At 39.1% G+C, this 243,793-nt stretch overlaps 1 protein-coding gene across 3 annotated transcripts; it reads right to left on the reverse strand.

Annotated features, from left to right (window-relative positions):
* Positions 1-65,856: 65,856 nt before the first annotated feature.
* Positions 65,857-240,869, reverse strand: MAN1A1 (mannosidase alpha class 1A member 1). 3 transcript variants are annotated; one of them, XM_079939505.1, is made up of 13 exons: positions 239,700-240,445; positions 193,237-193,333; positions 190,555-190,670; positions 179,561-179,641; positions 153,038-153,132; positions 111,706-111,829; positions 109,503-109,596; positions 100,808-100,923; positions 84,003-84,222; positions 83,067-83,239; positions 70,718-70,833; positions 68,205-68,251; positions 65,857-65,907 (listed from the first exon to the last, which is right to left on the reverse strand). In XM_079939505.1, exons 1-13 carry the CDS (start codon positions 240,306-240,308, stop codon positions 65,885-65,887), a joined length of 1,911 nt encoding a protein of 636 aa, XP_079795631.1. In that variant the 5' UTR covers positions 240,309-240,445; the 3' UTR covers positions 65,857-65,884. The 3 variants fall into 3 exon arrangements, with proteins under 3 accessions (XP_079795631.1, XP_079795632.1, XP_079795630.1); XM_079939506.1 differs by lacking the exon at positions 65,857-65,907 and adding an exon at positions 240,751-240,869 and having other exon boundaries at positions 67,643-70,316; positions 239,700-240,548; XM_079939504.1 differs by lacking the exon at positions 65,857-65,907 and having other exon boundaries at positions 67,643-68,251.
* Between the last annotated feature and the right edge of the window lie 2,924 nt (positions 240,870-243,793).

The raw sequence follows: 243,793 nt of genomic DNA on the forward strand, positions 1-243,793 counted from the left end.
TTTAAAATATGGAATTTCCAGGGAAGCTGATTCTGTAGAATACAGAACTGCACATACTCTAATTTATGTTACCATGTAGTAACAAATTGATACTAAGTCTTTTGGGTTTCTTCTGGTCCTGAAAAAGTAGGTCCCTTGCCTGTTGATGAAGAGACTGTCAAGTTCTAATCGCTATGCTAATTGTTTTGGCCGTGTCAGGGATGCAGCAATTTAATGTATTGGCTTGGCCAAAAAGTTCGTTCCTGAACGAACTTTTTGGCCAAACCAATACTACGAAAAAGTATGTATCAGATTCAACTTCAGGGAAGAAGGCAAATAAGGGTAACTTGGGCAATTCATATATCTCTGAAAAAGCAATCTATTGGTATATGGAGCTGAATATTTTCATTACAAGAATTAGTTTTTGGGGACTTCCCTGGTGGTGCAGTGGTTAAGAATCCGTCTGTCAATGCAGGGGACACGGGTTCAATCCCTGGTCCGGGAAGATCCAACATGCTGCAGAGCAACTAAGCCCATGCGCCACAGCTACTGAGCCTGCACTCTAGAGCCCATGAGCCACTACTACTGAGCCTGCATGCCACAACTACTGAAGCCTGCATGCCAAAACCTGTGTCCCGCAACAAGAGAAGCCACTGCAATTAGAAACTCATGTACCACAACGAAGAGTAGCCCCTGCTCTCCACAACTAGAGAAAGCTCGTGGGCAGCAAAGAAGATACCCAACACAGCCAAAAATAAATAAATTTTTTAAAAAAAGAATTATTTTTTGGATGTTAAACAGCTGTTGAAAATTTTTAAAAAATCATTTCTATAGTTTTTTGGTAGTTTTAGAACATAACAAAATAATACGACTATGCCTATATTATTTTAACTGTTAAAAACTATATAATCCCTGAATTTTATTTATTCTGGAAAGAAAGCAGGTGGGGACTGGGTTTCTGAATGGTCATATTTCAAATTGAACATGTCATATGTAATGGCTTCCACCCAGGTTATGTTTAAATCATTAAAAAAACTTTTAATGTAATATTTTTAGTTTTCTGGTCGTTGAAAGTTTAATGGGCTCTACATAAAGCAGTCTCCTTATTTTTTTCCTCTTTCAGCTTATATTGGGTTTCCCTTCAAACGCTTGTGATTCAGATCGCCAGAAGCTGTTACCCCTTATACCCATGAAGAGTGGCCCACCAGACAGCTGTCACTCTAAAAAGAAACTGAATTTTATTCTTTTAGGAATAAAATTAGGAAATTGTCTGCTGCCCTTTTACATTACTTGAGATGGTCACACTATTTTTTTTTAAAGGAAACACATGTAGAAAAGATAAAAACTGAATTGAGAAAGATATTTGAAATATCAGAAAAAATGAAAAAAGACGCAGAATCCAGGGCATCCATGGAAGATTTATGTGTGTGGGACAGAGGAAGAATGACTTTTGCAAAGAACAGCAACAAAATTACTAACTGCCATAAAAGACCACTTAAAATACGTGTTGCCTTATTCACAATGCTGAGTGGAGCTGTTTGGGATAAAAGAGGTGGAAGTTTTATTTCTTGTCTATCTTGGCAGAGGGGAGCATAACTGACTGACAGTCCCGCTGCTGTCCCTTCTGGGTCCACATGTCCCCAGGGTTACTCCAGCCCATAACTTCGCCTGGCAGAGGTACAGTTCCTGTGGATGGGGCCCTGCCCTCATGGGCAGCTTTGGCTAGTGGATTCCACACCAGCCTGGGCAAAGTTTCTTAGAACTGGGCTGCAGTCTGAAGCTCCTACACAATTCTTATTCTTTCCTACCTCCTTTCACAGGTGTCAGACCTGCATTGCTATCTGAAGCCTTTCCCTTTCTACTCCTGCTTTATCCCCATTATCCTTTAGAAGCACTTCCCCTAATAAATCTCTTGCACATCTAATCTGTCTTTGCATCAGCTTCTCAGAAGTCCCAGTTTACACACCAAGAAACACACCAATTTACCAAGCTAAGTATTCAGGACAGTAGTGCTTGAATCCACACTTCCTCTGATAGAATAGCAGACCCAGTCAGCAGGCCTCGCTTTCCTAGTCACCCCAGGCAGCCTCAAAGCCCCACTCCCCACATCACTCATTTCCAGCTCATTTCACTCAACACTTTCCTTTTAAACACTTGCACTGTATTCTTTGAAATTCTAGAACTGTGATCAACAAACTGTCACATATGTCCAAGCTGCTATAAATTCTCCCAGATCTCTGAATTCTCAACATCCTTCCCCTTCACTGCTGTCATGAGACCTGGTTGCATCCTGAGGTCTCTGATTCTCCTGCAGCCTTCTTGAGCTCCCATTAGGCTCAGTGCCAGGATATGGGATAAGCACCCTCCTCATTCCCAGTCACACTTCGGAAACCATTTCTCTTCCTTTCTTTCCACCCCCAGCCCCAATCACAGTCCTTTGGAGCTCACGTCATATAGCTCTACCGTGTTGCTATCATCTCTTATTCACTGAAGACTTTAGTTTCCAGCTCAGTATTTCTCTCCACCTAGGGCTGTCAGATTCAGCAAATAAAAATACAGGACACCCATTAAATCTGATTTTCTGACAAACAACACACAATTTTTTATCTGGCAACTCTCTCTCCTCCCTTACTTCCCTCATCAGTTTCAGTGTTTCAATATCCATGTGGATAATTCTGCTAACACTGGCCTCTGGTTACCAGCCTGCTAACCTCTAATGATCTTTCCTTCTACTACACGTTAACAGTCACTTCTATGGTCACACTCAGAAACTTGACCTCCACCAAATCTCAGTTTAAAACATGCACTTTCTGACATTTGCCTTCTAGTGTTCTAGCTTACACACTCTAGAAGAGGAACAGGATTTGGCAAACTATGACCCACAGCCCACATTCAGCCCAAAGACAGCTTGTGAGATAAGAATAATTTTTACGTTTTTAAAGAGTAGTAAACTTAAAAAACAAAAAAGAATATGTGACAGAGACTGGAAGTGAATCACAAGGCTTAAAATATTTACTATCTAGTACTCTATAGAGTTTGCTGATCTTGTTCTAGAACCTTCTCTGTACTGAGACCTCTAATTCACTGATTTCACTTCTTTCTCAGTCCTCTCCTGGCTTTCTTTCCTCTTTGTCCAGCTTAGGTTTCCTGCCTTTCTCCCTCTATCACTGTCACTTACCCCTAACTTAACCAAGTTGAACCCAACTTCACTCTTTGTGCTTGTGCCCCAGCAGCTGAGGTTTGCTTGAGAAAAAAAGCAGAAAACCGGGCTGAGGAGAACTGTATGATCATAAACCTCATAGGAATATTCAACATGCCCAGTAATTGTACCACTTTTCCCTCATAAATGGACTTTCCTACATTGTAAGGTAACCATCTCATAGCTGCTTCTCTCTTGTCAATGCTCCTCTAGATGTTGCCCTGTTGCTTTCTACCAAAACATCTCAAAATTGTTATCTACACTCACTACAAAATGATTCTTGAATTTTGTCCACAAATCTATTTCTTCTCATCTTAGTCAGAATTCACAAGAAAACAGAGCCCATTTAATGGGCAAGGTGTAATGCTAATGGTATGAGATGACAGAAAGGAAAGCGAGGCAGGGGGCCATGGGAAGCCATACAAGGTAATGTCCTACTGCCCTGGCCACCGTGAGAAGCTTGACCATGTGGACTTTTTCTTTGGGCAAACCGGTTGGAGAATGGCATCATTGGGAGAGGGGTAATTATCTGACAACTCCCTCCTTTTCCTATTTCCCACTGTCAAAGTGATAGGAGCAGACAGAGACCCGTGTGTGTGGCTGGTTAGTCAACTTCAGGGCAGAATAGTGTCAACCCACAGTGTGGCTGAGGCAGGACACAATATCAGAAGGTTCAGGAGACAGGTAGGCTGAGGGGACCTAAGAAGGTATGTGAGATATGCCCATGTCTCAGTCAGTTCTGGTTGCTGTTACAGAATACCATAGACTGGTGATTTAAACGACAACCATATTTTTCTCACAGTCTTGAGGCTGGGAATTCCAAGATCAAGGGACAGGTAGATCTGGTGTCTGGTGACAACACTTTTTCTGGTTTGCAGATGGCCATCTTCCTCTTGTGTCCTAACATGGTGAACAGAGAGAGAGGAATCATACTCTCATGTTTCTTCTGAGAAGGGCACTAATCCTGTTTATAGGTCTCCACCCTCATGCCCTAAGCACCTCCCAAAGGCCCTACTTCCTAATACCATCACATTGGGTATTAGACTTCAACATACGAATTTTTGGGGAACAGAAACATTCAGTCCATAGCAGCACAATACACTCTCTTAGTTTCCCTTTTTCAGTAGATCCATAACTCATCCAACACACTTTTTCCCAGCCAGAAACCTTAGACTTTTTCTTGATTCTCTCCATTCTTTTACTAAGCTCCTTCAATAAAGGGGCAAGTACTGTCAGCTTTGTCTCCAAAAGATACACTGAATCCATTTTCCATCTCCCTTGACAGCACATCAAGTATGCTCCAGCAGTAACCTCCCAACTTCTTTTTTTGTTTTATAATCCACTCACCAATAGCAACCAAAGTTATCTTTTAAAAAGTAAATCAGATAACATCAGTCACCTACTTAAGACTCTCAATGGCTTCAATTTCACTTGGAGTATAATCCAAATACCTCACCATGTGTCATGATTCTAAAACTATTTATCGAGCCTATACTATATGGTAAATATGTTTTTTAAACACGTGGGGTACAAAAGTAAACACCACAGGAAATAATTCCTGCCTCATGAAATTTATATTCTGGTGACAGGAGAACATTAATAAGCAATAAGTTTAATACTAGGTTCAAATAAATGCAATGGTATAGATAAAAAGTAGAGTAGGGTAGGGGGGGTTGGGAGTGCTGGGGAAGTGAGTGGCAACTCCAGATTTGGTCATTATGTTGGGAAGAAGGTGACAATTTAATAGTGAGTTAAAAGAGGTGGATAGTTTGCTATGCAGAAATCTAGGGGGAAAGCATCTAGGAAGTTCAAATGCTCTAAGGCAGAAATGTGTTTGTGTTTTCAAGACCCAGCAAGGAGGCCAGTACAGGGAGAGCCTAGTGGAGAAAAGGGAACTCTCCTACACTATCGGTGGGAATGTAAATTGGTGCAGCCACTATGGAGAACAGCATGGAGGTTCCTTAAAAAACTAAAAATAGGGGCTTCCCTAGTGGCACAGTGCTTGAGAGTCCGCCTGCCGATGCAGGGGACACGGGTTTGTGCCCTGGTCCGGGAAGATCCCACATGCCGCGGAGCGGCTAGGCCCATGAGCCATGGCCACTGAGCCTGCATGTCCGGAGCCTGTGCTCCGCAACGGGAGAGGCCACAACAGTGAGAGGCCCACGTACCGCAAAAACAAAACTAAACAAAACTAACTAAAACTAAAAATAGAGCAATATTAAAACTAAATATAGAGCAATATGATCCAGCAATCCCACTCCTGGGCCTATATTCAGAGAAAACCATAATTTGAAAAGATACATGCACTCCAATGTTCACTGCAGCACTATTTACAATAGCCAGGACATGGAAGCAACTGAAATGTCCATTGATGGAGGAATGGATAAAGAAGATGTGGTATATATATACAATGGAATATTACTCAGCCATAAAAAAGAATGAAATAATGCCATTTGCAACAACATGGATGGACTTAGAGATAGTCATGCTGAGTGAAACAAGTCAGAGAAAAACAAATACCATATGACATAGCTTATATGTGGAATCTAAAAAAATGGTACAAATAAACCTATTTACAAAACAGAAATAGAGTCACAGATGTAGAAAACAGACTTATGGTTACCAACGGGGAAAGGAAGGAGGGAGGGATAAATTGGGAGATTGGGATTGACATATACACAGTACTATATATAAAATAGATAACTAATAAGAACCTACTATACAGCACAGGGAAATCTACTCAATACTCTGTAATGACCTAAATGGGTATAGAATCTAAAAAAGAGTGGAGGACTTCCCTGGTGGTCCAGTGGTTAAACCTCTGTGCTTCCAATGCAGGATGTGCGGGTTCAATTCCTGGTGTAGGGAACTAAGATCCCACATGCCATGTAGTGCAGCCAAAAATAAATAAATAAATAAAAGAAAAAAGAGTGGATATATGTACAGGTATAGCTGATTCACTTTGCTGGACAGCAGAAACTAACACACATTGTAAATCAACTATACTCCAATAAAAATTAATTCAAAAAATAAAATAAAATGAATAACACAAATCCCTCCCCCCCTTCCAAAGATTGTTTAACCTTAGAAAATAAAAATAGATGAATATAATGGAAAATTATGGATCCCTTAACATTATAAACATGTGGATTATGTATAACAATGGACTAATGCTTATGATCTGATATGTGAAAATAGTGGACTATGTAATTAGTATAATATATATGTTGTAATTTAATATACAATTAAATATACACTGAAATTTCTAATGTGAAAATGTATATTAATATAAATAAGAATTTAAGTTACAATAAAAATGAAAAGAGGGCTTCCCTGGTGGTGCAGTGGTTGGGAGTCCGCCTGCCGATGCAGGGGACATGGGCTCATGCCCCGGTCCGGGAAGATCCCACATGTCACGGAGCGGCTAGGCCCGTAAGCCATGGCTGCTGAGCCTGCGCATCCAGAGCCTGTGCTCCGCAACAGGAGAGGCCACAACAGTGAGAGGCCCATGTACTGCAAAAAAAAAAAAAAAAAAGAGTTATGTTGGAACGGCAGATTTAGGAATTTTTTTTACTTTCTTTTTTTACTTTTATATTTTTACATTGAAAAGCCCTCAGACCCCTGTAAAGAACCTGTATGTAGAAGAGAAGCATTATGAACAGTATCCTTTGCTGTACTTCGTGTTCAGCTAAGAATCATATGTTGCATGTGGATATTTGGTTTCCCCAACACCATTTACTGAAGAGACTATCCTTTCCTCGTTCTTGGTTCCTTTGTTGAAAATTAGTTTATTTCTGGGATTTCAATTCTATTCCATTGGTTTATGTGTTTATGCCAATACTATACTGTTTTAATTACTATAGCTTTGTAATATAGTTTTAAATCAGGAAGTGTGATACCTCCAGCTTTGTTCTTCTTTCTCAAGATTGCTTTGGCTATTTAGGGTCTTTTGTGGTTCCATATGAATTTTAGGATTGTTTCCATTTCTAGGAAAAATGCCATAGGGATTTTGATAGAGATTGCATTGAATCTATAGATCACTTTGGGTAGTATCAACATTTTAACAATATTAATTTTTCCAACCCATGAACACAGAATATCTTTCCATTTATTTGTGTGTTCAGTTTTTTGCCCAATGCTTTATGGTTTTCAGTGTACAGAGCTTTCACCTCCTTGGTTAAATTTATTCCTAAATATTTTATTCTTTTTGATTCTATTATAAATGGGATTGTTTTCTTAACTTCTCTTTCTGGTAGTTTGTTTTGTATAGAACTGCAACTGATTTTTGTATATTGATTTTGTATCCTGTAAATTTACTGAATTCATTTATTAGTTCTAACAGTTTTTGGTGTTGTTGCTACTTAAAAAAAAAAAAGCTTTATTGAGATATAACATTCATACCCTAGAATCCACCCTTTTAAAGTATACAGTTCAGTGGTTTTTGGTATATACACAGAGCTGTGTAAGCATCACCACTATCTAATTCCAGAATGTTTCATCATCATAAGAAGAAACCCTATACCCATTAATTGTCATTCCCTATTCCCTTGCTTGTCCCAGCCCCTGGCAACCATTAATCTACTTTCTATCTCTATGGATTTGCCTATTCTGGACATTTCATAGAAATGGAATCATATATTGTGTGGTCTTCTGTGTCTGGCTTTTTTCGCTTAACATATTGTTTCGCTCAAAATAGGTTTCATGCATATTTTAGCCTGTATCAGTACTTCATTAGTTTTTATAGTCAAATAATACTCCACTGTATGAACATACAACACTTTGTTTATCCATTCAACAGTTGATGGACATTTGAGTTGTTTCCACTTTTTGGCTACTGAGCTACTATTAACATTAGTGTTCAAGTGTGTGAAAATGTTTTCAATTCTCTTGGGTATATGCCTAGTAGTGGAATTGCTTTGTCATATGGTAACTCTATGTTTAACATTTTTAAGAACTTCCAAACAGTTTTTTTTAAAGTGGCCACACTATTTTATAATCCCAGCAAGGAGGATACAAATTTCTCCAAGTTTGTCTTTACCAACTCTTGTTTTATATATATATATATATATTTTTAATAGCCATCCCAGTGGGTGTGAAGTGGTATCTCAATGTGGAGTTGTTGCTATTTGAGTGGAGAAATGTGTTACATTTTTAATGGAGAATTATTTTTTTAAAAACAGAAGCTTAACTATATAAGCAGTGTGTAAGTTTCAATTGTTAATTTTAAATAGTCCCTGAAATTGCTTGATGCAGAATTTACAAAACTTAGTGATGTTAGAAAATCTGGAGTGGCATCTACACTTTATTGAATGTTTTTGCTGCACCAACTTTCTAGTGCAGACCTCTAAGATAGTTGCTCTTAGTTGAGTGATTATTTGATAGTTAAGTGTAAATTAACTCATCGGCTGTATCACTTACACCTGGCTTCATGCTAAATCGATTAGAAAGCTAAGTGGAGCGAGAACAAGGCAAAGTGATTTCTCAAAAAGGCATGAAGCTCTGAAATGTCGATGAGACTGAACAGTGGTATACTCTGCTTTGCTAATAAATGGATGCAGTCCCTAACAAAATTTGGCTCTACTTATTACCCTTTTTTAAGTAGACTATTTGTCACAATTTAGTGCAACTTTTTTTCTTTGCAAGTTAATTAATGGACCATCCTCGAGTAGGACTACTGCTCTTCTGTGTAGGGTTGTGGATCTTTACAGAAGCACCAGATGGTCAGCCCTCCCTGTACAGGAAAATCCAGCCTCAGTGGTCAAAGAGAAGTGGGAAGAGGTCTCCGAAGGGCATGTCCTGCATAGAGAGGGCTTCTAGGGGAATTCAGGTATTGCTGGTCTAACAGGAACTAGCTCCTTTGTTAAACCTCTGCTATTTATGTTGACAAGTTGATTGCTGTTCATGCTATTTGCAGTATGTATAGCTATTTTGGTCACATAATGTTTGGTGAGACAGATAGATATTTAGGAAATAAATCAAGGTGGTTATATTTTAAAACAGTAGAGAAATATATCTGGAGACATTTGTTTCCTCCCTATTCTATTTTTAATTCTGTCTGTCTGAGTCACCCATTTTTTGTGGGGTTACATTACAGTTGTAATATGCAGGTGCAGATAGATTTTTCAGACACAAACATTTACAAAGAACACCCCCAAAGCATATTCACTATCAATTACTATTTATGGAACCCCATGTTACTGATAAGTAAAACTGGCCTTTAAAATTTTCATTTTATTATGAGGTAGCACCTCACACTGGTCAGAATGGCCACCATCAAAAAATCTACAAACAATAAATGCTGAAGAGGGTGTGGAGAAAAGGGAACCCTCTTGCACTGTTGGTGGGAATGTAAATTGATACAGCCACTATGGAGAATAGTATGGAGGCTCCTTAAAAAGCTAAAAATAGAACTACCATACGACCCAGCAATCCCACTACTGGGCATATACCCAGAGAAAACCATAATTCAAAATGACACATGTACCCCAATATTCACTGCAGCACTATTTACAATAGCCAGGACATGGAAACAACCTAAATGTCCAAAAACAGATGAACGAATAAAGAAGATGTGGTACATATATACAATGGAATATTACTCAGCCATAAAAAGGAACGACATTGGGTCATTTGTGGAGATGTGGATGGACCTAGAGTCTGTCATACAGAGTGTAAGTCAGAAAGAGAAAAACAAATACCGTCTGCTAACACATATATGTGGAATCTAGAAAAATGGTACAGATGAACTTATTTCCAGGGCAGGAATAGAGATGCACACGTAGAGAACGGACATGTGGACACAAGGGGGGAAGGGGAGGATGGGATGAATTGGGAGATTAGGATTGACATATATACACTACCATGAGTAAAATAGATAGCTAGTGGGAACCTGCTGTACAGCACAGGGAGCTCAGCTTGGTGCTCTGTGATGACCTAGATGGGTGGGATGTGGGGTGGGGGGGGGGAGGTCCAAGAGGGAGGGGATATGTGTATACATATAGCTGATTCACTTCATTGTACAGTGGAAACTAACACAACATTGTAAAGAAATTATACTCCAAAAAAAAAGATGTTATTGGCTATTCATAGCCTTAGCTAATCAGTGTTTATGGAGTTAAAGATGACAGTCAAAGAAATTTTTTAATTCAAAAGATTCTTTTCTTTTTCATTTGGTTTAATTACCTGGCCCATAAACAACTGAAATTCTGGCAGGGTTTCTGTAACTCCAGTTCTTAGCCACTGCCTTAAAGACTTTTTATACATGTATATTAATGATGCAAGAGCTTTACAGTATCAAAGTTCATCTTATAAGTTCAACATCTTTTATTAATTGGCAACATTTTATGTAATTTTTAGAATTAAGTTATGTTGAAACTTATGATAGCATCTCTTGCATTCTTAAATCAAGGCAAAAATGATTATAACTAGTTCATTGGCTTTAACTTTATGTCAGTAATTGTAATCATAATAAAAAAAATCTACATTTATTTATGAAGCTTTACCTGGGGTTGTGAAAAAAGCTTCTCATACTCTATTAAAAAGAAGATAGTTTTATATGCTATTAAAATGAGTCATGCTGAAATCATTGCTTACAAAGGGTCCATCTAAGTGATAATGGGTACGAAAAGTAGGTTACGCTCTGGTAGTAGAGGTCTTTTTTCCATCTGGCGAATCTAATGATACTTGAAAAGATGTTAAGTCATGAACAAACTAATAGCCTAATTAGAACATCAAATAAACCGTGACCCTAATGGCTTATTTTATTTTGCGCCTTTAAAGTACTTTTGGTAACAATTACTAATCTGTATATTCCAAACAGATACAACCTCAGAACCTCTAGAGCACTGTAGTTTTTTTAGCTTTTTGAGGGTTATGTATCTGAGGAAAGTGATGAACCCTTTGGCCCAGGAGAATGCATGTGTTCACACCTAATTTTACATAAAAATTCCTGGGATCCATAGATCTCTAGAAACCCTGTTCTGTTAGTCTCAGAGAAAACATTAATTGTAATTAAGTTAATTTTACTAATGCTTTGAAAGGTATTATTTATAAATTACTCTTTATAAACATTGTTGTAGCTTGATATTCAGAAATTTTAATTCATATCCAGGCGATAACATTTATTAATATTTTCTTAGGATAAGCTTTCAGAAAATTTGCATATAAGTCTGCTCTCAGACTTGAGCCAGCTTTATTAATCAATCAATCAACCAGCAAATGTATGGTTAACAATTACTATGTGGCCATCTTTAAGAAGTAGAATAACATGGAATATGATTGCCTTTTTCTTCAGGTTTATTCCCTTACATTCTAGTTATAAACCTAGATGGACACACCGGTTTGCTCATCAGTGTTGGAGATTTTGCATTTTCTGGCATATAAATTACATGTCTACAACTTTGCACCCACAACTGGCAAACTACTTTCGAATTCCCAAGGAGTTGGGTCTAATTCCACAGGGTGTCCATAGGTTAATATTCTGTGAGGAGGAGATTTTCAGAGCCTTGCTCATAGCATGCACCTCAGGGAAGTAGCAAAAGCAAGCCAGCAAGTAGGAGATTTTTCCCAGTAGCGTGCCAGCCAGGGGGAAGTTTCACAGTGGACATTAGGATGCTACCTTGAAGAAAGAGTTTCTGAGTAGTTAGTGTATCATTCAGGGTCCCAAGAAGAAACGGATGGCACACTCAAATTAGGATAATTTGAGAAGGGTCCATTTACAGAGAGATAATTACAAAAATGCGGGTGAGGTAGGGAAATTATTACAATAGTGCAGGAACCTGGGGCCACTAACTGGGACTGTCACCACCCCTAGGTCTGAGTGGCCGTGACAAGGAAGAGGTTACTAGAAGCTGGAAGGGAAAGAGTGATGGAAAGCAGGTCACCTCTGTCCAGGGACACACCAGCCCAGGGTGGCCTCCCTGGGAGGGAGCCAAGGATATAAGTATCTCTGTGTCACTCTCCTCCCACCTCTGATCTCTTTTAGCAAGAACCAATAAAAACCCCTCTGGTCAGCCCCCTGGGGCAGAGAGCGATAACAGATAATGGGGGAGAGTGACTCTTAGGGCAAAGGGAATGTTCTTCCAGACAGTCCTCAACCTGGAAGCTAGACGTTTGAAATCCCACCTTTTTCAATCATGGATGGCATTTAAAAAATTATGGCAAAATACCACAGGGGCAGAAAATTTTTCCGTTGTTTCCTTTTTCTCTGAACCTCTCCCTGCTTCTTCCTCCCATGAAGCTATTAAAACCGGCCCCTTTAAAAATCAGACCTCTGAGGATATAAAGGCTAAATCCCTAATTTCTTATGTTCCCTGGACTAAACCTGAACTATGAAGCCATGTTCAAAGATTTTCCCAAAGTAACTGAGGATCCCCATGGATTTGCAGAGGAATTTAATATAGTCATTTAAGCTTATCAACCTGGTTTTTCTGATTTACATCAGCTAGTTCATATGCTTGTATGTGAAGGCCAGGCCCAACCGTGAATGAAAACTGCTAACTGGGGTGATCCTGAGAAGTCTTTAGAATTACATCCTAGAGACAAAGAAATTCCTGCTGCTTTATTATATGATCAGGCATGGGGAATTGCTAGGTGACTCCATTTGGCAATTCCTTGGGCTTTCCCAAAACCAGTTGATTGGAATAAAATTCAGTCTTTTACTGAGAACCCCAGTGGGCCCATGCATGATTATTATAGCCAGCTCCATACTGAAAACTCTGGTCTGTTTGTGAATGTTGAATCTGCTCGGGAAGACTTTATGTTCATTGACAGGCTGAATGGAGATCTTTTTCTGCTAGTTAAAAGGACCAGGATGGAATGGGAAACTATGTCTAGTCCAGATTTAGTTAATTTAGTAAATGAGCTCACCTGCACAATAGGTGATCGGACCAAAAGGAAGACCACTAAAGTCCTTAAGTTTCAACTCCAACAAATGGAGGCCCCTAAACAAAAACAAAACCCTCTTAGGTCTCCGCCATTATTGCAAAAATCCAGGACACTGGAAGAAGGACTGTTAGAAGCTCAAGTGCTCCAGGTACCTTCAGACTTTTCAATGCCCTCCTGACCCCCAATGATGGGACTCTGAGGAACTGTAGGGGTTTTTCCCAGTCCTTTCCCAGTCCTTCTTAGTCAACTTGGAGAACTTGGGAATGAATCTTTCTCTGTCTTTACTGACACTGGAGCTATACTCTTGGTGCTCAACCCCACTGTTATTAAAGCCTCTGCCTCAGAGTACTAAAATGGTTCAAATAGTAGGGGTATTACATAAACTTCAACAAGTTCCTGTTTCTAAGCCCATCCCCTTTGGTTTAGACCCTCTAAGAGATACTTACCCTTTTCTCCTTAGTTCCTCCACCTCTATTTATTTATTGGGGAGGGATTTCTTAGAAGTATATCATGCTGGAATATCTTTCTCCCGAAATGGGGAAATAATCCTAGAACTTGATAGCAGCAAGCAAAAATAGCCAACTAGGCAAAGCAAATGACCCTCCAACATCCTCTATTTCCTCCGCCTCTGATGACACTAGAGCTAATTTTAGGGACACTAATAATTTGTCCCTGTTGGACCAGTCACCACCTTCCTTATTGGCAAAATCCTTAACTGATATTGGTAGAGTGCACCTTCTATTGAGGTCCAAATAGATCCCTCAAAGCTTCTCCCCAGAATTAAATAATACCTTATAAATAAAGAGGCCCTGCAGGGCATTAGGCTGATAGTGGAAGACTGTAAGGCCCAGGGCTTCCTTATTCCCTTCACTAGTCCCTGCCACACTCCTATTTTACCTGTAAAGAAACCTGGTGGCTAAGGCTGGAGATTTGTCCAAGACCTCTGAACCGTGAACAGTATTGTTATCCCTCATCAACATTTTGTTCTCAGTCCCCTTACTTTATAAGACTTCATCCCCACTGGAAGCACATCTGATTGATTTACGTAGCTCCTTCTTCAGCATCCCTGTGCATAAAGCTAGTCAATATTTCTTTGCCTTTATTTGGGAAGGAAAACAGGACACCTGGAAGTGATGTCCCGGGGTTTTACCAAAAGCCCTTCTTACTCCTCACCTTAAAAGCTTATTTAAGAGAATATAAAAGATAATATAAAATTTCCTGCAGCCTCTAGTTTATTACAATATGCAGTTAACTTGCTTCTCTGCTCCCCTTCCCAGGTCTCCTTACAGGAAAACAACATCCACCTGTTAAAGCTTTTAGCTGCTAAGGGACATGAAGTTTCCAAGGAGACATTGCAGTTTGTTCAAACCCAAGTCTGTTGCTTGGGGCACCTGATCTCAGAACAAGGCCTGCACCTAGATCCGGATAGGCTTTGTGGCATCCTGAACTTCCCAAAACTCAAAACCTCACACCTACTATGAGGTTTTCTTGGGTTGGCTGGCTATTGTCAGACCTGGATTCTGAATTTTATCTCATGGCCTTGCTGTTCTATGCCTTACTATAAAGAACACCAGACCTGACCCTATTACTTGGAAGGATCAGAATGACCTAATTTTAATACCTGAAAGGAAAGTTTGATAAATGCTCCCTGCCCTTGGATACCCCAATTATCAACTTCCCTTTTTCCTCTTCATATATGAGAGGGAGGGAAGTGCTCTTGGAGTACTTACCCCAAAACGTGGAGATGACGATTGCCCCAAAGGGTATCACCCTGTGGCACAAGGATCCCCCACTTGCCTCAAAGCTATTCCTGTCACTCTGTCCCTTTAGTTAAGGCCAATGAAGAAATAGTCACTGGCTCCTCTCTAACCATTTTTGTACCCCATGCTGTAGACGTTCTTCCAAATTCTCACCACACTCAACAACTTTTGGCCAGTTGTCTCACCTCCTATGAAGTCTTCTTGCTAACTGCTCCTCTCTTATAATTCTTTCACTCTGTAATAACTTTGACCCTGTCACAATTCTTGCCTTCTCTACTGATATTCCTCATGATTGTTCAACTCAACCACCTTTTGACCCCTTGCAATGATTTACAGGAAACTTCCCTAACCATTCTTGAGTTTTCATGGTTTACCCATGGTTTTTATTTAAAGGATTAAAATGGTTAATATTGTACTGGATATGCAGTTGCAACTCCATTTGAAGCCATCGAGGTGGCACCTTTGCCTTTGGCTACCTCGGCCCAATGAACTGAATTATACTCTCTCACTCGGACTGGTACTCTAGCCACGGGCAAAACTACAAACATTTATACTGATAGTCAGCATGCCTTAGGGGTAGCCCATGACTTTGGAATGCTATGGAAACAGTGAGGTTTCTTTACCTCTAATGGGGATAAAATTAAAAATGGCTCTTATGTACAAAATTTATCAGATGCCTTACTCCTACCAGCCACTTTGGCTATTACTAAGGTCCCTGGGCATTCCAAACTTAACTCCCTGGAGACCAAAGGAAACTACCTCACTGGTATTTCCACCAAGAACACTGCTCTCAAAGGAGTCAACAACCAACCTTTGTCATGGTCTGGAGGGATGCTCCCCCAAATGATGATCTAGAAAAACTGATTACAGGTGCCCAAAACTTGACCCCAGAAAAGGAAAAACAATATTGGAAATCTAATAACTGTTGTTTCAGAAGAGAGAACTTTGGTATAGGCCAAATATCAATCCAGTCCTGCCATAGACTCTAAAATTCCCATTACTGACTACTGCACGTACATTAAACCATTGGTCTGCAGACAAAATAATAAAGTCTATGAATCAATACTGGTAGGGAAATATTAATAAGACTGCAAGGAGCGCCAACTTTGTTTGCCTTACCTGTTCAAAGTATAATCCAGGGAAACCAGTCTGCACTGCTTCCAGACTCTATAACTCACTCAGTGAACTGTTCAAGGTTTGGCAAGTGGAATTTATTCAGCCTCCCTTGTCTCATGGATATAAATATGTTTTAGTCATGGTTTGTATGTTTTCCCACTGGTTTGAGGCCTTTGCATATAGACAAGCTACTGCCTCTTCAGTGGCGAAAATACTATTAGAAAAAATTATCCCTACCTGGGGAGCCCCTCTTGAGCTCCATAGCAACTGGGGAATCCATTTTACTGGTCAAGTACTACAGCAAGTCTGTGCTGTTTGGACAGTCCTATAGCATTTTCACTGTGCTTATCACCCTCAGTCTTCAGGACTAGTTGAACAAACTAACAGCATCATCAAAACCCAATTGGCAAAATTTGTGGAAACCCTTCAAATACCTTGGTCAAAAGCATTGCTTTTAAGTCTCAGACCTACTCCTTTGAAATTCATAAACTCTCACCCTTTCAAATAATTGCTGGCTGCCCCCATGCATCTATCTTTCACCTCTTTTGATTGTCAACCAATAAAAGGAGATATACTTCAGTGTTGAAAAGGTCTAATTACATCCATTGAAAATAACCATGCTCTAGTAGAGCAGTCTTTTCACAGAGCACTCCCAGGAGATGAAGACCTCAAACACCACACTTTGCAGCCTGAAGATGCTGTCTCTTAGAAAAGACATCTCCAGAAAGACTCTCTTCAACCCCATTGGAAAGGCCCCTATCAGGTACTATTAACAAATCCTTGTGCCACCAAACTCCAAGGAGTAAACTCTTGGATTCTTGTGTCATATCTAAAGAAAGCATCAAGCCCTGACTGCACCTGTATACCAGGTGGTGACCTGGAAATAAAGATTTCCAGGAATTGAAGCAGATGATAGCTGAAGGAGATAGCTTTCCCAAGATGACTAGACCAGGCCTGTATACTTTTTTTTGCTGTTGCTTCTTACCTTATTTTCTCCCTTATCCATATTTTCCAATCTATTGCAAAAGTGGAAAACCTTTCTGACCACTGGACCTGTCACAGGAAACTCCAATCTGTTCATGATGTTGGAGAACCCTTGTTCTCACCTGTAACCAATTTCTCTTTAATCCCAAATGTCACAACTGATTATACACACAAACGTATGTATGTTACCTATTGGGTTAGGCTGTTACAACCAGGTGTTTTCCCATACCTTGTTTCAACATTTCCCCAGTCATAACTGTACTTGCTCAACTAACACCTCCATCTTTGCCAATTGTATGACCTTTGCTCCTAACATTCTTTTCCTTATCTAAATATGATTTGTCTCCCTGCACCCAAGGGAAATACAAATAGGCTAACTCCTCTCTGCCAGGCTTTCTGGAAAGATTTTTTAAAGGATGAGACAGTACCTCCCAGAATGTCATCCCAATTCCTCTGATCACTGGCTTGAAAAGGTCAATCAAGAAATTCCAGCTGATGGATCTGTCAATAACTAGACCTTAGATGGAGTTCTCTGCACTCCACCTGGTTTCATTTTTGTCTGTGGTGGATGGCATTTACATGGCCATTTAGGCAACTGGTGAATTGGAGGTCAAAGCTTATTGGGACATTTAACTGTCCCTGTTAACATCCATAACAAACAGAAGCTTCCCATTGGTCCACCCCATTAAGCCTCTATGGCTGCCTTAAATGAGAACTTCCAGGAGTCATATATGACTCTGGGTTTGCCTCTGTAGAGTGAGTCTGTCTCCCTTGTGTCAGAGTAAATGCAAGAGATCAGAAGTAAATGCATGATCAAAAGTCTCTCCCTAACATTAGAAGAGCTAGCCAATTCTACAGCCAAAGCATTAGCAGCACAACAATGATCATTTGATTCATTGGCTAAAGGGGTTTTGGACAATTACATAGCGCTTGATTACGTACTTGCTGAACAAGGATAAATGCCTCTGTAGAGGTAGAAACTCAATTACACAAGATCAAGGGACAAGCATATTGGTTACAACAAATTTCACTTGACTCTCCATGGTCCTTTCACTTGTTCAGTTGGTCACCTTCAAGTCTAGGGTCCTGATTTAGGAACATCATACAAATTGGATTTGTCATATTACATTCAAAAAATTTTGCTTTGCATAATTATTTTTAAACTTTGTACCTATTGCATGTCAAACCCTTGTAGAAATGACATACCCAATAAGATAATGCTAGCTCAACACTTTGAGATGATCTCCAATGCTTATGACCTTAATAAGACAGAGTTTAGATGGGAAATTCCTGAGAGTTCTCCTTCCTACCCTTCCTTGTTACTCAAGTGTGGCCTCAATGGTTTCCAGTCTGTACACTTTCCCTCCGATGTGGGACATGACAGCCAGGAAAGGTCCTTCCTGGCATCTAGGGATAAAACTACTAAATACAGAAAACCTGATTTTTGATAAGTGATGTTTTTGAGGAAAGAGCTTGATCGTAAGGGGAAAATGTGAAAATGAATAAAGGAAAACCTTACTCAAAATGGAGTAGAGAAGCCCTGAAGGTGGAGCTCTCACACACATAACACTCATACCACTTACTTTACATACCCCAGCAGGAAGAAGGATGATTTTTCTCCTTGTCCAGCAACGGCCCAGCCAATGAGAAACTGCTGTAACTCAACCAATGAGACTGCCTGAACTCTCACTCTCCTCCAATACACTTTCATTCGAAACAACCTCTCCCAGTTCCTCCTTTCCTCTATAAAAGAATGCTCCTCCCCTTTTTTCTATGGACTTACTTATAGCTCACAGTAGTTTGCATGTCCTGAATTGCAGTTCTTCTGCTATTCCCAAATAAACTTGATTTTGCTGGCTAAACTGCTTACCTTTTTATTTTAAATGTGACATTACGTCCGATTGCTTCCCCTACCAGACCAGGGCAAGGACCCTGTTTTTCCATCTCTACCTTTTCTATACCTCTAACACTTAGCACAATGCATGGAATATAGTAAATGATAAGTAACATTTTTGTTGTTGTTGAAGAAAAGAAAAACGTGATATAAATTAATTTTAAGGTAGTCATGGAAGGAAACCAGAATAGGTCACCACCAAATATGCCTCTTTGACATAAAAATTATTTTGAGCTGAAGGCAATTAAGATGCAGCAAATGCAGAAGAAGTTTCCTCTTTTTCCTAAAAACAGGATATAAATTCTCCTACTGGAGACAGAATCTTATCAGCCCAGAGAAGGCACCAGAGGAATCTGTAAACAAAACTTACTCCATTATATCTCTCTCCCATATATTTACCTTCCTACAGTTTGCTATCCTTGGAAGCCTAAAACTGCTTAACTTTTTCCTGTTATTTCTCTACAAATGTATTGTTCTTTGTTGAATATGCTATGGAAGCCGAAATTCTAAGCCACCGCTTTGAGCTGCTTTTGATTTAGGTTTCTCCTGTGTGATATGTGCTGCATGTGTTAATAAAGTGTTTTTGTCTTGTTAATCTATCTTACTGTTAAAGAGTCCCAGCTGAAAACCAAAGTCAGGTAGAGGTAGTTTTGTCTCCCTACACCATTGGTGAGGTGGACCAGGGAATAGCAGCTGGTATTTGATTGCTGGTTCCATACCAATCCCGGTTCTAAGCACCTAACATAATGTAAATCTCATTTAATCTTTATAACAATTCTATGAGATAAGTACTACTTCCATTTTATGGTTTAAGAAACTGAGGTGCAGATAAGCCATGTGACTTGTTCAGATTCACACGGCTAGTAAGGAAAGTGGCCCGTATCTGAATCTAGGTGTCTTGTATCAGAGCCTGTGCACTTAAGTGCCACAACATATTGCCTCACAGAATTTTCCTCAGTGTGATCTTTTGCTGTTTCAGTGTAGAGAGGATACTAGTTTTCTTTTGCTGCATAACAAGTTGCCATTAACTTAAAGCCTTAAAAGAACAATCACTTATTAGCTCACAGTTCTATAGATCAGAAGTCTGGGCATGCCATGGCTAGGTTCTCTGCTCAGCACCTCCCAATACTGAAATTAAGTGTCGGCCAGGGCTGTGATTCTCATGTGAGGCTTGCAGTCATCTTCCAAACTTATTCAGGTTGTTGGCAGAATATAGTTCCTTGTGGTTGCAGGTCTGAGGTTCCAACTTCTGCTGGTGGCATTGCTCTTAGCTCCCAGGGGCTACCTACTGTTCCCTGCCACATGGTTCCTCCATTGTCAAAGTCAGCATTGGAGACTCTCCTTTGTATCACATCTCCCTCATGTTTGACTCTCTTTCCAGGAAGAGTCCAATCTCTTTAATGATTTAGCTGATTAGGTCAAGCTCACTAAGGATAATCTCCCTATCTGAAAGTCACTTATTTGGGACCTAAGTCACACATGCAAAATCCATTCACAGTAGCACCTAGGCTAGGGTTTCACTGAATAATTGGGAAAAGGTATGTGCACACTGGTGATAGTGGAGTACTATGGAATTCTGCCTACCACGGTTAGGGACGGGGTTGGGTGGGGGTAACAGTGGGAGGACAGAATCTAGGAACTGACAAGGGAAACTGGTAGCTCAGACTGTTCTCTGCTCTTTAGAAAAATATCTAAGCTCATGCAGGCTATGAGAGGGCATGTTCTGGGTATCTAGCAATGCCATTGAACTTCACAGAAGAGGACTTAGCCCAGGAATTAGGAAACCTGACCCTGCCACTAAGTAGCCATGTGATCTTGGCCAGATCATTTAACTTCTGCAGGTCTAGAACTTAGGGGGTTGAACAGATCAGGAATTTCCAAGCAGGCAGGAAAGCAAGAGTGAGGGAGCTGCCCTGAAGTCACCTGGGGGGGGGGGGCTCTTTCAAACCAAGTATGTCCCCTTCTTTCCCAAGATGTTGTCACAGTTCTGAGAGGTGGAAGGGAAAGGTTGACAAGGAAGGGTGATGAGCATGTGCAGTGTGGAATTGTTCCTTAAGTCATTCCCTCATCCATCCATTCATTCCACAAATATTCATTTAAGACCACCTACTTTGTGCCAAACACAAAGGGAGGAAGTGAGAGAGAATAAAGCAGACAGGCTCTCTGCTTACTCTCCAGTCAGGGACACAGAGGGAAGTGAGTGCAAGATGGTGAATGTTACTGAGAGGGGAACCACAGGGTGCTAAGGGTTTGAGAGCAGGGATCCTTTTTGAGGAACTGATGCTTAAGGAGTAGGCATTAGCTAAGAGAAGAGGGTGGAAAAACAACAAAGCGGGGAAGGTGGGGACTGTTCCAGGCAAGGAAAGAGCATTTATGAAGGATGGAAGCTTAAATGACTAAGGTACATTTAAGGACCTATAATTAGACCACTATGACCTGAGTTGGTACATGTCCAGCTGGTACATAGCCAGCTGTACAAATCACGCTAATGAGTTTGAATTTTTTTGCTAAGCGCAATGGGAAGACATTGAAAGGTTTTAGGCAAGAGTGACTTGAAGAGACTGGCATTTAAAAAGTAGCAACTGGGCTATAGTTTGAAAAATATAGTGAAGAGGGTGGCTGTAGCAGAGTCAGGGAGGTGACTGCAGTTGGCTAGGGCCAGGATGGTGTCCATGGGCACGGAGAGAAGAAGGCAGATTTGAAAGAGATGCAGAGCGGTTGGTTGGATTTGAGGGATGATTTGTATATAACACCAGTTACAGGAGTTATAGGATTAAATGTGACTGCATGTATTTTAACTCACAGTTGCCCCTTTATACTACTCAAGATGTGTCTTCTCCATTCACAAGATCTTTAGGTTGCAACAAGACAGCAGATCTTCTATATCCTTTCGGGATACTTATTCCATTGGTTTGGAACATTCCACTGGGAATAAGTTTTTAAGCGAGGTATAGAAGATCTGGATTCCAATGCCTTATTTCCTTATCTGCTCAACGAGGGGGTTGAATTGCAAACCTCAGAGACTGATTCTAGGGCTGACCCTCCTGACCCCAGGTGAGCTAATCAGAGGCACTGGGCTCACTCTGGTTTCCCCCCAGGCTGGCCCGAGCTGCTGGCTGCAGTCATAGCGGAATTGGCAGTACCCTGAGCAAAGTGCACATATGGATCAAGGGCCACCCCAAAGGAAGAACTTTTGTACTCCTCCAGTTCCAGGAGTAATGCAAAGGTAGTAGCCAGAGAGAGGCATGCCTGTAAATTTGGCTTCATAGCCTGATGCCTCTGAAAGTTGCCCAACCTGTCACATGGCAGCTTATGTACCTTGAGCACATGCGGGTATTTAATCACAGTCAATTTCCTTTTAATTTCTCGTTTCTCAGTGGAAGAATATGCATTGAGTACAGTGAATTCAACATAAAGTGTATTGCATTTTATAAACTTCATTTTGCTCTGTCCTCAGAGATTCCAATCAGCAGTGAAGCTCTGTGCCTGGGCGGAGATGCCTGAATGCAATCTGCTGGGGATGGCAATGGGAAAGTTATGTCTGTGGCTTGCCTACCCCCAGGATCCCCCCAGCAAAACCAGCCATGAAGCAGATATGATGGAGATTTTCCACGCTTTTAGGACCCAGACTCATGTCACTGGATATATATCGCCTTTTTGTAAATGCATCTCATAATTTGTCTTTATGTGCATTTTAATCTAATTTCACTCGTACAATTGCTTAGATGAATTGTAGAAAATGCATTTTATTTTAATCCACTAGAGGGCGCCAGAGGCATTTAGACATTGGCGCAAACGAGATTTACCTAAGGTTCTTAGTATACTTATTACAGAAATGTCCAGAACACACTGAACTTCATGGGGCAGGAACACACTGAACTTTATGTAGCATACACAGCAGGGTGTAGGAACAAAGGCTCGCAAGGATTTAAATATTAAAAAACTATATAGAAATGAAACACTTAGAGATTGTCAATATTTAGAATACGGGTCATATATTTTTCCAGTTAAATAATTTCAACTGTTAAATAAATCTATGTGACTTACATAGAGTCAGAGGACAATCTGAGAACTACCATTAGAGTGAGACTTCCAAGCTCCAGAAATGAGATTTTAGGGAACTCCCAACTCAGGGAAGAGTACGTTGTTTCTGAAATAAGCATTTCATGAAATACTGCCAGATTCCTGTGCATCTTACCCAGGGAATAGAAATAAATGCCTTAGATTCGATGGCCATCAGACCCAGATGTCTCCACAGTATCCAATACAACCTGGCACACTGGCCCAAAGACACAAGCAGCTTCAAAAATTGAAGAAAGGAAAGAGTGCGCATGGATACTCATGGAGAGAATTTAATAAACTCTGTCCCCATAAACAGCAGTTTAAAATAAAATGAAAGTGCTTGGATTGATTCATAGGAAAGTGTGTTAGAAAACCCAAATGGTATGAAGAAAATTAGCAATCTAGCCCCTTTAGATGCTGCTGGCCCTGTGGAAATTTACAAATTTATTTGTTTAAATCAACATCATATAGCCAGAATCTTTGTGATAAGAGCTGGTCGTTATAACAGGTCTCTGAAACCTAATTTGAATATCAGATAAAAACTCAGAACAATGCTCTATCCCACCCCACCAAGGTCCACCCTAACTGGGTATTTGCTATAATCTCAGGGTCAGAATTGTGTTTCCTGATGCTGATGTATTTCCTAAACCAAAGGTGAAAGGGCATGCCTCCTTTTGGCTCAATCTAAAAACAAAGATTCTAAGCACAGTCAAATTTGAAATATTTTTCCTCAAAGATTGTTCTGGATGAATTAAATAAAACAATAATTTTAAAGAGTTGCAAGGCCCAAATAGCCCAATGGACCCTGATAAGTGTGGAAACAAGATTCTTCCCTTTACAATTCTGCCTGAGAAATCTGGGCAGGTTGGCTGCAATCTCAGAGTTCTTCATTATTCTTTCTTCAAAGGTTTGTTTCCTCTGTAAGGAGGGCCCTCATATACTTTTATAACCTAATCTACTCAATCATAAAATATAACCCTGTATTATGTTTTATGCTGTAGATGTATTTCAAAACAGAAAGACAGTAAGAGGAGTGGGAGATGAGGTGGGGGAGTTAAAGAGGAATAAATTTACTCCTATAATTTATTCTCAGACTAGTATTTGGAAAGGAGGTTATGAGATGGAGAACAATTCAGTAATTTACACTTTACTCTTCTGAGTAAAGCATGCAAATGAATAAAATTCCATTTCTAGCTAACTTGATTATATATCCTTCCCTACATAATCATGTCCTATTTTGAGAATAAAATTTTAAAGTTTTTTTCCCCATAAGAATATTCTTTTTTTTCTGTTTTAAAATAACAAATGCCAAGTTCCCTATGGATTTTAATGATATTGAACATCAGACTGTCATTTTTCTCATAATAAAGAATACATTTACAATGTTATTCAGTCCCTAATGACTGCAGAATGAATTTCAGTCCCCTGTCTGCCCCTACCTGCTAAATATTTTTCTCTTATCAGCCTTTGGTTGCAAATGCAATACAATTTATAGTAAGTTCGTTGGCTGCAAACCCTGGTAATTCCTACTAGGCTGGCTTGGCTAGAGGACAAGAACTCTTGTTTGAGGTTCTGATACAGCTTCAACGTCACGAGATCATTAAAATTGTCAGCTGGTCTGCAGCAGCTGCCTACGTCCCAGGTTCAACAACGTGCACATACCAAACCTACATTTTTGAAGAGAAAGGTAATTCTAATTGTAAATGCCACTTTTCATTCATTTGCAAATTTCTTATTTACTCAATCTCTGATTTTTTTTAAAACATGTTAACCACTTTCTGTTCCTGCCCTACCTATCCCGCCCCTGAGAGACATACTTAATGGATTACAGCTCTTTCTTCCTCGGAATGGGGATATAGTCCTGTAATCCAGCACAGTGATCCCTAGTTCCTACAATTATTGGAAGTTGGCACTTGAGGTGAAATCTGTTTACTACCTTGGCTTTAAGTTATACCTTTCAGAAACATTAGGTTCCAATTAGCTTTTCCCTTGGTAGTAAGGGGGTTAGGATGGGTTGGGTTGGATGGGTTGAATTGGGACCCAGATGCTCACATAATGCTCCCTTCATTTTAATCAACACTTAGTACTGAAAATATCAGGGGACAAAAAGCCAAACCGGGCAGTAAAGACAGACTTTGTTCATAAATATTACTGGCCTGAGACTTCTGAGTTGAGAAACTGGGTGACATAAATCTTGTTTGATTGTGTTTGTTTACGCTCAGTTGTGGATATTTTTGTGTGACCAATGAGTGATAATCTCATCAGAGGTTTGAGAATTGGTAAATTCTCAGGAGGGAACCTGAGAAGAACCAGAGAAGAAATCTCGGCAAGTATTTGGCACATAAGTAAACTCTAATTGGTTGCTGCCAACTGCATTCTACAGCTCAGTTCCTCTACAGGCTTTTTCACATGAGTTTTAATTTTTATTCTGAATTATCTTAATTGATTAAAAAATGTCAGAAAGATAATGTGGTAGATTAGCTATCCAGCATAACTTTCCTATTTGAAACAGTCAAATCTTAGATAGTTTTTTAAAGTCTCCTTTCCTTCCCACCTGCATTGGTAAACTGACATTGAAAGTAAGAAAACCAAAAACCTCCCAAACAGAAGAGAAAAGAAGAATTCTGGAAGGTAAGCAAGTTCAAACCAACCATCACTCTGAGGTTTCTGACAAACCTTGGAGACCTTGAGATCTGTTTGATCAATGCAGGGAGTAGTGGGGCAGGAGGTGAAACCTAGGGCCTCCTCCAAGTGAAAAAACTGATGCTAGACATTCACATACAGCTGAGACCCCAAAGAGCTACACCCTCAGTCTCAGGGTGAATAAGAAGTGAAACCCCCTGCCTTGAAGGGGAAAGTGAGAAAATCTGTCTGTCTTGACCTTGGCACCAAGGGAAGGGCAAGGAACAACTCTGTAGAGAATTCGTAACTCTATGCTGATATCAAGTGGCTGTGCGTTCTGAATTCATCCTACCCATGTGGCCACAAAAAGCCTTATGTGTAGAATGTAATTTGAAGTGGTTTCAGGTTTGTGGTGCCCCTGGATGACTGGCAGAAGCAAACACAAATCCCCTCTGGAGAGACTCAGGCTACAAAGAAAAATGGAAAGTTGCCATGAAATGATCCTCATTAGAGGAAACTCTGAAGTTGCCATGTACTTTGAGGAGAAGGAAGGTCTGAGATGCGAGAAGGAATGGGGAGCAAAAATATTGCTAAATATGCGGATAGATATAAACACATACTGTCTAAAACAATAATAATGTTTTATTTGTGGGGAAAAAATAAGGTAAACCAAAAGACTAGATAGCAATAAGCTTGTAAGGTGTAGAGAGGAAAGGAGTTAAGTTTTTTAAGGTTCATATGTTATTCAGGAGGGGAATAAAGATATTAACTATAGTTTTTTAGGTGTGTGTATTAAAATAGCTTGGACTGCCATTAAAAGGCTAGGAATAGTATAACTCTCAAAGACATAGAGAAGAAAGAATGAGATGGGAAAAGCATAATTTTAATCAGTCTAAAAGAAGGCAAGAAAGCTAGGGAAAAAAAACCCAGAAAGTTAAGACAAAGAGAAAGTACATGATACAGTGCTAGAAATAAATCCAAATATATAAATAATCACAACAACTCTCTAGTTAAAGACAAGTTTCGTCAAAATAAATAAAATCCTCCGTATGTTCTCTATAACAGATATACATAAACATAAAAACACAGAAAGATTGAAAGTCAAATGACTGAAAAGATATTCAGGCAACACCTAAATGAAAACTGGTATAGTGGAATTGCTACTGGACAAAATATAATTAAAGGTTAAATACGAAGTTACTTTATGATGGAAAAAGTTAAATTCATCAGGATGATATAACAAGTCAAAACTTGTATGCACTGAATGAAGTCTGAAAATATATAAACCAAATACAGAACTGCAAACATAAATTGATAAATCTGCAAGCATGGGGGAAATATTAAATATCCCTCATAGTAAAGAAATATCTCTCACAGTAAATTATAGATAAGGCAGACAAAATATCTGTAAGGATAAAGACGATTTAAAGAGCAAAATCAACAAACTTAATCTCCCAAGTTGGAGTATGCACATTTTTTTGAAACACAGATGAAACATTATGAAAACTGACACTGTGAAACTTGACATTAAGCTTCCACAGGCACTTCGTATAGAGCCTCAAGTCAAAGGACTGGTATCATATAGATCGCTCCTCTAACACAATGCAACTAAATGAGAGATCATTAAACAAACATAACTAAGAAAATCCTATACATTTAGCTATTCAAAAAACCACACATGTCTAAGGGTCAAAGAAACGAGTCAGAGAAAATTAGAAAATCTTAATCTGAACAATAAACATACTCCCCATCCAATTTTGGGGGATTCAGATAAAGTGGTACTTAGGGAAAATTTATATTAGAAAGAATAAAGGCTCAAAATTAATAAGCAAAATATCTAACTTAAGAAGTTAGAGAGAGGAGAATTAACACAAAGAAAGTAAAAGAAAAGACGTAATGCAATTTGATCAGAAAATAATGAAACAGAAAACAAAAATACAATAGAGCAACATAGTCCCAAACTGATTTTTCAAAAAAACTAAAAAAAGAACAAACCTCTGGGAAAATTAAGGAAAACAGGGAGAGTATTCTCAGATAAACGTCATAAAAAAAAGAGTGATATGACTAAAGATGTCAAAGTCACACACACACAAAAGTCAGTTGTGGGCTTCCCTCGTGGCGCAGTGGTTGAGAGTCCGCTTGCCAATGCAGGGGACACGGGTTCGTGCCCCGGTCCGGGAAGATCCCACATGCCACGGAGCGGCTGGGCCCGTGAGCCATGGCCGCTGAGCCTGCGCATCCGGGGCCTGTGCCCCGCAACGGGAGACGCCACAACAGTGAGAGGCCCGCGTACCGCAAAAAAACCCCACAAAAAACAAAAGTCAATTATTTTACAATCTAGATGAATACATTCTTATGAAAATACAACTTGTTAAATCTCAAGAAGAAGTTGAGAACCTGAATAGTCTTATAACCATTAAAGAAATGAAATAGTTAAAAATTTTTGCACAAAGAAATTTTGATCTTCAGATAATTCCAGTCTTACACAAACCCTTTCAGAGAGTAGAAATGGAGGGAAATACTCCCCAACTTATTTTATGAAGTCAACATTACCTTGATGTCAAGTCTAGACAAAGACATTACAAGCAAATCCAAAACCCAGAACACCCTGAAATAGGCCAATCTCAATCATGACCACAGATACAAATTCTGAACAAAATTTATATTAGCAAATTGAAAATGCATAAAAAGACAGTACATTATGATCAAATTGCCTTCATCCCACAAATGTAATATTGGTTTACTTTTAAATTGTCTACTGCCTCATAAATAAATAGAGAAAAATCAGGTGATTATTCCAACAGATTCAGAAAGAAACATTAGAAAAACTCGACATTCACTTAGATTAGAAAAATTCTTGGTAAAGTGAGAATAGTCATTGTCATAGCTTGAGTCCCTCAGGAAGAAGAACCTGAGATGGGGGTTAACATGCAAGAAGCTGACTAGTGGGTGTTCCTGGTGTTAGCATCTATGGAAGAGAAAGGAAGTAGGACTGGGCAGAGGGGGGAGAAGTTGGGCTGCATTGTAGACTCAGGGAAAGCCTCAGCCAACCCTAAAGAGAGCTCTGAAATGAGGGTGGCCTTTTGCAGTTGGCTTGACTTGGGGTGAGTAGATTGGGCCTTTATATCTCATGTCAACCCGAGGTGGAGCTGCCCCAGGAAGAGGATGTGAGGTGGGCAGGTTGACTCTCTTTAGCTAAAGAAGGCTGACAGTCAAGGGCTGTCTGGCAGCAGCACTCCCAGCTGCTGGAAGAATTACTTCAGCTCCCAAGTAATTGGGAGCTCAGAGGCACATCAGAGTCTGTTACAAGTCTGTACAAAAATCCTACAGCAGATGTCACAGTTAATGTTAGAGTGTGGAAACCGTTCCCTTCAAGATTAGAATCAAGACAAGGAAGCCCATTATCACCACTTCTATTTAGCACTGTGTGCTGAGACTGGAAAAACAAAAGGTTTAAGGATTAAAATGGCAACAAAATGAATATGATTTGCAGGTACAATGATTGTCTATGAAGAAGATAATTTACAAATAAATTATTACAATAAACAAATTTGTCAGAGTTGCTATATGCATGGTAAATGTATATAGATATGTGTATACATATGTCTGTCAATTGTATTTTTATAAACAGTTATTTAGAAAACCTTATTTTAAAATACTATTTACAACGGCATAGAAATATAACTTGAAGTAAATCTAACAAAAACGTGTAATCCCTTTATGGAGAAAATGATAAAATTGTTTTGAAAAATATTAAAGAATATGTTAAATAAATGGGAAATATATGATGTTTATGGACAGAACTCTGTTCTATAAAGATTTCAATTCTTCCCAAATTGATCTATAGATATGATGAAACTCCAATAAAAAAAAGTACCACTGTGGTTTTTGTGGAATTTCATTTATTTATTTTTGGCTGTGCCTGGTCTTCATTGCTGCACACGGGGTTTCTCTACTTGTGGAGAATGGGGGCTACTCTTTGCTGCGGTGCACGGGCTTCTCATTGCGGTGGCTTCTCTTGTTGTGGAGCACAGGCTGTAGGTGCGCGGGCTTCAGTAGTTGTGGCACAGCGGGCTCTAGAGTGCAGGCTCAGTAGTTATGGCACACGGACTTCATTGCTCCGCGGCATGTGGGATCTTCCCAGTCCAGGGCTGGAACCCAGGTCCCCTGCATTGGCAGGCGGATTCTTAACCACTGTGCCACCAGGGAAGCCCGTTTTTTTGGAATTTGACAAGCTGATTTGAAAATTTATATGGAAGAATAAAAGACCAAGGAAGAAGAAAAGTGAAAAAACTTGCAATACTGGATAAGATGACTTATTATCAGATTATATTATTAAGAACATGATGCTGATACAGGATGAGAAAAATTGACAAGTGAATAGAACAGACTAGAGCCCAGAAAGAAATCCCCATATATGCATATATGGAAGCTGGATTTTCACAGATCATTTGAAAAAGGAGACTATTTTGTAAATGGTTTAAGGACAATTTGGTTCCCATATATTTTTAAAAATCTGAAAATAGATCCTAACCTTGTATCATAAACAAAAGTCAATCTAGGTGTTAAAGACTTAACGTGAAAGGCACAACCATACAGTTTTAGAAATAGCATATAGGGAATAGCTTCAAAATCTTGAGTAAGGGAGAGTTTCTTAAAGAAGACACAAAAGTGCAAATTATGCAGGGAAAGATGAATACACTCAAGTACATTAAAACTGAGAATTCAGATTGTCAAAAGACACAGTAACAAGAATACAGAAACAACACGAAAACTGAGAGATGATGTTTGCAACCCTTATTATCAACAAAGATTAGTATCTGGAATATATAAAAACTTTGAAAAAATCAATAGGGAAAGACAAACCAACACAAAAATGGAGAAAACACACAGGAGCCAGATACTTACAGAAGAGGAACACAAAAAGTCCATAACCATAGGAAAAGGTGTTAACCTCATTAGCAATCAGGGACATGCAAACCAAAACCAAGATAAGCCTTGTAAGTTATGTTTTCCTTTGCCCCCAAACTTAACAGCAAACATTTATTATCTAACAGTTCCTGTGGGTCAGGAATTTGAGGTGGCTTAGCTGGGTGATTGTTATCCAGGATGTCTCATGAGGTTGCACTCAAGAAGTTAGTGGAGACAAGGATATACTGTACAGCACAGGGAATATAGCCTGTATTTTATAATGACTATAAATGGATTATAATCTTTAAAAATTGTGAATCACTATGTTGTACACCCAAAACTTACAAAACTTTGTAACTCAACCATACTTCAATTAAAAAAAAGAAGGAAAAAAGAAGGTAGATGAGCTGTAGTCTTCTAAAGGCTTCACTAGCACTGGAAGATCTGCTTCCAAGATGGCTCACTCACACGGCTAGCAAGTTGATATTGGCTGTTGCCACATGGAGAAACTGCTTGAATATCCTTACAATATGGCAGCTGGCCTCTCTCAGAGCAAGTGATCTAGAAGAAAGTCAGGCAAAGCTGTGCTGTCCTTTGTAATCTTGCCTCAGCAATCATAGTCCATCATTTCTGCAATATCTTATTGTTTATGCAGATTAGCTGTATTTGTGGGAGTGCAGTGTATCAGGAGGTGAATGTTAAGAAGCAAGATTCACTAAGAACCATCTTGGATACAAGCTACCATAGCTACCATTCCACATGTAATAGACTGACAACATTTTAAAAGTCTACCACTCCCTGTCATGAAAAAGACACAATGACACTCACTAGGACCACAAGGGGAAAAATCAAGACAGAAGAGTTAACTATGTTGTGTGGGTCCCCTATGCTCTTGTCATCCTTCTGGTGAGAGAGAGGCGCTAGGGCCATTGAGCCATACTGTCTCTCTCAATCCAAGAGTATAGAGCAATAAAAACTATCACCTGCCTGCACGTGGGAAGATAAACTGGTACAGACACGTCAAAAATATCTGCATTTCCTAGGAGAGTTGAACTTTTTGCACAACCCATGATCTAGCAATTCCACTCGCAGTATATATTTTAAAGACAGTTTTGCACATGTGTGATAGAAAAACATGTTTACAGAAGTCTTACTTTTAAGAGCAAATATTTATAAATAATCCATTAATGGATAAACTAATTATGGTGTACTTATCAAGCAGAAAACTATATACTAAAGCAAAATGAATGAACTAAGGTACATGCTTCAATCTTAAGTAATCTAAAAAACAATGTTGAACAAAAGATGCAAATCACAAAGGAATATGCACAATGTATTCTTCAGAGACATACATATGAGATAAAACTGTAAAGAAAAGTAAGAGAATAAATGATCAATACAAAATGTAGGCTGGTAACTACTTCTGTGGGAGAGGGATCAGGAAGTAATTGGAAAGGAGCACTGGTAATGTTCTATTTTTCAAATGCCATGGTTCTTTAAATACTACTGATACATTTTATATAGTCTTTTTGTGAAAAGAATATGCTTCACAATAAAAAAAATGCAAATAAAATGTTCTTAAAAAGTAATTTTAAATGTCAGGTCTATTTCAGTGAGCAAGCGGATTTTTCTTAAATATTCATCGTTACACATCAAGCATCTCCCCATCCTCCATTCCTCTTCATCAAAAGAGAAAAGTATAAATGTACCAAGCCTAGAAAAGCGGGTTGAGTTTCTTCAATTCACAAATGCTACCACAAAAGTCATGGTAATTTGCCCTCAGAGCTCCTTCTGATTCATTGTCTGGCTCCACATCTTTGATGTGGATTTTCAGAACAGCTAAAATAGGCTGAGAATAATAAAACCAAATCCAACTTCATGCAAAAGAAAAATTAGAATTGGACTGAAATTGATTCGCTAGGTGAATTCTATTCTTCCTCAGGTCTGTGACATCATGCCATGTTAATGTTAAAACATATATTCGTCTCTTTATTTTCCTCATTGTTCTGTAAATGGTTCAGAAGAGAAATGTCATCAAGTCCAGATGAGTTACCAAGATGGTCCTAAATATTAGGGTTCTCTTACTGATAAAATAATCAGAAGAATATTTCCAGAAATATAGTACATTTTTCTACAGTATGTTAATCACTAAACTTTTTAAGAGTTTCCAAATCATAAATAGCTTTCAATAGTGTATATGCATTTTAGTTGCATAATCATATAAAAATAATTCATTGGCATTAAGAAAAGATCAATAGCACAGATGTGACAGACCCATGGATCAGTCAGCATTCTTTGGTTGCAAGTAACAAACACCAAATCTGATTAAAACTAGAAAGTAATTTATTTTGAGAATATGGGGTGTCTCACCAAAGCGAAGAAACAACTGACCAAGCAGACTTTGGAAAGGGCAGGAATTAGGGTAGCTTCAGGAATCTAGATGGTAGAACTCATTAGGCAGTATTTTTTTCCTAGGTACTATCATCAAAATAAATTAGCTCCAGTATCTTTCAGTTCTTGTGTCACTGTGCTCAGTTTTCAAATTCCTGCGACAGTCTGGCCTGGGCCACCTCTTGGCAAGAGGAAGGGTATGGCATAATTGACAATTCTACCCAGACTGCTGCAGTGATAGGTTTGGGGTGGTAATGGGAAAAGATCCAGTATTCTCCAAAGTAGAATCAGGTGCTGTTACTAAAAGAATAGGGGGTATTGACATTGGGCTGGCAAAACAGCAGATATCCACTATAACCCTCTTAGCAGAAATTAATTTTGCTGTAATCTTCTTATCCAGAACCATTGCACAATTTAAATTAATGCTACAAACATTTGGGCATTGTCTTAGTCGGCTAGGACTGCCATAACAAAATCCAATAGATTGGGAGGCTTACGCAACAGAAATTTATTTTCTCACAGTTTGGGAGGTTGGAAGTCTGAGATCAGGGTGCCAGCATGGGTGGGTTCTGGTGAGACCCCTCTTCCTGTTTGTAGATGGTCATCTTCTCCCTGTGTCCTCACATGATCTTTCCTGTCTCTTTTTCTTAATGCCACCAGTCCTATCAGATTAGGACCCCACCCTTATTACTTCATTTAACCATAATTATATCTTAAAAGTCCTATCTCCAAGTAGAGTCATACTGAGGGTTTGGGGCTTCAACATATAAATTTTGTGGAGACACAGTTCAGTTCATGGCAGATACCACTATGGGATTCACAATTTGCTAACTTTTTTTCTTTTTTCTTTTTTTTTTTCGGTACGTGGGCCTCTCACTGTTGTGGCCTCTCCCGTTGTGGAGCGCAGGCTCAACGGCCATGGCTCACGGGCCCAGCCGCTCCGCGGCATGTGGGATCTTCCCAGATCGGGGCACGAACCTGTGTCCCCTGCATCGGCAGGCAGACTCTCAACCAATGAGCCACCAGGGAAGCCCTGCTAACTTACTTTTGACAGTCTTCTTGTCCTCATGCACAAATTTGATTGCAAATTCTGGAGAATGTGTGCTGTTTTCTAAGTAATCTGTCCAGGGTGTGTCACGCTCTGTGGGGAGCCCTACCTCTCTGCCTCCTGGACCATGAAATACTGTGCTCAAAGCCAGAGGCTCATGTCTGATGTCCACGTGCCAGGCTGGCTTGTCCAAGTCCATTACTTTTCTGCATTTCAGCTCTGGAGCACTCTCTGCTCCAGCCTTGGTAGCGTTTCCTCTTCTGTTTTTCAGACACCCCAACAGGAACTGCTTAGCGAGGCCATGTGGAACTGTGGAAAGGTGTCAGAACGCCTATGTTCTATCCCTAGCTCCAGCATCTCAAGCTGTGTGACTTTAGGGAAATCATTTAACTTCAGTAAATTCATCTATGCCACAAATGTGCATTGCTTTCTTACTTGCAAATTTGGGGCTAGGTGTTGAGAAGTCAGTGATACCTGCTACAAAAGAAAATGTAGGATGCTGTGAGAGCACGTGAGGAGGGTGAGGGCCTAGCAATGAATCTGGCAGTGTAGGTTGCGGAAGGCTTTCTGGAGGAAATGACCTTTGATAAGGAAAATGAAGGATGAGCAGGAAGGAGTTACCTAGGAGTAGAGTGGGGGCAGACTGGGGGAGGACACACCTTCAAGACAGAGGGCCCAGCATGTGTACAGGCCCTGAGGTAGGAGTGACTTGGCACACGGATCTTCTGGCTAGATCAGAGATGCACAGGAAGAATGATGTAAGGTGAGGCTGGGCAGGAAGGCAGGGGTAAGAGCAGACCATTGTCAGACCTGTCGTCGATTTTGTTCTCTGTCCCAGGACGTGGGGTAGGAGTAAAGGAGACTTGCTCCAGTGTGTGTTTTCAAAAGATCACTCAGGCTAGAATATGGAGGATTACTGAGAGGAGGAGGAGGGATGGCTGAGGCTAGATCAGTGAAGCAGCTGAGGGGATGGTGGCTTGGAATAGAATGGGGAGAGTAGAGATAAACGTATTAGTCATTTCTCTTTTTTTTTTTTTTTTTTTTTGCGGTACTCGGGCCTCTCGCTGTTGTGGCCTCTCCCGTTGCGGAGCACAGGCTCTGGACGCACAGGCTCAGCGGCCATGGCTCACGGGCCCAGCCGCTCCGTGGCACGTGGGATCCTCCCGGACCGGGTCATGAACCTGCGTCCCCTGCATCGGCAGGCGGACTCTCAACCACTGCGCCACCAGGGAAGCCCCCATATCAGTCATTTCTAACCAAGATTACTATGCCTGAGGATTATATTAAACCTACCTGACTGGCCCAGAGTGATGTTTACTGAGTGATGAACACATTCAACATTTATCGAACCAGACACTTCTCTAAGTGCTGAGGATATAGCAGGAAACAAAACACAGACTTTTCCCTCACACAGCTTAGTTGCTAGTGAAATGGCTTACATTCTAGTGGGGTAGTTGAAGGGTCAAATGAGATATGTAAATTACCCAAATGTGAATGGTTACCTTGGGATCTCTAGTTCACTGATTTCTAGAGAATACTGGTTTTCAGCTTCCTCCCTGTATTAGTTTCCTGTGGCAGCTGTAACAAATTACCACAAACTTAATGGCTTAAAACACCACAGACATGTTACCTTCAGTTCTGGAGGTTGGAGATCTGAGGTGGGTCTCAGTGGGCTAAAATCGAGGCAGGGCTGCATTCCTTCTGGAGGCTCTTGGAGAGAATCTGTTTCCTTGGCTTTTCTCGCTTCTAGAAGCTGCCTGCATTCTTGGCTCAGGCCCGTCCATCTTCAGAGCCAGCAACAGCCAGACACGTCTTCCTCACACCCCATTCCTCTGGCACTCACCCTCCTTCCTCTCTCTTTGACTTATAAGGATTCTTGTGATTGCATTGGGCCCACCTGGATAAATCCAGGAAACTCGCTCCATCTGAAGATCCTTCACTTAATCACATATGCAAAGTCCCTTTTCCCATGTAAGGTAAGGCATCTACAGGTTCTGGGGGCCAGGACATGGACCCTTTCAGGGGTGGGTATTATTCTGCTGACCCCATTCTCCGGTGCAGGTTCAGTCTGTCCAAATCATGACACTGAATCAAATTTTCTCTTTTCTCTTTTTGGTACCTCCCCAGGGTGTCACAGAGCAGTAACGTGAATCACAGAGACAACCAAGTTGTTTCAGTCTCTTTTTCCTGTGTCTGAGAGGTTTTAAGAGAATCCTAGAGGAACTCCCTCTTTATAAGAGGGTCTAGTGTCGAAACCACAGGTCTGGCCTGGTGCTGCTGGGGAAGAGAGCTGGGCAGGTGGTTCCTAGCTATGAGGGCCGCCTCGATGTTCTCAGAATATTCCAGCCAGTATCTGGAAATCTTTAACCATGAGTGCTCTGTCGAGCACGATGTCCTACCTACAGGGTTACTAGTGGGGAAAAAAATGACACTTTAAAGAATATCCCCTGACACACTTTATAGCACAGGGGTAGGAAAAGATTCAGGTGAATAAGAGAAGATCTGGAACTTGTTTCCTTATGGGGGAAACGATTCTAAGCAATTCCTTAAAGAATTACACTTTCACATAATGCTGTTATTTTTCTTTTAATTTTTATTATTTATTTATTTTGGCTGCGTTGGGTCTTCATTGCTGTGCACGGGCTTTCTCTAGTTGTGGCGAGTGGGGTCTACTCTTCATTGTGGTGTGTGGGCTTTTCATTGCGGTGGCTTCTCTTGTTGTGGAGCACAGGCTCTAGGCACACGGGCTTCAGTAGTTGTGGCACACGGGCTCAGTAGTTGTGGCACATGGGCTTAGTTGCTCCACGGCATGTGGGATCTGCCCGGACCAGGGCTCGAACCCGTGACCCCTGCATTGGCAGGCGGATTCTTAACCACCGTGCCACCAGGGAAGTCCAATGCTGTTATTAAGGGATAAGAAAAACACCACTGGGGATTTTTAGTGACCCCTTTAAAACTAAATTTATTGGCATTTTATCATCAGGGACCAGGCTTCAGTTTTGTACATCTTTCCCATGGCTGCTCTAGAGGAGCAGCTCTGAAAAGGAAATAAAGGGTTAAGTTAATAAAGGTTAAGTTCAAGTCCTCTTTTTTCCTTCAAGAAAATGACTAGGGTTTTCTGATTCTAGGTTAGAAACTGCCAACTCAGTAACAGCAAGTGAAAACCCACCCCCTTCAGATGCACACATAGTGTGAGGTGGGAGTGAGGCCTGGGGCTGCCGCAGCGCCTGGCGGGTCCTTGGCTGCACTTTGCAGGGACGGGCACATTTGGTTTGGACCTCCAGCCCCTGTGAGTGAGAGGGCCAGGCCGTGGAGTGTGGCTTCAAATACGTGGATGAAAATGGGCTTGAGAGGGAGGATGGATACTAGAGCGTTGCAAAAGTCAAGGCTGTTATCCGGGAGGAAAAGAGTGCACTCTGCCCCCGTGAGCTGCCCCTGGTGTGACACGGACAGGAGCTGACGTGGAAAGCTGCGCTGAGAAAGGGGGCAGGACAATAAGCTTTCTGGCCCCGTGTCTTTATTGCCTGCCATACACCACGCTCATGGGTCCTCAGGTCAGATTTGCTTCTTCGGCGAAAACAGTTCTCCATTTTCCTCGGCCTCTGAGAAGCCACTGGAAGAAGCGGCCAGATGAACTTCAGGCGGGACGGGCCTCATCTTTGAAGGACAAATGCACAGAGGCACCCAATCTGCACGATCCACTTTCCTAGAGTCACAGGGCACTTCTTTCTTCCTTTCTCAGCCATTTTCCAAACCTGCTCTCCGCTTTCCTTCAGTCCTTGTAATCAGCATCATCTCATCCACACCTTTCAGTGGCTGGCGACACAATGCCTGCACCCTGGCTCGCTGGTCTCAGTTCCCCGCAAGGCAGTCTCGGCTCTCAAGGGCACCGGCTGAAGAACAGACGCTGCCTCTGCGTCCCCTTTCCCACACTTCAAGCAGGAAAATGGGTGAAAGGGAGGCGAGGAAGGGCCTCTCTTTCCCTTTCAAAACCCTGGCATCAAAACCCTGCTAGGATTTCCATGTAGTACTTCATTGTGCATTGTGGGCTACAGCCCAGGTGTTTTCTATGAAAGCTAGAATTGATTCACTAGGTAAGAAATGGAAGACTCCTCCCCAGGCTTCCCAGCAAAATTACTTACACTATTAGTAGCATTAAGCAGGCTTTTACAACTGGAGATAAGCTACCCTGATGTTCCGTCTGTCTAGATGTGTGCAATCCAGGGCTATTTCACATGGCCTCGAATAGGTGTCATGGCCAGAGGAGAATGTGGCTGTTTGTGTCTCTGATCTCCTGCTTGGATTTGTTCCTATGAGGAATTGCTCTTTTTTATTCTTTCACTAGAAAGCCATAGCTCATTAAAACTACAAACAGAGAGCATAAAGAAACCACGCGTTTAAACTCTGACTTTGCCTTAGGGTTTAGCAACCTGCCTAGTCAAATTGCCCTAGTGTTGCTATTAAAGCAAAGCTGCCTCTGTAAATAAATCACCAGGTGGCTCTGTCCAGGCATCTGAGAAATTTGTGTCAACATGTCTGTCACTTCTGCTGGCTGCCTGCAGTTTCGACAGTCAGGTGCAGGGTAGGCACCGGTCCCAGCTAGCGTCCTGGTTGTAGGGCTGCTGAGCTGTTGAATGGGGGAGATCAGCTGAACTCCTTTAAAAGCCCATCTCAGGGCCCCAGAGTTGTATGTCTGGAAGAGTCAATGTGATAATCAGTAACACCTTTTTTGTTTGTTTGTTTTTCAGTAGATGAGCTCAGAAAAATTTTAAGTGAAACCTTATATTATTATTATGGTTATTATAGTCTCATTTAAGGAATCACATAACAAATCCTTTTTAAACACAAATAATCATCCCTTAATTTTACTTCTTCTAGACGTGCTGATTTTCATATGTTGGAAAATGGTTATTCCTCTAGAGAACAGCGTTCAGGGGTAAGTAAGCCATTTAGCAGTAATATAGTTAAAGTACTGAGAGTGAATCATTTCTGTTCCCACTCTCAGTAAATCTGTTTTGTGTGTCCCAGCTTGAAGAACATTATGGAGGACGTGGACAAACAGCTGAAGACAATACATCAGCTAGGCAGCCCAGGCCTCTCTGGGGTGCGGTATTTAAGGAGGTGGTGACAATTGAATAAGTCAGGGAAGGATGCAATGACCTTGCAGCCCTGATGGTTTCACTTCCCAACAGCGTCCAGGCACAACATTTCTGCCTGTCCTCTGGGACAAGGTGGGTAATGCAGAGCAGCAGAGGGGGCATTCTTCAGACACCAAAAGCAACAAAAAATAGAGAGTGTAAGGAGCTGACTTGATCTACTGAAGTGCATGCTTAATGTTCTCCCTTCCCCCGGGGATGAAAATGGCATTGAACATTTAACAACACACAGCAAATGCAGTCCCAGTTAGAACCACAGGGGCGCTCAATAAGCAAGAATGGACTTAACACTCCAGAGCCAGCAGCAAAGGGAGAAGGAAGTCCTTGCAGTCAGAAGGCACACAAGCTAAATGTCAGCTTAGACGTGATCTTTACTCCCATCCAGTGTGACGCTCCAGCATTTACAAAATGCATTTAATGCTCACAGAGATCCTGGAGGGCAGCTACTGTGGGTTGAATTATGTCTTCCTGAAAGTAATGTTGAAGTCCTAACCCCAGTACCCGTGAATGGGACCTTATTTAGAAATAGGGTCTTTGCAGATGTAATCAACTTAAGATGAAGTCATACTGGATTAGAATGGGCCCTATTCCAGTGCCTGGTGTCCTTGTAAAATGGGGGAAATTTAGACACACATAGAGGAAAGAATGCCATGTGAAGACAGATACACAAGGCAAGACAGCCATGTGACGATGGAGCCATGTGACAATGGTTGCAGCTGAAAGCCAAGGATGCCAGTATTGCCAGCAACCACCAGAAGCTAGAGGACGGGCATGGAACAGATTCTCCCTCTGAGCTGCCAAGAAGGAACCAAACTTGCTGATACCTTGATTTTGGACTTTTAGCCTCCAAAATTGTGAAAGGATACATTTCTGCGGTTTTAAGGCATCTAGTTTGCAGTACTTTGTTACGCCATCCCTAAAAAACCAATACTGTGGGTGATCTATTTCCAACTGTATGAAAGAAAAACCCAGGTTTCAGATATGGTAAGAAACTTACCCAACATTCTATAGCTGGTAGGAGATCAGTATGGAGGCTTAAAACCCAGAGCTGTGACTTCAAATCCTAGGCTCTTCCCCCACCATGACCTCTGAAAACAGTTGACATGGAGGTGACTAAAGAAGAGATGTGTAGAAATTTCATTTCTGAGTATACACTTAAAAATTATTGAAAGCAGGGTCTCGAAGAGATATTTGTACACCCGTATTTATAGCAGCGTTATTCACAATGGCTAAAAGGTGAAAGCAACCGTAATGTCCATCGATGGATGAATGGATAAACAAAATGTGGAATATATATACAGTGGAATATTATTCAGCCTTAGAATGGAAGGGAATTCTGACTCATGCTATGACATGGATGAACCTGGGGGACATTTTGCTAACAGAAATAAGCCAGTCAGAGAAAGACAAATACTGTCTGATCCCACTTATATGAGGGGATCTAGAGTAGTCGGATCCCTAGAGACAGAAAGTAGAGCGGCTGAGGAGAGGAAGCAGTAGGGAATTGTTTAATGGGTACAGAGTTCAGTTTTGCAAGATGGATAGAGTTCTGGAGACTGGTTTACAACAACGTAAACGCACTCAACACTGCTGAACTAGACACGTAACAACGATTATATGATACATTTTACGTGTATTTTGCCACAATTTAAAAAGGAGGGAGAGATATGGAGGGTCAGGGTTAGGGGTAGGGAGGCATGGAGGGAGCTTGTTCTGCTAACACGATTGTTAGGTTGGCTTTGCTCTGAGAAGGCACAGCCAGATTGGAAGGGCTGGTTTCCTCACTCCAGAAGATATTGCTTCCACCTGCCTGGGGCTTGTACCCGATGGAAGCCTTCAAAGAAGGAGGGTCACCTGCCTTCCCCCAGGGGGAGGGAGCCCACCCTCTGACAGTGCTGGCCTCGCCTTGCAGGCCAGCACACACTCTTACCCCAAACTGCTGCTTCAGGCAGCCTGGCCCAGGTGCTGGGCATCTGCCCCTGAGACTTACCTTGCTGCATTCTTCTCTTGGAAGACTCGGGGAACGCATCCTCCATTTGTTAGCAGGAGAGCGATTTTCATTGCTCTGCTTCCTGATCTTGCTGGCTTGTGGTGAAGAAGGGAGGCATGGGGGTCCGTTCCACGGACTATTCCCTTCACCTCCAAAGTCACGCTCCCTGACAGCAGAGCTGTGGCCCAGCAGCTAAGAGATGGCCTCACTGCTGTTTCCTGGTTGGGAGCTGAGGGCTGAGCTGCTGGAAGCTCCAGTGCGGTGACCCCTGGCCTGCAGGGGGCGCTGTCTCGGTGGGCGCTCTAGATGGGTGGTACATGCCTCTATTTTGTCTGCGCCTTCACTTGTGCTTGTGTCATTGACATACACATTTATGGTCTGATTCATTTGAGATTTACAACCCCTTCTTTCGAGAGTTTAAAGGGCTCAAAGGGACAGCATGGATGGATAAGCATCATAATGTTATGTGAATGTGTTGGTCCCTCTGCATCTGGCCTTCTCCATCCATTCCCCACACTCTTCTGCTGACCTCTAAGGATGACATGTCCAGTGCTCCCCTTGCCCTCTGGCTTCCAACTGGGCTCAGCCTCTGGGAGGCACTGGCAGGGGACGACAGGCAGGTGGAGAGTCTATTCATGGTAGGTCTTCTCTCTGCTCCCTCGCTGCTGGCTCATGGCTGAATTCCCCCACTAAACCTGCAGCTCCTGTTGGGGCAGAGTGGGGTGGCCCCTGCTGGCTTTGGAGCTCCCAGAGTTGCAGCCACAGCTTCCTTCTAATGACAAAGCTAAAACATTTTAGTCATGAGTTTGATGTCCTATATTCAAGGGGAAGCAGTCCATGGACTGGGAGGGGAGGACAGTGCCTCACAAACAGTGGCGCATTCTTCCCTAGGGAATTTAAGAAACAGCCCTCTTTATAGAGCGTTAGAAACGGCAACTCGGAAACAGGGCATGATTGGCTGGGGTTGTGCATCTGACCTTATGTAGAAAGGTCAAGGGGTAAGGAAGTAAGTATAGAGCCCAGAGTTGGCTTGGCATTTGGGGATTGGATGACCAGATATACTGTGTTACAGGTACATGAAAGTACAGGTACACCTCCGTAAAGAGCTCTACGGAAGAGTCTCTTCCATTCCTCCTCTGGGTACCATCTGATTCCTGCTGGGACTCTGACTGATACAGTGAGTGTCAGGAGAAAAAATGTTATCACAGAGAACCAAGGGGTTGGGAAAGGACAGGTAATATAAAAAATGCAAATCAAAAGTTGATGGATATACTTAGGTTCTCTGACTTACTGACTGGAATTTTTAACATGAAAGGCCCAACAGCTGCATTGACTAGATCCTGTGGCTTTTTATTTTAGTAGTCTGCAAGTCTTATCAAAAAGACATCCAGGGCTTCCCTGGTGGCGCAGGGGTTGAGAGTCCGCCTGCTGATGCAGGGGACGTGGGTTCGTGCCCCGGTCCAGGAGGATCCCACATGCCGTGGAGCGGCTGGGCCCGTGAGCCATGGCCGCTGAGCCTGCACGTCCGGAGCCTGTGCTCCACAACAGGAGAGGCCACAACAGTGAGAGGCCTGCGTACCACAAAAAAAAAAAAAAAAAAAAGACATCTACCTTCTGTATATTATGGCCATGATTCCTGTCCACAGATAAGTGTGGATGTTTCGAGGACCAGCTATGAGGAGGAGCTACACACTGGTGCCCTAGTCCAAAAGGATAATATTAATAACAGTAATAGTAACAGTAAGAGTGACATATAATATGCTGGGCATTATGCTAAATCTTTTCTGTATCGTCTCCCTGAATCCCCACAACGGCTCCATGAAGCAAACACCCTAATGTACAATGAAGAAACTGAACTTAGAGAGGCTAAAAATGTGCTTGGGGCTTTACAGTTAGACTTCAAGCCCAGGTATCTGACACCCCAGCCCTGCATTTGCAGCAGTTCTGCCCTTTCCAAATCACGGCCATTGCATTTCTAGGAAATCAAATATAGTTTTTCACCAGGATAGGGCAAGGTCCCCAAACTCTAATTAGAGGAACTAAGACACCCTGTGGAACAGTGGCAGGCTCTGTTTCATGTCTCTTGCTTCCCCCAGATGCCCACAAAATGGGCCACCCTACCACCACCACCACCACCACCATTACCACCACCATTATCACCACCACCACCACCACCATCACCATTACCACCACCACCACTACCACCATCACCACCACTACCACCACCACCACCACCACCACCATTACCACCACCATAACCACCACCATTATCACCACCACCACCACCATTACCACCACCACCACTACCACCATCACCACCATTACCACCACCACCACTATTACCACCACCACCACCACTACCACCACCATTACCACCACCACCATTATAACTACCACCACCATTACCATCACCACTGCTACTTCCTCCTCCTTCTCTTGAAGCTTAAGTTTCTTCCAGGTTCCAATCCTGACTGAGGCAGCAAATATCATGACTCCCAGTGGGTAGATTTCCTCTCCTCTGCTGGCTGTCTACATGGCCAAGTCCAGCTGCTTGGAGTCTCTTGTCCCACCCCTGCTCTGTCTCCAGGGATCTTCTCAGCCCTGACTTTCCCCTCCCCCAGCACACACACTATTGCTGCCTGTATCAGATAGAGGACTAGCCAGCCCTATTCTCACGAGCCCAACATGGTTGTCTATCAGTCAGTCTCCCTGCCAGGCTTGGCTCTAGCTGAATTTTGGAAAGGACTGAGAAGTGGCCACACGATGGCGCTGTAAAGCTGGCAATGCTCTCACAGAGCTGGCAAACTGCAAAGCTCCAGGGAGTCAGGATCTGTGCTTCTCTGTTTCTGTGAATGTCAGAAAACTGAAAACAGGTGGATGGTCAACAACCTCCAGAAAATCTTAATATTGTTTTGCCAAGGACTCCTCCTAATCAATGGCTATTGGTGTTTGACACTTGCCAAACGTCAACTGTCCTGCTTCAGCACACATCCCCACTGCCCAAGGCTCTCTTCTCTTTGCACTCAATACATTTCTCTTCTAAATAGTCTGTCAGTTGCTATGAACCCAGAAATACACACACAGAGATATAAGAAAGATTAAAATTCCTTACCTAAGCGTGAGTGAAATGCTTTCTCCTTTTGTTTTGTTTCATGGTTATGCTAAATAGTTAGAAAGTCTACACACATAGCTGGGCAAACATGCACAAATGAAAACTGCCCACATCTAGAAAACTCCCTCGGCCGCCCTGGCTGATTAGTCATTACATATTCATAAAACACAGGCAAGGTTGCCCAAGTAATCATACAAACATTGGCCATTTTCCTGTATCTTCTCTGCTGATTCAAACTCTTAGGAATTGAGATTTGTTTTGTGCACGCTTTTAAAAACAGCACTGGTGAGATTTACTTGGACTTCTTATTTTTTAATGTGACCGAATGAGAGCGTAACGTTCTCTGAGCTCTCTGTCAAAGACAGCAAAAAACTGGGGAGAGATACTTCAGGATCTAGGTGGGGAGGAGAACGGGCTGAATCCTGGCTCAACCTTTACTTTGCGACCTTTGCCAAATATTCTCAGCTTCTTTGACCTTTTTTTTTTAATAAAGTTATTTATTCATCCATTTATTTTTGGCTGTGTTGGGTCTTCGTTTCTGTGCGAGGGCTTTCTCTAGTTGGGGCAAGCGGGGGCCACTCTTCATGGCGGTACGCGGGCCTCTCACTATCGCGGCCTCTCGTTGCGGAGCACAGGCTCCAGACGCGCAGGCTCCGTAGCTGTGGCCCACGGGCCCGGTTGCTCCACGGCATGTGGGATCTCTTCAGACCAGGGCTCGAACCCGTGTCCCCTGAATTGGCAGGCAGACTCTCAACCACTGCGCCACCAGGGAAGCCCTTCTTTGACCTTTAATTTGCTTATCTGTGAACTGGGGTAAAGAGTATTTGACTTCCAGAGTTGTTTGGCGGGATTAAATGAGAAGGCAAATGTGCATAGAAGGTGCTCAACCATTCCTAGCTAGCATCCTGTGACTAGACTGGATGATCACAGAGCGTAACCTACAGTCAAGTGGCTGAAAGGTCAGGAGAGTGCCTCACGCTCCTCTGGAGACCCCATGTGGTGATGAAGAGCACGATCTTTTGAGGCAAATAGTCTGGATTCAAACCTCGGTTCTTCCATTTCCAAGCCTCAGAGTCCCAGTGTGTAATAATGGCGACAATCACAGCCGTTACAACATTGAATGAGACAATACCCATATTGTGGGTTGAACTGTGTTCCCCCCAAAGATGCTGAAGGTCTAATCCCCAGGACCTGCAAAGGTGACCTTATTTAGTAATAGGGACTTTGCAGATGGTCAAAATAAGACGAGGTCATTAGGGTGGGCCTGAATCCAAAACAACTGGTATTCTTACAAAAAGAGGAAATTTGGACCCAGAAAGACACTCACGATGGGAGAACAGCATGTGAAGATGAAGGAAGAGATGGGGGTGATGCACCTAAAAGTCAAGGAATGCCAAAGATCGTCAACAAACCGCCAGGAGCTAGGAGAGAGGCATGAAAAGATTCTTCCTCACAGCCCAGGGCAGGAACCAACCCTGCTGAGACCGTGATCTCAAACTTCTAGGCTCCAGAGCTGTGAGATGATAAATTTCTGTTAAGTCACCCAGTTTGTGGTACTTTGTTATGGCAGCCCCCCAAAACTAACACAGCGTGGATGCACTAACCCAGTGGTTGGCACCTAGTAAGCATTCAATCAATGTTAGTTTTATTGCTGTTGCTGTCGTCTAGTGAGATTCCTCACCTTTTCTAACACTAGTTCCTTTGCACACAAATATTCCCAGCTGGTCTCTCCTGCTTGGTTACTAGAACATGCATTTTATTGTGATGCTTAAACACGTACAGAAAGGAATATACAAAAGCTGTTGTTCGGATTTTTAAAACATTCAAACACCTTCAACAGAGCTTTCACTAATTAGAAAGCCCAGTGTATAAAGAATGACTTTACACAAGGTGAGGGTGGAACCAGAAAATATCCCTGATTAAATTGTGAGGTATTCTGGCAGGTGTCAGGCCCCTGGCCTGCAGGAGACAAATCAGCAGCTCTGAGGGGGAGGATGGTGCATCCTGACTTGCTAGTCACACATCTCTAGGGAGTGGAAGTTCACCTCATGAAAAGCACAAGATTCCTAGCGGGGCTCCTCAGTGGCTGCCTTATTTTACACTTGTCCTGTAACAGCACCATAGAAGCAGTTTTATTCTCTCATTTCTTGGTATGACCTGTCTTGCTGATGACAACTACTCAGAAGTCTTGACCGGTCTGACCTGTGACGTGATTTTGTATCTTGGCATTCGAATCGTCTCTAAAACACAGCACAGAAGCTCACACAGCTTCTGACTCACAGAAGCTATTCAACAATACGTATGTGTTGAAAGAAGAAATGGACTGCAGAAATAAATATGTATTTTACTAATACTCGATTCTTGACCTTAAAGATCATTAGGATGTTCTCACAGGAAACATGCTTTAAAAGTTTCAGGTAGAAAGTGTCGGTGGTCTTTCTTTCTGGAGAAATTAAAATTGCAAGCATTCTCTTCCTCTCATACATGCAGTGTACAAACAATCCCTAGAAATGAACTGTCTGGAGTATTTTATTTCTTAATTAATCCAGTTTTGCTATTTGGTATAAGTAGGATGATGTTCAAGCTGAATGAAAGAACAGGAAAGTTTAGGGAATATACAATCCAAGGAGGAGTTTAAACTCCCTCCACATCTGCTGCTCTATTTTGCTTTAAATTAGATTTTAAAATTAATTTAATTTTTCATTTGAAGCTGCTCAGCTTTCCCTCACCCCTTTCTCTTTTCATTCTGTACCTGGTCCTCCTGTCTGTGTCCCCTTGGAGGCCAAACAGTACTTTCTACATCACCTGATAATTCTTTTCCCATCTTTTTTTAATCATTGAGCTATATTTCCGTAAGAAGAGCATGACATCACTTGACAGAACTATGCTTATTGGTATATGAAAAAGGCAAAGCTCTCCCCTACTCATGTTAGAAATTCCACTCCGTAATTCACGTCTTTCTTAAAGCACCACCCTCTTTCAACATGCAAATACTCAAGGTAACACAACAGTACACAACTTGACACAACTTCACCTTAGTTTCCGCATTTGGAAAACCAAGACCCGGCATGGGGATAACTATTTCCCAGGACTATTGCTGAAGATCACATTTTCATGTATTTGTTGATAAATACTCAGCTTTCCACCAAGCAAGATTTTTATCTGCTGACCACAGGTATGATACGAGAAAATATTGGTAAAATAAAATCAAGGAACCAGGAACAAGGATATTACATACAATAGCAGAAAGTCAAGACTAAGTTAGGAAAAACATCTTGGGGGGTGGGCTGGGCTGGGCTACCCAGTTTCCGTAATGAAGCTTTAGTTATTTATTTTATTATATATTTTATTTTTTTTGGCTGCATGGCATGTGGGACCTTAGTTCCCTGACCAGGGTCAAACCCATGCCCCCTGCAGTGGAAGCTCAGAGTCCTAACCACTGGACCGCCAGGGAAGTTCCTGTAATTAAGCTTTAAATATGACTGAGATTCTTGAAAGTTCAAGGGTTAACAATCAGTTATACGACTTTTATGATCAGAGAGAAGAGTAGGTCTTTTAAGAGATGACGTGTGGAACTTGAATGTCCTTAGCCCCATCAGCATGTGGCGCACTGAGGTCGCATTTTCATTAGTATCTCATTAGTATCTCACTTTCCCATAACTTCTGCCCCACCCCTGTCGATCTTAACCCCTTATCTTTCACTTACTGCTCTCCTCTGCTTCCCTGCATCTCCATGTTTCCTCCAGTCACCCTCCCAGTAACAGTACCAGGAACAGCACACAAAATAAGGGCCACAAAACAAGAACAACTGCTTGTAGACATCCTTTTGTGCAAACAGACCTGGGCAGGGGCAATGGTCCCCTGCTGCTAATTATACGAAACTAGTGTCCCATTTCGGCTCTCTGGGATTCTTACCCCTAGGAGGCTCTCCTATGTAAAGTGCTATGTAAATGTAGGATTGCATCCATGGGTCACTGAGACATTTAGAAGCTGTTTAATAAGTGTAAAGAGGGAGGCTGAAGACCAAAGTGGCCCCTTCTCCAGCTTTGCCTTGGCTCTAGGCTTTCTGGCATTGTTGTCAAGCCAAGGTTTCCTCAGTGTTCCTAACAAACGTAGGTGTCTGTCTACTGAGTACTGCCTTTTTTTACTTGGGCCCCTATAACAGAGTACCATAGACTGGGTGACTTGTAAACAACAGAATTTACTTCTCACAGTTTTGGAGGCTGTGAAGTCCAAGATCTAGGTGCCAGCAGATCTGGTGTCCGGTGAGGGCCTGCTTCCTGGTTCATAGACGGCTGTTTTGCTGAGTCTTCACATGGTTGAAAGGAGGAGGGAGCTCTCTGGGGTCTCTTTTATAAAGGGCACTAATCCCATTCATGAATGTTCCACCCTCATGACTTAAGCACCTCTCAAAGGCCCCCACCTCCTTTTACCACCACAGGATTTCAACACATGTATTTTGAGGGGAACTAAAACATTCAATCTGTGGCAGTGGCAGACCCCTCTGCATGGCAGTGGGTTGGGTATGGACATGGAGAACTCGGATCTTTTTTTTGATTGCTTTCAATTGAAAATGGACTCTTTTTTTTTTTTTTTTTTTTTTTTTTTTTGCGGTACGCGGGCCTCTCACTGTTGTGGCCTCTCCCACTGCGGAGCACAGGCTCCGGACGCGCAGGCTCAGCGGCCATGGCTCACGGGCCCAGCCACTCCGCGGCATGTGGGATCTTCCCGGACTGGGGCACGAACCTGTGTCCCCTGCATCGGCAGGCGGACTCTCAACCACTGCGCCACCAGGGAAGCCCGATGTGCCTTCATTTTATTTAGCTATTTCTCTTATCCTAATGTAGGTCAGTTTTGATTTTTCACTATTATAAATAACAGTGCAGTGAAAATCGAATATAAATTTCTGTTCGCATTTCTGATTGTGTGCTTAGAATCAATTTCTAAAAATCTTTTTTCTCCCAAGTTGTTCAGGGCAGTATATTTGAGTGAACACTGGTCCTTTTTGCCTTTCATTAGTGCCTTTGGGTAAAGGAAAACATTGTTACCAGCTATTAGTTTGCTGACGGTTCTTTATTAAAGATAGAGACCCAATAATTCCTTCTCCTCTAGCCTTGTGACTACCTACTGAATTGCATCATTACCTCAGCCAGGTTTACAATGCCCCCCGCCCCTTCCCCACCCCACCTGGGCTGTCTGAATGCCCTGGACATTTCCCTGACACCCAAAGAAGGGTTTTGAAAAAGCTGAGATTGATGGAGTCCACTCAGGAGCGTACTCTTTAGGTGGAAAGGATAAAGGTAAGTGCATTTTTATGGTAGCCTTCAGTCACCCTGAAAACCTACTGACCTAACCAACTTCCTGAGCTTATGCCCCTTGTAACCCCCTGAAGACTGCTCTGGACTCTAATACAAACTCAAGGACACGCTGATTCTATACACACAGTGTGTGGCAGCAGGTCTCATTAGAAGAGGGGATGGGTGTACTTTAGCCCAACACATTACATAAAGAATGCCAGTCTCCAGAGCAGGAGAGACAGCTTGCCTTGACTGTCCAGAGGGAGCCTTTTCGTGGCTAAGACCTAAGTGGATCCAGTAGATTTTAAACTGGGCTGAATAGAAATTGCCATGAGGCTGAAGACACAGAGCTGGTCCTGGCCCTCAGCTCTGCACTGGGGAGGTTCCTGTGTAGATCCCTACAGCTGCTGGCCTGTGATCTCCAGCTGTGATCTCCTCTATCCACGGGGATAGAGGCTTAGTGGACGCCATAATAAGCCACAGCTAATGGCACAGGATGGCCCTCAAGATGGTCATGTGGCTCAGAAGAGGGTCAAGGGGGTTAGGATGCCAAGTGCCCACCTCTGCTTTTAGACATTTTATGGGCTATCGTTCCCTGAAAGATTGGCTGTTCCAGAAGAAAGGAAATCCTTAGAACGTCAGGGGAACTGGAGTCATGTGTTGGAAAGCTGCATATCCCAGGTATGAGGTGAGCACAGAGGCAAGGGCAGGGTAGGAAAGGTGGTAGAGGGAGGCTGCAGGTAACTGTCAACCTGCCCAAGTCCATAGCCATATACTTCATTCTTGGGATTTCTGGTTTTAGAACAAAAGGAACACTTGGTCTCGAAATAGATGACAGGCAGGATTAAAGCTGACATTTATTAATTAATGGCACGAATTTTAAACAAGTGATATACACTTCACTGTAGCCAAAACACTGTGGTTTAAGAAAAAATATCACATGGCCAGCAGCCCTCGCCAATGTATTTTTACAAGGCGGTTAATACGGCCAACACTCTGTGATGTTGAGCGAAACTACTCTGGAATATCGTGGTACAGAGCACAACACCACGTATCTGTGAAAGACTAGGTACCAGGGGAACAATCCCTATAACCCAGGAATGTATTGGTGGGATCCAGCCCCTCGGGCTGAGCATCTCACCTCCCTACCTTTAATGGTAGGTGGGCGTAGAGTTAGGCCGAGTGAGACATCGTATTCAGAGGCAGGGAAGCCAAGACCTGGGGTTTGTCTTTTAAAAGCCCGAGAATGTATCTCATAACTAGAGCTGGGAACTTCTCCCAGCCTAACCTTTGCCTCAGCGTGTGTTGCTCGGTCGAGCGCCAGCAATCTTTTCCAAGAGCCAATCTCAGCACTGGCTGGAGCTCCACTTGTAGGAGCCTGGAGCAGGTCTCCTTGAGATCATTGACCTCCAAACAGGCCCGGCATCCTCCAAATGTTCACCACCTCCGTGACCAGGCCAGGCCAGCTGCTGCCTTCATAGATGCCCCCCTTGCCAACACACTCCCAGCGGGGCTGACCTGCCTGACCGGAGCTCCTCTAATTCTCTGACATTTAGCCAAGTTGCATAATGAGGAAGCCATGGTTCAGTCTGTACTTTAGTACCAGGAGACACAGAGGCCTGTGGTTTGGCAACGATTTGACTGGCAACAAAACCAGCTTAGAGCTGAGAGGCTGCTAAGTGGGCAGATGGGTTCTTTACATCTGACTTTTTTCAGAGGTTCTCTGCAGAGTTGGCTCTTGCCTTGTTGTGTAGCACGTGGTCTCCCAGAGCGCTGGTGAAGATGGGCGGACCGGAGCTGGGTGAAGGCACCGAGAGTTATTGGGGTTCAGCAACCACACGGACTAACCACACAAGCATATAGCACTTGCTGTGGAGCGCAGAGTACGTGTGCCCCAACTATTCTCTGGAAGAAGATGTCAACGCTCTCAACCATGGATAACATTGAGAGAGAGAGAAAGAGGATGTATTTTTCATACAAGCAGTGGTTCTATTCACGGCAGCAACCATCCTCCCCACAACCCAGCCTCCAGCTAAGCTGTGATGACCGAGTAGGGAACGAAGAAGCCCTGACCCGAGGGAAGCCCTTGCCAGATGGAAAAGGAGGAAGAGAGAGCTCCTTCCTTCGTGGATGGATTTAGAAGTGACAGAGGACACGACACAGAGGGTGAGGGGTCAGCTGTGGGAGTCCTGGCCACCATCTGTTGCTGGTGGGTGAGGCTTTGGCAACAGCCTAAGGAGAGGATTCTTTCAAGGAGTAAGGGACCCCGGAGCCCCTCCTCACTGCCCCCCTCCCTCTACCCAACCCGGCGCTCTGTCTGTGATGAAATATTTCCCGGGCCACTGTGGTCGGAACCTGGAAATGCAGAATAAAAGCACAAAAATGGAGGATGCCAAAGCAGTGCAGTCTGTGCTTGCCATCTGTGAGTTTTCAGAGCGATTTTGCTTCCAGCCTCCCCTCCAGAGGCAGCTGACATTATTTTCATATGCAGAACTTCCCATGTCCTGGCAGCCTTCTTTGGCTGCCAGAAATAGAGTCTCGGGGTCGAGGAGCTTCCCCAGAGATCTGATCCACTCAAGAAGAACGTTGTCTGCGGCTGCCCACTCACCGGCACAAGGGCAGCATTTGTTCCTGGTGATGAACTGAGCGTGTGATGTGCTGTCTGGAGGGGGCTTCACGTGGGATGTGCAGCTGCCCTTTCCTCAGCAGCATAAGCCTCATGCATGAAACCTGCAGTGACCCCGCATTTCTTAATGGAGAATTTCTCAATGGAGAATTTTAAACTTTTCCCCCTGCTTTCAACATCCTACTTAGCCTGGCCTCACCCCGCTTATGCAATTTGTTTTGTACTCGTCCTTCACATCCCATCCTCAGTCTGGTTGCCCTGTTGGCCTTATTCTTAGATTCTTCGTCTTCCATAGAATCTTCCAGGTCTCCTGGCTCTCCTCCTTTTTGATCATTGCTTATCACACATTAATTGTATGCTTTCTTCCAAAGCTCACCCTGGTCTCTTGTGCCAGTTTTGTTCTCCCCAGCTCATTTAAGAAAGCATTGAGGCCAGAGTCCCTGCCTAATTTTTCTTTTTGAAGCCCCATCTTAGTAAACATAGACAAGGGCGAGCTTTTGCTGGGATTCAGGTATTGTGTCTCTGACCTAAGACCCAACTCTTTTAGCTGTGACCCGTGTGGAACAGGGAGGGAGAGCTCGTTCTTGGTAGAGGAAGAGGAATGAGATAGCTGCTGGCAGACAACTAGGGTGAACAATTCCTGGAACTCAATCACACACCAGTGGGAAAGATCCTAGGGCGGCCACGAGGGTTCCTGCCCCTTCTTGTCACTTGTCATTTTCTCTCCTCCTTCCAGGCTGTCAGGTCAGGGCTAGAAAGGAAACCACAGCCTATGGTCCTGCTGGCAAGGAACCCACAGCACTTCACTGTGTTGGCCTCGTCCCTGGGAAGGGAGGTCTGCGTGAAGGAAAGAGGTATTTGCTGCAAGAAATGGTCTGGTTTTGGGAAGTCTGGCTGTAGTGGACATCCATCCAAGCACCTGCACCTCCAAGGTAGGAATGGGGGGATTGCTCTCTTTTCATGTCAGCATTTTACTACCTCTTACTGGCAATGAGAGAGGGAGGTGAAACCCCAGCCAGAGAAGTGGCAACTAGCTTCTCCCACCCCCAGGAGGCACCAGAGAGGAGCAGCCCTCCAGACCCCCTGGCACCAAGCATTTCTCTTCTGGAAAGGCCCCCCCCCAGTTGTTTGCTGTCCCTGCTTCAGCCCCCCTCCTTCCCAAGAACCTGCTGGTCCACACATGTTTTGCTCTTCAGTGAAATGGGGGACTCTTAGTTGCACCCAGTGGCACACCCCAAGGAGGTCCACATGACACTGTACTGCAGGATAGGACCCCAAAGGCATGGAAGTGGGATGGAGGACGGGAGATCAGGCTGGGGAAGGGGACCCCCTTGTGAACAAAAGTTCCTGCATCTGACCTAGAGAACAGACTTGAGGACACAGCGGGGAGAAGGGGAAGTTGGGATGAAGTGAGAGAGTGGCATGGACATATATACAGTACCAAATGTAAAATAGATAGCTAGTGGGAAGCAGCCACATAGCACAGGGAGATCAGCTCAGTGCTTTGTGACCACCTAGAGGGGTGGGACAGGGAGGGTGGGAGGGAGGGAGACGCAAGAGGGAGGGGATATGAGGATATATGTATACCTATAGCTAATTCACTTTGCTGTACAGCAGAAACTAACACACCATTGTAAAGCAATTATACTCCAATAAAGATGTAAAACAAAAACGTTCCTGCATCTCTGACTCTCTCCCTCGACCCTGGGTCTCCAGCGGGGGCTTTGGTGGCCAAGAGCTTGGACTGCTGGCTGGGGAGTGGGTATGGAGGGGGGTGAAAAGGCTCAAATTTGTTGTAAAAAAGACACCTTGCTTTAAAATGTTTGCCCTCTGCTACTCTGTCGTGGGACACAGCTTCCATTTCCCAGCCCTGATTTTGGGCTCATTTGCACTAGTTATGCCATCTGAGGTTAAAGAGGTGGAGGGAAATTTTTCTGATCTCTTTTTTTTTTTTTGCGGTACGCGGGCCTCTCACTGTTGTGGTTTCTCCCGTTGCGGAGCACAGGCTCCGGACGCGGCATGTGGGATCTTCCCGGACCGGGGCACGAACCCACGTCCCCTGCATCGGCAGGCGGACTCTCAACCACTGCGCCACCAGGGAAGCCCAATTTTTCTGATCTTTACGGAGGCTCTAATTTGTGCTCCGCAGATCCTTTCACGCCTATTATCATGTTCTCACAGCCCCTCGCAGAAGGCATCTTATATCCATGGTACCCAGGGGGAGCTGAGAGCCGAGACGGGGGCTTGTTCCTGACAGTGGTCCCCACGCCCCCCTCTCCCCGCCCCTGCATCCTCTCCTCTCACTCATGCCCTCACCCACTCCACTCCTGCCGTCTCCTCGCTGTTCCTTGACCTCCATGCCCCATCGTGTCTTAAATCCTTTGCTCTAGCCAGTCTCTCTGCCCGGCACACTCTTCCCCTGGATGACCCAAATAACTCCCTGCCTAATTCTTCCTATCCTTCATGCCTTTCTGCCAATCTCCCATTCTCCACGGTGGTCCACCCTGACCACCTGATCTTCCTACTGCAACATGTACAGCAGGTACCATCCCCGGCTCTTGTGATTGTCTCACCTTGTCCCACTTCTATATTTTCCTGTACTTCTCATCTTCTAACATTGATATAGTTTCCTTATTTATGACATTTATTGTCTTCTGCTAGAATATAAGTGGCCTGTTTGTCCACTGCTGTCTCTGAAGCACCTGGAATCATGACTGGCAGGTGGCAGGCACTGAATCAATAGCTGAGGAATCAATTTAATGAAAGGTCACCCTAGCCTGGCTCTAGCAAGAGACAGAGCTGGATTCAGACTCTAAAGCTGGTCGTCTTGCTCTCCCGTCTCAGAACCCACAGCCTGTCCAGGTGGAGAGCACATCAGCGGCTGCTCAAGAGATGCCTGGTAATTAGATTTCCCCATCAGACGGCTGCTCCCTCACAGCAGGGATACCAGAGTTAACGTCCGTGAACGCAGGGCCTTGCCTTGTTTTTCCTGGTTGACAGGTGTGCTGGCATTCGGATGAAGTGGCACGCGCCAGGTCACAGGGCACCAAGCTCTGTGGTACTCAGGAAGGTCCTGAATGAGCCCTCCTTGAAAGCAACACAAGCTGTTGGGCCCATGCTGAGCGCTCGAGACACAAGCTTGAGATCTCTCCAAGTCAGACACCTGTCAAATCCAGAATTGGCTCCCAGCCTTGCTAGAAGGATTTGCTCTCTAGGAAATGATGGATAGAAAGAGCTGGGGCTTGTAAGGCATGAGCTGGAGGTACCAGGGCAGCACAGGGCCTGAGAGGATGCGAGGAGAAGCCAGTGGAGCAGTGGCACCAGGTTATTACCTGCGTGGCTGCTCTCCAGGCAGAAAGGCAGCTGAGCCCCAGAGGGTTATGTTGCTGCAGTGGTTTTGTCATTTTTGTTTTTAATTAGGGTCTGGAGATGGAGACACTGTGAAGAACTCTATAATGTGAGGGCAGAATTGGGTCAATTGGGGTCCACTGGCTTGAAGGATGCAGACCTTTCACTGCTCATTTCATAATCTGTTTCCTCAGAACAGATTCTCCCCTGAACTCCATTTACCCCGTCCTTTTACTTGTTATGCTTGTGGTTCTGGTTTCTGTTTTGTTTTTCTTGTTTTAATTCCTGTTACTAGCTGACCTTGTTTATGTTGGCATTAAGGACAATTTTCTTCCTAATCTCAGTGGCTTGGTAATAGAAAGTTACACGTGGTTTGGATTCTTGGTGAAAGGGAACATGCGTATTTATTCTCATACTTACTGGCTCACTGTGTTAGTGTTTCTAGGATAGACCCAGAATTAATGTTTTAAGGAACACTCCAACTACTAGGAACACCATTCTGGAACATATTAACCCAGTCAGAGAGCTGCCAGTTAGGCTGGTATTTGGTCAACAACAAGCATTTTCTTCCCCACAAAAGAGAGTAATGGAATTAATTTAGCATTTCCTAGCTTGTGGTATCTATTTCAACATAAATTCCTATATAGGGATCGATTGCACATATAACTGTAAAACAGAGTATTGGGGGAAATATTATGATGAGGAAAATCAGAACACAAGCCCAAATCAGGTCCTGGCTGATGACATACAGGCAACCGATACATGTGCTCAGGAACAGCATTTAGAAAATAGACTTAATGAAAATAAATCACCTCTGTATGATTTCCCATTGCGAGAAGCTGATATCTGCGGCTAATCTCAGTAGTTGGAACGAGTGTGGCAATGTTTCAGTTAATTCTGGGTGATTTAGTTTTGCTCCCAATGGATATACATTTTCTGTTCATGAGTTGCTTTGTAACAGAAGTGTGTCTCAGGATTGAGACTGTCACTTTTTGATGACCTAACAAATAAATAAAACAGTTTTTAAAACCAGCATCCTGGCGACTTGAGAGAATCTGCTTGGCTTCCCAAAGTGTATAGCTCACCAGGACGCAGTCTGCCTCCCGCCCCAGATTGCCTGGCCTAGCAGAAAATACACAGGGTGCCACACACAGTAGCAACATCTTTTTCACATGTGCATCTCTTCCTTTGTATTCTAATAAAATCTGCCAAATGAATAAAAAAGAGGCTCAACTTCTTCACCATGTTAACTGGGATCACAGAAGAAAATGAGCAGTTTTAGCAGAATTCTCTAGATCTAAATGGTGCAATGAACCTACATTTGGAGAACTCCTAGGTTAACTGAGCTACAGTGTTTAACTTGCTAACTGTAGCATCTAGCTACAACAGTGGTTTCCAATCTTTTTCAGGTTACAGACTCTCTTCCTCCCACTTTGGGAGTCTGGTTAAAGTTTTAGATCCTCCTTCCTGAAAAATGCACATAGAGGTATACCCTGATTTTTGAAAGTTCACTTTTCGAAAGTTCACTTTATGCCACTTTACCAAAGACCGACATTAGTACTTGTTTTTGCTCACCAAAAGAAATCCAAGGAGGATTTTCGATTTTACAAAAAAGGCAAAAAGTGAAAATAGTGTTCAGCATGTGTCTTGCAGTGAGCCGTCATAGAGGCAGCTCACACCTTGAGCAGCGACGATGTCACCACCAAACTCCTTCCCCAGGAACCACGCTCAGCATCTCAGCATCCAGGCACCATAGCTTTGAACTGTGTCTGTGAGCATCTGGGCTCTCTCTCAATTTATTTTGTGCATCCGTTAGCAAGATGTGTCCTAAGGTAACTGCTTCTTCCATTTCGGCTTACGGAAGGCTTTTCGGACAGTGAGGAACCCTGCACACTCACAGGCCCCAGTCATAGACTTCTAGGTCAACAATCCCTCATCTGACACCATGCCAGAAGCTTCTTGTGTTTATGTTCTTTGGTGTGCTCTCTAGAAATGTACCCAAATTTGCTGTTTATATTGAAGCAGGTACACACACTACACACATACACATATGTATGTGACATTTTCTCTATTAGAATGAATAAATGAAATAATGTATGAAAAGATATGTCATAAAAAGCCAAATATGAGAATGTTGATATTATTGTTGCTATTATTATTATTTGCATTGGCCATTTAAAAATTCAGCACTAAAACTTTTGGTTGATGTTGCAGCGAATACTTTCTTTTATGGAAATTGCTTTAAAATATGACCTTTACATTCTTATAATCCAAACTGCCTCTTTATTCTTATTTCATTCTAATAAATCTTTTTAAAAAATCACAGCACACCCACTCACCAATCTTTGTGGGACATGTACTCTGCGGAGTCTACTGTACGTGGAGTCCTTTTCATTGTGTGAGAAAACCACTTCTCCATAGTACTCTGATGGGCTTGCACCTTACTGTAACTCCGACAAAGGTCCTGCCGAAAACAATTTGATTCTGACCTGAATTAGTGATTTTATTAATTACATTTTAAGCAAGTCAATTGCTTGTTTTTTAAACTGATTTCTTGTTATAAACTGATTATAGACCACTAATGTTCATTAATATACCAAATTAGATTTCACATCTTCTGCATTATACACTGGAAATGACACCAGTCCACACGTTGACAGGATCAGTTAAAAAGAATGCCTGTTGCAATCACACTGTCCTGTGTAATTGTGGAAGCAGATAACCACTCAAGAACAATTTATGAGCTTGCTAATTCTTTTTTTTCTCTCCTTGCCTGTAGTGGTTAATATACAGCTCTGACATGGAGAGCCCTCAGGAGTGCTGTCTAAATGAAATTCTTACAGTGGGGCGGAAGATAACTTCTGAGAGGGATAACTTTGTTCCAGCATATGGTTTATGGACTTCTGCTTAACATTTGGGGAGAAGGAGTAGGGAATGGGGGGAGCTGGGAATTGGAGAAATACACTGAGAGAAACAATGTTTATTTCCCATTTTGAAAAATAGCATCTCAGATCAGTAGAATCAAATATGAACTAATGGACTCATGCAAAATCTTTGACAAAGAAAGATCTCTCAATATATACATTTGTTGAATACCTGAAAGAGTGGGTGCCACCTATCGATATCAGAAGGAGAAAAAACAAAATTACATTTACACTGTTAGTCCCTTTGGGCTGCTATAACAGAATACCATAGACCGAGTGGCTTATAAACAACAAACATTTGTTTCTGAGAGTTCTGGAGGCTGGAAAGTCCAAGATCAAGATGCTGCAGATTTGATGTCTTATGAAGGCCCTCTTCCTGGTTCACAGATGACTGTCTTATTGCTGTGTCCTCCCTTGGTGGAAGGGATGAGGAAGCTCTCTGGGGTCTGGGATCTCTTCTAATAAGGACACTGACCCTATTCATGAGGGCTCCACCCTTATGACCTAATCACCTCCCAAAGCTCTACCTCCAAATACCATCACATTGGGAATTAGGTTTCAACATATGAATTTGGAGGACACAAACATTCAGTCTATAGCACATACTCATTTACTAGATGCTTATTATATACTATGAGCTAGAGTCAAAGATGAATAGGCATCATTATAATATTTTCTATAAAAAGGAAAATATATCTTAAATATTGTTTTCTAGCAATCAATTTTGGACTTCAAAGTTGTTCCAATTTGTCACCTAGTACTAGACATTTGTTTCAACCAACCTCCCAAATTAGATATTTTGGTTGTTTCAACTTTTACAAATAACACAGAGTAGCAAAAACTAGCTGAAAAAAATAATTTAGCAAAATGAGAAAATCTCTGCTCCCAATTTTGAAATAACTGACAAAAATGCTTAAATTCTGGACCCACAAATTGTTGTAGAACAACACTATTCTATAACAAAGTGATCAAACTCGGCAACAGTGACTGAGGATATTAATTTTGGACCAAACTATAGTGCTGACCGGCCTTATATTTGTCCAATTTATGAAGTTAAATTGCTTTTGATAGGTTGTCTTGGTCTAAATCACTAGCAGAGAGAGAGAGACTGGCAACAAATAATTGCAATATAATGTAATAAGTACACCCATTTAGGCTTATCCAAGATGCTAACACAGCAAAAAGGAGGAAGACTGGGAGAGGTTCACGGGTGACATTTGAACTGGGCTTAGAAGGGTAGGCATTTCTATCTAAACCCAGTGAACAATGCAGAGAAAACTACTCCAAAATGTCTTTAAGTAATTTTTTAAAAAAAATCAGGATTCTATGCTGATGAGTATTATTAAACTAATAGAGTCAGTGTTTTTTTTTTTTTTTTTAAATCTAAGCTCTCTCTCGGAAGACCATTTAGCTTTCATCATTTTTAGTTCCACTAAGTGGGGTATAAAACTAGGCTGATGTATTTGGGTTGGCAGATAAAGACTTAGAAAAGTGCTACTACCAGTCACGTAAAAATTTGGAGCTAAGATCAATTGTGATCCAAAGCAGGGTGACCAAAGGTTAATCGCTGACATCTAAAACGATCATTTTGATGGCCATACCTTCTTTAGGTTTTATTTTAGGCTTATCTGTCCTATTCTCTGAGAACAAGTGCTTCATGGACTCATTGATTTCCTTCTCTGAAGTCTATTCTTTGACTGAAAGCATCTGTTAAACTTTTTGGATCTTTCACAGATGGGCAAATGTGGCTTCTCACCAGCAAGTTCATCATGGAGATATGAAGACTCAAAAATATGTTCAACGTTTTTGCTCTGCAGCTCAGGGAGGACGCATGGATCCTTGCAGTCAAGGTTCTCAATCTGCTAGTTTCTAGCAGCTGGTAGCCTTGAGGCTTGTTTTTTCAATGAATACCTCTCAAGCTAAGCAGAGGTTCCAAATGGTGAGTCTAGCTATAGCTACCTTTGTGACATTTACCTATTTGCTCTCATATCTATTCCCTGAACTTCCTCAGCTTGGCTCTGCATCTCAGGGAACTACATTTCCCAGACTTCTTTGCTCTGTTTTCCTAGTAGTCTTGACCAATGGAAGCATTGGTAAAAGACTGTAAGGTAGGGGAAAGGAAGAAGCCAGTGTATTTCTCATATTCATTGTGCTTCTAGTGGTGTCTCTAGCAGTTGCTGTATCACCTTCATGATTCTAGCTCTTCTTGGACTATTCCTTCCCTCTGTGGTCTCAGTTTCTGCTGTGAGTCCTCCACTGCTGATCTAGCTCATGCTCTGATCACTTCTGCTCTCTGGTAACATCACCTCCACCTTGTGTCTCTCCCGCTTCTGCCCCAGATAGTGGCATACTGCAGTTGCTAATTGCTGAATTTCCATCAGAATTCACCATCCACTGTTTGGCGTCTCAGCTCTTCTATCACCGATGTAACTAATTCTTTGTGTTAAATTTCTTCTTTCTGAGACGGAGTGGTTTCTGTTTCCCTGGCTGATATACCACTCGTAATAATCACAAAGCTAATGACCAAAAAAGAAACTGGAGGAATTCTCAATTTAGACAAATCTGTTCACAGTGTGATGCCTGCTCCTGTGAATCTAGGAATCTTGGTATCATAACCATTAGAATCACAGAAAAAAGGTTTCTCCAACTTCCTTTGAGACGTGGGCATATCGATAGTTTAAATAAAGGTCTCAGGGCAGTTCCTAATATGTATTGGGGAGCTGCCAAGTAACCTCTGCCCAGTGGAGTAGTAATTGGCACTTGGTCTTGAATTTCCCTCTCAGGAGATAAACTACAATCTTGTTTCCAAATAGATTTTTTTTTCTTGCTTCTAGCTTTTTATAGAAATATCATGGGCAAAAAAAATGTAATATAGCATATTTTTGCAGGGTCGGGGGGTATATGTATGTCTCATTTTTCCCTTTACACCTTTTACTCCAAAATAGAATAACACATTTATTTTAGAGAGTATTCAAGACTCATTTTAAGCAGAATAGCCTGTACAGTTTTAATCAATAGATAAAGACCCTGGAGAAGCCTTTGCTCTTGCTCGGACATGCTGAATCTCCTATTTAAAGAATGAGCTGCGTACATGAGCCAAGAATGCTTTTTGGTTTGGCAGCCTTTATCTGATCTTTGGGAGAGGTTAAAAGCCCAGATACACAATGTGGAAATGTTGAAACTTCTCCCTAATGCAATCATCATTATATGAGGAGAGGTAAAGAAGAAAACCATCTATTGTATACCTTTTTTTTTTTTTTTTCTTTTTTTTTGCGGTACGCGGGCCTTTCAGTGTTGTGGCCTCTCCCGTTGCGGAGCACGGGCTCCGGACGCGCAGGCTCAGCGGCCATGGCTCATGGGTCCAGCCGCTCCGCGGGATATGGGATCCTCCCGGATCGGGGCACGAACCCGCGTCCTCTGCATCGGCAAGCAGACTCTCAACCACTGTGCCACCAGGGAAGCCCTGTATACCTTTTTTTAAAATGAAAAATAAATCCAAGATTTATTGTGGATTGTGAAAATTCATATTTTTATTTACCTTTTAATCATGGTTTTGACATATTATATGGTTTTTATCTAGTGTTTAAAGAAATCCTATATATCGACTTGTAAATGACAGAAGTCACTTTCAGATTTTCAGGGACCGATTAATCTCTCTGAGAGCCCTTGTTTTTCTCCCTCTCTGTTATTTGCTCATTTATATTAGCACTTCCACTAGAAGTCAGAGACAAGAAGATAAGGTGGATGAGAGTGAAAATCCTCATCAGTCATTTTTGTCACCACTAGAATGGTTGAAGAAAGGGCAGCTTGGGAAAAGGAAGCTGAACTTATTAGGAAGAAAATTACAAGGTAATTATTAATGGATTTGCTTGAGTCCTAAAATCCTTGGTCCTGTTACTAGAGAGGATTACAAAAAGGCTGCAGTAACTACAGAGGAGTCCTTTCTCCTTTACATCACTGACAGTGCCCCTCGTGTGTTTCATAGACCAGAAGAAGCCAGTCTCAGATGTGTGAGCAGCCTTTATCTATGATGGCTCAAATGAACAAAGAACCCCTCATCCCCCCAAAACAAAATAAAAAAACAAGCTAACCCTAATGGCAAGAGAGTCTCTGGTGTGTCTGTTGACCTTACCAGCGGTGTGTAGTCCAGAAGCAGTTAAAATACAGGAATACAGCTTGGACTCCTGTGGGTTTTCCCTGAGACAACTGATACATTTTGAATATACTAAAAGATAAGAAAATTGTCCTATTTTTGGTGAGTTTGCTTTTGCAAGTACAGTGAATAAAATTTTCTAATGACAGCTTGTAATTAGGTATCTCACAGTTAAGGTAAACACTAGATTACCCACTAAAGATAGAATCTGCATTCAGTTTTGCAGATAGAAGTACCACTTTGAGTTAGTAGGGCCTAGCAGAGGCTGTATTCTGTTGCAGTCAAACTTAAGATGAAAATTCTGTTTATATTTTTTTGAAGAAAAGTTTGAGACTTTTTCTTCACTCTTAACACTTTGTTCACTCTTTACCAAATGCTCTCTGAGTGCCTCCCAGTGCAGGATGGGTGCAACCAGACTGAACACAAATATATGCCAGATGCCACATTGTCTTATATTTATATTAATTAATAAGCCATGGCACCTTCCTTTTAAAATTTTATGTATTTTTGCATATTTGCCCTTTTTCTAGTCTTTAGCTCTGTGCAGATGAGAAGCAAGTGTAACTTGCTCTCTGCTCAATCCCTAGGACCTAGGACAGTGTCTGATATACTCTGGGTGCTTAATAAACATTTGTGGAATGAATGAATGAGTAAACAAATAATGACACTGGAGTGTGATGCATGTGAATAGGAGTTTGCATAAAGTCCTTTGGAGAGTCAGAAGAAGCAAGAACAAATTGGGGGAACAGAGAGGCAGACAGGTCACAAACATGTAAACTGAGACTTGAAGGAAGAGTAGACATTTTTCAAGAAGAGTAGCAGACAGACAGGGAGGGCTATTTCAGGTAGAGTCCAGAAAAGTGAAAGTCAGCAAGGGTGTGGCTGCGGGAGGGACGGGAACTGTGTGACTTTGTCAGGCAGAATCTGGGGCAGAACTGCAAGCCCCTCTTCAGGAGTGAACAGTCTTCTGTCACTGGGGGCGGGAGTGGGGGCGGGGTAGGGGGTGGGAAGTACCAGAAGAAAAGGCAAGTGTCACTCTCACCTAATGCGTGTCTCCACTGCTGTGGAAACAAAGGGTTTGTTTGTTTGTTTTGGAGGATGGGGACAGGTGAGGGGACTCTCCATCAAAACCACTTTATGCATTCTTCTTTGGATATGATTATTTTAAGTCACTGTAAGTGCTTTTCAAACATGTAAGCTGATTTTGGAAGCAATACTGGCTCCCTCAGAAGTTATTTCATCAATCTTTCCTAGTTCATAACATTGAATTTGTTGGTTTCCAAAGCTACTCTGGGATGAAAACAAAACTATACTTCAATTTTAAAAGCAGTTCTTAACTTGCAGTCATGGTTTTATTTTCCTGGGATTATTTGAATATACCAGTGACACAACTGATAATAATGCTCTTACCAGAGCAGCAATCAGGTGGGTTGAACTCTATTTCTTTTCTTCTACAAATGTTAAAAGAAAACCTCTTGTTCTTCAATAAAAAAATATGTGGAAAAGTCTTCAATTACTGCATCATACTAGTGTGAAGAAAGAACTGGATATTTCTGTTCTCATGTCAGAAAATAAGAGCTAAACTCTGACCTTGGAAGATGAGCAATAATATGTGTTTGAAGCAGTCTGATTGAAGGACAGTATCCAAAAAAGCCTAGGGTATTTGGAAATGGCAAGCAAGATAACAGCAAATGTGTTCTCATAACAAAACAAGCTGGAGGCTTCCCAAGGTAGAGAGATGATTCTTTCTAGCTCTTTCTTACAGAGCTAGAAACAGGAGCTGGGATTCAGGGATTGAAGGCATAATCCTGCCAGGTACAGAGCTAAGAACATGTACATATATTAGCTATTTTAGTTCTCACGATGTAGGTGTTATTATTCCCATTTTACAGATGAGAAAATGAAGGTTTTGATGTCTTGTAATCTGGGCGTGGTGGCCTCTAGTCCATGGATGGAACATTGCTGGCTTGTGCACTGCTGTTTCCTGCTCCAGCATCCACAACAGACAACACTGAAGGGATAGCCTAGCTGCTCCACCTGGGCTGACCACTCCTCTCATTTTACAGATAAGGAAACTGAGACGTAAGGACTTCAAGGGCTTGTTCCAAATCATGCGGGAAGTTAATAATAGAGCCACGTTTGGAACTCAGTTGTCTTCTCAGTGAAGTCTGCTTCCCATTGGCCCAACTGTACCTACTTTCTACCCCTTCTCTACTGCATCATATAGAGAAAAAAGACTAGAGGGATTTTATTTTAATGGTGGCATTTAAAACATATAAAATTTTGCAGCTCCTCGCTAAGACTACATTAAGTCACAAAGTTATAAATCTGGAAATATCAGATAGCAGTGTGAATAGCAGTGAAATTTACTTAGGATTTATTTAACTAGTGAGGTTAAAGTATTGTATTGACTAGCAGGGTGGTGATGAGGTTTTGCACAAAGAAGGAAGAGACTTAGTCTGCTTCTCTTCTGTCACTTACCAAAATAGAGGCCTTGGGTCCCAAGAAGCCAAAGCTGCCACGTCCATGAAATGGGACCAATAGCACTGTGCTTGCCTTAAGAAGTTGCTATGGTGACCTCCCGTCCTGGTGCTAAGCAGTGATTCAAAGCTATGTGTTTCTACTTTCCACCAACAACTATAAAAATTGAAAGTCAGGAACAAAGTTCTTAAAGATTCTGTGAATGAGAATCATCACTTATTTCTCCTGTAAGAGTTAAAAAACAGAACAAAATAAGACAAACAAAACAAAGAGCTCTCAGGTGTTAGTCATTTTCTGGAAAATGCTATTTGAAAATCAGTACATTTTATGGCCCTTTTTGCAGAATTATGAATTAATATGTGTTCATAGCCTAAGGCCAAAATATCCCAGGATGCGGAAAAGTTGCTATGCATCTATGACTGTTCTCTAAGCTTTCATGGTAATTTGCATTCGCTGGGGAATCAAATGGATCTGTAACACAAAATTACATTAATTTATTAGTAAGTAACGGCATATCTTAAGGAGATTCAAAGTGATCATAAGTCAAAAAATCTTTGGCGATTAGCATCGCAATGAATGTAAAAACGCGGCATGGGGGGGAGCGTAGGTGGGTGTGGGTGGAAATGAAGGTCCTTTGCAAGAACATCTTATATATTTACATGGCACGTGGCCAAACTAGGAATTCTGTGTAGTCTGTGCAAGTGACAGTCATGTTAAAATTCAACAAGAAGAAACAATTTAAGAACCGACTTTAAAAGCAGCTTTTGGGAGAAGAAAGCAAATGAAACAAAGGAGTGATTGAAGTTAATACTTTTAAGATTACCTCAATAAGAAAAGAGTTGTTTAAAAATCCAATGTAAATCTCTTTCTTAAAGATTTAGGTGTACGGCTTAGTGTTCAGAAATGCTTTTGTGAAAGGATGAATCTACGTTTTCCAAATTATGTTTCAAGTTGTTGTTGTGCTTAAACCTTGAAGTAGAAATAAAAATTCAGAAAAAGGTACATATGCTTGTCATGACTTGCTAATGAATTCACGATTTCTTCTGCTATCTCAGGACTTCCACCTCTCGACTTTAGTATGCTTAGGAATAACAGAAAGAGCTCATTAAACATGGATATTCCAGGCCACCCCCCAATTTTGATTTGCTCAATTTAGGGTAATGCTCTGGAATCTGCATTTTAACAAGACCTACAAGAGGTTCTGATACAGGTGAACTGTAGCCCACACCTTGAGAAATACAGCCTTAGACCAATTTCCAAGGGTGAACTCTGAGTTGACACCTTTATGTTGGAGTGGCTGGTTGGATATAACATATGCTCTCCTATATTGTTCCTTCCTATGAGCATAAATCTTACCAAATTCCTGTGTCTGGTAGCACAGAGCCAGGACAGAAAAGAGTTCCTGACCTTGGGAAAATTTCCCAGTTTCCTCATATTTAAAATAAGAGAGTTGGACTAAATGCTGTCTAGACTCCTATGTAGTTCTAATAGTTTATATGTATATCTGATGCCTGGTAAATATTTTGTAAAGATTATGACTCATGTGTTGGCCAATGTAGACGGAATGAGCCAGGAAAAAACAAAGATCAGTCTTTGGGTCATTAAATCAGTTAAAAAGATGAAATAAGATTTCCCCTCAGCCCCAACCTAAGGAGCTAGAAGGTCAATTAGATAAGGAACTCTGTGCTTAAATTAAAAAAGATCTATGTTGTTTTCCTAAAACTTTATGCAACTGTCTACATATAATTATCAGAAATTAGATGTATTGATTGTCAAGTTGCCATAACGGTGTGGATGGTTGACAATTAGTATGAATAAAAATCATGCTTAGAATCTTTTTAAATAATCCTGTCACCAACAGAGTAAACACAACCCACGTCATTTGTGTTACAAATAATTGAATTCAGAAGGTTCCCATTTTACTAACTCTACGTTAAGTGAGAAACCAATTTCTTTGCTTCATGCTATTGAAATAGTTTTTTTTATATGATATAGGGACTGTGAGATTAAGTTACAGAAAACAATAGTAGGTTATTCAAACAGAAACACTGGAAAAAACTCAGTATTAAAGAAATCACGACTTAATTTTTTTGGTGTGCATTTTACACAAGGCCATACATGGTACCTTAATGATATAAATGGAGTAAAAAAAAATCTGTTGGTTGAGGGTTGATTCCAGTCATAAATACTAATTTACTCTATATTTCCCTAAAATTACTATAGGTAGCAATAAAAAAATTACCCATTCTTATGATTATTTATTTAAAACAACAGCATGTTATGTAATACTGGTACTTAATATTTTTAAAAAATGTACTGCTTTTAAGACATTTGCAAATAGCTGTAGCAAAGCCTATGAATATAAGGTAGAATCTGTTTTGTTTTGTTTTCTTTCAGCAGTGGTGGTGGTGGGGGAGTTTGATCTCCTCAACTGGACTGTAAACTTAAGAGCAAGGACCATACTCTTTATGTTATTTCTAACGCCAACTCCCTGCCTCTACCCTACCCGCCCTGGTGTTCACCATATGTTAGATTCTTAATAAAACTGTTTGATTAAATAAGATGGTTATGCAACATTATTCGCAATTTAAAGTTTTTAATGGGAAATATTTCCTCATCACAATTCTCCAGGTGTGGTACGGAATCACTGTTAGGATCTAATATTTCCATTTGCAACTGTACACAGTCATCCCAACATATTCAGAAGCTTCCTTAAAAGGAGAGAAAACCCAAAAAACAAATGACGAGATATATTAAAAGGCTTTATTTACAATAGAGAAATTTTACAAATATAGTTTTTAAAAATTATGTGTCGATCTATCATTTCCCATAACATTAGAGATTTATATAAAGTTGGAAATGACAGAATGGATTTAAGTACAAATCAAAAACAATCAATGGAAAGAACTGGTAGTACATATGAAGGCATCATGACAAACATCACTGAGTTCTGTAAACTGCCACACAACTTATATGTGTAATATTAATTGCACGACGTATCCCAAACAAAAGCAGAAACACAAAATTAAGTACTATTTTAATTATTCACCTTTTGGGATGTGAAAACATATGTAAACTTAATTGCACAGTTTTTGCTGAAAATGAATGAAAGACAGCATTTACCTAAGGACTTCAGTTGTTTAAAATAATTAGTGCAAAATATAACTTTAATTAAATAACATCACCATAATATTAATCTCTTATCTTGTTTACATTTTTGGTGTTCTGGGTTTTGTTAAAATATCCAAGTTCTAGAATTGAAATACCTTTGTTCTTGCCACCGGCCGAGCAACACGCAGTACAATCTTCTTGCCTATTTATTCCAGAATACAAAAGGTACGTCATAGTGCAGTGCGTACATACAACTTGATTTTAATATCCTATCTGCTGCAGAAATACCTATCAGCTTGTGCTCTTTCAAATCAGATTGAAAAGCAAAGAAAATAAATTAATTTAAATTGCTAGTCCAAGGACAGTCATGTGAAAATTATAATCTAAATACATAGGGCCCAATTTTAACAAGAATCTTCTATATTTTGCCTTTAAGTCCTGGGAAGAGCAATCATGACGTACTAAGGGATCTTTTTTTCACTTACTAATTTTATTGATTTATTGTTTGAATGAATAATATTGAAAAAAAGGGCAGGTCACACAAGGTGGACTAAGTCTATTGAGATCTAAGAAAATAACTGTCTTAAAAAATATTAGGTTGAATCACATGGAATTGCTGATACTGAACAATCTTTAAACTAGGAATGTCTCAATTTCACGTGCTTCAGCCTAATCCATGGGGTTGCACTGATCTATTTGACCACTGTGGTTGAAAATGCAGGTGGTCAAAATCTTTGTACCTCAGTATATGCATCATCATATTAGCCCTTTCATGGGAATATATATAAAATATGAACAAATATGGTAAGAAAACACAAGGTGTCACCAGATCTATTTTTGGGAAAACCATTTATATCTCAAAAAAGGCTTTGAAGAGTCATGTAATCATAATTATTTTGAACTGCTATAGGATTGTAGGGGATTGGGAGTGTCCATTCCTATATATTACTTCTAAGTGGAAATCGCTATGTTGAATTTAACCAGACAAAATACACTACATCCTAATTTGACCTAAAAGTTTATTAGATTTTCCTCAATTGACCATGAATAGATACACTGGCAAAAATTCAGAGTTAAATCCTGCTTTCATAAACTGAAATGAAATAATTTACTACATTTGAGAAAGGGCTCTTCTCAAATCTGAAAAACCTGAACGAAATGTAATGGTTTCTTTTTTTCGAGAAAAAAGAATTAAAGATGAAATGCAAAAAAAAAACCATATGAAATACTCACCCTCTCTTCAGAGAGAGCCCCAATTTCTTCATATATTCAGATAAAAGCTAACACACTAAAAGTTATACAATTTCCCTTTAAAAAATATAATTCGGTTAACAGCAGAGCTCTGAAAAACTGGAAAGCTCACTTCTCTGTGTGGTAGAGAATGGAAGAAATTAACCAGTACATGATCCAGAGATGACACAGGGCATTTAAAGTAAACCTTGAGAACTAATTCCCAAATTAGGAAACACTAATATAAGTGACCAACAAAAATATACCATGGATCCAATGAAATGAGGTCAAGAGGAGATGATCCTTCTGGGATGACATTCTAATTTGAATTAAAATGTGAGTAAAGTATTTTAGAAGACACTCTATCAAATAATGATAGACCTGCATAAGGAGGCTTGTCACAGTTATAAGATCTGTCTCTGGTGGATAGACAAACCAGATTAACACGAAATTGAAAAGGAAAAAGCTTTTTTATTATTTAATTTATTATTATGGCTTTTTGCAACATGGCAAAACATTACAGCTTACAGCAGACACCATCTCCTCATAGAGGAGGAAAAAGTTTTGCAGTCAAATCAAAATTGTAATTAAGAGGTCATTGGTATACCATTCTATTTAGTTTAATAAAAATGATACTACACCTTCCTGAACTCCAGATAAAAGATTACTTAAAACAAACAAACAAACAAAAAACCATGTGATTCACTGAATGAATAATAAAGGCTACAATAAGGAATTTAGGTCCATCTATGCCTATGATAATAAACATAAAAGACTGCAAAACAATTTTAAAACTTAGAATAATCACAGACCTATTAATAAAAATTCATCATATGCCTGATCACCAGAAAAGGAATTATTAAGGTATGCAGTGAAGGGAATGGAGGAGAGTAAAATATAAAATGTCTTTTTATTTCTCATTGACTTCAACTTTCTTTATATTCCTAGAGAGTACAGGGAGAAGATGTGCCTCGGTATTGAAGATCCAGTGTTCCAGTGGAAGTAGATCGTCATCAGAAAATATTAAGTACAAATATCTGGAGAGAGAAACATGGGTATGTGAGGCCTGAGAGACCCTGTCAGCCAGTGAAACCACAAAGAGACAGAAAAAAAACACATCAATGTCTCCATTCATCTTATGGGAGAATCATGGACAACCGTCAAGTATAGCAAAACCTTAAGGGGTATACTCATTAATGCCGAAGAAAGAAGCTGCTCTGTGCTTTGGTCCCCGTGTACGAGAACCATACAAAGCAGTCCCAAGTTGTCGAACTTACATGATGATGAAAACACACCTGCAATTACTGCCGTGCACGTAGAATGGCATTCGGAAGCAGTCATGCTTGATGTTATTTGAATGTGTTCATGATAAACACAACTAGAAAGAAGATCTCTTCAGGTATCTTAGTCACATACAACCGGAATAATTTTTACTTACTTTAGTGTTTCTGCCAGGAAGAAACTCTGCTGCACATCATCATAGCTCTCCTTGTGGAAGTAAACATCCCTGAGGCCTGAATAGCCTCCTTTCACTCTGCAGTGTTTCTCCAAAGCCTAAATCACAATGAGGAGGGAAAAAAAATGGTCACATTCCAGTAAACTGACTGTCACAAATTTTTACCATTAGATTGTCACATTTAACTAAAATAAGGATTCAAATGGAATGATAGATTGCAATAGTTTCAGGTGAAAATTTAAAAAACCTTAACATGTAAATGCAAATAAAGTATGGAAAGTTAAAGGACATATGGACGGTATATCTCATCTAATTGGAAACACTTCTACATTTAGTTCTGGAATTTCAGTGATTTTTACCATTTCTTTTTATGGTCTAGAGCAGGATGCACCAACTACAGACCACAAGCTGTATCCAGCCTGCTTTTTGTTTTTGTAAGTAAGGTATTATTGAACCACAGCCACACTCACTTGTTTACATATTGTGTGTGGCTGTTTTTTCACTACAATGGCAGAGCTGAGTAAATGCAGAGGGCCCCCAAGCCCAATTCTCTCTGGCCCTTTCAGAAAAAGTTTGCTGAACCCTGGTCTAGAGAGATTGTTCATGTCAACCGGGATTCTAAACCGCTGGTTGAGAAAGTGCACTGGAACCAAAACAGCTGCTACTATCATCAGAATATCTTATTTTTAAAAAATTGACTGGAGTACTGAGTGATATTGGTGACTGACAGATATAAAAGAGAAAATGGAAAGCAGTGAAAAAAACATGGCTGGTATCCATTTCTGAAATACATCTTTCTTTTCTTTAGTCTGAGATGGAAGAAAGATGGGATGAAACCACTGATAACTACGAGGAGAGAAATGAGCCTACATTTCTACAGCTGCCTGACTACAATGAGTACTACAGTCAGAGATGGGAAGAGACATGGGTTGGGCAGGGTGGGAACGAAAATTTAGGTAACACCTAAAATAACTTGCCTTCCATTCTGTCAGCTGCTGCTAACCTGACTGCTCTTTGTATTTGGAAATTACATTGGTTTGCTTGGCTGGTTACCAGGCATAGTCATCTCCAGGAAAGTTATTTTCTATTCACCACATCCTATTAATTCTAATAGCTAAAAGGTCAAATAAAGATTTCCACTGTATACAAACTGTCACTGGAAATCTGGTTCTAATTCATAGAATGTGGACAAAAATAATAAAGTAAGTGTAAGCCTAAGCCCCTTAAAGTTTTTAATGAGATAAAGAAAACATAGGAAACATGAAAAAAATGTTACTCTTAGGTTCTCACGTCATTATTCATTTATTTTTCAGTTTTCTTTTACAGATCACAACCCTGTTCCTCTTTTTTTATGTGCATAATTACATCATATTTTCCTCCCATTTAGCTCAACTACCAAGATATGGCATAGGTCCTGCCATGTTAGTTGAGAAAAATCTTCATTGGCTAGAAAAGGGTTTTGGAGGAAAGCACGGCTCTAAGCATGTGGAGCCCAGAAAACGTGGGAGGGATGAGGCAAAGGCAGGGAGCAGGAATGTGGTGCTGAGAGCTCAGCTTCCATCTGCAGACACTGATAATGAGGATATTGATCCTGCACCCTGGGGCTGGAGGGCAGAAGGGAGAGAGCATGCGGCCCAGAGGAGAAGCATTTAATTACCAGGCAAAAGAAAATCTAACTGGCAGGCTATGTGAATAAAAAACACCCATCTCCTGGTTTGGTACTGTTTAAAAGCCCCGGGGAATATAAGAACAATTAACTTAAAAAAAATCTTCGATTAAATTCTTAGTTTCAGACAAAGAGCTAAGTGGGGGAAAAGCCTGAAGAAAGGAACTTTCAGGTCCTATTATATTTTTCCTTCCTTCTTTTTTGATAACAGTTCTTTTTGATAAAAAGTCATATACCAGATACATGGAGTAGGCCAAAACTTATTTATAAAAAAGGAAAAAAACCCCAAGATTTAGAAGAAATGGGTAAATTTGTTATCACTGAACATAATGAAATCCTATTTCTAGACATCTCCTTAATAAAGAGATTTTATCCACAGATGTTTTTCTTGGTTTGCCCCTTGAAGTTTTTTGGTAATAAAGAAATAAGCTAAAGAGAGGGCCAGGCATGATAACAGCTAACCCTCCCTCCTGTAGAAATTTCTATAAGCTCCTTCTTTTATTATAGAAAAAAGAGTTGTTTTGGGGGTAGGCGCTGCCCAAACGTTTTTCATCTTTTCAGATCACCTCCACTCATTCTTTTTCTCCCCCAATCCTGATGTGGTGAACCAGAGTAGTCAAGAAGACAATCTAACGTTTTAGAGGTGGGGGCCGAATCCCAGCTCCAGACTCCCTAGCTGCGGCCTCAGTTTCCTGGACCCAGGAAGCATGCCTTTTCTCAACATGAGGTTGTCCTGAGAAAAAAACTCAAGACTAGTCCAGAAGATGGCAGAGGAGTAAGATGTGGAGATCACCTTCCTCCCCACAAACACATCAAAGATATATCTACACATGGAACAACTCCTACAGAACACCCACTGAACGCTGGCAGAAGACCTCAGACCTCCCAAAAGTCAAGAAACTCCCCACGTACCTGGGTAGGGCAAAAGAAAAAAGAAAAAACAGAGACAAAAGAATAGGGATGGAACCTGCACCTCTGCGAGGGAGCTGTGAAGGAGGAACAGTTTCCACACACTAGGAAGCCCCTTCGCAGGTGGAGACAGGGGTTGGCTGGGTGGAAGCTTTGGAGCCACGGAGGAGAGAGCAGCAATAGGGGTGCAGAGGGCAAAGCGGAGAGATTCCTGCACAGAGGATCAGTGCCGACCAGCACTCACCAGCCCGAGAGGCTTGTCTGCTCACCTGCCAGGGTGGCGGGGGCTGGGAGCTGAGGCTCAGACTTCGGAGGTCAGATCCCAGGGAGAGGACTGGGGTTGGCTGCGTGAACGCAGCCTGAAGGGGGCTAGTGCGCCACAGCTAGCCAGGAGGGAGTCCGGGAAAAAGTCTGGATCTGCCAGAGGCAAGAGACCATTGTTTTGGGGTGCGTGACGAGAGGGGATTCCTTCCCTGTCTGTCCACAGAAGGCAGCAGAGCACTGCCTAAACAAGCTCCAGAGACAGGCATGAGCCGCAGCTATCAACTCGGACACCAGAGATGGGCTTAAACGCTAACGTGGCTGCTGAGGCCACCAAGAAGCCTGTGTGCGAGCACAGGTCACTATCCACACCTCCCTTCCCAGGAGCCTGTGCAGCCCGCCCCTGTCAGGGTCCCGTGATCCAGGGACAACTTCCCTGGGAGAACACACTGTGCGCCTCAGGCTGTTGCAACGTCATGTCGGCCTCTGACACTGCAGGCTCGCCCCACATTCCGTACTCCTCCTCCCCCCGGGTCTGAGTGAGCCAGAGCCCCGAATCAGCTGCTGCTTTAACCCCGTCCTGTCTGAGCGAAGAACAGACGCCCTCCAGCGACCTACACGCAGAGGAGGGGCCAAATCCAAAGCTGAGCCCCGGGAGCTGTGCGAACAAAGAAGAGAAAGGGAAATCTCTCCCAGCAGCCTCAGGAGCAGTGGATTAAAGCTCCACAATCAACTTGATGTACCCTGCATCTGTGGAATGCCCGAACACACAACGAATGAACCCAAAATTGAGGTGGTGGACTTTGGGAGCAACTGTAGACTTGGGGTTTGCTGTGTGCGACTGACTTGTTTCTGATTTTTATGTTTATCTTAGTATAGTTTTTAGTGCTTCTTATCATTGGTGGATTTATTGGTTTGGTTGCTCTTTTTTTTTTACTTAATTTTTTTATTTTAATAATTTAAAAAAATTTTAATTATTTAATTTAATTTATTACTATTATTTTCTTTCTTTTTTTCCCTCCCTTTCTTCTGAGCCATGTGGCTAACAGGGTCTTGGTGCTCTGGCTGGGGATCAGGCCTGAGCCTCTGAGGTGGGAGAGACAAGTTCAGGACACTGGACCACCAGAGATCTCCAGGCCCCACATAATATCAATCAGCGAGAGCTCTTCCAAGGATCTCCGTCTCAATGTTACGACCCAGTTCTACCCAACGGCCAGCACGCTCTAGTGCTGGACGCCCCATGCCAAACAACTAGCAAGAGAGGAACACAAACCCACCCATTAGCAGAGAGGCTGCCTAAAATCATAATAAGGTCACAGACACCCCAAAACACACCACTGGAAGCAGCCCTGCTACCAGAAAGACAATATCCAGCCCCACCCACCAGAACACAGGTGCCAGTCCCCTCTACCAGGAAGCCTACACAACCCAATGAAGCAACCTTACCCACTGGGGGCAGACACCAAAAACACCAGGAACTACAAAAATTCAGTCTGTGAAAAGGAGACCCCAAACACAGCAAGTTAAGCAAAACAGGAAGAAAGGGAAATATGCAGCAGAGGAAGGAGCAACACACCACACCAAACAAATGAAGAGGAAATAGGCAGTCTACCTGAAAAAGAATTCAGAGTAATGATAGTAAAGATGATTCAAAATCTTGGAAACAGAATGGAGAAAATACAAGAAACGTTTAACAAGGACCTAGAAGAAATAAAGAGCAAACAAACAATGATGAACAACACAATAAATGAAATTAAAAATTCTCTAGAATGAATTAATAGCACAATAACTGAGGCAGAAGAACGGATAAGTGACCTGGAAGATAAAATTGTGGAAATAACTATTTCAGAGCAGAATAAAGACAAAAGAATTGAGGACAGTCTCAGAGATCTCTGGGACAACATTAAACACACCAACATTCGAATTATAGGGGTCCCAGAAGAAGAAGAGAAAAAGAAAGGGAGTGAGAAAATATTTGAAGAGATTATAGTTGAAAACTTCCCTAATATGGGAAAGGAAATAGTCAATTAAGTCTAGGAATCACAGAGAGTCCCATACAGGATAAATCCAAGGAGAAACACGCCAAGACACATATTAATCAAACTATCAAAAATTAAATACAAAGAAAAAATATTAAAAGCAGCAAGGGAAAAGCAACAAATAACATACAAGGGAATCTCCATAACGTTAACAGCTGATCTTTAAGCAGAAACTCTGCAAGCAGGAAGGGTGTGGCAGGACATATTTAAAATGAAGAAAGGGAAAAACCTACAACCAAGAGTACTCTACCCCACAAGGATCTCATTCAGATTCCACGGAGAAATTAAAACCTTTACAGACAAGCAAAAGATAAGAGAATTCAGCAGCACCAAACCAGCTTTACAAAAAATGCTAAAGGAACTTTTCTAGGCAGGAAACACAAGAGAAGGAAAAGACCTACAAAAACAAACCCCAAACAATTAAGAAAATGATACTAGGAACATACATATTGATAACTAGCTTAAATGTAAATGGATTAAATGCTCCAACCAAAAGACACAGACTGGCTGAATGGATACAAAAACAAGACCTGTATATATGCTGTCTACAAAAGACCCACTTCAGACCTAGGGACACATACAGACTGAAAGTGAGGGGATGGAAAAAGATATTCCATGCAAATGGAAATCAAAAGACAGCTGGAGAAGCAATTCTCATATCAGACAAAATCGACTTTAAATTAAAGACTATTACAAGGAAAAAGAAGGACCCTACATAATGATGAAGGGATCAATCCAAGAAGAAGATATAACAATTGTAAATATTTATGCACAGAACATAGGAGCACCTCAATACATGAGGCAAATAATAACAGCCATAAAAGGGGAAATCAATAGTAACACAATCATAGTGGGGGACTTTGACACCCCACTTTCACCAATGCACAGATCATCCAAAATGAAAATAAATAAGGAAACACAAGCATTAAATGACACATTAAACAGGATGGCCTTAATTGATATTTATAGGACATTCCATCCAAAAACAACAGAATACACTTTCTTCTAAACTGCTCTTGGAACATTCTCCAGGACAGATCATATCTTGGGTCACAAATCAAGCCTTGGTAAATTTAAGAAAATTGAAATCATATCAAGTATCTTTTATGACCACAAAGCTATGAGACTAGATGTCAATTACAAGAAAAAAACTGTAAAAAATACAAACACATGGAGGCTAAACAATATGATACTAAATAACCAAAAGATCACTGAAGAAATCAAAGAGGAAATCAAAAAATACTCAGAAACAAATGACAACGAAAACACAATGACCCAAAACCTACAGGATGCAGCAAAAGCAGTTCTAAGAGGGAAGTTTATAGCAATACAATCCTACCTCAAGAAACAAGAAAAGTCTCAAATAAACAATCTAAATTTACACCTAAAGAAATTAGAGAAAGAAGAACAAAAAAACCCAAGTTAGCAGAAGGAAAGAAGTCATAAAGATCAGATCAGAAATAAATGAAAAAGAAATGAAGGAAACAATAGCAAAGATCAATAAAACTAAAAGCTGGTTCTTTGAGAAGATAAACACAATTGATATACCATTAGTCAGACTCATCAAGAGAAAAAGGGAGAAGACTCAAATCAATAGAATTAGAAATGAAAAAGGAGAAGTAACAACTGACACCGCAGAAATAAAAAGGATCATGAGAGATTACTACAAGCAACTATATGCCAATAAAATGGACATCCTGGAGGAAATGGACAAATTCTTAGAAAAGCACAACCTTCTGAGACTGAACTAGGAAGAAATAGAAAATATAAACAAACCAATCACAAGTAATGAAATTGAAACTGTGATTAAAAATCTTCCAACAAGCAAAAGCTCAGGATTAGATGGCTTCACAGGTGAATTCTATCAAACATTTAGAGAAGAGTTAACACCTATCCTTCTAAAACTCTTCCAAAATACAGCAGCGGGAGGAACACCCAAACTCATTCTATGAGGCCACCATCACCCTGATACCAAAACCAGACAAAGATGTCACAAAAAAAGAAACTATAGGCCAATATCACTGATGAACATAGATGCAAAAATCCTCAACAGAATACTAGCAAACAGAATCCAACAACACATTAAAAGGATTATACACCATGCTCAATTGGGTTTTAACCTAGGAATGCAAGGATTCTTCAATAACACAAATCAATCAATGTGATACACCATATTAACAAACTGAAGGAGAAAAACCATATGATCATCTCAAGAGATGCAGAAAAAGCTTTCAACAAAATTCAATGCCCATTTATGATAAAAACCCTGCAGAAAGTAGGCATAGAGGGAACTTACCTCAACATAATGAAAGCCTTTTATGACAAACCCACAGCAAACAACATTCTCAATGGTGAAAAACTGAAACAATTTCCACTAAGATCAGGAACAAGACAAGGTTTTCCACTCTCACTGCTGTTATTCAACATAGTGGTGGAAGTTTTAGCCACAGCAATCAGAGAAGTAAAAGGAATCCAAATCGGAAAAGAAGAAGTAAAACTGTCACTGTTTGCAGATGACATGATACTATACATAGAGAATCCTAAAGATGCTACTAGAAAACTACTAGAGCTAATCAACAAATTTGGTAAAGTAGCAGGATACAAAATTAATGCATGGAAATCCCTTGCCTTCCTATACACTAATGATGAAAAATCTGAAAGGGAAATTAAGGAAATACTCCCATTTACCACTGCAACAAAAAGAACAAAATACCTAAGAATAAACCTACCTAATGAGACAAAAGACCTGTATGCAGAAAACAATAAGACACAGATGAAAGAAATTAAAGATGATACAAAGGGATGGAGAGATGTATATACTATGTTCTCAGACTGGAAGAATCAATATTGTGAAAATGACTATACTATCCAAAGCAATCTACAGATTCAAGGCAATCCCTATCAGACTACCAATGGCATTTTTCACAGAACTAGAACAAAAAAATGCAAAATTTCTATGGAAACACAAAAGACCCTGAATAGCCAAAGCAATCTTGGGGAAGAAAAACGGAGCTGGAGGAATCAGGCTCCCTGACTTCAGACTATACTACAAAGCTACAGTAATCAAGACAGTATGGTACTGGCACAAAAACAAAAAGATAGATCAATGGAACAGGATAGAAAGCCCAGAGATAAACCCATGCACATATGGTCACCTTATTTTTGATAAATAAGGCAAGAATATACAATGGAGAAAAGACAGCCTCTTCAATAAGTGGTGCTGGGAAAACTGGACAGCTACATGTAAAAGAATGAAATTAGAACACTCCCTAACACCAAACACAAAAATAAAATAAAAATGGATTAAAGACCTAAATGTAAGTCCAGACAGTATAAAACTCTTAGAGGAAAACATATAACACTCTCTGACATAAATCACAGTAAGATTCTTTTTGACCCACCTCCTAGAGAAATGGAAATAAAAACAAAAATAAACAAATGGGACCTAATGAAACTTAAAAGCTTTTGCACAGCAAAGGAAACCATAAGCAAGACGAGAAGACAACCCTTAGAATGAGAGAAAATATTTGCAAACGAAGCAACTGACAAAGGATTAATCTCCAAAATATACAAGCAGTTCATGCAGCTCAATATCAAAAACACAAACAACCCAATCCAAAAATGGGCAGAAGACCTAAATAGACATTTCTCCAAAGAAGATATACAGATTGCCAACAAACACATGAAAGGATGCTCAACGTCACTTATCATTAGAGAAATGTAAATCAAAACTACAATGAGGTATCACCTCACCCCAGTCAGAATGGCCATCATCAAAAAATCTAGAAACAATAAATGCTGGAGAGGGTGTGAGAAAAGGGAACTCTCTTTCACTGTTGTGGGAATGTAAATTGATACAGCCACTATGGAGAACAGTATGGAGGTTCCTTAAAAAACTAAAAATAGAATTACCATATGACCCAGCAATCCCACTACTGGGCATATACCCTGAGAAAACCATAATTCAAAAAGAGTTATGTACCACAATGTTCACTGCAGCACTATTTACAATAGCCAGTACATGGAAGTAACCTAAGTGTCCATCGACAGATGAATGGATAAAGAAGATGTGGCACATACATACAATGGAATATTACTCAGCCATAAAAAGAAATGAAATTGAGTTATTTGCAGTGAGGTGGATGGATGGACCTAGAGTCTGTCATGCAGACTGAAGTAAGTCAGAAAGAGAAAAACAAATACTGTATGCTACTACACATGTATGGAATCTAAAAAAAAAAAAAATGGTTCTGAAGAACCTAGGGGCAGGACAGGAATAAAGATACAGACGTAGAGAATGGACTTGAGGACATGGGGAGGGGGAAGGATAAGCTGGGACGAAGTGAGAGAGTGACATGGACTTATACATACTACCAAATGTAAAATAGATAGCTACTGGGAAGCAGCTCCATGGCACGGGGCAATTAGCTTGGTGCTTTGTAACCACCTAGAGGGGTGCGATAAGGAGGATGGAAAGGAGATGCAAGAGGGAAGAGATATGGGAATATATGTATACATATAGCTGATTCACTTTGCTATACAGAAGAAACTAACACAACATTGTAAAGTAATTATACTACAATAAAAATGTTTTAAAAAAAACGAATAAAACTCAAGATGAAGACACACTTAGCACAGTGACAGGGGCCTTTCAGATGTTTAGAGAGGCCTAGCTATTTTTATTCTTCGAGGCTTTTGGTAAGTTAAAATGAAAAAAGGCGGGGGGATGCTGAATAGGCATTTTTAACTTTCAAAAAATGAAAAACCTTCATGTCAAGTTTAATTTTAAGACTTTAGGGATGTGAAGCTGGGGACAAGCAGCTCTCCTGGGCCCCCCATAATAGGCCCTGGTTTTACAGTTTTTCCACAGTGGAAGTGGCTATGTATCCAGGCTGGTTAGTCTGATCAGAACATCATTTCACCACAATCTGTTCTGGGGCTCTCAGCCTCTGGGCAAGAGTTCCTCTAAAAACAGAGCATGAGACAAGGATTGGATGCAGGGAGATTTTGGGGGAGGTGATATCAGGAAGTGAGTGAGTGGGGAGAGTGAAACAAGGAAGGGAGAAGGGCCAGTGAAATACACGTTGAGCGGGTCACTGCTGTGTGCATGGGGGGGCTTGCTCCCACTGGAAACCCTCTAAGGAACCATCTAGAATGCATCTCAGAATTATTCTTCAGAGAAGCAAGACTGGATAGTTATCCGTCAACTCTTAAAACCTCACTTGGCTGAGGGCTGCCCCTGCGGCTGCAGACTCTCCCAGGCTTCCCAGACCACAGCCAGCTGCCTGTGAAGGGGCTCTGAGTTAGCACAGTTGACAAGACTGGGTGCTGGAAGTCATGCTGCCCACAGACCAGGGTGCCGCTCACTGCAGCCGTAGCTGAGACACAGGGTGGGCTGCGGAGATGGGACAGGAAAAAAAGGGCTGCCATACGTTCTAAGTCTATGATCTCTGTGCTTTACAAAAGGCCAAGAGCCCCTAGCACTCCTCTCTCCCCACTACACCTCAAGTTCTAACAGAAGTTATTGATACTACTGGCAAAAACAAGGGGAATTCCTGTGTTGTGACAAGTTAACAATTTGACATCATATGCTACACTAAAAGGGGTTAATAGATAAAAATCCTAACACATCAAACCAACCTTATTACCCTACAAAAAACCAATGCACTCCCCCCTCAAAGAACCAAGCAAATGGAATCTTCCTGCCCACATGACAGTATTTACTTACTTCTTCCACTTTTGATCAATCTGTTATATACTTTTCACACTTTAACGTCTCTAAAATTGGCAATGTCATAATTTAATTGGTAGTGTTGTGCTTTCTTAATGGCATATAAAATGGTGTTTCTTATCAGTTATGGTGTTTTATATTTGATGAAATATGTTATTACTGATATTTTCAATTTAAACTGATTTGCAAGGTGAGTATTAACCTTAATTTCTTTGCTGGCCTATTGAAGACCAAAATAATTCCCAATCACCAAGGCTTAGATGAATCTCAATTTTAATATACTTTTTCCAGAGGAAAAAACATAAACTTAAAGAAACTGAAATTACAACTGACTAACCATAATTAGAAAATTATGCCAAAAAAAAGAGGCCTAAAAAATTGCTATTACTTAAAATGGTTGACAACTGGTTATAAGACACACATTAAATGAAGAGGGTTAATAAGCAAGATTCATCAATGGTTTCCTGAGATACCAGATAAATTTTACATAAAGGCAATATTCATTTTAGATTTCCCGAGAGAAGTTATTCCTAATGGTTTTAAAAGACAGATAACTTTCTAACAAAGAGTGCTAGACAATAAGAGAATGTAATTAAAGCATTTGCTTGTTCTTATCCCCTGAATTCCCTCTCACTCCTTTTGGAATAATAGCTCTTAAAATTAGACGTTGTGGAGTTCCCTGGTGGCGCAGTGGTTGGGAGTCCGCTTGCTGATGCAGGGGATGCGGGTTTGTGCCCCGGTCCGGGAGGATCCCACGTGCTGCGGAGCAGCTGGGCCCGTGAACCCGCGTACCGCAAAAAAGAAAAAATAAATTAGACGTTGTTTGATGTATATCCTGAAGGGCACCTCTGCTGGCATTCAGCACACAAAGTGTTCAACAGATTAGTTTAGGAAGATGATACACCATATTCAGCAGGAAGAGACTCAAGAAGCGACAAAGACAATTCAAATAACACACTGGACAGATATGAAGCTTATGGATATTCAGAGAACCCTGAGACTAGTGTCGGAATATTCTTGTACAAAGTAGCTCTTCTACAGGTACTTTCTAAAATTTAGCTCTAAGTAGCTAAGTTACTCTAACTAAAAGCATATTTTATCATTTTCATGCCCAAAGACTAAAAGAAGCAATCACATAGTGGTTTCTTGAAACAGAGAGCAGGTTGGGGTAACTATTCCCAAGTTGCCCGTAATCCTTTGTGGAATTAACCGATCACCTTTTTTATAGTCATGAGAACTTAATTTTATAATATGCCTTTCTAGATTTCTCCTTCAACACCAGAGTAGGTATATTTATATCACTGTTACATAAAGCAAAGCTGAAGCCAGGGATATTGGATGACTTAACTGAAAACACTCAGTCTTGAATGGAAAAATGGTTGGTCAAAACTTTAAAAATCATAGAAAAGTTGATATGCTAGATTTATAGGTATGACTGAACATTTTTTCCACAGACATTTTTCTTTCTTTTTTTTTTTTTTTTTTTGCGGTACGCAGGCCTCTCACTGCTGTGGCCTCTCCCGTTGCGGAGCACAGGCTCCGGACGCACAGGCTCAGCGGCCATGGCTCATGGGCCCAGCCGCTCCGCGGCATGTGGGATCTTCTCGGACTGGGGCATGAACCCGTGTCCCCTGCATTGGCAGGCGGACTCTCAACCACTGCGCCACCAGGGAAGCCCCCCACAGACATTTTTCTATAAGAAACATAAGCAAACTAAAACGTCACCTCTACAGCTTCCCAGGCCCATTTCCTGTATTTTGGATCATGAGTCAGTCGCCACATGTACATGTAAGTCTCAACAACTTCTGGCCGTAGGATGTAGTATTTTTCATTTTGCCTCGTAGCAATGGCTTCAACACCGCCATCGAATCTGAAAGCTTCTGGTCCCAGTTTCACAACTAAAGGAGATGCAATGGAGGACAAAGGTTATTGTCCTAGACAATGTTTAGTGTCTATAACTTAAATGAAACTAGAAAGTACCTTACAACATTCAAGAGAGGTGTCAAAACAATCATTTTAAGGAATAATTATAAACACTGTATAATAAGCAATATTCAATATACCTTTATAATTTATTCATTGAAAAGAGTCCATTTTAGAAAATGGTAATGATCCCTTATTTTCTTTCATTTAACCACCATTTACTGAGCACCCACTGGGTAGGTGCAAAGCACCACCTTATTAGTGAGCTAGAAAATCAGTGGTTGAGAATTCTAAGTCATTATGTCATAAAGGTTATTTAGTATTTGTACATCAAACTCCTATTTTTATAAGAAGGCCTCCAGACTCATCATATATTTCATGGAGATTCTGGGAAGATTAATAATGGTTTATAGCATACCAAGTTTCTTTTGTACTGGGACAGAGACTCTCACCCAATGTTATTTACCTAAAGCAGGGCCAATAAGTTAGACAGACTTAACCCTTTATGGCCTGGATTTTTGTTTCTTGGTAAACTAAAGGTAAATATTTTTATATAGAAGAGTAATGCCTCTTAAAGTAAAAACAGAAATTCCTTTAAGATATTAATCATGATCATCAAGTTTCATCAGGCATGGTGGATGTTCTTTTGATGGCAACAAATGGACAAAATGGACAAAGTTCCTTACTGAATGAAATAAAAAGCACATAGACTGTGTATGAAGAGTAACAGGTACTCACATGTGCGATTGTAAGATTCATGACAGGTACGGGCAATTTCAGCCCCGAGTTGAAGGTAGTGTTGGGTCAGGCCTTCAGGAGCGTCATCTGCCCCGAGGGCAAACATGCCTCCCGCAAAGCAGGTCAGGTGGCCCATCTTGTGTTCCAGGAGGCCCCCTTTCCATTCTGCGATGTAAGTCAGTCCGTTACGTGACTTCCGGATCAAGTGAGTCTCAATTGCCTGAAAATAATACTTATTTTCAACGTTTTGTAATCTCTTCTCAGATTTATACCAAAAACACCATAACATTAAAAAAAATAAAAATATATAAAACATCACTCACGATTGATTTGAGTTTGTTACTACAAATCCAATTCGACCTGAAATTTCATGTTATTGCTCTCTGTATATGTCCTCTAGTCTATGCCTTATTAGTTTGGTTAGTTATAATGAACACTGTTGGGCCAGCCCAGTAGGCTTTTCTCAGTTGCATGCCCAAACACCTGTAGTTCTCATACTGAAAAAGCTGTTTCCTTTTCAAAGACAGGCTACTGGTATAGTGGTAGGAGCTGCTTTACTGCATTTCCATTTTCACAAATGGAGAAACAACACAAAGCACAGGCTCTACCATGAATGGTGAACAGACCATATTTGTGTATAAAATCCAGGCTGGTGGTATTACCCCTCCTTTCTCTCTCTTAGGCTTGGAGGGGTAGCAAAACAGAGTGGGAAAAAGGAGCTGTTCTTGAGTCAATCAGATTGCTTGGCTTCAAATTCCAGCTCTGACACTTACTATCTGTAAACTTTGTGGGTAATTTGCTTACTGTATCCTTAAATCTCAGTGTCTTTATGCATAAAATGGGAATAGTAGTATCCACTGTGAAAACTGCAATATTTTGTTTATAAAGCAGTCAGTACTGTGATTAGCACTTGATAAAGGTCATTTATAATCGTCACATCTCCACTGTGGTAACACATGAATTAAATTCCTCCTTAATAATTCTTTTAAAAAACATTAATATACAATGAATAAGTATTTTTTTTTAAAAAAAGAATAAAGGTCTGTAAATTTGGGAGAAATGATGTTTACAAAAGTGGCTTGTTAAACACCTTTTATTTCTGCCCCAGGACTGTTGATATTCTTTTGAACAAACAAAATAAAATAAGCCCTTTTTTAAAAAAAAAACCCCAAAATTGTAGTGTAAGTGCTTGGCATTACTATTTTTAATTACTTTAACAGGAAATGCTCCCCTACAGCCCCAATTACTTCTTGGAAGGAGAAGGGCTATGATTGTGTCTATAACTGTTATACTATTATAAAAAAAGAGAGGATTTTAGGAATCACATTTGGGAATACAGGCATAGCTCATTTTATTGAGTCTTGCTTTATTGTGCTTTGCAGATACTGCATTTTTCACAAATGGAAGTTTTGCAGTGACCCTGTGTCAAGCAAGTCTATCAGCGCTGTTTTTCCAACAGCATTTGCTCTTTTCATGTCTCGATGTCACATTTTGATAATCTGCAATACTTCAAACTTTTTCATTATTATTATATTCGTTAGGGTGATCTGTATCAGTGATCTTTAACGTTACTATTACAACTCACTGAAGACTCAGATGACAGTTAGCATTTTTTAACTAAGGTAAGTACATTGTTTTTTTACACATATTGCTATTGTACATTAAACAGCCTAGAGTATAGTGTAAATATTAAGTTTACATGCACGGGGCAACCAAAAATTTCATGTGACTTGCTCTACTGTGTTATTCACTTTATTGCAGTGGTCTGGAACTGAACCCACAATATCTCCAAGGCATGCCTGTGGTAGATAGAGACAAAACTTGTGATACAGAAGAATGAATGAAAATGAATGCATAGGTAGATAAAACCTCTCCTTCCTTTATTGGAAATAAACAAATGAAACCAAGATGGTAAGAAATAAATGAACGCACTACTGTGCACATTAACTGTGGTTAAGCTAATTTTATTGATGGTCTAGTTATTACATTAATATTTCATTCTTATTTAATGCAACTGAACATCTTAGCTATTTATACTTCTCATAGCACAAATTGCAGTAAAGTCCTTCAAGCAGATACTTGTTCATCACCCAAGAAATTATTCTTTCTACATGGCAAGAGTAATAGCTTTTGAGCATGCATTAGGGAAACATTATTACCCTGTTACAGATCCTGAATAAAGTACTATATTATTTTTGGCATGATTCTGACCAAGTTGCTATCTCTCAAAATAAATTACAATGAAGTTCCAAGACTTTTAAAACAATGTTTGTGTGGCAATGGGAAAATGTAAATAAATATACAGGAGGAAAAAATAGTCTTTAGTGGCTCTAACAAATTTTGTGTCAAGCCTACAGAGAATTGATTAGGAAAAAAGAGTATTGTATATTTTGTGATCTCATCCTTCTATATTTGAAAAAAATTAGTTGGCTGTGCCTATAGAATCCTAAATGCCTAACACATCACCTGCCCAGGTATCATTCACTCCAATGGACTTCCTTGCAGCATGAGCAACCACCACTATGGATTCTTAGTATGGCCTCCAGATGAGGCCATAACAGCCAGTTGAAAACTCAAAGTATTTCGTTATTAACACAACGAAAGAAAACATGCCACTCTGGGATTAAATGATTTCCAAAATGCACTGGAAGCTAAAACTGATGGACTACATCTCCAGTAACTCAACTGTCCGGAACAATATTGTAAGGCATCCTCTCTTTCATAATAATGATATTTTAAAGTACAAGCAATACAAAGAAACTTTACTATGTAAGACATGACTACTTCTTAAAATCAGAAGCGTAACTGTTCTAGCTTTGCTTTCTATGTTGAAAACACACAATGGATTGAAAGTGTTTTTACGATTAAGAGAAAGAGGAAACACTTTGACTTCATTTGCTCTTAATGGATTTTCCTGTCAATGGTTTGTCTAAATACAATATGCTAAAAGCTGTGTGGGTATAGTTCTCAAAACGGGAGGAAAAGTATTTCAAAGAGTATTTTAAAGTTGTCTTTCCTGGAACATCAAGATCCTAGGGGGCCACTTTAAAATTAGAATAATTAAAATGTCTGCCAGGACTGTAATTAAAAATGACATAATGGAAACCATACTGTATGGAGAACTCCCTGGTTTAAAACCTGAAACCTCATAGGAATGAAGAAAAATAAACCTGAAGAGGCCATATGGACCATATCCTAGTTTGCTTTTAATGTTTATCATGTCCTTTAAGGGCTATGTGAAATGAAGGCCAATGTTCTAACTAAGGTGTTTGGTTCCTATATGTGAAATAGTAAAGAGTTGTGTCTGCTCTACTTAGTCAAGTTCACTACTGACCTTGGAGGGAACCAACGTAATATTAAATGCAGTCAACTAGAGCAGTGCAAGTTGTATTTACATTTAAACAATTAAGTTGGTCTATTGTAAAATCACCCAGAATTCCCTTTAGGGACACTTACTTTAGAACAATGGCAACATCACTGGAATTACAAATATCCATTTTTTCCCCTAAGAATTATTATTATTATTATTATTTTTTTGCGGTATGCGGGCCTCTCACTGTTGTGGCCTCTCCCGTTGCGGAGCACAGGCTCTGGACGCGCAGGCTCAGCGGCCATGGCTCACAGGCCTAGCCGCTCCGCGGCACGTGGGATCTTCCCGGATCGGGGCACGAACCCATGTCCCTGCATCGGCAGGCGGACTCTCAACCACTGCACCACCAGGGAAGCCCTATTATTATTATTTTTTAAAAATTCTAATTTCATATCTAAACTATGTAAGAGGCTGAGCCCAACAGGACATCTCCCACATAAGGCCACTTCTCTAAGATTAGGATATGTAAGTTACCTACCTAACACATAGAAATAAACATAGAGAATTGGGAAAAGGGGGAGACAGAGAAATATGATCCAAATGAAGGAACAAGACATAGCTTCAGAAAAAGAACCAAACAAAGTAGAGATAAGCAATATACCTGATAAAGAGTTCAAAGTAATGATCATAAAGATGCTCACTGAACTCAAGAGAAGAATGGATAAATACAGTGAGAATTTCAACAACAAAGAGTTAGAAAATATTAGGAAGAAACAGAGCTGAAGAATACAATAACAGAAATAAAAAAATATACTAGAAGGAATAAACAGTACGTTAGATGATACAGAGGAATGAATTAGTGATCTGGAAGACAGAGTAGTAGAAATCACACAAAGTTGAACAGAAAGGAGATTAAAAAAAAGAAATTAAAAAGTGAGGTTAGAGGGCTTCCGGGAAGATGGCGGAAGAGTAAGACGCGGAGATCACCTTCCTCCCCACAGATACACCAGAAATACATCTACGCGTGGAACAACTCCTACGGAGCACCTACTGAACGCTGGCAGAATACCTCAGACCTCCCAAAAGGCAAGGAACCCCCCACGTACCTGGTTAGGGCAAAAGAAAAAACTAAACAGAGACAAAAGGATAGGGACGGGTCCTGCACCAGCGGGAGAGAGCTGTGAAGGAGGAAAAGTGTCCACACACTAGGAAGCCCCTTCGCGGGTGGAGACTTCGGGAGGCGGAGTGGGGGAGCTTGGGAGCCGCGGAGGAGAGCACAGCAGCAGGGGTGCGGAGGGCAAAGCGGACAGATTCCAGCGCAGAGGATCGGGCCGACCGGAACTCGCCAGCCGAGAGGCTTGTCTGCTCGCCCGCCGGGGCGGGCGGGACTGGGAGCTGAGGCTCCGGCTTTTGTTGGAACGCCGGGAGAGGACTGGGGTTGGCGGCGTGAACACAGCCTGCAGGGCGTTAGTGCACCGCGAGAGAGTCCGGGGAAAAGTCTGGACCTGCCGAAGAGGCAAGAGACATTTACGTCCCTCTTTGTTTCCTGGTGCACGAGGAGAGGGGATTAAGAACGCTGCTTGAGAGAGCTCCAGGGACGGGCGCTAGCCGCGGCTAGAAGTGCGGAGCCCAGAGACAGACATGAGACGCTAGGGCCGCTGCTGCCGCCACCAGGAGGCCTGTGTGCGAACACAGGTCACTAGCCACACGCCCTTCCGGGGAGCCTGTGCAGCCCGCCACTGCCGGGGTCCCGGGATCCAGGGACAACTCCCCCGGGAGAACGCACGGCGCGCCTCAGGCTGCAACATCACGCCGGCCTCTGCCACCGCAGGCCCGCCCCACACTCCGTGACCCTCCCTACCCCCCGGCCTGAGTGAGCCAGAGCCTCCGAATCAGCGGCTCCTTTAACCCCGTCCTGTCTGAGCAAAGAACAGACGCCCTCCGGCGACCTACACGCACAGGCGGGGCCAAATCCAAAGCTGAGCCCCTGGGAACTGTGAGAACAAAGAAGAGAAAGGGAAATCTCTCCCAGCAGCCTCAGGAGCAGCGGATTAAAGCTCCACAATCAACTTGATATACCCTGCATCTGTGGAATACCTGAATAGACAACGAATCATCCCAAATTAAGAAGCCCTGTGGATGAAAGGCTCTTGGGGCTGCAGCCAGGAGTCAGTGCTGTGCCTCTGAGGTGGGAGAACCAACTTCAGGACACTGGTCCACAAGAGGCCTCCCAGCTGCACATAATATCAAACAGCAAAAATCTCCGAGAGATCTCCATCTCAACGCCAGCACCCAGCTTCACTCAACGACCAGCAAGCCACAGGGCTGGACATCCTATGCCAAACAACTAGCAAAACAGGAACAAAACCCCACCCATTAGCAGAGAGGCTGCCCAAAATCATAATAAGTCTACAGACACCCCAAAACACATCACCAGACGTGGACCTGCCCACCAGAAAGACAAGATCCAGCCTCATCCACCAGAACACAGGCCCTAGTCCCCTCCACCAGGAAGCCTACACAACCCACTGAACCAACCTTAGCCACTGGGGACAGACACAAAAAACAACAGGAACTACGAACCTTCAGCCTGCAAAAAAGGAGACCCCAAACACAGTAAGATAAGCAAAATGAAAAGACAGAAAAACACACCGCAGATGAAGGAGCAAGATAAAAACCCACCAGACCTAACAAATGAAGAGGAAATAGGCAGTCTACCTGAAAAAGAATTCAGAATAATGATAGTAAGGTTGATCCGAAATCTTGGAGATAGAATGGACAATAGAATGGACAAAATGCAAGAATCAGTTAACAAGGACCTAGAAGAACTAAAGATGAAACAAGCAATTATGAACAACACAATAAATGAAATTAAAAGTACTCTAGATGGGATCAATAGCAGAATAACTGAGGCAGAAGAACGGATAAGTGACCTGGAAGATAAAATAGTGGAAATAACCAATGCAGAGCAGAATAAAGAAAAAAGAATGAAAAGAACTGAGGACAGTCTCAGAGACCTCTGGGACAACATTATACGCACCAACATTCGAATTATAGGGGTTCCAGAAGAAGAAGAGAAAAAGAAAGGGACTGAGAAAATATTTGAAGAGATTATAGTTGAAAACTTCCCTAATATGGGAAAGGAAATAGTTAATCAAGTCCAGGAAGCACAGAGAGTCCCATACAGGATAAATCCAAGGAGAAACACGCCAAGACACATATTAATCAAACTGTCAAAAATTAAATACAAAGAAAACATATTAAAAGCAGCAAGGGAAAAACAACAAATAACACATAAGGGAATCCCCATAAGGTTAACAGCTGATCTCTCAGCAGAAACCCTACAAGCCAGAAGGGAGTGGCAGGACATACTGAAAGTGATGAAGGAGAAAAACCTGCAGCCAAGACTACTCTACCCAGCAAGGATCTCATTCAGATTTGATGGAGAAATTAAAACCTTTACAGACAAGCAAAAGCTGAGAGAGTTCAGCACCACCAAACCAGCTTTACAACAAATGCTAAAGGATCTTCTCTAGGCAAGAAACACAAGAGAAGGAAAAGACCTATAATAACGAACCCAAAACAATTTAGAAAATGGGAATAGGAACATACATATCGATAATTACCTTAAATGTAAATGGACTAAATGCTCCCACCAAAAGACACAGATTAGCTGAATGGATACAAAAACAAGACCCTTATATATGCTGTCTACAAGAGACCCACTTCAGACCTAGAGACACATACAGACAGAAAGTAAGGGGATGGAAAAAGATATTCCATGCAAATGGAAACCAAAAGAAAGCTGGAGTAGCAATTCTCATATCAGACAAAATAGACTTTAAAATAAGGACTATTAAAAGAGACAAAGAAGGACACTACATAATGATCAAGGGATCGATCCAAGAAGAAGATATAACAATTGTAAATATTTATGCATCCAACATAGGAGCACCTCAATACATAAGGCAAATACTAACAGCCATAAAAGGGGAAATCGACAGTAACACATTCATAGTAGGGGACTTAAACACCCCACTTTCACCCATGGACAGATCATCCAAAATGAAAATAAATAAGGAAACACAAGCTTTAAATGATACATTAAACAAGATGGACTTAATTGATATTTATAGGACACTCCATCCAAAAACAACAGAATACACATTTTTCTCAAGTGCCCATGGAACATTCTCCAGGATAGATCATATCTTAGGTCACAAATCAAGCCTTGGTAAATTTAAGAAAATTGAAATTGTATCAAGTATCTTTTCTGACCACAACGCCATGAGACTAGATATCAATTACAGGAAAAGATCTGTAAAAAATACAAACACATGGAGGCTAAACAATACACTACTTAATAATGAAGTGATCACTGAAGAAATCAAAGAGGAAATCAAAAAATACCTAGAAACAAATGACAATGGTGACACAACGACCCAAAACCTGTGGGATGCAGCAAAAGCAGTTCTAAGGGGGAAGTTTATAGCAATACAAGCCTACCTTAAGAAGCAGGAAACATCTCGAATAAACAACCTAACCTTGCACCTCAAGCAATTAGAGAAAGAAGAACAAAAAAACCCCAAAGTTAGCAGGAGGAAAGAAATCATAAAAATCAGATCAGAAATAAATGAAAAAGAAATGAAGGAAACGATAGCAAAGATCAATAAAACTAAAAGCTGGTTCTTTGAAAGGATAAACAAAATTGATAAACCATTAGCTAGACTCATCAAAAAAAAAAAGGGAGAAGACTCAAATCAATAGAATTAGAAATGAAAAAGGAGAAGTAACAACTGACACTGCAGAAATACAAAAGATCATGAGAGATTACTACAAGCAACTCTATGCCAATAAAATGGACAACCTGGAAGAAATGGACAAATTCTTAGAAAGGCACAACCTGCCAAGACTGAATCAGGAAGAAATAGAAAATATGAACAGACCAATCACAAGCACTGAAATTGAAACTGTGATTAAAAATCTTCCAACAAACAAAAGCCCAGGACCAGATGGCTTCACAGGCGGATTCTATCAAACGTTTAGAGAAGAGCTATCACCTATCCTTCTCAGACTCTTCCAAAATATAGCAGAGGGAGGAACACTCCCCAACTCATTCTACGAGGCCACCATCACCCTGATACCAAAACCAGACAAGGATGTCACAAAGAAAGAAAACTACAGGCCAATATCACTGATGAACATAGATGCAAAGATCCTCAACAAAATACTAGCAAACAGAATCCAACAGCACATTAAACGGATCATACACCATGATCAAGTGGGGTTTATTCCAGGAATGCAAGGATTCTTCAATATACGCAAATCAATCAACGTGATAAACCATATTAACAAATTGAAGGAGAAAAACCATATGATCATCTCAATAGATGCAGAGAAAGCTTTTGACAAAATTCAACACCCATTTATGATAAAAACCCTGCAGAAAGTAGGCATAGAGGGAACTTTCCTCAACATAATAAAGGCCATATATGACAAGCCCACAGCAAACATCATCCTCAATGGTGAAAAACTGAAAGCATTTCCACTAAGATAAGGAACAAGACAAGGTTGCCCACTCTCACCACTCTTATTCAACATAGTTTTGGAAGTTTTAGCCACAGCAATCAGAGAAGAAAAGGAAATAAAAGGAATCCAAATCAGAAAAGAAGAAGTAAAGCTGTCATGTTTGCAGATGACATGATACTATACATAGAGAACCCTAAAGATGCTACCAGAAAACTACTAGAGCTAATCAATGAATTTGGTAAAGTTGCAGGATACAAAATTAATGCACAGAAATCTCTGGCATTCCTATATACTAATGATGAAAAATCTGAAAGTGAAATCAAGAAAACACTCCCATTTACTATTGCAACAAAAAGAATAAAATACCTAGGAATAAACCTACCTAAGGAGACAAAAGACCTGTATGCAGAAAATTATAAGACACTGATGAAAGAAATTAAAGATGATACAAATAGATGGAGAGATATACCATGTTCTTGGATAGGAAGAATCAACATTGTGAAAATGACTCTACTACCCAAAGCAATCTACAGATTCAATGCAATCCCTATGAAACTACCACTGGCATTTTTCACAGAACTAGAACAAAAAATTTCACAATTTGTATGGAAACACAAAAGACCCCGAATAGCCAAAGCAATCTTGAGAACGAAAAATGGAGCTGGAGGAATCAGGCTTCCTGACTTCAGACTATACTACAAAGCTACAGTAATCAAGACAGTATGGTACTGGCACAAAAACAGAAATATAGATCAATGGAACAGGATAGAAAGCCCAGAGATAAACCCACGCACATATGGTCACCTTATCTTTGACAAAGGAGGCAGAAATGTACAGTGGAGTTAGGACAGCCTATTCAATAAGTGGTGCTGGGAAAACTGGACAGCTACATGTAAAAGTATGAGATTAGATCACTCCCTAACACCATACACAAAAATAAGCTCAAAATGGATTAAAGACCTAAATGTAAGGCCAGAAACTATCAAACTCTTAGAGGAAAACATAGGCAGAACACTCTATGACATAAATCACAGCAAGGTCCTTTTTGACCCACCTCCTAGAGAAATGGAAATAAAAACAAAAGTAAACAAATGGGACCTAATGAAACTTCAAAGCTTTTGCACAGCAAAGGAAACCATAAAGAAGACAAAAAGACAACCCTCAGAATGGGAGAAAATATTTGCAGATGAAGCAACTGACAAAGGATTAATCTCCAAAATTTACAAGCAGTTCATGCAGCTTAATAACAAAAAAACAAACAACCCAATCCAAAAATGGGCAGAAGACCTAAATAGACATTTCTCCAAAGAAGATATACAGAGTGCCAACAAACACATGAAAGAATGCTCAACATCACTAATCATTAGAGAAATGCAAATCAAAACGACAATGAGATATCATCTCCCACCAGTCAGAATGGCCATCATCAAAAAATCTAGAAACAATAAATGCTGGAGAGGGTGTGGAGAAAAGGGAACACTCTTGCACTGCTGGTGGGAATGTAAATTGATACAGCCACTGTGGAGAACAGTATGGAGGTTCCTTAAAAAGCTACAAATAGAACTACCATATGACCCAGCAATCCCACTACTGGGCATATACCCTGAGAAAACCATAATTCAAAAAGAGTCATGTACCAAAATGTTCATTGCAGCTCTATTTACAATAGCTCAGAGATGGAAACAACCTAAGTGTCCATCATCGGATGAATGGATAAAGAAGATGTGGCACATATATACAATGGAATATTACTCAGCCATAAAAAGAGATGAAATTGAGCTATTTGTAATGAGGTGGATAGACCTAGAGTCTGTCATACAGAGTGAAGTAAGTCAGAAAGAGAGAGACAAATACCGTATGCTAACACATATATATGGAATTGAAGAAAAAAAAAATGTCATGAAAAACCTAGGGGTGAAACAGGAATAAAGACACAGACTTACTAGAGAATGGACTTGAGGCTATGAGGAGGGGGAAGGGTAAACAGTGACAAAGCGATAAAGAGGCATGGACATATATACACTACTAAACGTAAGGTAGATAGCTAGTGGGAAGCAGCCACATAGCACAGGGAGATCAGCTCGGTGCTTTGTGACCGCCTGGAGGGGTGGGATAGGGAGGGTGGGAGGGAGGGAGACGCAAGTGGGAAGAGATATGGGAACATATGTGTATATATAACTGATTCATTTTGTTGTGAAGCTGAAACTAACATACCATTGTAAAGCAATTATACTCCAATAAAGATGTTTAAAAAAAAAAAAAAGTGAGGTTAATCTAAGAGATCTCTGGCACAACATCAAGCATACTAACATTTGCATTACAGGGTCCAAGGAGGAGAAGAGGGACAGGAAGGGACAGGGAACTTATCTGAAGAAACAATGGCTAAAAACTTACCTAACCTGGGAAAGGAAACAAACATCCAGGCCCAGGAAGCACAGAAAGTCCCAAACAAGACACACCAAGGCACATCATAATTAAAATGGTAAAAATTAAAGATAAAGACTCTTAAAAGCAGCAAGAGAAGGGCAACTAGTTACCTACAAGAAAACTCTCATGAAACTATCAGATGTCTCCTCACCAGAAACACTGCAGGCCAGAAAGGAGTGGCACAATATATCTAAAGTGATGAAAGGGAAAAGCCTATAACAAGGAATACTCTTCTTAGGAAAGTTATCATTCAGATTTGAAAGAGAGATAAAGAGTTTTACAAACAAGCAAAAGTTGAAAGAATTTAGCACCACTAAACTGGCTTTATAAGGAATGTTAAAGGGACTCCTGTAAGCAGAAAAGAAAAGGCCACAACTAGAAATATAAAAATTATGCGAGGAAAAACATCACTGGTAAAGACAAGCAGATAGTAAAGGTAGTCGATCAACCACATAAAGCTAGTAAGAAGGTTAAAAAACAAAAGTAGTAAAATCATATATATCCATAATAAGTAGTATGGATACACAAAACAAAAAGATGTAAAATATGACATCAAAAACATTACATGTGGTGGGGGAAATAAAAATGTAGAGTGGTTAGAACGTATTCAAGCTTAAGAGATCATCAACTTAAAATAATCATATATACATATAAATGATGTTCAATATGAACCTCTTGGTAATTACAAACCGAAAACCTATAATAGATGCACACACTCAAAAAAGAGGAAGGAACACAACATAAAGCTAAAGACTGTAATCAAATCACAAGGGAAGAGAGCAAAAGAATAAGAAAGAAACAAAAGAGAACTACGAAAACAATGAACAAAATGGGAAAAAGTACATACGTATAATAATTATTTCAAGTGTAAATGGACTAAATGCTCTTATCAAAAGACATAGAGTGGCTGAATGGATGAAAAATCAAGACCCATATATATGCTGCCTACAAGAGACTCATTTCAGATCTAAAGGCACACAGACTGATAGATAAAAAAGGTTATTCCATGCAAATGGAAATGGAAAGAAATCTGGAAGCAATACCATATCAGACAAAATAGAATTGAAACAAAGACTGTAAAAAGAAACAAAAAAGGACATTACATAATGATCAAGGGATCAATCCAAGATGAAGATATAATAATTGTAAATATATATGCTCCCAACATAAGACCACTTAAATACATAAGCAAATATTAACAGACATAAAGGGAGAAATTGACAGCAACATAATAATAGTAAGGGACTTAAACATCCCACTCACATCAATAGGCAGGTCATCCAGAAAGAAAATAAGGAAACACTGACCTTAAGTGACACATTAGACTAAAGAGACTTAATAAATAGATAATTTAAGAAAACTGAGATTATATCAAGCAACTTTTCTCACCACAATGCTATGAGACTATAAATAAACTACAAGAAAAAATGTAAAAAAACATAAACATGTGGAGGCTAAACAATACACTAGCAACAACCAGTGGATCACTGAAGAAATCAAAGAAGAAATAAAAAAATACCTGGAGACAAGTGAAAATGTAATCACACTGATCTAAAATCTATGGGACACAGAAAAAGCAGTTCTAAGAGGGAAGTTTATAGCAATACAAGCCTACATCAGGAGACAAGAAAAATCTCAAATAAACAACCTAAACTTACACCCAAAGGAAACAGAAAAAGAACAAACAAAACCCAAAGTTAGTAGAGCAGAAATAAATAAAATAGAGACCAAAAAACCACAATAACAATAGAAAAGATCAAAGAAACTAAGATCTGGTTCTTTGAAAAGATAAACAAAATTGATAAACCTTTAGCCAGACTCATCAAGAAAAAAAGAGAGGGCCCAAATAAATGAATCAGAAATGAAAGAGGAGCAGTTAAAATGATACCATGGAAATAAAAAGGATCATAAGAGATTACTATGATCATTTATATGCCAATAAAATGGACAACATGGAAGAAATGAAAAAACTCCTAGAAATATATAATCTCCTAAGATGGAATTGGAAATATAAATAGAAAATATTAATAGACCAATTACCAGTAAAAAAATTGAATCAGTAATATAAAAAAAAGTTCCAACAAACAAAAGTTTGGAATCAGTTGGCTTCATGGGTGAATTCTACCAAACATTTAGAGAAGAGTTAACACCTATTCTTCTCAAACTATTCCAAAAACTGAAGAAGAAGGAATGCTTCTGAAATTCTATATGGCCAGTTTTACCCTGATACCAAAACAAAACAAACAAAAAAATACAGGCCAATATCAGTGATCAACATAGATGATAAAATCCTCAACAAAATATTAGCAAACCAAATTCAACAATAAATGAAATGGATCATACACCATGATCAAGTGGGATTTATCCCAGGGATGTGAGGATGGTGTAATATCTGCAAATCAATCAATGTGCTACACTACATTAACAAATTGGAGAATAAAACTCATATGATCATCTCAATAGATGTAGAAAAAGCTTTTGACAAAATTCAACATCCATTTATGATAAAAACTCTCAACAAAGTAGATACAGAGGGGATATACCTCAAGATAATTAAGCCCATATATGACAAATCTATAGCCAACAGCATAATAAATGATAAAAAGCTGAAAGCAAGAAGATCAGGAACAAGGCAAGGATGCCCATTCTTGTCACTTTTATTCAACATAGTTTTGGAAGGCCTAGCCACAGCAAATAGACAAGAAAAAGAATTAAAAAAGTCCAAATTGGAAAGGAAAAAGTAAAACTGTCACTTTTTGCAGATGACATACTATATATAGAAAAATCCTAAAGACACTACCAAAGAAGCAGGACTGGGCTTCAACGGGAGAGGCCGCAACAGTGAGAGGCCCGTGTACCGCAAAAAAAAAAAAAAAAAAAAAAAAAAAAAAAGCAGGACTAATAAATTCAGTAAAATTGCAGGATACAAAATTAATATACAGGTATCTGTTGCATTTCTATACACTAATAACAGACTATAAGAAAGATAAATTAATAAAACAATCCCATTTATGACTGCATAAAAAGTGTAAAATACCTAGGAATATATCTAATCAAAGAGGTAAAAGACTTGTACTCTGAAAAGTATAAGACATCAATGAAAGAAACTGAACACAACACAAACAAATGAGAAGATATACCATGGTCATGGTTTGGAAGACTAAATATTGTTAAAATGACCATACTACCCAAGGTAATCAACAGATTCAATGCAATCCCTATCAAAATACCAAAGACATTTTTTATAGAACTAGAACAAATAATTCTAAAATTTGTATGGAACCACAAAAGATCCCAAGTAATCAAACCAATCTTGAGAAAGAAGAACAAAGCTGGAGGTATTAGACTCTCTGCTTTCAAACTATACTACAAAGCTACAGTAATAAAAACAGTATGGTACAGTCACAAAAACAGACACATAGATCAATGGAACAGAATACAGAGCCCAGAAATAAACCCATGCTTATATGATCAATTAATCTATGATAAAGGATGAAAGAATATACAGTGAGAAAAAGATAGCCTCTTCAATAAATGGTGATGGGAAAACTGGACAGCTACATGCAAGAGAATCAAACTGGACTACTTTTTCACACCATATATAAAAATAAATTCAAAATTGATTAAAGATTTAAGTGTAGACCTGAAACTATAAAACTCCTAGAAGAAAACACTGGCAGTGCACTCTTTTAACATTGGTCTTAGCAATATATATATATCTATATACACATATAGATCTGTGTGTGTGTGTGTGTGTGTGTGTGTGTGTGTGTGTATATATATTTTGATCTGTCTCCTCAGGGACGGAAAATAAAATAAAAAATAAACAAGTGAGACTACAACAAACTAAAAAGCTTTTGCACAGTGAAGGAAACTAACAAAAAAAAAAAAAGTGAAAAGGCCACCTACTAAATGGGAGAAGATATTTGAAAATATATCTGATAAGAGATTAATATCCAAAATACACAAAGAACTCATACAACTCAACAAATAACCAGATTAAAATGGACAAAAGACCTGAATAGACATTTTTCCAAAGAAGATGGAAGGCAGAGAGACGGCCAACAGACACATGAAAAGATGCTCAAGATCACTAATCATCAGGGAAATGCAAATGAAAATCACAATGAGATAACATCTCACACCTGTCAGAATGGCTATCATCACAGACAACAAATAACATGTGTTGGTGAGGATACGAAAAAAAGGGAATCCTTGTGCAGTATTTTGGGATTGTAAATTGGTGCAGCCACTATAAAACTGCCATACGATCCAGCGATTTCACTTTAGGGTATTTATCTGAAGAAAACAAAAACACTAATATGGAAAGATATATGCACCTGCATGTTCACTGCTGCATTTTTTCCCATAGCCAAGAAATGGAAGCAACCTAAGTGTTCAAATGGGTGGTTGCCAGAGGGGAGGGGGATGAGGGAGCAGGAGAAATAAGTGAAGAGGATTAAGAGGTACAAACCTCCAATTATAAAATAAGCCACAGGGATGCAATATACAGCATAAGGAATATGGTCAATAATATTGTAATAACTTTGTATGGGGACAGATGGTTACTAGACTCATTGTAGTGATAATTTCATAACATATACAAATGTCAAATCACTATATAGTACACCCGAAACTAACATAATATCATACATCAACTACACTTCACTTAAAAAAAAACTAACACAACATTGTTAATCAATATAAAATAAAAATTAAAAAAAACTATTTAAGGAAACAAACACTATATAAAGTATCTACCTAACACACTACTTAGTACACAGAAGGTAATTCAAGTATTTATTCACTCTCATTCCTCCTCCATCACAAAGGACCTTTGAAAACTATTAATAATCTTTGATTAAATATTAGTTTGGTTAGTTCAGATTTTTTTTTTTTGCAGTACGCGGGCCTCTCACTGTTGTGGCCTCTCCCCATTGCGGAGCACAGGCTCCGGATACGCAGGCTCAGCGGTCATGACTCATGGGCCCAGCTGCTCCGCGGCATGTGGGATCTTCCCGGACCGGGGCACGAACCCGTGTCCCCTGCATCGGCAGGCGGACTCTCAACCACTGCGCCACCAGGGAAGCCCACAGATTTTTATTTGAAAGTACTATTTATCTCTGGAGGTAAGTTTACTTCAAAGGGAGGTAACCATTAGGGTTGTCTGTAATCTCGGGCAATTTTAACTTCCTCAATTTTTAGAATATATAATAAATTCAGGATTTTTTCCTCTCCATAATTTTAACTGTGACTCTAATAGGGAACTCATACTTGTTGAAGAAAAATACCCTTTTTAAGATGTGTGAATCTTAACTGAGGTTTGAACCATGGAAAAAACTTTTAACTACCCTATTAGAACTAAACATTATCAAGTATGATTATTATTGTTATAATTATATTAGCACATATTGAACTCTATCTAACTGGAAACATTTTTTAACCCACTCAGGTAGTATTCCATTTTTTCATTAAAGCTTGATTAATACGCAAGTTATAAGTTAGTTGAGTGGCAACAATGATTTAAATTTGGGTTTACCTTAATAGCATCAAAATACATCTTCTTAGCTTGTAGATCTGTCTTGTCAGACATTAACCATGCCTTTAGCAAATATTCATAAAAGCTGTCTCCAAGTCCTCCAACTGATACGTGATCTGCAAAGAGAGGGAAATGAATTTTAGACTGATTCAGACTTTAATTCAGATAATGCAGTAAAATCATATTAGTAACTAGGATGCAAAACCGTTAAGTCAACTGCAACTCAATGTTACATTTAAATTCCAACAAATCTCATTTTCGAAAGATATTCTGAAATGAGCTGATGTGCTGTTAACTAATGTGATATACTTTAAATAATTACCAATACAGTTTTGTAAACATGCAGATAAAAAATATATAATCAACCCTAATTCTAACACTGTTTCTTTAGTAAAAATACCAAATTAAAATGTTTCACCATATTCAAATACATTTTTAATTGCTTTATCTCTCAATAATAAACTATGTCAAAGCTGTGAGTATCATCAAATCTTAAAAAAAAACAAACAAAAAAACTGGCTTGCAATATAACCAGAAGCTCCTCAGCTTCTTGTATTATAATTTTTATTATTTGATAGGTTTTGTAGTGTTATTAATCTGAAGGGTCAAAATCCTTTGAGAGAGGTAAGAAAGAAGACAGGGCAGGAGAAGTTTTTCTTTTTAATACAGTCACCCCTCCACATCTGTAGATTCCCCATCAGTAGGTTCAATCAACTGTGGATTGAAAATATGATAAAAAAAATTCTAGGAAGTTCCAAAAAGCAAAACTTCAACTTGTCATGCACAGCCAAATACTATTTACATGGCATTTACATTGTATTTACATAGCATTTACATTGTATTAGGTATTATAAATAATCTAGAGATGATTTAAAGTATCTGGAGGATATGCATAGGTTATATGCAAATACTGTGCCATTTTACATAAGGGACTTGAGCATCCGTGAATTTTGGTATCCCTGGGGTCCTGAAACCAATCCCCTGCAGATAGGGAGGAATCAATGTACTCCATTCCTACAGTCCCCCTCCACTGTCATTTATTATGCCAGATCCACTACATATTTATATTATTGCTATACAAACGGTCTTTGACTTATAGGTAGGTAATCCTCATTAAAAGTGAGAAAACTGAGGCTTAGAGGGGCTAAATGAGATTATAACATTGGTAGGTGCCAGCTAACTCTTCAGCCCACACAGGGTCTCAAACTTGGAATCACTTGCTCTCTAACATATAACACTAAATGTACATATTCTTTTGCCTACTGTTTGAATTAATACTGTTACTTTTCAAGCATATTTACCTACAAAAACAAAGACATACTCTCTTTGAAATATCATTCCTAGAATTCATAGAGAATTTGCGCATTAATAAGATAGTCTTATTTGGGAAATTTGCATTTGAAGTTTCATAACTCGAAACTAACTTTATGTGTCTATTAAAAAAATAAAACCTTTATTAGTTGATTTAGTTACACAAAAGTAAATTGGTTTTTATACTACTATCAAGACAATTTTCTCCTGAGTCCCACCCAACAACTCCACTTGGACATGGGGACCTACAGGTTAAAAGTGAATGTATTATCTTTTCCTCCTCAACCTTATCTTAGCCTTGGTCCCTATCTCACTAAGTGGTGCCATCACCCTGCCAAGTCTGCACAAGTCAGACATCAAACAGTCATTCTTTACCTCTTCTCTCCTTCGCTCCCACATTCAATGAGTTACTGAACTCTACTAATTTTACCTCCAATGTATCTCTTAAGTCCATCTACTCCTTCCTGTCCTCACTAATATGATTCTGGCCCAAGCTACCACTATGCCCTGCCTGAGTCTGCAATGGAAAATTATCTGGTCTCCGGCACTGTGACAGCATCTTGCTATTTAAACTTATTAAAATTAAAAAAAAAATCAGTTCCTCAGCCATACTAGTACTCATACATGTGGCCTGTGGCTACTGCACCGAAGAGGGAAGATACAGAACATTTCCATCATCACACAAAGTTCTGATGGCAGTGCCACTCCAATCTATTCCCCACATTAATGAATGCCAGAGCAACCCTTTTAACATGTGAATCAGATCAGCCCTTATTTGAAGCCTTCAATGATGAAGACTCAAATCCTGGGTCTCTGGAGACCTGGGAGGCCCTGTATGACCTCAATCTTCTCTATATTATCAGTCCTGCTCTATCTGCTCTCTGCCCTCTTGCTATATGGTCCCTCTTTTGGTTTCTCAAAACCATCAGGCTGCTTCCCACCTCAGGGATTCTAAAGGCATTGTTCTCTCTGTCTGAAGTGAGCTCCCTGATTCCTTTTCCCTTCATTTAGTAATCCTTACTCATATTTCATATCTGATGCCCACTAAGTTCTCTCATTATACACTTTCTGATAGCACACATGTACCACACCTGCACTTTCATAAGATGGTGAAATTTTTTTTGTCTCCTTCATAAGATTATATGATCCAGGAGAGCAGGGACCAGACCTATTATGTTTCCCAGTCCACATCAGCTCCTAAAAAGCATCTTGCACATAGTAGGTACTCAGTAAAAAATTGATGAACAAAGCAAAATTCTTTTAAGTCAGTCTTATTAAGGACTACACCTATTAAGCCCAGAAGGGCTATATTTTTAAGTAAATATGGATTTTCTTTTGCAGAAAGTCCAGAATTACAGTTTTAATTTTAATGTAAAGTTAGTCTTTTTATAATTGTAAGGCTGATCCTTAAAATAGCAGTTTGAAGTGACCTTTACAATTTCCTAAATAAATTGCCACAGAAACCTCTGACATTTACAAATTAAATAGACTAAGTACTATCTCATCGATAATAAGCCCTGTTGTTATAAACATGATTGCAGGAGACAAATGCAAGTGATGTGTGGTAAAGCAAATCACTGTCCAGTTACTGTCAAAATAACGGGACTAAATGAAGTAATAGGAAATGATGGCCATGATCCAGACATGTCCTTTAGAGTTAAAGCAATGAGAGCTGAAAACTAACAGCCAGAAGCAGCTTCATTTTCTTCTTCCTTGGGTTATGATTCTATAATGAAGGAAGAAGCAAGCTTGGGCATTTGGTGATTTTTTAAAAAAGGAAAAGGGTTTACATATTTGTTTTAATTAATGTTGCTAAGTGCTAGTTGATTTTCTATTTTCTTACCTATAAAATTTTTATATTGGGAAAGAATCAAAATAAAGGAACATAAAGGAACATAGAGGAGAAACAAGAAAAGGTCTTTTTGATAATTTAGCATATCACTCACTAAGCTTCCCCCATGTCTGGATGACTATTTGTGTTATCTGTGTAAATATCTTAGTGGCTGTAAGAGAGAACATGCCTGATTTTATCAGCAGGTAAGGACTGTCTACTTCTAGAAAGAACATATATGGTATTCTTATTCCCAAATGTTCTAAACATAATGTGTATAATAGCTACTCAAATATTATGTTCTTTTATAAAAGGGGTAATGTATTCTTTTCTATAAAAGGGGTAATGTATTCTTTTCAATAGGATTAGGTCACATAAAAGGATTCCTAATACTTAGAAAGAGAAAAAAATATCAAAAGAATCAAGACAAAAAGGATGAAATACTCAGTATCTTCACTTCTTAATTTTATAGACTTCATCTGAATCTGAACTTCTCTCAAAGCAATCCCCCAATGATACTAGTAACACCATATTTTATAGATACACACACACACACACACACACACACACACACACACACACATACATACATATAATGTTGTTATGTTAACTGAAGAAGGGTGATAATTGTTCTGTTTATAAGACACGGAGCCCCATATTTGGCCTCAACAGTCAAGAGAGATTATCATTGACCAGGACCAGATGCTGCCTCTTAGCCACAACTGAGGAGCAGGAGACAAATTGTTCAGAGAGGAAAAACAGAACCATTGTTAAAAGCAGAGGCAGAGGGCTTCCCTGGTGGCGCAGTGCTTGAGAGTCCGCCTGCCGATGCAGGGGACGCAGGTTCGTGCCCCGGTCCGGGAAGATCCCACATGCCGCGGAGCGGCTGGGCCCGTGAGCCATGGCCGCTGAGCCTGTGCGTCCGGAGCCTGTGCTCCGCAACGGGAGAGGCCACAACAGTGAGAGCCCCGCGTACCGAAAAAAAAAAAAAAAGCAGAGGCAGATTGGATACGGACTGCATGAGTATTCACAAAACTCAAGTAAGCTCCTACTAGCTGTAAGATACTATGTGCTGAGTTAACAAATATGATGAAGTCATTGTCCTCAAAAGTTTTGGATCCATAGGAAGATGGGTATGTATGTGAATCATTAGGAAAAGACTGTGATAGGAAAGTACCCAAAGGGTTGGGACAGAGGAGGAAGAAGGGGGCGGGCAGAGGAGAAGCGGGTGCTAACAATTTCCAAGCAGTGTCTTGAAGAAAGCCACCTAGAAGAAATGGAGATTGGGCTGGTTCTTGGTAGAGCCAGAAGTGCAGTAAAAGGGCTGAGGAAACAGCACAAGCCAAGACCTGGATGTGGCCAAGCAGACCTTGATTAAAGAATAAAAAAAAGTGTGTCTTCCTTGTGGCTGGAACACAGGATGGGGGTGTGGGAAGAGAGACAGGGGACTCATGAACCCTATTTGTTTTTCCATCAGGAATTGGCCCATAAACAATCCAATTACAAAGGGCCCTTTGTACCACGAAGCATGGCCAAATACATAGTGTATCAGTGACCCAGAAGGTGAAGCTGGGATGTTCTAGAACAACTGACTTTTTGTCCCTCTTCATAGTGACCTCTAAATCCTATATCACAGGAAGAGAAAAGTAAATCATAGAGACTTTTCTTCAACTTTTGAAATCTTTCGTGAGAAGGAGAACTTTAAAAACGCTTGTCCTTTCAGAGAATCGTATCTAGTTATCTTGAACTCAGAAAGCTACTCAGGTTCTCTTTTATCCCAAATACTAGAGTGGCCCTCACACTTTTTAGCCTCAGCACCCTTTAACACTCTCAAAAACGAATAAGCACCCTAAAGAACTTGTTTATGTAATATCTATCAATATTTACCATATTGGAAATGAAAACAGAATTTAAAATATTTTATTAATTTACTTAAAGTAATAATATACCCATTATATTAATATATAGATTTTTCATAAGAATATGTTACATTTTACAAAACAAAAATAATTAGTGGGAAGACTGATACCACTTTACATTTCTGCAAATCTCTTCAATGTCTGCTGTACTAGAAGACAACTGGATTTTCGTATCTGCTCTACATTCAATCTGCTGCTGTATGTTGTTCTGGCTGAAATATATGAAGAAAATTCAGCCTCACACATTTGTACAGTTGGAAAGCAAAGAGTATTTTGATAGTCTTTTCAGATAATTGTGGGTAATTTTTCTTTGGTACTACAACAAAACTTGACAGGTGGTCAAGGTTTTTTCAACAGTTGCAATGTGGAGTTAGAAACCACATCAATTAATTTTTGTACTATTACATTAAAATCCATTGGGCCATCTTGCACTTTGAATGCACTTTTTCTCACACATGATTTTATAGCAGCATGCATTGGTCATTTGGAAAATACTGGTTCACTGAATTATGCACATCTTCCAGACGTTGATACATTTGATTATACAACATTGAAAAACCGTATTTGTTAATATCATCACCAATCTCAGAAGAGGCTTTTAGTGTTGGTGAAAGACATTAAGGCTATGGTGGCAATGTGCAAGCTTTTCAAAATTCTAATTTTCATTTAGAAGCTCAAGTTTTACCTTTGGCACAGATACTGTTAGTTTTGCTTGAAGCAACGTGCTCACTTTTGCGACCACGTCTATCAATTACCCAAGTCTGAATAACCAGTTTGTCTTCAGTAGTTCTTTCAAGTAAAAATGGTTACTTGTGAAACAACATGCGGCTAGTTCAGCTTGCAACTCAATCACACGAGTGCTTTTCTATGAGGCAACCACTATTTTTCATCATGCAGCAGAAACACCTTAAGCGTCCTTTCCATTTAATCATACAGAATATTACAATGATGTGTACTCAATGATTGAGATTTACTAGAATCAGTAAATTTTTTGCTTCATTAAGAGCATTCATGAGTGAAACTGGCATCTTTTTATTTGTTAGCTGCAGTGAAGGATATGATCACAGGTATATCTCATTTTATTGCCCTTTGCAGAGCAGACACTTCGTTTTATAAAAATTGAAGTTTGTGACAACCCTGCATTGAGCAAGTCTATCAGCATCATTTTCCCAACACCATTTGCTCACTTTGTGTCTCTATTTGAAAATTTTCACAATATTTCTTTTTCATTACTATTATATTTTTATGGTCTATGTGATCAGTGATCTTTGACATTACTATGACTTACTGAAGGCTCAGAAGATGGATAGCATTTTTTAGCAATAAAGTATTTTTACATTAAAGTATATACAGTGTTTTTAGACATAATACTACTGCATACTTAATGGACTACAGTATAGTGTAAACATAACTTTTTTTTTTTTTTTTTTTTTTTGTGGTACGCGGGTCTCTTACTGTTGTGGCCTCTCCCGTTGTGGAGCACAGGCTCCGGACGCACAGGCTCAGCGGCCATGGCTCACAGGCCCAGCCGCTCTGCGGCATGTGGGATCTTCCCAGACCGGGGCACGAACCCGTGTCCCCTGCATCGGTAGACAGACTCTCAACCACTGCGCCACTGGGGAAGACCCCTAAACATAACTTTTATATGCACTGGGAAATAACAAAGAATGTGTGACTAGCTTTATTGTGATATTTGATTTATTGCAGTGGCCTGGAACTGAACCCACAATGTTTCTGAGGTATGCCTGGTGTTAGTACTATCTGGTGTCTGCCATGGCTATCACTATGGCTTCAGCAGCTTTGCCCACCATTGCTTTTGCAATGTAACTGCAACTGTCAGCACAGTAAAAAAGGCAGAAAGTCTTAGTGTTATTATAAAAATATAATAAGCTTTGATTGTGTAGATCCCCTGAGAGATTTCAGGGATATCTAGTGATCTGCAGATCACACTTAGGTTAAGTGGCAACCTTGACTATGGTGTTGTGGTCTCAATGCTAGGGCCCTCCATAGACATTATTAACACAGACAAAGCTTTTAGCACATTTTTTCTACTACATTATTCTTTAAGAAAAATACTTCTAAAGTAGCAGTGAGGCATAATCATCTAGGAATATCATATTTAAATATAAAGAAAAAAACTCAAATTAGAGTAAAATTTCAAGACGTCGCTAACATCTGCGGCACAGCTAGACATCTCACTTAGGATTTTTCATTTGCTCTCAGGTGCTGCTTAATCTACCACTGTTTTTCCAAATCAGCTTGAGAACATTTCTTTCAGCTACTCTGCATCTTTATATGCCTGGTTAAAGTCCCTAAGGATCTGAAGTGAGGGCTTCTAGCACAATACTTTCTTCTATGGTGAAGTTGGCTCTCCTGGCAGGAAGCCTTTATCTGCTGGCTTAAAATTGACTAAAGCACCCTGTTTGCTCTTACAATTTCTCAACCCTTAAAGACTCAGTCTCCCCTCCTATCCTGTAGCCAAACAGAAAGAGAAAATGTTATGAAATAGAATACTCTAGCTAATCTGGGTAAACCCTGCTAGTCATTAGCACAAAGGAACAATTTTCTTATCTATATAACCAGTTTATAATAGGCTAGCATCCCCACAGTACCCTGACCAGATATTCCCTTTCTGATTAACAGCTTTAAATGTGCTTACAGATCATCATGCTCACAGTTATGCATGAAAAATGAACAATCTAGTTCCCCTAGTAACACTTACAGTCTGTCTTATGACAGAAGCCTATTTATTAAAGGAACCATGCTCCCTTTCCCCTTTTCTAAAGATTCTCCAACAAGAATGCTTTTCTTGGTGTTCCTTCTCTCTGTTACTAGAACAGTGCTGGGTATCATAAAGAGCTAAAACAATGCTTAACTTTTTTTTATTATTAATTACTGAAGTATAGTTGCTTTACAATGTTGTTAGTTTCTGTTGTACAGCAAAGTGAATCAGCTATACATATATATGTGTCCCCTCTCTTTTTCATTTAATTTTAATTTAATTAAATTAATTATTTATATTTTTTTGGCCGAGTCGCATCTTAGTTGCGGCACATGGGATCTTTGTTGAGGCATCAGGATTTTTCCTTGCGGCACGCGGGCTTCTCTCCAGTTGTGGTGTGCAGGCTTCTGTCTAGTTGTGGCACGCAGGTTTTCTCTCTCTAGTTGTGGCACAGGGGCTCCAGAGTGCGTGGGCTCTGTAGTTTGCAGCACTTGGGCTCTCTAGTTGAGGCACACAAGCTCAGTAGTTGCGGCGCATGGGCTTAGTTGCCCCGCGCCATGTGGGATCTTAGTTCCCCTACCAGAGATCAGAGCTGGGTCCCCTGCACTGGAAGGCGGATTCTTTACCACTGAACTACCAGGGAAGTCCCTATATCCCCTCTCTTTTGGATTTGCTTCTCATTTAGGTCATCACAGAGCACTGAGTAGAGTTCCCTGTGCTATACAGTAGGTTCTCATTAGTTATCTATTTTATACATAGTAGTGTATATCTGTCAATCCCAATCTCCCAGTTTGTCACACCACCATCCACCCCCCACCCCTGGTATCCATACTTCCATCCTCTATGCCTGTGTCTCTACTTCTGCTTTGCAAAAAGTTCATCTGTATCAACAATGCTTAACTTTTGACTTACATTGAGCCCATTGTCCACTATTGGGATTCAGATAGTTAGGATAAAGGCCTTGTGGTTTTTCCAGGTTGTTCAGTACTGTTCGAATATTCATTACCTACAATAGAAAATGGAATGTTACTATGAAAATATGAAAAACAAGTTTGGTGCCATTCTTCTCTCTTGATTGATTACATTTTTCCATGTTAGAAAAAAAACCCATTGATTTAAATGATGCAGAATTAGAGCAAAGAGAGTTGCCACCAGCTTACAAAAATAATAACTGTAAGTGAATACAGTCTACCATATGCCAGACACCATAGAAGAAACTAGGATGTATCAGTGGATAAACAAAGTCATTACCATTTTGGAATTTGCATCCAGTGGAGTGAGACAGATAACAAACAAATAAATATATCAGGTGGTAATAAATGCTATGAAAAAAATACAAAAGAGTAATGGGACAGAGTGATGTGAGGTGGTGAGGCTGTACTCTGTTAGTCAGGGTGGTCTGGGGAGGCTACTGGGAGATGGTTTCAGCAGAAATTTAAAGGAATGAAGGAGTAAGTCATGCAGAGCAATGAAGGAAGAGCACGTGGGCAGAAGGAAGAGCAAGTACAAAAAAGTTCTGAGAAAAGAGTGGGTTTGGCAAGACCACCAAGGGTGGAGGTGAGGAAGTGAAGGGGAGAATGTCAGAGAGCCTAGAGGTGGCCAGGGCCCACATCTTGCAGGCCTCACAGACCATAATGTGGGCTTATCTTATTCTGAGTGTGACGCAAAGCCATTGAAAACTTGTGTTTTTACAGGATCGGTGTGACTGAGGGGGCAAGGGAGGAAGTGGTAGTCAGATGGCTACTGCACAGTCCAGGTAAGAGATGACGGATCCCTGGACTAGGGTAGCAGCACAGGTAACGGGATACAAAGGATTTCTTCATGGATTGGATCTGAGGTTTACCAAAAAGAGAGGAACCAGGATGACCTCAAGATTTCTGGTCTGAGACATTGGGTAAACTGAGGCGTCTTTACCCAGATAATGAAGACTAGAGTAAAAGCCAGTGTAAGGGCTGTCTGAGACATTTTAAGTGGGAGTTGTCTGATAGACATTTCAGTGGAAATGTTGAATAGGTACTTAGCTATAGAGCCTGGAGTTCAGGGGACAGGTTGGAATTGGAATTACAAATGTGGAGTTAACAGCCTACAGACAGTATGTAAAGTCATGAGGTTGGATGAAATAATGGAGAAAGTGAATGTAAAAAGAAGAGGCCCCGGTTTGAGTCCTGGGGTTTTCCAATGTTTAGAGGTTGGGGTGATAAAGAAGTTCCAATATAGGAGACCGAAAAGGAGCACCTGGCAAAGACGGAGGTAAGCCAGGGGCAGAGAATGCCCGTGGAGAAGTGATCAAGTGTGCCGATGCTGAGAGGGAGAGGGAGAGGGAGAGGGGGAGGGAGGGGGAGGGGAGGGAGGGGAGGGGGAGGGGGAGGGAGGGGGAGAGGGAGAGGGGGAGGGAGGGGAAGGGGAGGGAGACGGAAAGGAAGATGGGGAGGGAGAGGGAGAGGGGAAGGGGAGGGAGAGGGAGAGGGAGAGGGAGAGGGGGAGGGAGAGGAAGATGGGGAGGAAAAGGGAGGGAGAGGGAGAGGTGAGAATGACTACTGGATCTGGCAACACAGCCCTCACTGGTGTGGCTGGGAGAAAAGCCCAGCGGGAGAGCATTCAAGGGAGTGGCAGTCAAGAAGCCAAGACAACAAACACAGACAACTCTTCCAAAGAATTCTGCTGTAAAGGGGAGCTGACAAGTGGGGTGAAAGCTAAGGGCGGAGTGGTGGGGTAATGGGTGTGTTTCTTGAAAATTAGAAACTGATTCAATTGCTACTTTGCATTTGTAAAACACTTTGAGTTTAAAAAGTCTTTCATGTATACGGTTCACAGAGTCCACAAAACACTATAGTTTTAGATAAGGGAAAAACTTCAGAGATGTAAAGTTACTTGCTTGAGGTGTAGAGAATCAGACATGTAAGCGAGGCCCTCTTGCACTGAGTTAGAATGGTGCTGTGAAAAGAATGGTTTACAGTTTGGTTAAATGAAATGCTGCATGTAACAAAACTTCATAAAGGGCTACATTAAAATTGGTGGTTCTTTTCCACGTTCCGTATTACTAAATCTCCCCAGAGAGGGATGTTGTTTCCAACAAGTACTTTTTTGCAGTGCAAGGTATATTGGAGAATCTCACCTTATCAGCAAAGATGGGGTTTCCTGATAAGTAGCTCAAGTGTATAAACTCCAAATGCAGAGTTCCAAATTCTGCCAAAATACTGCTGCCTCCTGAGGCCCAGGGCCAATTCCTTCCAATCCCACTAAAGAAGAGAAGAAAGTGAAGAGTTATGGGTCAGAATGATTCCATTTTTTGCAGCTCTAAGTAGAAGTGAAAGAGACAGCTTTTGAATAATGACACCTCAGTTAATAGTTTGCTCTGTATATTTTAAAATATCCAGTGTTGCTTTCTTTGGCTACTGGTTTCAGGCTTTGATTCCTATCTTCAAATTGAAAATTACTTTTGACTTAAGTCAGAAAGAAGTTGTTATGTGCTTGCTGTTGATGAACAAATATTTTAGAAGGTACAGGTGCCATAAAGAGATATACACCCATTCCGAGTAGAATACAAAACAAAATCAGACCAAAACACCCCTATCGTGCTCCATACCCCATATTAAGCCTTTCAACGTTTTAATTAATTTCGGTCTGAGAGTCCAGGGACTTTTATAGACATTCACGTTATATACAACATTTTTCTTGGATATAAGATATATTTCAAAGATTCGTTAGCTATATACTCATTCCACCCTGCTTTAAACTTCCTCCCCGTTTACCAGACTTCCTTTCTTATGTTTCCCTTCACACAATTTTACCTATTTTCCAAGGCACTCATGTATTCCATGACCTATTTAATCTATGCTCAAGAACTTCAACAAAATTATGTAATTCAAATCTGAAAGAGGTCAAAGGAATAAGCTTAAAAAATTATTGCCTTGTGGCTCATCTTAGTGAAATGCTTTTTAAAAAGAGTTAGTCCTAAACATACACTGACACAGATACACATAAAGTGGCTCTTGAGACATGGTCATACCCTTGGGTACAGTTTATGTCTGGAGAGCTACTTAAAATGTCAAACACAGGTGATAATTCAAATAAAGTCAGTGATTCTCCTGACCAATAAATTCTCTTCCAGAAAGCTGAAAACCCACATTTTAGTTTTCATTCAGACTTACATTTACTGCATGCCTACACTTTGCCAGGGACTATGCAGGGCACTGGGTTACAAGGATCCTTATAATGGATAAATCACTCTTAAGGACCTTATAGCGTAATGGGAAAGAAAGACCTAAGCGTAAATAATTCCAGTCACATACAGTAAGTGCCAAGTTAAATGTGTGACATGTTCTGAGCACCTAGGGCCAGGACATGCAATCCAACATGGAAGGGATCACAGAAGGCTTCTTCGAGGCGAGTCCTGAGTAGATTCTTGAAGGGTAAATAACAAGTAGTGAGGGAAGAATGGAGAGAAGGAGAATCTGGACACAGAGAGACACACAGCAGAAGGGCTAGCCAGGAACCTGAGGTAGCTCCTGAGACTGGTGAGTGGAGGGAAGGGAAGGTGGCAGGAGAGAAGGCTGCAAGGTTAAGTTGAAGCCAAACCTTGCAGGCTTGTGGATTTCTCACTTTCCTCTCTTTCTAAGTTGGCCCCATTGACATACTGCTCTTGGTGTCCCCTAGGTTTCCTATCCCCTTTGTTTTTCATTTTACGCATTCACAACCCTGGGTAAACCCTTCCAGTTCTGTCACTGCTTCTGCCACAGGCATGCTGAGGATGCTGATGAAAAGGAAAACAATGGTGACAATCTGATATCTGACACTGTAGGCTGCCACCCTCTTATTCCCTGTTTCTTTTTGGAGTAAAATCTAGATTTTGCTCCCAAACACAGATTTATAGTAAACCTAATAAAAAATAAACAGAAATAAAAGACAGAGATCTGAAAACCACATATTCATTTATTTTAGAAAATGCCTTACATTTATTAACTTCTGGGACTGAGAGTCAGTTTTTATTTTCATCGTTGGCTTAGATCAAAGGAATATCCAATCATCCAAATAGGATGAACAGCTACTTTCAAATTTTATTAACATATGGCAAATGCATACAGTCATTGGTCACTAATTTGCCATCATGACATGTTATGTTTTTATTCCAACCGTTCTATCACTGACCAAAGTCAATAAACCTGTTTAGCAAAACTCCAAATTTCTATGTTCCAGAGAAACTATAAAAGCCACGATATCAGGGCAAGAGGGAGTGATGACTTCACCCTGGAGAAGGAAGAGGACGGCATGCCAAGGAGCCCAGCCCAGTTTCCAGCGCTTCAGGGACTGGTTCTTTTCAAGTTCAGGGTGTTAGAGGCTATAGCAGCACACTCAGATGTGAAACTTAAGCTGTATATGTACTAAATAAAATTCAAATTACTTTTGTATGCAGGCATTTGTTCTCTGCTATTAATGTGGTTAATCAAGAAAAAATCAGAGATATACTGAAAAAATTTCAATATGTTAAAAAAAGATTTAAAGGTTTATATATATATATATATATATATATATATATATATATATATATATATAATGTCTTTGTCTTTGCACACATTCATATCAGAAGGAAAACAGCACTGTATCACTAATTATACAGGGAGCAAAATATTAAAAGCACTAGCAAAGGATATATCATGTGAACAGAAAGGAAGCTGGGTTTCCAATACATATATATTTATATGAAAGTATAGCTTTGGTTGCCATTCTTTCAATCTACAAAATTACTGTGCTTCAGTAAAATTATAAGATCAATGGTTACACTGGCTCTTAAATGTAAATCAGGGAAGGGCTTCAAGAAATCAGATAGGGCATCATTATATCTAGATATTTAATAAGGTCATTTGCCTTTTTTTAGGCAAAGCTGCAAAGACATGGAGATTGGCCTGGAAAGCATGAGGCACATGCCATGGGCCATCACAGCTGAAATACCTGTGTGTCGGGGAAGGGCTGCCTACTTGCACAGCAAATGTGTAGTGAGTCAGAACCAAGTTTTGGTCACTCACAGAACAATTTCTAAGATCTTTTTTGTGTCTAAATTCTATGAGTCTATTGAAAAATCTATATATTTATATGGCTCTAATTTCTTTTTTTCGGTATTTTTATTTTTTTAAACTTTCTATTTTCTACTGCAGTATAGTTGATTAACAATGTTGTATTAGTTTCAGGTGTACAGCAAAGTGATTCAGTTATACATATACATGCATCTATTGTTTTTCAAATTCTTTTCCCATTTAGATTGTTACATAAAATTGAGCAGGTTCCCTGTGCTATACAGTAGGTTCTTGTTGGTTATCCATTTTAAATACAGCAGTGTATCCATTTTAAATACAGCATATATAAAATAATATATATGGACAGTGGGCATTTGACATGAATATGGTGAGTCTGTGATAAAGGGAAATGAGTCAAGAAAGATTCTGCTCCCTTGGTCTGGGAGTCAGGGTGCCCTGGGCATCCCATGATACCAAAGGCTAAGCTTTCTAGACCTCTGGCTCAAAATGAATTTAATTTGAGAGAATAGGGGATTTTAAACGTCTTTAACTTTAGTTCTGCTATCATAGTACTTTAAAGGCAATCATGTTCTCCTATCTACCTTTATTTTACAAGCACTAATAATGTTTTAGAAAAATATTTTAAAGATAAAATAACAGTTTGTGTTCAGAAACTGTATATTCCATAAGGCAGGCATGAAAGGGAAGAACATTTAAATATTGCCAATATTGTTATAATGACTGCATTTTAAGCCAAATATTGCCAATATTGTTATAATGACTGCATTTTAAGCCAAAATGATGACTCAGCATATGGAAATATATACAGACACAAAAAGGCAATTAACATGACTGGGGAGCTGTCAAGTGTTTGGTTCAAAGAATCCTGGAATAGAACTTCAAACTTTGCTATCATTCTAATTTCATTTATTTCGGTTTCCTCCAATCTCCAGTTCTTCCATTTTAAATTGGAGTATTATTTAAAACATGTGTCTCAACTTTTACTTTAATTTAAAATTTCACTATTCTACAAAGGTAATAATTCTTTGAAAGTAAAACATCACATCAGAAAATAACTGATTATGGCAATTGCAATTAGAAACATGTCTTTTAAAATACTGAGTTGCGGGCTTCCCCGGTGGCGCAGTGGTTGAGAGTCCACCTGCCGATGTAGGGGACGCAGGTTCGTGCCCGGTCCGGGAGGATCCCACATGCAGCGGAGCGGCTGGGCCCGTGAGCCATGGCCGCTGAGCCTGCGCATCCGGAGCCTGTGCTCCGCAACGGGAGAGGCCCGCGTACCGAAAAAAAAAAAAAAAAAAATTGAGTTGCTATGATTCTTTTGAGAATGTGGATTACTGTGTTGTTGCTCTAGAGACTGTAATTTGAATGTGGTTTAGTAGCAGCCGTAATATACTTCCTCATTCTACTGCACTCAAAAACAAGAAGGTATAATTATTTACCGAACTCGTAACTCTGATAAGCAATGGGTGTTATGTGATTTCTCTTCTCTCTACAGTACTAATGATGTTATTCTAGCACGTCTGAATCCTGTGGGAGAGCTGCTCTTTCGCCAGAGCTTGTAATGAATCAAGTAGCTGGAGGATTGCTCTGGATTGATGGTATATGCCTTCAAAATAATCTTAAATCTAGGTACCTGAAGTTATATGCTATCGTTACTCCCCAGATACAACTTGGAATATTAACAAATACATTTATTTACTTAATATAATCAAATGCAACAAATAATTTACAAAACTGAAACAATTCTAAGAAATTGCCAGATGAATATGTAAGCAAAACATTAAATAGTTCTAAAGTCTTGATTAGCTATAGACTATCAATTTACTCTTCCTTGCTGCTTGCTCTTCTCTGCGAAATGGGAAATGGACCAATAAAGAAATTTCTTGAGGATTCTTGTCTGAATAATCTCTGATTAGCTGATCAGTAAACAAACTCCTTTCAAGTTCATAGTCCAAAATACGGCTTATTCCTTGTGGCTATGGAGTTAACAAGTTTTGGAAGAAAAAAATTTCCCATATTCTATATAGCATGGTAAAGCTTTACTTATGTTTGCAAATGACGGGGCACGCAGGGATATTTAATTCAAAAGAGCAGATAATCCAATAATATTCCTTTTGGATTTTAGCATAGATTAGGAAAAAAATAATTGGAAAGTTCATGATGATTGTTTCATTTAAATGTATTCCCAAAGCTAATTGATTTTGAGATTAAGCAATTTCAGCTTCACTTATTACAAATGCTTCCTTCCTGCAAAGGCTGGCACAGTGCCAATCTTTCAAGTTTGTAGTCTAAGACCTCATTAAGACTTGGACTGGGCTTCCCTGGTGGCGCAGTGGTTGAGAGTCCGCCTGCCGAGGCAGGGGACACGGGATCGTGCCCGGGTCTGGGAAGATCCCACATGCTGCGGAGCGGCTGGGCCCGTGAGCCATGGCCGCTGAGCCTGCGCATCCGGAGCCTGTGCTCCGCAACGGGAGGGGCCCCAACAGTGAGAGGCCCGCGTACCGCAAAAAAAAAAAAAAAAAAAAAAAAAAAGACATGGACTAACAATTCCAGGGACTGGCACTCTAAGACTAGTCAAGATTCTACTGTAGCTCATGCACAGAAATTTTGACTGGGGAGCACTTGTCTCCTGAGGGCTATCCTATCAGGGAAAGCTGGCTAATGAAGGGTAGCCACTTGACTGAATTCATTCACAATCCAATACTTACTGCTTCTGAACAGCAGCATGTGGTTTATGTCTCCAAAGAATGTTCATACTTAAGTTTTTTAAGCAAGGGCCCAAATAATTTTTTAAAATTATCCATATCTTGTCCCACTTTGTAGGTATTTATTTTAGACAGAATCGAAACTGAATATTTATTATTTTAGTTTATTCTCACAGTCAATACTGCTGTCCTTGTATTTGACTACCTTGGATTGGAGGATAGGCTGGGGGCTACAAAGACTGAGATGATATGTCCTCTCTAATTCCATAACTAACCTGCTCCTAAGGTTCAAAGATGCTAAAATTCTGTTTTCCAGCTGCCCTTTGGGTAAGACCTCCTTGCTAACCAAACCACTTTCAACAGACTGAAAATAAGTTGAATGTAGCTTCTGCCCAGTTATTGGGCAAACTGGGATATCCTATCATTAGGTCAGAGGACACCACCAAAAGGCAGTACTGATGAGAAAGCATTTCAGTGCCCTTAGGATGTGTGGGCACGCACATACATTTACTTTACCGCACTTAAAAAAAATCGTATTCTACCTGTTGTTTTTAATATACATTACATTTTTCACGGACATTTCCCATGTCAATCAATGTACATCACCGTTGTTGTTGAGTGTTGAGTGCGTAGTATCTGACTGAATGGATATATTCTAATTTACTTAAACACACCCCTACTGATGGACACTGAAGCTAATTTATTTTTTAAGTTTTTATTTTTTCCACTGTAAACAATTTAGTGGTATGTCTGGACCTTTTATAAAGCTAACTTATTTCTTAATAAAAATGCCTACATTGATTCCAGCTGGAAGATGTTAGTTGAATTGTCTAAACCAATAACGAGGATGGATTTCGGAATGTGTATTGGAGGCATAAATGCCCACTATTTACAGTTATTTCTCTTTACAAAGTGGGCCTGTTGTATCCCACCACATTTGGTAGCCTCTAGAACTCCTGGGATAGCTCAAATCCATTTGTTGAAATCACATTAAGTCCTTTAAAACTGGAGAGGTGGAAGTTACAGACAAGGATCTATATCCACTTTTCGAATAAACCTCAGGAGGGAACAGAAGCATAGTATAAGTCCATCTTCCAAATGGTAATTCACTAATAATAGTTTGCCAGAACTTCCCTTCCTTTTAGATACAATTATTCCACTATCGTAAGAGTATAACACATAATATCATTCCACAACATTACTTAAGATCCAAGACTACAGTCAGATTTGGCTATGTTTATTCATCTCTTTTTCTGCCTTTCATTCTATGGGTCTATGGCTCATCTACAGATCAAGATAAATGAAATCAGCACAGATCCCAGGCTTTTAATTTTTCAAATGGTATACAATCGTCTCTTTACACAACCAGAATGGCCAGGATTTCTCCTTTCTACTAGATTCTAAGATCCTCAGGGACCCAGATGCTGCTTTATGCACCTGTGTAATCCCAAAGTCTAGAGCATTAGACATTCCCTAATGATTAATAAATTAGTTATCATTATACTTCAGGGTGGGCAATAAATTGTTTTTAAGGCAAGATCAGTAAAATAAATGCTAAATTAAGGAACCTGTAGTGGGAAAATGTAGCTAAATGCTATTCAAATTCCCAATGATGAATCAGCAAGAAAGTTCAAGAAAATAGATGATATATAGGTAATCAGGGCTAATAACTAGGGCATTCTTTAAAGCTGTGTTATGTAAATTTAGATATTTCTCTTATCATCTAATGGAAATCTAATCAGTCAAAAGAAACTAGATGGTTAGTTAAGCGACCTTATCATTTGAAATGGTAGCGTTAGTTTTGAACTTTTACATAAGGATCATGCAAACAAAAATGTGTGCACAGCTTGTGGGAAGAACAAACAGATTCAGGGATTACTCTGAACAGATGCTGGAGAATAAAGCTACCAAGCTATTGCATTCTCATTTTTCTGCCTTCTGCCTACAATGTATGGTTCCGAGACTGTGGAAAATTGTGTTATGAAACAGTGTGGCAGCTAAAGTTTTAAAAACATAAAGATTAGGAAAAATCATGACACAAGAATAAAGAGGACAATCGCGAATAAAGAATAAAGAGGAAGAATAAATTGTTGAGGAAAACTCAACAATAAAGACAGGTGTCCTCTACCAAACGTAAAATAGATAGCTAGTGGGAAGCAGCCGCATAACACAGGGAGATCAGCTAGGTGGTTTGTGACCACCTAGAGGGGTGGGATAGGGAGGGTGGGAGGGAGGGAGACGCAAGAGGGAAGAGATATGGGAACATATGTATATGTATAACTGATTCACTTTGTTATAAAGCAGAAACTAACATACCGTTGTAAAGCAATTATACTCCAATAAAGATGTTAAAAAAAAAAAAAAGACAGGTGTCCTCAACAGAACATTGAGCTACTATGATGAAATCAATGACTGTCCTGTTTTGGCTCTCACTGACATCCTTATATAAAATATAGTAAGTGCTAAAGGATCATCTGTGTATAATTAGCTATGTGCTGCCTTGTGATGTCTTCTCTGTTATTTATCTTTCCACATGCTGAAATTCATCTCTCTAACCTGAGAATAAGACCTAAAGGTGGAGATACAATTGTTTCTTTTACGACCACCGCCCCTTAAAATAGATATTCACATAGTAAATGCCATAAGTTGATGACTGATGCATTTATATATTTCAGCAACCAATCCATTTCTAATATTACTGTAACTCATATTTTTTCCTATAAAATTCAGAAAGTAGTCTAAGGTTTACTACTTACAGTTAAAATATTTTACATGTATAGACACTTTCAATTGTTTACCTTTAACTTACACGTTTATATATTTTTAGTAATTAAGATTCTTTATACTATAGGAAAAAATACTAAAAAAAATGTAACTAACTCCCTAACAACTTTCACAAAGTGAGAATAATCAAAATGGGTAGTTTACATGGTCTGAACTTTTGGTAGCCTCCTATTACTGATATAAACATTTGAAAAATGTTTCAAAGTACTAAGCAAAATGGTTGGTGGAACTTTGATAGTAAAACTACCTATTTCCTAGTAGAATATTCAAAATATGAGCACTGACAACATAACTAACTTTTAAAAATCTTTATTTAATGTGTGTTAGCTCTGTAAAATGTCAAAGTGAATACATGAGTATAGTACCTTGAGACCATACAATCATACTTATTTTACCTTTAAGGAAATAATCAGATAAATGAGTGCTGACATAAAAATGTACCTTTTGGTAACTTTGTTAGAAAACATTATAAAATGCTAAAATGAAAACATCAAAATAGTATTTTGAAATTAGAAAGTAATAACCACTCTCATTTTACCTGTAAGGAAAAGGAAGAGAGAACAAAACCCTTCCTTCTTTACCCTCTGCTCATGGAGGCTGGGCTTTATATTTCATTTAAGGTTCAGTACAAACTTGCTGGCTCAGAGAATTTTATGTAATTATTAGGCCCCGAACACTGCTGTTCTTAATCCACTTAGGATAGAGTTTGGTGGTATTATGAGAAGAATCTCCAGAGGAATCTGGAATGAAAGGAGAGAGGCTAGGCTTAGGACAAACTATACTAGACTAAGGTAAGACCAGACTTTCCAGAAAGATCTGGTCTGAAATGAGCTGTTGTGAAATAAAGCAATGAACTAGTAGGAGGATTCCAGGGTTTTATGGATTGGGGCTAGTCTTGGTGCAAAATAAATCTTACAGCTCTGATGAGTGTCTTCCTGTTCCATGAATGCCAATTTAAGAACAGTAACAATGTTTATGGGCTATTCCCCCCCTCCCCCATTCAAAATGAAAATGCTCTCTTGGGTCCTTGAGGAAAATGTACTTTCTTGAAATTTAAGATAACCTACTTCAGTTAATAGTAGGATGTCAATGTGAAAAATGGCACAATTATCATGTAATGTTAAGCACTAAGAAGAGAATAAAACAGGCTGATGTGACAGAGTCTGACAGGGAGCTTCTTTAGATGGGTTTGTTGGGAAGATCATGTTAAAGAGGAGAGTTTCAAGCTGAGACAAGCAAGATAAAAATGAAACTGTCAGTGAGCACCTGGCAATGGTTCCTGCAAGTGCCCTAGGGGTCATGACTCTGAAAAGTGTGAAAACAGAGGCTGGCTGTGTGGCTGTAGTGACAGGGACACTGGAGAGCTGATAAAGGGGCAGATCACCCAAGACTGGTAGGCCAGAGCAAGCATTTGATTTATTCTAAGTGCAATGGGAACTCACTCTAGGGTTTTAAATAGGAGGTGATAAATCTGATTTGCTTTATTAAAGCTCACTCTGGACACTGTAGTAAGACTGCACTATGTGAGAGCAAGACCTGGAAGGAAGCAAGCAGGCAGGTATCTAGGCAAGAGGCAGATGGTGGCCTGGACTAGGTGCTAATTGTGGAGATGGACAGACATGGAGGGATTCAGGCTATGTCTGGAGGAAGAACCGGATTTGGGGATAAGGGAAGAACGGAATCAAGGATGATTTCTAGTTTTTTTGGCTTTAGCAGCTGGGTAGGTATTGATGCTACTTAAGAAGATGCAAAAGACTGACGCAGGAACAGGCATGATAAAGAAAAGCATGAGTTCTCTCTTTCAGATTTTGCTATAATAACCATCATTTATAATTACAAGGACAAAGTCAAATTTGATCATCTTAATTTTCCTTTTTTAGTTTTTTTATAAACATCAATTTATTCAACTTGAGGAAACTTTCAGTTTGAAGAAATCTTTTTCTTCTCACACTCTAGATCCTAATATTTTTCAGAGTAAACACCATCAATAATTTACTGAAATCTCTTCTGAAATTTCCTAGTACATGGTCACTAGACAGAACTTTTAAAAATACAAATGGAAGTATGCTATACATATTACCATATACTGTGTTTCATGAAAGAGTTAAGTACCTTGGTGCTCTACTGCATTATAGCTGCATAGTATTTCAGTGTGTGGGTGTACCGTGACTTATTCAATCATTTGTCTCTGTTCTCAAGTTCTGCTATTATAAACAATGTGGCACATTCATGAGTAGGTCTCTAGGATAAAATCCTACAAGTTGAATTTCCAGGTCATAAAGTATGTAGTTAAAATTTAATAAACACCACCCAGTTACCTTCTAACGAGTTTGTGTGCAAACACAAACTGAGTGTGCATGAGAACATTCTAGCTACTAACTCTGGGTATTTATCAAATTTTTAAAACTTGGTGAGTTTGCTAGGTGAAAAATAACATCCTAACGCTATTTTAATTTGTATTTATTTATGAGCTTCTGATGTTCAATGGCCAATGTGCATCTTTTTCTGAGAAGTACATGTTTATGAAACTGTCTCATTTATGTATTGGTGTTACTGTCTCTCCCACTTCTATTACTTTTTATAAATTAAAAAAATTATATAAGTAATGTATACACATTGTTATAAATGAAACAATGTAAAGATGAACTGAGAAACAGCTAAATATTGAATCCCTACCCCCTTGTAATGTCTCTCACCTGTAAATCCTAGTTAACCAATGTTTTCCACCCATATGCATACAAACATAAAGATATATATCTATATAGATATATATCTCAAGGATTTGTTCTTTCCAATAAAAGATATTACATTATATATATTACTTTTGTAAGGTACCTGTCTCAATTAGCAGCTCATCACAGACACTTTCTAGGAAAATCATTTTTAACAGCTGCATAATAATATTCCATAAAATGGATAATCACATGTCATTAAGCCAATCCTCTACTGATAAACAGGTAGATCTCTTCTAATTTTTAAATACTATAGTTATGCCATATTAACCATCCATATTCATACTAATGCTTTTAGAAAGAGCTTTTTATACATTAAGAAAACTTGCCTTTTATCCATCATGTGTTTTGCCAATTTTTTCCCAAGTTGCTGTTTGTCATTTGAGTTTAGCCATTTTTTGCGGCTATATTAATTTTTATTTCGTAAAAATTTCCAATTTTTTCCCTATATATGTTCGGGGTTCTATGTCCTATTTACAAAGTCTTCTCCCCTCACCCAAGATTATGCTTTAAAAATCCTGAAAATCTGGGCAATAACTTCTTCTTTTAAAAGTTAGACTCAACAGTGAAAATCAAAGTATTATTGTATGTAAGTAAGCATAAAATTTACATTTTTAACTATAAGTATTTTGTTTCTCAAGTCATGTAACACTTTTTAAAAAACGTATTAGGCGCACCTGTTCAATAGCTTAGCTAAGTATAGCTGTTGAATATTTAAGTATTCTAAATTTAATTTCTCTCAGTATTTATTTTTGATCCTACTGCAAATTTACTGATTTATTTCTTCCCTGTAGAGATTTAATAGTTCATCAATATTTCCCCATTAATGGAGGAGAAAAAAAGTTGCATTTAAGCAATAATGGAGAATATTTTATCCAAAAAGACAACAGAGAGGCTACAGGTAAATCAGAGAACAGGCTGCATAAACTTTAAAGATTATTTATGCATTTAGAGAATTTTTAGGTGTGACCTTGGGCAAGTCCTTTAAACTCTCTAAGGCATCCATCTCCTGATCTTTAAAACAAAGTAACACCTATGCCACCCACCTCCTACTATTTTAACCGGATCAAATGGGATAATACACATGAAAGTGCTTTGAAAATATAAAGAGTTTAGTCCAGAAAAGTATTTTTATCTTTTGCATTAAGCAACTGACATTTAGCTAACCCAAAGAAATCTGGTTTTGGTTTTTTTCTCTTCAATTTTAGAGATATCTGCTCAATAAAAATAAATTAACCAAATGTTCACTTGGAGGTAGAAATTATAACTCAAGTAATAAGGAAACAAAGTGAGGCATTCCCAAGTTTTAAAAGTGTAACAAATTGCTACCATTAACAGCCAACTTCCTTAAAGCAATTTAATTGCTGTAAAGCTACCAAATATGCAGCACTTTAAGAAAGCTCTTATATGTCTTGCAAGTCCTCTAGAAAAAGGTAATTCAAAAAATATTCCTAGGGACTTCCCTAGTGGCGCAGTGGTTAAGAATCTGCCTGCCAATACAGGGCACACGGATTTGGTTCAATCCCCGGTCTGGGAAGATCCCACATGCCACGGAGCAACAAAGCCCGTGTGCCACAACTACTGAGCCCGCATGCCACAACTACTGAAGCCCACACTCCTAGAGCCCGTGCTCCGCAACAAGAGAAGCCACCACAATGGGAGGCCCGTGCACCTCAATGAAGAGTAGCCCACACTCGACGCAACCAGAGAAAGCCCGTGTGCAGCAACGAAGACCCAAGGCAGCCAAAAATAAATAAATTAATTTAAAAAAATCCTAGTAGTAAGAGACAGCTGCACAGACTGATGACATATTAATCAGGAAGAGTATGAAAATCCTGCCCAGGGAGGGATGTCCCTCCCCCTCTCCCCATCCTAGCCAAAGGTAAGAAATCTTAATTTGTTCTGGACAGGTACAGTATATCCTTTCCTCAAGGTGGCTAAATAATCAACTATGAGTCTTTAATGAATCATCATTTAAAAAATTCACATACTTATAAATATACATAGCAAATTATTAAAAATTATTCTCGTAAATTATCCCCTGCTGAAAGAGGACTTACACAACAACATCCATTTTAGAATGATTTCCAAAAGACTATCACAGAAATCTTTCTTAGGCTCCAACTTGATCATTATGCCAACTACTTTACTATAGTAAATATGTAATGTTTGTAAAGGACATTATGATTTCCAGAGCTGCTGATCCAATCAACTGTGAACCAATGGGTTAAACCCAATAGGAAGTTTAAAGCTTAATTCTAAAGGGTAAAGAGTTGGTAACTCAAAAATGTATTTTACTTGGCAAGTTTGAGTAGACACCGTTGTAAATAATTTCTTGAAATTAACCTAAATTTTAAATTTAATTAAGCTTTTTTTTTTGGCTTTGCTGTGTCTTCGTTGCTGCGCGTGGGCTTTCTCTGGTTGCTGCAAGTGGGGGCTACTCTTCATAGGGGTGCGCGGGCTTCTCATTGTGGTGGTTTCTCTTGTTGTGGAGCACAGGCTCAGCAGTTGCGGCATGCGGGCCCCAGAGTGCGTGGGCTTCAGTAGTTGTGGTGCATGGGCTTAGTTGCCCCCGGCATGTGGGATCCTCCCAGACCAGGGCTCGAACCCCTGTCCCCTGCATTGGCAGGTAGATTCTTAACCACTGGACCACCAGGGAAGTCCTAAACTTACTTTCATATAAGGTCTTGTTTGCAAGGGAAATAGTTTAAATTTCATTCTTGTTAGAATTACCTATAAATAATGAAGCAATGTAATAACCAATGTCAAAAATAATAGTCCTTCACAGACTTATTGGTAATTCACACTTTAAAAATAGGCAATGGGTGCCTCTTCTAAATGAGAACATGACAGGTAGGAGGTTGTTTATATAATTCAACTAATCTTCTCAACAACTGCACAGGTAATATTACCTTACTATTTAAGAAAGGAAACTGGGATTTAGCAAGCTTAGGTGACTTCCCTAAGGTCTTCAGTTAAATGGCAGGAATGGGGTGGGGTTCCATGCTAGGTCTATTTCTAGAATGTGAGCTCTAACTCTTTTCACGTACTACATCATACCATTTTTTATGCTCCTAAATATGGTAGGGCCATGAAAATAAGCCAACTACCTGAGTCTAGGAGAGCAAAAGGAATTTATTAGCAGTGAAAACTGAGATACGACCAATCAGTATTCATTATTTGAAACAAGATGGTGTTTTAAAAAAGAAGAAAATAATATATATATGACTGACTCATAATATACTTTAAAAAAAAAAAAAGCTCCCCAGTGCAAATATCTCTTGTTATAGAGATAACAAGAAAAATGATGCTGAAATCTTGCAACAAAATAAAGCAAGTTCAGTTTTTTAATGTTCCCAAAATGAACTTCAAATGTCCAGGTCAACAATAGTTACTAAGATGCACACAAGCCTAATGCTTTACCAAAATCTGAAAAGTCTTTTGGGCGTGAAATATTATTTTTCTATTTTTTTTTAGGATCCAGTCCGTAATGGTAATTTAGGGCCATATTCTCCTATAATGTATGTTTTCATTAGATATGTTTCAAAATATTAAAAAGCATTAAAGAAGTAAAGTTTTACTTCCAATTTCTACCTCATCTTCTCTTTTCCTATCCCCTCTTCCCACAGAGAATCATTATTGTCTCTTGAATCACTTTTCAAAGATAAATTTTTTTGCCTATGCTAACAAATATGAATAAATATCCATCCCTTTTTACATAAATAGCAGAATAAACACTGTTAAGGCCATATTCTTGTTTCATATTTAGAATATTCACAAATCCACTTTTATAAACTTTATTTTTAATAAAAAATTTCAAATACATAGACAAAGTAAAGCAAAAGTTCAGTAAACACCTAGATTTACCCATATACCCACCACTTAGATTTAATAACTAGTAATATTTATATTGCCATATTTGCTTCATCTACATACCTATATGTAAGCATATTAGTATTCTTTTGAGGAATTATCATTATTATTTTTTTAACATCTTTATTGGAATATAATTGCTTTAACAACGCTGTGTTAGTTTCTGCTGTATAACAAAGTGAATCAGCTATACATATACATATATCCCCATATCTCCTCCCTCTTGCGTCTCCCTCCCACCCTCCCTATCCCACCCCTCTAGGTGGTCACAAAGCACCGAGCTGGTCTCCCCGTGCTATGCGGCTGCTTCCCACTAGCTATCTATTTTACGTTTGGCAGTGTATATATGTCAATGCCACTCTCTCACTTCGTCCCAGCTTACCCTTCTCCCTCCCCATGTCCTCAAGTCCATTCTCTACCTCTGCATCTTTATTCCTGTCCTGCCCCTAGGTTCTTCAGAACCACTTTTTTTTTAGATTCCATATATATGTGTTAGCATATGGTATTTGTTTTTCTCTTTCTGACTTACTTCACTCTGTATGACAGTCTCTAGGTCCATCCACCTCACTACAAATAACTCAATTTCATTTCTTTTTATGGCTGAGTAATATTCCATTGTATATATGTGCCACATCTTCTTTATCCATTGAGGAATTATTTTAATGAAATTATAGATATCTAGTCATGACATATTTCAGTATTCACCTCCAAGGACGTTTTCCTATATAACCACAATGTCATATGGCACCAAAGAATATTAATAATTTCTTCAAATCATGTAATACCTAGTCATTATCCAATCTCATCAACCAACTGACCTCAAAATGTAAAGAACCATTATTTTTTACAGAGCTCTTTTTGGCTGTAGTACTGCTGGCATAAGAGAAATAGTACAGGCTTCATCTAATACCAGAAGTTTACAGTGTTTATTTTTCATTTTGGTTGTTGTCATGTTATTTTTATTAGCACCTTTCATCTCTATCAAAAAAATACTGTCTAAACTTTACTTTGACATTGGCATAGGAAACTTTCCTCACTATGTTTAGCTTTCCACAGTTTGACACGCACAAAATTGCCCAAAAAGTGTTATTTATATAATTATAGCTAACATACTGAGCAGAGTTAGGAAATGGAGAGGAGGAAGTCCAGCTCCCCTTGTGGCAGAATCTTTCTTCTCTCTGTTCCACAAACTCTCTACTCACTGACCTTGCCAGGACTCTATCTAGTATTCTCAATTTATTTAAAACGAAGGGATATCAGTGGTGGTGATGGCTGCATAGCTCTGTGAATATACTAAAAACCTTTGAACTGTACACTTTAAATGGTATGTGAATTATATCTCAATAATGCAATTTTAAAAAGAGAAGAGAGGGAATACATATAAAACTTATTCTAAAATATCTTAGAATTAGTTCCCTAAAGTGAAATTTAAAAATTTTCTATGTATTCTTAGCACTGAAAAAAAAAAAGCTTAATAATTAAACTAAATGAACTAAAGTTCCTATTTATTCTACTATTTTGATTATGTAACCATATTACAACTGTGACTCTAGCAAATGTAAGTATAGTATGTGGAGACAGTTTATTAAAAAGTATAGTCAGGAATAATTTTTTGCTTTATAAAAACCAAATAATCCTTTAAGTAAAAAAAATAACTCATAATAAATTTAAAGTTATGTGACTTGAAGGGAAATAAGCAACCTCATTTTCACAGGTAACACTGACAACTGGTACAACCATTCTGCAGGGGTGTTTGCCAAAATATATCAAAAATATTAATAATATTCAGATTCACTAATTTAATAATTCCATTTTCCAGAAATTTATCCTGAAGAAATAATTTAATTCTATTACCAAGTATAAACACTTATATTTCCAAGTATAAATAAATGACTTGTACATTAGGGTATTATAATGTAAGAGTGAAAAGAGCTTGGCTATCTAACAATAAGAGAAAGTTTAAAAATTCTGGCCCATTTAGAAGATCTTATAGTATGCAGCCATGTTGTAAGAAAATGTTTAACAACATGAAGGATTCTTTCTAATATTTTTTAAAAAATGAAGGGACTTCTGGCTTCCAGTAATGGTGAAGGGAATTGGTTGGCAAATCCTCCAGTAAGTAAGAATTATAAAATCAGGTATCTATCTTTTTTTTTTTTTTTTTTTTTTTTGCAGTACACGGGCCTCTCACTGTTGTGACCTCTCCCATTGCGTTGCGGAGCACAGGCTCCGGACGCGCAGGCTCAGCGGCCATGGCTCATGGGCCCAGCCACTCTGTGGCATGTGGGATCTTCCCGGACCAGGGCACGAACCCATGTCCCCTGCCTCGGCAGGCGGACTCTCAACCACTGCGACCAGGGAAGCCCTATCTATCTATATTTTAAAAGCACTAGAAAGTGACCAAAATCAGGCTTAATCTAAAAAAAGATAAAAAGCACAGACCACTGAAAGACAGCCACTGCAATGAGTTAGAGTTCGAGTTAGTGACTTTTCCCCTGATCTCACAAAATTTTAATCTTACTTTAGACAGAGTTAAAGGTTGGCAGGGTAGCTGAAAATGTATATGTGTGTGGGGGGTGGGGGTGGGGGGGAGGGGTAGTCCACAGAAGCCATAGAAGGAGTGGGACTAAAAATCTGAGTATACTCTCTGCCCAAATCCCTGGAGGACCACTAAATCAGATACCATTGGGTCACCAGGAAAACAGCTGACAGAAACCAGAGGAACACTTACCTCTGAAAGGCAGAACTGCACCCTATGAGATTTGTGAGTTTGCGGCTTTGTCCGGCTCAGGTTACTCCTGAATCCAGGCCTAACTCAGAAGGCAGAAAGCTAAAGCCTTACTGATTTCATGTGTAAGACGACAGAGCTTGCTAATGCTACCACAAACTTTGCCCCAAACCTTGACAGAATGCTAAACTGCACAGGTCTAAGAAAGTTCCCCAGGAGGCCAGATTAAAAACAATAGCCGGAAGCTAAAAGAACCGAGCTTTTGCACACTGCAGGGGAGGCAGAGCTTATGGTTTGAATCCAAAGGAGCAAATTGCTTACTAAACAACAAAATCATCCTCAGAAGAACACAGAACATCAAAGGTTGCCAAACATATCCACACTATCTAGTTTTTAACCAAAAATGACTAGATATGCAAAGAAACAGGAAAATGTGACTCATACTCAGGAAGAAGGACAGTTAAACAGAAACTGACTCTGAATGGATCTAGAGGCTGGATTTAGCAATGACTCCAAAGCAACTACTTAAATACATTCAAAGAATTAAAGTGGAACTTGCCAAAGAAGTGGGCAGAATAAACAGTAAACTTGAAGCTATTAATAAAAATGATCACATCTGAAGAACAGAAAGAAGACAGTTTAAACATAATGAATAGAGCTTCAGAGTCCCGAGGAGAACATTTAGAACCTTTCACAACAGAAGTGTAACTGAAATTCCAGGAGAGAAGGAGAAAGAGGTGGAAAAAATATCTGAAGAGATAATGGTTGAAAACTTCCCAACTTTTCTGAAAAGCATGAATTTGCTAATCTAAAAAATGCAGTAAACACAAGCAGGATAAATACAAAGACACCCACACCTAGCTAGGTAGATTAGAGTCAAATTTCTGATAGCCAAAGATAAGGAGAAAAAATTGAAAACAGCCAGAAAATAAAGAGCAAATCACATACAGGGAATTAATGACAAGGTAACGGCTGACTTACCAGAATCAATGGAGGCTACAAGCTGAAGGAATGACATATTCAGAATGTTGATAAAAGATCTGAAAACTAAAAATTCTGTATCTGATGAAACCGTCCTCCAAAGGTAAAAGGGAAATAGGTATTTTCAGATAAGCAAGAAACTGAGATGATTTGTTACCAGTAGCAAACAAACAAACAAAAAAACTAATACTAATGCTCAGTAAATACAAAGGGCCAACTATACGATGCCATTTTATCTTATATAGGGGACCTGAGCATCCTTGGATTTTGGTATCTGAGGGGGTCCTGAAACATATCCCTCTCGGATACCAAGGGCTGACTGTTTACAGTTGTAAAGTTCTTGTATTTTACCTGAAATAGAATATTAACTCAAAGTAGATTGTAATCCTTAGGACAACTATACGTTATATCTAGATATATAGATTATATACCAATATGTAAAAATATATGTTCTTATTTAATAATACAGGAAAGGAGAAAAAGAGGGACAGCAGGCAGCATGAGCTTCATAGGTACATCAGTTCCTCTGCCTTCACATCACACAGGGGTGAGGCACAGCGACCTGGGTGGACGCTACACATGTGGTTGCTTTGTATTACAGTTGAGGAACCTTAATCTTTTAAAGGAGCTGCTAACAAGCTTGCCCAACTTTTGCTCCAGGACGAGACATTATCTTTATTATCTTGGACAGCAAAAAACCACAACAAAACAATACAAAACAGAACTGCCCACTGCCCTAGAAGCCATGTTAGATATTTTATCCTGGGAGGCTGTTTAAAACATCTTTGAAAAGAGAGTCAGGAACAAAAACTGTATGATTCAACAATTTCACTCCTAGGTATTTACCCTAAGAGAACCGAATACATAACATGTCCACATAAAAACTTGAACTTTTCACAAACAGCTTTATCCATGATGACCAAATTTTGGAAATAACACAAATGTCCATAAACGAAAGAATGGATAAACCATGGTATATCCGTAAAATAAAGTATTACTCAGCAATCAGAAGGAATTAACTATTATACATAGAAAAATATTAATGAACCTCAAACACTATGCTGTATGAAAGAAACGAGACAGAAAAGAGCATTTACTGTACGATTCCCTTTGTATAAAATTCTAGAAAGGGCAAAAGTTATCTATGGTGACAGCAGCATATCAGTGGTTGCTGGGAGTCAGCTGAAGGGGAGTGATGATTGCAAAGGTCACAGGCAAAGTTTGGTGAGTGATGAAATGCTGTATATCTGATTGTGGTGGTTACAAAGTATATATTAATATATTTGTCAAAATTCATTGAAATTTACATTTAAAATGGGTGCATTTTTGCCTGTAAATTATATCTCAATAAAGTAGACGAAAAGGAAAAAAAAGCATGGGTAAAAAGTATGATTTCATTGTTGACTCCTTGAAAATGAGCACTGAATGATATATAAAGTGTTTACACGGGATTGAAATTGTGAGTGATTATTTTCTTCTTTTTGTTTTCTACATTTTCATATTTTCTCCAATTAATATAGTTTCTTTTATAATAAGAGAAAAAGAAACTATAAATTTTATTAAAAACAATAGCTTACCAAAGACTATTTTACTCATTAAAATTATTAAAAAATTCGATATCTAGAGAGAAATACACCCATAGTATTTCACTGCTCTACACTGATGCTTAGAAAACCAAACATTCTCTAAATATGCAAAATACCTACTGGAGTGAAAAAGGAGACAAGAAAAAACTGCTTGAGTTTCTAGCTCTTACGTTAACATATTCAACTGAATGCTAAACAATGTTGGAATACTAAACTTACTAGGCTTGCGTAAGTGATGTGGTTCAGAGAGACCCTTGTAATATAGCTTTGTGGTAATTACTTATTGATTGTTCACCAGCACATTTATTCCTTGATAACTTAATTGAAGAAAGTTTTACCGTTAGTCCAGAAGCAAAGAATCTGATTAACTTCATTCTAACCCTACTGGTATTTAATGTGTTTATGATGAATCCAAAGCTTTGGTCAATAAAAATGATCACACTTTGCAAATATCATGATTTTATCATATTGACTTAGGATTTTCTTTAATATATATTGATAATTCCCAAACATTTTTTAATGATTCTTTTAACAATTTTTTTTTTTTTTTGGCTGAGAAACTCAACCATCTTGACTGGCCATTCAAAAATGCATCATGGAATAAATTGTTAGCACACAAAAGGTACCTGTAATTCAGAAAAATAAGAGTTCTGTAACTGTACACCTTAACTTTGTCTTACAAAATAAAATAAGCCAGACTTTTTTGGGAAGCTCAGACTCTTAGGAAACTAATTGCTAAACTAATGTCTTAGTAACAGGATTATTGGAAATTGAGAATGAATCTAAAAAACTTTAAAAAACAAACATGGAGGCAATACTAAATTTTTTCTAGATAGAAATACAGATGCTTTGCTTGTCCATAGATGAAAATGAATAGTTAAAGTTTGTGTCAATCTTATACCTTTTAAAAATTACAAAATATAGAAATAAAAAGTGTGGGCCCTCATACTGGCCCACAACAAACCATCACATAGTAACTATGTATAACTCTACCACTACTCCTGCTACTTAACCTTCAGATTTCAAACCTCTCACTGAGGGAAAACATGTAAGTCTGCTCTTTTGCAATTAAAAAGAATCACAAAAATAAGCAATAATGCTAATTTTCTACAGTGGGTACTTTTTGAGATTAAGATTTCATATTTCTAAACACATGGTATTCTCATTAGCAACTAACATAAATGAATAATACATGACATCTCAATTCATTTTCAGATATATTCCTCGCAATAAGTTTATTACTAGAATAATGATACATTTACTAAGATGACTTCTTTGGAGGACATGTAACAACATTCATCTGAACCAGTAAGTTATGAAAGTGTATTCTGGAGACAAGAAATGTAGATCAGAAATGGCAATAGTTGTTCTGGCTAAAAGAGGTTCCACGTGAAAGAAGTCTGGAAAACAATGTTGTGAAAAAGTTCTATTCCAGAGATTAGCAATGCACTCTGCACTTCGACATTGGCCAGTTAATTGTTCTGAGAAGCCTACAGCGAGGAAACCTTTGTAACCCAGTGTTCACATTTACCTACAGGGCTATTTTCTTTCCATAGATCACCTATTAATATCTCACGCACATAATATTCTATGAAATACCACTTGGGAAATATAACTTATCTATAAATTCTGCTATGCTGGTTTAAAAAATATATATTTCACAAATGCAGCTGAGTTGCAGGCTTTTTTTTTTTTTTTTTTGCGATACGCGGGCCTTTCACCGCTGCGGCCCCTCCCACCGCGGAGCACAGGCTCCGGACGCGCAGGCCCAGCGGCCATGGCCCACAGGCCCAGCTCCGCGGCACGCGGGATCCTCCCGGACCGGGGCACGAACCCGCGCCCCCCACATTGGCAGGCAGACCTCCAACCACTGCGCCACCAGGGAAGCCCTGCAAGCATTTTTGACTGACAATCAACAGCACACACTTAGTCCTATGAGGATAAGTGCTTTACCAATACAAGAGTAGAATGCTACATCTTTCATGAACCTTTCTCTTGTTTTTCTGCAGTGCTACTTCCTCTGTCACATTCTCAACTAATGTAATGCCCTCTTCTCTATCTATTTTAAACATATATAAAATAAACTGATAAAGATATGCTGTATACCTGTACTTTCTGAGTTCAGGATTTTCGTGGTGGGACTCATCTCAAGCTGTAGCAATTTTGAACCTGAATCCATTTTAGATGGTGTTCTCTTCTCCAAATTAAAGGATCAGGTTCCTTTTTTCAGTCTTCCTTTTTGACTAACTAAAACAAGTAAACAGAACTGAAAAATACAAACTTGCTACTGGTATAAATCACAGGCTTTTTCTCTAAAGTTAGGTCATTTTTTGGTAGCAGTCCCTTGTCAAACAATCTGATTTCAGAGATCATTTCAACTGAATGGAAATCTTAGAGGTTGCTGCTTGATGGCTAAACCAGTGACAGAAGACCACATTTAAAACTGGACCCAGCATTTTGAGGACCTAATTGACTGTGAACTTCCACATGCAGGACTTCATAGGCTTGTGTTCTGGGGAAAAGTTAAATATGAAAGAAGTAAAATACAGAGATCTAAAATCATCAGCTCCTGAGAGGGCATGATTTGGTTGTATGCTTTTTGGCTTTCGAGACAGGGATGAGCAGTAAACCTAACTCAGCTAAACTGAAGCCCGATCATGTTGCTCACGCTGCTTAAAATCTTCAATGACTTCCCACTGACATCAAGAGAGCTATGGAACTCCTAACAGGAGTCTGTTCTCGCTCCTCTCCAGATGCTGCTCCGGGCCCCCGGCAGCCTTGCCTTTGTTCTGCGTCTCAGCCTTACCCTGCTCCTTTCTGACACAGAAATTCTCCTTCATGGGCCCCACTGCCCGGATAGTCCACTCTTTCCTCTTCACCTAGATCTCATCTACACATCCCCTTGAGCTCACCTTGAAAATCACTTCTTCAGGAGAGCTGTCTCTGACCTCCCTGAGATTTGATATGTCTTTTTTTTTTTTTGGAAGAAATGTTGGGGGTAGGAGTTTTTATTAATTAATTAATTTATTTTTGCTGTGTTGGGTCTTCGTTTCTGTGCGAGGGCTTTCTCTAGTTGTGGCAAGCGGGGGCCACTCTTCATCGCGGTACGAGGGCCTCTCACTATCGCGGCCTCTCTTGTTGCGGAGCACAGGCTCCAGACGCGCAGGCTCAGCAGTTGTGGCTCACAGGCCTAGTTGCTCCGTGGCATGTGGGATCTTCCCAGACCAGGGCTCGAACCCACATCCCCTGCATTGGCAGGCAGATTCTCAACCACTGAGCCACCAGGGAAGCCCTGATATGTTTTTGTGATTAATTAATGTGTGTCTCTCCCATAGACTGTAAATTCCGTAAGAGTCACCAAGAAAGTGTTTGTGTTTACCAGTTTATCCCCGGCACCTAGCCCAGGATCTAGAATGAGGAGGGTGGTCACCTGATGACTGCTGAATAAGTGAGCAGGTTCCTTTAACTCACTGCAATGGAAGCACAGGTCTAGTTCCCAGACCACTTTCCCGGAGAAGCTTCTCTGTGCCAGCACTTGCCCTATTTAATATAACTGCAGCGACTACAACAAATATATAACTGGACCTCAGATAACAAGCACAGAATATGTCTTGGACCACATGTTCCTTCTGCTGATTCTACAATTCTGTGCTTGCTCTACACCAGCCTACTTGCTTTCTTGTCTTGCCAAAGCAATACTGAAACTTGTTTTACCCGATCATTAACCCTTGAAACAGCTTATCAAAATGCTCATGAAAAGTAGACTCTTATTGGGTAAAGAAATAAAGCTGTATTTTTGAGTCTTGAACAATTTTTCACACAAAAGGAATCTACCCAGAGTTTAAAAGGCAAAGGCTGGGACTTGCCTGGTGGTCCAGCGGTTAAGAATCTACCTTCAAATGCAGGGGACGCGGGTTCAATCCCAGGTTGGGGAACTAAGATCCCACATGCTGTGGGGCAACTAAGCCCATGTGCTGCAACTACTGAGCCTGCACACTCTAGAGCCAGTGCGCCACAACTAGAAAAGCCTGCGTGCTGCAAGGAAAGATCCCGTGTGCCGCAACTAAGACCCGATGCAGCCAAATAAATAAATAAATATTAAAAAAAAATAAAAAGGCAAAGGCAAGGGAAATGTACTGTTGGGCCACGGTCTGGGCAGTAGGTCAGTGATTAATGGGGAGTATCTGCCACACTGCACTCTGATATTCTACTTTTATCATTCCAGATACAATGGACCAAAGATTCATGCATTTACATATTCTTAATTGAAATTACTTTCTACCTCATCTTCTAATTAAAATGCTTTCATACTAGAAAATTATGAAGATGTTTTCCCAAAGTGGTCTCTCTACCTTTAAAATCAGCCTACCTGAACCAAACATCTTCCATCCCATTCTTCTTATATCCTTCTTAAAGTATCCAGATATAATTTAAATCCTTCCTATGATTCACACGTTTGGAAATCTTGTTTTCTTATCATGCCAGAATAAGAGAATCTAAACGTTGTTGAGATAAATCACTGGACTTGGTATACCAGTTTTTAAGGTTTAGATGATGGGGGAGCCTCAATCTCTTCTCTAGCTGTGTAAAACAGGAAAAAGAGCAAAAGATGGAACACCACTTTGTTACATATATACAATGGAATATGACTCAGCCATAAAAAAGAATGAAATATTGCCATTTGCAGTGACATGGATGGACCTAGAGATTATCATACTAAGTGAAGTAAGTCAAAGACAAATACCATATGATACCGCTTTTATGTGGAATCTAAAAAAATGATACAAATGAGCTTACTTACAAAACAGAAATAGAGTCACAGATGTAGAAAACAAATTTGTGGTTACTAGGGGGGAAGGGGAGGGAGGGATAAATTGGGAGATTGACATATACACTCTAATATATATAAAATAGATAACTGATAAGGACCTCCTGTATAGCACAGGGAACACTATTCAATACTCTGTAATGACCTATATGGGAAAACAATCTAAAAAAGAGTGGATATATGTATATGTATAACTGATTTACTTTGCTGTACACCTGAAACTAACACATTGTAAATCAACTATATTCCAATAAAAATTTAAAAAAAGAAACACCACTTTGTAAAAAGCTGCCTACATTATTTTTCACTACAAATTAATGCCATATTTACACAACAGAGATTGACTAGAAAGACAGTTTTGCTAATTATACCTCTATGCATTGTTTTTTGTTTTAGAGGAGAAAAATAAATGATCACATTACTTCTTAATTCATTCAGGAGCTTTCATCTCCATGAATTCAGCACACAGTTACGCAGAACTTTCAGAAATCCCACAACTCAGTGGTATAGCTTATATTTGTAGAAGGAAACAAAATGTTAGGAGAACAAAGAAAGGAAGGTGATTAAACTTGTCTAGGGTGGGGAAGGGACAAGGTAGAGAGAAAGGAATTGAAGAAAATCTTTCACAGAATAGGTGACATAACTGGACCTTTAAAAACTGCAGACATATGATCCAGCAATCCCACTCCTGGGCACATATCCAGACAAAACTATAATTCAAAAAGATACATGCACCCCTATGTTCATAGCAGCACTATTTACAATAGCCAAGACTTGGAAACAACCTAAATGTCCATCAACAGATGAATGGATAAAGAAGATGCAGTACATATACACAATGGAATATTACTCAGCCATAAAAAAGAATGAAATAATACCATTTGCAGCAATGTGGATGGACCTAGAGATTATCATACTAAGTGAAGTAAGTCAGAAAGAGAAAGACAAATACCATATGATAGCACTTATACGTGGAATCTAAAAGATGACACAAATGAACACATCTATGAAATAGAAACAGACTCACAGACATAGAGAACAGATGTGTTGCTGCCAAGGGGGAGGGGAGGTGGGGGAGGGATGAATTGGGAGTTTGGGATTAGCAGATGCAAACTAGTATATATAGAATGGATAAACAACAAGGTCCTACCATATAGCACAGGGAACTATATTCAGTATCCTCCGATAAACCATAATGGAAAAGAATATGAAAAAGAATATATATATGTGTGCGTATAAATGATTCACTTCACTGTACAGCAGAAATTAACACAACGTTGTTAATCAACTATACTTCAATAAAGTTTTTTTTTAAATGGCAGAGTTTTGTTGGGGGTAAGAGGGCCCTTCCAGCAAAGGAGCTGAATGAATATGCATGAACATGGGGGTTTGAGAGCACAATGCCTATTTGAAGAAAAGCCCTATAGCTCTTGGGAAGCTGTTAAAGATTCTTGACTAAGGGGAGAAAGTGTGGAGAGCAGAAGGATAATGTTTTGAGAACATTACTCTAGCTATAATAGATACATGCATGTAGTCAAATTGGAGGGTAGAGAAATTGGCGGCCGGGAGACTATTTCCAAAGCTACTGCTCCAGACAAGAACTGAACTGACAGGGGCTAGAACCCGGGGATGAAATGAGAATGGGAAAGAAGCCTGGCTGTGAGAGGAGTCAGAAATGTTATGGGAATGAAGTACATAGGATCTGATGACAGACTAGGTATCAGGAAAAGTATTTCAAAATGTCCTCGGGATGAACTGAGGTTACTGGTGTAACAAAAGGTCAGTCTGAAAGGGACACTGGTTTGGGGATTAAAATCATACAGATGACTTTTGACAGGTTCAGTTTAGGAGCTATCTGGCACTCAGCAGGATATAGGGAGTACATTCTGTAGTGAGGACTGGGTTAGAGATTTGGATTAAAGGGTGGTTACCGCCACAAACGTAGGACTTAACAGTAGAATACCCAGATGTTTCTATCTAGAGAAGGCTCATAGGAGAATATCTTAACATCCCTGCAGAGTGGGGAGGATGAGGTGTGGATAAGTAGGTTGTGTGAAAGATGAAGAGAGAAGGATTAATGCCTTGAAGAGTCAAGACAAGACAAGAGAGGATACAAAGGCCTCTCTCACTGCATTGAGGGCCTGGCCACGGTACTAAAGGAAGCAGGGGGAGACTGAACCACAGAAAAATGCTTTCACTCTTTCCTATACCACTAAGACTCTTAATGAATACAGTGTCAAATTTTGATCACTTTGACATTATCACAAAGATAAGGAGAAAATACAGAAGTAGAAGAGTAACTAAGATGGTAGGAAAGAAGAAAAATTGTTTCTAACAAAAAAGGTTTAAAAGAATTCAGGTTCTACATGAAAGGCTTAAAATATAATCTGTAATTTTTATCAAAAAATTTGTATCTGTTTTTCATTTGATCCTACTTGCAAAATAAATCTTTTTTTTTCTTCGCCAAAAAAGAAGAAAAAGGAATTCAGTTTCTTTATTCTAAAAGAGAGAATAGAGGGAAGAGTTACATAATCCTAGCTCTTTCACCCAGATAAGAAAGATGCTAGGCACATAATTTTCCATTTTTAACTCTTTAGAAAGGAGAGTCTATTTGTTTACATCTATTTTTATCTTTAAATAGCGAAAGTGGGTTTAACAAAAGGTATAGTTCTAACCGAAGGGTACTGGTGAAATTTCATTCTGGGAGGCATGTGGAATTCAACCATACTCATTTAAAACACTTTTAATAACCTGGAAGTGCTGAATGATCGATATAGTACAAAGAGACGAACATGGTGATAGCCTATAATGGCAATAAAATATTAGGACAGTTTTCTCTTCCCTGTTTTTCTGCCAGGGATCCGAAAAATTTTAAAGCATAAAATTATTTCTTTTCATTGCAACTGTTCCAAACTATTTCAAAAGGAAATCTGAATTACAGAATTGGATATTTATGTCTGTGCCAGACTAGATTAAATCAAATTAATGAAAAATGTGAGATATACATATATTTGGAACTCCTTTGTGGACTACAGAGAATTGCAGAAGCATAAGGCATTAATATTAGCTTGTCTGGCTGCTTGTAGCTTGTGCACTCATACTTCCTCTTGCTTCCCATCTCGTCCCCTTTATATCTTTTCCTTTAGGATCAACAAAATAATAAATGTATTTTGTAGCATCTTTAGTTGGAAAAGAGACCCTAGGCTTTACTGTCTTTCGAAAAACTGGAAAAGCAAGTTTATTATTCTTATAAATCCATAAATTCCGGTTTTTGAAACTTCTTTTTAAAATATAAGTATGAAATCACCATCTCTTGGTCATAAGCCTCAGAAACATAAATTAGCGAATTCTGTAATTTGAAGTCCTCTGAATCTAGCAAAAATTTAGGATACTAGCACTAAATATGGTGTTCATTTTAAAATACCACTCTTCCAGTACAGACTAACACCCTCAGCCACTTTACTGCATACCCAATCAGTATTAAAGATTAATGCCTTTAAGCACTTTCTGACCTATTTCATCTTAAAACCAATAACTCACCTAAGAAAAGCTCTTGATCTAATTAACAACTTTTTAAGGCAAACTTCCATGGTTGGCCCACTTTAAAGTGGAGAAAATTAATACCACAAGATTATGTAGCCTTATAATATTTATATCTAGTTAAAAGTAATTTAGAACTTCCCTCGAAACCAATTTAAAAAATATTCTCAAGAGTAATCTAAACAGGATCAAAGTCCACTAAATATAATAAGACAATATGCCCATTATAAACTGCCAAATGATAAGACATTGGTCCAGGCTTGATAAAGGCAAATGACATTTAGATACTTATTGTTTATGGCAGTAGCCTTTGAGACAGAATGCAAGACTCTTAATTAGAGTGCAGGAAGAAACTATCAGAGCTGCTATTTCTAAACTTTTTTATCTAAAAGAAAAAAGCTTTATTAAATTAAATATTCAGATATACACTGCTCCCCTCCCTTGGTGCTTATGTAAAAGGTTTCATATAAGACACCCAGAGGTTCCTGTAGAGACTACACAGTGAGGAGAGGTCGGCAGTGGAATCCTCACTTGTTCTACAGCTTTCAGCGACTTCGGATGTATTGGGGTTTATAAGCACAGAATGTCATTGATGTAGTTAACTTAAAAATCCAAGACCTCTACACAGTAGAAAAATTACAATATTATAACACTTTGTAAAGGGATGGAGAGTGACTACACAAATATTCTGCACTGAACAGAGATTTTTCTGATTGTCCTGAGGCAAAGTATTTAATTAAGAGTTGACATTTCACAAAAGAAATGTGTCCCTATTTGCTGATGTATTCTGGTACAAGTGGGTAGGATGCTACCTACCAGATAATTAAAAAAAAGAAAGAAAGAAAAACAGAAGAAATAGAAAGAAAGCATGCTTAACCCATCATTTGAAGATAAAGGTAACAATTTAAGAAGAATTTAAAAAAGAAATCTGAGTTCGAAAGAAACTCTAAGAAAAGATCATTTTGAAATTGGATGTTTATGAAAATATGCATGAATGTGGTTTAAAATTCATATTTGTATCAAACTTGAGAATGGAATTTCCTATCCTGTTTTAAAATCTTCCAAAGGAAGAGTTCCAGAGGCTTTTCTTATTTTCTATTAGTTTGTAAGAAGAAATGATGATATCAGGGAAGACTGAAATTTTCTAGCAGAGTTACAAGAATATTCTTTGCATAATTAAAGAACAGGATTTAAAGCAAGCATCATGTTTTAAGAAGATCAGCTAATACCACACTTCTCTCATCAACACAACTTTTTATCTTTTCCACCTGGACAAAATTCAAACCAAGTTTTGAAATAAACACAGAACAAGACCTTGGAATCACTTACTGTATCACAAGCATTAAAATGAAATTTAAAAAAAATACAGCTCACACTAAAAATATCATTCATTTACTCTTAATGAAATTTTATTTCCTCATCTATATCTTATCCTTTTACAATTTTTTGAGTGTTTTAAAATGATCATGACATATTAATACAGTGGTACATATATATATAATTTATAAATAAAAATACATGTTCTGGGGTAAGTGCTCAAAAATAATTTACTGATAAGACAGCAAAAACGCTTAAAAACCATGGACTTGTCCTGATATAATTGTGCAGTACAAATTCTATCATGCAACTAGCTATGGTAATTGCATGTAAATAAATGGCTAAAAGTGATGCATTTATACAGTGTTAACATTAATTCTTCCTGTTAAGTTCAGGAACCATAATTTTTATACCTCATAGTGAATGAAATTGCCACAACTTTAGTCCTTATTTTATGGTATCCCAATAATTTAAAAATAACCCTTCTTCAGCTGGGCAGTTCCACTGTGTACTTCCCTTTGTTGTTCCAGATGATGACAATTACTATGAGGCCTCTATAATGTTTCCTTTGTTTGAGGAAGACTATGAGTTATAAATTGAACACATAGGAGGCTTGTTAGAATTACAGATGTGTGTATACATATTATACACACACACACACATAAACACAATTCTTTACTTGAAAAGCCATTCTTCCCTCCTAACTTAAACAGAGGTGATATGGATGGCTACCACAATGATGTAGGGTTCCTGAAATTCCATAGTGATCTGCTCTTTTGCATCTAAAAGACCCCCAACTTCTTGAATTTCTAAAGACCTGTCATAAACTTTATCCTTGTAAAATTGATACTATTTATTAATCTCACTTTAACAAATGAGGAAACCAAGGCTGAGAGAAAGAAGAGATGTGATCACATTATTTTTTAATATTGTTATATTCAATAAAACGCAGCACCTTAAACACATGGTTTGATGTATTTTGAGAAATAAATATGTATTTGTCACACTATTCTTAAGGTAGTGGAAGCAGGACTTATATTCCTGTTCTTTCTGCTGCCATTTTCTTACATACTTACAATCAGCAAAGTTATAGGAATTGGCACTGTCAGATACTTAAAAACTTATGGCAAATCTGTAATTCAGAACTCATTTATTTTCCAAAGTCCATTTGCAGAATGCCAACCAGGTATAAAAAATCACTATGCTGACAGCAGTTTGGAACAGAGAGAGTGGGACAGGACATTCCGTAGCTCCCTGAGAGGGCACCAACCCAAGGGCACAAGGCATAGAAAAGCAGAGATAAGAGAACACAAGAATGTGTAATAGTTTTGTCCAGCCCATACAGACGATCATTTAGAAAATCATTTGCTTTAAGAGGGTTTGGCAGGTAGATTTACTGGCCTTTGAAATAAATGTAATCATATTTTAGAAGAAAGAAACACAAAAAATCCAAGCTCTTTGTATAATGTACACACACATAGCCATTAGGAATGATACGCACCTTAAAACAGCGTATGCAACTTTTATTGTACTTCCAGGGAGTAGAACAGACTTATGCTTAAATTTTGGAAAACTGCTCACTGATAAAGCCATTATAGTAATTGCACTGGGTCTGTTTATTAATTTGTCACAATTAAGTCAATAACAGCTTTACTAATGTCCTATTACTTGATTAGTTTTGAAAGTGATTATCTTAAGAACTCGACTTAATTGGAAGCCTCTCAATTTACAAGGTACATTAAACTCTCAGTAGCATCTTAAGATTATTCAACATATGCAGGTCATTACCAGTAATCACTGTTTTGTACAAATGTTCCATAGAAACTATAGCATGACATGCCAAAGAGGGAGAATGAGAGTTAATTAATAATGCCAGACTCCAAGTGACATTTCCAGGATAAAACGGCAACATGGGCATTCATATAAAGTCTTCCTAAAACTGGGTCTGTTACTAAAAATCAAATAATGGAAAGCTAGCAACTCTACACCTTACAGATGAAGATAATTTGTCATGATTACTAAATCACCAGATTGCACTGCCTCTACTCATGCCCAGCTGCACATTAATTTCCAGATTAGTAAATTACAATGAATTCTTACTACTGCTCCATCACTTTTCTTTTTCCAGTTAATAAAAGAGACTGCAATCAATAATTGTTCATCCCAGTTTTCAGAACAGTTCAACTACAGCTATTACTACATAAGCAGGAAACATGAGTGGTTCGCGTACCCAAGGAGACTGTGAGGTCTTTAAAAATTATTGGCTGCAGCATAAATATTTTATATTGACCTTCCAATTCCAACTCAAAGATTCAAAGTAGTTAGTTGAATATTTACAATGATTAACAATTATAAAGGCTGAGAAAGTGTCTTGAGACCTAGGCTGATTTTCAAACACCTATTCAAACAATTTCATAACTTTTAGATTAAACTTTATTAGATATTTGAAAGGTCTGCCCTACACTAACAACGTGAGCCTGGTCTTGAGATTCATCACAGGAAAACTGATTGCTGCTTCATTAAAAACCTGGGATTGTAACTCCTTGAAAAGATTATTCCACTGCTGACCTGTAAAGGCACTGTATGAATTATGTGTTTTGACTTGTTCCTAATCTAAGTTCTTCACACAGAATACATTTCAAATTGCCAAGGCTGATTTGCCCCCAACTGTGTGAACACAGTGAACAAAGCTGAATCTGTAAAACATTAGTTCTGTGCATTTGAAAATCTTGGGATGAAAGGCACTTTGAGTTTGTTGCATTCAAATAACTATGCGTCCTTAAACAAAATTTTCCTGGTGAGTTAACCACTTAAACAGTGGGGATGCTATGGGGAAAGTCATGGTCATATTCAACAATCCAATCCCATGGATTTTGTACCAAGAGTCTATCTGCCAAAAGTTGAAGAGTGAGGAAGGCCTCTTAAGAGACTTCCCACACACCACAAGTCGTTTTTTAACGGCTTTAAGCAATCCTCTTGGGATAGTTTGTCTCTCAATTGCCTACACACCACCTTTGATACGTTACTGCACTTTAATTACTCATTTGCTGTAATTGAGCCATAAAGGCAGGACCTTACGAAAATATACAAAAAATATTTTTCAATATCTAATCCATGGTTGAGTAAAATAACCAGTTTATTCACACATCACTTTTCTGCCACTCCCCTACCAGAAGTACAGCAGAAGAGGTCTGTGGCAGATGGAGATTCTTGGAGAAAGAGAGTGGGTGGTGTGGAGAAGTTATGAGGACTCTTAGAGTCTGTGTTCAGAAACAGATTAGATCTGCTTCTTCCTCCAGAGAACAAAGGACACTGAAAACCCCATTTACCTGGGTATTAAGTTCAATTATGACCAGAGGAGTGGGAAGAAAGGGAACAGTTCATCTGCCCTTAGGCTCTTCAAATTCCTTCTGCCTCACAACGCATGACTAAGAAACAGCAAAGCATCCTTTGCTCAGAATTACTTGTCCCTTAAGTCTTAATAAAGGAGGCTATACACAAAGTACATTTAAATTAACTGTAGCCATCCTTATTGTCCACTTGCAATAAATAAATGCCTTTAGTTTGGTCAAGCTACTAAGTGCCTGGCATGGACGCAGTGATCGGTAGCTTGGTGAGAGGATTAAATGATTTGGAAGAAGCTTAGGTTCTCTCTTCCTCTGGTGGAAGGATAACCTTAGCCTCTTTTCATGGGCTGTGGAATGTCCTCAGATACAAAACAGGTCACCAGCTGCTGTTAATAAAGTCGCTTTGCTTGAAGCAACAAGAATGGCTTTATGGAAATAGCTCTTCTTCTTAACAGTCACCCCGAAGTCCTTAATTAAAAATGCCTTTTTTCTCCTTCTATGCTAAAATGACCCAAACTTTGCTTTCTAGTCTTACTGGATTAAAAACTATATATTGCAAGAGAAAAAAGGAGATGTAAACTCTTTTTGGGTAATTAAGGTCTGGAATTAGCTGTTTTCTAGAAGCAACAAACTGCTTAGGGATAAGTGAAAATGTTGGGTAATTATTAACAAAAATAAATTAATCACAGAAACAGACCCCCTAACCCCCCCACCTCCACCCCATGGATGTTTGGAGTTGAGCAGCTCTGAGATTTAAGAATCCAAACAGCTTGGATGGCTCAGTCATTTCTTCTATTACAATGGTTCTCAAAGTGTGATCACTGAACAGAAGCATCAATCAGCCTCTGCATCACCTGGGATCTGGTAAGAAATGCAAATTATCAAGGCTGACCAAAAATCTGCTCAATCCGGAACTCTGCGGGAGGGGCTCAGCAATAAGTGTTTTAACAAGCCCTCTAGGCAATTCTTACATACATACTCTAAAAGGTTGGGAACCACTGTTCTATTAAAGCTGGGTATTTTCAAACCAATTGCCTAATATATTTCTATATTTCAAGAATTAAACTGACAATTAATGGGGAGGGAAAAGTTTTCAAAGGTAACTGAGAAGAGAAATGCAGCTATCCTTAGGATAAAAATACTAGATTCATAGCAGTGATTCTCAACCCTAGAATGAATACTGGAATGGTTGAACAGGCTTAAAAAAATACCAGGACCTTACTCCAAGCCAGATGAAACTGAGTGTAGGGTAGACAGGCAGCAATGATATTTAAAAAATGCACCAGTTATTCTAAAGCACCGGGAAGGCTAAGAATCACTGATAGAAAATAACCACAGCAGTCAGACTCTTAATAGAAGTAGGACAGCCTAAGAACTAGAAAACAGGGCTACATGGATGTTTCTAGCAAGAATATATATATACATTTTCATAGACTAGGTTTGTGTCATATTAATTAAGCACTAGCTGGCATGCGGGACTTGGGAAGATAACATTACATTTTATTGCCTCACAGTCTCCTTAAACCTCCTGGGTTGAACAGTTCTTATTTCTAGAAGAGATAAGTCACCAATAAATATAATTTGAGAGAGGAATCTGAGTTTTGATCTTATAGGCTTATTTCAAAATAATTTTAAAAATAATATATGTTGGAGCATGAAGCCACCACGATCCTATATGGACTATGGGGATACCTTCTCTCTACACTTCTAGCTGGTTCTACTAATACCATCTTCCTTCCTGACAGAGGAAAATGGGACTCGAGTTTGAGAATGGATTAGAAGCACTGAGTGGCTTAAAAACAGATTACCATAAAAAGGCATCAAAACCAAGTCAGTTTTAGCTATGTCCTATTTTACTGTTTTATACACACACACACAATTTCATAATTAATATTGAGCACAAAACCATAAATTAATAATAATTCCAATTTACATTTATTTCATAGCACTTTGCAATGATTAATCTTCTTTTACACATTAATTCATTAGATTTCCACAAAAATGCCTCATGAGGTCATCAGGATAGATACAAACATTGTTATTTTAGTTTTGCTTATGAGAAGACAAACTTAATTGAGTGAATTATCCAAGGCCAAGAGTTATATTGACAATGTTAATAAGTAGCAGCTTTAGCTGTGGTAATATTTTGATGTCTGATATTAGTAATTTTGTGCATGTCAGTTTTAAAACCTCAAAGTATGGTTATTTTTATTTCCAGAAGAGTATAAATAGACAAATGAATTAAAATAGATAAAAGAGGGAAACCCAATATAATAAAGTATCCAATCAGAAAAAATAAACACATAAAGCAGTTTCGCTTAAAATACTTGGAAAGACTGTAACTTCTTTTTTACTTTTCTAGAGTTGGTAGAACTTTTTTTTTGTGGTACGCGGGCCTCTCACTGTTGTGGCCTCTCCCATTGCGGAGCACAGGCTCCGGACGCGTAGGCTCAGCGGCCATGGCTCACGGGCCCAGCCGCTCCGCGGCATGTGGGATCTTCCCGGACCGGGCCACGAACCCGTGTCCCCTGCATCGGCAGGCGGACTCTCCACCACTGCGCCACCAGGGAAGCCCTAGAGTTGGTAGAACTTATCTTTGAATTCTTAACAGATCCATAAAACATATAAATAAAAGATAAATTGTAAGATGCAGCTCTGATTTTATATTTGGGCTATATAACTGCTACAGAACAGTTTTAGGATAACTAAGTACTATTTTACTTCTTAGAATATTAGCAAATCATTAAATAACTTTGATCTTCTCATATCAGAAGATTTGTTTCTTGATAAATTTTATATTATTCTTATGATGTTAAAGTATAGAACTGTATTCTGCTTCATTTTAAAACATAATACACCTCTTTCAAATCTGAAACCAGGTACTTTAAAAGATGGTTAGCAAATTTAAAAATGTAGAAGTTTATATTTCAACTGTCAAGTAAATATGCAGGGAGATATATGGAAAATACTTTAAAAAATTTTAACCTAATTAGACTGTCTTTCATACTTTGTGTCTATTAAAACTCATCAACTATAATTTAATATTCAAGCATTTTACACCACCAAAGTATTACAAAACACAAAAAGGGGGTTTGTTACAATATACATACTACATGCTTCATACAGGATAATCTCTCACTATTAGAAAACATTAAGCTGCGTACTATTCTTAATTAAGACCCCATTTCAGATAAAGTAAAGCAATTTGCAATTTAATTATAATAATACACACTGCAATGTAACTAATGACATAGTATGCATTTGCATTGGATAATTAGAGTAGTCGGTAAATAAAGCTTTACAAAGCAGGAAATAAAAACAGGTAAGGGAGTTGTGGTTCGTTCATCTCCTTGCTTACTAATGAGAGCTAGAATAGAGATCAGTCACTTCCCAGCACGTTCCTTGATGTGTGCAATAAAATCACGTGCTGTAGACAGATCCACTAACCTAATATAACCACCAGGTAGGTGTCAGTTCAGAGAAATACACGAAGAGAAACAAGTGATAAAGCAGTATAAGCTAAAACTAACTCATAGTAAAGACAGAGTAATTACTAGGAATGCCCAGACTATATGCCCTGTGATGTAAATGAATAATGGGAATATTGACCGCATTATTTTAAATTAAGAACACACTTTAGAAAACCCCAAATTAGTATATATATTCTTCTTAGGCTTAAATTATACCTAGAATTATGGAAGTGGTGAAATGTTTGATTTTACAAACCACAAAAGTGATTTTTCTTCTTTAGGTTGGAGAAAAAAAATGCATAGGGTCTCTTGCTAATAGTAGTAACAAGATCAGACATAAAATTTTAACATTTTCACATTAGAGAAACTGAGTTCTACCAAAATCTAATCTGTTAAATCTAGGCAATGTTTTCCTTTTAGCAGAGGTATTACGTAACTTACGCATCTTCATTTTACTGTCATATTGGTGAAGCAAGCATGTTGCTCTAATCAGGTACTGTGTATAACATCCAGGTGTTTGTTCAGTCAAATTACCACTTGTTATCAACTCATAATTTCAATTAACTTACAGCTTAATATAGCATCTCTTGAATTGAGAATTTATTATAGATGGAGCAGAAGAGATAGTTATAACATTTTTTTCTGAACAGATTTGGGACAGACTTTCTAATGCAGGATATGAGTAAATTATTTAGGTTCTCTGCTATTCTCAGTTTGCACAAATACTGAAATCTAATTTGGCTTATTGGTGTTTTGGCTCCAAATACATAAACCTCCCCAATTCAAAATACTGCTTGCTTTAAATCAACCTGGTGAGTACTCATTATCTCTCCTTGGCACAGACTACCTTACATTTGTCAATTACATGAGTGAGTGTATAACATACAAAATATATATTCTGCTTTACTAACCAGGCTGTAAATATGAATACCCTGAGAGAAACACCATGTCTGTTATCTTTTTAAATAAAGTGAAAAGAAGCAGAAAATCTTACCTGGACCTAGCATAGAAACTTCATCACAGCAGGGACTAAAATAAATGCTTTTTTTTTTTTTTTTTTAACAAAGAAAAGGTAAAGAAACCAATTATCTTTAGGCAAAAACCTGAATACTAGAGGAATGTGAACCGATAATACCAGTAAGTTCACATTTTTGTTAACATATAGGTGTTGGCGAAGAGTAGCCTCCATAACTATGTTCAAAATTGAGGCACAAAAGCAGAATTATATTACAGACAGCATATTTGCCTCCCCCATCATAATTATTGCCAAGAGTTTCAAAGCCAGTCAACAGTGAATACAGAGCTATTCTAAAAAGCATCCTTGAGCACTTTTTTCTCTTGGGCATCCTTCCTTTTTCTCTTGGGCATCCTTCCTATCTACAGATACTCCCTTATTCTGAGAAGTTAATTAAAATATAATTTTGCCAGACATATTTTTCCCCATCTCCTTTGAAACTTCTACCGGTGACAGGCTTCAGAAAACTAGAAAATAAGCTCCATGCCAGCTGTCCCTTGTCCCCTGGCCCATACTGTGAAAATACAGAGATTCAGAGAAAACAGCATATATGTACAGGTTGACATCAACAGCACATCCTGAAATCTAATTATTGCAGTTAAATATGAAACACTGCTTTTGTCCCCTAGAGAAAATTCTTCAAGATGATAAATCAGTTTCACAGCTAGAAGAAGAAAGGATTCCATGAGAGTACTTGATTGGGCAAAGGGATAGGATGAATTTTAGTGGGTTGATATGACTATTAATTTTGCCAAGGTTTATTGCATAAATTTGGGTAAGCCACTACCATTTAGTAAATGGAATTGAGAGTGGATAAAATATATAATAAAAAATTCATACAGGTTGCCAGGAAGAAGTTAAAAGTGTTCCTGTCAGTTGTAAAATGGTCACCTAATTTCCTCTAGTTTAACATGAAAACATCAGAGAATACATAAATGAAATGGCACATTATTTTTGATCCAAAATAATTTTCCTGTAATATTTGAAATTAAAAGTTCTAATGTAAAATACTGTAAAATACTGTAAAATACTGTAAACCTAAAATAAGGTCTTAAGAAAAAGTTAAAGCCCTAGTTAATGAACTTTCAGGAGATACAGATAAAAAAGATAACAGCAGATTCAATACTGAATAGTTTTTAGAACTACTCCTTTATGTACTGAAAAATATCTCCACTGTACACAAAGATAGGTATAACTAAGGAAAAAATCCTCTTGGCTGTAAAAAAATAAACACTATGTTAAATATGCTTTAAAACCATCTAATTTCTTATGATGATTTCAAGAGAGGCTAGAATTAATTAAATGATATCAGCACCTTACAATAACTAACTGAGCTTTTGCAAAGATGTAGGCCCGCACCTCTATTAGTTTTCGGAGGCCTTTATCTAATTCCATTACCTTCCAGGAAGCAATAAGAACTATCTCCACAGCATCTTAGAGTAGAAGGCTGGAGTGATCATTCACTCCAGTATTTTAAACCTGGGGGGCCCTTAGGTCCTAGGTGGACTCCAATGGTACTGTTAGCTTTTGGAAACTGAGTAAAAGTACGTGTACTCAGGAATATGCCTTTTATGAGGAGAGGGCCGTGTTTCATCAGAATTTCAAAGTGAAATAAACATGAAAAGGTACAGAAAAAACTAGTTAAGTAGCCTAACTTCCAGTTTACAAATAAGCCTGGAGAGTTAAAATGATTGCTCTAAAGACAAACCTAGAATAGCTATAAAATACCTAGAACCAGGTCTCTTGATAACCAATTAACTCAGTGTACTATTATGCCCATATCATTCTTCTCAGAGGGTAAGTAGGAAAAATGTGTTAAATGTGCACAGTGTTTTCATAACTGGATCTTATCTCAAGTAACAGAGAAGTTTCTAGGTCAGAATACTATCTATAAATACAAAGTATGAAGATATGGAAGGCAATACAGGTGATCTACGTAAGCCAAAAAAAAACCCTCACGGATCTCCCAACACCATACTGCCTCCAAGCCAAGCATATACGCCCACTTTCACTCTAAGACAGCATAGCACATGCCACTGATCTCCAAGCTGACAGAGAAAGCCGCAGGAGTCCAAAGGGAAGAATGGATGGATCCTGAGATATCACAATGTGCAATAGAGAACTACCTCAGTTTAACACGGCCCAGGGGTTTGAACTTTCCCTGGCTCACTGCCTCAACACCCACGCCTCTGCCCCAAACACACACACACACACACACACACACACACACGCACGCACGCACGCACACACACAGAGACACACATACATATATAAAATTATAGACAGGTACAGCGTGATTTCAAGTATAGATATATAACATACAAATGAAAACAAAGCATGAATTTAACTGATTTATTAGCCAATTAATTTCATGATTTTTCATGATTAAGTTTAGGAAGGAATGTCACTAAAATAAATAATTAGGAAGAAATGTGCACTAATCTTGCCAAGTCACCCTGTGTATCCTCTTGCCATTTCTAAAACAAGAAAGCCATTTAACTTGTGCCTATGAATCAATATGTGTATAAACATCTAAGCACATATTCTAGCTCCTCCGTTTACATATGGTATGATTTTGGGCAAATGACTTAGTCTCTCTGTGACTCAAGTTCCTGATTAGTAAAACAGAGATAACAGCAGTACTGACCTTACTGAGTTGTTGTGAGGATTAAATGTGGTAATATGGGTAAAGTACCTAGAATAAACTTTCATATTTTATGATGACAAAAGAACTGTCATCATTGTCATCCTCACCATCATCACAAAGAGACATATAGGCAATTAATTAGTTATGGAGAAGAAGGAGTTAAGAAGGAAGCTTAAGATAAAATTGTTTATTAACAAAATGCTCAAGCTATCATGAAAATTCAAACTACTTCCTGGGAGAATACCAGAAAGTCTATTCGGCCCAGGCGTTTCTTGGGGCCACATTGCCATGGACTTGGCATGCCAGGGTTCTCCACCCAAATGGGATGAGAAGGATGGGTTGATCTGGGCCAATGGAGCAGTCCCTTCCCTCCTTACAACTGTGGGTGAGCAGCGTCAGGTGCTCCAGTCTCAGTTACACCAACTCGTTGTGTGGGAGACCTGATTAGTCTAAATGTTGTATCTCTGCAATATCTCTGACCAGCAGCTTAACTGAAGGGAAGTGATCTTAGGAATTGACTTCTTTGAAAGTGAAATTTTTTGATGACAATTTTAAAGATAATGGGATGCTCTCGGAATTTATGGAGACAGTATGCAACATCCCCATGAAACAGTGAAAACCTTGAATCATGTCTTGTGTGCATGCCTCTCTTGGGGTCATTTGATCCCACGACGGGAACCCATCTAAAGCCACGGAACAATGAAAAACACTAATAACTTCCAACACAAAGACAGACACCAAGACTCCCAATGGTGTTAGTCACCAACATCATTCAAGTAATTATCCATCCGGTGTCTATTTGTTAGACCACAATCTTGAATATGTCAACTTAAAACATGTTGTCGAAAATGAAGAGTTTTACCTTTTTATATTCAGCAATGCCCAAGGTATTCCAGAGGGAGTATGAAATGCAGGTAGCAATTTTACCCCAAGTTCCACTGCTTTCTTTCGAAATATCTGAAACGTTAAACAATTAAGTGAGCTACTGTTGAAAGAAAAACAAAATATGCTATTCTACTATCTCACATTGAGCATGCTTCTACTTAAAATTTTTTTGATATGAAAAAATAAAAGTTTCTCAAATTAATAGAATTACCTAGGAATGTAAGAATGGTCCAGGGGCCATTGTGCTGTGCAGTATTTATTACCAATCTTGGTTGCACAAAGAATCATGTAGGGAGGTTTGAATAATACTGATGTCTGGGTAGCACTCCTACGATTCTAATTTCTATGGTTTGGGGCTCCCAGGTGAGAATTTTTTAAAGCACCACAGGTGGTGTCAAGTGATTCCAACGTGCAAGCCAGAGGGGAGAACCACTGTTGCTGGTGAGTAAGTCTTGGATTGAAAATCAGGAGCTCTGGTCCTGTTCTGCCTTCACTTATTTACTAGGGCACAGAGAAAGCATAAGTTGTAAAAAGACATATTATTACAAGTAATCTATACATCCTCTCAGCCCTGTGCGGTTTTAACTTCCTCTTACGTTAAGTGTAGGTGATATGGAAGATACAAAGTTAAATTTGATACAAATTTCTGCCAATAATTTAGTAAAGAAGGCAATATATGCATATATGTATCTGGAACACAGATAAAATGACTGCATAACTTAAAATCACCTAGGAGTTCAGGTGAGTTCAGTAAGTCTGTATGGTGGAGACGGCATTTAGATGAGGATTGTATGCAGTGTGTAATGGGGTTTAATAATGCTAGAGACAGGCTGAGGCAGGGGGAGTGGAGGGGCATCCCTGAAGGTAAGCACAGACACAGGCAAGCGGAGGCCTGCAGAAGAAAATGGAATAAGTCAGCTTCCCTGTCCACAAAAAGGGGGAATACTGGAAAATAAGGTCAGGTGTACACAGCATAGGCCCAAATCATGAAGGCTCATAAATGAAAGGCTAAGAATTTTATCCTGTTAAAATGGAAAAATATTGAAAGTTTCTGAGCAGCCAGTTCACTTGAGCAGAACTGTGCTTTAGGAAGATTCATTAGATGACATCCCTTCACAGTTTTAGGTCCAAAGAAAAGCACTAAGTTAATTTACTCATTGAAGGAAGGACTGCTACAGCTTTCCCCATTATAGCTGTGGCAGCAAGCAGGAGCCTTGTCCCTTCTCCTTGCCATACTGTATGACTGAGCATGGTGGGCTGGGAGCTTACTATTGCTTCTGCCTCTTCCTCAAACAAGGGAGATGTGAGAAAGGTTGGGGAAACCCTGAAAAGCATGGAGAATGAAAGCAAAGTCCTCTCCCAGCAAGGGAAAGCATTCATTAAAGCCACTGTCAAAGAAGCCTTGTGTGTCCAGAGGAAGGGGTTTCAGTCCTTAACTCCTTCTTTAAGACCCAAGCCTCCCCACAGAGAAATCCAGGCACTGGGCTTCGGGGCTGAGGAGAATTCAGTAATACCGATATTGACACTGTTTCTGAAACCCTACTCTTTTGGAATCTAACTCTTACTTTGTAATGAAAGTTGAGGAAATAATCAGTTTTAATGTAAGAATTTGGCTGGCAGTCAATTTAGATAAACTAGCATTCCTGGAATACAAATGAGGACACAGACATTTGTAGTATATAAGGAACTAAAAAATAAAGATACCATTTTTTCCCCACAAGTTATTATTATAACTCTTTCTGAAGTGGACAATTTCCTGTTTCAACAGCAAACGGTGAATGGAAGAAGAGGAGAAAGAAAATAAGCCAAAAGGTATATTCTTCCTTTCCTGTCTCTGTCATGCCCTAGAGAATTCCAAGGTCTCTTCTGCCGTAAGGGATTATCCAATCACTGCCCAGCCATCTGCTGACTTTCTAGTTTCCACCCAACTTTTAAAACTGTTAATTAATTAACTCCTTTTCAAGAAACTTACATAGGACAGAAGTCAGACTTGTAATTAAAACACCATCATGAATATTACAGCCATATGGCATGGGAGTTAAGGGCTCAGGCTTTGAAAACACAATGCCTATATTGGAATCTCAGCTCTACTTCTTCAAATTGGGTATAATCTTGGGCAAACTGCTTAATCTACCTGTGCCTAAACTTCCTCAACTATAAATTGGGGATAACAATAGCATTTGCTATTTTAAAGGCTGTGGAAAGAAACTGAATGAACTATTATATTTAAAGACCTTAGGACACAAAGTCATCACTCTAAAAGGTTAGTGGTAGTTTTTATGGTAAAATGATAAGGGTATTTCCCCAAGAACTTTCCCTATTTACTGCCTGAAATTCTTTCTTTTCTTTAATCCAGCTGCTGTTTTGGTACGTTCTACTTGGGTTCTCTGTGTGCGTGAATATGTATTTTTATAGACAAATATACTGGGTTGGCCAAAAAGGTCATTCGGATTTTTCCATAAGATGTTATGGAAAAATCCGAATGACCTTTTTGGCCAACCTAATACGTGTGTGTGTGTGTGTGTGTGTTCGCGTGTGCATGTGCACGCACATGTATGCCTCCCCCACCCTCAAACACACACTCTTCATCAAAAGCATTCATTCTCAAGAGCTAAGCCTTTAGTTCGCATCATTGCATTCCCAAATTCAACTTTCCATCTTGACTCTAGCTCTGCACTTCTACTTCTGTGCTCACATCACAATCTGGGTACCCTGTTGTCTTTTGGAACTTAAGATATCCAAGGTGAAATCAATCATTTAATGTCCAAGGCACATGTCCCTAGTTCCATCACTGACACTACTGGTCAGCCAGTCCCTGGGGCTCAAGAGAGCACACATTTTGACTTCTGATTTCTCTCTTCAGTTATTAAGCATCGACATTAAAGTTCTTGGCAACATCACATATACAGCCCATTCCCTTTCTGTGATACAAGCACAGTCCATTCATATTTTCATCACCAGGTACTATGAAGGGCATGAGAGCAAAGAAGGTCCTCTTACCTGGTTTCCCATTCTCCAGGATTTCCCCTCCTGTCTCCATTAATCTGTATCTATGTTATCTGATTTCTCTTTTTACCATACAACTTTCTTATTCAAGAAACCATAATAATTCCCTCTGTTGTATGAAATGTCATGTCAGAAATGATCTACTGACTTTTCAATGACCTCTATGAATCAGACCATCTATTATCTTCTATTTTTTCAAAGACCATCCTGGCTGAAGCTTGAGTCTTCAGGGTTTCAAGTACTCATTCAAGTTCAGTCTACCATAGTATCTTTGTTAAAAAATGTTTTTCCTCTCAGATCTATTGAGATATAATTGACATACAACATTGTGTAAGTTTAAGGTGTAACACATGATGATTTGATACATGTAGATATTGTGAAATGATTACCACAACAAGGTCAGTTAACACTTCCATCTTCTTGCATAATTATCTTTTGTGTGCATGTATCATGCCATCTTAGTATACTTATTTACATAGTTCTCTCATCCTGAAACACGCTGTTCTGCCTCCTGTTGGCCAATCCAAATTCACTCATTCTCCAAGGTCCAGATCAAGTCCCAACCCCAGGCCAAGATCTTTATCTTCTGTGAACTTCTACACTGACAACTGGCATCACAAAATGCAGCATTTGATTACAGAGGGCAAGATCCAGATCTCTCAATGTTTTCTCCTGTTATTCTCTTGTATCCTCAAATAATTTTCTTTTCTTTAAAAGTAGAGAAAAAAATCTCCATTTCTCCTTCATTGTCTATTATACATATCCAACCCAAATTTGGTCATTTTGTATTAAATTTATTGATATCTCCACATTATTCCTATGAGTGGTAGGTGGGAAGTTTTTATAATCTCAGTTAACAGACAGGAAGGAAACAGCGACCCTTTCCATCTTGAGGTTTTTGCCTTTGCTGTTTCCTCTGGCTGCAATGCCCTTTCCCTAGCTCTTTGCATGCCTGGTTCATTCTTAACTTCAAGAATCCATTTAAAAGTCCCCTTTTAAGAGAGGTCTTTCTTAACAACCCCACATAAAGTTGGCCATTCTCATGTATTGTTTATCATATATCACCTTGCTTATTTCCATCCCACTATTTATCACATCCTAATTATCTTATTTGCTTGTTTGTTGATTGTTTGACAACCCCACTAGATGTAAGCTTCATGAGGGCAGGACTTTGTCTTGTTCTAGCATCCAGCAAAGTAGCTGGTACTCAATAAATGTTCATTTAATAAATGAATGAATCAATCAAATATTAATAAATATATCTGGAGCACTGTAATGAGAAACCACTAATATTCTAGTATTTGCAAAGTGTTCTATTCTATTCCACGAGTTTCTATTGTCTGCAAATAAATATATCAAGTATTCTGCAGTCTCAACCTTGGGCACAATTACAAAATAGTTTTTGGATGAAAACATTAACTAACCTATTGATGCTTTAAATGAAATCATACGTTGGCCTAAATCAATTTCAATTCTTAATATTTGATTGTTACCTCCTCTTGAGACACGAAGAGGTTAGTTACTTGGAGGAGGAATCCAGATTCTCAAAGAGAGCATCTTTCTACACAAAATGGTGAGTAATAAAATTCCAAACTAGCTAACAAAGTTAATATTGTTAAAAGAATGAAGGAGAAATGTCACAAATCATTCTAAAGAGCAGTTAAGTTTTAACTAGCACATCTTAGATAATGTGCTCAAAAGTAAATGACCACAAAAAGCACACTAAATGGTACTTCACTGCCCCTTCAAATGGGGCAGGCATGCTGGAGGGAGCATTGGACCCAGGTCAGCACTTGGATCCTAGGATTGGCTCTACTACGGTTCAGTGGGAGGCCTGGACCCATCACTTAACTTTTCTGGTTCTCAACTTCCCCAGTGAAATGGGAGAGCAGGGCTGATAATTTCTACTTTTGATTTATTCCTGAAAAAAACTAGTATCAGGAGTCACAAAGCTAGTACTAAAATGAGACTGGCAAAAAAACAAAACTATCATAATTTTTTAGACAGAAAGTGCTAATTTGCCGCCCAATTCTTAGTCAATCTTGGTTTTCAGGGTTTGTTGGTACCTATATTTGGCAGGTGGGTTTTGTAAAGTTAAGAGGGCAAGATGAAAAATGACAGGTAAAAAATGTAATCTGTGCTGATAATAGAAGACATACTCATTTTTAAAAAAATGACCATTAAAACTGAGTAGGGTTTTTGGGCAACTTGCACCAGTCAGTTTGATATGGGCAGATATCTAATGACCCAAAAGGAATCTTCAAAAAGATTCTGCATTATGGAGATTCTGATTACATTCACAGAAAAAAATAAAACTAATAAAATTTGCTTAAAGAAGGGTGGTAAAATGTTATGAAATAGCTTCTAAAATAATCTTTCAAGCATGTAATGAATAAATAGGTGTAAATAAAAACTTCTACGGTCTAAAGTTAAGAGTTTCAAAATGACTATACCTAAACTGTATCTTTTCATTATACTTAAATAACATCATCACAGTCTTACTGCTGTTTTTGATCAAAAGTTTAAAAAAACTTCAGATTTTAGAACCTACCAAATAAATCTTTTATCTTTTTACTTTACCCTTACAGATAGGATTAGACAAGGCTGTAAACAAGATGTATGGCTTTCTTTGCCTTTCTAGTTTGCAGATTCCTGAAGAACTATACAAGAATATTTACACACCAAAGCAAAGAGTAAGGAAAGAAGAAATGAATAAGAACAGATGGTTCTGGAAAGAACTAGTTTCAGTTCAGACATGGTTCGGTTTGAAATGTACAATATCAAAGCCTTTCTTCAAATGCTCATGCTGAAAACTTCACTGTTAAAAGATCAAACACTAATTCCCCATTAGTACAAGCAGAGTTTACCTATTACTCATTTTTGCTACATAAATCTTTCAGCACAAAAAAAACTTTCAGCTTTTTACCGTAGATCTGATAAATATCTTTGGCTGAAAATAACTGAAATAACCCACATATCATTAGCTGAGTTGATTAATGCACATAATATGGGCCAACCAATAAGTACTTATTGAGCTACTCTGGCTTTTCAATTTAGAGTGGAACCTTAAAAGTTCTAAATATTTGAATAAAGATATAAAAACAGTTAATCCAGGAGAAATTTAGAGCTGGAAGGGACATCAAAGGTCATCTAAATAATCTTGGTTTACAGATAAGGAAACTGAGGTTCAGAGAGGCCCTATTCCCCTAATTAAACGCTCTGATGTGGGATGGTTTGATGACAGCTATAGCCAAGTGAATGCCAGATTCATACCATCTCAGATACACGTAATTCTTTTGATCTGGAGGGATCTCCCCTGTGAGTCCCTTATATGTCAGTGTGTACACATCTTTCACTGCCTCTTTCTAACTTGTGCATTCTCTCTTTAATTAATCAAAACCCTAAACTGAAGTCTTTCTAAATTAAATGATTTGTTGTATTTGTCAAACTGCATTATGAACTTCATTTTTTAAATTTATAAATTTAATTAGATGAGAACTTTTGTCAACTGTTTTGTTTTTCTTCCCTGTGATTCAGTACAATTCAATTTTTAGCCTCTAGGCCATTAGATGAAGAGAGTATTCTTCACTTTTCTGAAAAATTAAAGCATTAAAATCTCCCCAACTTGTTTATTCAAAATAACAAGGATATATGCATGCTAACCTGCCAGTAATCATAGGTTATAACCAAGAAGAATCAATACAACTGTACCTTAGACTTTCTAATGTATGAAAGCACAAAGTGTAAGTGAAAGAAAAAACTTCTGATAAATATAACTCAAAAAATCTAGATGTAGAATGCTCTTCGTGAACAGGCGTTTTAGACTTAGCTAGCTTTTTAAAGATATTTATTACAGAATCAGAAACTCTGATAGTGGGGCCCATAAATCTGCGTTTTAATAAGCCTTCCTGGGAAATATGATACACATCAGTTTGAGAAGCATTGAACTAGGTGAACTCAGGTAATTCAATACGAATGGGAAATAAATTGATTGGAAAGAATAATAAAAATATTTATTGCCACAGGTATAATGTATACTGTTTCTGTAGTGAACTAAGCAAAAAATCTTTAATAATCTTCAAGTTTCACAAATAGCACAAGAAGTATTAAGCCATGTGATGCTGAATTTGCAGTTTAACCGCCAACTCTCCATTTGCTGCTCGCCTGGTATTTAAGAGCAAGCGGGACAGCCAATTCCTAAATGAGTAGCAGTCATCACTGCATAATTTCAGTCTTATGTGCTTGCCACTGTGGTTCAGGAGCTTATTTTGCTGTTAAGTCACGTCTCTAAGTCACTTAATAGCATTAGAATGGAAAGATACGGTCAGATTTATGAGGCCAAGAACGAACCGCCTGTGAGTACTTTACACCACATTGAGAATCTAATTATTGGTTCACAACACGGCATTTATTAGTTTTTTCTCTCTTCATATGGACCCTGTGGCAAATCAGCACACAATAGTATTGTTTTAAAGGGCCATTTATATGTAAAGTAGTTCTTGTATCTATTTTTGGTAGTTCACAGGTAAAATTATCCTGTTTTAGCGTAAGACTGGTCATACAAGGTTAAACACATTAAAAAACAACAAAACAATTATTTTTCAACTGTGAGAGTTAGGCCAATACTGTAGATTTGAAATAATGTAATTGAGAAATATCTGTAAAATGAGGCATGGTTCGTATTAATACTGTGAAGAAGATTTATGTACAATTTTCTTAGGCTATATTTTGGGCTTTTTTTCATTAAAGTTCTTAACAAGGAAATCAACAGGAAAGAAATGGAAACTAGTGGATATATGTAAATATTTCTTGATGTCTAGATTCCTCAGAAAACTTGGAAAAATTAAATACATAAACATTTTTAAGTTTCCTAAGGCCTTTCCAAACTCTTTCCACACAGGCTAAGCTTTGTTTGTCAATGATTGGTTAGAATCTAGAATTGGGGTGGAGGGGATCAACAAACTGGTTTTGTGCTGGTTGAATAACTTTTTACATTTGAAATGTCATGATAAAGATTTTTCACTAAGAAATACAAATATAGGTGAATAAAATAATCACACAGCTAATTATAATCACAGACCACACGCATCTCGTTAAACTGGATTGCAAATCAAATATTTCAAGGTCACTCCTTTTCCCCATGAGTTTTTTTCTTTCTTTCTTCCCCCCCTTCCTTCTTTCTTTTCTTTCTTGCCTCCCTTCCTCCTTTCCTAAACATCTTCCTCTTTTATAGCTCTTGCAATAATATACACTTATACTGTGAACTGATAACATTTCAAGATAAAAAGAACAAAAAAGAGATTTCACTCCAAGTTACCTGTAACATGCTAACTGTATTTGAAAGCGAATATTCAGACATAAACTATAAAATGTGAACAACGTGCTTTGTTTATACTACTGCCCCATACTAAGCTGCTTAAATAGGATGAGAACCTCTGAGAAAACACAATCATTTAGTAAGAACGCCCAAGTTCAGGGATGCTAGGAATGAGAATGTTTAAGTAGGCTTTCAGCCATATAATTTCCCAAAGACTGAAATGCATAAATGACTTTGGCCAAGTAATAAATAGCTGATGCTTATATAGCACTCAATATATTCCAGCGACTCTTCTGTCTTCATTTACTAAGTCACATAATCCTTCTAACAAGCTTCTGAGGTTGGAAAGGTTATCACCCCTAATTATGTCCACACAACGCCAGCAAGAAGCAGAGCTAGGATTTGAATGCTACAGGCTGGTGCCAGAGTCCGTGGTCGTCAATTGACCACTACTCCACACTGCTGAAACCAAGTTTTGGAACAACTCTGAACAAAAGTAACATTTGCTGTAAAATGAGAATGAATTAATGAAAAAATTGTTTAGTGTTCTCTATACAATATATGTCATATCATAGTGCATCCTATTAAGTATATAGTATGTTTATGACTTGAAAATTTACTAAAAGTGGTAAATGAAAAATTGTTTCAAGTTATTTGGGTAATGTTTCATAAAGTAAAAAGAAGAATGCTGTAAGTTAAAATACCTGTTCAACCAGAACTTTAAGGCATGTAGAATATTTACATGTACATTTGAATTATGCTTGTTCTACATGCGAAATATGATCTCTAATTTATACACATCACGCTAATGCAAATGCATTAAATATTCTTTTAGAGAGAGAAAGAGATCCAAAATACATCCCAAGATCCAAAATTCATTTCACCAAGCTTGACTGTTGTTCTGGGTAATCTCTTTTATTACTGATTTATTTAAAAACATATTTAAATTCTAAAGACACACAGAGATATAGATCCTCTCACCCACGACACACATGCCTACAGAATGCATAGCCTAGTGTCAAGACACACATCCTAGTAATTACCATCCAGGTCAAAAAACAGGACTTCGTCAGCCCCACTAGAAGCCCTCTGTGTGCCTTGTCCCAGTCGTTACTCTTTCCCTCTCTCCAAAAGTAACCACATCCTGGCATTTATTCTCTTATATTTCTTTATCAACCAACAGCACATCCTTCGACACGACAGATAGTCTTGCCCACTTTAAAAAATAACAACAACAAAAACTACTTCTAAGCCTTTTTTAAACCACAGGCCCCCCCCTTTTCCCCTTTCATTTCTTTTTTTTTTTTTAACATCTTTATTGGGGTATAATTGCTTTACAATGGTGTGTTAGTTTCTGCTTTATAACAAAGTGAATCAGTCATACATAAACATATGTTCCCATATGTCTTCCCTGTTGCGTCTCCCTCCCTCCCACCCTCCCCATCCCACCCCTCCAGGCTGTCACAAAGCACCGAGCCAATATCCCTGTGCCATGCGGCTGCTTCCCACTAGCTATCTACCTTACTGCGTTTGTTAGTGTGTATATGCCCATGACTCTCTCTCGCCCTGTCACAGCTCATCCCCTTTCATTTCTTTATAATTTATCTGGACAAATTTAAGTCATTTGAACCTTAGGAGCCTCATTCTGCACATGCGTAGTGCAGTTCAACACATTCTTCTCACCGTATTTTTGACAAATTGGAAGCTGGATCCAGAGACTTGATCCCTTTGACAAGACTCCGGGTGACATGTTCTTTTCTCAGGAGGCACACATGTGGTTTGCCTTCCTTTTGAGAAGTCAGCAGCTTTGATAATCATGGCCTGGATCCATTACCTCATCAGGGGTTGTAAAAATGGGTGAGCTTCTACTTTTATCATTTCACTTTCGTTTATTAACAGAAATAATTTTATTAACATATACTTGGCTTATCTATTACTTGGTTTCCAGTGATACAGTTCACACAGTCAAAGGCTTGATTCAATTTTCAAGGTAATAAATTGCTTCCCTGTCATTCTTTGAAAGTGACCAATTGTTTTTGCTTTTTAGTATCATTAAGAAGTTACCAACTTAAACATACTTAATGGGTGTTAATCTGTTACACTTCTTATTTTTACTGAAACTCAAAATGCTCATCTTCTGCTGGAGGAAGCCTCTTTTAAGTTGGCCCTTGTGTCCTTTTTATATTACTCTAGCAGTCTCTGCCAGCATCTTTGTTACCTGGTTTGATAAGATGTTTCAGAATAATCTTGTAAATTTTCTATTTCAGCCATTTCTCCAGGAAACCGTGGTTAGTAAGAAATAGGAATTCAAGACCCAATCTGGGTGCTAGGGATGATTCATTGTTCCTAGGCCTTTTCAGGGGAGACACACACACACACACACAGATACACATGCATATTTATATATTTTAAGATAAAATATCTCATAAGTTTTTACTAATATTTTCAATTAAAATTCAGAGCTACAATGTTTTTCTTTTTAACACTTTCATCATACAATCTACCCATAAGTATACATTTCGCTGGTTTTAGTATAGTCATACTAAATTGACTCTCACAATATTTAGAACATTTTTATCATCCCTCCAAAAGAAACACCATGTTCATTAGCAGTCACTCCTCGTTTCCTCCAACCACTTCAGCCCTAGGCAACCTCTAATCTACTTTCTGTCTCTGCAGATTTGCCTATTTTGGACATTTCATAAAAATGGAGTCACACGATATGGGGCCTTCTGGTTGTCTGAAGCTTGTTGCTTGGTATATTCATCAGGAAGAGCTCTTGGAAACAATATTCCCCAAGTTCTTGCATGCAGATAATTGTTTGCCTGTGTCCTTTACACCTGAAAGCCAGCTTTGCTGTATATAAATCCTTTTCTTTCTTGCTACCGCTGCCAAAATTCTTGTTGAGTTTGTCATTAAAAATGGGAGATCTGATTATAATGGAAAGCAATCTGCGTTCACATTTTGGGTAAGGAAGGAGTTAAGACTGTAGGTATTCATAAGTAAAGAATCAGTGCATGTTCCTAACTGTTTGTGTCTATAGCAGTTTATTGTTCTCTTTGCAGTGCTTCTCTAATTTTTAGCATCTCCCTTCCACTATCAACCAGCCAATTTCTCTTCCATAGGACACAAGGTTTTTCCAGAGCATAAAGATGCCCAAATTTCTTACTTCTTTTTCACTCCAGGTATTTACGTATCTGGACTACCTAAACATCATATATCATGAAGCACCAATCTACATTTCATCAGAAGGAATCACTGTGCTTACACCCAAAAGTAAGTTAAGAAGTTTTGAGTTACGAGGAGGAAACTTCTCCCACACACTGTTCTTCCAATGTATAACATTCTGTGAACTTGAAAATCAGTGTATCATAGCTCCAGAACACTGAATTTAGCAGATGCTTAAAAGACATTTATTTCATATTCCATTACTTTAATGAAAAAAATCTGCAAAGTGATAAAATGGCTCGCTCAAGGTAATGCAGTGAGTCAACCACTAAACAGGGTCTGAGAAGCCAGGATTCTAGATTCTAAGAGCAATGTTCCTTCTACTCCATAAGAGCTACTTAAGTTCACTAGGTAGATGTCTCCAATATGATGAATATTTCAAGTAGACATCTGTTTGCAGATGGTTTACCTATAGGTCCAAAATATGGCAACTTTCCTTAGAAATACAATTTTAAGTAGTGAGAGCCTCAGATCATTACACAGACGTCTACTCCAATTACAGGATCACAGGTAAGTAGCTAATCCTCATAAATGGAAGGAGAGGCAGAGTTTTAGGGTGAGAACAGAGTGCAGTGAAAGAAGACACTTGGCTATTCATCACATCTATGGATTCCCCCAAACAGTTTTTAAAAATAAAGTATTTCAAAATATAGAAATTTCCAATATCTGTGTACCCATAAGCAAGCTCTAGCAATTCATATCATGTAGCCATATAGCCATATTTGCTTTAGATTTTAAAATATAAAGGAAAATATTATAAATTAAAAAAAATACAGTTTCTAATTACCTTGGGTTTCCTTCATAAAGCGAATCTAGACTTTGAGAACTCTCACGAGTGTCTGGTAGACTATACGTTCCCCTCTTTATAGTTACCTCCTTTATATTTCAGACAAGGTTTTCTTTTTCCCCTGACTCATTACTGAACAGCTTTTCTCTTACTCTCTTCTTCTTCAAACGAGCATGCCTGCTTCTGAAGTTTCTTAAGGGATATTTACTGCTGTAACAACAGGAAAAAGGCTCTCTGCTATGTCTTCCCTAGTACCTTCTTTCAATTAGATCCTGTACAGAAAGACAAAGTCACGGATTATGCCAAATGCCTCAGTAGTCCCAGATTTCCTTCTATGTTAGTAATGGACATAAACTTTATTATTGACTCTATAATAATAATCACAAATAATTCCACTCTTTCGGCTTTTAAATGGTTGAGGATGGAAAATGCAAAGAGATTTCCAATGAACATATTTTTTTTAAGGGTATGAAATACTCTACGTACTGTTTTGTATCACACTTTAGATAGGTGTGTGTGTGTAACAAAAAAATCTTGTTACTATAATTAGCTTTTGTCTTTTTAAACTGCTCTTGAAAATACAAAGACTAAGTAGTTAGATCTGAGACTGTGCAAGGATTTATGAGCAATCTGTTTACTTAAGCTTTGTGTCACCTCCATTTCCATGTGAACTGAGGATGATATTAACATCTAATGGATGTTGCTGTAAACAAACCCACCATCTGAAATGGAAATCTATAAATAGACTATAAAGAAGGAAATTCAATTATCACTGAGTAAAGCCGTTTTCTTTATGAAACAGATAAAGGAGAGAAAGAGAGAAAGTTGACTTTCAAGACTTCACAAGCTGGATTCTTGTAAGAAAAGTTAAAAAAATTCAAACCTTAAAAAAGGCTAGAACAACTAAATCCTGAGGAAGCCTAGGGGCAAAAGTTTGGTAAGGATTTTTTTCAAGTTTATTACAATTTTTCCTTTAATTTTTTCTGATCATAAGATTAGCACTAGTTCACTGTGAAAAACCTAAGTATAGAGAAACAAAAAGACAGGGGAAAGATCATATACCAATTATAAGCAAATGTTGTTTACATTTAAGAATAATTTCCTATGTCATTATTCTGTTTTCTGTAGCTGAAAACAAAGAAACAAACAAAAATACTAAGTTCATAGATACAGAGAACAGAATGGTAGTTGTCAGAAATGGGAGGGGTGAAGGGTGGGAGAAATGGGTGAAGGAGGTCACAAATAATCATATACATATTAAATTTTATATCTTGCTTTACTTATCAATATTTGCCCATGTCAGTAAATAAACAAGCATAAATTTTAATGGTTGGGGCTTCCCTGGTGGCGCAGTAGTTGAGAGTCCGCCTGCCAATGCAGGGCACACAGGTTCGTTCCCCGGTCCGGGAAGATCCCACATGCCGCAGAGCGGCTGGGCCCGTGAGCCATGGCTGCTGAGCCTGCGTGTCCGGAGCCTGTGCCCACAACGGGAGAGGCCACAACAGTGAGAGGCCCATGTACGGCAAAACAAACAAACAAACAAATTTAATGGTTGTACAACATGCCATTATGTGGGCATTCCATAATCTGCTCCACTATTCTTTTACTATTGGATATTTGAGATGTTTCTTCCTATTTACTGAGTATATAAAATATATTCATTAATTGCTTTAGGCATAATTTGATTACATTTTGGATTATTTCCTTTGGCTAGATTCCCCAATGCTGAATAACTAGAACTAAATGAATACCTTTATTAAGGATCTTCTTATATATATAGTACTTAATAGCTTTTCAAAGCAACTGTATTGAATTACATTCCCTTCAGCAATGTCTGCGCAAATTTTTGCCCTACTCTCACCAAACTGGGTATTAACGTGGTTTTTAGTCTTTGCTAATTTGATAGGGAAGAGGGAGAGAAAGAAGTCAAAGTGCTGGTATTTTACTTTGAGTATTTATAAGGAGAGTCAGTGATTATTCTGCATCTGTCTGGACACGGGGATGGGGGGGAATACATTGAATGGATAAGTAAAACTAGTGGGAAGTGCACGCCAGGCAGTGGTGACATGAGACTGGTAATCCTTGAAAGTGTGGCAACTACCCATTTATCTGAGTACTAATTAAACCCCATTATTTAGGTAGCATCTTGAAATTCCACAATGGAAAAACTTCTGGAGGAATGCCAGGTCACTGGATCTAATCTTAGTTTAACCCAAGGCCCTGGTTTTGAGTCTTGTCTTTTGACAACAGTTAACATAATGGAAGGAAAACATACTAGAAAATGGTTGACTGCAAATCCTTAATGACTATGAGAAGTAGATATATTAATCATTTTTTTGCAGTTACTATTATGATATATGACAATAAATATGAGCTTTCCTTCTCTTTGTCTAAGTGAGTAAAATATAAAAAGCAAGTAGGCAACTGGATTCCAAATTTTTATTCACAGGAGAAATTTATTAAAGTGCTTTTGTCATATGGTAGATTTATGAGCTTTTTCAAGTTCTTTTTGGAATTTTCTAATTACATAAAAGCATTCCAATTGTATTGGTAAACCTTCATAATTTATGTCTATTAATAAAACCAAACTATTTTAATTTAATTTGAAATGACAATGTACTACCTTTTTCCTTCATATTTCTGTATCAGAAAATATGATTCAAAACTTGAAAATACTATTCTTTTTTCTAAATTGCATATATCTACATCATTCAGTGCTATCAATTACTACTGTCCTCAATATGCATTTTATTCTGATGAAGAGGGTGAGGGAATGAAGAATAAAAACACAGAGAAGGAAAATGAGAATGCTTGCAACTCAAAGAATTTGGAAAAATTCAAGGAAAATTTTGTTTTGGAAAAACACATGAATGTGATGAATAAATAATTTCAAATAATTTCAAAAATCTGTTATAAACTCATAAGTGTTAACATATCATAGTTTAGTTTTCAAATATCAGTTATTCTTTGTTGCTTAGGAAGTGGAAGATTTCATGGGTTATAGAAGATTGCAGCTAGTTCATTACATAAGGGTTAGATGTTGAACTGATGAGCAAGTACATAAGAAAGAAAGACTGTGGTACTAACCCTGTTGGCTTTGGGAATAATACGTGGACAGGGTTATGGCACAGACAGAGCAGGGTCTAATTCCAGTTCTACCAATTCCTACATGACTCAGGAATCAGCCGGTCCGAGCTTCAGTGTAACTACAACATGGAGATTATGAAATCTCTCCAGTATTAATACTGTACACCTGGCACACAATAAACCCTCAAAAAATGGTCTTATTATCACCAATATCATCACCATCACATTCCTCCTCCTCTTCTTTGTCCCAAAGAAAAGAAAGAAATCTACCATAAACTCAGAACTCTTGGGTTCCTCTGCTTAGAATGTTATTTTCTCCAAATCTTCAATGGTGTTAGTCCAATTTGAGCGCCCTAAATTCACCCTAAAGTAGTCTTCCTCTTCCTACCCCTCTCTCTGTCACTCTTTGTCACATGATTGTATTGTATTTTCTTTACAGCACTTACTGCTATCTGAAATTACACTGTGGACTTCTTTAATATTTTATCTCACTAGCATGTACATTTCATGAGAACAGAGACTTTGTCTAGTTTGTTCATCACTGAATCCTCCAGAGACAAGAACACAGCCTGGCACATAACAGATGCTCAAAATTACCATAGGTGGCACATAATATTTGATGAATAAAGATGTGAATCATAAGCAACTAAACAGGTTAATAACTGCAAGCCTGACAAGATGATAGAGTTTTAAGGTCCACTATACCTAATTCTTCAGAGTTAAACTCTGGGTTAATATTATTCTAAGTCTAGTCATAATGCATTATATAGTCATAAAGATTAGATAGCAGAAACTCAACACACTGTCATACAGAGTGAAGTCAGAAAGAGGAAAACAAATACCGTATGCTAATGCACATATATGGAATCTAAAAGAATGGTACTGATGAACCTAGTGGCAGGGCAGGAACAAAGATGCAGACGTAGAGAACGGACTTGAGGACACAGTGGGGGAAGGGGAAGCTGGGACGAATGAAAGAGTAGCATTGACATATATACACTACAAAATGTAAAATGGATAGCTAGTGGGAAGCTGTTGCATAGCACAGGGAGATCAGCTCGATGCTTTGTGATGACCTAGAGGGGTAGGATAGGGAGGGTGGGAGGGAGGCTTAAGAAGGAGGGGATATGGGGATATATGTATACATATAGCTGATTTACTTTGTTGTACAGCAGAAACTAACACAACATTGTGAAGCAGTTATACTCCAATAAAGATATTAAAAAAAAACACTCAACACACATGCTACAGTTGTTATTTGAATTAACAGTTAAATCTAAATTGAATAATAAGTCTACTTTCTACCTGACTAGAGGAAGTGCATGACACAAGACTAAAGTAAGAAGCCACTATTTAATAATTTTAATACCAAGTTAGCTGTAAGAATTGAAACACAGAAGTTAGCAGCAATTTATAAATTAGAGCAACTATCACGATTATTATATGAAGAACTTAAAAATATCTGTTAAAATAAGATTAAACAAATAAATGCATCAACCAAATGGGACTTCTAAGACAAACGTGACAATCTCTTTTGCTTATCTGGTCTAACCCTAACCTTCTATCTAATGGCACAAATGAAAAACAAAAGTGTTTATAATAAAGAGCTGTGAAAAAATTCTTGTGTTCTATGCCCATATCATTAAACCTCTTGGATTTCCTCATTTTGCAGGACCCTGGAATTAGTCACTATTTGTACTGCTTCAGAGGAATGGGATACCTCAGATTAAAATAAAGATCAATTATTAAGTTAAAAACAAACATTACCCTCAAGGCTTAGGTCTACTTTATTATCAATGTAAAAGAATTTCCAGCTAAATTATAAGATGAACTTCCAAATGCAAAATTAATGGTTGTATATCCAGATATATCAACAGATCTCTCTTGGAGAAACTTCATAATGTATCAGAAATGGCTTAAGTTACTAGAATAGTTAACCCTAAGATTTGTCAATGAACTATCTTCTAAAACATTTTAAAGAAAAAAACATTAAATACATAAACTATAAATCTACATCATAAAATGGTAACACAAGAAAGCTTTGTAAATGAAATCTTTACAAGACATACTTTAGAAGGCACCTATTATAGACTGAATGTTTCTGTCCTCCCAAAATTTATATGTGAAATGCTAATCCTCAATGTGATGATAATTTGGAGGTGGAGGCTTTCCGAGGTGTTTAGGTCATGAGGGTGGAGCCCCCATGAATGAAATTAGTGCCTTTATAAAAGATATCCTAGAGAGCTCTTTCACCCCTTCTGCCATGTGAGGACATTTAGAGAAGATGGACATCTATGACACAAGAAGCTGGCCCTCACGAGACACCAAATCTTCTGGCACCTTAATCTTGGATTTCCCAGCCTCCACAGCTATGAGAAATCAATGTTCATTGTTTATAAACCACCCAGTCTATGGTATTCTACTATAGCATACAGCAGCTTGAACGGACTAAAGGAAATTCAAAACAAATTCACATCACTACAATCAAATTTACTAAATTTATTGTAGATACAATTTCATCTAGTTATAGCTTAAAAGAAACAGCTCTGCATAGGTACATAGTTGCATTTAATTTAATTAGTTAACATGCATTTTGTTTACATTTCTACTGCCAACTCTAACCTGTACTGACTTCTTAAGGCTCTAGAGTCATGAATGTTTGTCCAACAATCATATATTTAAATTTCATACTGCATGAATATTTTTCTCTTTTTTGTTTAAACAGTAACCTTTGTTCAGTACATATTTTCATATGGATTTATGAATATTATGTAGTGTTTATATCTTAGCAAATTTAAAAATAATTCACTGATGCTTGAAAGTTGTTTTTTAAGACCTATTTTTTTTCAATTAAAATATATTGCACAGTAAGCTATGCAGATAGCTTCTGGCAAAATCCCTCCTTAATCACTCAGTCTTGTGATGTTATCCTGGATTATGACATCACTCAAGACTTCCCTATTTTTTAAATACCTTATTCATATATTCCACTATATAGCCTTAACTTCCAGAGCTTCTAGTCATCTGCTAAATTACTGCTACTTCTACTATCCTACTTCAACTAAACATCAGGCAATTTAACCAGTCCATTTTCTCTCTAACCATCACTCACCAGTTTTTTTCATACTGTCTTACACTCATTCTTGGACTTTATGGTCTATAATTTTAATGAAACTTTTTGCCAATACCATAAAATCCACACGTTTTTTGGTGTCTCTGTCTCATCTGTCCAGCAAAACTCAATGAAAACACACCAACTACCTTCTCCATGCTTGTATCTGAACTGCTGAGCACTACTGGAGAAAGAAATATCATACACCTGAGGATTGATGCCACCATGAATTCATGGTCACCCACGTAGATACTGTCCAGAAATTCTACCATGTATCTCTAGTCACAACCCTCTCTAGAATGACAATTTCAAATTATACACACTCATCTGAAATGTCCATTCTCTCCCCGTGAACCTCAGCAGATGTCCTTGTCTGATGCTTTTTCATACAGTTAACAGGGGCCATCGCATAGTAAACATCTCATATCTTTGCCACCAAATCTACCAAGTCACTGACATGTGTGCCCATTTTCTCCTCTACCCTCTCATACTGCAGTGGAGGAGGGACCACTCCCTAAGGCTATCTGTCCTCTGAATCCTACCCTCCCTTACCTTCTAAAAGAACTTCTCCTCTTCAATCAAAATCAATTTGGATTATATGCTATTATTCTACTAAAAGTACTTTCAGTAAAGTCATCCGTGACCTCCATATTGCTACGTCCAAAGATATTTTCAGTCCTTAAACATCTTGCCCTAGCAGCAACCTCTGACACAACTGAATACTTCATCATTTTTCAAAATACTATTTTCCCTTTGCTTCTGTGATAATCACATTTATTAGTTTTCCTCCTACTTCTGGGATTACCACTTCTTAGTCTCCTTTTCTAGCTCCTTCCTCTCACCAATGCCGAAATGTTAAGGCTCCCTTTTTTCAATCTATATGCATTCTCAGCAGCCCCATTCCCTTCTATCCCTTCTATTAACATTTAGCTGTTGATGACTCATAAGTTCAAGCCTATAGCCTACTTCTGTCTTCTATGTTTGAGATCCCTAATGTCTGGTTGCTACTTGCTGTCTTGTAGCTAGACTGTCCAACTTTGAAGGCCAGCTCTGCTGCTTTGTATGCCGTTGGGTAAGTTACTTAACACTCAGTGCTCTGTCTTTCCCTATGTAAAATGAGGATAAAAACAATATCTACTCTTACTTTACAGGGTTGTTATAACATCTAAATGAATCAATATTTGTCAGTGGAGACTGTTTCTCTTGTTCACTGTTTCTGCAGCACCAAGTGCAGTCAGTGCTTCAGTGCGGGTATTCAATAAGCATATGCTGATCCACTAAATAAATGCACTTACCAGATGGTAAATTATCACAATTCTCAGGAATTTTCTACTAGTCCCATTAAATTTTAAGTTCCTTGCTATCGGTACCTCATGATACCTTCCTAAAGGACACTGCAATAATTTCAAAGAAAAAAAATATACAGAAATATTACTAGAAAAGTACAGCTTTTGTTTAAGTCACACACATACATACACACACAAATTTAGTATTAGAAATCTATGTCAATATGATTCAGACAATAAAAATGATTTAAGTATTGGTTTTAACAGATATTGTAAATTATGAAATGATTCACTAGAAATCTAAATATAAGCATATTACCTCATCTTTTACATTAGGTTTTGCAAAACAACAAGCTCCTGGTCTGAGCAAACACTTAAAGAGGAAGTGGTTGGAGGAAAGGCACCAGGTCCACAACGTCTGCTCAACACAGCAGGGTGCTGCTGAAGAGCAATGATTAGCTCCCCCACTAGACAACTGCAGTACTGATGACAGGCATTCCTTTTCTATAGCATAGTTTACCTGGGTTTCTCAACTTTACTGTTTGAAATTTGGAGGGTTACAGGAGAAGTCTAGAATAGGAGATGTTTCTCACAGAAACAGAATTTTGTAGACAAGTGCTAGAAGAGTAGCCTTTTACTTGACAAGTCAGTGAATATGTTTTCCTATCCCAAGGCATGACTCTCTAATTACTACCCTAGGGCCACAGTATGGAAGTCTTTTCCTTGTGGTGCAGACTAATTCCAGTTTGGGGACCCTTGAAAAAATTCCCCTCTTTTCACAAATTCCTATCTTCTGCTTCTCCTAGCAGCTGGGAAGGCTACACAGTTTAACCCAAGTCAGTGGCTACTGTGGCAGTCATTAGCACTATTTACTCCCAGGCGTGTGGTGGTAACACTGCATCCTGTCCCCCAACCCTTTAAATTACAGTGGCCATGTGACTTGCTTTCACCAAAAAGATGAGAGCTGAAGTAACAAGTGTCTTTTCAGTAGACATGTTAAAAGCCAGTGTGTGATTTTCCAGGTTTTCTTTTGTCACCTCAACACCCTGCCTCCTGCCTTGGCAAATGGAAATGACTCAGATGGCAGCTGCTGCACCAGTCTGGGCTCTGGAGGGAGGATGATGAGAAGCAGAGCTGTGGGCAGAGCATGCAGCATGGGCAAAGCATAAAGAGTGTGTAGAGCGTATTGTCTTAAACCATTGAGATTTTGAGGTTGTTACTGCATCATAATAGGTCTATTCTCACTGATACGAATTTGTAGTCCACTTACTATGTGCAAAGTACTGTGCTAAACTAAAAGGGATACACATATTTCATTAATAAGTTAATTTTCCGAGTTTCCCTCTCCTTCAGGTGCCAAGCCCTCTCATTTGGTCTACCACATTTATCAGATGCAAATCTATACCAGCTTCTGCCACTTATACCTTAGCCATGAATAGGTTTTGGAGCTGAAATTCTTGGCAAACTGCAGAACTGCTTTCATGTATTACTGAGATAAAGTTCTTATGGCTAATAAAACTTCTGTGCTTCCAAAATCAATTATAAATACAGGATAGAGCTTTGTACAGAGTGAGACACATAGAAAACCTGAGTTACGGAGTAGGTATGATTTCTGTAATTCAATATAGGCCAAAAAAAGGTAGCATTTTCATTTGACGAAAGTGTACATTATTTTAGAATCGATTCCATGTACTCCTAGATCCCTTTTAAAGTACAAAATAAACTTCCAATCTTAATAAAATATTCAACATGAGACAATTTAGCTCATTAACCACGGAAACAATTACAAATTTAAGCAAAATTACTGTAATCTAATATCATTTTGCTAAGTTAAACCTTTTAAAATGAAAATATTACCTATTCAGTTTATCATATTCCTTTATTTTATAAAGTTTCAATAATGAATGCTAAACAGTAAATTAATATCTAAAGTATATATAAGGATCATCACTAAACAAACTCTACAAAATTGATGTCCTGCACCCCAAACGTCTGAATCCTATTATGAGAAAAAAATAGATCTTTCTACCACTACACTCACATTCTCAATCTTATTTCTCTCCTCCCTACTCCACAATCCTACCCACTTCATGTTTTCCCCCTTGATATTTTTAAAATTAGAGGTATTAGCTACTTCTCTTTTTCAGTAAGTCCTTCAGCAATCTTTTGTAGTGGTGTGTCTGGAGCAGTGGATTTCTTTTGGTTAATTTGGGAAAACGTTCTTTTGCTGCCTTCAGAATGAAGGCTACCTTGGCAGAGTAAACTGATCTAATGTAAAAATCTATTATATGTGTTTCCCCAGTCTTGGGTCAGATGCCCTTGTTGCCTTTGTTCAATGAAAGCTCATTCTTCAATCTTTTTAGCTTTGATGAGTTGACTTTTTCTAGTTCACATACTTAAAACATATTACTTGAATGTTTCCTTTGAGGATTAAATACCTTGTCAGTTCTAAATGTTCTCTCTCAATTTACAGAATAAAGTAGTTTTTCAAATCAGGAAAAGCTTTCCTAAGCAGTATTTTATTAAATTATCAGTTTCCATACAGCTTGTCTATTTCCTCTGACACCCTTATTCATTCATAGTGGAATTATGTCTTTTTTTTGACTCCCAAACATCTTTTATTCCTACCCTTCCAATAGGGCCTTCAATTTCCTATTCAGGAATTATCTATACTTGGTCCTCATGGGATACTGAATTCAAACCCTGTGGAACACTTTTTATCATATCCTCTCTTTCATTTCCTAAGATCCTTAAGGGACCACATTAAATAAAACTGCCAATTGACCTCTTTCTTCTGGAACTTTGTGTCTTGACAAGGGTAGGAAAAAATTAGTGCATGTTTATTAATTCTAGGGTGACCCAGAGAGATTGCTGAGCCATAGAGATCCTCTGTGGCAACTTGAGAGTGCTAGTTCCAGTTTCTTCTTCAGCCTTCTCTATGAGTCTGCGGCATTACTATATCCCATTAAGTTTACTTTCTGCTCAATACAGCCACTGATTTCTGTTGTAAAGCAAATAATAATATGTGGTATAGTCATACATGCTATTTTCTACATGTATCATCTTCTCTTGAAATGTCTTGTTTTGCATTTGCCAATTTTCAATATCACTTTTGCTTTGGTTACTCTTATTCTACAGTAATATTTCCCAAAATTTGTTCTGGGAAACAATGTTTGTAACTCAGTGTTAGCAGATGTTACATTAAAAAAAAAAAAAGAGGGAGGTTATAGTTAAGTAAGTATGGAAATACAGAGATAAAAAAAATTAGTTTCTTTTTCTGTAAATTGTGAATTTCTAAGAAAGAATATAGGATGTAACTTTTTCCAAATTTATTTTTAGTATATATACAGATACAGATTTATCCTGCCATATCTAAAGAAACTAGTGGTCTGTAGAACATAATTTGGGTAATGATATTCTAGATGCTATTTACTATCTCCAATGAGGACTTTCGTTTCCGTTGAGCTTATAATAGAGCAATGCTATCTCTTTTATTTATTTTTATTACTGATCATTTAGTATTTGGTATTCATCTTATTTTTATCCCATCCGTTTGTAATTCTCGTGGTTATCTGCATTTCTTATATAGACTCTGGAAATCTTGTGGCTCGGCTTTTTTTAAAAAAATAATACTACAAAATATTTTAACTGAGCTAGGGCATTTCAAGTTTTTGAATATGTCCCTGTAATCAAAGTATATGTCAACAGGTATTTCATGTTCCTATTGTTCTTTTCGTAGGTTTAGAGGTCCACTGACATTCTTGATTATTGTTCAGTGTTTCTAATTGTAATTTTCCTGAAGCAAGTAATGCAAGTCAGTGGTATTTTCTCTTCTGTTTTTGTAACATAAACGTAAGAATCTTGAACTTACATCAGTGTGGGCCTATATACTTCTGATGGTGATTTATAAGATGTTCTCAGAATACTCCTGAGCCTCAGCGATGAAATGAGAATGTTAAATTATGGTGATTTAGTAGTCCCTCTATGAGATAATTTAAGAAGATGAATTTTCCTAGACTATCTTAGTAATACCTTGATCTATAAAAGAGTGTGTAGCATAGAACTTTATCAACAATCTAAAACCAACTAATCCATAATGTGGCCATGTTGATGTTCTTTCTATTAAACGAATGCCCAATTTTTCATTTTGATATGGAGACAAATAGATCAAGCTCAGACTTAGGGTAAAATAATTTTCCTTGATCACATTCCTGACAGCTAATTCTCTTGAATGCATTGGTCAAATGAAAGGCAACCATCAGTGATGAGGTAATAATTGGGGGGAAGAAACAGGAGATGATGGTAAAACAGTCTTATACTAATCGCTTCTCACTTGGCAATTCCACTTTAGAGGATAAATATATTTATTGGCTGATTATAGCTACATTATTCAAACTATAGGAATACTGGAAGCAACCCAACTGTCTAACGTTTAGGGAATAGTTAGCAAAAACTATGCTGAATCTTTAAGAACTAAAATTAAAAATGTATTCTATAGAAACAAAGAAAAGTATTGATATATAAGAAAGGAAATACCTAAGGTAACTTTTATCATAAAATTAAAATACAGAAAATATAGATATAATTAACACAATGAATGTTTTGCACAGGGATAAGGACAAAGCATATATACTAAAAGAATAATTATTTTCAATGGAGGTGTTTTTTGTGGTCCTTTTCTTACTAAAGTTAGCTAAGTAGAGAATTTAAAAATATCCTTACAGGGCTTTCCTGGTGGCGCAGCGGTTGAGAGTCCGCCTGCTGATGCAGGGGACGTGGGTTTGTGTCCTGGTCCAGGAGGATCCCACATGCCGCGGAGCGGCTGGGCCCGTGAGCCATGGCCACTGGGCCTGTGCGTCTGGAGCCTGTGCTCCGCAATGGGAGAGACCACAACAGTGAGAGGCCCGCGTACCGCAAAAAAAAAAAAAAAAAAAAAATCCTTACAATGTCTTAGGCAGATGATTTCATCTGTAGGCAAGCTGTATCTGTATAATATTTATATCAGTATATAAACATATATGTCTCCAGTAAGCATACACACATATAGAAACAAACACAGGTATATAAACTTAAGATACTGTTATGAGTAAAAAAGTATCCTAATCTACATGATGCATATTTAGAAGAAATACATAATTGTTTCTCTTTGCATGCTCCATTACCCTATCTGAGCCCAGATACAATGAAGTCCTTTTTCCTCCAAATTGTCTCACCCCACAGAAATGATGAAGGAAGTTAAAACCAAGGTCATCCTAAGTATGTCACGCCAAAAACAATGAGAATACACAGGCACTGGATACTCAAAGACATATATTCTAAAAGCAGAAACTTCTTTAGTAAAAAAACAGTAATTAATTTTAATTATGAGTTTTTAAAAATATGGATTCCCAGGCTTAGCGTTTAGAACATCCTACACCAAAATGAACAAATGAAGTTATGTGCAACTGGAAAAAGGGAAGAAGAGGGATAATGAAGAACAGGGTTTATCACAAACAGGACAGATACAGGGGAATATAGAAGCCATCTATACACTTTGAAAATCTCTATGGTAGAATAAAATCTAAAAAGAAGGAGAATGTTAAGATTGTACTGGCTGTTTTGTTATGACTAGGAAAGCATCTGAGAGACGAGAAACAAAGTAAAGTAGTCTTTCTCATTAAGCATATACTGCTGTGCTTAAATTTGTTTGAAGGAGCATAGAAATACAAGAACTAGTACACTAGGTAAGATCCCCTCTTCCCCCCAGCCAGATTGCTCAGGCTAACACAAATCTGATTGATATGCAATTGAAATATGTGACTCTTTTTCCTGATGTCAGCTTTTAACACTGTTGAAATTAAAGGTGAGGTCCATTCTAATGACTCTTAGGTTGTTATTCATAAAGCTGTCCAAAACCTTTCAGGATAATAGCACCTGTGCTCTTCATGAGCATGATACAAAAATCCTTTCTTAATCTATTGATAAAAGGCAGCTAAATTAAAAATTCCTTCTTTGTTCTGAGCAGCGATAATTAAGCTCCAACCTAGGAGGAGCTGCAAAGCACTTTATGTGGGGTTACTGGCCTACAGGACTTCTAACTGGGAAGCTGAGTATCTCACTCACCCCCTCAATTTCTTAAATACTCTAATTTTTATATCTCACTTGCCAAGCTTTATTTCCAAAAAGTTTTTATTAAGTTAATATTATACTAACATTAAAATAATTTTTTTTTTTTTTTTTTTTTTTTTTTTGCGGTATGCGGGCCTCTCACTGTTGTGGCTTTTCCCGTTGCGGAGAACAGGCTCTGGACGCCAGGCTCAGCCGCCATGGCTCACGGGCCCAGCCGCTCCGCGGCATGTGGGATCTTTTTTAAAGAAAGAAATCCACAAACCTGCCACTATACTAAACTCTTTACTTTGTCCATAGGCATATATAATTTGTAGTTTTCATCACACCATACATAACATAATGGAGCCAGCCTTTTTTAAAGGCACTGCCTAACATTTCCTGACAACATGCTCTGTCAGACTTTCCCAGTGTGCTCATTTAATTAGTACTTATTATAAGAAATTCAGTATATGCTAGAGGCCCATCAAAACGTGAAAATTTAATGGATACCATAAAAAGCATACTTTGCTTGGAGAATATCATTTTAAGACACTTCATAATTCCCATTTATATGCCACTTTTCATCTTACCTCTTCTCCAGACAGGTAGTAAGCTGAGATTAGTCCACCGACAAAGCGTATATTTACTTCAAAAACAGAAACTTCAGCATTCTGTGGAAACAAAATAAAGGAGGTTCATATATAAGTGGTAGTACACAATTGAGAAAAATATCACCGTGATAAAGTGCACGAAATATTTAAATTTTGTTTAACCCTATATGCTTGCCCAGAGAAATTTATACACAAGAGGGAAAAGCCCTCCCTTCTAACAGTGTCAAAACACATGTAAATAGATCAAAAAATTTTGACTCTTAAAATAACAATTATAAAAATATTTATAAAATGAAGTTATTTCCTCCCTCTATTCAACACTAGATACAATACTCAATATTCTTTGTGCAGATGCGACAGGCCCAGGACATTCTATTTTTCTATTCTGTGTTCTTTTATTTCATTCATTTGCCTGTTTTTCTTCCCGAAAGACCATTCAGACTCTTCATACTTTTGCTGGTAGTTCAACATTATTCTAGAATTCTTCCCACACCATTTTAAAGTAGCACAGCTAGAATGTAAATAGGATTTGAAGCTGGAGTGACTTGGGTTCTAGTGCTGGTTCCCAAATGTTCTGTCTGTGGTCTGGGATGATCACATTTCTCTGAGAAGAAATTTTATCTTTGCATAAAGGAGATTATAATAATATATGTTGTGCCTTGTTAAAACAGCTCTTATATACATCAATAATAGCTTGCTTTTATTATTATTTACAAAGCTCTATATCCTGTGCTAATCTCTACATGGACTATGTCATTTAGTCCTATATCAACCGTGTGAAATAATTACTATTCTTACATCCATTTTACAAATGGAGAAACTGAGATTTATAGTGGTTACTATGACTTTCTTAAGGTCAGACAACTAATAAGTCGTTGAGGGCTTCCCCGGTGGCGCAGTGGTTGAGAGTCCACCTGCCAATGCAGGGGACACGGGTTCGTGCCCCTGTCCGGGAAGATCCCACATGCCGCGGAGCGTCTGGGCCCGTGAGCCATGGCCGCTGAGCCTGCGCGTCCGGAGCCTGTGCTCCGCAACGGGAGAGGCTGCAGCAGTGAGAGGCCCGCGTACGGCAAAAACAATAAATAAATAAATAAGTGGTTGAATCAGGATTTAAACTTGACTACTCTGATTCCTGGTTTAGAGCTGTTATCCTGACTCCTATATCACCTCACATGATAACGCATCAAGTATCTTTATTAATGGTCATATAATTGTGGCATATAGTTAGTAATTATTGCCAATACTTTTATTATTTTACAATATTTGACTACTACATGGATCTGTCCTACATTCTATTACTAGATAATTTAGCACAGCTAACCTACAATAGATGGTAGGTACACTTTGTTACCGAACCAAACTTGGGTCCACTTGCCCACACACACTAAAGCCAATCTACTGACACCATGTTGTGTGTGGTAAAGGAGAGTACAACGTTTACTGTGGGGCACTAAGCAACAAGAATGAGCAGCAGGTGCTCAAAAGACCGGAACTCTCGATGGCTTTCAGGGGAGGGGTTTTAAAGGCAGTGTGAGGGAGGGGTGCAGGGTGTGTGATCAGTTCGTGCACCACTCTCGGACTGGTTGGCATCAAGGTGAAATTTCAAGCATCATCAACTTTCTGGTTTCAAATGGTCTAGGGTCTATGTGCTTGTGGTCAGCAGTTTTCATCTGGTGTGGGCCTGCTTCCTGTAAAAAGAACATAGGAATGTGTGCCAGGCCTTTATGTATATCTTTCAGGGGACTGGGAACTCGGTGATTCTGCGATGTGGCGGATTTATAGTCTAACTTGCTACCAGTTTCCTGGCCCAACAGCTATTCTTTGTTTCTACATCTTCATATTTCCTGATCATTAACTCTTCAGCCAGCCTTTTGAGACTCAGGGGAGGTCTAGAAGACTAAAGAAAAAGGCTTTTGCTTCAGAGGATAGGGACAAAGGGGCTTGTGTATGGTTTTAGCTTCAAGCTTTTGTTAGCTTCTTTTCATGTTTGTTAGGCCTACCCAGTAACTGTTCACTTTTGCCTGGTGTCAAACAATTCGCTGAAATCACAGGGGCTAACAGCAAACTAATATATGGAGTCACATATCCAGCAGATCAGCTTAGTCACAATCATCTGAGATATTATTTCCTTTAACTAACAGTTATTAAGCAACTACTATGTGTCAGGCACTGTCCTAGGTTCTAGGGACATGGCAATGAAGACTCATAAGGTCCTCACATTCATGGAGTCTACATTTTAGTGGGCGAAAACAATTCCAGAAGAAAAAAAAGAGGTATATTTTCTTTAATTTCCACATGCTTTCTCTAAAAAGGTATAAGGATCTAACAAATTAAAGCTAAGTAATTGCTTAAGTTAAAAAAATTTTTCAAAAAATTTCTTGCAAAAGGAAGTCATGAATATTACTTGGGAGAGACACATACTAGGCCAGACTTAGGCAAAAGCATCATAATATAAGACTCTGGTGAGTTCGTTCAATTGTATTTCATAATTTGTAATATGCACCTAATACAATTTGATTAAAGTACTTTACATGGGAAAAATTTATCTGTGATGTGTATTACTCTGAATGAGTATTACATAAATATTGGTAAAAGCTTTAATATTCCACAAAATTACTGATAAGGAAAGAGAAAGCGAATCGTTAATTTGTTTTGGCTCACACAGCTATACTTCTTATGTCTAAAGGTAACAATGTCTAATAATAAAATCTAATAAATAAACCCCTCAAATCCTATCATTCTCAATTTGTACTTGTGTTTTTCAGTTTTTAAACCTAAGAATAGTCCTCCACGTTTCTGCCTACTAAGTCTGTTAAGATGATTTTATATTCTTATACTAGCTTTGGCTTCATTTGATACACATTCATTCTCTTTTCCTCCTATGAAAATTTTGGATAATCAGGACTTTTATATAAACATCTGATGAAAATTACTGCATGGTAGAAGACTGAGCCATGTCAAACACCATCATAAATACATCTTCAGCAAGACATCAGTCACCTACTGGGTACAACCAGTTATTGATCCAGCAATGTATTCTAGAACCTAAATTCTATTTATCTTCCGCTGTCTGTAAGATACTGAGAGACGGTTTTGCAAAGTGCCACGCTCAAGGTCAGTGCTCTGTCTTTTGAATTTCTCGGATCTAACGGTTTGGTGAGCCTATCCAAGAAGCAAATCTGGCTTGTTAGTGAATCCATACAGGTTCCCAGTTACTTGCGTTCTTGTCTTTCAAGATCTCGCTCAGGAAGTCACATCACCATTAGTTGTATTCAACAGTCATCATATCTACCTTCTTTTGAAAACCAAAATTACATTTGAATTCCCAGCATATAATATTTTCTACTTTTTTTTTTCCAAAGTTAAATCTAAATTATTTAGAAACCTTAATTTGAGAGCTCTTAACATTTTGGGTTATATTATGTTTTAGGTCAGCAGACTGAAATTTATACACTTCAGGTCACTCTTTACAGATCCTTTGATGAAAAACACTAAGAAGATAAAAACATAAATTGGCTGGCTCGACTGCGGGCAGCAGACTATCAAAACACTACCTTAGAGTCAGAAAGACCTGGGACTGAAGGTTGGTTCAGGAGCCCACTGAGTGCAAGATCTCAGGCAAGTCACATATTCTCTCTGAGCCTTGGTTTTCTCATTTGTAAAAAGGGACAGCGCATTTCGTACAAGGCGCTACAAGTCCATGAATGTAAAGCACCATGCACAATGCCTGCCACAGGTAAAGTACTCAATGAAATAAGTGCCATTACCGCTGCACAAAAGCTCAGCTTAAGTAAACCAATAAGGCCTAGCTTCCTCAAGGGTTCTTGGAAAATCAGAAACTCCAGAATCATCATCTTCTAAATACTAGAATGCAAACTGATATACCTTCTCTGACTCTCATGGGAGTCATGTTTCAAATCCTCTTTTGAAATACAGTATCCTGACCAAGCTTCTTTTTGGGCTTGATACAATTTATACGATATCTGGGTTTTCAAAAGTGAACTTCTACAATCTGAGGGTTTGAGGCCAATCTTATAAACTTCTGACTCTGATTTCCATTAAAATAAACTTATTAAATCTAAATGAAGATATGCATCCTATTAATATTCATGCAGCATTTTTTAAGATGTTCTAAAACTTTTCCAGTGACTTACCCTAATGACAGGAGCGGGGTTAGGGCAGGCAGAGAACAGTATGTAAAGGAGGGAAGCCCCAAACAGACTGCAACACTAAAATCTTTTGGATTTATCTTAACAATGTAGATTTTGTAGTCTCCTTCAATCTGTGTTTGTTTTAAATGAGATTAAATCCCTTAAATCTTTAAGTAAGGTCACATTCCAGGAATATGCCCCACGTAGTCCATGGCTTCTAGTACATAGCTGTATGTGAGCACCAGTTTGAGAAGCAGATCCAGTCTTTGTTTAAACTGCACGTACCTGCTAGTTAATTTCACAATTGATGAGCAAGTGGAAGGTGAATATTTTTGGCTTAAGGCCTACCCACAAAACCATGTGGACTGGAGAAACCGCTCTTTCACTTTGAGTTTCCTCTATCAACAGCCTTTGAATCAAAGAACACACTTAACCAGAATCATACATAAATTTAATAAAATATATGGTATAATTAAGTTTACATCTAAAATCAAGAGGTGAAATCATGGAAAAACTAGGCTTCACTACTTATCTCTCATATTGCTTTATATGTCTTAGACTGATAATTTCCACCTTAAGTTTATCCCTTTCTTTAGTATTGCTGTCCTCTGGCTTACTATACGTATATGTAAAATTATGAGATAAAGTGATAAAACTTGCTAAAATGGAAAAAAGTTTAATTCAATAAACCATTTTGAATGGCTCCCTCCCCCCACCCTTCACGTTATCCTCCATCTCTCTACTGGGAAAGGTGTCCTTCAAATAAACAGATCAGGAGCTCACAGGCATGAAGAATCTAACCATATCCAGACAAGAGGGAAAGTGAACACTTCAAAATCCCTGTTTCAACCTGAGTGCCTAAAAGATCAACCTCTTACAAGATAGTATTTTAAATAACTCAGAGAAATTAGGTTGTATTTTTTATAAGCAACTTATTTACCAAAATTATCTATAAAATGATAGATTTTAGTAGATTTTAGTAAGTGAAATAATGGGCTTGACCATTTTAATAACAAATTTAGGTTGGAGAACAGATTCAGCCACAGTTTTTGACTGCAGAACTACAGAGGCGCAGACTTTCCTTGAAGAATAGATATATTGTTTCTTTGCACCTTCAGGCCTTATGATAATTATTCAGAATCAAACCTGCATCAAGTTTAAGGAATTCTTCTTAATTCTTTTTTTTTTTTTTTTTTTTTTTTTGCTGTACGCGGGCCTCTCACTGTTGTGGCTTCTCCCGTTGCGGAGCACAGGCTCCGGAGGCACAGGCCCAGCGGCCATGGCTTACGGGCCCAGCCGCTCCGCGGCATGTGGGGTCATCCCGGACCGGGGCACGAACCCGTGTCCCCTGCATCAGCAGGCAGACTCTCAACCACTGCACCACCAGGGAAGCCCTCTCCTTAATTCTTAACTTATGATTCCATACAGCAGGGCAGGTCTGATTGATTGCATTAAATTGAAAAAGACTTCTTGGAAAAGAACTTTCATTTTCAGAAATATCTTAATCCTCTTCTCAGTGTTTGGCCCCAATTATTAGAGCTGTTTTTTTTAAAGAGTATTTCTCTGAGCCCTAAGATCAGAGAATACTTCTTTGCTAGCTATTCCTCCAAACATCCTGTCAGCTTTCTACTCAATGAACTATAAGCGAGGAACAAGCAAGCATTAATAACAACTGTCCCACTACAAACCAATGCAATAACAGTTTAATAACAATTGCTCCGCTACTAACATATGGTAACTATGCTTTACCTTACTGAGAACCAGTGGAAACATGAGATTTTACAAACTCATTGCTTAAAGAGAGGTTATTGTCTATAAGCCTTGCCTATGTTTAGGCTTAGCATACACATTCATTTATAAATGGTACTTTAAAGTATGTGTTGTATTAACATTCTGAGGATTACAACTCCTTTTAACAGATTAAATAGCAACATTAAACTTTATAGCTTAGTATAACATATGTCTGAGCAGCTTTTAACTTCATATTTAAGTAACATGATAAATCTCTTTAGATGAACAAAGTGCAAATTCTTTGGGCCACAAAGATAGGCAAAATCAACATCTTCTCTCTGTCAGTAGATTGGTTTTACCACGAAGGTCCAGAAGGACCCTCAAGTAGCAGTCCAATCTATATATCACTAATTATGGTCAGAGGGAACAGATCAGTATCCTTATAGCCAAAACCCAAATCATCACCCTTGGCAGACACTGATTAGCATTCGGATAGAAAATATTAAATAACTCCATCCGACAGGATAATTAACTCAGTTATCTGCACCATTAGGATGTAATGCTGCTCTAAAACAGAGCTTTTACAAGAGCAATACTAAGGCAAATGTCACTTCTTTCATGCTCCATGGCATGGAGCTCTGGACCTAAGTCAAGAACTCATTCAGGCATTCAAGAAGATCCAAAGTTGCTTTTTGAGGTCCATTTACAACCTTCAGATAGAGAACCCTACAGCTTATTTTCCTGAAGAATAGGATGGCATTCTGGTTGGATAAGAGACCAATCTGGACCTTTAAAGTAAAAAATAAAGTCACTGTTGCCACCAATACCTCTGTTATTTTTCAGGAAAAAAAACGGTGTAATTGTTGACATAATCCCTTGAATCTGTGGGTAGAACGAGTGAATATAAGACAAATTCTCTAATGGGACACAATAAAACCAACTAGAAAATTGTAAGTTGAAGCACTTTAAGATGATTAGGAGATGGGACTTTCCCGGTTGCACAGTGGTTAAGAATCTGCCTGCCTGTCAAGGGGACACGGGTTCGATCCCTGGTCCAGGAAGATCCCACATGCCATGGAGCAACTAAGCCCATGTGCCACAGCTACTGAGCCTGTGCTCTAGAGCCTGAGAGTTACAACTACTGAGCCCGTGTGCCACAACTGCTGAAGCCCACGCACCTAGAGCCTGTGCTCCAAAACAAGAGAAGCCACTGCAATGAGAAGCATGTGCACTGCAACTAAGAGCCACAACTACTAAGCCCGCTTGCCGCAACTAGAGAAAGCCCGCGAGCAGCAACGAAGACCCAACGCGTTCAAAAAAAAAAAAAAAATGATTAGGAGAGTAAATCAAGATAGCTGTCTTGAATTTATGTTTGTTATTAATTTTGATATGGGAAGTATTATCATTTAGATATTATTGATAAACTTTTATATTTTCAAAGGAAAATACGGCAATACCCAAAGAAAGAACTGCAACAAATATGTTTCAAGACCTTTCAAATTAGGAATAGTAAAATAAACAGAAATTCGAGACCTGTGACTATGGCTTTTAAAAGTATATTTTTAAAGTATATTTTGAAGGGTATAACCCAAGACTATCAATAACAGTCTTTAAACGATATTTTTACATAAAAATCTTTTAACTCACTGAATAAAATCTTATAAAAATACAAAAATACAATTTTAAAGAAACAAAGCTCAGTATCTTAGCCATCACTCAACCTATAGCCTAATCCCTTTATCTTACAAGTAAGGAAGCCAAAGAATTTGCTCTTCTTCTCTTCTAAATACTCTGGGCTTCTCTGATGGTGCAGTGGTTAAGAATCCATCTGCCAATGCAGGGGACACAGGTTTGAGCCCTGGTCCGGGAAGATCCCACACGCCGCAGAGCAACTAAGCCCATGAGCCACAACTACTGAGCCTGTGCTCTAGAGCCCGCGAGCCACCACTACTGAACCCAAGTGCCACAACTACTGAAGCCCGTGCGCCTAGAGCCCGTGCTCTGCAACAAGAGAAGCCACCGCAATGAGAAGCCCGCGCACCGCAACGAAGAGTAGCCCCACTCGCCCCAACTAGAGAAAGCCCGCGTGCAGCAACAAAGACCCAATGCAGCCAAGAATAAAAAAATAAATTTATAAAAATAAATAAATAAATACTCTGATATCCTCTATTAGTTTTCCTCTGCTTCCTAATAGGTCCCCACGGTCCATGGAATACATTCATGTCATCTGCTCATGGTCTGAGGCCAGCCAACTGCCTTCTGTTACCTTGTCTATTACCTTGAGAGGCCTTTTTGCTTAGTCCTTTTAAATAAATGATTCCAGAGTTTCTCAGGCTACCACTGGGCATGAAAGCAAAGAACTGCTGCAGTATTTGGGGGAGGTTTGGGGCAGTAATGCTATATATGCCAGACAAGGGACCTGGACACTATTCGGGTCTCACGTCACTAAAGTCTACTTTCCCGTCTTCCATCATTAGACTCTGGAAGAATCTAGTTCTCATTCCCCTACCTTTCTGGAGGTGAGGGACGGCGGAGGAAACACATTTTCCGTTCTCTCCTCCATATATAAGCTGAAGACAAGCTCATTATTATTTACTGGTAGGTAGCTGAATTTACTCAAAAATAACAAGGCAGGAAAAAAGTATTATTAAGAAATAAACCCTCAGAAGGAAATCTAATTTTTTGTTCATTGCCTTAATTTTTCACACTCAGTTCTATTGGTAATATCCGAGCTACCAGACGTCATATTCAACCAAAGAGCTGTAGAACCTTACAAAATCCCTCACTCCTTGGGCCTGTTTTCTCATATTTAAAATAAAAAGACTGAACACATCAATCTCCAAGGTCCCTTTGTATTGGAATACTGTCTCCTTTATATTCTAAATTCAATTATAAGGCAGATTAAACATAGACTCATCTGCTTGTACTTTAAGTCAGTGATCTCCAAAATGGGGTACATATGGCAATTAATTAGAGGAGTAGGAACAAAATATTAAAACTTTTAATTTATATACATTTTTAATCCAAAGAGGTAGGAAAAAGACTCTGCTTTATGCTACCTTTACACTCTGAACCATGCTGGTATTCTCACTTGGTCTGTGGGAGAACAGGAGCTCCACAAAGCAGAGGGGTCAGCAGGGAAACACCCTTTCTTTGTCCATTCTCAACATACAGCATGTTACTTGTGATTGGTTACGGAGATTTACAGATATTATCAAATGCTTACCAGATAGACAAGAGGCTTACAAGAATTTTTGCAAAGTAATCTCAGATTAAAAATAATACCAATAGTGAAATAAGTGAGGCAGAGAAAGACAAATATCACGATACCATTTATATGTGGAATCTAAAAAAATGACACAAATGAACTTATTTATGAAACAGAAATAGACTCACAGACATAGAAAATGAACTTATGGTTACCAAAGGGGAAAGGGGGAGGGATAAACTGGGAATTTGGGATTAACAGATACATACTACTATATATAAAATAGATAAACAACAAGGACCTACTGCATAGCACAGGGAACTATATTTAGTATTTTGTAATAACCTATAATGGAAAAGAATCTGAAAAAGAATACACACACACACACACACACGTGTATATGTGCGTGTATGTATAACTGAACTTAAAAAAACACCAATAATGCAAACATAAGTGAATGACTCAAAAACACCAGGGTCAACTTTTCCTGTTCTTAAAACAAGCTCTCTGTCAACCTCATTACAAGGTAAAGCAATGACTGTGGAATTAGATTAGCTCTAACAAGATGTAGCCCTCCTTAATTATCAAGAAGTAGTATTAGAAGAGTCCACTGTCCTTAATTATGAACCTTTTCCTTGGTGTACAGTGGGTATTGAGGTTTGTTAAAAATGAAAGTACATATATGAAATTAAAAAAAAATATTTCATATATAAATTGACAAAAGGTTATACTGGGAATTCCCTGGCAATCCAGTGGTTAGGACTCTGAGCTTCCACTGCAGGGGGCATGGGTTCAATCCCTGGTCAGGGAACTAAGATCTCTCATGCACATGATGTGGCCAAAAGAAAAAAAAAAGTTTAAACTGATAAGGGTCTACAGTCAACAAAGGTTAAAGGCTTATTTATGGGAAAGTGGATGCAGCTGCTCCTGGATGCACGTGGAGTGTTGAGATGAGCTACTTCATGGTATTACTGACACGGCAGCCATTTTGTTTTGCCAAGTGTCTTGCAGGGGCTTTAAACGGACACTAGCCCCTCATGCAAGAGTGTGCCCTCGATTAACAGCCCCAGAGTCCCAAGCAAATGTCAGTTCCTGATATGACTCCCTCTGTGATCATGTCTCCCCCACCTCCCAGGGCCTTCTCCTTGTGCACCCCTTAGAAAAGACCACTGTGGAGCTTACCAATTGGTTTGAATTGACCAATTTGGCCTTAGCTTTGGAACCCCAAAGCACTTCGCCCACCCTAATAACGGCATGTGCCCCAGGTCCTGTCTTTCTGTCTGTCTGTAGTCTGCCTTGATCTCCCTGTGTGGCCCCTGCGGGTGAGTCATGTACCTTCTCAGGACCTGTTAAGTAATAAACTTCTCTATCTCAATTTCTTTTGTGGTCTTTCATTGAACTGCAGCTCACCATGACACCCTGGGCTCCATTTAACAAACGTTCATCTAACAAAGTCACAATAATGCGCCATGGTGCAGTGCAAAAGCATGAGCGCTGGAGTCACACAGACCTGTGTTAGGCTCACAGCCCCGACACACAACTAGCTGTGTGGTCTAGATAAGCCTCTGAGGCTCCGATTTCTAATCTGTAAAGGTGTGAAAATAATACCCATCTCACAGGGTTGTTGTGAGACTTGAACAAGAATACTTGGCACATGTAGGTCTTAATAAATATTAATTTCTTTTTCCTTACTCTTAGTTTGCCGAAAAACAAAGGCATGGATTTGTGTAGTAAGGGAGGGCAAGTTAAGAATATAGTATGATACTACTTAAAACTGCATTATTTGTTTCTGCTAGGGTACAGTACAATAATCTGCCCCCCAAGAGAATTTATTTATGTTAGCTGAGATTTAAGAACTGAATTGGCAGCTTTTTTTAACTTACCATATTAAAATTTAGATTTTCGTCAACCCATGCTTTTGCCTCTTCAAATTCGTCTTTCATTTTCATAATAAAAAGTGTATCTAGGGCATCTACTATTGTTGCTCCTTGGATATTACCTGAAAATATCAGAAAAATATTTACTCAGTAAAACACCTTTGACAGATCCATACATGCACATTGACCACACCTTGGAAAGGAAGTGGATAATACTGAATTTACTGGTAAACCAGAATACTGAACACAGTCTAAACATCTTTCAGTGAAAGAAAATTGAAAAGTTGCATCAAAACCAAACTAAAAACTATCACAGGCTATAGATTGGTACACTAATCTTTAAAGTCTCTTCTGAGTTGCAGAAAATGAATCTCTTAGAAATTTCATTTGGGATTGCATTCTCTAGCAAGAAAAAAAAAAAAGACCTGAAACCAAGGAGCAACACACTTATTAATTTTAATGTAATTACATCAAAGTGCACCTGTGCAAAACTCTTAAACTATAAATAGATCTAAAATTGTTTAGTGATAGCTCTAAGAAACCATTACTCAAAAATGGAATTCTACCCCCTCTTTTTGCAGCCCTGACTGATCCTAACCTCTCCTCCCATCCTCCTAGCCAGTCGTGACTCTCATGTATTTCCTCTGAACTCCCTCGGCAGGAAGACTTTACATTGCTCTTGCACTCACCACTTTCTGTTTTCCATTATAACTACTTTTATGCATCTCCTTTTAGTCTGTAAACTTCCTTAGAATAGAGAAGTCATGTCTTATTCACCTCCACATTCCATACTAAGAGACTCAGTATGTTTTTAAGGCTTAATAATAAATTAAAAAACTATCACTGTATTAACAGAGAGCCAAGTAATCTCTTCGATAAAGACTATGGCGGGCTTCCCTGGTGGTGCAGTGGTTGACAGTCCGCCTGCCGATGCAGGGGACACGAGTTCGTGCCCCAGTCCGGGAGGATCCCGCATGCCATGGAGCGGCTAGGCCCATGAGCCATGGCCGCTGAGCCTGCGCATCCGGAGCCTGCGCATGCGGAGCCTGCGCATGCGGAGTGTTCCACAACGGGAGAGGCCACAGCGGTGAGAGGCCCGCGTACCGCAAAAAAAAAAAAAAAAAAAGACTATGGCAAATTTACACAAAACTGACTTCTTAATACCGTGAACAACTTATAGAGATAAAAGCAAAAATAGAATTAAAATTTTTTAAAAGTTATAGTAAACAATAAAAAATTAGGACCTTTGAGTCTGCATGAAGTTTCTGAGTTTCTCTCTTCAATTCCTACCTCCCATCACCCATGTTAACTAGTCACCGTGTCCTCAAAAACACTACTCTAGTAACATCTGAAATCACTTGTACTGCCATGACTCCAGGTGTGGCTCTTTTCATCTCTAAAGTGTGTCACTGTGATCGACCAGCCAGCCTTTTCCCCACTCTTCCAGCTCTCCCTAACCATTCCTGCAATGCCTTTCTCCCTACCAGAGAGCCTATGGTTCTTCAGAACTTCCTATGAATATCTATTGAACCACCTGGTGCTTTGATAATTCACTATCTACACATACGTCTTCTGCACTAGGTCATGAACTTTGCAGAGACTTGTATTGTGTTTCTTAACACCAGTGCTGGAAAGAGAGCCAAACACATGGAAGGTCCTAAATAAATGGAAAAGCATAATGGGGTGATTAGGAGCAGACTCTGACCTTAGCCACATGTGGGTTCAAGTCCCAGCTCAGCCAGTTAGTAGGTGGCTAACACTGGGCAAGCTGTTCTCTCAGCTTCGTATTTCTCATCTATAAAATACATATAATAATGAGGTTAAATGAGAAGATGCACAAATGGCACGTGGCACATAGTGTCAGCTGATACTGTTGTTATATGATTTGATACTATTTAACACCTTTAGTTAAAGTATAGAAAGTCACCTTTTCTATGGTGAATTCAGAAGCATCAGACCAAGGTTCCCTCCTCTTCATCCTGTTACTTATAGACAAAATTGTGGGAACTGAAGAGGAATTGAGTTCAGTGAGAAGGGCACTGGGTAGCTCTGTGACCCAAGGAATCTACCTAACACTTCTGTTACCTAGCTTCTGCACCTCCACGATGGGAATGTTTTTAATACCTAGAGTACTCATCACAGAGGGATGCTGTGAGGACCAAAAGCAATAAAATGATGCCAAAGTGGATAAATGGAAGTTTAAATAACTGACGACTCCATCCTCACTTTCTCTTCCACTGCACAAAACAGGAGAAATTTAGAGCCAATGTTGAGAGTCACTGAGATACAGTGAAGGTCACCACGGCTGGCTGCCTCGGCCAGCTTATTGATAAAGACACAGCTTTTACCTGACAGGAAGCAGTTAATGCAGCCAACAAATGCTCCTCTGCTTGGTACCACATGGGAGCTGAAAATCATGATACTGTGCCCATATCCATTAAATAAGGATCTCTGGAAGTGTGCCCCAGGCATCAGTATTTTTTCAAGGGATGCAGGTGGTTCTAAAGTGCAGCCAGTGCTCTGTCTGAAGGACACACTATGCACATTCCCTGCAGACAACTCCATCAGGTATGCAAGTTTCCTAGCAACACAGTCTGGAGGATCACACAAACTTTTTCCATCACTCACAAGTTCAGTCGATTGGAGAGAAGTTACTGTCAGTAAGGAGCCAAAGCACACTCTACTCACCAAACAAACTGCTTGAATGGCCTCCTTTTGATACAGGCTTCAGTTCATTTTTTCCCCAGGCATAACGTTTATAATTATTCCAAGCATGTTTCATCATCTGAGAAAAGAAATGAAAACGGGATTATATTTTGAATTTGAGATGTTTTTGTTTCAAAATAGATCATATATTGAAGACCTAAAGGTTAAGACATTAAAACTCACTGCTTTGTTAAAAGGATGATAATTAAAAGGGTGACAAAGGGTATGAATAAGCTGGAACACACACATAACACACAAATACACATCATCCCTTTATGTTTACAAGTGGAGATTTTTTTAATCCATTTAATCCTATTTCATATACATATTTTCAAAAGTCAGTTCTCAGCAACAGAAACTTAGCTTATCATAAAAGGATGAACCATTCTTACATTTATCTATTTCATCCTCATGATGCATTAAATCTGCAGAGACTGCATACTTAAAATTCACATTTTTGCATAAGGTTCTCTGTACTTAGTATATAGACAAATATCCAAAAGTTATGACTTTAAACACTTTGATGTATCTTGACCAAGTCTATATGGAGAAATATTTTTAAATATCTATAGGAAATGAAAAAAAGAAACTCTACGGGTATACATAGATTTTGGAAAACTTCAGCTTAGTATAATTAATCTTTAATTGCATACATATCTGTGTGCACATATGTAACTGAAGACTAATTCTACATATTCCCAACCTAGACTCCTTGTATCAGGAATGTTTTTAAAGCCCCAAACTCTCTGCCATAAATCAGTTGTATACCGTTTTTAATTTTAACAAAATTAATTTATCTACATATAATGAAAACCAATCAATTTCTCCTGACTTATAGACCAATTTCTGACCTACTGTGCTAGATATTAACTCTAGCAGAAAGTGAATAATTTTCAAGGGGAGAAATTGTTCTCTAAGAACCTATCAAAGTTATACAAAAATTTGTATAACTATCGTGTAATAGTTGTACAAATTTTTTTCAATGACTCCAAGAATATACTGTAGATAATTATTTTTGCATACTTTTTATTAAAAGCGTTGAGGACTCCTCACCTGTCTAGAATTTATTCATGCCACTATTCCCAATCCATTAGCAACAGTAATTAAAATATGGACATAATCTGGAAATATTCTAATCTGGCTCCATATTTTAAAATATCTTAAAAAGCATCACATAAAGTATAAATACTATGTAAAGGCTGTTTATCACTAAAAATCTGCAGTGAGATCAATACAATTTTATTAATAAGAAAGTCTTCATATGTCCCTGAAAACAATAATGCACACCTTTCTTTAATCAATTTGTATATTTTCTTCCTATCTCACCAGTACTGCTACTAATAATAGCTACCAAAAAATCTGTACTATCTGCTGGGTACTCTGCTAAATGCTTTAAATTCAGTATAGTATTCAATTCTTGTTACAACGTTATGAAATGCGTTGTATTATCATTGTTTGGTAGATGAAGAAACTGAGACTTTTAGAAGTGAAAACACAAACAACTTTACTCAAAGTCATGACATTTCTCCACAGCTGTGGAGCCAGGGTTCATCCCTGTGTTGGTCTGACTCCAAAGCCAACGGCATTAACCATACACTGCATCAACTTCCTTTAATGAGTCGGCAACAGAACCTTCCTTTGATGAATCAGATTGCTGATCTTCTAACAATCAATAGAATGTGGATCTCGTAGTGTTTTTGAGATTTTCTCTTATAAATTAATTTTGTTGGACAGTATAAAAGGTTTGAAGGTAAAATAACCTGATTTATAATCCCTATCGTATCACCAATTAGTCTCATAATCATGGATGAGTCACAGTTTTGCGAGACTTTCTTTATCTGAAAACTTGGGATCATAATTCCTCACAGGGTGCATGTAAGGATTACATGAGCATGTAATGTGGCCTGTGTGATGGCTCCCGGCACACATGGCGAATAATCACACGCTTATTGAATTTTAAGCCTATATTGAGATCAATTAAATTCACATCACAGAAACAGAAACCAATGAGCCTCTGAAAAGACTAGGTACATGAACACTAGGTATAAAAACACCTTGAGATTACATCTCAATTTGACTTGGTTTTCCCATTAAATGTACTGTATTTGGTAAACTCTTCATTCCTATTCCAAGGATAAATTCAGAAGCTTTTGGAATACACCTGATGCAAGAACAGAAAAAAAAAATGTTATGATGATTTGTTTCAGCTCCAAGTCTGAATCGAAACCAGTGCCATGTACTATTAATAACTCAAAGACAGCAGAAAACTTTCCTATAGAAGACTGTTGTCCAAAATTATCATTTATACAATGTACCACTAGAACAGAACCTCTCTGAGTTACCACTGTAGTATATATTAACTTTCCTTATCTCGTTTTCCCCCAAAGAGAAAATCTGACACCAACTGCTTATCTGCCTACATTTCAAAAGTTGCTGTGACCCATTTCTCAAAATGGGCTCCTCATCCCATGGGATTTCTATGTGCAAAGTTAGAAAAGAAAAAGAAAACAATGTGGTCAAAGTGCCCTGTATGGAGCTCTAAGAGTGGTTTCTCCAAGAATCTGTGAAATGAGGAACAGCCATATTGGTCATGGATTCCAGTGGTTGGTCACCTCTGGAAATGATTTACCACTTTAAAGCCAAATAAGACTTCATGTGTGTGTTTGTGTCTGTGTGTGTGTAGAACAACAATGAGATTAAATTCACAGGTCATATATACAATCAACTTTGTAACTCAGATTTATGACATACAAATATTTGAAAGCATCAAAATGCTACTAGCCTCTAATTTTACAGTATTAAGCCACTAGCCAGCTAAGGGACCATGAGAATGAAAGCATTTACTCTTTCCAGACTCAGTATGCTCAGGAGCTGACAGGACAAGAAGGTCACTTTTAAAATTCAACCACAAAGATGTCCATAGATAGGATTAATCCTTCAACTTCATAGGCTCCTTCATTTTGTTTCGTAGTCTTTCATCACTTTAATCAGGGTTAGGCAGCCTGACATCTGAGGTAGAAAGATTAAAACAGGCCTAATTCCATGTTGATTAGGATTTCAAACTCCATACTGAAACCCTAATAAAAAAAAGATAAACTGAAAACAAACCAAAGATTTTTGTTTGAATTTTATTTTTTCCTGAATATTCATATTTGCATTGGTCATACAGCTAACATACAGTGTGAAGGGAAATAAATGCGATTTTGTAATAGTAATCCTTTGTTTTGACCCAGAGAAGCTGGAATTAGGCATGAAATATCCAAAAAATAGCATGACTTCTCTTTGACTCTATGCTTATTGAAGATTCTTTGATTAGCACTTTGTTATCAATTGGCATCAGGGCTGCATAATTAGTGCCACTTATTGAGTGTCCGCTACACTATGTGTGATAAGATGCTAAAGGACTAGCAGGGAAATGTACATGAGTCTATCATGCTTATAATCTAATAGATAAGATGGAAGCTTAACGTTTTCCCTTCTTACACACTCACAAATGTTTATAAATATGAGAACAATAAGAAAAGCAATTAAATGTTGTGCATAACTCCATGAAAGGATGCTCAACAACACTAATCATTAGAGAAATGCAAATCAAAACTACAATGAGGTATCACCTCACACTGGTCAGAATGGCCATCATCAAAAAGTCTACAAACAATAAACGCTGGAGAGGGTGTGGAGAAAAGGGAACCCTCTTGCACTGTTGGTAGGAATGTAAATTGATACAGCCACTATGGAGAACAGTATGGAGGTTCCTTAAAAAACTAAAAATAGAGCTACCATATGATCTAGCAATCCCACTCCTGGGCATATATCTGGAAGATGAAAACTCTTAATTTGAAAAGATATATGAACCCCAATGTTTACAGTGGCACTGTTCACAATAGCCAAGACATGGAAAAACGTCTATCAACAGATGAACAGATAAAGAAGATGTGTTTTATATATATATATACAATGGAATATTACTCAGTCATTAGAAAGAAGTAACGCCATTTGCAGCACCATGGATGGACCCAGAAATTATCCTACTAAGTGAAGTCAGAGAAAAACAAGTATCATATGATATCAATTATATGTGGAATCTAAAGAAATGATACAAATGAACTTATTTACAAAACAGAAACAGAGTCATGGACATTGAGAACAAACCTATGGTTCCCAAAGGGGAAGGGTCGGGCAGGGACAAATTAGGAGTTTGGGCTTAACAGATACACACTACCATATATAAAACAGATAACAAGGACCTACTGGACAGCACAGGGAACGATATTCAGTATGTTGTAATAAAGTATAATGGAAAAGAATCTGAAAAGATTCAGTTAAAGTGATATAACTGAATCACTTTGCTGTACATCTGAAACACAACACTGTAAATCAAATATACTTCAATTTTAAAAAAATTTTGTAACTAACAGTTTGTTTCAATTTTATGTCCTAATCAAGGGCATGGGAAGCAATGAATAAAGAAAACTGTGCTTGAATTTCCCCAGGTATGTGTAGATTTCATAACCTACGTTTTTGTTGCTAAGAACTACCCTTAGCAAATGTTTTTATTTACTGATTCTTTAATCACATGATTTTAAGTTACTCATAAGGCACATTAAAAATCTTTTTGAAAATCTCACGCCTTTTTTTTCCAGACAGGTTTGATGAGGATTTGGGGCTTTCACTGCCTCTTTTAAAAAGCATACAAGTTCAAGTCCCACTTACAGGGCCATCCTGTGAGGTCTTATACAAAATCTCTATAGTCTGACAGTGTGATCTGGGTCCCTGGCCCCACCAGGGCCTGGTGCCTGACCCACAGGGAGACAACTGAGGGCTGGCCATGAGCCTTCGAGGTGAGGCACCCACAGTGTGACGCTCTCTCCAACGGATGGACCAACCCAATCATCTACTCTACCTAGGGGAGTATAACTGGGAGATAGTCACAGAGAATCCGGAGGCCAGAGAGTGATGTAGGAGCAGAGAAGTACAAATACATAAAGAAAAAAACCCACAAGAAAGAGTCACGAAGCAGTTGAAACCATGAGGGAGACGGAAGGCAAGGAGAGAAAAATAAGAAACTGGGAAGCAGGTATGGGGTGCTCGGTTAGTTACATGGTGCCCCAGGGGAGTTATGTTAGGTTTGTAGAGCCTCTGTAAAACAGCAAACTATGCTGCTGAATGCTGACTGTTGATGAATTACCTTCCTCTCCTCCATGAGGCATGGCTCTTTGCCTGCTGAGACTGTTTACTTACTTCCCCGTGTGTCCTTATAGAAAATCCTCTTGTTTACTGAGGAGGAATGTATAAGAGCCGTCACAGGAGCAGGCATCTAACAAACTGGGCTCATATCTGAGCTCTGCCATCATCGGTGTGACTCTAAGTGAGACAATTAATCTCTCTGAGCCCACTTTCCACACCCATTAAAGGTACATAAATAAAACTACCAGTCCAGTGGCACTCACATTCCCGCTGTCCTAGAGGACATGAAGGAGCTGTATCCGGTTCAGCTGAGGACTAGGGCAGGGGCCAGTCTACCTCCCTGATTGCTGAAGTGGAAATTGGTGGCCTTCACTCTTAAAATTACACTTACAATGGATGCTTGGAACGACGCTGATTTTAAATGCCTGTCAGTAGTTTCCACCAAACTTTGTCTGACATTACTTGATTATCCCATGAAAGAAAGTAACGTCTGAAACTTCCAGATAAAAATCTCAACACAACACATTTTCAGGATCACTGTATCAATCTTCTTTCCTTTCATCTTTGGTGGAACAGGGAAATGGAAGAAAGGAAACAAGATTAAAGAGTATTTTCAGGGAATCAAGTCACAGCTTCACCAAACCCTTGCTTATCCACTGGAAAAAAAAATTTCTAGATATGTGAACACGCGACAACAATCTTGCCGCCCCTTCCTCTTATCTGGTGTGGTCCTGCTCCCTACATTTCCCTGTGGGAATGAAGACTGAGAGTGAGCCAGCAGGAGACCCTGGGCTGAGGATGCCATCCCAGGGAGCAAGGCAAGGCAGGTGGGCTTCAGCTGGGGAAGCCGGAGCCCTGCTGCCTAAGGGCCTGATCTCTCAGACTCTCAGTTTCTCATCTTTAAAAACAATAACTGAAGGAAACCAACGTCCCACTGAGGTGCAGGATGTTAACAGTGGAGGAGGTGCTGTGAACCTAAAACTGCTCTAAAAATGAAAGTCTGTATCCAAAAAAAAAAAAGAGAGAGAGAGAGAGAATAGCATTGTCTTCCTCACATCATGGTCTGGAGATCAAATCTGATAATGTCTGGCTGGAGGGAGACATCCAAAGAGTGTTCCTGGCCTTCATGCACATCTCCGCCTCACCGCCCCACCAGGTGCAGGAGTTAAACAGAGATAAGGGAGAGCAGTGCAAAGGAAAGCAGACACTGTGCTACACTCACAGCAGACAGGGCAATTCAGGGAGAGAAAAATTAACAGGGTAGGAAAGAGGTCAATGTCACTGAGAGGTGACAGAACGTAGAGCATGGTATAACTTTGCACTCCCAGACACTGCAAGCCTGGAGTCTACCACAATTACAGGCGTTTAGCATCCTCTTACCCTAAACGGTATTAGGATGCCACCTAAGACAGTACTGGGAAGATCCTCCCCTTAACACAGTGTCCTGGGAAAGCCCAGAGTCCAGCCACCTTCTATCTGTCCTCACCCAGAATGGAGAAAAACCCTCCCAGCCGTGATAGTTTCCAATTTTACCCCGTATCAAATTAAAACACTCATTCAGCACCTTGCTCAATTTATCTCTTTCGAAAGCTGAAATATATTAGTTCTCTCTCCCCTTCCCCAAGGCTGTTAAGGTATTCTATTTCCAAGGTTCTTTTTCCCAAAGTCACAATGACAATTACTACTTATTGAGTACTTATTGGTGGCAGGGCGTGAATTACAAAGATGATGGAGTAAGGGTGCCAGATTTAGGAAATAAAAACCTTGCATGGGACACACACATACTAAAAAAGCATTTATGTTTATCTGACATGCAAATTTAACAGAGTCCTGTATTTCATCCAGCAGCCCTAGTAGAGAGGGATAGGACACACTGAATCCTTGGTTCTGTGTCCAGGGCCAGCTCCCTGGATTGTGCCCTGCTCTGCCTTGGGCTCAAAAGAGGGACTGAAAATTCAAGGGCCAGACAGAAATAGAATGGTCAGGTTTAGGGCAACTGGAAATGACAGGGAATGAGGCCAAACAAGAGTGAAGGCCCTGGCTAAAGCCATTTAAAAAAATATTCTTAAAAAAAAATACTAAGCTTGCTTTCAAGGTTTGAGCCAGGTTTTCCAGGGGTCTAGAAAAAAAACAGTATGCTAGCTAAGGGGAAAAAGCATCCGTGAGCCACAGATGGCCCACAGACCAGCCGTCTGCACTGCAAGCCCTGGTTTCTGGGCACATGTCTAGACCTGACTGCTCTGTGCTTAGTAGGCCTGTGGGCATGTCGCTTCCCTCTGGCCCTCTCCCCTAGCTCAGGGAGCAGTGCCCAGCCCACTTCTGAGCCAGGCTGCCTTCTGTGCGTGCTCTCGACTGTCCAGGGCCTGCCAGGACATCGGTGCTGACTCTACCAAGAATTAGTGAGGTCCTCGAGACCTGAGATGTACAAAGCCTTATGCACACACCCCTCAGCAATCCTCTTCCTGCTGGATGAGTGGTAGGTTCACACTTCAGAAAGCATTTATAATTCTAAATCCTACACTGTTCTACAAGTGAAACTGAAGAAGCTGTAAAGGAGAAAGTGCCTTAAATTTGTCCAACACCTGTAAGGCACTGGGAGGCGAACCTGATAACAATTTACCACACACTTAATCCTCCTTAATACCTCTGGGGTATTACTACCCCATTTTACAGATGAGGAAGCAGAGGCCTAGCATAGCACAAAGGAAGAGCGAGGCGTCAAACTCTCTCATTCTGATTCTTTTCCCTGCATCACTTAGGATGCCTTGACCTTTTTTCGCTGCTTGCAAACCTTAAGACGGTCAGCCACAGCCTCCGAGCTCTTCTGCTGCTCCATGCGCAGGGCCAGCCCTACCTGGGGTACAAAGAGACGCGGCTGGGCCTGGCAGCAAAACGGCACACACCAAGTTGGGCTTGTAAACTGGCTCCAGGACAGGACCTGGCAGCACCAGCTTTTCTTGCCTGCATTGTGTCCTTTAACCCTCAGGACCCTCCTTCCCTCCAATTCAGCTCTCTCTCCAGCTCTGTCTCCCAACTCTTCTCCTCTGGCTGTGCAGGCTACTTGGGCAGACAAGATGGCTCTGCCCTGCTCCGACCCTGCCCGTCCCTGGATTTATGGAGAACTGTGAATCCCTCTCCTTCACACCAAGCTGCTGACTGTGCTGACAGCTGCTCTCTTCAGCTGCGGTATTTCCTGAGCTTTATCACCACCACCAGAGCTAAGGGTGGCCAGTTTTTCTTTCCTCTTCTCCACTACTCTACTGCTTATTTCTTGTCTCTGTGTGCAATTTGTTACCACGCATCCCAGGCTGCCTCATAACCAAGGAGGGGATACACGTTCATATTTTCTTCAGATTCAGATGTCCTGAATTCTCCCACAGCCAATTTAGTATACTTTCTTTTTAAAGATAGCAGGAGATATATAAAGGAGTAATTATTTAATGCTAACATTGTATGAACCCTAATGGGCTAATGAACATTAATTCCCAATGAACTGAAAGAGCAGTTAGAGCAGTAATCTCTTTTGAAAAAGACTCAGAATGCCTGATAAAGCCAGTTTTAAAAAATGAGAATTCCAGTTAATTGCCACTTGTAGAGGACAGATTGTCCTGTTTCTAAGAAGAATCTCACACTCCTAAGAAAAAGCCAGTTTTTCTAGGTCTAGCTCAGAGAATTGGGTTATATGCTATTTAATGGTTCTCTTTCTTTGTGACCAAATTGACATTATTTTATAAAACTCTGTGCTATTACCAAATGGAAGAGGGTAGAGGACACCCCTCAAAACCCCAAAACTTGACTAAAATGTAAGTATATAACTCTAAAATATTCGAAGAGGTAGTCATTTCACATCTCAAAAGTTGGCCATTAGAAAAACACTTGTTCATATGTGACTATCTAGTATATTTCTTTTTTGGAAAGCAGTACTGTTGGTGAGAATGTTTTCTGTACATAGAGAAAAGCTCTCGATCAGCCAAGGATCTATGACTTGCTGTTATTTACTTCTCAAAAATATCTGTCTCGTAGTTAATGACTGTAGTCTCTTTCCACAGAAGTTGTCACTCGAGTTTAAACACTCAACGTCAGGGTTTTTGTTGTTTGTTTGGTTGATTTTTAATTGATCTAAAACTGCCTTTGTTAGGTTACCCCTGCTAAGTAAGAACTAGCAGGCTAGCAAGTGGGCCTTTGCAGGTCAGATGCCTGCTGATCTTCCCTGCCTGGTCCCCAGGCAAAGACCTAGCAGAGCTTTCCCAAACCTGGGAAACAGCAGCAACTACAGATCTTTCCTGGCAGTTAAGAAAAAATGATATCCCCTGCTGTGATACCATGAAACTCCGTTTATTCTAAGAAGGAAGTCTAAAAAACGTATCCACATAGGAAACAAATACTATCCTCATCAGTGAGTATCTTATCTCAAAAGATTTTTTTTTTAGTTTTAATATTTGTAATAATAAAGCAAGTCCAAACATTCTTTTAACTCATGCATGTCATTTCTACAGCTTCAGATTTTCACTACATTTATCTTTTTTGCAGTAGTGACACAATAATGTTTTAGAACAAGTATGCTCTCCTTTAAGGGATTTGTTCATAAGATTTGTCAAGTTCACGAAGACTAATAAACTTAAATTTTTTCTTCTAATATTCCTTTTTTAAACATTACAAATACTATGAAGTTAGAACATAATTAATGAGAAATGAAAAAATTAGCAAAAATTCTCTAAAAAAATTGCTTAATGAGCAAAAGTTAGAGATATTTGCCTTTTAAAATTATGTTCTTTTCTTCTTATTTTTTTAAGCAAGCAAAGTAGCCCTAGAGAGTCATGACCTGTTCTCCTTCAGTTATCAAGAGGAGAGCTGCAGGATACAGCATTTCTTTGCCTTTTTTTCTTTTGTGTGTATGTTCTTTTATTAGACTTTATTTTTGTTTATAGCAGTTTTAGGTTCACGGCAAAATTGAGCAGAAAGTACAGAGATTTTCCATATACCCCCTACCCACACACCGTACCACCTCCCCTACTACTAATATCATGTTCCAGAATGATACACTTGTTACACTGGTGAGCCTACACTGACACATCACCATCACCAGAAGTCCACAGTTTACACTAAGATTGTTATTGTACATTCTATGGGTTTTGGCGAATGTATAATGACTTGTATCCATCATTATATTATCATACAGAATAGTTTCACTGCCCTAAAAATCCTCTGTGCTCCCCCTTTTCTTCCCTCTTCCCTACCCTACCCTACCCTACAACCACTGATCTTTTTACTGCCTCCATAGTTTTGCCTTGTCCAGAATGTCATATAGTTGAAATCATATAGTATGTAGCCTTTTCAGACTGGCTTCTTTCACTTAGTAAATATGTACTTAAGGTTCCTCTATGTCTGAATTTTCATGGCTTAGTAGCTCATTTCTTTTTAGCACTGAATAATATTCCATTGTCTGCATGTCTCACATTTTATTTATCCATTTACCTTCTGAAGGACATCTTGGTTGCTTCCAAGTTTTGGCAATTATGAATAAAGCTGATATCAATAGGAGAGTTGCAGGGACGAGTGTTCCCTTTTCAAATTAAAACCAGAAATCACTATTTTCTTAACTAAAGGATTACAAATTATAATTTTGTAAGTTATTACTTCTTGAAGGTAAAATTTGTACATATATATTGGTTATAAAATGTCACATATTACAGGGAAATTTTTCTTAAACTTCTGAAATGATTACCCATAAAATGGTCCACTATTAGTAAATAGTTGGGGCACTCCTTGTCATTCAAGATTCCATAATTTTATATTATGAAAGTAATCCTTTTGTATACTGCAGATCACAGTTTTAAACATTATTATCAGAGCATATCAATAATGAAAATGTTTTATAAAAGGTACTATTCTGAAACTTACTTATGAAATGTAATATTTATGTATACTAAACATCAAAAATGCTAGTTCCTAAGTATAAACTTGGAGTAGCAACTACTGCTTCTATAAGACTTAAAATCCATAATGAGTGTGTCACAAAAAGGTACTTATCCTTAATAGAAAGGGCCAGCGTTTATTGAACACTCACATGTCAGGAAATATGTAAAGCATTTACATATTCTCTCAGTCCCTCACAACAATCTTACAAGGAAAGTAGTCTCCTCACTGAGAGTCCCATTGCACAGATGAAGAAATCAAGAGGTTAAATAATTTTCCCAAGGTCAGCCCTTTAGCAGGGGTGGAGGTTGTCTCTGAATTTAGGCTGACCCTGAAGCCTGTACACTGTACTGAGCTAAAGATGTGACCCATGCAATCGGGGGAACGTGCCTTCCAAATAAGCTTCTAAACAAACTGTTAACTCATGTTATTGATACACATATTTGCATGCTTTCTATTACCTATTTAATTATTTTGGATAAACTCAACTTTCAGTAGTGAGACTTCAGAAACATGCCATGCAAAACCACCTTCCCATCTTTCCCTTTTTGAAAACTTTGCTGACACAGGAGAGAAACATTAAATATATTGGTAGATTAAGGAATTAAAATGAAAATGAGAGTATCTCTTGCTTCTGATGCCCTGTGGAAAAGCATATCTTACATACATTGAAAAAGAATTTTGCTTTACATACATTGTAACATCTAAAATTTCCTTCCAGTGAAGTTCATCTCCATTTGAGCATCCTACAGTGTTAGATCATAATCTTTATTCTTGGTTTCATAGTATCTGACACTTCTTCACCAAGAAAACACACCAATAATTTTGTTTTTTGGCAATTGAAAAAAGACATTTTAGTTTAAATGTCAACAGCATTCTATAAATTGCCCCTACATTGGCAATAATATCAGATTTCTTTCTAAATACCTACCAAAAAATTATAGCAATACTGATTATTTTTCAACGCTCTTTCTACTATAGTTTTATTTAAACTTCTACTATGTTACTAATGCTATTAATGAAGACGACAAACAATTATTTGGGAGTATATGTGGTAACACTGTTAAGGCAAGCAATCATACCTAGTATGGTTACATCACTGCCATCCTATAAGCCATATTTTCTATGGGTTGAAGATAATCTGAGATGTTCTGTAAGTGGCGGCAAGTATTTCCTGGATCTGAAAATGTATTACTCTAACCGTTCTGTTAGAACTTTAAATTCTGATAAGGCTAGATTTTTTTTTGGTAGAAAGAGATAATCATCATTCATTCTACAGTTGCTGGATGGCAAGTGCACAGAATTAAATATATGCCAGGTTCAGTGACCTGGTAAAAGTAGACGGTATTACTTAGTATTAGCTTTGGAATGACTTCCAATGTTGTTCAGCTATTTCATGGCTTAAAAATTGGGCAAAGACCTTCATAGATTTAAGAAGGAAAAAAAAAAGTGCCAAGTGTATCAGCAGAGGTCAAATTATTTCACTATTCAGAAAGACTACATAAAGTACAAAACAATAAAAATGGGAAAATTATGAATATACATTCTACCTGTCGCAGACTGATTCACTCCACACCTAAATCTCCTTCTGCCTTGCCTGTCCTTGGAAGAGAAGCTGTAAAAGCCGAATGTGTGCTTCCCTAATCTCTCTACAGCTAGAGGTAGCTACGTGACAAAGCTCACATCAATGAGATGTTTGTCAAGGTCTGTCAACAGCCCTGTTGTCCCTCTTCTTTCTTCCTTGAATGGAGGTGTGATGCAGGGAGATGTGCTGTCACAGTGGCAGTTCTGCAACCATAAATGAGTGAAAACCCAGAACTACAGAGACATCACCCTGATGGAGGAGACCGTGACAGTCCGCCCTGTTATGTTTTAAGTTCAAACTACAGTTATTTTATTACTTAACTGATTGATTACCAATCACTAATGAATTTAACATTTGAGTAGCTATCCTTTGGTTGTCTTTTAAAAACCTGAGTGACGAGATCAAAATTGGACTTACACCATACCCCACCCTGGAGAAAGAGGAAGTTTTTCTCTGGATTATTTCTTTTCATAATACTGTTTGGTAGCTGAAACTACTCTAAAGGTTTGATCAGAACAGTTGTATAATAATAAATAGTATGATTTATCAAAGAAATTATGGTAGTTGAGTCCTCTGTTCAAGCTTTAAAAGACCGGTATGGGTGAAGGGGACGGGCGTCAATGATTAAAAAAAGAAAAAGTATGTAGTCAGGATTCCTGGATTCACCCAGAAAACAGTAACTTCATGGGACAATTTGAGTTGTTTTCCTCCACGTTACTTGAAAAAAGTAAAATATTTGTTCAAAATGGAATAAAATATTCAAGTAAATATTGTTATCAAAGAAGAAGATTATGTTATATTTTTGAATGAAAATCTCAAATATTAGTTCAGGCATCTTCTATAATAGAACTTATCCACAGTGCTGGTAAAAACTGAATTACCCTAAGAGTTGCATTCCATTCTTGTTAAGCTATCTGAAAAAGGCTCTGGTTAAAAAATATATAAAATAGTACATACTAAATATTGTGCTTCTGGTGAGTAAAACTAACAATATGAGTTGAAATGTTTAATTTTTATGTACTTTTATGGAGCATCATAGCTGAGTTATAATTTCTTTCTCTCAAGTGTAATAATTATCTCCCTTAAATATGTGTGTGTCCCATTTACCACTGCAACAAAATGAATAAAATACCTAGGAATAAACCTACCTAAGGAGACAAAAGACCTGTATGCAGAAAATTATAAGACACTGATGAAAGAAATTAAAGACAATACAAACAGATGGAGAGATATACCATGTTCTTGGATTGGAAGAATCAACATTGTGAAAATGACTATACTACCCAAAGCAATCTACAGATTCAATGCAATTCCTATCAAACTACCAATGGCATTTTTCACAGAACTAGAACAAAAAAATTCACAATTTGTATGGAAACACAAAAGACCCCGAATAGCCAAAGCAATCTTGAGAAAGAAAAACAGAGCTGGAGGAATCAGGCTCCCTGACTTCAGACTATACTACAGAGCTACAGTAATCAAGACAGTAAAGGTACTGGCACAAAAACAGAAATACAGATCAATGGAACAGAATAGAAAGCCCAGAGATAAACCCATGCACATATGGTCACCTTATCTTTGATAAAGGAGGCAAGAATATACAATGGAGAAAAGACAGCCTCTTCAATAAGTGGTACTGGGAAAACTGGACAGCTACATGGAAAAGAATGAAATTAGAACACTTCCCTAACACCATACACAAAAATAAACTCAAAATGGATTAAGGACCTAAATGTAAGGCCAGACACGATAAAACTTTTAGAGGAAAACATAGGCAGAAAACGCTATGACTTAAGTCACAGCAAGATCCTTTTTGAGCCACCGCCTAGAGAAATGGAAATAAAAATAAACAAATGGGACCTAACGAAACTTAAAAGCTTTTGCACAGCAAAGGGAACCATAAACAAGACCAAAAGACAACCCTCCGAATGGGAGAAAATATTTGCAAATGAAGCAACTGACAACGGATTAATCTCCAAAATATACAAGCAACTCATGCAGCTCAATACGAAAAAACAAGAAACCCAATTAAAAAATGGGCAAGAGACCTAAACAGACATTTCTCCAAAGAAGATATACAGATTGCCAACAAACACATGAAAGGATGCTCAGCATCACTAATCATTAGAGAAATGCAAATCAAAACTAAAATGAGGTATCACTTCACACCAGTCAGAATAGCCATCATCAAAAAATCTACAAACAATAAATGCTGGAGAGGGTGCGCAGAAAAGGGAACCCTCTTGCACTGTCAGTGGGAATGTAAACTGATACAGCCACTATGGAGAACAGTATGGAGGTTTCTTAAAAAACTAAACATAGAACAACCGTATGACTCAGCAATCCCATTACTGGGCATATACCCTGAGAAAACCATAATTCAAAAAGAGTCATGTGCCACAATGTTCATTGCAGCTCTATTTACAATAGCCAGGATATGGAAGCAACCTAAGTGTCCATCGACAGATGAATGGATAAAGAAGATGCAGCACATATATACGATGGAATATTACTCAGCCATAAATGGAAATGAAATTGAGTTATTTGTAATGAGGTGGATGGACCTAGAGTCTGTCATACAGAGTGAAGTAAGTCAGAAAGAGAAAGACAAATACCGTATGCTAACACATATATATGGAATCTAAAAAAAAAAAAAAACAACAACAATGGTTCTGAAGAACCTAGAGGCAGGACAGGAATAAAGAATAAAGACGCAGACCTAAAGAATGGACTTGAGGACACGGGGAGGGGGAAGGGTAAGCTGGGATGAAGTGAGAGAGTGGCATGGACACATATACACTACCAAATGTAAAACAGCTAGTGGGAAGCAGCCGCATAGCACAGGGAGATCAGCTCGGTGCTTTGTGACCGCCTGGAGGGGTGGGATAGGGAGGGTGGGAGGGAGACACAAGAGGGAGGGGATATGGGGATATATGTATACATATAGTTGATTCAGTTTGTTATACAGCAGATACTAACACAACATTGTAAAGCAATTATGCTCCAATAAAGATGTTAAAAAAAATGTGTGGGTATGTATGAAAGAACACAACTTTTTGCTGTTTTATTATAACTACACCAAATCTTGTTTAAAATAGGTCAGTATATTTGTGATCTTCAACTACTGATTTCCATATAGACTGACTGTTTTGTACTACATATTTTCTTCTCATTGTTTGAACAATGTTGGAATTCCACATCCTTCATTTCTGAACACAAGACTGTTGTTCCAAATAGTAATGACCTTCTACCATCAACAGAAAATACCTTCCTAGCCCTGAATATAAAATACTGTCCTTGGCTTAAGACTCTCTAACTTGGTTTACAATATCCTTGTCTAAAATGCTTCTCAGAAGGAGGAGAATATTCTGCCTTCTCCCAGGATGGTCTGTCAGGATTTGTGAGGGATCTGTCCCTCCTGCCTGCTTCCTTTTTTTTTTTTTTTTTGTGGTACATGGGCCTCTCACTGCTGTGGTCTCTCCCGTTGCGGAGCACAGGCTCCGGACGCGCAGGCTCAGCGGCCATGGCTCACGGGCCCAGCCGCTCCGCGGCATGTGGGATCTTCCCGGACTGGGGCACGAACCCGTGTCCCCTGCATCGGCAGGCGGACTCCCAACCACCGCGCGCCACCAGGGAAGCCCTGCCTGCTTCCTTAGCCCTGTCTCAGAAGGATACCCTCTCAGGAACTAACTACTCATTTAAAAATTTTACTGGCAAATGGTCCTGAAATGTAATAATAGACCAAACACGCAACCTGCAAATGTGTACCCTGGGCAATAATGAGGGTGATGCAGTAGGCTCAGCCTCCGACACACTGGCCAGCTCCTGGAGAATGTGCTCTCACAGAAGGAAGCAGATGAAACCTGTCAGCCAGGCAGAGAGCAAATTCCAGAACAGATTCAGTGGGGCAGTGGGGTGCAACTGCTTGGCTCTCCTCATACTGGACTCTCTGGACTCCAACTCCCAACTTCATTCCCACCTGTTCCTTTGTGCCAGACTGAACTGTTCATTCCTTTCATGAACATGTGCGTGCCTATAGCTACAAGGCCTGTGCTACATTCCCTTTCTGTCCACAAGGGGCTAACCTGTGCATGGCTGTATGTCTGTGTGATAAGTCTTACCAGTGTTACTAAGTGCTGTAATTCTGGTTCCACTGTTTTCTCCAAGCAGTTGCACTGTTTTCTTGGACCTCTGGGTCCTGGGCTCTGCTCAGCTTAGACCCAGGACTACTGTGATATGCCTTGCTGGTGATATTCTTTGGAACCCAGACTCACACCTCAGCTCTATTCTCAGGACTACTGGTAACCAGCTCTTGTACAGGAACTGTCTTCCTAGCATGACTTCTACCTTCAGCCCAGTCCCCTCAAGTCACTGCCCCAGTCCATCACAAAAAAATGCCATTCTACATGTTTACACGGGCAAGAGGCATGGTCCTGTGACTGCTGCTGAGCTAAGCCTGTTTACCAAAGTTCTTTCCATAGCAGAACATGTGTAACTGCCGATTCATTGTAATCCAAGGTCCCTCTCTCCCAGATCAACTAATTCTCGATGGAGAAACTTAAGCATTTCCCTATGTTTCACTGGTAAAGCTGTTAAAGAGTTTTCCTGAGTCTTCATCACAAGGCTCTGAATTATGAAGCGGCAAAATAAAATTTGGGTAACAGTCATTTCAAAATTGAAGGAAGGCCTTAACTTGTTTTCAACTGCTATGTAGCTTGACCTTTTAATGCTCAAAGATGCCACCAAGCCATACTGAGGTGGTCACTGATGGACACAACTCTCCATTGTAACAGCCTGAGATCACAGGACATGAGCTGGACTTTGTCCAAACCCTTGAAAGATGCCAATTACTCTTTTTTTTTTTTAACATCTTTATTGGGGTATAATTGCTTTACAATGGTATGTTAGTTTCTGCTTTATAACAAAGTGAATCAGTTATACATATACATATGTTCCCATATCTCTTCCCTCTTGCGTCTCCCTCCCTCCCACCCTCCCTATCCCACCACTCCAGGCGGTCACAAAGCACCAAGATGATCTCCCTGGGCTATGCGGCTGCTTCCCACTAGCTATCTACCTTACGTTTGGTAGTGTATATATGTCCATGCCTCTCTCTCGCTTTGTCACAGCTCACCCTTCCCCCTCCCCATATCCTCAAGTCTGTCCTCTAGTAGGTCTGTGTCTTTATTCCTGTCTTGCCTCTAGGTTCTTCATGACATTTTTTTTTTCTTAAATTCCGTATATATGTGTTAGCATACGGTATTTGTCTTTCTCTTTCTGACTTACTTCACTCTGTATGACAGACTCTAGGTCTATCTACCTCATTACAAATAGCTCAATTTCGTTTCTTTTTATGGCTGAGTAATATTCCATCGTATATATGTGCCACATCTTCTTTATCCATTTATCCGATGATGGACACTTAGGTTGTTTCCATCTCCGGGCTACTGTAAATAGAGCTGCAATGAACATTTTGGTACATGACTCTCTTTGAATTATGGTTTTCTCAGGGTATATGCCCAGTAGTGGGATTGCTGGGTCATATGGTAGTTCTATTTGTAATTTTTTAAGAAACCTCCATACTGTTCTCCATAGTGGCTGTACCAATTCACATTCCCACCAGCAGTGCAAGAATGTTCCCTTTTCTCCACACCCTCTCCAGCATTTATTGTTTCTAGATATTTTGATGATGGCCATTCTGACTGGTGTGAGATGATATCTCATTGTAGTTTTGATTTGCATTTCTCTAACGGTTAATGATGTTGAGCATTCTTTCATGTGTTTGTTGGCAGTCTGTATATCTTCTTTGGAGAAATGTCTATTTAGGTCTTCTGACCATTTTTGGATTGTGTTGTTTGTTTTTTGTTATTCAGCTGCATGTAAGTTTTGGAAATTAATCCTTTGTCAGTTGCTTCATTTGCAAATATTTTCTCCCATTCTGAGAGTTGTCTTTTGGTCTTGTTTATGGTTCCCTTTGCTGTGCAAAAGCTTTGAAGTTTCATTAGGTCCCATTTGTTTATTTTTGTTTTTATTTCCATTTCTCTAGGAGGTGGGTCAAAAAGGATCTTGCTGTGATTTATGTCATAGAGTGTTCTGCCTATGTTCTCCTGTAAGAGTTTTATAGTTTCTGGCCTTACATTCAGGTTTTTAATCCATTTTGAGCTTATTTTTGTGTATGCTGTTAGGGAGTGATCTAATCTCATACTTTTACATGTACCTGTCCAGTTTTCCCAGCACCATTTATTGAAGAGGCTGACCTTTCTCCACTGTACATTCCTGCCTCCTTTATCAAAGATAAGGTGACCATATGTGCGTGGGTTTATCTCTGGGCTTTCTGTCCTGTTCCATTGATCTATCTTTCTGTTTTTATGCCAGTACCATACTGTCTTGATTACTGTAGCTCTGTAGTATAGTCTGAAGTCAGGGAGCCTGATTCCTCCAGCTCCGTTTTTCTTTCTCAAGATTGCTTTGGCTATTCGGGGTCTTTTGTGTTTCCATACAAATTGTGAAAGTTTTTGTTCTAGTTCTGTGAAAAATGCCATTGGTAATTTGATAGGGATTGCATTGAATCTGTAGATTGCTTTGGGTAGTAGAGTCATTTTCACAATGTTGATTCTTCCAATCCAAGAACATGGTATCTCTCTCCATCTATTTGTATCATCTTTAGTTTCTTTCATCAGTGTCTTATAATTTTCTGCATACAGGTCTTTTGTCTCCTTAGGTAGGTTTATTCCTAGGTATTTTATTCTTTTTGTTGCAATAGTAAATGAGAGTGTTTTCTTGATTTCACTTTCAGATTTTTCATCATTAGTGTATAGGAATGCCAGAGATTTCTGTGCATTAATTTTGTATCCTGCAACTTTACCAAATTCATTGATTAGCTCTAGTAGTTTTCTGGTAGCATCTTTAGGATTCTCTATGTAGAGTATCATGTCATCCGCAAACAGTGACAGCTTTACTTCTTCTTTTCCAATTTGGATTCCTTTTCTTCTCCGATTGCTGTGGCTAAAACTTCCAAAACTATGTTGAATAACAGTGGTGAGAGCGGGCAACCTTGTCTTGTTCCTGATCTTAGTGGAAATGCTTTCAGTTTTTTACCATTGAGGATGATGCTGGCTGTGGGTTTGTCATATATGGCCTTTATTATGTTGAGGAAAGTTCCCTCTATGCCTACTTTCTGCAGGGTTTTTATCATAAATGGGTGTTGAATTTTGTCAAAAGCTTTCTCTGCATCTATTGAGATGATCATATGATTTTTCTCCTTCAATTTGTTAATATGGTGTATCACCTTGATTGATTTGCGTATATTGAAGAACCCTTGCATTCCTGGAATAAACCCCACTTGATCATGGTGTATGATCTTTTTAATGTGCTGTTGGATTCTGTTTGCTAGTACTTTGTTGAGGATTTTTGCATTTATGTTCATCAGTGATATTGGTCTATAGTTTTCTTTCTTTGTGACATCCTTGTCTGGTTTTGGTATCAAGGTGATGGTGGCCTCGTAGAATGAATTTGGGAGTTTTCCTCCCTCTGCTATATTTTGGAAGAGTTTGAGAAGGATAGGTGTTAGCTCTTCTCTAAATGTTTGATAGAATTCGCCTGTGAAGCCATCTGGTCCTGGGCTTTTGTTTGTTGGAAGACTTTTAATCACAGTTTCCATTTCAGTGCTTGTGATTGGTCTGTTCATATTTTCTATTTCTTCCTGATTCAGTCTTGGCAGGTTGTGCATTTCTAGCCAATTACTCTTAAAACTAATCCCTCTTAATCACGAAGTCTGTGAAGAAGTAGTTATCACTGTTCTACCACTTCTAAAGAGTGTCACAAAAACAGTTTTGAAGCTCAACAAAAGACCACACTAAAAAATGTAATTCTGCTGTAAACTGCTTTTTCCAGTTTCTGGCCCTGAAGACAAAGTAAGGCAGATATGGTGCCTTATCAAAAACATTTTGCTTGTTCCTTTTAAATGAAGTGCCTGGGGGGTTCTCTTTGAACCTCTTCAGGTACATAACGACCTGAAAAGGACAGAGTGGATGTCATCCTCAGTGCAATGAACACTCTCCTTTTGCTGATATTTGTATGAGCCAAGAATTTGTTAAATACAATAAGAAAAATCTATTTCTATTTTATACAATCACATATTTTACCAATACTTAGTAACTGTACAATGTAATCATGTAATCAGTTATCAAGTATTTCTCAGCACCTACCTGGTGCCCAGCATATCCGGGTTCTGCTTAATCCATAATAATTTACAGCTACAGGTTGTTGTGTTTGTGTCTTGTGGTTCTCAGTTCCTTCAGGGAGATGACAGAGAGGAAGGTAAGGGAATGCACCCAGATTCTTTGCTTTCCCTCCTGGATGACAGTCTAACCAGGTCTCTGCACCCTAGTGGTAGTGCAGGTATTGATGACTAACTGACCCAATCATCAAAAGGACAAATTCTGTGAAAAGGGAGAAGGGATAAATATAGTCCTGGATAGTGAGAAAGACAACTTAAGTAGCTAAACTTGAGGTGGAGGTAACAGGGGTGAGGGGTAATGGAGAGGAAGGACTGGTTGAAGAATATTCTAAATCATTTGATACATGTAAGAGAGAGGGGAGGGAGTGAAGACAGTAAACACACAAGCCTTACATAATATTCAGAAATAAAAATGACACTGGCACAAATGTTTCAGGCCTTTCTAGACCATATACTACAATGTAGGTAAATTCTAAATTGGTAACTAGAGTGGGTAGTTATCTTGACTGTTACTCTGTTTCAACATACATAGTAACACCAAATTCCCAAATTCAAGTAATTTCTTTCCTATGATCTCCCGAAGAAAGGTCACTGGAAAATTTTTTAGGAAAATTAGAAATTCTGCTCATTTCTTCACAAGAACAGAGTATTTCTAACACCTAATTGCGTATTCTAGAGGTTAAGCACATTCTTGTGAAATCTGTGTTACATATAAAAATAGATAAGTAGATAGACAAGGATTTTTTTTAAACACTGGAAAACAATTATTATTATTACTATTATTATTATTATTTTACTGTAGAACTCAGAGCCCCATGGCTGTCAAGCATGAACATCCTCAGTGTTTAAAAGTCATTAATGAAACATGAATATCTTATTTGCAAATGAAGTTGTTACTAAAACCATAAACCACTGGTTTAAAACAGGGTTTCTCAACCTCTGTACTACTGACATTTTGGGTGGATAATTCTTTGCTGTAGGGGGATTTTCTCTGCATTGCAGCATGTTTAACAGGATCCCTGGCTTCTATACACTAGATGCTTATAGCATATAACCCCAGATGTGACAGCCAATGTCTCCAGACATTTCCCAATGTCCTTGGGGGGGGGGGGTGCAAAATAGCCCTGGTTGAGAAGCCATGGTTAAAACAAACTGTTTGATTAGAATAATAATCCTAATACTTATACAGCACATGTACTAGGCACGATTCAATTTGATGCTCAATGACAACTTTATGAAGTAGGGCTTATTTTAACCTCCATTTTACAGATGAGGAAACTGAGGTACAGAGAGGTTAAGTTAGTTGCCCAAGGTCACTGGACACATAAGTGGCAAACAGGGAAGTCAAACCCAAGGAGTCTGGTTCCAGAGTTTGTGCTCCTAATTTCTATACTACACTTGCTATGATATATGGAGAAAAGACACAAATCGAATTATTTTTCATTCAAGGTTTTTAATAGTCTATAACATCGGGGGCCTTACATACCCCTGAGTTCGGGATACTCATTTGTAAAATTAAAATGATAATGAAATTAGATACTTTATCAAAGGCCTCAAGAAAATCTCTAAGAATAAAGAGTAGAATATTTTTCTTATTTAGCAATACTCTTTACATCTGGATATATCTCTGGTTTCCTTTTCCTGTTTACCTGCATACAGCAACTAGAGTCAGTTATACACTAAGGAACTACTATAAAACCTGGCTTCTTTTGGTGTGGTTTCCCCTACTTGTAATCTGAAGCACAAAATATCTCCTGGGTAACAGCTTGGTTGATGACAAACCACAGCAACAGGCCACACAATTCACCAATAGCTGTTGAGTAACTCTTGTATGAAAGGGACTGTACTGCACTTAGTGCCACATTCTGGATCACACAAAGTACCCACAAGTGGTAAGGAGAAATCCCCCCAAAGAGGCCCACTCCCTGGACTTGTGAATATGTTATTTTACATGGCAAAAAGAAAGTTTGCAGATGTAATGAAAGTTACTTGAGGATAATTAAGACAACCTTAAAATACAGAGATAAGCCCATATTATTCAGGCACACCTAATCTAGTCACTCAGCTGAGCCCTTAGAAGCAGAGAACACTCTTTAGTTGGAGGCAGAAGGGATACAGCAGTGGAGAAAGTCAGAGATTCATCACACTCAAGGTTATGTTGCCAATTTGAAGATGGAGGGGCTATGTTAACGCGAATGCAGAAGCCTCTAGGAGGTGAGAGGCCCCCTGGCTGACAGCCAGCAAGGAGGTGGGGATGTCAGCCCTACAGTTACAAGGAACTGAATTTTGCAACAATTTGAAAGAAACTCTAAGTGGATCCTCCTCCAGAGCCTGAAGGTAAGAGCCTGGCACCTTGATTTTGGCCTTATGAGACCCAGTGCAGAGAAAACAAAAAACAAGCCCACTCAGACTCTGACCTACAGAACTGTGAGACATTAATTTGTATTGTTTTAAGCTGCTATGTTTGTGATAATTTGTTGCAGCAGCTATAAAAACTAACAGCCTGAGACAAGAAAGAACAGTAATTCACCCACTGCCATGGTATAAATTACCAAGTGGTAGACAGGGGTTTAGAAACCTGGACTTTCAACCTCCAAACTATTTCCTTAAATAATCGATATCTACATCATAGCGGAAGCAAATAGTTTTGCGTCCACTCATTCACTGGCTCCTAACAACAGCCGTGAAAGGTAGGCATTATCGTCCTTTTTACAAAAGAGAAAGGTTCAAAGAATTGTGTACTTACACAGGGTAAGGCTGTTCATAAGTGACAAAGCCATGAGTTCTTTCATCTCACTGCCTTTGCATGTGCTGTCTTTAACAGTAAAACTGTAATAAATGTATTATAGAGGATTAAACAAAGCAAGACATAAGAGCACAGAAAGACAAATGATTTTCTGCTGAAGGAGGATAGGAAGAGGTAAGAATTTATGGAACTGGTAACATTTAAGTTGTATTTTGATGTGCAGGTAGGATTTCAAAAGATGATGATTGCTGGGACTTTCTGCTGTTATCGTAAACTTGGAATCAAAGCAGCAATATGATAGGTATTAAAGAGTGAACATCTCAGGGCAGGTTTGGTTCATGAACTGGTATTTTTCAGGCAAACCTGCATCATAGTTACTGGAACAATATGAAAATGCTGATGCTGGTGAACTGCAATTTCATGACAGGAGAACTTTCTCTACTTAACATATAGCAGAACCACAAAAAATCTGCCTCTAACAAGTAGTCCTACAACGGAGAAACTTCCAATAAGAAAAATGCAGCTGGGTGCAGCAGAGATGGTGGGAGACCTCTGTGTAGCCAGGAAACCCTCTCCTCCCTGATAGTCAGGAGGCTCTGTGCCATGGCTGCACCAGTGCTAACAACCAATTCTCCACCCCTTGGCCAGAGCTGATTAGATGCCTAACTACTGCTGGGTCAGATTCCCTGTTCTGGGAATTTGGAGTTGAGTCTTTGCATTCTCCAAATATGGCAGAGTTGCTGAATGCTGCTACAGAGAAAAATCAAACAAGTGAGCAGATGGGACCATCACAAATCCATGGCCGCCAGCCCCAAATGTGTGCTCAGGAGGGCCCAGCAGGCTACTTATTTCTCTGTTCAATCTTCCCATTGTCCCTTGTCATCTTGCAGCTACTACCCCATCTCTCTAGTGCCATTCACGGCAGCCTTCTTGAAAGACTTCTCTCAGTTCTTCCTTACCTCCACTATAACATGGAGCTCACTGCAAATACGCCACTGAAGATGCTCCAGTAGGGGTCGCCTTCTACCTGCTTACTACCAAACCCAAAGGCCAATTCTTAGTCCTTCTCTTGCCTGTCAGCGACATTTGACAGTGCTGAGACTCACCAGAAAATATCCAAAAATGCTCCAGGGTGCCACACTCTAGCACACTCTAGTTCTTTGTACATCTTTTTGTTTTTTAGTTTTGTTTTTATACAGCAGGTTCTTATTAGTTATCTATTTTATACATATTAGTGTATATATGTCAATCCCAATCTCCCAATTCATCCCATCCACCCCCCCACTCTACTTTCCCTCCTTGGTGTCCATACATTTGTTCTCTACGTCTGTGTCTCTACTTCTGCCTTGCAAACCACTTGATCTGTACCACCATTTTTCTAGATGCCACATAGATGCCTTAATACACGATATTTGTTTTTCTCTTTCTGATTTACTTCACTCTGTATGACAGTCTCTAGGACCATCCATGTCTCTACAAATGACCCAATTTTGTTCCTTTTTATGGCTGAGTAATATTCCATTGTATATATGTACCACATCTTCTTTATCCATTCATCTGTCGATGGGCATTTAGGTTGCTTCCATGACCTGGCTATTGTAAATAGTTCTGCAAAGAACATTGGGGTACATGCGCCTTTTTGAATTATGGTTTGCTCTGGGTATAAATCCAGAAGTGGGACTGCTGGGTCATATGGTAATTCTATTTTTAGTTTTTTAAGGAACCTCCATACTGTTCTCCATAGTGGCTGTATCAATTTACATTCCCACCAACAGTGCAAGAGGGGTCCCTTTTCTCCACACCCTCTCCAGCATTTGTTGTTTGTAGATTTTCTGATGATGCCCATTCTAACTAGAGTGAGGGGATAACTCATTGTAGTTTTGATTTGCATTTCTCTAATAATTAGTGATGTTGAGCAGCTTTGCATGTGCCTCTTGGCCATCTGTATGTCTTCTTTGGAGAAATGTCTATTTAGGTCTTCTGCCCATTTTTGGATTGGGTTGTTTGTTTTTTTAATATTGAGCTGCATGAACTGTTTATATATTTTGGAGAATAATCCTTTGTCCATTGATTCGTTTGCAAATATTTTCCCCCATTATGAGGGTTGTCTTTTCGTCTTGTTTATGGTTTCTTTTGCTGTGCAAAAGCTGTGAAGTTTCATTAGGTCCCATTTGTTTATTTTTATTTCCATTACTCTAGGAGGTGGGTCAAAAAAGATCTTGCTGTGATTTATGTCATAGAGTGTTCTGCCTATGTTTTCCTCTAAGAATTTTATACTGTCTTGTCTTACATTTAGGTCTCTAATCCATTTTGAGTTTATTTTTGTGTATAGTGTTTGGGAGTGTTCTAATTTCATTCTTTTCCATGTAGCTGTCCAGTTTTCCCAGCACCACTTAGTGAAGAGACTGTCTTTTCTGCATTGTATATCCTTGCCTCCTTTGTCACAGATTAGTTGACCATAGGTGCGTGGGTTTATCTCTGGGCTTTCTATCTTGTTCCATTGATCTATGTTTCTGTTTTTGTGCCAGTACCATATTGTCTTGATGACTGTAGCTTTGTAGTACAGGCTGAAGTCAGGGAGTCTGATTCCTCCAGCTCCGTTTTCTTCCCCTGAAGACAGCTTTGGGTATTCGGGGTCTTTTGTGTCTCCATACAAATTTTAAGATTTTTTGTTCTAGTTCCATAAAAAATGCCATTGGTAATTTGATAGGGATTGCATTGAATCTGTAGATTGCTTTGGGTAGTAGAGTCATTTTCACAATATTGATTCTTTCAATCCAAGAATGTGGCATATCTCTCCATCTGTTGGTATCATCTTTAATTGCTTTCATCAGTGTCTTATAGTTTTCTGCATACAGGTCTTTTGTCTCCCTAGGTAGGTTTATTCCTAGGTTTTTTATTCTTTTTGTCGCAATGGTAAATGGGAGTGTTTCCTTAATTTCTCTTTCAGATTTTTCATCATTAGTGTATAGGAATGCAAGAGATTTCTGTGCATTAATTTTGTATCCTGCAACTTTACCAAATTCATTGATTAGCTCTCATACTTTTCTGGTGGCATCTTTAGGATTCTCTATGTATAGTATCATGTCATCTGCAAACAGTGACAGTTTTACTTCTTTTCCAATTTGTAATCCTTTTATTTCTTTTTCTTCTCTGATTGCTGTGGCTAGGACTTCCAAAACTATGTTGAATAATAGTGGCGAGAGTGGACATCCTTGTCTTGTTCCTGATCTTAAAGGAAATGCTTTCACGTTTTCACCACTGAGAATGATGTTTCCTGTGGGTTTGTCGTATATGGCCTTCATTATGTTTTATTTTACATGGTTTTTTGCACCTGTTGGGCATGTTTTTGCACCTGTTGGGGATGTTTATAATAAAATATAAAACTAACTGGTATAGCATATGTATCTGGTATAGCATATGTATCTAACTAACTGATATAGCGTATGTATCTAATTCTATGTATCTGGTATAGCATATGTATCTAACTAACTGGTATAGCATATGTAACTAATTCTATAAAAAATTCTATAATATATACTAATCTATATCAGTGTCATTTAAAAATGGCAAATTAAACATTTTTCATAAACTAGTAATATAATCTCTTAATGTCATAAATATGAAAGTAACATGTTATTTCAATAGTCATGATGTCAGAAAGATATTATTTAGGAACTTAATGGGATCAGAGACTTACTGCACAGAAAAAAATAGATATTTTTCCATTATTCTTCCCTCTATGCCCACCTTCGGAGATTTTTTATCATAAATGGGTGTAGAATTTTGTCAAAAGCTTTTTCTGCATTGATTGAGATGATCATATGGCTTTTAATTATTCAACTTGTTAACATGGTGTATCAAATTGATTGATTTGCGTATATTGAAGAATCCTTCCATTCCTGGGATAAATTCCACTTGATCATGATGTATGATCCTTTTAATGTGTTGTTGGATTCTGTTTGCTAGTACTTTGTTGAGGATTTTTGCATCTATATTCATCAGTGATACTGGTCTGTAATTTTCTTTTTTTGTAGTATCTTTGTCTGGTTTTGGTATCAGGGTGATGGTGGCCTCATAGAATGAGTTTGGGAGTGTTCCTTCCTCTGCAGTTTTTTGGAAGAGTTTGAGAAGGATGGGTGTTAGCTCTTCTCTAAATGTTTGATATAATTCACCTGTGAAGCCATCTGGTCCTGACCTTTGGTTTGTTGGAAGATTTTTAATCACTGTTTCAATTTCATTACTTGTGATTGGTCTGTTCATATTTTCTATTTCTTCCTGGTTTAGTCTTGGAAGGTTATATCTTTCTAAGAATTTGTCCATTTCTTCCAGGTTGTCCATTTTATTGGCATAGAATTGCTTGCAGTAGTCTCTTAGGATGCTTTGTATTTCTGCAGCGTCTGTTGTAACTTCTCCTGTTTCATTTCTAATTTTATTGATTTGAGTCCTCTCTCCCTCTTTTTCTTGATGAGTCTGGCTAATGGTTTATCAATTTTGTTTATCTTCTCAAAGAATCAGGTTTTAGTTTTATTGATCTTTGCTATTGTTTTCTTTGTTTCTATTTCATTTATTTCTGCTCTGATCTTTATGATTTCTTTCCTTCTGCTAACTTTGGGTTTTGTTTGTTCTTCTTTCTCTAGTTCCTTTAGGTGTAAGGTTAGATTGTTAGAGATTTTTCTTGTTTCTCGAGGTAGGCTTGTATAGCTATAAACTTCCCTCTTAGAACTGCTTTTGCTGCATCCCATAGGTTTTGGATTGTTGTGTTTTCATTGTCATTTGTCTGTAGGTATTTTTTGATTTCTTCTTTGATTTCTTCAGTGATCTCTTGGTTATTTAGTAACGTATTGTTTAGCCTCCATGTGTTTGTGTTTTTTCCTTTTTTTTTTTCCCCTGTAATTCATTCCTAATCTCAGAGCGTTGTGGTCAGAAAAGATGCTTGATATGATTTCAATTTTCTTAAATTTACTGAGGCTTGATTTGTGACCCAAGATGTGATCTATCCTGGAGAATGTTCTGTGCACACTTGAGAAGAAAGTGTAATCTGCTGTTTGGGGATGGAATGTCATATAAATATCAATTAAATCTATCTGGTCTATTGTGTCATTTAAAGCTTCTCTTCCCTTATTTATTTTCATTTTGGATGATCTGTCCATTGGTCTAAGTGAGGTGTTAAAGTCCCCCACTTTATTGTGTTACTGTCGATTTCCTGTTTTATAGCTGTTAGCAGTTGCCTTATGTATTGAGGTGCTCCTATGCTAGGTGCATATGAATTTATAATTGTTATATGTTCTTGGATTGATCCCTTCATCATTATGTACTGTTCTTCCTTGTCTCTTGTAACATTCTTTATTTTAAAGTCTATTTTATCTGATATGAATATTATTGCTACTCCAGCTTTCTTTTGATTTCCATCTGCATGGAATATCTTTTTCCATCCCCTCATTTTCAGTCTGTATGTGTCCCTAGATCTGAAGTGGGTCTCTTGTAGACAGCATATAGATGGGTCTTGTTTTTGTATCCATTCATCAAGCCTGTGTCTTTTGGTTGGAGCATTTAATCCATTCACATTTAAGGTAATTATTGATATGTATGTTCCTATAACCATTTTCTTAATTGTTTCGGGTTTGTTTTTGTAGGTCCTTTTCTTCTCTTTTGTTTCCCACTTAGAGAAAAGTTCCTTTAGCATTTGTTGTAGAGCTGGTTTGGTGGTGCTGAATTTTCTTAGCTTTTGCGTGTCTGTAAAGCTTTTGATTTCTCCATCGAATCTGAATGAGATCCTTGCCAGGTAGAGTAATCTTGGCTGTAGGTTTTTCCCTTTCATCACTTTAAGTATATCATGCCACTCCCTTCTGGCTTGTAGAGTTTCTGCTGAGAAATCAGCTGTTAACCTTATGGGAGTTCCCTTGTATGTTATTTGTCGTTTTTCCCTTGCTGCTTTCAATAATTTTTCTGTGTCTTTAATTTTTGCCAATTTGATTACTATGTGTCTCGCATGTTTCTCCTTGGGTTTATCCTGTATGGGACTCGCTGTGCTTCCTGGACTTGGATGGCTATTTCCTTTCCCATGTTAGGGAAGCTTTCAACTATAATCTCTTCAAATATTTTCTCGGGTGCTTTCTCTCTCTCTTCTCCTTCTGGGACCCCTATAATGCAAATGTTGCTGTGTTTAATGTTGTCCCAGAGGTCTCTTAGGCTGTCTTCATTTCTTTTCATCCTTTTTTTCTTTATTCTGTTCCCCAGCAGTGAATTCCACCATTCTGTCTTCCAGGTCACTTATCCGTTCTTCTGCCTCAGTTATTCTATTGATTCCTTCTAGTGTAGTTTTCATTTCAGTTATTGTATTGTTCATCTCTGTTTGTTTGTTCTTTAATTCTTCTAGGTCTTTGTTAAACATTTCTTGCATCTTCTTGATCTTTGCCTCCATTCTTTTTCCGAGGTTCTGGATCATCTTCACTATCATTATTCTGAATTCTTTTTCTGGAAGGTTGCCTATCTCCACTTCATTTAATTGTTTTTCTGGGGTTTTATCTTGTTCCTTCATCTGGTACATAGCCCTCTGCCTTTCATGTTGTCTGTCTTTCTATGAATGTGGGTTTTGTTCCACAGGCTGCAGGATTGTAGTTCTTCTTGCTTCTCTCAATATTACTCTTAAGAGTAGCTTTTCCAAACAAAGTGATCATGGGTTTTACTTTCAGAATTACGTGTAAAAAAACAGAACCAAAAAAAAAAAAAGAAACCCTCAGCATGTTGTTTGCCACAAGCTGAGATGAAAGTAGTGTCAAGCTTTGTGTTCCTGCTTCCCCCCTATACTTCTCAGGCAAAGGAGTGACTCTGTGACAGGTGTCCCAGTGCTTTAGTCAAGGTGGGTAAGATCCTCAAGGGTCCCAAGGCATGGTGGGTGCGGTGGGGAGGCTGAGGGGCATTCACCTGTGTGAGCGTAGTGAGAGTAGGATGTGTGCCAGGGCCAGATGACCCCATGTCAAATCCCAGGTGAGGACCCAGGAGCTCTGTAACCTTGGGCAACTTGCTTGAACCCTGTCGGCCTCAATTTCCTGTGTGTAAAACTGGGAAAATAATACAAATCACAGGGTTGTTCTGAGAATTAAATGAGTTTAAGTATGAAGAGTGGTAAGCACTGTGCCTAACTAGAAGTAAATACTCCACAAATGGTATGGTGTAATTACTTTCATACTTTTCACCACTCTAGAATTAAAACTGCAGATAAAGGGGACACAATCTATACAAAGATGAGATTGTAAAAATCTAGTTATTGTTTGTTTTAATTATATATAGATCAAGCTACACAGAAAATCACTTAAGGAGACTATTCTCAGAAAAAGAAAAATAACACATGCATTCTATTGGGAGAAAGAAGGGAGCATATTTTAGACTATAACCGAGAAGGGGTATTTTTAATTAAATATTTAGTCTTGACTGGTACCGCAATTTTAAATCTAGAGAAAAAGTGGAAATTATCAGGCATTATTATTGTTGTTGTTATTCATAAATGAAACATACCTGGAAACTAATAGCCAAGGTTTGTGTCAATTAAGGAATAAAAATCTTATTTATTTATTTTTTTGTTGTTAGAGCACAGGCTCAGTAGTTGTGGTTCACGGGCTCAGTTGCCCCGCGGCACGCGGGATCCTCCCAGACCAGGGCTCGAACCTGTGTCCTCTGCATTGGCAGGCGGACCCCCAACCACTGCGCCACCAGGGAAGCCCTAAAAATCTTATTTTAAATATTAAGGCAAAATTCAGTTTCATAAAAGAAATCGCTAACTTGGGGTCTTGTTATATAAGGACAGAAAACTAGGGTGCGTCATATACAGACACTCACTTATATGATCACTAATGTGTTCTGCACCCCTGGGGTTTGTGAAGACAGGATACTCCAGAGTGAAGTACAGGTGCAGTAATCTCACCTAGAAGTAGACAAAGAAGCTTCCCTCCCTGCCAGATTAGTTTAACACCTTCAGATCAGCTCTTGAAAGTGCTGTCTTCAAAAATCCTCCACTGTTTTGGAAAATCCTAGCAACACTATGGTGATGCCTGAGACTTCAAATCAATCAAAGGCATTCCTTCCTGATAGCTTTCAAGCAATTCCATTGAGAGCCAAAGGCCCACAAATATGCTAACCAATCACGTAACTGGACGGCTTTCTCCCTCAGGAATTCTAAACCCTAGCAGTGAGTGCCTGCAAGTCAGGGAAAAGGTGGTCTGTCTGTGTGCCAGTGCTAATGTCTGGACTCCACCTCTTAAGGTTGCAGGAAGCCAGAGTGCTGCTCAGTCCCTGCTGATAAGCATAGTCACTTCTGGATTATTAAGGAGACTAGTAATCTGACATGTAATATACGTAATTCCACTTGTGCTACCCTCTGCTATCTACTTTTGTGTCATCAGCACCACCTCTCTCTGAGAGAAAACAGAAAAGGATGGAAGATGATTAACAGCATGGGTAAAAAGCATGACAGAAAAATACAGCTACATTAAGCTAAATTAAGACAGCTAAAACTAATACCTGATTACATGTGGTGTATTTGGCCATAGAATCCTAAACCTCTATTACCACATCAAAGTCAAAGTAGAGTATTTAGGTCAAAACTTTCACTTATCAAGAACACATACATGCAGAGAGTAGTTTTCCTGATGAGGTATCTGCAGCTGGTTAACTCAGTCCTGGTATTACAGTCTATCAAACTTTTTCCTAGTCCCCAAAGAAGTCCCTTCTAAATGACCAAATTCTAGTGCCTCTACCTTACGAAAACCTAGAGTGTAATTCTCCAGATCACAGGTGGATGGAGGACTGCAAGCACAGGAACACATACACTGAAACCCAGATTTACAGGCATATTCTAATGAAACTATATTAACGAAGCATTAAGAAAGAAATAGATGAACAGAGTCTCTCTTCCCCACTCCACTAAGGGCAACTGTTTTTTAACCTCTGTATTTCAGCTTGTCACATCATGCTGCATCTTGGAATAGCACTCTTTCCTATTTATATAATTACAACTGTCTGTCTGTTTTCAATTTTAGAAGCATTTGGCAAGGCATGGCAATACAAATACCCTTTGATTTTAACTTTTCCTATTTTCCTTTCCACCAATGGCAAACAGATTTAAATTCTAAGATTGGAAAAAGTAGATGGGGCTGGGGGGCTGTGGCATTGAAAAAAAAAAGCTAGAAAAAAAGGAGACTAAATGAAACATACTCATGGCCAACAAGAATACCTTTACTTCTTAACTGGTTTTTATTAAACAAATTCTACTTTGAAACCTAAGATGAAAAAACTTAAAAATATCATAGCTCAAGTTTTCTATTGTTTTAGGTTGAATCATAAGAACTTACATATCACCTCTTATGTTAAGACTAAATTCAGCCAAAATAGTCTTCAGAAAGTTTTTAATATAATGTTCCAATAAAAGAAAGTAAACTTTAAGAACATTAGTTGGTGTTCTGTTTCCAAATCTAATCCTCCAGGCATAAACTACAAAGTTAATAAAGAACAGATTAAAACCAACCAAGAACAAATTATTCATTCCGTTTTCCATTTCACTCTTCAATTCTTGTTTTAAATGCACTAGGAATCTCTGCTGCCAATGTAGTTAAAGCTGCAGCAGCTCTAATAATCAACGGATCTTATCACAAAGGGTATAGATACTTCCTAAATGAAAGCACCATATGCCTAATTATTGAGCTAAATTTATACCCGTAGCTATCTCTGAATGAAACATATTCAGCTTTTTCAGCTCACAAAACATTTCTTTCCATGCCCTTAAGGTATTTTAGATTTCATTCTTCTCCTTTGACTTTTTTCCTCTTCCCATATCTAAGTGTTTGTGTGACACCAGGCTGGGAAGCCAGAGGTAACTGGCCACTGATGAATGGACACCCTCTCCCTCGTTTTTCTAAGGACGACCATCACTTCTGTGAGATGACAACTGAAGAGGCAAAAGAATGCTTTCTTTCCTGCCACGAGAAGCAGCAATTTTGGCAACAACAACTAAGCAGGGAGGTAACAGCAGAAAATAAAACTATTGGTTAACACAGCAATACTGCAGCCCAAACTTCCTTTTCTTTCCTGGAAGTGACTTCTCAAAACCAGTTCTTACCAACAATCCCTTTTCTTAACCTATTACTCCAATCAATCCCTAGTTGCTAATAAATACTATTTATTGAATAATGCTATGTACCAGGAATCGTGCAGAGAGATTCACACACATTTTCTACTTTAATTCTTAGAAGAACTCTGCAAAAGGGAATTATTAGCCCCATTTCACAGATGGAAGGGGAGGCTCAGAAGGGTTTCTACTCTGCCATCTTGTCTCACTGTCTGAGTAGGTTGTAAAGAATTTTGGTGACATACTTAAATTGTTTCTCATTTAGGTTGTATTTAAGACAAACTGCCCTCCACTGTTAAATTCTGGACCATGAACCTATGGAGTAGAAAAAGGCGTCTCCACACTGAGGAGGTCTAAACTCCAGATGGAAGATAACCATGCCCATGAACTTAGCAACAAACAGGCCAAAGACAGAAACAATCAATGCCACATGACTTCGGAGAAGGGAGAGATCAGTAAAGGTTGGGAATGTGAGAGAGGGCTTCAGGGAGGCATAGATTTTTGCGCAAATGAGAAGACACTCCATTTGTGAAGAATAAAATAAGGTGTGTTTTGGAGACAGTACCTATGCAAGTTTAGCTGAAGCACAGAGTCCTTCCTAATTTAAGGGATGTGACTCCAGCAAACTGAGGCAGATTTGTAGAAGACAATGAATGCCAGCCTAAGGAGTTGGGACTTCATTATAGAACAATGTTTCTTAAACTTCAGTCACTGGACCAGTGGTATCAGCATCACCTACAGGAATATGTTAAAAATGCAAATTCTGGGGCCCACCCAGACCTACTGAATTAGAAACTCTGGAAGCAGCAACTTGCAATCTGAGTGCTAACGTGCTCTCCAGGTGACTCTCAAGCTGGCTAAAGTTTGAATCAGTGCTCCATAGGAAACGAGGCCCACTAAAACCTGAGCTGGGCAACATGAGAGAAGTGATATTTTGGGAAGATTAATCTAATAGTGATCTGCAGAATGAACTGGAAAAGGGACCATGTGCAAATTCATGAAATTTACAGAGCCTCTACCATGCAATTATTTCTATGAGACAACACTTTTCAGGAGAGATAATATTAAACTGGGAAACAGAAGACTAAGGTTCTTTCTCAAAATATTACACCTTCTTACAGAGAAAATTTTTATTAAATTCTAATTTCGTGGAAATAACACCTAACCTATGACTTTTCATTTCAATGTGGTATTGTAGGCACTATTTATAAAAACACCATGGTCTCCCAAAAATGTTTGCTGGGATAGGGAAAAAAAAAAAAAAAACCCACACTAACTTTAATTACAGTGTACCATGTACAAAACTGAAATGTAAGAAAAATGACAACTCTTATTAAATGTAGTCCACAGCTCTAGATAATAATGAACAGAAATGAATGAGGACTCTACCTAATTTAAAAGTGAAAAAATGCTGAGTGTAAATATAAAGCAGACTAACTTTTAAGCAAAACAGGACTTTTTATATTCAAGTAAGTGTCGACCTTCAAAAGAATCTCACAAGTACCCACATTTATTTCAGTGATGTTACATCTGCTCAAAAGACTTTTTTTTATGAACCACCTTCACAGCCAGTTTACAAGTCATGTAAGAAAATGAATACAGCTTTTCACTTTATAAATCATTCTAAAAACAACTTTAAAACTAGAAAAGATGATTCCTACATTGATGAATCTCTTTATTCACTAGATCTGGTTCTGAATGACTTTTGACTGTTATAAAAAAAAATCAGGTCTCCCCTCCAAGACAATGGCCTGTAGCCCATGAGGACAGGTAGCAGGGGTTCCAAAGATGAGTGGACACCACTTTTGGAATATGTGATTATTTAAAGGGGGGAGGGTGTCACACTTAACCTAAGTAATTCCTCCTGGTATTAAAAAGGTGTATTTATTCAACTAATATTTACTAGGTGCTATTATGGGTGAGGCCCAGGGCTACGGCTCCGGTGGACGAATACAGGGGAAGCTCTTTCTCCTGCTCTTAACATGACAGTCCTGTAACAGATTCATGACTGTGAAGAACCAACATCACAGAGATTCTGTACCCTCAGAGTAAGTGAAAACAGAAGTACTTCTAACCTCTGCTGTGGCTTTATCTTATTACTGATAGAACACTTAATAAATCATAATTTTTATTCACCGTAACTGCTAAAGCTGCTTTCAACAGTAGTTAATAAATCATCTTCATTTTTATGCTCCTCCAATTAGCTGCTCACCCCACCTGCTTTTTTTTCTTTTTTAAGCTAAGCTCCTCATCACACATTCTAAGTTAAGCAAGCCCTAGGAGGATTAAATAATGAAGACTAACCAAAATGCTTAATATGAGTGAACGTATACAATGTATTAAACACATGCCAATCATAAAACACGTTTTTTACTACATAAACTTCCTTTTACACTTACCAAGAATGCCTTATAAACCTGACTCAGGCTAACTCCTGAAATCACAACATGGACCTCGTTGAGGCATTTCTAATCATGAGATGAAAACTTGTAGTTGACTAGATACATTTTGACAATCAACACTGCTAGTTGACTACAAAAATAACATGTCTCAGAGAACAGCATCCTAAATATTCTAAAATGACTATCATCTCAAACCACAATTTATAAAAATAATATAGTACATTTATGTCAACCATTATTCACCATGTTAACACAGTCTCAAAGCCAAATTTAAACAGTTCTGGCATTTGGCAGACTTTTATGAACTAACCAAGGTCAGAATATAAATACATTTTGAAATGTGCAGCTCCTCACTACCTCAAAAAAGCATGACTAAAAACACGTTTATTTGGAGTTAGCCAAAAAAAAAAAAAAAGCCTAAACTTCATAAATAAATCATGCTTTTCTTTTATTCTAAAATCAAATACCTTAGACAAAATGCACATTTATCCTATTTAAGACACCAAAGGCCTCTAATATATAAGACCAGCCTGCCCCTTCAAACGTCAACATGTATATTGCTTTGAAATCTTATTGACAATTTCCTTTTGGTTAATTTTTCTTCTTTAAGAATTCAGCTTTGTCAGACTTGCCATTTTCTGGCACCACGAAAAAAAAAAAACAAACCACTTCTGAAATTCTATTTGGACCATTTCTGAGCTTCAACTATGATCTTAAAATATTAGGAAGCCATCCTGATGAATTCTAAAAAAGAAGATTCCATCCCTCCTTTCCCAGATCTTCAGAGAGGCCAACATCTTCCTCAAATATGTGATGCAAAAACCCAACGATAACAATGAAGATGAGCTGCTGGAAGCTGGTGGGCTGCATCTTGGCTGAGGGAAGGCAGGCTGTTCCAACATGCTTGGTAGGTACTCCTATCAATAAAGGGCACTTATAATCCTAGGGGTCCAGCCCAGGGAAGAGGCAAATTTTGCTGCTGTGTTTAGTAGACAACGCTGTCCACTGCCTTTCAGGACTTTGCCCCCTTCAGGAGCCATGTGCCTGACAGATCCATCTTCTCTGACACCCACTTCTTAGTCTCCAAGCTCTGCCTTCGTCCCAATCCTGCTTCTTTAAAAGCCTCCTTGTCCTATACAACTCACAGTGAGGAAATCCAACTAGTCACCCAACCCAGGAGGAAATGCTGCTTAAAGAAAGGAAAATTAAATATATAAGATACTGTTTCATCACCCATGAAATATATAGAGTCAAGACTAGGTTCACTACATTACAGGTGGAAGTATACATTGTTTTTGGAAAGTCATCCCTCAAAATGTACTACGATCCTTTGACTTATTCATTTCCTCTACTAGGAATTTAAGGGGAAATCCTACTCATGGGGTTGGGGGCAGCAATGAAAAATGAGCTGGAATCTTAATGGACAAAGGTGTTTATTTCAGCATTTTAAAATAAAAAAACTGGAAAAAATCTATATGTTCAGGTCCAAGGGCATGGTTAAATAAACTATGATGCTTCTATTTCATATACTATGCTATCATAAAATTACACTAAAAGAAAATGAAAAAGAAACATGTATACATAGTGTGGTTATAACTGGGGGAAAAAATAACCTATATGTTGGGGCAGGAAGTGTAGACACTGCTTGTGACAGTGATTGAACTGTGAAGGATTTTTTTTTTCTTTTTTCTACTCCTGTGTACTTTCAAAATGTTCTTTCCTGAGCAAGTGTTACTTTATAATGAAATAACACAGTGAAAGATACTTGCTTCTTTTACAAACCCATTCTCACCCTCGTTAAGATAAATCTCAAAGTATAATAATTTCTGCTGGGCAAGTTTAGTGATATTGTTTTAATAGCAGCCTTTAAGAAGCAATACATCAACAAAAGGGAGGCACTGATGGTGAAATTTCAGGCAGCTGGGAATGAGACTTTGAGACTAGGTATACACCCCGTGCTACCTTCATCATTCCACAGGTCTGTCCTTTTGCTTTGTGCCCAAACAGACAGACATACAGTGAGGAAACACAACTACTAAACACTATTAGTAGTTGCAGCACGTATTCTTGTGAAAGAGGAACTAGAGTCAATCATGGCTCAAACATCAGCTCAGGGAAGCTGGACGTGGCCACCCCCAGTGTAGACCATGAGCCCTGGACTCCTATCTCTGGACCCTCTTGTCCCTTAGGAGAATCAAGTGCTCTTCATGGGACTTTGAAAAGACCTTTCCAGGACCTCCCTGGCGGTCCGGTGGTTAGGACTCCAAGCTTCCACTGCAGCGGGGGGGGGGGTTCGATCCCTGGTCAGGGAACTAAGATCCCTCAAGCCACACAGCTGGGCCCCCAAAAAAGATCTTTCCATTGGCAGATATGAAGATTCCAGCAATAGCTCATGGTCTTTGGATGGCCCAAGTTCATGTCTCAACCACAATCATTCACAGGCCCATGTACATCATTATTACTGCACCTTTTCTCATAAACTCCTGGCCTAGGCAAGTGTTGCAACAAAGATTGTCTTAGTGCATAGTGCGCTGTATTATTAAGCCACCCCTGCAGAGCTCGGCACCCTTCACCAGGTTTTTATCCCCTCACTTCCAGTCCTTCTCTCATACTAAGCACCTTCACACTAGGCACTGGAGACAGGACAATCTAATGGGAGACCCACATATATAAATACATAAAAAAGTATTTATATAATACTTAATATAAAAATAAAAAGTTAATATAAATGTTAATAATATTAACAAATCAAAGTTAATATAATATGACCTGCGTGTCACTGTATGAAAGGATGTAGAACAACAGTGACCAGAAAGTACAGGAGCAAATGAGGGACTGGGCCTTTGATAAGCTTAAGAGCGAGGGAGACAAATGGACTGGCAGTAAAAAGGAAGTGAGGCAGCGTTTTAGTTACGAAAGTCAACTAAGTAACAAAGGCTACATGGGCTTTTTAATTTCATTATCTCTGTTCTGGATTATCTGCAGCTCTGCTGGGCTCTAATGTACCTAAAGCAACTGCCAGAGTATTCATGACAGGAATGAGGGCTGCGACTTTTCAATGCTCTTAAGCCTTAATCTCATTTGGTTTTCTTTCAAGTACCTAATGATCACAGAAGTCTTTATCAGGACTCAGTGTGTGGGGTTGGGGGGGGGGGGGGCAGTGCTGCTGCATTCTGCAGAGCAAAGGAACTAGCCAGGGTTGCTTTCCTTCTAGGACGGTCTCAGTGGGCTTCTTGCTGCTGGCCTGCTACAGGGCTGAGGAGGAGGGAGGGCCAGGCCAGCCAGCCTCCAAAGCGTATGTTCTCATTAGAGACAAGATGTCACAGGCATCTCACAGGGGCCTGAGAGCTAAGAGGCAGTTTCCAGCTCTGTAGTTAGTGCACTGGGGGAATCTCAGGAAGTCACAGCTCACAGGGCCCCGTTTCTCATATGTAAAATGAGTACCGGGGTTAAGCATCTCTGAGGTCCTTCTGGGCCTGATACCTTAATAAATCTAATTTCAAAGCTCTCAAAAAAGGCCAAAATCTGTGAGTTACGAAGTACAGCTGATTTATGTGAATTTTGACTACCAGGTGACAGACTGAGCTCTGATTATAGAACTGACCACAATTACATAAATTTTTGCCAAATCTAAAATAATTTTCTTCTCACTTCTTAAAAACATTCCTCCAAAGACAAAACAGGTTAAAATGCATTTTACTTAATCCCTCTTTTTCTCTATTTTGGGGAACAATTTCAATGCTTAAGGAAGTAACTCAAGAACTGTGATCATTCTGAGAAGATGGTACTTCAGGAACAAGCACATCTGACTGTGAGAAAGAGACTAATTCTTTAACACATATTTTGAACTACAGAAGCTGGAAAAGTATGTAATTTTAAGGATAGCAAAAGTTTTTTCGAATTTGGCAGGAATGTGAGAAAATCAGAGTTGACAGTAGCACAGTAAAATCATAGCTGTCTGGAATGATCATCCTGAACTGGAAATGTATCCCTTTAAGCAAACCTAATTTAAACTGTTTTTGATAACTTTTTGAAACATGCTTACTCACTTCCCTCATGTATTAAACAGTAGCTGAAACAATGTAGTCTCCGTTTGATGGCTTTACGTAGTGATTAATAACAGTAGGAACAGCAAGCAACATTTATTATACACTCCCTGCATACCTGATACCATTCTAAGTGCTCTGTGAGGATGATCACATTTAAACTTTCCAATCCAACAAAGTGGGTACATTTACTACCTCCATTTTACAAATGACAAAACTGAAGCTCTGACAGATTAAGCAATTTGCTTAAGGTCACAAAGCTAGTAAATGGAAGAGGCCAGATTCAGACCCAAATCAACTGACTCCCAAAACTAGCCCTTCTCACAACACCATGTTGTTGCAAATGAATGGAGCAGGGGCAGGTAAAAATCATCCAGAGAATCTCCAGGACCTACTTGGGTGAAGAGAACTATGTGCTCCTATAATGAAGAGACCACAGATTGGTGTGATTTTTAAATGTATGCCTGCTTTTTTTTTTAAATGTAAGTGTAGTTGCTGTACAATATTATATAAGTTATAGATGTATAGTACAGTGATTAAAGGTTATACTCCATTTATTGTTATTATAAAATACTGGCTATATTCCCATGTTATACAACATCCCCTTGCAGCTTATTTTACACCTAATAGTTTGTACCTCTTATTCCCCTATCCCTATATTGCCCCCCTCCGCTTTCCCTCTCCCCACTGGTAACCACCAGTTTGCTCTCTATATCTGTGAGTCTGCTTCATTTTTGTTATATTCGTTAGTTTGTCATATATCATGGATTCCACAGATAAGTGATATCATTAAATGTATGTCTACTTTTAAAAACACATACTCCTTCAGATTAGCTTTCCATTCTTCTGTTATGCATTGCACAATGTCCAAAGAGCATGTACATTTATAGTTTAAAAGAGCTCCTCGACGTTGGCCCACACCTTTTCTCTTTTTTTCTCCCTATTTCTCCCCCATCTCTCTTTGTAAAGAATGACCAATTGAACGATTACTAATGCCTCTGTTTCCTGCAGATATCTTTATAAGGAGAAAAAGATGTCATCAAATTTTCCCTGGGTGGTTTTAAAAAGAGGCCTTCTGAATTATGCCCCTAGTAAGTTTTGTGTTTTTTAATTACTATAGTTAATGTAACTTAACTAATACGAGGTCAAAGTTATAATACTGCAGGACTGTACATGTTTTGTACTCACTTGACATTAGTGTCTGCAAATAATGAATACAGGCAGTCAATTTATACACCTCTCTGGCATTTTACTTAGGAGACAAGCCATGTCAGGATAATGAGCAACATTCCATCCAGGACTGGGCTTCTATTCTCAACTCTACCACTAACTAGCAAAGTGATTTCCAGAACAATCTTTGCATCTCAGTTGCCTCTATTGTAGCTATCTCTAAAGTCTCATTCAGATACAATATTTTACGGCTTAGAGCATATGTTTACTTTTAAAAATCAGAGTTATAATTTTTAAGGCATATTTTTGGTAACAGAAAAAAAATTTTGCAGACTTTGTGTAAAGGACCTTTAAACATATTTAGTAGTAAAGGGTGGGGGACTAGAGGTTGTTCAATTATTTAACACTAAACAAGGTGCTAGACAAAGAACACTGAGGGAAAAGTCAAGACTTAGTTTCCCCAAAGAAAGAATCTCTTCCTTGAACTACCAAACATTGGCTTCTCCTGTATCATTTTTGCCTACTTGGGGAAAAGGCATGTCACAGTATCCCTGGAGCCCACAGGGGGGCTGCTCCCATTTTGACCAACCAAAACTTACCTTTGACAAACACATACATTTTTGTGGTTTTGCAGGTTATAAAGAACTTAAAAGGCCACAGGTTCTCTACTGGGTTATGAGGTATAAGCAGGGTCCAGTGCAGTGCTGATCTACCCATGTATGTTCAGCCCTCACACTGATCTGTTGGGTTTCCTCCCCTCTGACCTTGAGACACATGCTTTAAACGCTCTCTAATAAAGAATTTGTATTACCATAGCTTATTAAATAATTTAATACAAATATGTTAACTAAGCTGCTGAAGCCCAACAAATTCAGATCTCATCCAGAGACACTTTTCACACATGTGAAACATTAGCATAAATTTCTCAAAGTGGTTTAATTATTAGCTCACCTAAGAGATGCAGATGCATTTACTCAAAAATGCATTTTTTTAACCTCTTTTCCACAGCCTAAACTAGGCTCTAGGTCCTATATAGAGTTCCTTTATATGAATGTTAAGAATGTTAAGTTACCCAATATGAGGAAGACAGAATACTCCTCCCAGACAAATTATCAATAGCTTACAGAAAATTAAGTTGAGCATAACTGATTATCCATTAACAATCTTCTCCTGCTTTTGTATATTAATGTTCAACAGTCAGCATCTACTCTAATACATACACTGTTGACACCTTAATTTATTTATTTACTTGTTAAAGAGAGAAGCCTCTTACAAACACTCCATGACCTACCTGCTCTGGGAAAGGTCCAAAGAGTGGGGAAATCTTGCATTTGCCCATGTTCAATGTCCAGTGTGTTTCAGAACAGGGTGAGCAGAACAGGCAAGGTAACCCAAGGACATCTAAGCTCCTTCAGACTCAGGTCTTCAAACTGTGGTCTTATTTTGCAAATATTATTTTCCACACTACTACCCACACAAATAAGTTAAGTTTCAAATAAAAAATGTCTTGTTTTAATAGGTCAAGGTAGATTATTCCTATGTCTGACCTTTAATAAAAGGGTTAATCGTCAATAGTTAACATAAATTATAGACTCTAGAACAACCTAAGGCTAGTGTAAGGCATAAAAATATATATTCACCATTAGCCATCAATATGAAAATTTTCTTTCAACTTTTTATTATAAATAGTTCTGGAATTAAAAACTAAAGCCTGTTTGGAGAAACCTAGAGAAGACAACTGTGACCCTACAGCTAACTGGTCCGAAAACCTTACCTGATAGGCCCAAAGCTGGCTGTCAGCCTCCCCACCCCCACCCCACTTAGACTGGTAGGAGTTCCAGTCTGAGAAGGGAGGAATCCCACTGATAATTTGATAATTAGGGCTCTAATCCTAAAGGACAGTGCAGGCTCTTTGTAGTGACTCCCCGCAAAAGCTTCCTGATTTTAAAAAAGAGTTGGGGTGGAAGGAAAAATGGACTACTTTTCTAAAAATTCCATGGTGGTCTTTAACTTCTGTACTTCGTTTGTCTACCAGTGCTTTTTAAAGTTAAGGACCACTTGAGCACAATTTTTAAAAGATCAATCTCATGAGAATATGCACTATGTGTGTGCTGTAAATTTCAGGGAAATCCCAGAGTTAATTTATCTACAAAGTTTTCATGGGGTGGGGGGCTGTCTTCATTTCGGCTTTAAGTTTTACATCAAATGTTTACCACCCATCAGAGATCAGAACTGGGAAGTACGTAGCACCTTTATGTGAAGGGTGCTAGGCAATAAATACCCTATTTGAAATGAGAAAGTGTTTCCCCTTAGCACAAATTTGTTAAAAATTTACCAGGGTACCAGTAACACAGCTGTGTTGGCAATATAAAAATAGCACTGGCTGTCTTTAAACCAAATTTACAAAGTGAAAGTTTGGCTCAGATATTACAGTCCAAGCTCCCAACATGTGAGACTTGCTTATACCTTCTAAATTCTACCCATAAAACTGTTAGTACTTTCAGGTGTGACAGAGAACCCAAGTATATGAAGAGAACTAGAAAATACAGGAACGATAAAAATCAAGATCAAGGCAAAGATCCGTTGGTCCATGACAGGGCATACATGGTGGTACCTGAACTGAATCTAGATGTGTAAAGTCCAGAGCCTTATTCACAGCGGGCAACCACTCTTTCCTCTCTAAAACTGAACATTTACAGTGTACTTTTAGAATAACATGAGTAACTTTTTTTTTTTTTTTTGGTTTACAAAGGAACACATCTGCCTGAACTAATCTGATGAAAATCCATAATCCATTCCTTCCCGTTAGCCTTTGACTAAATACTGAAGCTAATCATGCTGGCTTCCCTGCCCCCTGGGTTCTCACCGCAACAAGAAATTTTAAAGAACCCATTTAGTTCAACCACTTTATGCCAAGACTGGGCAGTTTCAAAACATCTAGGTGCGAAGATGTTAGCACCACATGGACATAGGAGACTACATAAATTTCCTTTATGTGGTTCATTAAGACCTTCTGATCTAGAGACATAGATAACATGGATCTAATAAGGACAGATATGCATCACTAACTGTTAATATGCTGTCCTGAATTGACTGCTACTGTCTTAGTGCTTCTAATCACTAACTGTTAATATGCTGTCCTGAATTGACTGCTACTGTCTTAGTGCTTCTGCTCTAGATGCACTTTTAATCACTACTGGTCAGCACTGATAGCTTTTTCACATCCATGCATCTTTAGTATTTAAAATAATTTCCTGGGACAATTTCCTGTGATCTGCACTAACTGGCAGCGCATAGGAATTTAGAGGAATGAAACGTGTGAATTACACTGCTTCAAACTTAAGAGAAACATAAGCAGATACAAATTTGGGGCTAAATTATCTATGGGTTTTGGTTGGCTATTTTCAAGGAGGCTGAGAGATGAAGAGGAGAGGGAGATGGTTGGTGAAAGCAGAGACTTTTTTCCACCTTCCTGGTTTTGCAGCACTGACAGGATTTCTTGGAGAACAGAAACTGCTAGACAGAAGTTGTCACAGGGAGTAAAATCCAACCCCCCCCCCCGCCCCCGCTCAAGTCTAGGAGGGTTCTATGCCTGAGGAAGGGTCTCAAAGCAGAAAGGCTGATGGGCTGTGGAAGGAAGCTACTTGCACAGGAGGGATGAATCAAGGCATTCTGCCTAGGGTAAACTGAAAGGCACCCAAAGCCACTTAAACTTGCTCAATTACAGCTTAACCAAATTCATCTGGTCTTTATACTAAAATCAGAAATCCTACAACAATCAAGCTGCCTCCATTCTGGAGCCACTTAAGCTAGGTACCTATTCACAACCTCAAAATTGTCTCTGAAAATTGGGGGGGAATCAGGAAGCTTCCTTTCCTGATTACCTGCCCAATGTCAAAACACAAAATTTATTTTCACAGAGACTCTGTGAACCTTAAAAAATGACAAATATATTACTTCCATTCATAATGTATTTTAGAAATTGGAATCAAGATTTGAGATGAAATGCTTTTAATAATGGTTCCTGCAGCTCTTGGATTGTGTAAAAAAACAGGCTGGCATAGTTTCACAGGGGAGAGTAGCTGTAAAAGGAGGCATGTCCACAGAGAGCCTGGTGACAAGAGGAAGTCCGGGCTTCAAGTCCTGACTCAATCACTAACTGGTTCTCGGGCTCTGGACCCTTCAACTTTCATCTTTAAAATGACAGTCCGAAAGGATTTGGAAGGTCCTCTTCAGCTTTAAGCTAGGCATGAACTAACCACATGTTACAAGTTCTAACTGAAAAACACAGGAAAGAAATTATGAAAGACTTATCAAAGTCCATGTTTGTCCTAGATTAAGTTTGTCATCATTGTGCTGCTGTGGAGGAAAACCTGTTGCATCACATGGAGTACTGTTTTTCTGACTACACCCGAAATGCAAGAGGCAGTAGGCTGGCCTTTTACATTTTCCATTTTTTGAAAAGTAAACAACAGTGTGCTCCCTATGATAGGAAGTTCTCGAGTTTCACCTTTATAGGCTGTAAGTACACACAGGATGCCACCTGGCAGAATGGGGCCACCTGACCCAACGCGGGGTGTGCTGGCTTGCTGTTAGAACATTTCTATCATGTGTGATTGATACTTTGCGTTTACATGCAAGCTTCATTTCAAAGCCACGTCCAAGCCTCATTAGAGGGCTGTTTGGAACCTTCACTGTCACTGCTCTCAGGGACGATTAACCATGGATCAGGCAGTGAAAGAGGAGGTTTGCACAGCACCTGCCCATGTATTTAATACCTACCTTGTGTGGCTTATGCTCACCGGAGCATGCAAGTTAAGAACAACGGGATTCAACCTCAGATAATAATTGGCCCCATCTACTCTGACACTGAAATGGAAACGAAAGAGCCTTTGATACTGCACCTGGTGTAAGTGGAAAACCATGTCTCCCCACACTGTAATGTTACAGTCTTAAAGAGTTTCAAAGGTTTGTCGTTTCTCCCAGAAAAACACTGCGAGTCCGCAGGGATTTCTAGCCGGGTGCACTCACCTCTTTGATCTTCTCCCTTTTCTCGCGGATGGCGGCGTCGGCAGGCTCCCCGTCAATCGCCCCAACGAGTGGTGCTAAGTCCACTGGAGGCAGCATCTTGAACCCCACCCTGTTACTCAGCTGGTCCTGGGCCACCTTCTCCTTCTCCATCAGGATGTCTCTTTGGATCTCCTCGGGCAGCTTCTGCAGGGTCTCCTTGGCTTCCCTCAGAGCCCGCTCGTGGTTTTCACGGATCCTGGCCAAGTTGTCCTCCAGGGCGGCCGCGGGGTCCCCGGGCGCGCCCTCCTCGCCGCGCCGGGCTCGCCCATCTGCCGCGTCCTCGGTGCGCGCCCCGGGCCCGGGCTTGCGGTCGGCGGGCGGCTGCAGGGCGGGGCTGGAGTGGAACAGGACCCCGCTGAGCAGCTTGGAAGAGTCCGGCAGGAAGAAGATCGCCCCGAAGCAGAGCGTGATGAAGGCGCTGAACACCAACAGCAGCACGAACTTCTCCGTCAGGCGGAAGGCGGCGGGGCCGGACCCCTTCCTGCCACCGCCGAGCCCCCCACCCAGGCCGCCGCCCAGGCCGCTGCCCGCGGGACTACTGAAGAGCGGCAACAGGCCCCCAACCGGCATCGCTCCCGCTGCCGCCTGGCTGCCCGCTGTCCAGTGGCCTTGCGCCGCGCCGCTCAGCAGCCAAACTTCGCCGCCGCCCGGCGTCAGCGGCTGCGGGGCTGGGTTCTGCGCATCCAGGCCGCCCAAACCCCCCGCCTGAGTTGCAGGTATCCCTTGGGGAGACAACTCCCCTCCGAGTCTTCTCCCCGGGGCGGCTCCTCTGGCAAATAAACAGGCGCGACAGAGCTCTCGCTGCAGCCCCTGCGGGGAGAACAACAGTAAACCGTAGTAACTACGATGATGGTGATAAAGTTTCCACCGGTCTCCGCCCTCCGACGGCCGCGAGAGCCGCCAGGACAGCTCTCCCTACACGGAGTCCGGCTCCCGGCACCGCCCTCGGAGCTCACACTTTGGACTTGGGGTGAAGTTTGCAGGTCTCGGGGGCGGGCTGTCCCGTGCACACCTGGAGCAGAGCCGTGCGCGGGCACCTCCTGGAGAGGGCAGCGCACCTCTGCGCCGCAGAGGCGCAGCGTGGGTGGGGGGGGCTAGTCAACTTCGCCCGCTCCTCATCCCGAAGCTCGAACTAGCTGTGTCTCCGCTTCCCAGTGGGCGGGTGCGCGTGCAGCCCGGCCGCCCCGCAGCGCTGGTAGCCGCTCAGCTGGGCTAGCGCGCCGACCTGCGGGCGAGCAGGAGCGAGCGGGGAAGCAAGACGCCCTCCACCGCGGCTCCTCAAGCACTAACACCACTGCCGGTCTCGAGGCGGTCGGAAACGAGGGCGGTGACGCGGCCCGAGAGTGATGGCGCGGCCGGGCCAATCACGAGCGGCTCAGGGTCCCGCGGGGGCGGGGCCGAGGCGGGGAGGGGGCAGCGCCGGGAGGGGAGTTTACGGGAAGCGCAGCCTCGCAGGGGCCCGGCCGGGGGCTGGGAGGTAGCGGGGCCCGGAGGCGCGAGGCGGGTGTGGGTGGCGGCGGGGAGGGTGGCCAGACCCGCTGCGGAGGCCAAGGGCGGGAGGCGGCGGGCGGGGCACGGGGTTGGGGAGCTTATCCCGCTCCGGCCTCGGGCCCGGGTCCCAGGGGCGGTTGGTCTCGAATTGCTGGGGGAGGCGCCTGGGCTGATGCGGGACCTCCCCGCCGTCCCCTCGGACCTGCGCCTGGCCGTGCGGGGCCCGCCCGGAGGAGGGCCAAGAAGGACAGGGTCTTGCAGAGAATTGCCAGATTGTTATGACGTGCGTCTTTTCTCCAGTTATCCTCCTTTAACCCAAGGCAGGGATTCCCCCAGTGCTCGGTAGCCGTTAACCCAAAAGTCCCTCGGTGAGGAGCTGTGATTTGGAGAGCTTTTGAGCTCAGCTTTTGGGCTGTCCGGTCGAACATCCCTTTACATCCGGAGACTTTATAATGGTTTTGTGGTTGCTTAGGGAGTCTTCGTGTTCATCCTCAACCCCCTTTAAAAAAAAAAAAAAAAGTTGTGTAGCTCCCCCACCCACTCCCACTTTCAAAATTAATTTATCTCATGCAAGTTGGTCATATTTTCCATTTAAAGAAGACAGTTTTGTGCTGCCATAGCTTCAAGTAATAAGTTTCAACACTGTTGAAATTAAGTCTTGGATTTGACCACTTCGAGGGAAGTAAGGACTTGGTCCACCAGAGATTGTCTTCAAGACAGCATTATTTTACAAAATGTGTTCGTAATTCCCCTGTTGCTCTGCAAATAAAGGGTTATCAGAGAGGAAAGAGTTGACTGACTTCCCATTTCCCACTTGTGAAAGCTAGTTTGTAGCAGCCTTATCCTATATCCCTCACCTTTCTCTGGAAACGTGATTTGAGCTCTGTTTCTGCTTGTTGTCTTTAAAAAAAAGGAAACAGCTGACACCTTTCAGGAAGGTGCCCATAATGTAGTTGTTTTCAGGTGTTAGACTGTGTGAGAAAATAAAAAATAAAATTAAAAATCCTTATTACAGTTTTCATTTAAGTATTCATTTTAACGATCATTATTTGTTTTGTGTAAAATGAGTCATACACCCAAAGTTTCTGTTAATGGGAAATTATTGTTTGATAAAGCCAACTGTATGGCTTGTTTTTTTTTTTTAATAACTGCTATGAAATTCTACGCCCAGAAGAGTGCATCATATGCAAGCAGGGCAACAAAGTTTAGAAGGACTGAAAAAGAAAACAATGATTTTTGTTTTTAATAATGGAAGGGTAATTTTTGTTTCAAACTGCAACTTGTAGATAGGCTGAAGAGTTTGAATCCCTGGGAATTAAGGTCAGTCGCTTTATGATCATCTCTTTTGGAATGACTATTTCAACTACTGTGTTTTAAGAATGGAATTATTTCTTGTAACCACAAAATATTTAGAAATGTTGAAATTAATATTACAAAGTATTCTAGAAAAGCAATAAAATCTGCTTCTAAATGCATGTTAGAGTGGTGATGAAAGGAGGTTATAAACCTAATGCTATTCTGGCACTCTTTAATTTTGATATCAAACCAGTTTGAGCATTTAACCTATATCCTGTAGTGGAAACATTCAAAATTTAGCATATGGACTTAAAAATGATTTTTTTTCTAAAGCCTTCAAGTTTGACTCATCTATATTGTGTTTAAATCTTTTAAAGGGACTGTTCTGTTTATTTGTTTACCTTTATGTAGCTTATTTTAAGATTGCTTTCTTATTATCTATTTTTCTTATAAAACAGATTTATTATGAGTGAAGCCTGCCTTTAATGACTTGTTAAACAAGAAGCTAGCATGGGTGGTTGATTATGCGATACATATTAAAGGGTGCCAGCCTGTGTTAGGTAGGATGAAAAACATGCGGGAATGCTCATATTTGGGCTAAAACAAGTAAAAAAAATTCACAGAGAAGGTATTTGAAGAGACATACCAACTAAATTAAACCAACTAACGGTTTTAACCACGTAAAACCGTTAAAACTAACCATGTGTATTCATGGTAAGGAAGGAGTACAGAATGTTCAATAAGTAAAAACGTGCATTTTGTAGAAGCAAAATCTGAGACTTTGCCCTGATTTCCTTTCCATAAGCACATATTCTACAGTTGGAAACACAACGCTTTGTATCCTCATAGAAAGCAAAAATAAAGGGGACTGGTTCTGGTCTCCAAATAATAAAACCTTGAATATGTCCTGTAAATCTAGACTCTCTACCTTGCCTACCTGAAGACATAGCATGATCTTTGGGATTACCGTGATTGTGATAAAGTTGCTGTTTTCTCATTATGAACAGTCTAATGTAAACTTAGCAACCTTAGTAATTCTGTGCAGCTTTTCTGTTTAAATACTTGCTGTGTTTTCTTCTGTGGCCAGCCAGTCCTGAAGCGACTCCCTTGTACTTCATGCAAGTTTGCTTGCAAACTTAATTCTTACCTTTTCCTTTTTCAAAGCTTGTATCTCTGTATCTTTCTTTGACAATTTGTAAATTTTTTGTTTCAAGATACAATCTTTAGAATCAAGTAATTTTTTTAAAACCTGGTTTTGGTTGGAGATA

The sequence above is a fragment of the Stenella coeruleoalba genome (assembly GCF_951394435.1).
Source record: "Stenella coeruleoalba genome assembly, chromosome: 12".
NCBI classification, from domain to species: Eukaryota; Metazoa; Chordata; class Mammalia; order Artiodactyla; family Delphinidae; genus Stenella; species Stenella coeruleoalba.

Coding starts and splice junctions, on each gene's coding strand:
- MAN1A1 (XM_079939506.1), bottom strand. CDS start 240,308: ATGCCGGTTGGGGGCCTGTTGCCGCTCTTCAGTAGTCCCGCGGGCAGC. Junction 153,133..179,560: donor ACTACCTGTCTGGAGAAGAG/GTAAGATGAAAA, acceptor TTAACGTTTCAG/ATATTTCGAAAGAAAGCAGT. Junction 83,240..84,002: donor TGAATCTTACAATCGCACAT/GTGAGTACCTGT, acceptor CATCTCCTTTAG/TTGTGAAACTGGGACCAGAA.